The 288,358-nt window shown below is 41.9% G+C and overlaps 3 protein-coding genes across 4 annotated transcripts; all 3 read right to left on the bottom strand.

Annotated features, from left to right (window-relative positions):
* Positions 1 to 91,907: 91,907 nt before the first annotated feature.
* On the bottom strand, positions 91,908 to 240,310 carry LOC102788101 (nuclear receptor ROR-alpha A-like). 2 transcript variants are annotated; one of them, XM_087842141.1, is made up of 12 exons: positions 239,945 to 240,310; positions 140,157 to 140,189; positions 114,482 to 114,567; positions 106,754 to 106,895; positions 104,272 to 104,528; positions 103,988 to 104,186; positions 98,598 to 98,719; positions 98,082 to 98,214; positions 97,786 to 97,893; positions 96,160 to 96,270; positions 95,942 to 96,054; positions 91,908 to 95,109 (listed from the first exon to the last, which is right to left on the bottom strand). In XM_087842141.1, exons 1-12 carry the CDS (start codon positions 240,093 to 240,095, stop codon positions 94,945 to 94,947), a joined length of 1,620 nt encoding a protein of 539 aa, XP_087698267.1. In that variant the 5' UTR covers positions 240,096 to 240,310; the 3' UTR covers positions 91,908 to 94,944. The 2 variants fall into 2 exon arrangements, with proteins under 2 accessions (XP_087698267.1, XP_087698274.1); XM_087842148.1 differs by lacking the exons at positions 140,157 to 140,189; positions 239,945 to 240,310 and adding an exon at positions 132,964 to 133,120.
* On the bottom strand, positions 177,637 to 178,066 carry LOC148106488 (U6 snRNA-associated Sm-like protein LSm5). The gene has a single exon (XM_087845124.1). It carries the CDS (start codon positions 178,038 to 178,040, stop codon positions 177,774 to 177,776), a length of 267 nt encoding a protein of 88 aa, XP_087701250.1. The 5' UTR covers positions 178,041 to 178,066; the 3' UTR covers positions 177,637 to 177,773.
* An 18,740-nt stretch (positions 240,311 to 259,050) lies between the features above and the next one.
* On the bottom strand, positions 259,051 to 260,942 carry LOC102787808 (beta-1,3-galactosyltransferase 1-like). Its single transcript, XM_087845118.1, has 2 exons — positions 260,806 to 260,942; positions 259,051 to 260,734 (listed from the first exon to the last, which is right to left on the bottom strand). Exons 1-2 carry the CDS (start codon positions 260,814 to 260,816, stop codon positions 259,588 to 259,590), a joined length of 1,158 nt encoding a protein of 385 aa, XP_087701244.1. The 5' UTR covers positions 260,817 to 260,942; the 3' UTR covers positions 259,051 to 259,587.
* Positions 260,943 to 288,358: the final 27,416 nt, after the last annotated feature.

Below are 288,358 nucleotides of genomic sequence, written 5' to 3'. Positions count from 1 at the left end.
TCTTCTGTGTACAGTTTCCCCGCACCTGCACCCAAATCTGCCGTCTGGGACGTGAGTGAGTTGGTGTGTGGAACCGTGAGGTGGAGTGCGAGAGAGCCATTCCCTTTACCGGAATTCCCTTTTGGACCCTTGGAACCCCGGATTTCCCCCTCTTGAATCAAGGGCGTAGATTTGGCATGGGCGGAAGGGACATGTCCCCACCAATATCCAGCGATTATTGAATTATCTCCACCAATAATTTGATCTCTTCCAGTAAAGAAAAACTAACCCGATAGAAAGAAAAAAAAAAACACCTGTCGACGTCTCATTCATCTAGCGGTGCAGTAAGAGTTAAATTATGTTCTCTACTGGAGTCCTACGTCATGTGACAAATATGGCCAATGTGATTGGCTGAGCCTTTCAGGGAGCTCTGTTTAGTTTTAGCAGCGGCAAGTCTGCGCTGCGAGGAGGAGAGGAGGACAGCAGCAAAAAGGAAGAACCTGGATATAAGTATTTTTCAAAGAAACCTGTAAGTCACTTAAAGCCAAGTTCACTTATAAAATGTGTCCGTCATAACGTTACAGGCTATGCTAGGCTTTGGCCCACATCAGTCTAAAACTGTATGTAACCATGAATAACGTGTTTTGGAAACTAACTGCACAACAGGCAGCACTATCAGTTATCTCAGTCTCAGAGCAGCATTTCTAATTTTGATTGAAGCTGTCAGAGAAAACGGCAGCCTCGAGTGAGCCAGGATATTAGTTTACAGAGGCTGTTAAAATTATATGTCTAACGTTAAATGTTGGTGACACAATAATTTCATCCTAATGGTGCTGACATATTCATAGGGTTAATTTTTGAAACAAACTATCATGAGGTAGTCATGATTTTGCAAATATTCCAACCAACAATGGTGATACAAGGTCACAGGTGAAATTGGATGATGACTTGGTGGTTCATGACTGTATTTGAAGCACATGTGTGACTGCATGTATTTGGAATGTCTCACTGTTATTTATCAGGTGACAGAGGCAGCTCTGCCATGTTGTAGCTCAGACAGAGGTGAAGAGGCGAGGTCACAGGTGACTGACTGATGATTTGGTGCTATAGATTAACTAGTATTTATTATCATGACAGTTGTTAGGCTGTTGATGTAAATTGTTTCATTAGTGTATATTTGACAAAGAATGTGAATTGACACGGCTCACTTTTTATATGGCACGAATCAACGTGTTATTTTATCAGGTGGCAATATGTCCTAGTGCAGTCAGAGGGGAAGAGCCAGGGCTAAAGGTGAGGCAAAGCAAGCACATAATAATAATAATTGTAATCTGAGGATAAAACACATGTACTGAGGCTAAAAGAAGCTTCAGTGCTCTCAGAAGATTAAAAACACGGCTAAGGTCCACCAGGAGAGACTGGACAGTATAGATGTAAAACCAATATGCCAGCAGTTTATCTCAGTTAGCGAGAGGAGCAGTCATGTGTTTGGCTCCTTCACATAGAGGACATTGAGTTGTTGTGTGGGACACCAGTAGTCCCCGTGTCTGTTGCTGTAACAGTAGTTCATGTTTACAGTAAAACATCCCAGCTCACTGACTTGATTGGAGCAATAATGCCTAAAATGTTGCATAATGTTGCTGAGAGATCTTTTACTTTGTGGTAATCTTAGATGAGTAGTTTTATGGTCAAAAACCACCAGGTCATTCAGTGTTCCCTTAGTGCTAATATATAAGAGATGTTGGTGTAGTATAACTGAAGTACTGTTGTAAAGTCCTTAAAATCATATTCTTTTATTGTCATGACTGTATTTGAAGCTATTTTTATGTTTGTATGATACCTGATTTATATGGAATATGGCTGAAGTAAACTAAAGTCTAAAATACTTAGTCATTTGTTTAATAGTAATTTAACATTATATAATTCAAATGTAAAACTATGAATTGTAAATTTAAATGGTTTAAAAGCATGTAGAATTGCATATGTAGGCAAGTATATTTCTCCTTTATTTATCAGGAAGAAAAGACAAAAAGGGGAAAAAAAGAAACCGGGCAGGGTTCGGTGGTTGAATCATCCGTCCCCACCAATGCCAAAACCAAATCTACGCCCTTGTCTTGAATAGATATGTATCGCACCTGGTGACTGTGTGAATAGAAACAACTGTCTTGGACTGTGAATCCCGGTCTGCGCCTGAGTAAACTCCTTTGCCCGTGACAGTGGGGCGGTGAACCCCCCTTATCATTATTGCTTTTATATTTTTGTTCTTTAGAGATTTCTATCATCATTTTCTCTGATGTCTCTGATTGCAGTAGGTGGCACTCACAGGGATTGAGGATTCGATTAACCTAATGAGTTGATAACCAACTTTGTTCGACCACTTATCCCGATCATGTCATGTGAAGGCTGTGTGCAGGCAGGAGTGGTGAAATGGAGAATGTGCAGACTCCAGGTGGCGAAAAGTGTATTCTGAAAAACAGCTTTACTGCTGACACCCAGTCTAACTAAACTGAAAATACAAAATAAACTTACACAGACAGGCAGCCAAAGCACACAGCATGAGATGAAGGTAGATCGCAAGACAGACCAAAGAAAACACAGAGGGAGCAATCAGGGAATGAGAGACAGGAGGGAAACACAGCTGCAGCAAATCAGGGCTGATGAGACAAAGGAAGCATTAACATGAGACACGGACTTTCAAAGTAAAACAAGAACCACAGACTGAACCTACAGACACAGACTCACAAGCAGGCACTGCAACAGAGGGAACAGACGAGGAACCAGGGCAGACACAGACACTGACTGGACACAGAACAGAGGGAGTATGGAAACCAAAACGTAAGAACTACATAATCACACACCAAGAAGAACTGGAGAAAATAGAAATGCAAAACAGAACCCAAAACCTTCACAATAATACGATGAGAACACAAATAAAGGTACAAAACTGAAAACGATGCTCGTCCCCCTCTTAGCCTCGCTGGAGTTTTTTTTTATGAGTGAAGAACCTTTTTAATCCTGCGAAAAATGACTTCCTATGTTTTTGTTACTTTCACATGAAGAAAATACTTTAAAACCAATATTTACTTGTTGGGTTTAACAATTACTTCTTGTTGCCAAACACAAACAGAGAGGAATTTTATTTGTGCTTATAAGATTACTGCACACACACAGTACATGCCCACTGCTGCCCTTCAGTACATTTGATCAAGAGCTGCTGACTGGCTGAGTGAGCCCACTGTAAATCAATTTATGTTCTCAATGTGAGTTAAACTGTGTGTTAGTGTTGCTGTATGGGGAATAAGCATTGATTTGTGATATTTTTGATATCTGGTACTCCATCTGACGGCATCATTCTATCTCCCACTGGCTGCAGTTTAATCTGAGGGGGGAGGAGAGTCAGGGGAGGAGAGTCAGGGGAGGCGAGCGGCTGCAAACACTCATATCCATGATTACATTGAGTGAAATTGAAAACAGAGGTGAGCTGATACGAGTGATGTGCGAGCGAAATCGTCACTTCTCCCGTTATTTGCGTTTCAGTTTTCATTATGAGACATCGCTGAGCCATCTTCCCATCAAAAAATCACCACAGTGTGGCAAGACGGTCTCAGATCACAGCACGTTGCCTAAACCCCAGCTGCGTCAATATTGCATTTAAAGAGCGAATGAACATATGGTCTGCTGCCAGAGACAAAAGTTTGATTCGACTAGCTGCAAAACTTCTTCATCTTGTTTTGAGCGCTTCATCTATTTATCTCAGCGTGTATCATTAGTTTACAAAGCCAGTAACTGTTGACTTAGAGCTTCCACATCTGTCATGCACGAGTATATTCTGCTTGCATTAGAATGAAGCTTCTGTGTTCTCGGCTAAGATGATTTTCTACATTTACTTTTATATTTGATTATTTTGCTGCTGCTGCTGTTGTTGTGTGGGTCCAAGACTGCAAACACACATCAAATGCACACACAGCTCGGAGCAAACACAAGTCAGAAAACACAGCGGTGTTGTCCTTTGTGTGAGCAGCACTGATGGGCTGGCCTTAGACACAAAGACAGCAATGAAAAGCCAGGTCAGTCTGTCTTTGACAACATTTATTTTTTCCTTTTCTACCTTAAAAAAAGTTGAGTTCATTAACTCAACCACTGGTTTTTATTTTTTACAGAGTACCTGAAACCGGCAGTTTCCCAGGTGATCAAAAGCACAGCTGACCTGTTTCCAGAACATCGGTGACAAAGTGACCAGAATAAAGTCTAGGATCGTAGACTTCGGTTAGTGAAGTCAAGCAGAGCATTTTCCCTTTTACAACTTTTGACTTTTGGGACTTTGTGACCCAAACCAAGAGCTGAGAGAGAAACTGAGAGACATGCACAGGCTTCCCAGGTCAGTCACACTGTAAAGCACAGCTTTCATTATTGTGTTTTCAACTATATAATGTTTAGAAAAACATCATATTATATCCATCAAGAGATGAAACTGGTGGTTATGAAACTGGCAGGCTGGGTTTTTACAGACTGTTGGACATTAAAAACACAGTTTAGAGGCACTTCCAGTCTTCAGACCTGATAGCTATAGTCTCTTATTTGTAATAATGCTAACCAGACTAGTATTTTAGTACAGAACGATAGATAGACGAGATATTCAGTCAGTGTGACTGAAGCTTTGGAAGCTGAAAGGAGGGAGTGTGGGAAATTGCTGGAAAAATGTGATGCAAAGGACCAAAATGACAAAGCAGGTCTGGGCCGAGTAAAACAAAAACATAAAATAATGGAGATGCAGCTCAGAAGGAAGACATCAGTGAGGTGCTTGGGTTACCACTGTTCTGATAGAGGAGACAGGAACCTGTTTATAACTTTAAAGGCCGGACTCTGTACTCTGTAAAGTATTGTAGCCTGCTAGGCTCCCGTGCATGGTGCAGGTAAAGGTAGCTTAGCCACCATTAACACTGTGGCAGCAGATTGTCCCAAGCAGCTGGGAAACCAGAGGGGACTGGCTGATGGTGAGCAGGAAGCCCAAACGGTACACCACCAAGTTCATGTCTTTCTCCACTCAGTGGGGAAAACACTGGTTATTGGTGACGGTTCTGAGAAACACAGCCTACAGACACCTGCAGCTGTAGGTGGCATAAAAGGAACCCAGAAACTGCTGGGTAAGGGTAAACGCTGATACAATAACATTATAATTCACACTGGTGGTAAGGACACTTGTTACATCAACTGGACACCACTAAAATTAATATTGAATCCAGCTCCTCGTTTGTTTCTTCTTCACCTCTTTTCACGTTCTGTGTGTTTATACATCACTCTCATTGGTTATTATTAATATCTGGCTCTTCCACAGTGTGTCTTTTGTCCTGTCCTCCCTGAGGCTGGTTCTGCTTGAGGTTTCTTCATGTTAAAAGGAGGTTTTATCAATTTGAACAGGAAGAACTATATGTCAGAAATGATATTGTCTAATATAATCAATATTAATATTGATAAAAGAGAATTTATGTCCTGGGTGCATTAAGGAGCTTTAAATATTTTCTAAATCTCTATGAAATCAGTTTTTGCTGCTGTCTTACAGCGCACACTTTGATGACCTCACCCTCACTGGAAAAAGCAAGAGTTTTCAAGGTCAGCATAGACAGAGGCATCCCTGCTTGAAAATCCAATTCTGCAATCAATTTGAGATTGGTTAACACGTAAGGAGCAGGTTTCCATCAGCAGCTGTTCCATTTTGTCTCCATAATTAAATTTGCCTCTCTTTTTAACTGCTTCCCTGCCTCCTTGGTGAGCCATTTCTGTCTTGTGCTCACTCTCTCACACACAAATAGCTGCCTTCTGTATCCCCCTCACTCTTTTGAATCCCACTGAGAAGTGCACTCAGGCTTGTAAAGCAAATAGCTTCAGTTCCCATCCACAGTAAATATTTTCCAGCTGCCATCGAGGCAGAGGGAGGAATTTAAATATTTATCACCTGTAATAACTGTCACATCCACCCCCAGCACCTGCTGTTCAGGTCACACAGACATACACAAGCAGATATAGAGGAGGCAGTAAAAGTGAAATGCATATTTATCATGCTACATCTCACCTCGGCCAGTGTTTTAAATAAAATGCTTCATGCGCAGTATATGTAAATCCCAAATGGATGTGATAGCAGCGGGCGAGTGCTGTTATCACATCCATTTGGGATTTACATAGAAATTCATTCAGTGTACTTCTAGGATAATGGGAAATTATTCCTTTAGCTAGCATCTTGTACCTTTGCTAAAGTTAGGAAGTAGGAAGTAGTCCAAGCGGCCTGCTACAGTTTGTAGACTTTAAGTACTTGGTGTACAACAAAAACATCACTGTAATGGTAAATGGCCTGCATTTGTATAGCGCTTTACTCAGTCCCTAAGGACCCCAAAGCGCTTTACACTACATTCAGTCATTCACACACACATTCACACACTGTCAATGGCAAGCTACCACCAGTAGGCAAACATGGGGTTAGTATCTTGCCCAAGGATATTTGGCATGCAGCCAGGAGGCAGCCTGGGTTCGAACCACCGACCTTCTGATTAGTGGCTGACCTGCTCTGCCACCTGAGCTACAGCCACTGTGTACTTGATTATCTATTAAATGTATGTACAGTCCATAAATAGAAGTGCCTCTCCACACTACAACAGCATATTTTGCAGCTTGAATTAAAGAAGTTTAAAAAAACAAAACAATTTTCAGAGGCTAAAAAAAGTAGTTGGACAATTGACTCAAAGGCTAAACAGGCCTGTTCCCTCATTACCCCATGACGAATTAAGCAGGTAATAATGTGCAGTTGATTCCAAGTGTTTAACAGTTCTACTGGACCCTTCACATGGACATTGACAGGTTTAGCCAATCAAACTCTGAACTAGATTAAACAGCGCAATAGCTATTACACAAACATCTGATCCAGATGTTGCGGACACATTAATTTGGTGGACTCCTGTTTCTATTTTTGCATTTGTAAATATTGTTGTCATTTTCAGTGTATATAGTACAAGGACTAGTTCTGCTATTTGTTGTTATAACCTATTGGCCCTCGTGTTTTACCTATTATCAACACCTCCCGTTTAACTGTAACCTTTCCACTTGATCTTAAACATGCTATTGTCCACCCACTTCTTAAAAAAACTAACCTTGACGCAACCGTTATTTCAAATTTTAGACCAATCTCTAAACTTTCTTTTCTGTTGCTTTTATTCAGCTCCAGGCCTTTCTGGAGACTAATGCCACCTTAGAATCATTTCAGTCTGGCTTTAAAGCACTGCATAGCACTGAAACTGTGCTTTTAAAAGTTCTTAATGATCTTTTATTGACTACAGATTCTTCATTTTAGTGCTTTTAGATTTGAGTGCGGCATTTGATACAGTGGATCACGGGATTCTGCTATCAAGATTGGAAAATTGTGTGGGCATTAAGGGTACTGCACTTAAATGGTTCAGATCCAACCTAACTGATAGGAGTTTTTCTGTCAGGTTCAATGGCTCCTCTTCTACATCCACCCTCCTTACATGTAGGGTCCCATAAGGGTCTGTCCTTGGCCCAATGCTTTTTTCCCCTATATGCTCCTGCTAGGTTCTATTGTTAGTAATCATGGAATCTCGTTTCACTGCTACGCTGATGATTTTCAAATCTATTTTCCCTTTAAAAAGAACTCTGCAGACCCTTTTAAAGTTTTACTTGACTGTCTTGATTATATGAAGTCATGGTTTGCTTTAAATGTTTTGCATGTAAACGATCAAAAAACTGAGATTATACCTGACTCTTCCCTTAATGTTGACCTTGGCCCACAAGTTCTGTTTGCTAAAGATTTAGGAGTGTTTCTCGATAGCTCTTTTCTCATTTGAGAACCAAATAAATTCTGTTATTAAAACCAGGTTTTTCCAGCTGAGGGCGATTGTAAAAACCAAGACCATGTTGTCATCTGCCGATTTCGAGTGATTCATGCATTTATATCATCCAGGCTTGACTACTGTAATAGTCTCTATTTTGCTATTGACCAGGCCCTACTCTCTCATTTGCAGCTCGTTCAGAATGCGGCGGCCTGACTCGCAAATCATATCTCCCCAATTCTGGCACGTTTGCACTGGCTACCAGTACATCGTAGAATCAAATTCAGGATTTTGTTGTTTTTTTTTTTAAATCTCTGAATGGATTAGCTCCATCTTATCTCTCTGACCTTTTGACTAAAAATACTCCAAGCAGAGCTCTTAGGTGAGCAGATAAGTTGCTCCTGGACATCCCCAGAACCAGACGGAAAAACCGAGGTGACCGAGCTTTTGTAGCTCTGTAACAGTCTGCCCCTTAACATTAGGTCTTCGCCAACACTTGACAATTTTTAAAACCCGTTTGAAAACGTACTTGTAGTCTCTAGCTTTCAACTATGACTAGTCTTCCATTATATTTTCTATGAATGTTTACTATTTTCATTATGTACAGCACTTTGGTTCAACCCATGTTGTTTTTTAAATGTGCTGATAAATAAATTTGATTTGATTTGATCACCCAGAACATACAGAAATGCCTGAAGTGTGATCACAGCCTGCAAATATGTGAAAGTTATTTTCAGTGAGATCATGGAAAATGTCTAATATTAAATATGCAGAAACCAACCTAAGCATTAATCGATTAATCTGAAAGCAGAAATCACTGTAAAACAAAAGCAGACATTTAACCCAACGTAACACAGATGATTTCATGAATTTTAAGTTAATTTGAGTTTTCTTTTACTTTTAGTCTTTTGATAAAGTCGAGATATTTTTAAAGTTGAGTTCTGTGGCTTTTTTTTATCCATTTAAGTTTAGGTGGTTAGATTGCACTTTCAATTTAACAAGGTTTTAAAGAGCTACAGGGAGTACTCTACCATGCTGTCTTTGTTCTTCATGTGTACCAAGGACAAATGATTCTTCCAAAAATACTACATGTGAATAGAACACAACTCTGGCTCCATAGTTAATTTCTTACATTTATTGAGCTAATTTTCAAATTTCAGCTAACAAAAAAGGTCAAGAGAAAACAGAGTAGAGAAAGAGACTGTTAACCAAAGAAGTGCAAGAGATGGTAAAAACAATGGTAGTTACAAATGCCACTAAAGGAGTATAACAGTATGAGAAGTCACACCCAGCAACTTTACAACAACCTCATGATAACTTTAAGCTCAGGTGGGCAGAGGAACATTCAGTCTCGATAAAACAAAGAGTTTTAAGGAGTCTGTTAATACTAGCATCACTGTAGTATCAAGAAATGTAGAAAGAGCTGAACTTATGCCAATGTGCCATAAGGCTTCATCTACCCAGACAAGAAAGCCGATAAACGAGCAGATTTGGTCCCAAGAGAAAGCAGGAATAGCCACAAAGGCACTCCAAGCAGAGCCAGTGAGCCAACTGGCAAAACCAGTCCATCCCACGGCTGCTATACCTGGAAGCACAACTAGATCTTGGTTCAACTGGCGATCATTCTAGAAGTATGAAGAACGATCACCATTGCCTCCAATGTCTGGACTACCAAGTAGGAGAAGGTCTGGTGGTCATCAGCAATAGTGAGCACATCCTTCCTTGACCTGGCACAAGACCTGAAAGATCACATTGACCGTGATCACAATCCGGTCTTTCCAACAGAGATAATAGCAAATAATTTCACCTCATCTTGTGGTCATTTTTGCAGAAGATATTATCAAAGAAATACAGAAGACAAGGTACCTACATCACAACCCCAGCAAGGTTGTTACATCCTTCTTCAAACACAGAACATCAGGATTGTACCATCAAGTCCTATAAGCTCTAATGATCTTTTTTAAAATGTGCTCGTAGAATACAGAGTCCCTGCCTGTCCCCAGAAGTCAGCAAAACACAGGACTTGAACTAACCTCAGCATACATCAGACACTGTGGAGCCGTTTTCAATCAAAGCTTGGACTTCATTTTTATGTCTTACTTTTTAATTAGTTGCCTATTCTTTAACACTTCAGGCCTAACACTATCTCTTGGCAGATTTGTTTCAGTCTCAGTGATTTTATTGTGCCTTAGAGTTAGAGTACAGTCCAGGTTGCCCTGCTGTAGAAATTCTGGAAACGACTTGCTGCTCTCGCTTGTCTTTGTATCTTTCTACTCGCATTTCTTTCATTGTTGATGTCATTCATCTGACCAGTCTTTCCTTCTCTGCGTTTCCTTCTCATATGTTTGAAATTATTAATGTTTTCATCTCTAGTATTTGTACTTTAAATATGCTTCATGGTACATATGAAATTAGAGACTGACTTGGAAGGGCAATCAAAGCACTTTCTATTGAAAAGTAAATGGAAACAGATTTGTAGTTTTTGCTTATTTATTACAGTATCACCCTATTATTAGAAAACACTGTATGTAATTATCAGTGGGACTCTATTCGATCACAAACTAACAGCAGACTGACTCCTTTTTACTGCTGTTTTATTACCATCTTGGTACAATGAGGTAACTTTGAAGAGAACACCTGATTATGAGCAGCCATTGACCTGGTCCTTGACTTCAAAGCGACCATTTGCAGTGTTCACATTTCACTTTGCATTGTATGTTTTCTTAAATTGGTAGTGTATGTTGCACACTGTAGTGGCACACTAAAAATGAAACTACTACTAAGGACATGCTCACTATTGCTGACCACCAGACCTTCTCCTACTCTCACAAAAGGAGTTATACTTAGTAGTCCAGACATTGGAGGAGTGAGGCAATGGTGGTAGTTCTTCATACTTCTAGAATGATCGCCAGTTGAACCAAGATCTAGTTGTGCTTCCAGGTATGAGCCTTGCTTTCACTATCCAATGCTGTCTAAAGTACAGTACAATATCAAACACAGAACAGAAACAGAAGAGGAAACCAAAAGAGAAAGAGGCTGCTTGTTTTGCCTGCTTGTTCCTAGCTTTGCACGAGTTCTGTAGCTCACCTGTTAATCTCTTACCTTTTAACATCCAGGTAAGTCCTTTGAGGGTTAGGCTATCACTTGTTTTCTTTTTTGTTTGTTATGTTGCTATAAGATAAGGGTTTTTTTTAGAGTCTAGAAGAGATACCTTTTAGATGAATTCTCGTGATTCTGAAACTACAATTTTTCTTATAAAAACCTTTTATATCTGGTTGTTCCATAAAGGCAAAAACCCTGTAAAAGTAGTAGGTGTGAACACTTTCCTGTGTTGATATTCATAAAGGTAAAACTGCATCAGCTTAGCTGAATCTGCAGCCTATGAAAACAGGAGACAGAATCCTGCCTGACTACCTGACAACTAGACCCAGTCATGTAAATAAAAAGAGACTTGAAATCCTTTGCTCTGCTTTACAAAGGCAGCTCTGTTGGTATCAATATTGTAGCAAAGGAGCATCTTAATTCAATATAAATTTAAGTGTCTATTAATATGAGCAAGTGACAGTTTTTATTTTTATGTTTTTGACAACATAATTCCTGCAATTGTAACAAACTAGCAGGTGTTAAGAGTGTGAACCTGGGACAGACGTTCTCTCCTTGGAAAGAGTTTCGGCACTGAGAGGACACAAAATACACCCGGGTTTGGTCTCTGCTTATAACCTTTCTTTTTTCAATATCTTTTACATTTTTGAAGTGAAAGGGAAGCTTTGAGTTGCTCATCCTGCAGTTTTTAGGATGAGCAAGGTTTCTTCTACAATGCTAATATATTACAGTTTTTCTCCATTGGTTTGGCTCATTTCTTGAAACAGAAATTACATTCTCAAAATTACATGGACAAACCTCCAAACCTCTTGGCAAATGTTCACAACAGAATGGCATTTCTCATTCATTTTATCAAATGGCAAATGCCTTAGTACATGTCTCAATTGTCTCAGTGGATCTTTGCAAATGATTAAGTACAAGTAGCCTACAGTTATACAGTTAGCCCACATGTAGCACATTTTCCAAATGAATAGATCTTGTAGATCTAAACTGATTAGTTGATTCTCAGTCTAATGATCATTCTCTCCAAAACATGTCAGCATGATTTCATTGTATAAGTACTCGCATGCACAACCGTCTGTTCAATCGTCAAAATTGGTCAAGAACATAATACCATGAATACCAAATATGAATTTCTTTGAATATTTGATAAACTGATGACAGTCATTGACAGTCAGGTGAAACTAGACTAACGAAGGGGGAGCGTCACACACAGGTGTGTTCCATGATTGTGTGCTGCCAAACACAGATATATAGAGCTTGACCAGAGCCAGTCCGATCTCTGAACATGGATAGACAAGGCCAAGCAAACGGACAAGGGGAAGTTCTTCCTCAAGGAAGAGGAGGACGAAGAAGAAGAAGAAGAGGAGGACTGAGAGGAATAGGGGGAAGAGGAGGCCGAGGAGCACGAAGACACTGTGCTGTCCCGAATGAAATTCGGGCCACAATTATAGACCATGTCATAAACCATGGCCTCACAATGGCAGAGGCAGGTCGTCGAGTGCAGCCTAATGTGCCTCGCTCTACAGTCTCCTCCATCATCCAAACCTTTCGCAGGGAAAGCAGGTATGTACTCTATGTAATCTACGATGGAATTATATGTTGTATAGGACAGGGCACTGTGCGTGAGGCAAAAAATGTATAACTTACTGTAGAGATTTTGTGTGCATCTGCCTACAGTAGTAGGTCTATACTAGCAGGTGGAGAGGACTAGTGGAATGTTTTGATACTAAATATGAAGAGAAGTATATTGAACAAATTACTGTAAACTATGGAATTACATAATTTATACAGTTTAGAGTAGTATTCCAGTCACTGTGCAGCGGGAGAATGAGTACAGCAACCACTGAATAAGTCCTTGTTTTTTGATTTTGTGTTCATGCAATTTACTACTGTAATGTACATTTTCTTCTTACATATGTATGAAACTTTCTTTGCGTGTGAATAAAAAATGGTTATCATTTCCTTGGTAGTGTGAGTGCAATCTGTGATGTCAAACCTTGGAGGCTACTCTTTTCTGTTGTATATTGTTGGTCCTCTGCCATAGTGACAAAACATCTAAACATTTTGTATGGCAGTACTTACACAATGCCAAAGGGACGATGCATTTTGGGGGCACTGACTATTCAGATTAGAAAGAAATGTAGTTTTGACACATGAGTGAACTGTTTTAGGGGAGATATGAGCTTTTGCAGGTGGACCATGTTGTTGTGATCAACCATCCAGGTTTATTTTGACAAAAGCACCAAGAATGATGAGAATGTCCGATCTGTGTCGAGGAATGAGCCAAAGCTATTGAGAAGGATCTTTGCCATTTTGGAGACACTGACTGTTTAAATGAGAAAGGGATTTAGATTGAAGCCTGAGTGAACAGTTTTGGAAGAGATATGAGCTTTTGCAGGTGAGCTATAGTGTTGTGCTAAACTGTAAGAGTGTTTTGCCAAATGATCTTAGAGTTTTGAGAATGTAATTTCTGTTTCAAGAAATGAGCCAAACCAATGGAGAAAAACTGTAATATTTCATCCTACCTTCACCTTTGTGTAGGTGTAAATCATCATTGGCGACAACTCCAATCATTCTCCCAAGTCTTGGCAAGTCAGAAGAGCGAAAATAATTATTCTAGGTGACCTACATTCAAAGCTATTTACATTTTTCCCCAAAAAGTAGGTTATGCCTTTCTCCAAATATGATGTTAGTTTTACAACCTATGATGACTTAGACTTTTAAAAAAACTTAAAAAACGAAAAAGTTTTTGACTTAGACGTTTATAAAACAAGAGGTCATATTGGCAGAACTTCTTGAGTATAAAAGTTTTTAGAAACTTGTGTCAGAGAAAGTGGATGTGTACACGAGCAAAAAGCCCCACAAGGGTACCCTTCATGGGAGCTGCAGGGACAGTTGATTATTAGCAGCGTACTGGATCAGTCTTTCTTTGAAAATGAATAAAGCCCTTAGCACAGCAGGTATATTCGGTAGAGAAAGATCCCGAGGGGCACGGGATACAGGTATTCGAACATCACTAACAGAGAAGGAGGAGCGCTGTGGTTGAAGTTGGATCTTTCCCAAGGGTCTTAGACCTTCAGAGCAACAGTATCCAGCCTTTTAAAGAAAAAAAACACTCTGTCGCCAGCAGATATAAACAGTTTGGATATTCATTTTGCTGGGAAAAAAAAGATAGCGTGCAGAAAGTGGTGCTAAAAAAAATCTGTCACATTTTACATAATAAAGAGTTTTTGCTAGACCCTGATCTTTGCCTGACATTGGGAAGATGAGATTTGCAGACAGTCAGTGCTCTGGTTATGTTTGTGTGTACCGCAAACATAACCAGACACATACACCAGATTCCTGTCACCTTCCATGTATGTCTCACATGGCTGGGGAGAAATCTGGGGAAGGTCACGAGCCGTTTGGTATTCAGGACGAGCGGCCCGCCGGAGCTTCGCTGCCGATGGAAACTGACAGCAAACCATCAGCAGAACCATCAATCACATGAGAGCAGAGAGTTTGGAAACATCAAGGTCCCCTGGGACGCTTTCGCGAGAAAGAAAGGAGGGAGGTTTGCCATTCACACGAACCTCTGTGAGTTCATTGAGTGAGCAGAAATCACATCTAAAACGCCCGTCTGACAGATTCATGTGTTTTATTACGTTTGTCCCTTTGCATCGTTGTCCCAAAACACTGGCGCTGATTCCAGTTTCCTTACAATAAGTTAATATGCATACTGTGTGACAGCACACATCTCTTTCATTCTTATGTGTACATCAAGATATTCATTGGAATTATGTGTGTCAGGTACAGTCAGTGAGTAGCTGGACAAAAATCCAGATCTTCTTTTTATGCAGCATCAGTGCTCGCCCCCACTTAAAAAAAATTGTTCCAGTGTTGCCCATCTAAACTTCCATAGCTTACTCATGTAAACAAAGTACGTATTTCCTGTTAATAACAATTTTTTACTGGATTTTTACTGAATATCAAACGCAGCGCTCTACAGGCAGACTGACAGATTCCCTTGGATTACATAAGCTGGTAACAAAGGGTTTCACTACCATGATTTATTATCCAAAGCTGAACAGCAACGGAAGGGGGGGAAATCCACTTTTTGCTCTTATTGGTCAGTCTCATGGAAGTGGTGGAAAACTACAATTCCAAAACTACAATTCTGTTAGGATGATGTCAGGTATCTGAGATGCAACATTGATTGGCTCAGGGCACTCTGCTCCCTCTACAGCAGGGGTCTCGAACTCCAGGCCTCGAGGGCCGCTGTCCTGCAGGTTTTAGATGTGTCCTTGATCCAACACAGCAGATTTAAATGGCTAAGTTACCTCCTCAGCATGTCTTGAAGTTCTCCAGAGGCCTGTTAATGAACTAATCATTTGATTCAGGTGTGTTGACCCAGGGTGATATCTAAAACCTGCAGGACACTGGCCCTCGAGGCCTGGAGTTCGAGACCCCTGCTCTACAGCCTCATATGCATCATGTCATAGTCTGCGTGGGTCTCTGTAGTTATTCAGCAGCAGCCCTGCTCCTCTGGGTGGAGACTGGTTGCTCCTCCCTGGCCGGCCACCTGGGGGCAATTATTCCAGCAGCATATAAGACCTGCGCGCTCAATTAGCCATCGCCTGAGTGTCTGCTAACCCATGTTAGTCAGTGGTGTTACTATCGCTCAGTCTAGATCTAGAGTGAACATTTACTTGTTTTTCCAGTCTTCATAGTGGGCTCTTGGAGTGGGTTTCTTGCCTCAGTCATCCCTGCTCACCTGGATCTTGGGCTCCACCCGTCCTCTCTTGCTTCCCTCCACCTGTAACCAAGTAAGGTGACTCAGTTTGACTTTGGGAACTCGCTGATTTACTGCTGGACCACTCAGACTATGTTCTCCTCTCAATTCAGTGCCCCGGTTTCTTCGTAGTATCCCCCCGGCTCAGCTTCCACCCCCAACAGTCACAGCTGTACCACTGTATTCTAGAGCTGCCTAGTTTTCTCTTAAATGTCTTAGTTTTGATAGCACACCAACTAATATAGTGCCATAGTTTAAATTTGGATTTTGTGTTTACCTCGTGGGAAAATAAACTTTTGTTCACCTTGCTTACGGTTTGGATCCCACGCTTGTGTCCATCTCATTTTCCTCTGGCCGCTGGGCCACAACACATGGATTCAATCAATTTTATTCATCCATCCATCCGCTTCCGCTTATCCTTTTTCAGGGTCGCGGGGGGCGCTGGAGCCTATCCCAGCTGTCATAGGGCGAGAGGCAGGGTACACCCTTGACAGGTCGCAAGTCTGTCACAGGGCTAACACACAGGGACAGACAACCATTCACACTCACATTCATTCGCACATTTACACCTAGTGACAATTTGGATTATCCAATTAACCTATCCCCACAAGCTGCATGTCTTTGGACGGTGGGAGGAAGCCGGAGTACCCGGAGGGAACCCACGCAAACACGGGGAGAACATGCAAACTCCACACAGAAAGACCCCGGCCTGATGGTGGGATTGAACTCAGGACCTTCTTGCTGTGCGGCAACAGTGCTAACCACCGTGCCACCGTTTATTCATACATCACCAAATCACAACAGTCACCTCAAGGCGCTTTATACTTTATGGTAGACCCTACAATAACACATACAAAGAAAAGCCCAACAATCATATGACCCCCTATGAGCAAGCACTTTGGTGACAGTGGGAAGGAAAAACTCCCTTTTAACAGGAAGAAACCTCCGGCAGAACCAGGCTCAGGGAGGGGTGGGATAAAAGACATGCATTCCTATCAATGTAAGTGATTTTATTTTTCTTTAATAGGCAAAAAAAATATCAGCATGTGCAGACTGCATGGGTTGATGGTGTAAGTCAGAGTTCTTAATCTAGGGTTGTTTGGAAGCCTGATGGCAGAGACAAAAATCCTGCTTTGGGTTAAGATGCGATTATGTAAAATAATAGGATTGCTGCTTTTTTACAGGTCTGTTCCCTTTGTTGTAGGCACGAAACACAGCTCATAGTAAAATATACATTTCAAAGTCATACTGTTTGTAATAAATGAACAGGATGATTGATATTCAGCTTTGCTCATGAGATGGGGCATTTATGGAAGTAGATTCGAATTACATTTTGTTAGGTTGACAAGCACCTGTCGGAGACTCCCAACAGTAAATAGAAAAGTCATTCTTAGAGTGTGTATGTGGCGGAGGTGTGGTCCCGGGCGCGGCTGCAGAGGAGGGGTGGTGCGGTGAGCTCAACGGGGCGGTGCTGGAAACGCAGGTGAAAACAGCTGATGGCGTTTTGGACTGATGATGCTTTCCTTACCCTTTATAGTGAGACGGGAGAGGAGCGGAAGGGGGCCGAGAGATCAGCTGTGTCCGACAGCTGTCAGTTTGTGGTCGGTCATCACGTACAACTGAAATAAAAGCTGGTGTCTGAAAACAAAGTCCTGTGCCTGTGTGTAGTGCATTCCACAGTGCATTACCGACGTGCTGCATGTTTAAAATGATCATCATGTCAAACACTCACAGCATCTGCTTATTGAAGTCGTCCTTATCTCCAGGCAAACTGGCACACAAATCCCCAGAAATGAATCCTAATCTGAGAGATCTGAGGCAGGATTTAGCATTGCTTGTTTAAGTCAGTGCATCCAGGACCACACTGGCTGTTTTAATTATAGAAACCAATTTGACTTAGACACTATCTCTGCTTTATTTCATGCACATCAGAGAATTAAAACTTTCTTAGTAACTTCTGCTAAAATATTTCGAAACTGTTCTTTAATCTGCACCTCGCATGTCAACATTGTGCCCGCAGGTTCATTTTGCCATGTAAGTGGTTTCTTGAGAGGCTGAGCGGCAGGCTACTGTAACTCCTTGGAGAACGCTGCTCAACAGTTGAAGTGATGTCACGTCATCTCCTGTCAGTCTTTGTTCTTTTAGCCTGTAGAACAGCAAAATGTGAAATCGTTGCAGCTGCGAGAGCTATGAAGTCTGATGCCCCGAGCATCTTTGTGTCTGTGTGTGAGACAGAGTTCATGTCTTACGCTGCTGTCAGCTTCTTTTAGAGAAGGCAAGAAATCCTGAGAGTGACAGAAAACACAGTGTGACTGATACAGCTGCAGATTTATTTACTATAATAGCAACACTGAGCCCATCTCCTCTGTCAGACTTTGTTGGTTGAGGACACAAATACTTGATCTGTGCTTGCTGAAGGTTTAAGCTCTTTATGACACTGAATGTGCATCGTGTGTGTTGGCTTTATGTCTTTAACTCTTATTCTTATTCTGCTTATGACTTTACTCAGACATATTTTTATCATTCATTTTTGTTTGGCGCTGAACATTTTAGAAATTAGTATAATGTGTGGTACGAGACACTGATGGACCTCTTTAACCAAACAGTCATCTTGTCTACAGCGTCATGGGGAAGTAGCACTCTAGTCCTGCTCGTGGGTTCATTGACAGCCAGAAAAAAAAATCCTTTTTACAGTCAAACTTTCAGAATATTATCTGTAATTAGGTCACAGCCTTTTAAGTGTCGCTTCTTTGGCTGTCTTTATTGGCAGGCACACTGTGGGTAAAAACATCCCACATCAATACTCCTTAATCTATCTGTCAATAGGACTGCATTCAGACTCATTCTGCGTGACAGGCGAGGAAGAAAATGTTCCCAGGCCTTATCTGGTAAGAGCAGGGTGTTTGTTCAGACAACAGATGAACGTTAAACTGCTCATTATGAGTAACTGAAGCGAGAACCTCACCTTCATTTAAGAAGAACGCAGGTTTACTTTAACTGCTGCTCGACTCAGCGGTATCACTAAACGCACATATCACCAAACAGAGCTCTTTAACAGAGTATTAATCGCTTACATTAGAGTCGTGTAGATCAATAGTAAAAAGAAAAGGAACTGTAGTAGCAATGTTCCAGCACTGGAAACAAATTAAACACAGTGAGAAGTGTGCAGTGCGCTACACAAACTAGTTTTTGGTCTGTGTGGACAGCTCCCCTTCATAACAACCACAGGGGGTGTATGCTTTTTTAAAAGTATCATTTGGATCCTTGTCAGCTTTAAAGTCAGGAGTGTGGCTGCTTTGGCTGATTGGTTTATGAACACATGGAGCTGTAACTGTATGCTAGGCTCTACCACAGTTAATACGAGTCACTGAACTTAACCTCTCCACTGTTAGCTTAGCATCCTGTCATTTAAATATGGCTTAAAACAAACAAACAAGCAAAAACACACGGTGGAAGCCAAACATGATTTCTGAAGATTCAGAACATCAAAAAGTCCAAAGTAATGAGTGACATCACAATGATGTCATCAGTCACTTATAAACAGTCTATGAGTCACATCTAAATGTAGGGAAGGAGCAGGTGGAGCACCACACACACTCTGGGGTTTTTTGCACACCTCTTATAATTTATAATTTATAATTTCTTATGTAAACTGTTATTTGCACATTTTTACTATAAATTTCTAACATAAAATCTGTACATTTTTGTAGTAATCTATAACACTGTAAATCTTACTGTCATTAAACGGTCGGGCATTGCACAGCAATAAGCGTTTCACCACATGTCATACTGTGTATGGTTGTGTGTGTGAAAACTAAAATTTGAATTTGAAGCAACAGTAGGAGGAATTAAAGGGCCCACAGGGCTGATTATTTCACAGGAATTGTACAGATTCAAAAGAAAAAAATTCAGTTTTAATGTTTCCTTTTTGTCACGGCTGCCGAGGCGAGCCATGTGGTGTTGGAGGAAAGGAGGACCCAAAATGCAGGCGGTGACTGATGATACGAGTGGCGTTTATTTACAAGTGGTGGAGTGGCAAAACAGGCAGTGAGGGAAGAGAATTTACAGAACAAACCTAAACTGGGAAAGCTAAATAACAAACCGGAGAACATACGAAACGGGGAGAGAGGCAGAGAGATGCAGACGAGGAACAGGACACCGTGGAACACAGACGAACCGGCAACAGGCAGGAGAACACACAGGGCTTAAATACACACAGCAGTAATCAGGGGATGAGAGACAGGAGGGCAACACACCTGGGAGAAGTCAGAGCTGACGGGACAGGGGAAACGTAACCTGAACACACTCGAGACGGGGACCTTCAGAATAAAACAGGAAACTCAGACACAGAGAACCAGACAAGACACTGAACTAAACATACAGATTCACAAGCAGACAGTGTGACACCACAGACAGACAGAACACAGAAGTGGGACCAGGGCAGGCACAGAACACAAACCTAACAAATGGCAAATCATAACAGAATACCTACTCAGGATAAACAAAAGCATAAAGAAACACAAAACACTGAGTCGGCAGACTGAGGACCATGACACTTTTGTTTGAGTTTTTTTCACATTAATGGTCTGTGTACACACGGACCACACTCTGCTGTGATAAATGTATTATAGACTCGCTGCTGTGCTGGGGATCGCTTTCCTGTTGCATGATCCAGTCTTGACCAAGCTTTAGCAGTCACACAGACTGCTCATGTTTGACCATAAAATACTCTGGTAAACAGTTAATTACCAAATGATCACCCCTCCACCACCGTGCTTGACAGAGGTGTTTGACTTTGGTCCCATCAGTCCAAAGAACGTTGTTCCACAGGTCTTGTGGTTTGTTCAGATGTAAGCCTCTGTAAGCCATGCTGCCATGTTCTTCATAGAGAGAAGAGGCTTTCTTGTGACAACCCCTTCAAACATGCATATTCAGAGTGTTTCTAATTGTGCCTACACGAACGTTTGAACAGTGGGATACATTTGCTGGGAGGACTCCATCATTGTGTGAACGCACATACGATTGCTCCAGAACAGCAAAGCTGCCAAAACATCAGTGGTCTCACATTTGCTGATGACCAATCAGGTGCATCTGATTATCAGCACATGGCTGATAATTGACCCCTTTAATTCTTATTGGGGCAATAAGAATGTGCTTAATTTTTCATACTGGGCTGCATAAAGTCCTCCGAAAACGTTCTTCACATGACTGTACTTTGGCGTTAGGGTAGTTGTTTTTGTTTTGATGTGAAATCTGCAATCTCCTTCAGATTGTGCAACTCCTTTAAACCCAGATTAGGCTGGTTTTTTACCTCGGTCGGAGGTAAAAACCAGCCACATATACATTTTGTACATATCTTTCACTAAGTAAACATGCTGGGTGAAGAAAACATTTGATTTTTGCTCCCCACCCCAACCAGCGTGAAAGCCCTCCTTTGTCATCTTCATTCTCACACCTCCGCTGTGGTGAAATGTCACAGCTGTTACACCCTGTGACTCATCATCACTGTGACAGGCTGACATTTGCTTCCTCCGTTGTTGCCCTCATCTGCAGCTTCTTATCTCTTAATACAGCGGGCTGTCCCTGCTCTGTTATTCAGTCTGCATTATCAGGGCGCAGACAGGATGAACATGCATGGAGACAGGAAACGTGCAGCAGCAGCTTCACACAAGAGGATGGTACAGAGAAGAGAAATGATCAGGAGGCAGAAACAGATGGTAGACAGTGCAGATGGATAACTACCCAGTCTTGTTTAGACTACAGTAATGAAGCACTCCTGGTGAAAATAAGAAGCTCGGTGTATTTTCCTATGGCAGCTTTCACAGTTGGTGTTATATCTGCAGCACTAAAAGTATTAAATAGATAGAGACATCTACATGTACATCAGAGGGCTGATGGGTCATTTTTTCAGCACTCAATGAGTAGAGCCGTAGGGATACAACTGAAAGCAAAGTTAATGGATTCTCCCGAGGTTACAGGGAGGAACTAAACACATTTACAGTGACACTGACTGCACAACTGTTTGGGTTAATGGTGGTCAGCTATGCCCCACAGATGAAGGTCACCTCAGTGAATGTGAAGCAGCACTGGCTTTGTGAAAGACAAAAAACCAAAACATAAATGCAGTGTCTGTGTGACCTCTACAGACTGGATATAGTTGAAAATATTCTGTCATGGTCCCCGTGTCTACCCAGCCGGCCCCGCAAGGCTACATGTGTTTTTTCTCTCTCTCTCCTTCACTGCTCTGCCTGGGCGGAGCTCACTGTGGGCTCCGCCCTTGGCCCACACACCTGTTCGCAATTAGCTATCATTACCTTTCCACTATTTAAGGCCGGGACACAGACCTTCTCATCGCTGAATGATTGTGCGAGACACGTTAGTGATCCTCTCATCTCCCGTGAACAGTGTTGGGGAGTAACGGAATACATGTACCGCCGTTACGTATTTAAAATACAAAATATGAGTAACTGTATTCCGTTACAGTTACCGTTTAAAAAGGTGGTATTTAGAATACAGTTACTTTGTTGAAATAAATGGATTACACGGCGGTACTTCCCTGTTTCATATTGTGGCGGGTCAGGACTGTTTGGGTTTTGTTTGACAGCTACGTTCTGTTGTTCCAGGCGGCAGCGTTGCGGTTGCCATGGTTACAGGGTGACGCTCTCTCTCTGCGTGTTTCCTGGGTGAGAGAGGCCTTTTTGTTGTTGTTGTGCTAAGCTAATAGGCAGAATGCTACAGGTATAGCTCTAAAGAATGTAGCATCATGGGCAGTGTAGTCCGTGCTGCAGGGAGAATGGACTGCCATACCTGTTATGTGTCTGTGAGCGAGGGAGGGAGAAAAAGGAAAAGTACGAGCTGTCATCGAGCAAAAACGGGAGCTGGAAGCATGTAAATATAATAATAACCACTGCAGCCAAGAAGAGTGCCTGACGAGCCCAGTTGTAAGTAAGCTATTAAGACTCGACTGTACACCGTGTTCGTGTTTTCCTCCAAAAACAATAAGTTCCGTTGGAGCAGCCTTTCAACGCCTCTCTCTGTCTCTCGCTAGCAAAGTTGACCCTGACAACAAAGTAAAGCTATTTTTCAGCTACGAGCCGACACAGAACCCACCGTATTAGTCAGAGGTCCCTTTACTACGGTTCGGAGCCGCGGACCTTCAGTAACAGTAATAAATCACAGCAATAGTACATTCATGTAGTTGTAAACAGCATGATAATATATTAAGTAATCCAAAGTATTCAGAATACGTTACTCTCATTGAGTAACGTAACGGAATACGTTACAGAATACATTTTGGGGCATGTATTCTGTAATCTGTAATGGAATACATTTTAAAAGTAACCTTCCCATCACTGCCCGTGAATCTGTGCTTGAGTGTTTGTGACTTGTGAGTAATTTCCCTCTCCTGTTTGACAGTTTTCCTCCCTGAACCTGTGACCTTCCTGCTGCGCAAACGTGTGTGAGTTTGCACGTGGAGATGAGAATGAGTGTGAGAGAGCTTCAATTCCCCCCCTCACTGTATATATTCTGCACTGGTGTTGTAAATAAACTGTGTTTGGAAACGTCAACCTGCTCTGCGCTTGAGTCCCTGCTATCGACCGTGACACATTCTCCTTGTACCCAGCAGAAATTAGCATAGGTTTATTAGAATGGTCAACTTCAGTAAGTTTAAAAACCCACTACAGTAAACATCACAGTTACAGCAAAAACAAACTGTTGTCAGAGTGAGGTGGTGGCTCATGGTCACCTTACTGTTCATGCACATTCATAAACTTCTATAGTATCAGCAAAATAGCTGATTTCAGCTGGCTCAGATAATAACTCAACACAATAATGCTCAATGAATGGTTAATAAGCTGTTGTTCCTGAATAGCATTTATCCAGATGAACCTGATGTCAAATACGTGCTCTAGTATCAGAGTTTAAAATGGGAGCTATGCAGCTTGCTACTGCTGTGGGGCTCACCTTACACCGACACCAGAGAGATTCCCAATAGGGATAATAAATGCTAAGAGAATGCTGATGTGGGTGTTGATCAGAGTGTACTATCCAAGCAATTCGTTCATCCTTATCTAAAGCAATGTGGTGTGTGTGTGTGTGTTTTTTTAAAGGGAAACAGAATCAGTAAACTAAGCACACCAGTTATGCACTCTCTTCTGTTTACACTATATTTGCGGGAAATATACGCCACTGCACCAGATCTGTCGTGCTGGTCTATTAAGATCTATCCGGAGATATGCATTCTGACTACAGTTCGTCTAGGCCAGGGGTGTCCCATTTTTAATTGGCCCCCAAGTAATTTTATAAATAGAATAGAATATGGTAAATGGTAAATGCACTGATTCTTATATAGCGCTTTTCTACTCTCTTGGAGTACTCAAAGCGCTCTATACAACATGCCACATTCACCCAATCACACCCATTCTCACAAGCACTTTATCTATACTTAGTGCTTTCTAACGACATTCATACACATTCATACTCCGATGGATGCATCGGAGAGCAAGTTGGGGTTAGTATCTTGCCCGAGGATACTTGACATGCAGACTGGAGGAGCCAGGGATCGAACCACCGGCCTTCCGATCAGTAGGTGACCTGCTCTACCTCCCGAGCTACAGCCACCCAATATAGCCGCACTTCAACTTTTTCTGCTGCTGTTGATCAAGGCAGTTGCTCCACCAAAAAGGACATCGCAGAAGAAATTTACCCCCAAGTTACTAAACATGGCAAAACCAAAGAAGCCAAAGGTAGAAAGTGAGTGCAGAAAATTTCAGACACAGTGGGAGAGTGAATATTTCTTCAAAGAATTCAAGGGGAAGTGTGTCTGTTTGATCTGCACTGAAACTGTGGCAGTTATGAAAGAGTATAATGTACGACGTCAATATGAAACCAAACATCAGGCCTATGCACCCTACACTGGTGCTGAGCGAGAGCAGAAATTAAAGCAAAGGGTAGCTCTCCTGCAGGGTCAGCAACAGTATTTTTTTTTTGTGCTCAAAAGGTCCAGGAAAAGGCTCCGATAGCCAGCTGTGAGGTCGCCCAACTCATCGCAAGACATGGAATGCCTTTTTCAGATGGAGACCTCATAAAACACGGCCTCGTTAAAGTCACCAAAATAATGTGCCCGGAAAAAGTGCAGGACTTCAACAACGTCAGCATGTCCAGGAATACAGTCGTGCGACGCATTGAAGACTCGTCAGCCAACATTAAACTGCAACTGTCTGATAAAGCTGTGCTTTTGATTTTTACTCCTTCGCATGCGATGAGAGCACCGACGCCACAGACGCCGCACAGCTGCTATTTTTTTGTGGGGAGTGGAGGAGAGCACGAGCGCTTTAAAAATATATTCCACGGTACCCGTGTGTTAATGTGCAGGTACACATGCTTCAAATATCAATAATGCGCATCAATTCTGTCACTACCCTGCTTTTGCGCACCACTTTCTTATATGCGTTTTTCTTGTTAACACACAGAGTACACACCGCTGTGCACAGCGCGCGCACACATAGTCAGCTGATCTCATCTGATGCAGATTTGCTCCTTGATCAAGTGACATTTGTCCGGATCGAGTGGCGATCAGCACCGCGGCTGGAGGGCCCGATTTACATACCCAGCGCAGCTATACTCACCAGAATAATTTACTAAAATTATGGACTCCTGTTATTAAGTCCAATTCAGTCTGTTAATGTTGATAACGGTTTCAAACGAACGTTAATAGGTGTGTTGCTAAGCCTAATAACTTAAATAACAAACTTGAAATGTGCCCGTCCCATTTTCCCCTTTATTGATTTTTCTCTGTGCTGTAAATCTTCTGTCCAAGAAGAAATCTGAGGCTGCTGTTCTGAGAATGAGCTACCAAAGCTTTTTCTGAATAAATCAATAAAGATCCATTTATGGAAAGCTGTGATGAAGGCAGTTTTGTCTTTAATTATATTCAACAATATAACATATTCGACCACTTTTAAGTGGTTTTTCTAACTCTAAGTCTTAACTTTACGACTGAACTCATTTCATTTACTCTGGCGAACCTTTTCACCACATGTCATTAAACTTTGGTGGCCCTGAGACGTCAAATGCACTGCAACTTAAAAAAATACCTGCAAAAAGAAAAATGCAGCAAAAGCACAAAAAACCCAACAAAAAACATTAAAACAAAACAAAGTGTTTTTGGGGAGACAACAATGTGACAACTGTGGAAGTGAGAAGCTACCCGTAAATGGCTAATAGCATATATGTATCAATAGTATTACCAAAATTTTGCACTATAAGGCGCACTTAAAATCCTTTAATTCTCTCAAAAATCGACAGTGCGCCTTATGGTCTGAAAAATACAGTAATTAAAACACATTTCCACATCTTCTCCCTCACAACACTGATGAACCTTCTGCTTCTTTGAAGTGTGTCTGAGTGCAGTCCTCTGCATGCTGTGGTAGTCCCTTTGACATTTCAGGGTTCCCATATTAAACAGCTAAGGTTTGTTTTTGCAGTATTTCTGCTCGTGTTCAAAACTTGATGTATTTTCCTGTCACACAGATCTGTGTTTCAGGACTCATCTGCACCTCAACTGTGTCTCTGAGTCGGACTCAAAACAAGAGTCGGACTCAGAGACATAGTTGAGACACACACTTAATCATAGAAATATAGCAGTTACACAAATATTGGACTCCACATGTCATACTGTATATATTGGACTTGAAAAATGTCCTAATAAAAAACGGTCTCCTCTTTTCCTTTCTAGCTTCTCCATCACTGAGATCATAACAGTGATTTTGTGTGTGTGTGTGTGTGTGTGTGTGTGTGTGTGTGTGTGTGTTATTCATGCAATTTGCAATCCACATGCCCTCTTCAGACAGACGGACAGAAATAACTGACAGGACTACAAAAATAAGACTCTGTTTTTTGAAAAGGAAACTTACATCAGAGAAAATTTCTTGAGTGATGCAACAGTTGGCACAACAGGACTGACATCAATGGATCTGTTATTTGACCTTATGGTAAAACAAGTCATGCACTGAACTGGCAGGAAAACCTGCAAACTGACTCCACAAAGTCAACTGGTGAGGCTCAAAAGTAGGAAGACAAAACAAAACATGGAATAGGAGGAGGGATTCTGGACAAACAACCTGAACCAGACGGACAGAATCAACAACCTCAAAAACCCAGCAGGGAAAAAGAAAGACGACCTCCGTCAGACGCCAGGGAGGGCAAGAAAGGAGCAGAGAAGGGAAATAAAAACACAGATCAATAAAGTCTTGATTTGTTAACTGAAATGAATATAACACAACATCACAAAAACTAACACACCTGTCAGCGGCTCTAGTTTTCGTCTCCCGCTTGAATTACCCAAATGTAAAATGATCGGCTTGCTGCTGTGAAGCATGCAAAGTATAAATAGACTGAAGAGTAATGCATTCTAACAGTAATGGGACAAATAGAGCCTATAAATTTAGGACATAAGCCATCACATTTTCCTATTTAAAAATAAGCTCCATTTGTATTCACTTTACATCACTGCCCAGCTGAAAGCCTCTTTACATCAAGTTAATGTTTTCATTTCCCATATCTCAAAGAAACATCTACTATGCAAAATATGGCACTTATTAGAGGGGAAAACATGCTCTCCGGTTACTCATGTGCAAATAAAATGTAGCAAAAACTTCTTGAATAATTGACTGAAGCAAAACTAAAATAACAGAGGCAGTTATTTCAGCCATTTTCACAAAATGAGAAAAATCATGCTTTTGCAGAGGTTCACAGGAGGACTGTAAGCTGTAAGTGGACAATCATAGAAGGTGATGGTGAAAACAACAAACAGGGTAAAGCCAGTGAACTAATAAAAAATAATAAAACCCAAACAAAAATTACTCAAAAACAGCAGGAAAATGCAATAAAAAAACCTGTCAAAGAGCTAAACTATTATCCTGTTAATAATTTTGCCTCCTCACTATCATTCTGGATACTGTAGCTCCTGTGAAAACTAAGTCCTCAAATCAGTAGTATTTGACTCCCTGGTATTATTCTCAAATGTGCACCTTAAAGATTCAGTAAAAAGGACTAGATGTTACAGTCCCTGATAATGCATTGCTTTAGATCAGGGGTCAGCAACCCTAGGCATGCGTGCCACAGTTGGCACGCGAAGGGTTAACTGATGGCACGGCCACAGCTGGACTGGCCATCAGGCATACCGGGCATTTGCTCCGTGGGCCGATGGTGAATTTTCGTTTTTATGGGCCGATGATTTTATTTATTTATTTATTTTGTAACGGTATAAACAATGAAAGGTGGTGGATTGGCCCGATGCTGGCCGGTGTGTAAAAATAACTCAGTTGTTTGGTGGTGGCATCGCGGAGCTTCCACAGATTCAGTAAAATTAACAAGTGATGGAGGCCAGCAGGTGGATGAGGGAGATCGGAGGCAGGACGAGGAGAGACCCGAGGAGGCCGCCGGTCTGAGTGTCAGGTGAACTGAACTTCAGGTAAGAAGTTATGACCTGCAGTCTATCTGGGTCAGACATAAACCAAGTTTAGGTGGAGTTTATTTTCGTTGTGCTGACTTTTTACAGTCAGTTACAATAACTCGTACTGCGTACTAGCTAGCATGACGGAGTTTCTATACAGCTGGGTGGGTGCTCTGATGTTACTGATGTTGAACTTTATTTTATTCACAAGGTTAGTTAGTAGAGTTGCCAACCGTCCCATAAAAAAACTGAATCGTCCCGCATTCAGAGAAAATATTACGCGTTTCGTGTTGAGGTGAGAAGGAGCACAGTTTGTCCCGGACTTCAGCTACAATGGAAAAAGACACAAAGCTGGAGTTATTCTGTGTCTTTGCTGCACAGCTGCCTCTTCTTCTCTCATTCTCTCCCCTCTCTCTCCTGTTGCTACTTCAATCATGAAACTGATCAATGATCAGCTGATCGTCTCTCTTGTTTGTTTATCGCTCACTTTGTGCCAGAAAGAGGAAACCAGCGGATGTCGCTAAACAACAGCAGCATGTTTAAGCTTGATCAGCTGTTGTTAGAATTTATTTTATATTAATTTCTAGTATCAGCTGATGTTTGCTGGAGCCACAGCTGTAAAGCTGCTGGTCATGATGTCGGTTTGGATGTAGTGAGAGGGAAACATGAAGATGAAACCAGGAGATGTCCTTACTGAATCATCAGAGCTGAACAGGTGATGGAGAAACAGGTTTACCTTTTAGGTGACATGGATGAGTTGAAGGGAAGTTATGAACTGTTTCTGAGAGACTAATAACACCAGGATCCTTTTCTAAGCAGCTGACAGCTGGTAACTGTGCAGGGGCGGGTCTAGCAAAGTTTTGCAAGGGGGGCCAGGAAGGGCATTAACAGGAAAAGGGGGCACAAAGAAATACTTTCTTATTCTCATTTAAAATGTCTGGCTGTTATTAAATAATTATTTGAAGCTTACAACCAAAGTTTTTATCTGACGTAAAATGTATAGAAATCATACATATACCAACAAGACTACATCACTGTCACAACAGTGTTTGTTTTCATTCAAAGGCTTTATGGCTTTAATACCTGGTGGGCCAGTCTTTAGTCAAAATGCCCGGGCCGATTTTTTGTCCCGGTCCAGCCCTGGGCACGACACGCAGTGAGTTAATCTGTGCGTGTTCATGGAGCTGCATGTTCACCTGCTGGACATCACTACCTGACAAGTTTAACTGTCTTCAGAACATTGCAGAGGCCTTGTTGACAGTATTTGGCTCAACATATCTGTGTGAGCAGATTTTCTCTCACATGAGTCCTCAGGTAGCCGTCTGAATGCTGGATACTCGGAGACCTGTGTCTCTGAGTGGGACACCAGAGATCATATTAACATGTGTGTCTCTGTATTAACATTGTTGTTATCATTGTTGTGAGGAGACCATAAATAGCATTTGTATTTTCTGTTGTACAGTTCATTTGCTGTTATGGATAAAAAGTCTTTTTTTGTTTCAAAATAGCTGATAACTATTCGCTGATAGCTGCCAACATCTGCGAACAAATATAATTCTATAAAGTGGTTCTATATAGTGTGTAACTGTTAATATAGAGCGTTATTAAATTTATTGCTAATGCAATCATATGGCACACTGACCTCTGAGGAAATTTTAAATGGCTCTCGCCATCAGAAAGGTTGCCTACCGCTGGTGTATTTGTATGGCCTGCCAGTTTTTAGGTTATGGTCTTTTCTCTGAGTGCAGACAAATGCAGCACTAAAAGCTCGGGTAATCATTCCTTCCTCCTGAGGTGGCTCAAAGTGGAAAGTTGAGAGTTTGAATTACATCTCTGTTCTCTTGATAAGAGCTCTGCGCTGCCGGGCACCATTGACAGTTGCCTCCTAAGCTCCACATCTCCGCCTGAAGTGAAAGCTGAAACAACCAGTAATTACATCCCCTGTGATAGAATGCCACGCCACGCCACCTAAACAATGACTCGATAACATTTTGTCTCTTTTAACCAACAGAAGAGCCTAAAAGTAGAGGAGGGTATCAGAATATTACTGAAGGTTAGAGAAGGTTTTATTTATCCATTAATGACCCAGGTAAGCGTTCAATGGAGCGGAAAAATAAGGCAGATCAATGTCCATCGACCTGAAGCCCATCCCACCACACTTCCCATTACACTGATGCCTCGGGCATCCTAATCTGCTCCCTGAGTAAGAGGGTAACTGGAAATAACATTCAAGAAAGGAGAAGTTGAGAAGGACTATTGATTAATGCCATAAACGATAAAAATATTGATTGTTGCAAGGTTTCAGATGGTAGTTCATTCTGCTCTGCGTTGTTTTATTTATGGTGGGTTGAAAGGTTCTTTTCTCCAAAGAAATTATATTTATAGACACACTGAGAGTACAGAAGAAGGTCGGTAATAGATTTCACTGTTAGGGTCGCCTGCAGAAGGCTACTGAACAATTAGCTTGTGTGGAATGGTAGACAACAGGAGGGATGTTTGGTTGTTCCTGTGCATAATGACTGACATTTTTATATTGAACTATCATTCACAAAAACTATTAGTTGGATTTTAATTTCTGTGCCAAATATATCAGGACATCCTTGATAATCTCATATTTTTCGAACATTATACTTTTGCTTTCCCAAATGTAACATGTAGCTACGGTTGATGGGGTCATAGGCAGAGATGGGCAGTACTGTAATCCAATTACTTTTTTCAAGTAACAAGTAATGTAAGGGACCCTAACCCTTTACTAATGCAAAAAAGTAATTAGAACGTTACCTTCCCGTAAGCACGCTGCGTTACTAAACTGTGATTTTGTTTGTGAGAGTGTCTTGTGACAATGATGTTCGAGCGTGCGACGTCCGTGGCAGCAACAGACGTGTGCAGATCAACAATGGATAATATGGAGTGATGGAGAGAGTACGGAGAGAGTATGCAGCGTTTACAGCGTGGAAGTAATCACATTACTTTGAGTTTGATTCAGTAAAAAGTGACACAAGCATTAGCGTCTGCTGTTCACTCTGCGTGGGAAGAAAACTTCTTTCTACGGCGAAAAATTCAACTTCAGATCTGAGCGAGCAGCGAGCACGCTGCCACGGGAACGTGACATTCACAGAGAAACCCCCGGATCCTCCCACTGACATGACCACTGTGGGCAAACCTCCACCCGCCCCACTCCTGCTAAAGAGTCTTCGATTCTATTTATTTTTACTGTGTTTTACTTGCATCTATTTGAAAGAGTGTAAACACAAAACATGATTTTATTTTATACACTGGAATATGCAGAACATAGGTTTAAATGTTAAACATGTTAATCTTGAATGATGGATTACAGACAAATAGAATTGGGCTGAAAGGTCTGTTGCTTTATTACGTATTCAGGTTGTTTTTAAAAAGTAGATAATTACTTTTGAAAAGAAGTAAACAGTAAAGCAACAGGATTCCTTTTTTAGAGAAGTAATCAGTAATCAGTTAATAATTACTCTTTTTCAAGTGACTTGACCAACATTGGTTATTTTGCTCAACTGTATTGCATGTTTTGACTGAATTTGGTCTGCGCTGGGGGAGCTTGCCCCCAGTAGGCACCCCCACACTCTTGAACCCACCAGGGCAAGGGGGCCCAGGCCCATCCGGACCGGGGCCCACAGCAGCAGCACCGCTGCTTTATTTAAAAATAAAACCTCAAATAAAAGCTGACAGTCAGCAATTAAAGCACGTCTTGTTATTTTCATTTGGGATCCATTGTGGTGGTGTGTGGAGCCAAAAATGTTAGAACTTTGTCGATGTCCCAATATTTATGGACCTGACTGTATATTGTCTTACAACTAACAGAGACTGTACATCGTTGTTAAGATGTTTAATACTTTTGTATGTATGTTTATATTTCTGAATTATTTGCAATAAAACTGCTAAAAGAGAAGCATCGTGTCTGAGCGTCGTCATTGACTTATCCCCTTTTCAGGGTGTAACATAAACGTTGGATTTTACTGTTGCTCCTATCCATCTGTCACAAATCACCCCTGATCCACCTACCCCACCCTGCATCCACTTTTTGCCTCTCTTGTCAAAGTGAAGCTCGGCCCAACTAGGAATCAACTTTTAGAGTCAACCTGGATCCATGTAGAGAAAATATTTGTTGGAAGAATTCTTTACCATTGTTAGATAGTGGGAATTTTCTAGAGTACAAAGCTTGTTCATTCATATTACAGCATTGAGCAAAAGAAGAACTGGCTGTAATTCATAATAAAAAACAAAAACCTGAAACCCTGTGCTTCAATCATATCCTGATTGCTTCATTTTAATTAAACCCTTTGTGCTGGTGTACAAAAGCAAAATTATTAAAATAACCCCGCCATCCAAATATTTTTTTCCCACAAATACATCTCTTATGAAAAATGACAAACATTAATTCCTTCTGCTGCAATGACAGCCGACTCCCTGGGGAGCAGTTCGGCTGAGAGTGGCTTCCTGGGAGTCAGGTGGGTGCAGCGACAGCCAAGCAGCCGTCACGTCTCATTCACTTGTAAATTGGGGGAAATAACAGAACCAAATGTTCTCATTATTTCTCCTCAGCCCAGGAGCCTCAGTACCAGTCAGTGTTTTGGACCATTTTCAACAACCAGAAGCCTCTCGTTTCACAGAGAAGTGTGTCCCTGCATGCTCCCTTCCCAGCTCTCCCGCTGCTGACAGCAGGAGACGAGAAGAAAACAGCGGACGCGTATGACCCCGCAGCTGTTTAGGTTTCTTCAAGAAACAGCACATTGGAGATGTGTGTAACAGCTCACAAACACTAGTTTGAGTGGGGTCGATACATTTCCTCACTGTCACAGCTGTTTTATAGACATGCATAATTTTCATTTAAGCCAGCTGAGGCCTCAACTGTTCTTACTGATGTGGTCCTTAAAATTCCTTTGGAATTCTGCGGTTGGTTTTAGATAAGTTATATTTAACATTTTCATCAAAGTTGGGGTTTTATATAATTCTGACTACAAACATTCATATTTAGGTAGGCCTGCACAATAAATCAAAAATTTATTGTCATCGCGATATCAGCCTGCGCGATGGGCCCATCACAAAAGACGACGTAAACTGCGATAATTGGGTACCTTAGAATATTTACACACGTGCTTTAAAGAACTTACCGATCAAAGAAACCCCTTTACTCATTTGACCAGCTGAATAGAGCCCTTCACGGCATTAACCAATCAAATGGATTAGAGGCCCGCTTCCTACGCAGGTGGGGAGCGAACAACGCTGCAGCAACGAGTCAGATTTGTAAAGGCTGAGAGCGAGACGCATGACGAGAACGCTACTGACTATGAACTCGTGCCTAAAAGAAAAAAATAGTACCTCGCTTATTTGGAGGTACTTTGGATTTGATAAAGACGACGTTCTCCAAACACAGGTACTCTGCAAAACTTGCCGAACACTCGTGGCAACCACCAGAGGAAACACGACTAATCTCCACCACCATCTTCAATACAACCACAGAGAACAGAGTTCCAGAAAGACAGGGCTAGCCAAACAAAGGTTGCTAATGTTAAGACAAAGAGCGCAGCAGTCCAACAGCCGTCTCTGTATCAGAGTTTTTCAAGTGGAACTCCTTATGAGAAAACGTCGAAGCGGTACAAAGAAATAAGAGAGGCCATTACACATTTTTCGACAAAGACATGATATAAATACAGTTAGCAGAGAGGGCTTCACCAGTCTAGATACATGAAGTGGACCGGAGATACCGCATCCCCTCACGAAACTACTTTTCCCATGTCGCCATTCCACAAATGTACGAAACATGCCGCAAGACCGTCATGTTTGAACTGAGCCAAGCTGAAAACTACGCAAGCACTACAGTAAAGTTTCCTCTCCAGTTTTGACTTACATCATAACTACTTGGTGAGAGGTAAAATGATGAACAACTGCATTGAGATCATTTGCAGTATAATTTAAGTTATATTATTTAAAACTAATTCTAGAGACCGGGAAGGATGTCTTTCAGAATTCAAGCCTTTTTCAAGCATTTTTTGTTGTTACACTGCTAATACAGCAGCTTTCATTAAATAAAACTGTTGCAGTAAAACGGAAATTATGTATTCGGGGGGTTTTTTTGGGTTTTTTTGCTATTTATTTTATTGCAAGTCATATCGTTATCGCAGTATTGATCACAGTTATCGCACATCGCAGGTTTTCCTAATATCGTGCAGCCCTATATTTAGGTTCTTCATATATTCACTTACAGCCTTCAAAATAACATGCACATATGCTGTCCCCACTACAAACTGTTGCACTCTTTATATTTCCAGGTATATAGATATCTAAACATTATATTCTTCAGCACTCCATCCTCTGAGAAGCAGATGATTTGTTGCATTTTACAGGATTTTATTGTATTTAATATGTAAAACTGAAAAAAAAGCAGAAACATGTGTAACACACAAATTCCTGCCGAGACCTAACACATTCAAGTTGTGAAGAAATACCACAGCAGAGATGAACCTATGCAATGCTCCAACTGCTGCTGGTGAAAATAATACAAACATCTGAATCTTTTTAAAATTAAATAACTTTGAAGTCTTTAGTCATACAAACCTGCTTGTTCTTAGTATATTTACCCAATGAGATTAAGAATTCAAAAGCACACCAAGAAAACGGAGGAGCTGCATTTCATACTTATTTTACTGAAGTAAATGTAATAAAAGTCACCATGAATTTCGAGAGGCAGAAATCGAAGGTTTTGTCACATTTCTGTGTTCAGAACACAAATAACGCTGGTTAAGCGTGAGCAACAACACTGACTGGTGCAGTCGTGGTGACCTGTTCAAACATACACACAAACACTGGAAACAAAAATCAAACACAAGAGAACCGAAAAAATGACAAAATAGAGGATTTGAAGTGAAACATAACAATCCCATCAGTATTTCCACCGGCTAGTTTAGAACTGCATTTACAAAAATCAAGTACAATTTATTCCCTGAAACCAATTTGCACAGCCGCCGTCTCTACATCGACCAGTACGGTGTGACGAACAAAGAAAAAAAGGAAGAGCTGCGAGAAATCTCCACGGAGACCAACTGAAGCCACATAAATGTGCCCTCAGAGTTCTGGGTCAGAAATCTGACAGCTTTTGCTGCTGTCAAATTTAGACATGAGCTGCTGAGCTGGGAAAACATGCTAAGATAATTTAATGCTTTCATTTTAAAATTTTACACTCCTCGTCCACTCAGGACATCTATTATGCAAAGAGCGAGCACTCAGGAGAGGTAGCAAAAGAGGAGACAGGGGTAGAAGGAAATTTATTACCAGGCATATTAACATTTAACACTTTTGTGTTGGCTGTGAAGGCTGTGACTTGTTAACAATCAGGCATTTCACTGATAATAATAACTACAATTCTTTACATTCTTATAGTTTGATATAAATACAAACGTAACATTTAGTATGTTTCCATGAATAATTACTCCTTAAAGTTTTGATATTTTGGAAACAATTTACATCTTAAATTTCAGTTTGTCAAAAGTGGCTGAGTGTGTTTCATGCTTTTCCTTGTTGGGATGACGGCTTGAGGGCTTCTTGTCTTGCAACAGTCTGTTCCTGAATGCCCCGGCTCTTCTATCCATTTGGCCTGAGAAAATGTTAAGTGGGCCACCGCCTTCATGTGCAAGCAACATTAGTGAGGCAAAAGGAATGAAAAGTGAGACAGCAGCAGAGAAGCAGCATACTGGGATGGGAAACAAACCAGCCCGACAGACGGCCCAACGTCTACCCGCTCTCAGTACATCAGGCACACTCCAAAGGTTGTGTTTGCCTAATTGAATTAGCGCCTTGATGTGCAGCTTCAACAAAGGCTTAATGGGAGTCAGAGCTTTGATTGGAGCTCTTGTGGTTTGACATTCATTTCCTGGCAAACAACATTATCAGGAAAACCAGTGTCCAGGCTAAAATTAGCTCTGACAAAGCCGTAATTGGATTCCTTGTACAGTTAATTGAAATGGGCTAAAGGTGTGCGAGCTAAAGTTTTTTACGCCACAGTGGAAAGTCTGTTGATTTTAATACACTTTTCACAATAAATATTGTAACTCTGTGTTGCTTATTATAACATCAAGAAGGGGTAGGGTTTGAGTTTTGTTCTGTAAGAAGAAGATGGATCAGCAGAGGTGGCAACAATACAGACTTTCTGTACTGAAGTAGAAGTAGAGATAACTGTTAAAAATACTGTGGTACAAGTTGAAGTACTGATTCAAAAAAAAACAGGCTCTGAAATGTAGACAAGTAAGAAAGTAAAAAGTAATCTTTTGAGGATGCTGTTTATCTGCAAACTGTGCTAACTGAATTCTCTGCTTTATTAAAGCAATACAATTCAGTTAGTATTATGCATAAATTACATAGTTTTGCCTCTTTAATCACTTTGTATACAATAACCCCAGGTGACTGATTCACCCACTGGATTGCTTTTCATGTGCTACTGTTTCATGTTTGAAGGTTCACTGTGGTGTGAAATAACTCCCCTTAAATGTCTTAAACCAGACAAGCCTGTTTTAAAATGTAAACAGTGGAAAGTGTTGATATGTTTGCTAAAAGCTGTTGTTCATGTAAAAACCTGAAAATTCAAAGTATTTGTACTTAAGTAACTTTGTTACTTTGGACTTCTGTGGAAGACAAATATCAAAGTTTTAAAGAAAATGTAATGCTGAAAAATAATGTATGAGATGAAAGTCCCAGTGTATGTCTAAAATATGGATATCCGCTCAGACAAACAGCATTGGTTGTGAGAATAGCAGCGCTGTTCGTCTGCTGATATCTTTTGATTGAGAGTGACAGACAATTAAAATAAAGCTGCCTTGAAAAAGTGTCTCTCAAACTTCTTCTGATGTGCCCAACTTCAAAAACCCAAAAGCATTCATGCCACACACACCAGAATTATTTAATTAGCTGTCCATCCATCCATTCGCTTCCGCTTATCCTTTTCAGGGTCGCGGGGGGCGCTGGAGCCTATCCCAGCTGTCATAGGGCGAGAGGCAGGGTACACCCTGGACAGGTCACCAGTCTGTCGCAGGGCCAACACACAGAGACAGACGACCATTCGCACTCACTTTCACTCGCACATTCACACCTAGTGACAATTTGGATTATCCAATTAACCTATCCCCACAAGCTGCATGTCTTTGGACGGTGGGAGGAAGCCGGAGTACCCGGAGGGAAACCACGCAAACACGGGGAGAACATGCAAACTCCACACAGAAAGACCCCGGCCTGATGGTGGAATTGAACACAGGACCTTCTTGCTGTGCGGCAACAGTGCTAACCACCGTGCCACCGTGCTGCCCAGCTTAGCTGTTTCGTTTTATATTTAGCAATGCTAACAAAACATCACTAACATTAAACAATAAAACACGGGAATCAGACTGAATTATAGTCAAATAAAGTAGTACAATAGCATTATTCAACTTAGTTTGATTTATTTTTTAAATCTGGTTGTCCACACCCCACCTGGAGTGACTCTCCCACAGTTTGAGGACCATCTGTTTAAAAGAAGGAGTAAGGGACATATATGTGGTGCTCAGGCTAAGAATCACCTGGTAAAAAGAGAATAGAATCAATGGTGGAAGAAATGAAGGAGGAGTAAAGGAGCAACGGTGCACTGATATACCAAAGAACAGAGCAAAGCAGAGAAAATACGCAGCCAGGGTGGATCAGGCAATGAAAATCGTAGCAGCAGCTGGAAAATGTACTCTAACAACTTGAGTTTCAAATTCAATATATGAATCTGAAAGCAGTTAAAGAGGAAAGAAGAAGCAGCATCTGTAGTCAAAAAAATAGTCAGACTCCTTCTTGTGTTTTTATCTCTGACATTTCTTCAAATGGCTGTCATCAAAGTCCCCTGGGCCTTTAATGAGGCGTTAATGCCGCTCTGTGTTTCCTGCATTTCGATTTGGATGGAGGTAAAAACACCAAACACGGCGAGTCACACGCTGATGAGCCTGCAGTGCACTGTGGCTAATTAGGCAGTCCAGACTAATTAATCATCCCAATTCCTTCTCCCCTTTTAAAGGCAAGAGCAGAGCAGATTAGCAGCTGTGTGCTTCTATTATGTGTTACAGTCAAACCTACTCAAGGTTTTCAGAAGACAAAAAGCAAAAAAAAAAAAAGACATTTTTTAGATGGCAGTGCTGATCACACCAAACACCTAACAGCATCCCTCTGTTCCCAAATGACTGATCACCATCTGAGAGAAGTGACGGACTTTTGATCGACACCACAGACCTTGAAAACGGGATAGGCTTCAGCCCCTTGAACAAACCAACTGATTACTGTGGGCTAAAATGAAAAAGAGTCCAGAAATGTATTAAAGAAATGGAAACACTTGCATTCATTAAAACAGCATCAAATATCATGTCAGAGGAAAAATAGCTACGACATTCTCAAACCTACCAGAGAAACAGAAGTAAGTGCACTCTGCTCCAGCGTTTAAACTTGAACACATTTAGGTTAATAGAATGAATAAAAGGGTCAAAGCACCAGCTCCTGGTTCCCAGAGCTGCACACTCAACCGGGACTCTAAAACCAGGCAGACCAACCTGAGCACTGGCAGGACTTTGTACAAGAAATCCTATGAATCAGTGATATATATAATGATGTGCATGGCACAATACAAGGCTAATAGTATGCTGATAACATTCATCAAGAACTCAGTGGGACTCTAGAAGACAATACCGTAGGCCAACTCCAAGGCAATTACACAAGATACCATGAAGTGTGGAATACCAAGCTGATGTACTGTCCCCACTGGTATTCTGCATAGGCCTTAATCCCCCAAGCCAGCTCATGATAAAGAGTGGACAGTGTTGGGAAGGTTACTTTTAAAATGTATTTGCTTGCGAGAGACAGAGAGAGGCGTTGAAAGGCTGCTCCAACAGAACTTATTGTTTTTGGAGGAAAACACGAACACGGTGTACAGTCGAGTCTTAATAGCTTACTTACAACTGGGCTCGTCAGGCTCTCTTCTTGGCTGCAGTGGTTATTATTATATTTACATGCTTCCAGCTCCCGTTTCTGCTCGATGACAGCTCGTACTTTTCCTTTTTCTCCCTCCCTCGCTCACAGACACATAACGTGTATGGCGGTCCATTCTCCCTGCAGCACGGACTACACTGCCCATGATGCTACATTCTTTAGAGCTATACCTGTAGCATTCTGCCTGTTAGCTTAGCACAACAACAACAAAAAGGCCTCTCTCACCCAGGAAACACGCAGAGAGAGAGCGTCACCCTGTAACCATGGCAACCGTAACGCTGCCACCTGGAACAACAGAACGTAGCTGTCCATCAAAACCCAAACAGTCCTGACCCGCCACAATATGAAACAGGGAAGTACCGCCGTGTAATCCATTTATTTCAACAAAGTAACTGTATTCTAAATACCACCTTTTTAAACGGTAACTGTAACGGAATACAGTTACTCATATTTTGTATTTTAAATACGTAACGCCGGTACATGTATTCCGTTACTCCCCAACACTGAGAGTGGATACAGATATAAATTCAGTAATGGAGTGACCATCAACTCCTGGTCACTCCAAGAGTTGATGGTCATCTGTGTACCTGCTATACTAAGCTGTGTGCCAAGAGTGAGTGAGATGTCTACTCAGTGATCCACCTTACCCGGCTCTACAGCGAGGACATTGGGATTTCTTTTTGACCTGGCTAGTGTGGGTGGATATTTATAAGGTCGGGGACCTGAGGGACTGAAGGGGTAGAGGTGCCAGAAGGCAGAATAGTGGGCATACTGGGCAGTTAGAAGTACCTGGATCTCCCACAGGGCAATGAGAACCATGACGAAGATGCACAAAGGTCAGCTGCAGCCAAATATTTCCAGAAGATAGAATCGATGCAGAGAAGCCAGCTCAGTGGTAGGAATAACATCCAAGCCATCAATACATACGCTCTATCAGTACCCAGCTGGAATAATAAGCTGACCACAGGAGGAGGTAAATGCCGCTGATGTTAAGGCACAAAAGTTATTTTCTCTTAATCATAAACACGCCCTAAGCACCAAATCCATAGAGGCAGGGCTCAACAACAGCTGGCAGAATCCAACCCTAATCTCACCCTATCCAAGTTGCTGCCTCTGCAAAGATGCACCGAAGACTATCCAAGACCTAGTAGCGGGATTTAAGATGCAAGGTGGGACAGTGTACACTGAGAGGCCTAGTGGCTGGAATAGTGTACAGAAACAGCTGCCACATATGCATTAAAAGTCCCCAACTCTGAATGGGAAACACCACCAAATGTGGTCGACAGCATCAGGACTAAGGTCCTACAGGAGCTCCAAACAGACAAGCAGGCATACTGGTGGTTGATAAGCAAATTACAGCTGGGATAGATATGGCAGTCCCATTGGACACCAACAACATGAAGGAGCATGAGAAACCAGAGAAGTGCCACAGGCTGAACGAACAATTGGAGTAGATGTGGAACATCAAAGTGGTCCCAGTGGTAACAGGAGCATTGGGACCAGTAGTCCCCAACCTGGAAGACTGGTTTCACCAGATTCCAGGCAAATCATATATGTTGGTGTGTGTGTGTGTGTGTGTGTGTGTGTGTGTGTGTGTGTGTGTGTGTGTGTGTGTAAACTGACAGCACAGATTAAAGTTCTTAAGAACTTTGGACAGTTACACATGTTTGTATGAATGCCTGTATATTCATGCTGCAAAAAAGTGTGTTTACAGCAAGATAATGTTGACAGTTATAATATATCTAACTTTTTTTATTTATTTATTTACTATCCCTGCAGCGTGCACAGCAAGATAAGAACTTTCATTTGAGATAAATCCGAGCAGCACAAAGCTACTTTAAAGTCCAGGAAGCCGGATAAACACATTACAAGATGGTAACAGTGTTGATAAGCTTGGTGGGTTTCTCTGAGCATAATGCTGTTTCACTGTGATCAGGCAGGAAATATAGAAGATAACAGGCATGAAAGAAAAGTGACAACAGCTCAGATTTCTCAATACAGCTCGCATCACTGTCAGACAGGCCGTCTGTTCTCGGTGATGGGAAACCTTTTTTTACAGACTCACAGAGACAAATGTGCACATAGATGAAGTTACATTTCAGCACACACACAGCTGAGAAACACGTACAACCAGGTCGTGACTGCCGTCTATATCACTTCGGCGCTGAGCAGTACGAGACCCAGCAGGTGCTGAATTGAACCAAAGGACCCACTTAAATATAAGACGAAAAAAACATCAATTTATAGGCATTGACCTCCTAATATCCACATACTGAGTTTAACCACATATTTCATATAGGCACATATCCAGAAACTAGAAGACATTACTTTTCAAATTAAGTCTCATGTATTCTTTTTAGTTGTACAGGTTTTCTGTGTGATTGATTACAAAAAGGCCACTTTTTGTAAAAACTTTCTGCAAATGTTTTTTGGATCACAATCCCAAATGTGATCCAAACCCTGCCCCTAATCTGAGATGGGCTGCTGGTGACTCAGTGGATGCTCAGAGGTTATGTTTTTGTTGCTGATGAGTTTTTCTGTATTTATTTACAGCACAGATATTGGATGTCTTTATTCTGTCTGTCGCAGCAGATGGCCCCGCCCCTCCCTGAGCCTGGTTCTGCTGGAGGTTTCTTCCTGTTCAAAGGGAGTTTTTCCTTCCCACCAAAGTGCTGCTCATAGGGGGTCATGTGATTGTTGGGTTTTTCTCTGTATGTATTTGTTATGGCAAATGCAGATGGACCCAGGAAGCAAAACGCACGGAGGCAGAGTTGCAGTGAAGACAGTTTATTTACAGTGAGGGGGAGGTATTTACAAGGACAAAATATATACAACAGTGTATGAATCTGGACGCGGAGCCAGGACGTGCCGGTGACGAAAACACACAGGTAGTGCACTCGATCTAAAAAGGAGAGGGACGAGAATTAGGAGGGTCTTGCCCGATAACCGAGAAAAGCTTAGAGTAAACTTTACAGAGAGTTGGAGAGCTTACTTGTTACTGCTTGATGCCTAAACCTCCAGAAGGAAAACAAACCAGTCGAGGCAAAATCCTAGGGAGGAAACAAAACTCCTTACAGTCACCAAAAATAATCCAAGGGCTCCAGCAGGCAGGGGCAGAATTTCAGACGATCCAGAAACGCCAATACTCCGACACTAGTCCTCTGTCAGGTAGCTCCTAAAGAACACTTCTGAGGAAAGCATCTGATGAGTAACAGGTGTGCCAGGTTCAGTGACTCACTGCCCCGCCTACCTATACAAAAAGGGAGGCACCAAAAAACACATACAAACAAAAACACCACATAACCAGAACCCAACTCCTAACAGTATTATTGTAGGGTCTACATTACAATATAAAGCTCCTTGAGGCGACTGTTGTTGTTATTTAGTGCTATGTAAATAAAACTGAATTGAATTGAATTGAACAAAGCAATGCTATTAGCTATTAGCATGTACTGTCTGAAATTAGGTAACTATTGAACTTGATTAATGTCAAAATAACAAAAACCTTTAAAGTTTTAAGATTCTCAAGATTTAAAAGCATAGGGAGGATGTTTTCCTAAGCAGATTCAATGCTGTTTATTTACTTTATCACAGATGATGATGTCCTCATCCAGTTAAATCTGCTTTCATACTGCTGTCTGATAAAACGGTCACAAAGTCCCTTTGTTCATTACACATGTCACAAATTTAGGCTGCAACTTGATAGAGACAAATTTGTTTACCCCTGATAAAACATACCTGTTATGATTCTTGATTTTGGTTCTAATATTTATCATTTACTGCTTTTTAAAATCCTCCATCTCCTTGTACTCCCTTCAGTTTCACGTGTGCTTGTACTTCTGTTTGCCAACCGTTTTTGTGTCACACTTGTGTTCAATCGGTTTAACACCCACTTCAGTAAATGTACCACCAACTGTTTACCAGGTCATATATGGTTGCAATCAAACTCTACGACTCAAGTTACTGTATTTGGCATGCTTTTGGATTTTGTCTTTTGCCCACTACCTTGTGTGTATGACACATATGATACATACTACAACTAAAGAAGTTCCCTATGTTTAAGTCTGTTATAACAACTTTTTTCATGCCCACGCGATGTCAAAATCTCACAGCAGTTTGTGAAATACTCACAGACGTATGCCCATGTGATGCTAAAAGGCTATTACAGCTATACAGAATCACACACATAATTTGGCGCCATGGTCTTTTTAGAGAGAAGAGGCTTTCTTCTCACAAACCTTGCAAACAGGCCATGTATGTTCAGCCTTTCTAACTGTGATGTGATGAGTTTTTCTATTTAATATGCTAACCGAGAGCTGTAGAGTCTGAGATGTTGGGATTTTTTTCCTACGAAGAGCAGGCACGCGCCCATTAGCCGATGTTGTTGCAGAAAGGCGCTTCCGCTTTGCGGGCCATATTTTACGCCTCATTGCCCAGCTAAGATTGCCATGACATGGTGTCCACGCACTGGCAAGCGAAAGCAAGGCCGACCAAGGACCACATGGCGTTGAACATTCATGGACGATCTGAGAACTGTCGACATTGCCTGGGACGAAGCTGAAGCAGTCGCTGCTGACTGACATCGATGGAGATCACTAGCTGCCCGATGCGCCGCCCGGCCTAGGAGGAACTAAGTGCTAAGTAAGTAAGTGGGTCAGAGTATTATCTGATCTTGGGTAAACTTCCTAGGACATCCATTCCAGGGAAAATGTGACATCATGTTAAACCACACGAACACTTCACACCTGAAAATGGCCAGAAATTCAGCTTTCACAGAGATGGTCCCACTTGAATCAGCACACAGCTCTTTTAAAGCTAATTGAGTTTGAGTTGTGACTGAACAGTTTGGTTTTTTTCCCCTCAAAGAACGGAAGAGTGGCGTGATCCTTTTACTCTGACTGGCATCTAGTTACCATAAGCACACTGATCCCACCTGCTGATTGCTCGTAGGAACCTTCTGTGGGCTGCCCGTCCACAAACTGACAGCGCCTAAGTGATAGAGCTGTAGCGTGTCAGGGAGTGGAAAGCTTTTAAACTTACAAAAAAGAAAAAAGAATTGCTTTCTCGTCTGGTGCACAACGTGCTGCAATAAATCAAATCAGAGCGGGTCCTCTTTGGTCAGAGCTGAAGTGGAAAAGTTGTGTTTTTTGTTTGGGTTCACTGTTTCTAAAGAACAAGTCCAATTTTAGCTGTATGTTTCAATTGATTTCAATTTCAGGTTGATCTCAGCACTGCCAAATTCTTTGTGTTTTTATTTGTATCAGGATGTTTCAGACGTGACATTTAAAATATCCCCTATGTGCGGCTCTGTGGCTAAGGACACTTTTGTCTCCTTGTGCACAGACAGTTTGAATTACGCTGTGCAGATCATGTCTAACTAGTTTTAACATATAATACATCAATGAGTTCTGCTGCAGCAGCGATAAAATGAGAACATTCAGACCACATTTAAAGAATTAGAACAGAATTAGGAGTTGCCGTTTTGTACAGTAAATCATTTGCACTGGATGTGTTCCATTCAATCTCAGTTCAGTTTTATTCATAACGCATGAGTTTCTAGGCTTCTATGTTGGGCAAGACTTACTAATGCATTGCACCAGCAGAAAACTCATATTTCCAATAAGTGCACAGTGAGAGGATTGAAGGGAAGAAATCAGGTTTCGCAACTGAGCCCTCTTGATTGTACATTTCTGGGTGATGCTTACTCAAGAAGGAAAATATATAGAGAGAACCTGGTTTATGAACATATGTGCAGCACAGTTTACTGATAATTGTGCTGATATTTAACACGGAGTAAAAGCATTGTATTTTTTCTGCTTGAGTTTATTGAGTTATGTTGCGCAGAGGAGGCGTTGGAGCGATGTGAGAGTGCATGCTTGAAGAGTGATATATGTCAGTTTATTTGGGATCACACATACACATACATTAACAAACCTGCTAATTATAAATTTGCTCAAGAGCTCAGAGATGGCTTGGAACCTCCAACCAAAACCAATACCAGCGGCGACAAAACGTCTTACGACTCTTCAGTTTTTGGTGTTGAGTTCTTTTCATTATACTGTGGCAGGAATTTCAAAGCTTGTTCAGTGTGGATCAAAGTGAAACGTGTCAGCCGGTGATCAGCTGATCGCCAGCTGATCACGGGGCCGGGTTTAAAAGGGAGACGCCACCCACCTGTTCGCCGCTCAGACATCGTTCTCCTCATGTCAGAAGCTCCAACTCTTTGCCGACGTCAGTGTCCTTCTGATTCAGCAACCGTGAGTGTTTTTCCTCTCGATTCTTTTTCTGTAACGCCAGTCCGAAGCCACGCTTCGTGCACTGACCGTTACTAGATTAACTGCGTGTCTGTTCCTACCCATCGCTAGCCTTCCCCGCGTTTGGGTCTAACCAGCACGCCACACAGGCACGCCGAATTACCGTGCGTAGTCCGCCCGTTCGTGACAGGATGTCTGAGCCCCGAATAGACCCAGCGGAATTCGAACGGCTGAAAGCCGAAGTGATATATCTTCGCGGTGTGGTAGATCGGATGAGCACGAAGATGGAGTCCCTCACCGAGAATCTCCTCCAGCTGTCCACTTCCGTCACCAAGCTGCAACGCCAGCCAGCGCCGGTGAGCGCGGAGCCCCGGATCGGACTACCAGATAAGTGGAATGGAGTCGATGGCCGGCCTGATGGGTTGCTTGCCACTTTAGACATGCTGTTTGAATGTCAGCCCACTAAATATGCCACCGCCCGTGCAAAAGTGGCAATGCTGACTTCTCTCTTGTCTGGTCAGGCTCAGGAATGGGCCGCGGCCCTCTACAACAACAAATCTGCAGCTTGCAATGATTATGCCCTGTTCGTGGAGGAATTAAAAAAGACATTTGTCCCCCCTAGCAGTGAAGTGGAAGTGGAGTCACAGCTGCTTCATTTACGCCAAGGCAGTCGACCTGTCTGTCACTTTGCTTCCCAATTCCGTACCCTGGCCGCTAAGCTGAAGTGGGGTGACGCCTCTCTACGCTCCATTTTTCTGGAGGGACTGGCTGGTTACATCCGAGACGAGATGACCGGCCGTGAGGGCCCCAAAACTTTGGATGAGGCCGTGGACCTCGCTCTGAAGATCGACCAACGAGTGATGTCGCGGCCTCGCCACACCCCCCCGGGCCTTCAACCCCTTCCAGCCTCAGAGGGCCACGTCTTCGCAGTCTCCTCCCCCCTCTGAAGGAGCTGCTGCTAGCTCACGCAGCGCATCCAGCGAGGAGCCCATGCAGCTGGGTGGACTCCCTAAGGGAGAGAGAGAGAGACGCTGGCGAGAGGGCCTCTGCGCCTACTGTGGATCAGCTCGACACCGCCGTCCCCAGTGCCCGCTACGTCCGGGAAACGACGACGCCAGGTAGGCTGCAGGGGAGCCCCACCTGGCCCTTCACACTCCTCTGGCCCCTCTCGTTTTCTGTTACCAGTAACATTCCACCTGAAACACCGCCAGTTCTCCTCTGAAGCCCTCCTGGACACCGGAGCCGCTGAGAACTTCATCGACCAAACACTAGCCTCCCGACTACGCATTCCGTTAACTCCTGTCGATCGATTTCTCCCGGTGACCTCAGTCGATGGGCGACCCCTCCAACCCTACCCGATCCAGTTCCAGACCCAGCCGGTTCACATGTCTATTGGGGATCATCAGGAGGAGATCCGGTTCCTTGTAGTCTCGGCCACTACCTCTCCTCTCATCCTTGGATACCCCTGGTTCCGTCAACACGACCCCCACATCTCCTGGTCTTCCTGCCAGGTCCTGGATTGGGGTCCCCAGTGTCCGCGCCGCTGCCTTCTCTCTCGGACCAATAAGGACCCGGAGTCAGAAGAGGCCTCACCCCCGGAGCCCACTGATCTGGATAAGGTCCCTCCGGCTTACCATGACCTGTCTGAGGTCTTCAGTAAGAGGCGAGCCTCTACTCTACCGCCTCATCGCTCCTACGACATGACCATTGAGCTCCTCCCGGGAGCGGTCCCTCCTCGTGGTCGCCTGTTCTCTCTGTCTCCCGCAGAGAATAAGGCCATGGAGGAGTACGTCGCTGAGGCTCTCCAACAGGGGTTTATTCGCCCTTCTACTTCTCCTGCTGCTGCTGGATTCTTCTTCGTCAAAAAGAAAGATGGCGGGCTCCGCCCCTGTATAGACTATCGGGGCTTGAATAAAGTCACCGTCAAGAACCGCCATCCCCTTCCTCTGCTATCCACCGCCCTCGATTCCCTCTCCCAGGCCTGCGTCTTCACCAAACTGGACCTACGCAGCGCCTACAATTTGGTGCGCATCAGGGAAGGGGATGAATGGAAGACGGCCTTCATCACCCCTCACGGGCACTGGGAGTACCTGGTGATGCCCTTCGGCCTCTGCAATAGCCCTGCTGTCTTCCAACATCTAATCAACGACGTCTTGCGGGATATGCTAGGCCGGTGGGTGTTTGCTTATCTGGATGACATCTTGATCTACTCCCGCACCGAAGTGGACCATGTTCGCCATGTGAGGGCCGTGCTGAGCAGGCTGCTCGAGTACCAGCTGTTCTGCAAACTGGAGAAGTGTGCTTTTCATCAGCGGTCCACCTCCTTCCTGGGCTTCACCATCTCCTCTGATGGCCTGACCATGGACCCGCAAAAACTCCAAGCCGTGACCCAGTGGCCTCAGCCCTCCAGCCTTAAGCAGCTACAGAGCTTCCTGGGCTTTGCCAATTTCTATCGGCGTTTTATTCGGAATTTCAGCACCGTTGTCGCCCCACTGACATCCCTCACCAAACCAGCTAACCTGCCTAAGCCCTTCTGCCTCCCCCCAGGCGCAGAACGGGCATTCCGCGACCTCATCCACCGGTTCACCACGGCCCCCGTCCTGCTCCACCCTGATCCTGCCAGAGACTTTGTGGTGGAGGTGGACGCCTCCGATGTCGGCGCTGGCGCCGTCCTCTCTCAACATGGTCCGGATGGAAAACTTCACCCATGCTGCTATTTCTCGAGGAAGTTCTCGCCCACGCAGCAACGGTACGGAGTCGGGGACCGAGAACTCCTGGCCATCAAGTGGGCCTTAGAAGAGTGGCGGCATTGGCTCCTGGGGACGAAAGACCCGTTTCTGATCTGGACTGATCACCAGAACCTAATCCATATTCGGTCTGCCAAGCAGCTCAACCCAAGGCAGGCCCGTTGGGCCCTGTTCTTTGAGCCTTACAATTTCCACCTCGCCTACCGCCCTGGTTCCAAGAACGCTAAGGCAGACGCTCTCTCCAGACAGTTCGCCCAGGACGGCCTCACGTCAGACCCTGGACCTATCCTACCTTCTCAGTGCTTCGCTGCCCCCCTTCGGTGGCCCCTGGAGGACTCTATCCGGGATGCCCTGACCGCTGAACCGCCTCCGCCTGACACCCCTGCTGGGAGGCTCTACGTACCTTCCCGGTGCCGTCAGGAGGCCTTGCTCTGGGCTCACTCCTCCCCGCTCTCTGGCCACCCGGGGCCGGACAGGACCCTGCAACTCCTCCGTCGTGCCTTCTGGTGGTCCTCCATGGCCCGGGACGTCCGTGAATTCGTTTCCGCCTGTGACACCTGTGCTCGGGCCAAGTCCTCCACTCAGCCTCCCACTGGCGACCTTCACCCTCTCCCTGTGCCGAGACGTCCCTGGTCCCATGTCGGCCTTGACTTTGTCACCGGCCTCCCATCCGTGGGCGGTCTTGACACCATCCTCACCTTTGTAGACCGGTTTTCGAAGGCAGTGCACCTGGTCGCCCTGGCTGGTCTCCCTTCTGCCAAACGGACGGCCGAGCTCTTCTTGGACCATGTCGTCCGGCTTCACGGGTTCCCCAAGGACATCGTCTCCGACCGGGGGCCCCAGTTCACCGCCAGGTTCTGGAAAGCCTTTTGCCGCCTGATTGGAGCCTCTCCCAGCCTCTCGTCCGGCTATCACCCGCAGACCAATGGGCAGGTTGAACGGACCAACCAACAGCTGGGGCGCTTCTTGAGGTGCTTCGTCTCTGCCCAACCGTCGCTTTGGCCTCGTTACCTGCTGTGGGCTGAGCTGTCACATAACCTCCACGTCTCTTCTGCCACCGGTCTCTCGCCCTTTGAAACCTGTTATGGTTTCCATCCTCCTATCTTCGGCCATCAGGAGGTGGAGGTCGACGTTCCTGCTGCTGAACAGATGGTCCGCCGCTGTCGTCAGGCCTGGATCAAGGCGCGGGCGGCCATTACCCGAGCCAACGCTCTGTACGCCAGGCAGCATCGTCGCCGCCATCGCCCGGGTCATCCTTTTCAGCCTGGGGATCGCGTCTGGCTCTCCACGAGGCACCTGAGGCTCCACACCGAGTCCAAGAAGCTCACTCCCAGGTTCGTTGGTCCATACGAGATCACTGCCCGGCTCAACCCCGTGACTTACCGTCTCCGGCTTCCGCCCGCCATGAAGGTCCATCCGGTGTTCCACGTCTCGCAGCTTAAGCGGCGCGTTACTTCCTCGCTGGCGCCCCCCTCCCCGGCCCCGCCCCCGCCCAGGTTCGTCGATGGGGGTCCTGTCTACGCTGTCCGGCGGATCTTGGATTCCCGTCCCCGGGGTCGGGGGGTCCAGTATCTGGTGGACTGGGCTGGCTACGGTCCTGAGGAGCGCTCCTGGGTGCCGTCCCGCTTCATCTTGGATCCCTCCCTCATCTCCGATTTCCATCGCCGCCGTCCTGGACCGTCGGGTGCCGGTCGTCAGGGGGGGGGTCCTGTCAGCCGGTGATCAGCTGATCGCCAGCTGATCACGGGGCCGGGTTTAAAAGGGAGACGCCACCCACCTGTTCGCCGCTCAGACATCGTTCTCCTCATGTCAGAAGCTCCAACTCTTTGCCGACGTCAGTGTCCTTCTGATTCAGCAACCGTGAGTGTTTTTCCTCTCGATTCTTTTTCTGTAACGCCAGTCCGAAGCCACGCTTCGTGCACTGACCGTTACTAGATTAACTGCGTGTCTGTTCCTACCCATCGCTAGCCTTCCCCGCGTTTGGGTCTAACCAGCACGCCACACAGGCACGCCGAATTACCGTGCGTAGTCCGCCCGTTCGTGACAGAAACGTGTGAAGAACAGAGAGAACGGAGGGATGATGGCGTTGACTTTGGCAGTGGAAGTCTCAATGTTTTTATTTTGATGTTTTGAAATGGTTTGATAGTTTAAAGGTGCTGGGTGTTTCAGTTCTTGTCAGTGCGTTTATCTTAATAAAGTTTTATTACACTCAAAGTGTAATATCATAATAATTATACTTGTTATTAATCTCTGGCTCTCTTCCACAGCATGTCTTCCTCGCCTGGTTCTGCTGGAGGTTTCTTCCTGTTAAAGGAGGGTTTGTCCTTCCCACTGTGGCCATTGTTGTTGATTGTTGGGTTTTTCTCTATATAAATAGTACAGTATACAGAGTAGTTGGTGTTATACTGTAAACATTTATGAAAAGTATTTCCGTATGTCCTTCCTGACCTCCTCCTGTCTGACTGTTTTCCATCAAGGTCAAAGTGATTAATAAAACACTGACACCATCTCTTGAGTTTAAAACATTTTCCTACTTGAAGATTTGCAAATGTTTAAAAAGTATTCATTAATTAATTTACTAATTAACTGCTGTTTGCTATAAGAATGGTTGCCCAAAGCAGCCATTCAAGTAAAAAAGAGGCATGAAAACCATGCCATTTATTTTTCTGTATATATTACAAGACATGTATCCTCTTAAAGAAGTATTGCAGGGAAAAGTCTGATCAGTATTCTGACCTAGTGGGGTGTTTTTCTTGCATTTTGACCCCGCCTTCAAAAAACCTTGAGGCTATACCATTCTCCCCTGACATCAGGAGTATTTGGAAGCTCCCCCTTTATTGACTCTACTCTAAAAATCCATGACAGTGAAAAAAATCCTCAGCTTAAGAGAAATACTGGCAGAGCAGTCTGCATGCATGTACAGTACTTATCTTGGGAGGCTGGTCTGTGCACTCAGTGATCCAGTGAGGAGAGGACCAAAGCTATGTGGGAGCTGGAATCAATGGAGTGGAAAATTAGCCCCTAATTAATAAGTATTTGTATTCAGCTCATCAAGCACTGCAGCAGAAGACACCTGTATGCATGCTAAATACAGCCTGCCACATTTCACACACACACACACACACACACACACACACACACACACAAAACTATAACATATAAAACTAGGCCACATGCATTAGGACTCATTATACAAAGCATTGATAAGTTACAGTAAAGGTAGGGCTGCTCGATTATGGCAAAAATGATAATCACGATTATTTTCACTGAAATTGAGATCTCGATTATTTGACGATATTTATTTAACAATAACAATGTGTTGAATAATGACTTTAAAGATTGTCAAAAAATAATATAAAATAGTGCAAATACTGATAACAGTGCAAATGTTTGCAATATAAGAAATAAATGAAAAATGTAAACATCTATGTTTAGTGAACTTTGCAGTGTTGCTCTGTGGTGCAGCTACGACACTGTAGCAAAGTTTACACACTATGTCTAATTGATCCACGTCTGACTCATGAACCCATAATGTTTCCACACCACGTCTACGTCTCTTTTCAACCAACGGCAGTCACTCTCCTCTCCAAATAACTTCTGCTTAGCTTTCCGAGCTTCCCTCGGGTCCTCTTAATTGTTGTGACACGTGTTCGAAATGCAGAGAGGTGCGCTCGATTTGCCACACGGAGCAGCGCGAGAGTAAAGCACGAGGGAGGGGCTAATAATCGGCTCAGTCATTTTTAATGATCGTTGAAAGCCCAGATCGTAATCGTGATTAAAATTTGATTAATTGAGCAGCCCTAAGTAAAGGGATTGTGTATGTTATGTCTATGCTTCTATACGTTGGTAGCATTATAGCTTTGTATTCTTTGTTATATACTTAAAGCCCTCAAATGTCTTAGAGCATCTGAAACTGTGAGTGTTAACAAAACACTGGTGAATGTTCTAACAATGTTTCTCTCAAGAAAACACTTTGATACAATGTTCAAAAAACCTGTTGAGAATTTGTATCAAATTAAATAATTAAAAAGAAAAAAACATTGTTGGGTTAAAAAAATCATAGAAAATAAATTCTCACGTTGCATCAAGAATGTGAAGAAACATTCACTTAATTTAAAATCTTCATCGACAACTTCTAAAGTAACTTGAATAACAATCAGGACTCAACAAGGTAATCAGCAATCGTACAGAAACACTGAGAACTAATATTTTGAGAGTAATTCAGTAATTTATTCATTCTAAAAAAGCCAAAGAGAATTAACATTATTGCACAATTTAAAGATTATTTACAAACAAAAGCAGGACCTGTCTGCTTTATTGTGCAGTTAAAAGTGAGTAAATACAATCCATAATATTATAGTTTCAGACAGGGGCGATTCAAGGATCAGAGCTTTGGGGGTGCTGAGCACCCAGAGAGCTGCCAATCCAGGCAAGGTAAACTTTACTCATCACGATGAGACTCCTTCCCTGTCTCTGTTAGTCCCTGCATCCCTAAATGTCTCCAGTTGTCCCAAGTTCCCTCTGACTGTCTCCTTGGTGCATTTAAACCCCTGTTCCTCCCTGTCCTTATCGTCTGTTGTCTTCATCTCCATTATCAGTCATCATAATTTTACCCTCTCTGTGCAAGTCTGCAAATTTCTTTATTAAATCATAAGATTCTTAAATTCATCAAGTCTCTCTGTGCCTGGGTCCTCGTCACAAAACATGACATCACTGTTTTGTACATTTTAACACAATTTAATCCCACATTTGTGGAAGAAAAGCAAAACACTTTTTTGACAAGTCTGTAACAAAACCATCAAATCTGATAAATGTTATTTAAATGCTGCTAAAGAAGAATGGATTGGAATTTTTTAAAAAAAACTGATGATGAAAATGATGCTCATAGTGAGTAAAAAGTAAACTGAGTGCATTTTTTGGACAGAGATTTACTTTTAAAGTGTATGTATAATATAATACAGATACATAAAAAAATACACTCCAAAAATAGAAGAGTCCTTGAAATGTACAAAATATTATTAAAAAATTAGAAAATTGAGAGAGCTTGGCCTTTGGTACAATGTATACAATATATGAAAAGATCTGTACTGCAGATACTACTATGGCTCTGCAGATTTCTTCTTTTCTTTTAACCTATGTCGCCTCACCTTGAGGTTGGCAAATCTGTCTATCACATTTTGGTGGTCAAGTCTCTTTCTCAACTGACATCACAGCCAGGTGCTGGAGTCAGCTTTAACCCATGGTCCTTCTCAGCCAGGCATGGAGCTGATGAAAGACACTAAAAAACCTTTCACAGCTACAGCTGCTAACTGGGTTTGTTAGGGCAACCTGAATAACAGTTTTCAGTGTGGGGAAGATCTGATTATCCAGAAGATTGTACAATGTTAACATATCTGGGATGGCACCAGCCTCACTCTTGAGCTTCAAAAAAGTCTTTGGCATCCGTGACTTCCTCTGACTGAAGCTCAACATGGTAATGCAGTGCCAGGGCTGACAACCCAGTTTGTTTTGCAGATTCTGTATAGCAGCTTTAATATAGGGAGAACACAACCTCCAGATTGTATGAGTAAAATTTGTTTGTTTTTTTTTCTTTTCCAGTTTAACAGTTTGTGTTGTGCCTGTCACTGTTTCCTGTCTGTTTTCTTACCTGGTTCTTCCTGATCTTGTACTTTCTCCTCATGTTCTCCTCTTTCCTCTCTCCCTCTTTGCACTGACAATCATACACAAATAGATTGTATTCAATTAGATTACAAAAAAATACTATTAAGATCACTAATAAAAAGGTCTTCTCTCCGTGTACTTTCAACCAAAAGGCAAATAACCAAACCACATGAACATCTAATACAGGATATACATATTGAAACACTGATCCAACATTATCCTTTATTGATGGATCATTTGATCTTACACTTTTACCTGAATGTGGCTCCTTTTTTGAAAAAACTTCCTCATATCCATTATGAACCTGGCTGTCACTCTATGCACAAACACACACACACACACACAACAGGAGTTATAAGGTTAATGGGCATCCAGTCAGTTAGCTAGTTAGTACCTTGGGTTCAATATCGGTACATGCACATATGACAAAATAACCACTTTCTCTCGTTACATTTCAAACAGTTGTAGCAACAGTGGTAACAGCAGCAAGCTATGGACAATGTTAAGTTTTAGATTTTAAATAGGCTATATACATTTCAGTGAGATCAACAGGACAGTCAAATATCGCTGATGTTACTACAGAGGAGGACGGATTGTAGGGTAGCAAACATCGTTGGAAAACAAGTTTTCAACACTGCAGGTTACCTGGGTGTAATGTTTTTCAGCTAAAAGGAAACATAGCCTCACTCCTACCTAACTATATAAAGAGTAACTGAAAGTTAAATGCAGCTAATATGTCCTGTTTTAAGCCAGGCACTTCCACCTCCGCTCTGCTGCGTCTCAGCCACTATCCTCTGGCAGCAACGGCGCTAGAGCCAGAGCAGGGGAGAGCCGAGCTGGAACAAACCATTTTGGGAGGGGAGAGGGGTTATCTATACTTTTGTTGTTAAAATGTTCCATCTCATTTAAGTACTGTATGCTTTTTATATTTTTAGTAGTGTGTCCCACAAACAACAAATATTTTCAAATAAAGTAAGAAATCTTTGGGGGTGCTTTGATTCATTTTGGGGGTGCTGAAGCACCTCCAAAATGGGCTAAAATCGCCCCTGGTTTCAGAAATAGTTACCTTTAAACAGAGGTGTGGTGTTACACCTGCTAGATTACACACACTTTGCAAACCTGTAGCTACAATCCACTGCACAGCGCTCTTTTTGCAGAACTGTAAACACAACTCACTGCTTTACACTCAATTTCCAAATGATCAACGCACTCCTAGCAAAACTATACACATTTATGGCCATTATTTACACTATTTTGCCAACTGTCTGGCACACTGTCACATGTGAAAACTTTTTTAGATAATTAGTTCACTTTGCAATCAGCCTAAGCACTATAATACAGGTAAGCTCTGTGTGTGGAGTACAATGGAGGGAGCTGGAAGAGTGAGAAGTAGAGGAGGCCGAGGAAGAAGACGTGGAGGTGAAGAAGAGGACGACAAGGACAAGGAGGAGCAAGAGGAGGACGAGGAGGGGGGAGAGGAGGACGAGGAGGGGGGAGAGGAAGGGTAAGAAGAGTAAGAAATAGAATTGCTGATGACATCAGAGCTACAATAGTGGACCATGTAATCAACCGTGGAGTGACCCTGAGGGAAGCTGTCCAACAGGTTTCAACCTAACTCGAGCCGCTACACTGTAGCAAGCATCATAAGGACATTTTGAAATGAGAATCGGTTAGTACTGTCACTTTGCACTAAGATTTGTAGCACTGCCATATTCTAATGAGAAACACAACAATACCATAGATGTAAAATTCCAAAAGATATTTTCCTCAGTGCCTTAGACTAGAGGACATTGCATGTGATGTAGACAAAATTTTGTGGCCGGATCCAGAGAGACGACACGATGTAGACTGATTTCTTTTTTTTCCTCAGTGAAATTACTATTTTGTTTAGACTTGGAAATAAACACTTGTGTTTGTTTTGATGTGTGTGAATAAACACCATTACTTGAAGTTTGGATCCGTCTATGTTTATGGACCTATGACAAAAGTATGACCTCAATCTGACATGGCCTACCTTGTGCACAGAGAAAGCAAAATCCAGATGTGTTTTTCATTCATACCATCAGTGTGTAGTTGGCGCATTGTGTGCTTATTAATGTGATGGCTTGTGTTAACTGTTGGATACGAAAATACCATTTTTACAAAGGTGTGGAGAGTTAAGCAAGGGTTATTCGCTTTTATAAGAAAACTACAATGTTTTGCTGATTGGGTGAAGAGTTTTCTTATTTGTGTGTAGAGTTTTGCAAAAATAGCCAATAGTTACAAAAATGTGCTCAAGCCATCAGAAAAAACTGTAATACGTCTATGCTCTCTTGTAGCAGGCCTTCTCTGGAAGGACTGCAGTACAGAGGCTGTAAAAATATATTTACTTGCATACTTGTGTCTGAAACATGAGGAGGCCAGAGGGACAGAGCAAAATGGGGAGAAACTGGAGTGGAGGGGGGTGAGAGTGGGAACTTTCACAGAAACAACTCAGTTAACAGTTAGATTGTTAAGTACAGGTACAGGTAACAACAAAATAATGGCTGAAAAGATGCTTGGCTGTGTGCTGCACCACCCCTCGCCTGCAGCGGAGACAAAGACCACACCCCTTCCACAACATGACTGAGAGAGAAACACAGCAAGAGGGGAAAAAGATGCATAATGACAGATAGTAAGATGAAAGAAGAAGATGGCACTTAAGGTTAAAGGATTAAGGGGTTAAAGGGTGTCTGAGGGGGAGAAAAAACCTGAAACGTTTGTCTGTGAATTACAGGAAATAGATAACGAGATCGCTCCATGACTCTGCAGAATGGTGAAATCTTGACTAGTAAAGCCAAACTGTCTCATGCAGTGATGTAGCATAATAATCTAAAGCTCCTAAAACTTCAGTTACCTCATAAGACAACAACTGTAACGCCTGTTAAATAAAAGGACAATCAGGACAAAGCTGTTTGTCCTGATTGTCTTCGCATTTTCACTGTGACCAAAAAGGTGATCTTGACATCTGTTTGGAGTATGGGAGCCATTCCTCTCCTGCAGCAGACTCTTTGTCCTGTTTCTTTGGAGATTTCTTCTGAGAGACACTTTCAAAGTTTTGGAATATCTGATTGCAGCAGAAGCCAAATACAGCTTTCATCAAATACTGTTATTCTGTCAGATGCTGCTGGTGTCACCGAGAGATGCACAAGGTGTCCTGCAGGATAACAGCCCTTACATAACAGCTGCATGAATACTCGACACTTTTCTCTTTTAAAGGGTGAGAAAGTAACCCACTGGAGGTTTGCAGTGGATTAAGAAGTTTGTCAGCCACAAAGGTGTGTGTTTTATTTTCAGAGGTGGGAAGAAATGAAATACAAATACATTGTTACTGCTTTACCTGAGTATTTCTCTTTCTGGTAACTTTTTACTTTCATTCTCTACATTTTAACACAAATATTTGTTCTTTCTACTTCTTACATTTAGGTTCATTTGAGGTAAGGTATTATTTCACAGCACTGTGCACCACATCGAACTGCTCTGAACCCAAATATAGAGAGCAGTAACACATAAAGTCAGTCCTATTGCCATATCAATCAACAGTGATTGTTGCACACTGAGAGATAAAAGATGCAAAGCCATATAATTTAGGCATGATTTATACCTTTTTCACAGTTGCAGGTAATTTAACATGCAAGATTTGTAACAGCTCAACAAACATCAGTAAACGCACAAACTGCAGCTTGTCACACAGTGTATCTGCTAGCTACAGATCCAGTTGCTGTATTACTCAGAGAGAGAGAAGAGTGTGAGATGACTTCACTCAGAGATGAAGGAAGAAGGAAGAAAAACAAAAGAGCAGCCCTTACCTTCACATTACAGTGAAGGTAAAGGCTGCTTAGTGGTATTTCATATACCGGGAATTTAAAATGAGCTCATTTGGGTGAGTGTGTGATGTGAACTTGTGTTTTTTCATGTTGTAAAACTTTGTGCCAAACAAACTGATGTATACTAAATTAGTTTCATTCAAAGACTTGGTAGTTCAGTGCAGGATGTACACACTGTTAAAAAAACATCTTAAAAAAACATCTTAAAAAAACATCTTAAAAAAACATCGTAAAAAAACGGTAATATTCCGGCAGCTGGGGCGCCAAAATACTACCGTAAAATAACAGAAAATAACTCCCTCATAAAAATACGGTTATTTCCAGTAATGAAAATAGAGTTTGTTGCGCTAATTTTACAAGGGATTCTGCCTTTTCCAAGTGCTTTTAGACATTAAATTAGGAACATTTTAATGTGATCAAACAGTGAAATTACCTATAAACAAGGTCAATGAATGTGGCAATATGAATTATAATATGTAAATGTACAGAAATATACAGTTAACAGTTGATTTAAATAATAATGGATTGCATGCCCTGGGACAGACTGACAGAGGCGAGGCTGCCATATCGCACCATCGGCCCCTCTGGACATCACCAGTAGGCGGTAGGTGAAGAGTCCTGACCACGGACACAATACTGAGAGTGTCTGAGCCGGGAACCTTCAGATCACAAGGCAAACTGCCAACTCTTGAGCCACAATCGCCCTAAATAGCAATGACAATAATACTTATGTGATGCAACACAAGCTTATAGGAATCATGTTATATACTTTTCCATAGTATTACATTTGAATTCAACAGTTCAAACTTTCAAATAACGGACAGATATTTGTGAAATCATGATACATTTGTGAATGTATTTTAACAATCTAAATATGCATATGTACAGACAGATACATTTAATAATCATGAAAATTATGTTTTATTACATTACAGTGATTAAATGATATTCTAGAAGAACAGAGCAAAACTGTAAAATGCAGTAAAATACTTTTATATTAGGATTTTTTCCTACAGTGCTGCCATACCCGCGACCTTGTGGTTGTTAGTTCACATTCATTGGCCGATGCTTAGCGTCATGTTATTATGTGTCCCAACATCCAATAGCATGTCACATTGTTTTCATGGCCTCACCCTCATCCCAGGTGCAGAGGCCTATTTCTGTTCAGGAATGTTGTGAATACTTTCAGATTTATATTAATTGCAATTCCTACCTCTACATTTATTTTTTAAAATATATAATTAGCACAGCGTGCAATGTTTTATATGTTCTTTTTAGTTTTTATTCCTATTAATTATATTTTCACTTGTTACCTCTCAATTATTGAATCAGACCTAGATGACATGACATTTTCAGCACAATCATAATTCAAATACTCCTGTGATTATTGATTATTCTCATTAATTTTCGATCATTTTATATATTTTTCCATAGTATTACATTTGGATTTAACAGATCATTCTCTCACATAACAGACAAATATTTGTGAAATTATGATACATTTCTGGATGTATTTTTACAATCTAAATATGCATGTGTACAAAAAAATATATTTAAAAAACAAGTAAATTGTGTTTTACTATATTTACAGTGATGTTATGTTATTTTACCTTTGACATGTAAAATCACAGTCTACTTATGTAAATTTAATGATATTCTAGAAAGACAGTACAAAACTGTAAAATATACAGTAAGATACTTTGACATTACTATTTTTTGGAACAGTGCAGGCTAGCTGTTACTCTGATTACAGTTGAGTAATTCGGGGTTGTCATGTGGGTCATGAAGTTCCTGCAAGTGTTTAGCGGCTGCTGGAATCTGTGCTGATAACATACAGACGTCTGCCATTGCTGTAAAACAGAAGCTCCACTGGAGTGAACAAAGGTCACGTGACTCTTCCATTCTTCCACTGAGAGGCTCTGAGTTACATCAAGTGATGTAGGGATGAATCCTAAACTCACAACGCTTAATGAACCACCTTTACTCCAACTGTACACTGTCAACTGATCACAGCCTGAACACAAAATCACATCTACTAGAGCTCTCAATAGAAACAATTGTGAGTTGTGAGTCTTTTCCCACGCTGAGCCACTACACCCAGTCGTGGGGCTCCACCACCCTACGACCTCACTTCAACTCATTTTTCTATTTAGGGTTGGATGAAAAGTCAAATAATGTTTGTATTCCTGTTTACTAATGTTATTATATTACCATAGCAAGAGGCACATTTAGCCTTGCACAAAAATAGCTGTTAGATATGTACTTCAAAGAGCTACATTTTACTATTTTACTACAATCAAACTAATAAATCGACCCCATTCCCTCATATTTACTAACTTATTTGCTTAGGTTTAACAAAATAAATCCATTCTAGATTAAACATGTCCACACACACCATTAGCCATGCATGTCAAAGATTATGCTCACCTAGTGTGTCTGGATGTAAATGGACTGATTGTTATAGAGCGCTTTTCAACTCTCCCAGAGTACTCAAAGCGCTCTATACAACATGCCTCATTCACCCCCACTTATACAAGTCTAAACATTCACACACATTCACACTCCGATGAACGCATCGGAGGGCAATTTGGGGTTAATATCTTGCCCAAGACTGGGGAAGCCACGAATCGAACCACCAACCTTCCAATCAGTAGCTGATCTGCTCTACTGCCTGAGCCACAGCCACACCGTGGCAGCAGTCTCTCTGCATCTATGTTTTCTATTAGGACATCAATGATTTTTGCACGTGGTCTGTGAAAAAAATATGTAAGCTGTGATAAAACTGGCAGTATTAGCCCTGGGAATATAGCCCTGGCACAGCAAACTGGATGTTAAATAGTATTTAACCAGCAGTTCCCTAGAACTCATCTATAAGTCTGATTACAGAGGTGTGTAAAGGTGCAGGCCTACATATTTACACCAGCAGGTGTTCTACCTGTGTCATATCTTCTGCATTTTCATTAGCATCACCTGCTGTGCACTACATGTAAGAAAAGTAGGCCCCGCTAGCTGTTCCCCGGCAAATCCCAAGCAGCTGGGGAAAGACGGCTGGGTAACGGTGAGGAGGAAGCGTAGTCCTAAACAGAAGCCCCAGGTACACCACCAACCCGTTCATGTGTCTAACCGTTTTTCCCCACTCTGCGACACACCCGCTGGGGGTCAAACTCTGGTAATTGGTGATTCTGTTCTCAGACATGTGAAGCTAGAGACACCGGCAACCATAGTCAATTGTCTTCCAGGGGCCAGAGCAGGCGACATTGAAGGAAATTTAAAACTGCTGGCTAAGGGTAAACGTAAATTCAGTAAAATCATAATTCACGTCGGCAGTAATGACACCCGGTTACGCCAATCGGAGGTCACTAAAATCAATATTGAATCGGTGTGTAACTTTGCCAAAACAATGTCGGACTCTGTAGTTTTCTCTGGTCCCCTCCCCAATCAGACCAGGAGTGACATGTTTAGCCGCATGTTCTCCTTAAATTGCTGGCTGTCTGAGTGGTGTCCCAGAAACGATGTGGGCTTCATAGATAATTGGCAAACCTTCTGGAGGAAACCTGGTCTTGTTAGGAGAGATGGCATCCATCCCACTTTGGATGGAGCAGCTCTCATTTCTAGAAATATCGACAAATTTATTAAACCCCTCAAAACATGACTATCCAGAGTTGGGACCAGGAAGCAGAGTTGCAGTCTTACACGCCTCTCTGCAGCTTCTCTCCTCCTGCTACCCCCCCAAAAACCCATCTCCATAGAGACTGTGTCTGCTTCCAAAAAGACAAAAAACAAACTAAAAACCAGCAACAAACAACTTAAACATTTACAAAGAAAGAACAATACAGTATCCACATCTGAACCAAAGAGTAAAACAGTGAAATGTGGATTATTAAATATTAGGTCTCTCTCCTCCAAGTCTCTGTTAGTACATGACTTAATAATTGATCAACAAATTGATTTACTCTGCCTTACAGAAACCTGGTTGCAGCAGGATGATTATGTTAGTTTAAATGAATCAACACCCCCGAGTCATTCTAACTACCAGAAATCTCGAAGCACAGGTCGAGGGGGCGGTTTGGCAGCAATTTTTCACACCAGTCTATTAATTAATGAAAGACCAAGACAGACTTTTAATTCATTTGAAAGCCTGATGCTTAACATTGTCCACTCCAGCTGTGAAACTCAGAAACCAGTCTTACTTGTTATCATCTATCGTCCACCTGGGCCTTACACAGAGTTTCTGTCTGATTTCTCAGACTTTATATCTAATTTAGTTCTGAGCTCAGATAAAATAATTATTGTGGGTGATTTTAACATCCATGTTGATGCTAAAAATGACAGCCTCAACATGGCATTTAATCTGTTGTTAGACTCAATTGGTTTCTCTCAAAATGTAAAAGAACCCACCCACCACTTTAATCACACTCTAGATCTTGTTTTAACATATGGCATAGAAACTGAACATTTAACAGTGTTTCCTGAAAACCCTCTCCTGTCTGATCATTTCTTGATAACATTTACATTTACAATAATTGATTACGCAGCAGTGGAGAGTGGACTTTATCAAAGTAGATGTCTTTCTGAAAGCGCTGTAACTAAGTTTAAGAATATAATCCAGCCACTGTTATCATCGTCAATGCCCTGTACCAACACAGAGCAGAGCAGCTATCTGAACGCTACCCCAACAGAGGTCGATTATCTTGTTAATAATTTCACCTCCTCACTACGTACGACTCTGGATACTGTAGCTCCGGTGAAAACTAAGGTCTCTAATCAGAAGTACCTGACCCCGTGGTATAATTCTCAAACACGTACCCTAAAGCAGATGACTCGTAATCTGGAGAGGAAATGGCGTGTCACAAATTTAGAGGATCATCATTTAGCCTGGAGAAATAGTTTGTTGCTTTATAAGAAAGCCCTCCGCAAAGCCAGAACAGCTTACTATTCATCACTGATTGAAGAAAATAAGAACAACCCCAGGTTTCTCTTCAGCACTGTAGCCAGGCTGACAAAAAGTCAGAGCTCTTTTGAGCCAACCATCCCTTTAACGTTAACTAGTGATGACTTCATGAACTTCTTCACAAATAAAATTTTTATCATTAGAGAAAAAATTACCAATAATCATCCCACAGATGTAATATTATCTACAGCTACTCTTAGTTCCATTGATGTTAAGTTAGACTCTTTTTCTCCAATCGATCTTTCTGAGTTAACTTCAATAATTACTTCCTCCAAACCATCAACGTGTCTTTTAGACCCCATTCCTACAAAACTGCTCAAAGAAGTCCTGCCATTGATTAATTCTTCGATCTTATATATGATCAACCTATCTCTAATAATCGGCTATGTACCACAGGCCTTCAAGGTGGCTGCAGTTAAACCTTTACTCAAAAAGCCATCTCTAGACCCAGCAGTCTTAGCTAATTATAGGCCAATCTCCAACCTTCCTTTCATATCAAAAATCCTTGAAAGAGTAGTTGTCAAACAGCTAACAGATCATCTGCAGAGGAATGGTTTATTTGAAGAGTTTCAGTCAGGTTTCAGAGTTCATCACAGCACAGAAACAGCTTTAGTGAAGGTTACAAATGATCTTCTTATGGCCTCTGACAGTGGACTCATCTCTGTGCTTGTCCTTCTTGACCTTAGTGCAGCGTTCGATACTGTTGACCATAATATCCTGTTAGAGCGATTAGAACATGCTGTAGGTATTACAGGTATTGCACTGCAGTGGTTTGTATCATATCTATCTAATAGACTCCAATTTGTGCATGTAAATGGAGAGTCCTCTTCACACACTGAGGTTAATTATGGAGTTCCACAGGGTTCAGTGCTAGGACCAATTCTGTTTACATTATACATGCTTCCCCTAGGCAGCATCATTAGAAGACATAGCATACATTTTCACTGCTATGCAGATGACACCCAGCTCTATCTGTCCATAAAGCCAGATAACACACACCAATTAGTTAAACTGCAGGAATGTCTTAAAGACATAAAGACTTGGATGGCCACTAACTTTCTGCTTCTTAACTCAGATAAAACTGAGGTCATTGTACTCGGCGCTGAAAAGCTTAGAAATATGGTATCTAACCAGATTCTTACTCTGGATGGCATTACCTTGGCCTCCAGTAACACTGTGAGGAACCTTGGAGTCATTTTTGACCAGGATATGTCCTTCAACGCACATATTAAACAAATATGTAAGACTGCGTTCTTCCATTTGCGCAACATCTCTAAAATTAGAAATATCCTGTCTCAGAGTGATGCTGAAAAACTAGTTCATGCATTTATTACTTCCAGGCTGGACTACTGCAATTCATTATTATCAGGATGTCCAAAAAACTCACTGAAAAGCCTTCAGTTAATCCAAAATGCTGCAGCAAGAGTACTGACAGGGACTAGAAAGAGAGAGCATATTTCTCCTGTTTTGGCTTCCCTTCATTGGCTTCCTGTTAAATCCAGAATTGAATTCAAAATCCTGCTCCTCACATACAAGGTCTTAAATAATCAGGCCCCATCTTATCTTAATGACCTTGTAGTACCATATTACCCTATTAGAGCACTTCGCTCCCGCTCTGCAGGCCTACTTGTTGTTCCTAGAGTATTTAAAAGTAGAATGGGAGGGAGAGCCTTCAGTTTTCAGGCCCCTCTTCTGTGGAACCAGCTTCCAGTTTGGATTCGGGAGACAGACACTATCTCTACTTTTAAGATTAGGCTTAAAACTTTCCTTTTTGCTAAAGCATATAGTTAGGGCTGGACCAGGTGAACCTGAATCCTCCCTTAGTTATGCTGCAATAGATGTAGGCTGCCGGGGGATTCCCATGATGCATTGAGTTTTTCCTTTCCAGTCACCTTTCTCACTCACTATGTGTTAATAGACCTCTTTGTATTGAATCATATCTGTTATTAATCTCTGTCTCTCTTCCACAGCATGTCTTTTATCCTGTCTTCCTTCTCTCACCCCAACCGGTCGCAGCAGATGGCCGCCCCTCCCTGAGCCTGGTTCTGCCGGAGGTTTCTTCCTGTTAAAAGGGAGTTTTTCCTTCCCACTGTCGCCAAAGTGCTTGCTCATAGGGGGTCATATGATTGTTGGGCTTTTCTCTGTATCTATGAAGCGCCTTGAGGCGACATTTGTTGTGATTTGGCGCTATATAAATAAAATTGAATTGAATTGAATTGAATTGAAAAAGTGTGAAAACTAACCTCTGAAATAGAAATTATATTTCATTTATGTCAGAGGCTCATGAGAGTAAAATAACTGGAGTCAGTGGTAGAGGTGCACGAGGACCTAAAAGAAAAATTCCAGGAAGTGTGGCTAATAGCTTTGCCCGAAGCACTTTGAGGCATGCCGCTGGACAGAAGGTCTGGTGATTTCATCAGGCGATCAGCCCTGAGTGGGCTGATGTAGTGATAAACTGCTGAAGACATGGAAGGCAGGCAGACAGGAGATGTGGCCTTGCTGAGAGGATAATATGATGGACAGAAATGGATGCTGAGTGTGAGTGTGTATGAAGGCAGAGGGAGACAGGAAAATGGAGAGCGGGGAAAGAAATGTTGAGGGGTGAAAGCCGTTTAAATGCAATCCAGCTGAGGTGAATGGCAGCCAGAGGGTGTCTGTCCTGCATCTCTGTGTTCTTATGCCACTCATCCTCCTCAGCCTCACTCTACATTATTATATGTATTCTTTCTAAAGTCGTGTGATGTTGTTTTGGAAGAAAAGCATTTCAGACACAAACAGGAAGCGTTTGACTCCCAGAGGTAGCAGGTTTTGTAATGTCCTGCACACGTACGTCTGTACAAACATATTTACCAAAATTGTAAGTAAGAAGAACGCTATGTTGCTGGTTATGATTGCTAAATAACTTCCATTACGAGAGACACAGATCAATGATTTGATGTATTTCGCACTGGGCTGAGGGTTAGAAAGGAAGCCTTCATTCTGCAACTGGATGAAGTAAGCCATCCCAGTGTTAACATGCTATGGATAAGACCAAAGACAGACTTTTAATTCATTTGAAAGCCTGATGCTTAGCCTTGTCCACCCCAGCTGTAAAACTCAGAAACCAGTCTTACTTGTTATCATCTATCGTCCACCTGGGCCTGGAGAGGAAATGGCGTGTCACAAATTTAGAGGATCATCATTTAGCTTGGAGAAATAGTTTGTTGCTTTATAAGAAAGCCCTCCGTAAAGCCAGAACATCTTACTATTCGTCATTGATTGAAGAAAATAAGAACAACCCCAGGTTTCTCTTCAGCACTGTAGCCAGGCTGACAAACAGTCAGAGCTCTTTTGAGCCAACCATCCCTTTAACGTTAACTAGTAATGACTTCATAAACTTCTTCACAAATAAAATTTTTATCATTAGAGAAAAAATTACCAATAATCATCCCACAGATGTAATATTATCTACAGCTACTCTTAGTACCATTGATGTTAAGTTAGACTCTTTTTCTCCAATTGATCTTTCTGAGTTAACTTCAATAATTACTTCCTCCAAACCATCAAAGTGTCTTTTAGACCCCATTCCTACAAAACTGCTCAAAGAAGTCCTGCCATTAATTAATTCTTCGATCTTAAATATGATCAACCTATCTCTAATAATCAGCTATGTACCACAGGCCTTCAAGGTGGCTGCAGTTAAACCTTTACTCAAAAAGCATCTCTAGACCCAGCAGTCTTAGCTAATTATAGGCCAATCTCCAACCTTCCTTTCATATTAAACATCCTTGAAAGAGTAAAAGCTAATAGATCATCTGCAGAGGAATGGCTTATTTGAAAAGTTTCAGTCAGGTTTCAGAGCTCATCATAGCACAGAAACAGCTTTAGTGAAGGTTACAAATGATCTTCTTATGGCCTCTGACAGTGGACTCATCTCTGTGCTTGTCCTGCTAGACCTTAGTGCAGCATTCGATACTGTTGACCATAATATCCTATTAGAGCGATTAGAACATGCTGTAGGTATTACAGGTACTGTGCTGCAGTGGTTTGTATCATATCTATCTAATAGACTCCAATTTGTGCATGTAAATGGAGAGTCCTCTTCACACACTGAGGTTAATTATGGAGTTCCACAGGGTTCAGTGCTAGGACCAATTCTGTTTGCATTATACATGCTTCCCTTAGGCAGCATCATTAGAAGACATAGCATACATTTTCACTGCTATGCAGATGACACCCAGCTCTATCTGTCCATGAAGCCAGATAACACACACCAATTAGTTAAACTGCAGGAATGTCTTAAAGACATAAAGACCTGGATGGCTGCTAACTTTCTGCTTTTTAATTCAGATAAAACTGAGGTTATTGTACTTGGCCCTGAAAATCTTAGAAATATGGTATCTAACCAGATTCTTACTCTAGATGGCATTACCTTGGCCTCCAGTAACACTGTGAGGAACCTTGGAGTCATTTTTGACCAGGATATGTCCTTCAACGCACATATTAAACAAATATGTAAGACTGCGTTCTTCCATTTGTGCAACATCTCTAAAGTTAGAAATATCCTGTCTCAGAGTGACGCTGAAAAACTAGTTCATGCATTTATTACTTCCAGGCTGGACTACTGCAATTCATTATTATCAGGAAGTCCTAAAAACTCGCTGAAAAGCCTTCAGCTAATCCAAAATGCTGCAGCAAGAGTCCTGACAGGGACTAGAAAGAGAGAGCAGATTTCTCCTGTTTTGGCTTCCCTTCATTGGCTTCCTGTTAAATCCAGAATTGAATTCAAAATCCTGCTCCTCACATACAAGGTCTTAAATAATCAGGCCCCATCTTATCTTAATGACCTTGTAGTACCATATCACCCTATTAGAGCACTTCGCTTTCACACTGCAGGCCTACTTGTTGTTCCTAGAGTATTTAAAAGTAGAATGGGAGGCAGAGCCTTCAGTTTTCAGGCCCCTCTTCTGTGGAACCAGCTTCCAGTTTGGATTCGGGAGACAGACACTATCTCTACTTTTAAGATTAGGCTTTAAACTTTCCTTTTTGCTAAAGCATATAGTTAGGGCTGGACCAGGTGACCCTAAATCCTCCATTAGTTATGCTGCAATAGACGTAGGCTGCCAGGGATTCCCATGATGCATTGAGTTTTTCCTTTCCAGTCACCTTTCTCACTCACTATGTCTTAATAGACCTCTCTGCATCAAATCATATCTGTTATTAATCTCTGTTTCTCTTCCACAGCATGTCTTTATCCTGTCTTCCTTCTCTCACCCCAACCGGTCGCAGCAGATGGCCCCGCCCCTCCCTGAGCCTGGTTCTGCCGGAGGTTTCTTCCTGTTAAAAGGGAGTTTTTCCTTCCCACTGTCGCCAAAGTGCTTGCTCATAGGGGGTCATATGATTGTTGGGCTTTTCTCTGTATCTATGAAGCGCCTTGAGGCGACTTTTGTTGGGATTTGGCACTATGTAAATAAAATTGAATTGAATTGAATAAGGTAAACTAAACAGTATGTTAGTATGGGTACTGCTACCATGTTTCCCATAAAAACACCTGCTCTGACATCACAGGTAGGGGTGTGGTCTGATGTGATAAACACAGAGAACAGCTCTGTTTTTCTGTCTGATTATTCAGTGAGATTATTCCTGCTCCTGATAAGTAGAGCCCTGACCCCCTCACCGTGAAATCATGTGCGATACCAAACTGATGGTATGAAAATTCCAGATAATTCCCAGAGTCTAAAACATTGCTCCAAGGCTGTTTACAGTCCAGGTCTTTGCTGTTGCTCCAGATTTGTTTGGTAAAGTGCGAGTGCAGTTCTCAGATTTGGACGTCCGTCTCTCTCGGCCCACACTTTGCTGCCAGGCTCTGTCGCCTGCCAAGTTTGATACATCTCATTAACAAACAGCCCTCCCAAGAGACTCCCCCTTTCCTCTCTTCGTTCCGTTAGTCTGTTGGTGACATTCTCCTGAGCGTCCGGGTAATTAGAGCCGGAGGGCTGGATGAAGCAGTAAAGAGGTAAACGCAGAGGAGGCTCGTGTAAGTTGTTTGTGTGAATCAAAGCCTCATTCGGGGGACGGAGGGAGTGTTTGGTCATTCCAGCATGAAGGGACAGGCGCTGCTGAGCCCTGTTGGCTGTGTCTTGTATCCTCATTGTGCTAATACAGTCTCTCACAGGATTTAGTAGAATTTGTCTACAGCCATGACGAAGACAAAGGAGACGAGAGGCAGCTGCTTAGTGTAAACCGTTGCTTTTTGTAGGCTGCAAACACAGAGGGGGCGGGGAACGCTAATGCGGTTAAGAAAGTTGGCTCACTGAGTAATTTGCCAGCCATTTCACATATTTTACATGCAACCGTGAAAAGCTGCGTGCAAAGGATTGTGATTTAGACCTGTTCAATATTCTGTCAGGAAAAGCAATCAAAAAAGCACGAGGCTCAGTTTCAGTAGGATTAAAAGAAAATCAACCCCACAGCAACTGTTGGGCTGATTTCTTTTATCATTACAACCAATTAACATGGTGAGTCATTGGGAACGTGCTCAGAGCTGAGGTGGTAGAGATGGATGGATCGATCCAAATATCGATAGTATCAATACAAACACTAGTATCGGATCAAGACTAGCATGGTTGGATCGATACTTCAAGTTCAGAATGTAGCCCGCTGAGCTGTGCTAATTATTTCTTTGGAAGAAAAATGAACCTGAAACAAGGACTATGAAAAATGTCCGAACTATTTTGTGCTTTAGAGACAGAAAACTTTACCAAGAACCCAGTTTCAAAACACATGAAAAGCTGAAAGTGTTAACTAATTATTGTGGACAGTAACAATCACAGTGATGAAATGCGTTCAGAATTTGCAAATTGAGAATTCATTTCATAGGTCATGGCGCACTACTCTCCTCCAATCAGCTGCCTGAATAACTTCAAATTATAGGTACTGATATTAGCAATAGTGACCCTGTATTTACTAGATACCAGAGTGTGTAGTGTGGCACAGCACTACTGTGAATGAGGGAGAGTGTGAATGTTGAATGTTTATGCAAGTATACGCATGTTAAATGACAAGATCTATGTGTTAAAATCGCATCAATGAACACACAACTTCAGGTTTTTTATTTCTATATGATAATTCTTCATTATTAAACAATAAGAACAAGTAGTCTGATGTCCTGCAATCATTATGAAGCTATAGTTTGAAGTTTTTGTACAAAGTATCGTATCGGCTCAGTATCGTCGATCCCATTCTGAATTTTACTTGGTATCAGATCAGAAAGGAAATCAGTGGTTTGGCACATCACTAGTATCAGATCGATACTACAGCACAGTAGTACTGATACTTTGTTTCTATCCTCCGAGTTCATCATCTAGCTCACTGAATTATGTTAAATAAATGTTTTTTTGGAAATGAAAATGAAAAATGTTTGAACTTATTTATAGCACATAGCACATGTGAACAACAGAAGCTGCTTTAGACACAGGCACATTTACATTCCAGGTCCCCAGAAAACCCAGTTTCAAAATACACGAGACGCTGAAAGCTGTGTTTTATCGTATTAATTATTGTGGAATGTAAAAATGACAGTGATTTAGTGGTCATTAAACTGTCTTCAGAATATGCAAATTAATGATTGATTTCAAAAATCATGACACACTGCTACCCTCTACATAAGCTGGTGTTTCTGAAACAAGACAGATGTGGGATATGGTTCATTTCATGTTTCTGCCACTCTTCAGCTGAGTCACTCATCCTGTGTTTGCAAAGATTTATATGTATTTTATTGATATCTCCCATTAATGGAGCGTCATACCAACTGATTAAGGCATGTTTTGAACCTTCTGAGGTCTGAGTATCATTGGCTGTCTTGTCTCCAAACATGGGGCTAGGGGTGGGGTCTTCATTGATGACAACTTCAAGCTCAGAGGGTAAAGAATTTAGACAATTAATAATGAACACATCACGTACTCTTTCAGTTCATGGCTATAATGTTTTAACTGGGCTGTTAAACGTTATTGGGAATATCGAACTGTTGATGTATCTGTCTATCTGTGTGGCTTCACACAAACATGTGCAGTTATTCTTGCTAACGTCCCTGTTACCAGAACGAAATGCAAAGATTTTATATGCTTATCGAATACGCTATCCTTCGTTAAGTATGCCATACTGACCCTATTTTTCTGCTGTTGTGGCTAGGTCCCAGAAAATGATTTATTTATCAGTTTTTCCATCTGCAGTTTCTCTTGAGCACTGCTCATGTGAAGCTCAGGTTCATGAAAATAATTGCCAGGTTATTGTTGAAAGCCACCCCACATTACACAAACACTGTCTTGAGCAGATAAAGTCTGTTAATTCAACAACATTTCTTGGGCTGATCTGTTTGATTAGCTTGCCTACTTCATATGACTATCAATTAAATTGACAATTAGCCATCATAATGTTCATTCAGTTTATCTACATCGGGGGTCGGCAAGCCTGCCACAGCTGGCACGCGAACTGATGGCATGACACGCTAGAATCAATCTGACAGGGTGCATTAAAAAATAAATATCCACGGCCGGAAATTAGCTCACATAGACACATTAGTTGTGCCGCTTCTTAATGAAGGTATCTTAGCTAACAACCCCAACCATCGGATTCAACTTGTAATTGGCTAAAAATAACTTAGCTTACCGGTGAGAGGGACGTTGCTGGGTGGCAGTTTTTTCAAGCGATGTTGAAATTTCCACATTCCAACACTTCAAATGCTTCAGGAGCTGTCCGCTCAGCGCAGCATCAGCACCCCAGAAATACACGGATACATCTGTAGACTCGAGACAGAATTCACAATGCGTTTTCTGGACTTTCAGGTGTATCTGATCGAACCAGAAAGCTTTAATGAGCAGCTGGATTTGTGTCGCATTAACTGGCTGAGTTAATGCTAGTTAATGCGACATCGAAATGCAGCTGATTGAACTGAAAAGCTAGATTCGACTGGAATCCACAGCTGTGCGTGTTCATGGAGCTGCATGTTCACCTGCTGGACATCACTACCTGACAAGTTTAACTGTCTTCAGAACATTGCAGAGGCCGTATTGACAGTATTTGGCTCAACATATCTGTGTGAGCAGATTTTCTCTCACATGAGTCCTCAGGTAGCCGTGTGAATGCTGGACACTCAGAGACCTGTGTCTCTGAGTGGGAGACCAGAGATCATATTAACATGTGTGTCTCTGTATTAACAAACATGCCATATTGGCTCAGTTTATTTTTCTTATCATTGTTGTGAGGAGGACATAAATAACATTTGCATTTTCTGTTGTACAGTTCATTTGCTGTTATGATGATCTTGTTATGGATAAAAAACATTTTTTTCTTCAAAATAGCTGATCTGCACTTTGCCAACATCTGCGAACAAATAATGCTGTAAAGTTGTTCTCTATAGTGTGTAACTGTTGATATAGATATAGATTATTAAATGTATTGCTAATGCATTGGTTGATATGTCACACTCATCATCTGAAAGGTTGCCGACCCCTGATCTACATCTAGCTAAGGGCTAATATTACCTTATTATTGGTAGCAAAATCATACCTGAGTGAGTCCAAATGCTAGATTGCTAGTTTGCTAATTTAATCGCACCTGCCAAAGTGATTCTTGGTGCTATTATATGAAATAAACCAGCAACTGTACAAAGCTAAGATGCATAGCTTTATGTAATGGTAGAGGCAGTTAGCCAGCTCGATGCACGACATACATCTGGTATTGACAGGTTGACAATTAACATTATTACTACGTCTTTATAGTGTAAATATCAACACTTCACTGAGTTCTTTTGATTCCTCAGAGGCATCCGATGGAAGACGAAACACTGCTCAGTAGACCATTTAACACTTTATTGCTTCTAGAAGGGAGATGCGTCCTGCATGACACGCTGCTGCGGACCTCAAAATGCTGGTGTGCCCCTGATAGTTTTATTACAGAAGCTCTCTCATTCTAGTCTAAACCACAGTGTCTCAGTAACTTTCCACCAGAGATGGTCCCCTCTTATCTACTTTTTCCCAGGCAAGCGTGACCGAGAGTCTGCAGCTTTCTACTCCCCAAGGACACGTAGTCTCATGCCTTTATTTTTCAGGGCTGTGTCCACTTAATACTACTACATGACTTTATAACACTTATTAATAAAAAAGCATAGCATTATTGAAGCACTGCAAATCATTTTATCTCAACAATAGGTAGAGTTGCCATAATCACAGCATTCAGCAAAACTTTAAACTGATCTTTTTCTGTGATGTACAGAAGCTTTTTAATGGTCTGTGTAAAGGTTGGATTAGAGTTTGTAAAAGCTTTTTAGTTGTGTGTGAAATTTTCTTAAAAGTCTGTCAATGAGTAGAAAAATACACATATATGCACTCCAAGGATTATGGTCCTGTTTAGGGATGCACCGATACGATACTGGTATTGGGTATCGGGGACGATACTGTAAAATGTGTGTGTACTCATACTCGTAAAAGTTAACCGATACCATGAACCGATACCAACTTATTTCATTAATCAGAGGGTGGCATGTCATTTCTGTTGTACTTTTTTAGATTGGCCACTAGGGATCATCCCACGCTAAATAGGCACAGGGTTAGGCGAGTGAGACTGGCGGCTCCACATAAAAAAGAGAAACTGGAGGCTGCTGTAGCTAGGCTAAACAAAATGTTAGCAGTGTGGACCGGAACAGCCAACTTTAACTCAGGTTTTGGAAAAATTTGAAAAATGTCAAGAGAAAATCCACGGGCAGTTAAAATAACAGAGGCTCCGACTCATTTTATCACTCTGGATGACCAGCCACTGCCGGCCGTGGAAAACATAGGATTGCACCGTCTTCTCAGCATACTCGAGCCGCGATATGAAATTCCCAGCTGCCCACACATCAGGGAGATAATGGTGCCAAAACTTTCTGAAGAGGTAAAGACAAGCAGTGTGTGCGTGATGTCAGTCCTTGGTTTAACGGCGCAGTGGACTGATGATCCACGGGCAGATGAGGAGTTCGTCAATGCCAAATACAGTATGGACACTCTGCAATAATTTAAAAGTTTATTTTATTCTCAAACTAATTTGTATTTATTTTATTCCAAACAGAAGTGTTTATTTATTATTCTGAAAGCTCGAGACAGTGCCAATAGTTCAGTGGTATTTTGTTAAATTACAATGTGGAGACTCTGCAATAATTTAACAGAAGTGCTTATTTTTCACTTGAAATTTTTTTGTGGTCATTTTTACTAAGATTTTATTTTTTATCGACAGAGAATAAAATAAAACCTGTCTTCCAATTCATTGCATTTGTGTGTGTGTGTGTGTGTGTGTGGTAGAAGTATCGGTTTTTGTACTCTGTATCGGCAAGTACTCAGATCCAAGTATCGTATCGGTTTGTAAAAATTGGTATCGTTGCATCCCTAGTCCTGTTACTTTTACCATGTCCTTTTATGTAAGGACATGGTTTTTACAATGTTTTTAATACACAGTGATGTTCTTTATGCTGTGTGTGGCTAAACAAGTGATAATGAAGTAAATGAGCAGCAGATTAAAAGTGTGAGCTGATGTTGATGTAACCTGTTTAAAACTTCCCGTTTCATTAAAATCCATTTACATCTTCTGATACGTGTTCATTAATGAGGCACTAATTTGCCAAAGGAATTCCAATTATGGATGGCTAACTTTAACCCCACCCCCACCGCCCCACACACCTTTCCTGCTGCTCATCTTGTCACCAGTTGGTAAGATTTCACTGACATGAACTTTTCACTCTCATTTATTGCCTTGCCTCAGTCCACATGAATCAGTATTCATTTGTGTTGAACAGCTGCCAAACAGTTCCCAGCTAACAATCAGCCACCATCAGCGCCAAATCATCATTACTGAAAAAGTGATACAGACAGCGGAACATTTTGAGGAGCGTGGATTCAATCCAATTTTGAAAATCAGCAATGATGCCAAACTACAACTCATCCTTTATGAGAGTATAGTTACTTTATCTTCCTGTCTGTTTTCAAGGCTTGGGATAAACTGTCAGCACATAAAGCAATTACATTAATGGCATCTGCCAATGTGCCAAACTGTCTGCACCAGCATCACAAGGATCAAACACAGGGAAAAAAAGAAGACACGAATAACTTACAGAAGTCTTTTGTCACCAAGTATGTGCACTTGGCCTCTAAATAGAAATAACCTAATGGTTTAATAACTCTATAAGGATAGAAAAGGGGTAGCATATCAAAATTAAATGTATGCCTGTTGCAGAGCAGAGGGTGTCCATGCCTTGGCAAATGTGTTTGCTTCCCAGTCGACACATTTATGGAAATATCATCTTTGGATATATTCTTAACCCACACAGCATGAGAGGTGGATGTAGAATATGGACTTAATTAAGCCCAATCACCAAGCAAGTCCAATCCAATTACATGCAATTCAAAGAAAAAGAGCTAATGTGGGAGTGGCTCAAAACGTGGCATGGCCTCGTCGCTCCCAAACAGATTTAAAGAGGCATGACCAAACCCTGTGAATCTGCAACTCGTGTATTTTAGCTCAGAGTTTGGTACAGTCGGTAAACATGAGCAGTGTTATAAGGAGTGCATTTATCAGGAAGTGTACAAGAGAGGAAGGTCAGCTGTCAGCACTAACTGATTATCTGTCAGCTTGTGTAATATAAAAGCCTGTCTTCTTAAAAATCTATCTACTGATCTCCCGATGATGTTTGAAGTGTCTCTTTAAGGATACAGGCATGATTTTCCCATAGACTGTAAATAAAAGATGGTCCTACAAAGCCTCATGCTGAGATGTTTTACCTTCGCCATCTTGATGTTTTTGGATGTGGAACAGTTTTTAGAGCTTGACAGCAGCTGCTCAAGACAACCAAAGGGTAATGATAAAGACAGAGGTTTTGGACAGAAACATGTAGTCTGTGAATGTTGGTACCTTTCACACACACTGACTCCATCATCAATGTCCATCTCTGTTGTTTTTCCCTCTGCAGCAGGGCAGACTGCTACATAGCATGCTGCCACTCATGTGTCCCGTGGACTCGCCTAAACTTTGACACATCCTGTCATCTTGCTTGTACTGCTGAACTGAAAGACAAAGCTCGTCCTTGTGGAGCACCCACAGTGCCCACTGTTTGGTTCACTTGCACACTTGCATACTGCCACTGGATGTGTGAGCTTTGTTTTCATCAGCTTTGTTTCAGCTACGCCCACAAGCAATGGCAATGATGAAAAATCTATAAGATTTATGGAAATTCACACAAGTTGATATGCATGACGGCCAACTTTGGTCCACTTTGTGGCTCCAAGTGGCCACGAACAGGAATCACCTGGGTCACCAAACCTGTGATTTATGCGACCGCCAGTTCTCCATCAGGACCATAAACTCCTTATGGCTGGTACTGCAGGGATCCCTGCATTAAAGCACCAAGGTATCTTCCGTCCTGGCATTAGGATGAGTTGATCTTTCAGACTCAGTCCTGCAAAGCCTTGGTTAGTTTAGTCTCAGCTGCAGCTGAGTTCCCTACAGGTTCCCTACATTTGCTATGGAGAAAACAAATCCACCGAAAGTTAAAATGAGTTGGACATCTCCCATCATTTTCTCTGTAGAAAGGGAAAAGGTCCAAATCATATCAAGCATCCAAGAATTGCGACTGTCACTGATGATGACTCAGAGATGCAGCCTGGAAAATGCTAACTATCAGACAAAATGATTCAGAGAGAGAAAAAATCTTCATGCTACGCTAACACAGCCAGCTGGCTGGTGGCTATACCCATGTACACTAAACCTAACTACAAGATTCTCAGCTCGCATGATTCATAGTCAGACTTCAAACGCGTGTGTTATTCATTCCAGTTTATTTTAGGCTTTCTGATTGGATGAGGACGACGTCACGTGTTCCTTGTGACCTGTAATTTAAGGTCTGCTCAATGAAAGCAGCTTCTGCTGTGTTCGATATATGTGTTTGTTCACGGAGGACACAGTGGGTACTATTTCGCCTTGACTGCAGTGTTGCAATAAAGATGTCATCCAAAACCCTGAAATCCTCATTTATGCCTTTGTTTATTTTTAGTTGTGTCTTTGCCCTAAAATGTGACAATGTGTGGATGGAAGAACTGAAGTAAGAAGTGAAAACAAAGGGTCTGACAGAGAACAGAAAAATCCTCATACAGGAGCTCACAAAAGGCTACTTCTACCTTCAAAACCTGGATCAAATCTCAAAGCTTGAAATGTGAGCAGCGGGGGAGAAATACAAAATAAGCAGAAGAGAACTGTGCTCCATGACAAGTGACATTCCTGCTGTGTAAAACACTGAAAAACATATCCTATAATTGAGAAAAACATAGACGCAACCTCTGTTGGTTGCAAAGCAATGTGATTCAAACAGTGTGTGATACAAGCATCGGGACCGTGATGAGCTCTGCGGAGAATGTCAGCAAGAAAATTGGTTTAATCTCCCTGTTTAAGGCTGAAAATGCTGCTTTCCATCGACTGCAGGTGAGAATAGCTACACCTGTACAATATTGCCATCTACTGGACAGAAAAAAGATGGCAGGCAGATGCAGAAGCAGCAGTGCTGTATACATTTAGGTCCTTTATTTAAGTAAAAGTAATGATCTGACAACTGGTTTCTCTCACTCCAACCGGTCGCAGCAGATGGCCCCTCCCTGAGCCTGGTTCTGCCAGAGGTTTCTTCCTTCCCACTGTCACCAAAGTGCTGCTCATAGGGGGTCATATGATTGTTGGGTTTTTCTCTGTATGTATTATTGTAGGGTCTACTGTACAATACAAAGCTCCTTGAGGCGACTGTTGTTGTGATTTGGCGCTATATAAATAAAATTGAATTGAATTAATTTGAATTAAATATGTATGGGACTAATCTTGCTTGTAGTTTTGCTATGGTTTGTCATATTTTTAACAGACTATATGTTTGTGTATGTCATAACTATAACTGTGCATGTGTACAATGCAGATAAAAACAATACAAGTAAATAATTACATTGAGCAATAACTATTTATTAAGAACTTCAGTACAAATAAAACAGGACATCTTTCTGCAATGATAATAGAAAAAAGAAACATTGAGGTAACCTTGAGCAATAATAGGAAAAACATTCATTTTGACATATTTTAACAATAACAGAAAATTCTCTCATCTTTAGCATTTTAAACTGGTGAAACATTTGTTCTGTTGTCTTTTAGCAGTAATAAGAAAGAAAAACATTCATATATGGACCAATAGCTGTACGTACCAGTGTGTTTACCTGCGAGGGTTTGTAAAAATAAATGCCACCCTGCAGCGGCTGTAACGCTCTTGTTGTCTGTTAATAACAATCATTCCACGTCACTTCTGCTGATCTGGTCACAGCTAATAAAACATTTTTCCTTCCTTTATGTTTGGCACTGTCATCAGTTCGATGCACAGATGCATAAGTCAGCGCATTCTCCTCACGCTCACCCCATCTCACAAGTGACAGGCATCTCTGAAGAATACTGGAGTACTTTTTAGTGTTTTTTTGAATGCATTGCATTAATAAACTCTATGTTTGCATTACTGATAATAATCCTGCTCACACTTGGTGATGATTTGTATATCAGCTCCAGCAGTGCCAGATTCGTCTGCATACTCTCCAGCATCCTTTCACCTCCTCAGGCTGGGTTTATTCAACATAATTAGTCTGCTAGATTTTACTTGAATAAACAAGTTTTGAACTAAATAAATACAACTTAAATTCTTATGATGGACATATGCAGCGAAAACTTGTTGTACTTCTAAATTATTGGCAAAATCATTTATTAAATTATGAAATTGTGAAATAACTATGGATGCATTTTCAATAACACTGTCGACCAAAATTACCAGAGCCCACTACTGCACTAAGTATGGATGCTGTAGTCTGGTAGTGTTATATAATCAGGCAGCACTCTGTGTTTGTTGTCGACCACTTGGACTTTTTTCACAGTTGCATCCTTCTTCAGATGAAACTTCTTTTTATCACACTCGACGGTATCAGAGACAGCAACCGGATGTGTGTCTGTTCACCTCTCTCTCGCCACAATCTAATTCACTGGTGAGATCACAGAGGAAAGGTCCTAAAGGTGGAATCCACTCACCTGGTTGTGAGGTAAATATAAATATGCTTGCAGGATCTCCTCTGACACCGTCTTTCTCATAATAATCATCGACGTGCTTCTGCTGGTCCTCAGGAGATTTCACATTTTCTGGATAACCAACACACCGACGCCATGGGACCAATCGTCTGTATGTTACGTGTTTGGTGCCATGAGAGACGTTTGGAATGAATCTATACATGTAAATGTGTTTTACGCTCTGATCGTGATCACTTTGGAAAACACTGTCTGATGGGGTTAAGGTTAGGGTTAGGGCTAGAATAGACAGCTGGAGCGAGTGTTACCGCCACGAGCAGCATTCTACTGGATTCAATTATGAATCCGGAGCGTACCGTAAGGATGCTGAAGGGTACCTTTTGCCTTACTATAAGATGCCTCAGGACGTGATAAATCATCGGTATGTTGGGAATGAGAAACTGGATGCCTCCTGCTTATGCTGTAAAAAAGTTTGGATGTAATTGTTAAACAGCATGTCTGTCTTATTGGGAAAGTGCCATACTTCATCCATACAACCTGTTTTGTAGCCTCAGCATCACCATACATACAGCTATGCAGCTGGTTCTGCTCCTCACGTGGAAGGACAGACAGAAGCACAAAGTGTTCCTGTCATTGTTTGGAATATACAAATACTGAGGTAGTCCACCCAGCTTAAACGGACGCTGCCACTCCTGATTTGTGCAACTGTTGCAGTGAACTCCATTTCTTCATCCCCTTTAGAATCATTGTTGCTTTGCATGACTTGATGCAATTTCACCAAGAAATATACATACACATGTACACTACCAGTCAAAGTTTGGACACAGCTTCTCATTTATTGGTTTTTCTTTATTTCCATGACTATTTCCATGGCAGATTATCACTGAAGGCATCCAAACTATGAATGAACACATGTGGAATTATGTAATAAACAAAAAAGTGTCAAATGTTTTATATTTGAGTATATATTATACTTTCTAATATCCCCCCTTTGCTTTGATTCCTGCTTTGCTCACTCTTGCCTCTCTCTCCATGAGCTTCATTAGGTCGTCTCCTGAAATGGTTTTCCAACAGAAGGAGTTCCCAGAGATGCTGAGCACTTGTTGGTCGTTTTGCCTTCACTCTGCACTCCATCTCATCCCAAACCATCTCCATTGGGTTTAAGTCAGGTGACTGTGGAGGCCATCAGCACTCCATCACTCTCCTCGGTCAAACAGCCCTCACACGGCCTGGAGGTGTGTTTGGGGTCACTGTGCTGTTGAAAAATAAATGATGGGATGGCATGTCGCTCCAGGATGCTGTGGTAGCCATGCTGGTTCAGTGTGCCAACCAACTGTTGGGGATTTATTTTTAACCCCCAGCAAAAATAAAAGGAATTAAAAAAAAAAAAAAGCCAAAAATTCTCTTTCCCAGTTTTATTTTATTTTTTTACATTTCACATACAGCAGCTCTGTTTGTATCAAAAGCAGTCATGTTTGACCAGTTGAAATGAGAAACTGACAGCCCCAGGCCTAACACACTGATACAGGTACAGGCTGGGAAATAACATTACTGTACTATGATATTTCATAATCATAATTACATTTGATAATTTAAAGGAAAATTCATTTTTTGTACAACTAAGAACCGTAAACAGGTGCATATTTCTTAGAAGGAATATGTCGTCAGATTGCACATTTTATTTCTGACAGTGAAAGTTTTGTGAAAGTTCACATTATTTAAACTGAACGGAAAATTTAGATCAGTTAAAAAGTTAAACATGGCGACCTGTCTAAATGTCACTGTTGGACAGTTATAATAAACGAACAGTAAAACACAGGTTTCCTTTAATGTGTCCTCCTGTGAGGAAACATACATGTAGCAAAGCTGGTAAAATCGAGACCCTGTTAACCTAGCACCTTACGCATTTCAAAAACACAAAAACAACTAAAGACAGAGCTGTGCATATCAAACCATGTATCATACATTATGATGCATATAAATCAGCAGGTACTCTAAAAAGACTGATGCTCAGCAGCATCTATAGCAGTATTTTCTTGTGGCCTGTACAGAAAAATTGATGAAGTTACTTACAGAACGAGGGGCGGCCATGGAGGGCATGCATTTAGGTGATGGATAATGACAACAAAAAATGTAAAGTGATAACACAGAAGTATTCAATAGGTAAATGAAGAATTTTCATGTCTGTGAGTCTGCTACGGTCAGATTCATCATTAAACAGTGAGCCTGAGTAAGGACATCTGCATGCCGGCCATTTTTTGTGACTGCGTTGACTCATCGGCAGAGAATTCATATTACAACGCATCGACTAGCATGCGGCCCAGGTGGCACACTTCAAAGAAGTATCCACCTCTTAAGTCTAGCATCATTCGCCATTTCAGGGTCCAGACTCTTCCTTGGTTTCCCAACTCAAATACTGAGACTTAAGAATGGCCCAAATTTGTTCATCTTCAATGAAATGTTTACTGTGGCTGCTCTAACAGAGGTTACAATAAAGTTTAACATCCATGAAAAAGAAGATTTACAAATAGAGCTGAAGATGACAGGAAGTTAGCTCGCTAGTCTCCGTCTAAAGATGATAAACCATGTTCAGACTCTGTCACTTTGGACTTAAATGAAGACAGAAAACTAAACAGCAGCAATGCTTCAAGGTTTTTGGAAGTTGGCCTAGCTGGTGGCTACCTACAGAGCTACAGTTAGGATAATTATTAACACAGTTAAGGTAAAGGGGATGAACAACAACATTTTCCCCCTTGATAAATTCAATGTGAGCGTCCTCGATGGGCACAGACAAAGGAAACCTTATGGCAGGGAAAAGACGTGGAAAATGAGCCAGAACACCTGATGCATCTGCAAGGTTAGTCATTAAACTGAAACACATGTTTGTGGTTTGATGTGCATGTAAGTAAGCTGTTATAACTGTAAACTGCTATGATGTGCTAAGTAAAAGAAAGACTACTGTACTGTATGTACTGATTACATCTTTAGACATCATCTGGTTACATTGCTCAATAAACTCAAATCCGTGATGCACCAGACTCAAACAAGCTCTCCTCTGCACTGCTTTCATTCATAAAATACAGTATCCACATCTGAACCAAAGAGTAAAACAGTGAAATGTGGATTATTAAATATTAGGTCTCTCTCCTCCAAGTCTCTGTTAGTACATGACTTAATAATTGATCAACAAATTGATTTACTCTGCCTTACAGAAACCTGGTTGCAGCAGGATGATTATGTTAGTTTAAATGAATCAACACCCCCGAGTCATTCTAACTACCAGAAATCTCGAAGCACAGGTCGAGGGGGCGGTTTGGCGGCAATTTTTCACACCAGTCTATTAATTAATGAAAGACCAAGACAGACTTTTAATTCATTTGAAAGCCTGATGCTTAACATTGTCCACTCCAGCTGTGAAACTCAGAAACCAGTCTTACTTGTTATCATCTATCGTCCACCTGGGACTTACACAGAGTTTCTGTCTGATTTCTCAGACTTTATATCTAATTTAGTTCTGAGCTCAGATAAAATAATTATTGTGGGTGATTTTAACATCCATGTTGATGCTAAAAATGACAGCCTCAACATGGCATTTAATCTGTTGTTAGACTCAATTGGTTTCTCTCAAAATGTAAAAGAACCCACCCACCACTTTAATCACACTCTAGATCTTGTTTTAACATATGGCATAGAAACTGAACATTTAACAGTGTTTCCTGAAAACCCTCTCCTGTCTGATCATTTCTTGATAACATTTACATTTACAATAATTGATTACGCAGCAGTGGAGAGTGGACTTTATCAAAGTAGATGTCTTTCTGAAAGCGCTGTAACTAAGTTTAAGAATATAATCCAGCCACTGTTATCATCGTCAATGCCCTGTACCAACACAGAGCAGAGCAGCTATCTGAACGCTACCCCAACAGAGGTCGATTATCTTGTTAATAATTTCACCTCCTCACTACGTACGACTCTGGATACTGTAGCTCCGGTGAAAACTAAGGTCTCTAATCAAAAGTACCTGACCCCGTGGTATAATTCTCAAACACGTACCCTAAAGCAGATGACTCGTAATCTGGAGAGGAAATGGCGTGTCACAAATTTAGAGGATCATCATTTAGCCTGGAGAAATAGTTTGTTGCTTTATAAGAAAGCCCTCCGCAAAGCCAGAACATCTTACTACTCATCACTGATTGAAGAAAATAAGAACAACCCCAGGTTTCTCTTCAGCACTGTAGCCAGGCTGACAAAAAGTCAGAGCTCTTTTGAGCCAACCATCCCTTTAACGTTAACTAGTGATGACTTCATGAACTTCTTCACAAATAAAAAATTTTTATCATTAGAGAAAAAATTACCAATAATCATCCCACAGATGTAATATTATCTACAGCTACTCTTAGTTCCATTGATGTTAAGTTAGACTCTTTTTCTCCAATCGATCTTTCTGAGTTAACTTCAATAATTACTTCCTCCAAACCATCAACGTGTCTTTTAGACCCCATTCCTACAAAACTGCTCAAAGAAGTCCTGCCATTGATTAATTCTTCGATCTTATATATGATCAACCTATCTCTAATAATCGGCTATGTACCACAGGCCTTCAAGGTGGCTGCAGTTAAACCTTTACTCAAAAAGCCATCTCTAGACCCAGCAGTCTTAGCTAATTATAGGCCAATCTCCAACCTTCCTTTCATATCAAAAATCCTTGAAAGAGTAGTTGTCAAACAGCTAACAGATCATCTGCAGAGGAATGGTTTATTTGAAGAGTTTCAGTCAGGTTTCAGAGTTCATCACAGCACAGAAACAGCTTTAGTGAAGGTTACAAATGATCTTCTTATGGCCTCTGACAGTGGACTCATCTCTGTGCTTGTCCTTCTTGACCTTAGTGCAGCATTCGATACTGTTGACCATAATATCCTGTTAGAGCGATTAGAGCATGCTGTAGGTATTACAGGTATTGCACTGCAGTGGTTTGTATCATATCTATCTAATAGACTCCAATTTGTGCATGTAAATGGAGAGTCCTCTTCACACACTGAGGTTAATTATGGAGTTCCACAGGGTTCAGTGCTAGGACCAATTCTGTTTACATTATACATGCTTCCCCTAGGCAGCATCATTAGAAGACATAGCATACATTTTCACTGCTATGCAGATGACACCCAGCTCTATCTGTCCATGAAGCCAGATAACACACACCAATTAGTTAAACTGCAGGAATGTCTTAAAGACATAAAGACTTGGATGGCCACTAACTTTCTGCTTCTTAACTCAGATAAAACTGAGGTCATTGTACTCGGCGCTGAAAAGCTTAGAAATATGGTATCTAACCAGATTCTTACTCTGGATGGCATTACCTTGGCCTCCAGTAACACTGTGAGGAACCTTGGAGTCATTTTTGACCAGGATATGTCCTTCAACGCACATATTAAACAAATATGTAAGACTGCGTTCTTCCATTTGCGCAACATCTCTAAAATTAGAAATATCCTGTCTCAGAGTGATGCTGAAAAACTAGTTCATGCATTTATTACTTCCAGGCTGGACTACTGCAATTCATTATTATCAGGATGTCCAAAAAACTCACTGAAAAGCCTTCAGTTAATCCAAAATGCTGCAGCAAGAGTACTGACAGGGACTAGAAAGAGAGAGCATATTTCTCCTGTTTTGGCTTCCCTTCATTGGCTTCCTGTTAAATCCAGAATTGAATTCAAAATCCTTCTCCTCACATACAAGGTCTTAAATAATCAGGCCCCATCTTATCTTAATGACCTTGTAGTACCATATTACCCTATTAGAGCACTTCGCTCCCACTCTGCAGGCCTACTTGTTGTTCCTAGAGTATTTAAAAGTAGAATGAGAGGGAGAGCCTTCAGTTTTCAGGCCCCTCTTCTGTGGAACCAGCTTCCAGTTTGGATTCGGGAGACAGACACTATCTCTACTTTTAAGATTAGGCTTAAAACTTTCCTTTTTGCTAAAGCATATAGTTAGGGCTGGACCAGGTGACCCTGAATCCTCCCTTAGTTATGCTGCAATAGATGTAGGCTGCCTGGGGATTCCCATGATGCATTGAGTTTTTCCTTTCCAGTCACCTTTCTCACTCACTATGTGTTAACAGACCTCTCTGTATTGAATCATGTCTGTTATTAACCTCTGTCTCTCTTCCACAGCATGTCTTTTATCCTGTCTTCCTTCTCTCACCCCAACCGGTCGCAGCAGATGGCCGCCCCTCCCTGAGCCTGGTTCTGCCGGAGGTTTCTTCCTGTTAAAAGGGAGTTTTTCCTTCCCACTGTCGCCAAAGTGCTTGCTCATAGGGGGTCATATGATTGTTGGGCTTTTCTCTGTATCTATGAAGCGCCTTGAGGCGACATTTGTTGTGATTTGGCGCTATATAAATAAAATTGAATTGAATTGAATTGAATAAAATGCTCAACGAACCCCAACATCCTGGCTAACAGGTGGATTTTCCTGTTTCAGCTAAGCTAGCCAACAACGAAGACCCAGTGGGAGAGAGTAAAAGTGGGCATCATATGCTTGTTTTTTTAAGATAAAACACACTGTTGTAGTTAGAGGCAGTACAAAAGTGACCCCTTAGATTGCTGAGTTATCTACCATAAAGTAATGTAAGTCTATTAGCTGCAACCAACCATGTTCTGTACTGCCACAAGATGGCACTAAATATGCTCTAAAAACTTAAACACATATTTCTTAAATCCAGCTTCACATATAGCAGGGGTGTCCAACTCCAGTCCTCAAGAGCTGCTGTCCTGCAGCTTTTAGCTCTATCCCTACTCCAGTGCAGCTGAATCAAATGGTTGGATTACCTCTTCAGCATGCATCAAGTTTGGCAAAGGCCTGATAACAAGCCATTCATGTGATTCAGGCGTGTCGGAACAAGGATGCGTCAAAAAGCTGCAGGACAGCACTAAAAGTTAATTTAGAGTAGGGCTCTATGGTGTAAATTAGCCTTAATACATTTCATGTCCACTTTATTATGCTGGTTAGGAAGACACGAGGAAAATTCCTAATCCTAAGCTTCATGTACCCGTTGAAATCTTCTGCACAGAGTGACTCTTTTCTGAAGCGTTCCAATAATAAAACTTAAACACCGATTTCTTAATAATAATTGCTTTCTGGCAAGCTGTGAGCACATGGGCTATAGTAACATTTTTAAATATGAGCATAAAAAGGTGCTGCACATTTTAGCACTAAAAAAACAAACAAAAAAAACAACCCCACAGAAGCTCACAATGACTACGGGTTATTAGTGGCTTTTTTATATTAAATAAAACAAGATACAAAGTAACACAACACGTTAAAAAGGCAAGACCCTTGATGAACGTAGTAGGAGCTTGGACCTGGAAGCAGGGTTAATACGTCATCACTTAACAACCAGATAACAAAAACACTACTTCGCCGTTAGCTCCTGTGTCCACAGTTGAGTCTATCTAGGCCTGCTCCAAACTTATCAATTAAAATTTGCATTGACATGGTTTTTTGTACTCTAACCAATAGACAAAGCATAAAATGGCAAGATTTACATTATTGCTTTACATAATTTATGGCTAAAGTTAGGTATAGAAATACTTACTGTTACTGGGCTAAAGACTGAGACGTGATGAGATGAAGCAAAATGTACAATGGCAATAGGGATGGCAGCCAACATAGGTGGACTGATATGATTAGGACTATGATAGAGTTGAGTCTGCAGGTGGAGAAACCTGCAAGCTTTGTGACCCATTAACCAAAATCAATCGTCTGTAATGTGCTTTTACAATAAAGCTTGACCAGCAGGTAAAGCAGGTACATTCTGAAAATGTAACCAACGAAGGTAACCAACACAAACACATCCTGTTTTAACAGAAAAGCATCCTGAGCTACAAAAATATCAGACTTTGTGTAAAGATTGCAAATTAAATTTGAAGTATCAGCATTAATCTCAGTTTTTAGATGTTTCTATGACACACTTGACAAAGAATCAACCAGGAACGGCCACAGACCGAGCCACCTGGGAGGTGGTGCAGGTAATAAAAACGATGTATGATTCTGCATCTCTACACTGTTTCAGCCTTCTATAAACATATACATTTCTTTAAATTACAGCACAAAACATACAGACGACCCAACCACCCAGCAGATTATCCAGTGATGATCATCATCCAGGTAGTTTTCTTTCAAATAAAGGTCAAATTTTAGTTTTACTAGGTCATTACTAAAAATATAATTAACCCTCTGACATGTAACTAATGATAGATCAGTGATGTGGGCGTAGAGCTCGACTCTGGAGGAAGAGAGTGGAGGATGTTGAACAATCCTGCACATCCATCCTGAACAGTCACATGCACTGTGACTTTGATCACAGAGACTGAAACCTGGATTTTTTCGCTTGCCAGTATCTTGTGTATGTATCACAGAACATTTCTTTTAATATGTAAAAAAGAATATTTATATATAATGAACTTACAACAAAAAGAGAAAGAATTATCATTAGATCAAACGAGACTGTTGAATCATCCCGTTTCCAAAGTAAAATCACTAGTCTTGTTAACTTCTACTCTTTGGTGTAATGCTATCTGTAAAGTCTAATTGTTGAATGTTGTCATTGTGCTTCTTAAATTTGTACAGTCTGAGTTCAATCTATAGGATCAAGACATTCCTTTGTCTCTGACCACTGGCTGGAGAGGCTTTTATTGCAGCTACATTCTACCTGAAAGATCTGTTTCTTGTGATGTTGTTTCCTGCTTTTATGATCCTTTTGGTGAGCAGGAAGTCATGCATACAGAGAGACACAAATTCTTACACACTCACTCAAACACACACATTCTCACATGCATACAGATGTTTACACATACACACACATAGTGCCTTGTCTTAGAACCATTTGGGGGGGGTTATGGTAGGCGTTGCTTTGCTGTGATGTGTATTGTGTGAACTGTCTTCCCAATAAAAGGCAGCAAGCGGAGGCCGCCGCTGGGGTCATTTTGCGGTAGGATTCAGAGAATATTCAGGAATTAGAAAAAAGCATCAAATCCTTAGAAGAAGCCTACGCGTCCCACCAAGATCAGGAAACATTGAACAAAATACGCAAAACAAAACTAGAATTAAATGAGATAATTGATTAAAAAACAGAATTCTTAGTACAAAGACTACGCTTACAAAATTACAAACATGGTAATAAATCCGGTCAATTTCTAGCAAACCAGCTAAAAATAAATAAATAAAAAACAACTATATGTGCTGTTCAAGATTCATCTGGGAACACAGTATGTGATCCGAAACAAATAAACAACATTTTCAGGGATTTCTATAAAACTTTGTATTCACCACAAATAAACCTGTCTAAAAAGGAAATTGATCAGTTTTTGGACAACATAACTCTTCCAAAATTATTAGACACTCAAGCAATGGCACTGGATTCACCACTGAAATCAGGTGAACTCCAGGAAGCCCTGATAAGCATGCCCAATAATAAGGTCCAGACGGCTTTCCTGCAGAATTCTACAAAGAATTCTGGACGATTCTAGCACCAGTTTTTTACAGAACGTTGTTGGGAGTCAAAGAAAAGGGCAGACTTCCATCAAATATGAATTCTGCAAACATTAATCTCCTGCTAAAACCAGGCAAAGACCCTGTATATCCCTCAAGCTATCGTCCAATATCCCTTATTAATGTAGACCTTAAAATAATCTGCCAAGCTCTCTCAAAGAGACTAGAGAAAATAACCCCCCTCTTAATTCATCCTGACCAAACTGGTTTCATAAAAGGTAGGCACTCATCAACAAATACACATAGATTACTTAATTTGATAGACTACTCATACAGAAAAAACTACAATATTTTCTTTAGATGCAGAAAAAGCATTTGACAGAGTTAACTGGAAATTTCTATTTGCAACTTTACACAAATTTGGTTTTGGATCCTCTTTCATTAACTGGTTAAAAATATTATATAACTCCCCAACAGCTTGTGTCAAAACAAATGACCAAACATCCTTCAGCTTCTGTCTCCTGAGGGGCACCAGGGATGCCCACTCTCCCCTTCACTGTTTGCAATTTTTATTGAACCACTAGCAGCAGCAATTAGACAGAATTCAGTAGTTAAGGGCATAAAGTGCAAGAATGTGGAACATAAAATCAGCCTTTATGCGGATGATGTGTTACTTTTTCTCCAAAACTCACAAACCAATATCTCTGGGGTGATTGAATTGATAAACTCTTTTGCAAGAATATCAGATTACTCAATTAACTGGTCAAAATCTACAGTCCTCCCGATTAATTGCTCCTTCCATAATTCTTCTTCTACATCACCGCAATCGGGAAATATAAAATATTTAGGTATTAATGTTTCTCCCAAGCTTGCAGATCTAACTAAATTAAACCACATCCCACTTTTAAAGAAAGTAGAAGGCGATCTGGCTAGGTGGAAATGTCTACCCATATCACTCATGGGAGGGGTTGCAGCTATAAAAATGATGGTCTTACCAAACATAAATTATTTATTCTCAATGATCCCAACTAAACCGCCACAAGATTGGTTCAGATCTCTAGATTCATGTATGTCCAAATTTCTTTGGAAAAATAAACCCCCACGTATAAGCTTAAAAACACTACAAAAGACCAAGGATAAAGGAGGATTAGAACTATCTAACTTTCAGCACTACTTCTTAGCCAACAGGCTTCAGTTCATCTCAGAATGGTTAAAATGTACCCTCTTAGATGAACCTTGGCTAGATGTAGAACAAGCACTTTGCAATAATCTAGAGATTTCAGATCTACCATTTATCAGCTCAAACATCCAACGACATGAATGCTTCAAAAGCGTCAGCATCAGCTCTTCTCTGACAGCATGGTGGAAGTTTCTAAAATTGACGGAGTCTTCATTAATCCCATGCAAACATACACCTATCTGGAACAACCCTGACATATTACAAAACAATAATATGATAAACTTTCCAGATTGGAGGGGTAAAGGAAGCAAATATTTAGAACATATATTAGAAGGAACAGAATTTATTTCATTTGACAGACTAGTTACACAATATGGGATCAACAAGAAAAGATTTTTAGAATATCAACAAATTAAATCCATAGTAAAAAAGAAAATTAAACCGGGTCAAGTTGAACTACAAACACCACCAAGTGTGGTCCAATTTCTTACTCTTAAAACCCCCAAATTACTTTCCAAAATATACAGAATGCTTTCTAAAACGGATGAATCAATATCACTTCCTATTGCAAAATGGGAAGCGGATTTATCAGTTAACTTAGACCAAAACTTCTGGTCTCAAATATGCTTAAAAACATTTCAATTAATTCAATACAAAATACTTCATAGAGTGCACTATACAGGTCATCGGATGTTCAAGATGGGTTATACATCTACCAACAACTGCTCACACTGCCAAACCAATTCACCGGACAATTATATCCACGCTCTTTGGTTCGGTCCACCAGTTCAGAAGTTTTGGCGCGAGATATGTGAGGACTTATCAAACTGTCTGAAATGTAACATTCCAACTTCCCCTTTAGTGTGTTTGTTGGGCAGCTTAGATAATGTCACTACAGAAAAGAATATAACCCATATGGTTTTCACTGCATAGCCAAGAAAACAGTCCTCATGAACTGGAAAAATAAAAGTTTTTGGGAGTTGGCCGTCCAACTGGGGTCTGGAATGTGGGGCCTCCCTGCTGCTGCCGAGCTGGGGCGGTCTGCTTCTCCCCACCCCAGTTAAAAGGGTAACACCACCTGGGTCTGGGTGCAGTTTCCCCCTCCAGGGGCAAGGGTACCTAGACCTGGGGTATAGAGTACGCTTGGGGAGTGTGATTGTGTGTACAGTATCTCCTTGTGTCTGTCTCCACATTGGGTGAGTATTGAGTAATTGCATATGAGAGCATGAGGGTGTGTGTGCCTGTTTGTCTGTGTCTATATGTCAGGTTGGGTATCAGACGCCACCTCTCTGGGGACATCTCAGGCCCTCCAAGGTATGGAGGCCTATCTCCCCCCACCACTTCCCCTACCAGTGGCAGACGCCCTCAGACATCGGTGCGTTGGTGGTTCTTTGTGTCCGGGGGTGGGCGTCCAGGTACACACCGGCTCACTCCTTGGTGGCTGCTTGTCGGGGCCTGGAGCCTGGGGCTCGCTCGGGCCACTTCGGGGGTGGGGTGCCCTCAGCCTCTTGGCCTGGAGCTCGGTCACTCTGGCACAGCTGGCTGCCGGCGGAGCTCACGGGCACGTCACTGCAACCCCCCCTGGCTTCTGCTCCGCAGCTGCTGAGTGACCCCTCATCTGGGACTCTCCTCAGCTCTTTCTGGGACAGTGGTGCGGCTGCCCCTCTGTTGGTCTTCCTTGGTCTCTTGTGTTCTGAGGGCCTCTGGATGTCTGGAGTTTTGCTCACAGGTGTACACACGGGTGCTCACACACACAAACTACACCCTTTTTAGCTCCTACCTCAAAGCACACTGTGCGCTGTCGATCTTATGTGCTGCACAGTAATGTTTAATATTTAGTATTTACAGTTATATTCACATATATCATCGTGATGTTGTTTATTGTGTTGCTCTTTTTTCTTTCTCAACAGGTGATCCAGGTGATTGATAGATGGATTTTTTGTCTGCTTATTTTGTTGGTTTTTGTTTTTTGCCCTTTATCTCCGTCCCTCTTCCCCGCTGTTTTTCTTTCCCCCAGTCAAATCTGTCCCGTATTTAGCAAGTGAAAATAACATAAACAATTTTTAAAAAAAGTGAATCAAATAGACCATTACGGCAAGGCTGGGACGGTCCATTTGGTAAAGTAAATCCGTTGGGCATCTTTCTTCGCCTTTAGACAATAATTAGGATTCAGAGTGCTTTCTGAGACACCGGCTGGGGCCTCCCTTGCTAGCAAGTAAAAGATGTTCGTCTTGTTTTTGTCGTTAATGAGAATAAGTCTCTAAACTAGCGGGGCTTGTGGAAACACAGACCCAACACTATCTGTGACTTTCTCAAGTCTGAAGCCATGCGTTGTGTTTTTTTTTATTAAGATTCAGAGGAGCTCACTTCCACAGTCTGGGACCTGTGACTGGTGTGTTTTTGCTGCCTAAGAGGCACAAAAACAACCAAACAGAAGATGTTTGACAGCAAGTCTCGTGGATTCATTCACTGTGACTTTCTTCTGTTCTGATGCTGCATGTGGGTAAAAATTCCATAAACAGGGGTGGACACACACACACACACGGCAGTGGAGAGACTGCCTTTAGTGCAACACATCCCTTTTTTCACACTGCATAGTTGTTTCTTCCTATGAGGCAGGGTCAGTATTGCTCCTCAAAGCTTGTTTATTGTAGTATTGCTCTTATTATGTTGAATTCTAATCATGTTAACATGATTTTTCTTTTGAAAATACAGGAGGGATAACACATGTTTAATTGTTTCTTTGTTTTTACTTTTGTAATCCTCTGTGTAATTTGTAAAGTGTGTCTGCTAACCTGAGTGGAGGCTTGCTGCATATTCTTGCTTTACAGGAAAGGGAAAAGTTTAAATGTTGCATTCTTTTTCCAGCATCTAACAGAGTAAAAAGCTTTTAAGCACACACAAAGTGAAATATACAGCTCAGTGTCACAGCCACCAGGTGGTGCTAAAGATTTACTGCTGTGAATATCTGCAGGAGGTGCCGGGACACATGCAACAGATGGGCAGCTGAGGAGGAGGAGGCTGGATGAATGCGAGGGAGGATGGGGGGTCACGGTGAAATCATAGAGACTGATTCTATGGCTGTTAAATCTCTGCTGCTGAAGGGAGGAGGACCTGTCGCATGGGTGTTTTAATTACACACAATTTAACCGATACAAATCATTCGTTATATTGGGTAAAATTAATCAGCTGTCTTCATCATGTTTACTCTTTAGTTTGTCTCCTTGGCTACAAGAAAAGACACAACATTAGCATCTAAAACAGAGAACTTTGGGGATTTGATGCCTCAGAAGGGATGAGGCCTCAATATAATCTTGCTGACAGCACTGCACGGTAGTTTATTACTCATCAAATCAGATTTAAAAACAAAAAACAACTCATCTTCAGGTAAATTGAAAGAAATAGTGACTGATGAAGCAGAATCTGTATTTATCCTGTGTTATTTCATCAGCTCCACCCTGGGCCCTGCAGTGAAATTTAGGACAGAGTTAATGACAGTCACAGAGGGCAGATACAACATGATGTGAAAGCTCTACAACTCTTCGACACGGCAGACAGCTTGTGCTAAAAATAACATAAAATAAAAGGTTTGCATACACAGGGGGCCACACATGTACACCAGAACACGGCACCCTGGTACAAAGGAGAAGAGCTCATCGAAAGTGTTGTGAACAACCACCGAGTTGCTTTGATGGCAGTACGAACACCGTGGCACACAAACAGAACCAGATTTTGCACTGTGTGCCTCATAGACACTGGAAACAAACGCAGACTGGTCCCAGACCACTGCAGAAACAGGAACAGCTTTAATTTAACTTTAATTTAACACATGGATTCATTTGAGTTTTCTTCTTTTCTCAGTTATTGATTTGATATTTCCTTAGTGGGCCTAATAGACTGTATATAAAAGATGGATGACCACCCATTGGTTTTGAACCTTTTTTTTTGATGATGGATGTCACAATATTTGCTGAGTATGAGGTATGAGCTGATGGTAGCAAGCTTGGTTAGCAAGCTGCTATGAATGCACAGAAACACATGTGCTATCTTCTAGTTAGTAATAGACGTATAAATGACTATAATTTCACTCACCAAAAACAAAGCACAGAGCTTGTACAGTCTGCAACTCACAGCAGCACATACCAGTTGTCACATAATTTCAATAAAGGCAGACAGCCATCAATTAAGCAGCCATGACAGTAGGATATAGTTAGGGCTGGATCACGTGACCCTGAGTCCTCCCTTAGTTATGCTGTCATAGGCTGCTGGGGGATTCCTATGATGCACTGAGTATTTCTTCAATGCATCATGGGACTTGTGTTAATCGACCTCTCTGCACTGAATCATACCTGATATTAATCTCTGTCTCTCTTCCACAGCATGTCTTTATCCTGTCTTCCTTCTCTCACACCAACCAATCACAGCAGATGGCCCCGCCCCTCCCTGAGCCTGTTTGTGCTGGAGGTTTCTTCCTGTTAAAAGGGAGTTTTTCCTTCCCACTGTCGCCAAAGTGCTTGCTCATAGGGGGTCATTTGATTGTTCGTTTTTTTCTCTGTATCTATTATAGTAGGGTCTACTGTACAATATAAAGCGCCTTGAGGTGACTTGTTTGGCGCTGTATAAATAAAATGGAATTGAATGACTTTAAGCTAAATGGATGAGTTAAAAAACTACAGATTCCAAAATAAATGTTTGTATTGTTTTGTAAGTTTGGCATTCCAACATAGGAATCTCTATGCACCGACTCACTTTCAGAGCTAGCCTCAAGTGGTGATTAAAGGAACTGCAGTTTTTGTCACTTTGGAACTGGCTTCCTGTTTCCACGCTGGAGATCACGGCTGTGGTGCTGTGCTACGTATCTGAGCAATGACTCATACAGTATTTTCAGTTATAAATAGTACTGAAAATGGTGCAACTGATGTCACTGGATAGAACTCAAGAGGACGTTGGGATTATTTGATCATTTTGCTAATATCAGCTGAGACTATGATCAATGTAACGTAACATTTCCACAAAGTATCCAAAGTTGTAGAAGCAGCTGTGTGAATGTGGTGCTTTTCTTATGCACTCACTCTCACAAAGGATAAGAACAATTTTACTTTGCAAATTAAAATTAGGAAATTATTTTTGCTACCTTTTAATCTTTTGATCATCAAGTAAAACTGTCTGTGGACAAGTCAATGGATCCAATATCATTCTCTCCAACAAACGCAGGAAACTCAAAGCTTTAACAATCAGGTAAACGAAACAAAAACCAAGTTTCAGTGCAAGTACTGTTAGAGGTGAGTCTGATCCAGGTTCAGAAGCCTGGATACATGACGTGGGCTAATGAGACCACCTGACTCCTCAGAGCAAACTCACAGACACGAGAGGAAGACGAGGAGGAGGAAAAACAAACTGAGGAGAAGATGAACTCGGGTTTCTTTGTGTCTGTGTCAGGTGTCCAGGAGATGAAGTACAGCAGCTGCACAGTCGCCATCTTCGGCTGTGTGGGACGCCGCCCCGTCCGCAGTGTCTATGGAAACTGGGCACAATCTGTCTGGATACACCGGCTTTGGTGCCAGTGACAGTTCAGTCGCTGCTCTGCAGGGTCAGTTCGAGGTCAGCACCGAACAGCTCCTTATAAAGAGGAGGGAAGTGCGATCGAACGATGTCCGGGTAAACAGCTCTGAACGTGCACAGCTTCTCAGTGTGTCGACTGCACAGCGAACGCAACGCTGACGCCTTGCATCTGAGCTGATGGGAGAAATGAGAAGAAAGAGGCAAGGAAAGGGAGGAGACAAGGAAAGAAGAATAGAAAAGAGGAGACAATAAAGAGAAGTTAGGATAGAAGCGGAGAAGTGAAAAAGGGAAGACGAAGAAAGGAAATGGGAATAAATTAATGTTTAGCTCTTTAGAATAATGTGATCACAAAGAGTCTACCATACACAGTCTCATGAGTATTCTTACACCCTTAACTTCACTGGTGCTCAGTGGAGAAATGAGTTATACAGTTGTACCTCCACACTTGTCCACAACAGGGCAGCAAAGAGCTATTTCTCCATTAGGCATGCCCTGCTGGATTATATTTACCATGTTTTTGCATCTACAACTAACTCATTGGTGCAACAAAAGAATACTGATAACCACAAAAACTTTCAGTTGTGCATCAAACTGTTTCTGAGTTGACAAGTACATCGACAAGCACAATACAGTGCGTTCATTGCAGACATCACTGTGTATGTTTCTGTAATCATGAATCTAACAGTCTGCTCAAGGACTTTAATCAAAGTCATATTTAAATGTTTAGTTATCATTCTTATCTATTCATTTTCAAATTAACTGTTTTACTAAAATGCTGAAAAAAATAGTTAAGCACTTTTTTGGATGTTAAGCTTGAACTTTTCAGAAAAGTCTGTGTGGCTCAAATTTGTGTATAATTTTTAGTTTAGTTCCCGTCTGCATGTTTACGCTCCATTCATGTACTGTGTGTGTGTGCGTGTGTGTGCGTGCGTGTGCGTGTGCGTGTGTGTGTGTGTGTGTGTGTGTGTGTGTGTGTCACTGACAGGTTTGCATGCATCCTGGGTACCTTGTTCAGGACTTCGTCCTCTCTCTGGTTCTTCTGCAGCACATGTTGCAGAGCAAGCTGAGTCTTCTGCTGCAGCTTCTCCACCTGCAGCTTCTCCTGCAGCCACGACCGATCTAAACACACACACACACACACACACACACACACACACACACACAGTTATTTAACTCAACAAGTCGGTGTAGAACATCTGATCAGGTGGTGAAGGAAGGACGTACCTGCAGAAAGCAGAATGAACGCTGAGAAGAGAGCAAGCTCGTCCTCTGATAGATGCAGCGAGCACATGCTCTTAGCGAAGTCGAACACCGCCGTGATGAAATCATCACAGCCTGGGAGAACACGGAAAACACCGGAAACATGCTCAGTGACTTACAGAGGCCAACAGAAACGTCAGATTGCATCAGTAGCGTTGTAGAAAATGTAATTATCACATCAACACATATTTTATTATTTAAGACAATCCAACAGACAAGAACTGCGACATCATTCCTGTGCTTTTGTGATCGATGATCCAAAGAATCAGCCAAACGTTCCCTGTTACTTTTTTTGGGGTGGCTTCTTTTCTGATGCATCTTGAGATGTTTGGAGTAGTTAAAAATGTTAAAAAAACGCATCTTCAGTCAAAGAGAAGCACTAAAGAGAAGGAGGAGGTGATTTTGAGGCACGGTCTTCCTCTGTGGCAGGCTGCAAGTCAAAGCAGCTGCACGAGCGTTCAAACTTTAGTCTGAGAAAGAAAGAAAAGCAGGCATCTGATTGCACTCTGTTCAGAGGGCACACAGGAAAGGATGAAAAATCAGGAAGAAAGCTTGATGGAAATGTGACATTACTTCCTGTATTACTCTGAGCAGGGTTAATTGCTCAGGTCACATGCTACACCAACTTTTCCACACATGAAAACCAGGAACCTGAACCAAACAAGCCCCCTGGTCCACATGTGTCCGACCTTACAAACCCCTTTAATCAGCGGAAAAACAAGGACAGCACCAGCTTTTGCACACCTGAGGCTTTTTTCCAACTCTGTTTCTGCGTTACACGACCCCACCCGACTCTCAGGAATCAATACAGGAACAGATAAAGCTTCCAAGTACTAAGAGAAGTCTGTAGTGATGAAATTCCAAGAAAATATTTCCCCTGAAAGGTAGCACTGAATCTTGGTAGAGATAAAAGTTATTCACAAAGCGTCTGAGCCCTTAAGAGAGTTCCTGAAGTGAAAAACCGTTAGGAGGGGCTAGGGAGACTTTTAGGAGGCTTAAGAGTTTCTTTAGGAGAGGAAAAAATGGCAGAAGAACCAAGTGTAACAGTACTGGAGGAAGAAGAATATCTGCAGTGTTTAAGCCTCAGAGGATGTTCCTTCTCCACCTGCAGACAGTTAGAGATGGAGGGGAGGTTGGAGAGACGGCTGACTTTTTGAACTATTCACTTGGTCTCGCTGTGAGGTGGCAGTGCTAACCACTGCACCTCCATGCCCACATTAGAAACTCTCTGAAAGGATTCTCAGAATGTGTGTGGATACCAGCCCAGACCTGTGAGCTGCACTGGCACTTATAAAATCCTCATATTTAGAAATAGAAGTAGTTTGAGTGACTGTGTCCAGTCAGCTGACTGTGCTATAGGGGCACACCTGTAGAGTTTTGACACATCTCAGTTATAAGTAGATCCGACCACACTTTCTACATTAGCACAGATTATTATCAGCTGTTAGAAAGTAGCACTGCCCACACAAATATCTATACTTTTAATTCATACTTTTAATTTATTTTAACCCTAAAATTTATAAATTTGGGGTTTTAATTTATAATTGGAGCTTATGTATGACACCTCAGTAGAAAATGAACTCTGCTCACCTAAAGCTTTGAAGACTTCAGGACCTGCAAACTTCCCATCGAAGAAGACAGTGTTGTTCTGCGAGTCAAACACTCGGCACATTCGTAGAAAGACGACCTCCAGAGAGCCTGGCAGAGAAAACGAGGAGATGCTGAGGACACAAACGGAGAGGAAAGGCTCCTCCAGCTGAAAACACTCGGCGCATTAAATCGACTTGTTGGGATTTCCTTATCTGGATTATTGAGATGTCGCTGTTGTGCTTTTCACAAGTTTAAAAAAAAACCTAATTGAAAATGAATCCAATCTGTGCTCTCACCAGCTTTCAGCAGTACGATCTGGTCATTCTGGCACAGATCCATGAAGCCGTCGATGCGTTTAGCGAACTCCACCACATATTGAATGGCCTCTGTGATCTTCACAGCACAGAGCTGCCACATCACCTCCTGAGGCTGCGCACACCAGAGCAGCAAGAGTTTAACAAGCTCAACAAAAGAGAATTAAGAATTTGTCAAAGTGGAACATCTAACCGTCTCTAGAAAATATAAACGGGCTTAAAATAAAAAAAATATTACTGGAGCAAAGTATTACTGCTTCCCCTAGATATAGGTCAAAGAATCCAGTTCAGATGTGTTTTGGATGTTTTCTGCGTGGAGTTAAGAACATGCTAAATGATTTTATATCTAAAGGGAGCGCAGCAGGATTCTCCAGGGGGACCTAAATAAAGGTACTGAGGAGAGAAATGGATAAACTACCCCGCTTATCCTGCTGCCACCATCACCTGACGCTAGGCTTTTGGCTTTACGGATTCATGGGTGGACATATTTAAGCACACCTTGCTCTGGTAGCTTTCCACCTCATCTTGAAGGAAGCTCTGCCAGCTCATCTGCTGCAGCTCCTCCCTGAGGTACTGACATGTCTCCAGGTGAGACTTGGAGACGATCTGGGCCAAGTAATCTGAAAGAAAGCAAACGCAGTAGCTGAACGTAAAGCTGCTCACGAGTTTTAGGCCTACTCGGATTCCTGCAAAGTCACGGGAGACTCGAGTGTGAGAGACAACAAGTCTAAAAGAAAAGTCTGGAAACCTGTAAACAAGACACGATCAACCTCTGACAAGGTCGAGTTTTACATTTCTCACTCAGAAAGGACTTTTGGTTTTTAGAGTTTACAAATATACCAACACGATGAGGAAGAACTCGAGCCTCTTTTCCATTAGCACCTCCTCATTTCAACTCGCATGGACTCTAATTTTGGTCCTTTTCCATTATGATTGAAATACCACCTCACTGTGGGTGGGGTTGTTACAGCAAGGCCCGTGACATCATCATAACACAAGGTGATGGTATACCTGCTGCTCAGCTGTTGTCAGACTCTGGGTAAAGGAAGTTTGTATGCAGCCACTTCCCTTGTTGGTGGGTTTGATTCTTGTGAAGGAGTGGCTCTCATGACTACAGTGATGTCACTGGCTGGCCAATCAGCAGTATGCACCCTGTTGAAGGCTCCAAAAAAGTACCCTGTACCAGGTATTACCGCCTAATGGAAAACCCTAAAAGCCGAGTTGAGCAGAGTAGGTAACAGATGCGTGACGGAAACAGAATTCCAGCAAAAAGGAATTTTACGCTTTGACTGGAGGAAATTTTCAGTCAAAAGACCAGGCACCATCTCTGAGTGACTGAATTCAAAATCCTGCTCCTCACATACAAGGTCTTAAATAATCAGGCCCCATCTTATCTTAATGACCTTGTAGTACCATATCACCCTATTAGAGCACTTCGCTCCCGCTCTGCAGGCCTACTTGTTGTTCCTAGAGTATTTAAAAGTAGAATGGGAGGGAGAGCCTTCAGTTTTCAGGCCCCTCTTCTGTGGAACCAGCTTCCAGTTTGGATTCAGGAGACAGACACTATCTCTACTTTCAAGATCAAACTTCAAACTTTCCTTTTTGCTAAAGCATATAGTTAGGGCTGGACCAGGTGACCCTGAATCCTCCCTTAGTTATGCTGCAATAGATGTAGGCTGCCGGGGGATACCCATGATGCATTGAGTTTTTCCTTTCCAGTCACTTTTCTCACTCACTATGTGTTAACAGACCTCTCTGCATTGAATCATATCTGTTATTAATCTCTGTCTCTCTTCCACAGCATGTCTTTATCCTGTCTTCCTTCTCTCACCCCAACCAATCACAGCAGATGGCCCCGCCCCTCCCTGAGCCTGGTTCTGCCGGAGGTTTCTTCCTGTTAAAAGGGAGTTTTTCCTTCCCACTGTCGCCAAAGTGCTTGCTCATAGGGGGTCATATGATTGTTGGGTTTTTCTCTGTATCTATGAAGCGCCTTGAGGCGACTTTTGTTGTGATTTGGCGCTATATAAATAAAATTGAATTGAAATGAATTGAATTGAGTGCAGCTCCCAGTTTTCCTTAATTCCATGGGTGGCAGGAGCATAAACAAATGCGCTGTAGCGAGGCGCACAATAACTTTAAGAAGCTGTCACGTCCAATATTTTACATCAGATTAGTCTCAATATTGGATCCTAGCAAGTGCCATTGCTCTGATATGTTGCCTTGTCAAGCGGCCTCAGACAGTGTGCTTCGAAAAGGAAACCTCGCCCAGCAGCATAACTAGGCTCAGGTTTGGGTTTCATTTTAACCACATCGCACGAAGCATGAGAGTGTGAAAGGGGTGAAAATTCTATAAAAAGGTGAGACTGTCACCAAAAACCAACCCTACTCCCAGACCAGTGGTTCTCTCGGGGCAGGAAGAAACATTTTCACCCCCATCTAAACAAACAATGACAGAAAAGCCAAGCTGCAACTTTATTTACATAATAAACTCATTCACAATGAATCTTTCAGTCATTTCTGTTTTAAATAAACAACTTTTATTTCAAACAACTATTTGTAACTTTTGTCACTAGACCAGCGGTCCCCAACCCCCGGGTCATGGACCGGTACCAGTCCGTGAGTCGTTTGGTACCGGGAAGCGAGAGTTGAGGCTCAGGTGTGAAATTGATGGTTTTCAGGGTTTTTATCGTTAACTGGGGTTCCCTGGGTCTTTCCCATGTTGTAGTTGTGTCTTATTTTGAAATAAATATTTATGCATTACCATAGCGACCAGCGAGCATTAAGGGGCAGAGAGGAGGATGTTACTCTCAGTGTTGTTGGTGCATCTCAGGAGGACGCTGCTAATAAAGATACACAATTACACAGAGAATTTGCATTTATTATTATATTTACAAAACACCACAGTTTTTGTCTCGGTCGTATCATTTTATTTTGTTGTATTTATCTGCGACACCTTAATAGCCAGTCCATGAAAACAGTGTCTGACATTAAACCGATCTGTGGATTTTAGGTTGGGGACCGCTGCACTCGACTGCTTCATTCGTCTGCAGCAGCACATCTTCAAAAAAGCAACCAGAACGTGAACGCCAAACATGGAAAACTAAAGTCCAGTCTTAGTCTTATAAAAAAGAAATCTAGAAACTTGTGAACAGAGATGATTTTTAGTGAGAGTTTAATATTATTCACTGTTAGTGGCTGCAGTCAGCTTGTGTTTGACTGCAGAGCTGTGGCGGGGCGTGGTCTGCAGCGTGGCTGCAGGGGAGGCGGACCCACCTGAGCGGCATCCCCAATCACGCCTCGCCGGCTTAAAACAGAATGAACTGGGTGATGATGATGATGATGATGATGATGATGATGATGATGATGATGATGATGATGATGATGATGATGATGATGATGATGATGATGATGATGATGATGATGATGATGATGATGATGATGATGATGATGATGATGATGATGATGATGCTGCTGCTGCGATCATGGCTCAAGAGTTGGGAGTTCGCCTTGTAATCGGAAGGTTGCCGGTTCGAGCCCTGGCTTGGTCAGTCTCGGTCGTTGTGTCCTTGGGCAAGACACTTCACCCGTTATCTACTGGTGGCGGTCAGAGGGCCCGGTGGCGCCAGTGTCCGGCAGCCTCGCCTCTGTCAGTGCGCCCCAGGGTGGCTGTGGCTACAATGTAGCTGCCATCACCAGTGTGTGAATTGGTGGATGACTGGATATGTAAAGCGCTTTGGAGTCCTTAGGGACTAGTAAGGTGCTATATAAATACAGGCCATTTACCATTTTACCATGATGATGATGATGACGTGTGTATGCTGTAGCCGCGTGTGTAAGTTGTGTAAGTGTAAGTCGCAATAAAGAAGTGCGAACACGTGGTCACTCGTGCCCTAGTCCTGGGTTTCAGCACCACTGCAAACGATGCACGACAGACCCGACCACATGTTCGCACTTTTCACTACACTTCTTTATTGCGGCTGTCAACTTACGCACGCGGATGCGCATATTATTAACGTAACTGCCACGAATTTCTTTGTTCCACCGTAAACATGATTCGATGTTAAACATTAGTTCTGCATGACTTGTCTGCCAGGTAACTTGTGCCCCACCTGTCAGAGCGGCACACACTTTGAGAACCACTGAGATAACATGAAGAGTGAAACTGTTTATGATATCAGCCCAGCCCGTCTTTAACTGTGACCAAAATGAAGGCCGGTCCATGTATAAGTGATGATAATTCCAATCGTAAACCTCCTTCTACATCAAGCCAACACTAATATCCTGAACTCCCAGCTGTATGTTGAACTTTTTACTGTAAAATCGAAAACTGTTGACAAAATGTTTGTGAATGCAGCTCAAACCCAGAATAAACACACGTACAGACTGTCCCGCTGCGCTGTTGCTTATCGTAAGCACAAATAAAACAACACTAGAAACCAAAACAACTCAATACATGCTAAAAAAAAAACAGTCACATAACAAAGACTCACACTGGATGAGGGTGGGGGTATTACAATAAAGAGTGAATCACAAAATCTCCCAGGACCAAAGAAAAAAAATGATTTCCCCCAACGAGCGCCCTGCCACGTCCCAATTGGCCCTAATTAACAGACAGCTAATTACCACACAGAGATTTTAATGAGCTCTGAAGATGAGTTTCCAACCTCCTGCTATTTTAAACCACCTTTCTGTCTCCGTTTGCCCCTCACTTCTCTCTCTCTCTCTCTCTGTCTGACTCCCTTTGTAGCCTCTCGTTCCATCTCTCCCCTTCTTTTCTTTTTGCTTCACCTATTTCAAGATATTTCCTCATCTTTGTGTAGCTGCCGACAACATTCGACCAAATGATGAGTCTTTTTATTACTGTATTTATTTTGTCTTGTTCTCAGCACTGCACAGTCAGAGGTGGAGGACCGTAATGGAAATAAACATGAAACTGAATCTCCAGCTGCTGAGCAGCTTTGCAGGATTAAAACAATGCAAATAACTCCTCTCCACTTCTTTTCAGGTGTGCCCTTCGTCTGATAAAGTGGGTTTTGATATTGGTAAAAATCATACATGTCATGCACCAGTCTACCACACGTAGACCTCCTCATACAGTAACACACTTCCTCTAGATCCACAAAGTGCAACTCCTAACCTTCTCCATCAGCAAAGCAAACATGGTTAAAAGGGGGTGATTTAGCTTCAACAACTCCTCCCACATCTTTGAGGTCCGCTCCACACCGCCACACATACGTCACCTGGTTCAACTGCCTTTCCACTTCCTTCTTCTTCTTTCTTCCACCTACACTTCCTGATTCACTAACTGCCCTCCATCCATCCTCCACTGTCTTCCATCAGCTCCGTTCATCTTCTCAACACTCCCTCTTGACTCTTTGGTACATTTCCATCTCCTTGCTTAATCATCCCAACCTGCTGCACAACCTTTCCAGCTCCATCTCATGAAAAAGACATCGATACAAGTCCTGTGCTCCTTCCTTGGTGTGTTGCCTCCTGTTTTTTTGCTATACGTAACAGACAATTGACGATATTTTTCAGGTACAGAGTTTGTTTGAATTTGTTCTCTAAATGTTTATTTTTACGTAAGTTTCAGTGTTTTTAATTATTTTAATCTGGAGGAACACAAACTGACTGACAGCTGACCTAAAAATAGGAAGAAATTATGGTTTGATTGTATTTATGTAAAGCATGTTTGTTGACGATTACCCCGTCCATCCTTCGATAGGTGGACAACTCGGTGCCTACTGAGCCACATCGATGACTTTAATGGAGAAGCCAGACAAGTTTAAGTAAAGGAAGCAGGTCTGAAAGGAGCTAAAGAGGCAGGTTACAGACAAACTCCAGTAAAATGTGCACAAACATCTCGCTCTCCTGAGTCCTCCACTCACCGAGCTCAGCCATGGGCACCGTGGGTGGCACGTCTCTGTTGCTGAAGGAGCAATATGGAAAAAAGCCGTTACTGGATCCATAGTCGCACAGGGGCTCCGGTTTGATGCCATTAATATCAAGTCCGGATTGATCCGGAGACGGCTGGATATCCAAGTAGAACCCCCCACCACCTCCTTCCCCTCCTCCTGCAGAGTCTCCCTGTTTGTGGAGGAAAAGATTGACGTAGAAAACACAGGAAATATCGTTGAGTTTATCAACTGTCCTGAAAATAGAGACAACAAACCTTAGATGACAAAGATCCGCCTTCAGGCGAGTTCTGTTCCACGTAGTGCCCCCCCTCATCAGGTAGCTCTGTGAGGCCGGTGGAGGACAGGGTGTAGTGAGAGGACAGCGACTCGGACTCGACTGGACTCGGGCTGCCGAGGCTGGGATGGGACAAGAGGTTGTGACCTTGTTGCTGCTGCTGCTGGAGGCGGTGCTTCTGCACCTCCGCGTACAGACTGTCCCGCTGCTTCTTAGACATGCGACCAAACTTTACAGCTGAGGAGAGAAGGAAAGGATTTCAGTTAGCCACCTGACAGAGAATGAAGACCTGGAAACAATGAAACAAAAACGTGCTGATTTCTGTGACAGTTCAGCCAAAGTGAAAGCTAGCCGTTATGGTTTCAGAGGCGGAGCACTCATTCGCTTAACCCTTTAAAACCGGTCAGAGCGGGCACGCTCCGTTTTGCGCAACTACTTTTAAATCCTTGTAGCACTGCAACCACGTGAGCTAGCGCAATAATGTTTTTTGCATATGAAAACGGAGGAGTTGTACTTACATCTTATTCCATCAGCTTGTCCTAGGTCACAGTTTCCTTCCACATATAGCTTTGCGAAAATTGCAAAGAAAGCGCTTGCAGCAACAAAAACATAATATTCCAGAAACACGCTTTGCCAATCCGATCAGCTGTTCCTAACACTTCCTACGTTGGAATAGACGTCAGCGCGAACTATCGCATGTCCGCCATTACCTGACCGAAACCGGAAGTGACGTCATTTTCGCGGAAATGTAGTTTTTTTTCTTTCTGTGTCGTTTCTGGGATGCTTAGGACTCATATTGCACTGCTGGAAATAGTTTATTTTGATGCATATGCTGCTTTTTTGCAAATTTGCATTATAATATTTATTTTCGTTTTTCCTGCAGTATATAAAAATTGGTGTATTTCAAAAATAAAACTATGAAGACACTTAAAATAAATTTCCTGTGGTGGGAAACTATTTTGTGCACAACTTGAAATGCTCCCAAAAATGGCTCCACAGCATGTAAAAATATAATATAAGCTCTGGTGGACTTGGTTCTATGGTAGGTCTTAAAGGGTTAACAAGACTCACCACCAGTGTTCAAGAAGAGCTGACACTGATTAGCCTCCTTATCTGCCTTCATACTAGATCACCAAGCTGACAGAAACGTAGGATTTCATACATTTCACCCATTACAATCCAGCAGAGACCTCGTGAGAGCAAGTCAGTCCCAACAGACGCCCATGTTAACTGTGGATAGCGTCAGCCTTGAGTAATATTCTAGATGGGATTGTTTGAAATTTCTCATTCACCTAAATATTGAAGTTAGGGGCGTGGCATCTTTGATCGAACAGCCGTCTTCAAATCTACACCTTTATGCTGCAGACATGAGTCCAACATTACAGAACATCTCATTGTAGAAAACAGAAAGAAATTACACAGACACTGAAACTATATCATATCCTACACTGGTTCATATGCAGTGCTTTTCTAGTCTAAAACAAAAGTTTTTTCATGTAATAACAACATAAAAAATCTATATGATATCAAATTAGGGATGCACTGATACCAATATTGGTATCAGGCCGGTACGGTATAACGTGTGTGTACTCATACTTGTAAAAGTTAACCGATACCAACTTATTTCATGAGTCAGAGGGTGGCTTGTCATTTCTGTTGTAATTTTTTAGATTGGCCGCTGGGGGGACATGTCGTGCTAAACAAGAGCAGGGTTAGGCGAGTGAGGCTGGCGGGTCCAGATAAAAAAAACAAACTGGAGGCTGCTGTAGCTAGGCTAAACAAAAGGTCAGCCCTGTGGACTTACCTATAATATGTGAAGATGACAGAAGCAAGGCCGGTAAGGTGTCCAGGGGAGGGAATCGTTCAATACAAGCAGTTTAATAAAAGATCTGAGGACACATCATGCACCGAGTTCGCTAAGGCTAATGCAAGACCAGAACAGCCAACTTTAACTCGGGTTTTGGAAAAGCAACGATTTATTGATTTTATTCCAAACAGAAGTGTTTATTTATTATTCTGAAAGCTGGAGACAGAGCCAATTAGTTCACTGATATTTTGTTGAATTACAATGTGGACACTTGTAATTCAATAATTTAACAGAAGTGCTTATTTTTCACTTGAAACTTTATTTTTGTGGTCATTTTTATTATTATTTTAGACAATAAAATAAAACTGTCTTCCAATTCATTGCATTTTTTTTGTGTGTGTGTAGTAGAAGTATTGGTAAGTACTCAGATCCAAGTATCGGTATAGTATAGGTTTGAAAAATTTGGTATCGTTGTATCCCTATATCAAATATATATTTTTCATTTACATTTTATGAATTCACTGGATCAGAGTCAGGGTTAGGGTTGACATACACATACAGCACACGGCTGTTGTACTTCAGGGTGATTCTGGACACAGAGGTGGGTTCGATATGTTCGTAACGTGTAGATCTGCTGTGCATGTGTTTGCCTCACCGTCTCGGGACATGCCCACAGTGAGACATTTCTGCAGACGGCAGTGCTGGCAGCGGTTTCGGCTCGTTCGGTCGATCAGACAGTTTTTCTGGCGAGGACACGAGTAGGTGGCGTTACTCTGCTGACTACGCCTGAAGAAACCCTGAGAGAGCACGAAAGAGTTCTATTAAAATCATTGTTTTCATACCAAAATATCTCTATGATTGATCACTGAAACAACAGTCAAGCCTTCATGTTTGTGCTCATGTTGGAGATCATAGAGGCAAAGGATGAAATGTGCGTCACTGTGAGACCTTCCCCCAGTATAAAAACATCAAATCTGGTTACTCTTTGCTTTACAATCTTTTGGCATCTTCAGTGCACTCATGGAGCTACAATTCAAAATGGATTTCCTGAAGCATGCACAGCCCCACTATCACTTACCGTTAGGGATGGGTACCGGTATCCAGTGCCATCATGGCACCGGTTCTGACATAAACGGTAGTTACCAGACCGAAAAGCAGCGCACATTTCGGTGCTTTTTTTGTCATACACTTTGGATTCTAGCCAATCATTTTACCTTTCCAAGGATAGTAGGCGGGCCCAGGTACATACGTTCTTTTAGAGCAGAGCTACAGTTTAAAAATGCCCAAGGCGAAGCGGTCAAAAGTCTGGCTGTACTTCACAGCAAAAGATGCAAACTCAGCAGCCTGCAACAAGTGCTTTAAGCTGATACTGTGATACTGTCAAAGGAGGAAACACCTCAAATCTGATGAAACACCTGGCGTTTTTTTAAAAGCCGAGAAATGCGCCGTATTTGATAGCTTGCTGCGAGACCTCACACTGTGCACATCTACTGCGGGTGTGGTGCCTGTTATCGGACCCGGAGTTAGCAACATCCCCCAAAAACCCAAAGAATAGAGTCCTGGCCCCTAGCCCTGCCAGTGTAGCAGAAATGATGACGGATGATGATGCAGCAGCAGCCGTTCTTCTCTGGGCGAGTAGCTTAATGTTGTTCGTGTGTAATTTACGTTGAGTAGGCTAACCACGTTATTACATTAATGCATGTAAGGTGAACTAGCAAACACCGTCGTAGTTACATGCGGCTGTCTTCTTGTTTGATGGCAGATACTCCCTTCACCCTGGCCAAAAAGGCTAAAATGACCAAAGAAAAAGTGGAAAACAGTTAAACATGAGAGGTTTTTGGACAAAGTTTGTGTTTTTTCCCCCCCATTGATTAAGCACTGCTTCCAGCCAAGAGTAATGCAATAAATCCCCCATAGCTGCAGAAAAGGCTAACATTGTTATCTTTTTACAAAAAAACAGCTGAACATGAGAGGTTTTTGGACAAAGTTTGTGTTTTTCATTCTTTAAGCACCAGTTCAGCACCGTTTAAGCACCGGCACCGTTTCAAAAGTACCGGTTTGGTACTGGTATCGGATAAAACCTAAACAATACCCATCCCTACTTACCATTTAATTTCTTCATGTGACAGTTTTCATTTCTATTGTAATTCTTACTGGAAATAAAACATACTGAAAAACATACATAAAATCAAGTCTTTCACAAACACGTGTACTGAATGACAAAAATATTCTTCATAACAAAAAGTAATAAGAAAAAATTCAATTTGAGAAAAAGAAACTGTTTTTTTTTTTTTTTTTTTTTTTTTTTACATTTTTCTGCAATGATAAACTAATCCAGACTGCAATGACCAAAGAGACAAATGCTTCAGACTATCATCAGAGTCTGGGGGACTGTCTGGGGTCCCGGGGGTTGTCTTGTGTTGCACTCTGGAGCCCAGAGCACAACGCAAATGTGACTTCCACACAAGGACTGGAGCTACTGTGAGATTTTGTAGAAAAATAAAATAGAACAAAACTAACTAACCTACCAGCATAAAAACTGAACTAAATTACAGGCCTCTAAACTGCCTCCCTAGGACTGCTTTTTAGTATTTACAATATAGTTAGAATATTTGCAATATGTACAAAGTTACTAATCTAACATTCCTAGACTTAAAACACTTGTTCACACAACACTACATTTCACTCTCTGAAACATACACAGAGCACGGTCTGGTTGAAATATGGAAGTATGTGAAGCCAAGGCGGTCTCATCAGTCTCCAATCATATTAAGAGCCACGGCTCCTCTTCATCAAAGCCAGTTACCTTATCAAAACTCAGCTTAAAGTTGCCGCTTCCAGGCTCCAACTAATGGCCACTGGTTGGTTTAGAGTCATCCTAATCCTAACCCTATTTTTTAAATTCATCTTTAATATTAATTTGTTGTTTTTTCAACCCTATGCTTTCTTTTTTTTAAAAAAAGCATAGGATTAGGCTTTGGAGCTGGAACTGGAGCTGAGGTTGGGGTTGACATCATCACTGATGATGACGATATCTTGGCCAAGACATCCAAGTGAGACAATTGTTAGAGAAGTGTGGGGACGGCCCCTTCCTGTTCCAACATGACTGTGTACAAGTACACAAAGCAAGATCCATGAAGACATGAATGAAGAAGAACTTGACTGGCCTGCACAGAGTCCTGACCTCAACTTTTGGGATGAGCGCAGACTGTGAGCCAGGCCTTGTCATGCTACATCAGTGTCTAACCTGATGTAGCATTCCTCCTTTCGATTCCGGAAGAATGTTCAAAAATTCCCATAAACACTCCTAACCATGGTGGAAAGCCTTTCCAGAAGAGTTGAAGCTGTTACAGCTGCAAAGGACGAGGCACATCCCGTTAAACCCTCTGGGTTAAGAAATAAATGTCACTGTGTGAAGGCAGATGAGCAAATGCTTCACAATATAGTGTTCATTGGATGTCCAACAACAGTAACAACAACAAACAAACCGTATCCACCCGTGTACCTCTGTATGAGCCATTTTACAGAGTAATGGCAGACTGGCCTATTAGCATATACAGAGACATTGGTAAACCAAGGAGTGCAAAGGCTATCAGATGACAAACACATGAAAGTTATTTCTGCTAGCTTCAGTTTGCTTGTCAGCAGCTCACTCTCACAAGCAGTCAGTGAATATCTAACAGGCAATGCAGAAATGTGAATGTAATCACAAGGCAAAGAATGGAGACCATGTGCCATGTAGAGCACAAAGGAGCTGTTAACTGTTTATGAACCTGATGGGGAAAAAAGCAGAATTTCATTGTATATGCACGATGACAATAAAGGCCTATTCTATTCTATTCTTTTCTATTCTATTGCATTTTACCTCAAGAAATGTGGGAACCACATAAAACATGTGTGAGAATGCTTTAGAGATGTCAACATTACATTCAGCACCATGTAGTGAAAAGGAAACGTTCACAGCACTTTGAAAGTGTGAAGAAATACATGAAGCAAACTGGGGTTCAGCCCACGATCACCATGTCCCCGGTACGTTTATAGTACCTGTTCACGTTTCCTGATCACACTAGATTACACGCTCCTCCGTGAATCGCAACCTTATCGTGGTGGAGGGGTTTGTGTGTCCCAGGGATCCCAGGGGCTATGTTGTCTGGGGGCTTTTGCCCCCTGGTAGGGTCTCCCATGGCAAATTGGTCCTGGGTGAGGGACCAGACAAAGAGCGATTCAGAAGACCCCTATGAAAAAAACACAGAGGGAACAGTTTACCCTGCCCGGGATAGGGTTACCGGGGCCCCGCCCTGGAGCCAGGCCCGGGGAGGGTGCCCGAGGGCGAGCGTCTGGTGGCCGGGCCTTAGTCCATGGGGCCCGGCCGGGCACAGCCCGAAGAGGAGACATGGGCCCATCCTCCCGCAGGCCCACCACCCGCAGGAGGCGCCATAGGGGTCGGGTGCATTGTGTGCCGGGTGGCGGCCAGGAGCGGAGGCCCTGGCGGACTGACCCCCGGCTGCCAAGACTGGCAATAGGGACATGGAATGTCACCTCTCTGGTGGGGAAGGAGCCTGAGTTAGTGCGTGAGGTTGAGAGGTACCGGCTAGATATAGTCGGGCTCACCTCTACGCACGGCTTGGGCTCTGGAACCAGTCTCCTGGAGAGGGGCTGGACTCTGTCTCAGTCTGGAGTTGCCCCTGGTGAGAGGCGGCGGGCTGGGGTGGGTATTTTAATATCCCCTCGGCTTGCTGCCGGTACGTTGGGGTTTTTCCCGGTGGACGAGAGGGTTTGTTCCCTGCGCCTTAGGGTCGGGGAACGGGTCCTGACTGTCATCTGCGCTTATGCGCCGAGTGGCAGTTCGGAGTACCCAGCCTTCTTAGAGTCCCTGGGGGGGGTGCTGGAAGGTGCTCCACCTGGAGACTCTGTTGTCCTGCTGGGAGACTTCAATGCTCACGTGGGTAACGACAGCGAGACCTGGAGGGGCGTGATTGGGAGGAACGGCCTCCCTGATCTGAACCCGAGCGGTGCTTTGTTATTGGACTTCTGTGCTAATCACAGTTTGGCCATAACGAACACCTTGTTCGAACATAAGAGTGTCCATAAGTGCACGTGGCACCAGGACGCTCTAGGCCGTAGGTCGATGATCGATTTTGTAATCGTATCACCAGACCTGCGACCATATGTTCTGGACACTCGGGTAAAGAGAGGGGCTGAGCTGTCAACTGATCACCACCTGGTGGTGAGTTGGATCAGGTGGCGGGGGAGGACGCTGGACAGACCTGGTGCACCTAAACGTGTAGTGAGGGTGTGCTGGGAACGACTAGCAGAGGCCCCAGTCCGCGAGATCTTCAACGCACACCTCCGGCAGAGCTTCAACAGCATTCCGAGGGAGGCGGGGGACATCGAGTCCGAATGGACCATGTTCAGCGCCTCCATTGCCGAAGCTGCTGCATTGAGCTGCGGCCGCAAGGTGGTTGGTGCCTGCCGTGGTGGTAATCCCCGAACCAAATGGTGGACACCAGAGGTGAAGGGAGCCACCAGGCTGAAGAAGGAGTCCTATCGGGCTTGGTTAGCCTGTGGGACTCCGGAGGCAGCCGACAGGTATCGACAGGCCAAGCGGAATGCGGCTCGGGCAGTGGCTGAAGCAAAAACTCGGGTGTGGGAGGAGTTCGGAGAGGCCATGGAAAAAGACTTTCGGACTGCCTCGAAGAGGTTCTGGCAAACCGTCAGGCGTCTCAGGAGGGGAAAGCGGTGCTCTACCTGCACTGTGTATAGTGCTGGCGGAGCGCTGCTGACGTCGACTGAGAAAATTGTCAGGCGGTGGAAGGAATACTTCGAGGACCTCCTTAATCCCACTGACACGTCTTCCAAGGAGGAAGCAGAGTCTGGGGATGAGGGGAATGACCCGCCAATTTCTGGGGGCGAGGTCACTGAGGCAGTTAAACAACTCCTTGGTGGCAGAGCCCCTGGTGTTGATGAGGTCCGCCCCGAGTTCCTGAAGGCTCTGGACGTTGTAGGGCTGTCCTGGCTGACACGCCTCTGCAATGTTGCGTGGAGATCAGGGGCAGTACCCGTGGATTGGCAGACCGGGGTGGTGGTCCCCATCTTTAAGAAGGGGGACCGGAGGGTGTGTTCCAACTACAGGGGGATCACACTCCTCAGCCTCCCCGGGAAAGTCTATGCCAGGGTGCTGGAAAGGAGAGTTCGTCCGCTAGTCGAACCTCTGATACAGGAGGAACAATGCGGTTTTCGTCCTGGTCGCGGAACACTGGACCAGCTCTTCATCCTCTCGAGGATACTTGAGGGTGCATGGGAGTTTGCCCAACCAGTCTACATGTGTTTTGTGGACTTGGAGAAGGCATTCGACCGTGTCCCTCGGGGTGTCCTGTGGGAGGTGTTGCGGGAGTATGGGGTGTCTGGCCCATTGCTACGGGCCATTCGATCCCTAAACAACCGTTGCAAGAGCTTGGTTCGCATTGCCGGCAATAAGTCGGACTCGTTCCCGGTGGGTGATGGGCTCCGCCAGGGCTGCCCTTTGTCACCGGTTCTGTTCATAATTTTTATGGACAGGATTTCTAGGCGCAGCCAAGTGGCGGAGGGCTTTCGCTTTGGTGGCCTCAGGATCTCATCTCTGATCTTTGCGGATGATGTGGTTCTGTTGGCTTCATCGGGTGAGGGCCTCCAGCTCGCACTGGAGCGGTTCGCAGCCGAGTGTGACGCAGCGGGAATGAGGATCAGCACCTCCAAATCTGAGGCCATGGTTCTCAGCCGGAAAAGGGTGGAGTGCCCACTCCGGGTCGGGGATGAGGTCCTGCCCCAAGTGGAGGAGTTCAAGTATCTCGGGGTCTTGTTCGCGAGTGATGGGAGAAGGGAGCCGGAGATCGACAGACGGATTGGGGCTGCAGCTGCAGTAATGCAGACGCTGCACCGGTCCGTCGTGGTGAAGAGGGAGCTGAGTGTAAAAGCGAAGCTCTCAATTTACCGGTCGATCTACGTCCCTACCCTCACCTATGGCCACGAGCTGTGGGTAGTGACCGAAAGGACGAGATCGCGGATACAAGCGGCGGAAATGAGCTTCCTCCGAAGGGTGGCTGGCATCTCCCTTAGAGATAGGGTGAGAAGTTCGGCCATCCGGGAGGGGCTCAGAGTAGAGCCGCTGCTGCTCCACATCGAAAGGAGCCAGCTGAGGTGGTTTGGGCATCTGGTAAGGATGCCCCCTGGGCGCCTCCTGGGTGAGGTGTTCCAGGCATGTCCCACCGGGAGGAGGCCCCGGGGCAGACCCAGGACACGCTGGAGAGATTATATCTCTCGGCTGGCCTGGGAACGCCTTGGTGTTCCCCCGGATGAGCTGGAGGAGGTGGCTGGGGAGAGGGAGGTCTGGGCCTCTTTGCTTAGGCTGCTGCCCCCGCGACCCGGCCCCGGATAAAGCGGATGAAGATGGATGGATGGACTAGATTATAGATGCAGCACAGATGGCCTATAACCCTTCTTCTCATAGAGCCACTATAGCCTGTATCGATCTGAATGGAAATGCATCAAAATTATAAAATATAAAAATGTCTGTAATTCAAATTATAGTTAAATTAACAAATGGTGCCATTCTGTGTCAAGCTCAAGGGAACAGTAGTAACTTTAAAGGGAAAACATTGATTTCTCTCAGATGACATTATGTAATAACATTATGTCATATTAGCAGCAGATCATTTACATCTAACGTGCGACTTAGTGCAGATGTTGTGGTTTGTTTGGAGGCTGCTTCAGCTGCATGCTGGCTGTGAAATAAGCCTCCAGCTGTCACATCAGCAGCTGCTGTGGCTGAATACACCTGCCTGTTCACAGAACCGCTCTCATCAGGTAGAATATGGTTTAGAGCCCGATGCTCGTGACTGATGTTTCAGACCAAATTCTGTACGAAACATACAAACGTGCCTGAAGAGGTATGGGTAGAAAATCATATTGCAATACGTGTAAATACTTTAAACTCAAATGATCAACTACATCGTCAGTGAAAGCTGGTTTAACACCACAATAAATGCACTGGTGAGCTGTGCCACATAAAAACGCCAGCGATGGATGATTGCAGAGGACTTTTCCTGGTTAAAGAAAAAAAGACAAAATACGGAGGGTTCAAAGTGCAAACTATTCTCAAACATTAATTGTTGCACAGATGTAACCAAAGATCAGTCTGTGATTGAACGACTTGGAAAGGCTTAGCAGGGACATGAAACATGAGCACCGGGGGCCAGAATCCAAACTGACTCATTGGATAACTTTGGACGATGTGAAGGAGGCCGTGCATTTTGGACCCTTTACTGTATTTTAGAGTTGGGTTTAACTGAGGTTATAACACGCTCAAATTGACTTTAGCAGACAACAGGAAGGAGGAGGAGCTTACCTTACAGCCTTCACAGGTGATGACGCCGTAGTGGATCCCTGATGATTTATCTCCACAAATCTTACAGGGGATTATTTCAATCTGAGCTGCAGCGGGAAAATAAACACAGTAGGTCACACACAGGACATCAGAACAGCTGATATATCACAGTTTGTCATGTAGGTTTCATCTATGTGCAAATAAAGGCGTTTTCCACTGGCCCCCACTTAACCGTCCAGCTGTCACTACACCTTGTTACATGCGGTATATGAATTGTTTAATTTCAAAGTTGTCCAGCTGTTACTATGTCGATGCCAGACACAATAACAACAAAATGTACCAGTGTGATTTACTGCCACAGTAACATCATGCAACCCCTGGGCATCAGGTCTAGTGCAGAACCGCATTTCTATGATACTGGAAGAAATTCAGGACAAAAAAATAGTCCCAATTAGCTTCATATGAAAGATTGTAAGACCTTAGCAAACACAAGCCTTAAGCTTCTGTGGTCACAGCTGGAGAAAAGAAAGAGGTGCCACCATTTACAAAAGCTAAAGGAGACTTTGAAAATCTCCATGTAAAATGCTGGAGTCGACTCATCTGTCCATCCAGGTGTAGAACAGTGCGCGCTCTCTGCAGTAATCAGGACAGCGTGCTTGGTAATCACTGTGCTGAGTAATCTGTGTTTGGTGGATGTAACTCTGTGACGTTAAAACAGTCTGTGTCAAACATTATTCAGCAAAATGTCTGCCTCTGTGTGATGATATTTTTATATTAACTCAATATCCTCTGGGACAAATCAAACAAACAGATTTTCTGAACATTTGTAATGTGTAGTCCGAACTATGATAATGTAGTTTAAACATTTCGTCTCACTCTGATGGGCTCAGCTGGATGTATTTGTGCCAAACACCAGCTGCTAACAAGGAAGTTACAGAGTTAGTTACAGAGCGCCCTCTGGAGGAGCTATGAAGGGTTGAAGGGTGTTTCTCTTGTCTGTTCTTTACTTCTTTCACTTACTGGCAATTTACCAATACAAAAATATTGGCAAATATTGTCTAATATCACTCAGGCTCCTGCCAAAATTAGCCCCTAATATTAGGTGAGGAGTTCTTAGGCATTTTACAGGTTACTGTAGAGAGCGGGCACATGCAGCACTGATTAAACTGTAGGAGCTCATCTTTCAGACAGCAGCACAGCTGAAAACTCACTCACTGCATGTATTTATACTCCCAGCACTTTGGAATAGAGTGACAGCTCAGCTCTGAGATGCTATTTTTAGCAGAGCAAAGTTATGTAAGTGAACAGTCACATTAGCACACACACACAAACACACACACGCAATCACAAGCTTTCTTCACGTAGAGACACAACAAACAAGACGCAGAGAAGAACCGCCTTTGTACAATTATTAGACTACAATTATAGAAGATGGAAACCATCAGGTTTGGTTTAAGTATTTTGATCAGCTTCTTCTTCACCCTGAATTTATTTGAAATAATAAAAAATACAGATTTATTTACTTATCATAAACCCCAAAATTAATAAAAGGCATAAAGAATGCCTCACTAGGTGAATGAAACTAGGAGTGCAAGAAACATTATTTTTATTATATTTCAATCAATTAAAAAAAACATGAATTCTTAATTGATATGTACAGTTTTGCATATTTACTGAGGCGACCTCTTCAAACGTCTTGTTTTGCTTGAACAACCCCATAATAGTCAGTTCAGTACAAAGAAACAAACACAAAAATGACCATAAAACAACATCAATATTAAAGCTGTTGCACATTTGTTAGTTCCTTCCAGTCGCACACGCGCACACACGACACCCAGCTTGTATGGCGTGACTTCACTCTGCTCCCTCCCTTTACACCTGTATGGCGCTGCAGTCTCTCGCCCCTCCCTTACAGAATGACTGACCACCTGACCCAGTGAATGAAGGGCTGCACGATCGCTGCTGAACACAGTCGACCACAGCGGGACTCAGATTAGGAAAATCTCCAACAACCCTCCTAAGCAGAAGCCACTCAGAGGACAAGTGGGGTTTGGACAGTTTGGTCATTTCCACAGAAAAAACAAAACAAAACAACAAAACAAAGACTCCATGCAAATACTTAAAATGCAAATGACACATTTTAATTTGTTAGTAGAAGAGTTTAAATGTATTTAAAATGATTTTATAATCTGCACGAGTGTGTATTCATTGATAAATGAGATTTATATCCTTTGTAAACCCAGCATGTATATGTAGGTTTTTCAATTTAAGCAATATAGAACAGAAAGCAGCACAGAAAGAACAGTGGTTATTTTTTAAAACCATTTTTACTTTAATGAAGTCCTACCATTAATTATTGCTTCAGTCTCTATGAGTCGACTACGCACTACAGACCTTTAGCCTGGCAGCGATTACTGAGAGGGACTAGAAAGAGAGAGCACATTTCTCCCACACTGCCTTCCTGTTAAATCCAGAATTCAAAATCCTGCTCCTCACATACAAGGTCTTAAATAATCAGGCCCCATCTTATCTTAATGACCTTGTAGTACCATATCACCCTATTAGAGCACTTCGCTCTCGCTCTGCAGGCCTACTTGTTGTTCCTAGAGTATTTAAAAGTAGAATGGGAGGCAGAGCCTTCAGTTTTCAGGCCCCTCTTCTGTGGAACCAACTTCCAGTTTGGATAAAGACTTTCCTTTTTGGTAAAGCATATCGTTCAGCTTATAGATCAGGTGACCCTGAATCCTCCCTTAATTATGGTACAATAGGCCCAGGCTGCTGGGGGATTCCCATGATGCACTGAGCCTTCCTTTTTCACTGACCATATGTTTCTACACCACTCTGTAATTAATTAAGAATCATTATTAATCCCTGGTTGTCCTCTGCAGCATGTCTTTTTGTCCCTCCCCTCAATACACAACTGGTCGTGGCAGATGGCCCCGCCCCTCCCCGCCCCGCCCCTCCCCTCCCTGAGCCTGGTTCTGCTGCAGGTTTCTTCCTGTTAAAAGGAAGTTTTTCCTTCCCACTGTCACCAAAATCCTTACTCACAGGGAGTTGTCTAATTTTGGGGGTTTCCCTATATTAGAGTAAGGTCTTTACAATATTAAGCGCCTTGAGGTGACTGTTGTTTTTGCTTTGGCGCTACATAAATCAAATTGATAACAGGCCAAATAAACAATGTGGTTAGGTTTGGGTTGATGCAGGTGGAATTGAAGGCTGACAGAGACAACAACTTCATTGCCCATCTAATGGTATTAAAACAGGGGTGAGACTTAATGTGTTCACACACATGTCATATTTCCTTTACTGTACTGCTAAGTCCACAGAGGTTTTGTCTTTCTACATACCTGGAAAGTGCTGGAAAGTTCTCAGTTATGTATTAAGACAACTTTTATGAGCAGCATTCATCCTTCATCATCTTTATACAAATCAAATCCAGCACAAACACAATCAGTGTGGTAAGGTCGCCATAGAAATGGACAATCTCAAAACCCACAGTTCAATGGATGGGCTTACCACCCATTGATCACACCCAATCACCAGCTTCAGCTCAGAGTGCATACAGCTGTCAGCGCTCCCCCGAACAGTACACCAACCACATGATTCTTAGAAGCCCAAAGTTAGTGCTTCTCAAGTCCTTGGAAATACACAGGAAGCCCTCAAACCAGATGTTATATGTGGTAAACTCAGCAGCTCATAAAGTAGTGGTTAGCGTGAGCAGACGCATCAGTGGAGTGTGAACAAGATGTTACTCTGTGACCACACGACACTGCAAGCTGTTTGTGCTTTTTAAGTGTTTAAAGTCCATCGAGACACTTTTGTAAAAAACAAAAACAAACACTTGTCATGTGACTCGCTGGTTTTAATAACTGAACTTAGCTACGTTTAGTCAGAGAGAGCTAACTCTACAGGAGGTATGATGTGCTTTCAAATATACATTTAGAAAACACATAACTCGAAGCACATAACAGGCTGGACCAGTGATCCTGATGAATATTCAGTCTGAATCACAGCTGAGCTAATTAATCATTTCCATCTTCACTTTTTCTAGATTAACACTACTCTGTCCATACAGCTGGGATTAGAGGCAAGTAGGACAAATTAAAAGCTAATTATTATAATGCTATGCAGAAGGGTTATTTTTTTTAACTTGCAGTACTGATTAAATGTTTAAAACATGTGGCAGCATTGCTAATAGCAAAATTAAATAAAGCACTGATAATATTTACAGGGTCAAATTTCACAGATAAAGGTTTTATAACAGATGTAACTCGCAATGCTGGGAAATATCATTGAGGGGAGTGCTACATGGGGATGGAAAAGGGCCAAACAGACCTGAAAGGGTATCACAACAGGTTACAGAAAACTCTCAAAGAAGAAGGAATAGTTGGACCGAATGTGTCACATCTGCATTTTCTGAGCCTCAGCTAAGGTTAAGCCTCGCAGTGTTCTACCTTATGTTCACATAGGAGACACTCATCTACATAAAAGTGTCTCCTATTCACACTGTGACTAGTTACCAGATACATGCTGCACAACTAATTTGGCTAACACTGCTCTTCGTTATTATTTGAGAATGCGACTGTTCGCTTATACTACCTATTTTTGCTTAATATCAACACCATTGATAACACTGATTATCTGCCATGATCATGTTAGCTGGCAAACCATGTTTGGCAAGCTAGCGAAGTCAGCTACACACTGAATGAATCAGAGCCTAATGGTGGCACGATTATATCTGAGTTACAATAAATGAGTACAGGTAATATAAGGGGTCAAAATGTGCCAAAATGTGACAACAGCTTAATGAAAAACCACCTGCATTACAAATGATGAACAAATGATGACTCGGACTGCAATATAACTGTCCACGAACATGTGCTCAAGGCTTTTTATTCAAGTCTACGTGATTTTTTTTCTTTGAGCCGAGTTCTACAAACAACTCAATTCAATTCAATGTTATTTATGCAGCGCCAAATCACAACAAAAGTCACCTCAAGGCGCTTTATATTGTACAGTATATCCTATAATAATACATACAGAGAAAAACCCAACAGTCATATGACTTGCTGTGAGCAAGTACTTTGGCGACAGTGGGAAGGAAAAACTCCCTTTTAACAGGAAGAAACCTCCGGCAGAACCAGGCTCAGGGAGGGGCGGGGCCATCTGCTGCGACCGGTTGGGGTGAGAGAAGGAAGACAGGATAAAGACATGCTGTGGAAGAGAGACAGAGATTAATAACAGATATGATTCAATGCAGAGAGGTCTATTAACACATAGTGACTGAGAAAGGTGACTGGAAAGGAAAAACTCAATGCATCATGGGAATCCCCGGCAGCCTACACCTATTGCAGCATAACTAAGGGAGGATTCAGGGTCACCTGGTCCAGCCCTAACTATATGCTTTAGCAAAAAGGAAAGTTTGAAGCCTAATCTTAAAAGTAGAGATAGTGTCTGTTAGGGGTGGGCGGTATAAACGATATAAATTTGGCCAACTGTAGAGACAATACCGCAATAGCGCATGTTGATGGTGTCATCAAGCTGCGCCTGTTTTGGTCGAAAGCATTGCAGCAGCTGCAAACAACATCATCTGCAAATTATGCCGGGCGACTGTAATAGCAAAGAGACGAAGCACTTTTGGAAGATGGGGAAAGCCAAAAACTGCGCTTCCTCCACTTCCGTACCATTGATTCATTAATGCTGAATTCTCTCGCAGCTGCTCTATTGCCATGTTGTTGCAGTATACTAATGACTAACCTCGTATTGTGGATGGATTATCTCAGTTGTTCTCCTGACTGAAGTTTGGTCTGTTTACAGCATCCTGCCATGCAATTGCATTTGTCCCTAACCACCAGAAACCCTCACATTAACTTTTATCGAGTGGAAAAAGGTTAGCGGCCATCCTTCAGCTTCACTGTGCTAATGTTATGCTAACGTAGCTGTTTTGCTAGCAATCACGTAGCACATCATTATATACCAGCTAGCTCAACTTCAGTAACCCTACAAATGTCACTGCTCTTTAGTTTTCCATCTTCATTTATGTTGGACGTGATAGCAGAGCTGTACTTTTTAATTTTTTCAGAAATCTCTCAGTCAGAACATGCTATATCATGTTTAGGTGGAAACTAGCGAACTAACTTCCTGCTAACTTCTAACTCTGTTACATTTAATAAATTCTGTTTTCATGGATACCTGGATGTTAAACTGAATTGTTACACCTGGTAAAGCAGCAACACTGATCATTTTATTAAAGATGAAAGAATTTAGACAGTTTGTAACTCTCAGTGATGCTGCAGTGTTCGTTTGGGACCTGAAGCAGACGGAGTTTTGGACCCAGATTACTCTGCGAGGCTCCTTGCTACTGCAGCCGTAATGCTCCAGCAATCCATCAAGCGGTGCGGCTTCATAGCTTAGCAAAGTGAGACTAAAACATTTTTGACAGATTTCTGCGCCCGTGTAATATATAAAATTGGTTCGAGGTCAGTGAGCACAACCAGAATTCACAGAAGGTGCATTGTCGATTTTTGAGAAAATTAAAGGAATTTAAGTGTGCCTTATACTGTGTAAAATACGTTATAGAGAAGAAAAGAATATATCACGATATATATTGTTACCGTACATGCTTCAAATTATACCGTGATATGGATTTTAGGCCATATCGCCTAGCACTAGTGTCTGTCTCCCGAATCCAAACTGGAAGCTGGTTCCACAGAAGAGGGGCCTGAAAACTGAAGGCTCTGCCTCCCATTCTACTTTTAAATACTCTAGGAACAACAAGTAGGCCTGCAGTGTGAGAGCGAAGTGCTCTAATAGGGTGATATGGTACTACAAGGTCATTAAGATAAGATGGGGCCTGATTGTTTAAGACCTTGTATGTGAGGAGCAGGATTTTGAATTCTGAATTTAACAGGGAGCCAATGAAGGGAAGCCAAAACAGGAGAAATCCGCTCTCTCTTTCTAGTCCCTGTTAGGACTCTTGCTGCAGCATTTTGGATTAACTGAAGGCTGTTCAGGGAGTTTTAGGACATCCTGATAATAATGAATTACAGTAGTCCAGCCTGCAAGTAATAAATGCATGAACTAGTTTTTCAGCGTCACTCTGAGACAGGATATTTCTAATTTTAGAGATGTTGCGCAAACTGAAGAAAGCAGTGGTCAAAGGAGCTTGCAAAGAAAAGCATCTGGACTTCTTTAAGTTTCACACTTTCACACTTTCACACAGTTTCACACCTTGGCTCAGGCGATTAGAGGATCATCAGGGGGTCCTTTTGTCCCTCTGTGGGGGGATACTTCCACTAGCTTTAAATCTGGGACTCCCCACCATTTGACCTTAGAACTGAAGAAGCTTCTCGGATGAGAGGTGACACGTCTTCAAGTAACTTAAAGAAGTCCAGACACTTTTCTTTGCAAGCTCCTTTGACTATGATGACCTGGATGACTGAGAACCTTCACAGACATGAAGAAAGCAGTCTTAAATATTTGTTTAATATGTGCATTGAAGGATATATCCTGGTCAAAAATGACTCCAAGGTTCCTCACAGTGTTACTGGAGGCCAAGGTAATGCCATCCAGAGTAAGAATCTGGTTAGATACCATATTTCTAAGATTTTCAGGGCCGAGTACAATAACCTCAGTTTGATCTGAATTAAGAAGCAGAAAGTTAGTGGCCATCCAAGTCTTTATGTCTTTAAGACATTCCTGCAGTTTAACTAAGTGGTGTGTGTTATCTGGCTTCATGGATAAATAGAGCTGGGTGTCATCGGCATAGCAGTGAAAATGTATGCTATGCCTTCTAATGATACTGCCTAAGGGAAGCATGTATAATGTAAACAGAATTGGTCCTAGCACTGAACCCTGTGGAACTCCATAGTTAACCTCAGTGTGTGAAGAGGACTCTCCATTTACATGTACAAATTGGAGATATTATGGTCGACAGTATCGAATGCTGCACTGAGGTCTAGCAGGACAAGCACAGAGATGAGTCCACTGTCAGAGGCCATAAGAAGATCATTTGTAACCTTTACTAAAGCTGTTTCTGTGCTGTGATGAACTCTGAAACCTGACTGAAACTCTTCCAATAAACCATTCCTCTGCAGATGATCTGTTAGCTGTTTGACAATTACTCTTTCAAGGATTTTTGATATGAAAGGAAGGTTGGAGATTGGCCTATAATTAGCTAAGACAGCTGGGTCTAGAGAGTCTTTTTAAGTAAAGGTTTAACTACAGCCAGCTTGAAGGCCTGTGGTACATAGCCAATTATTAGAGATAGGTTGATCATATTTAAGATTTAAGCATTAATTAATGGCAGGACTTCTTTGAGCAGTTTCTTTGAACTGTTTGGAGGAAGTAAGTATTGAAGTTAACTCAGAAAGATCGATTGGAGAAAAAGAGTCTAAATGAATATCAATGGTACTGAAAGTAGCTGTAGATAATATTACATCTGTGGGATGATTATGAGTCCTCCAGAAGGTTTGCCAGTTATCTATGAACCCACATCGTTTCTTGGACACCACTCAGTCAGCCAGCAATCACTCCTGGTCTGACTGGGGAGGGGACCAGAGAAAACTACAGGAAGACAATTGACAATGGTTGCCGGTGTCTCTAGCTTCACATGTCTGAGAACAGAATCACCAATTACCAGAGTTTGACCCCCGGTGGGTGTGTCACAGAGTGGGAAAAAAACGGTTAGACACATGAACAGGTTGGTCATGTACCTGGGGCTTCTGTTTAAAACTATGCTTCCTCCTCACCGTCACCCAGCCGCCCTCTTTCCCCAGCTGCTTGGGGTCTGCCAGGGAACATCTAGCGGGGCCTACGCCATCTTCGGCTGCACCAGCTACAGGGGCCTGGCTAGCTAGGGGTGAATGAAGGGTACGAAGCCGAGTCTCCAATTCAGTAATCCTGGCCTCCAGAGCTGCAAATATGCTACATTTGTTACAAGTATCATTACTGCTAAAGGAGGCCGAGGAGTAACTGAACATCTGACACAATGAGCAGGAAAGTGCAGGAGGGACAGGTGAAGAGGCCATGCTGCTAGCGAGTCGGGTATGAGCTAAGCTAAGCTAGCGAAACAGTAAAGACACAGTGAGTGAATACTTTGGCTATAAGTTAGGTAGTGAGTACACAGAAAGTGGGCTTCGGATGAAGCACGTGAAGATTATACTATGAAAAAAGAAGGTATCTAAAAGTTTTTAATTAAATTGCCAAGCAGATAAGCTACTCAAAAACACCACTGTGTTTGAGCAGGAACAGGACATTCAGTAAAACAAACAGCTGAATAGCATTTCTTCATAAATACAGTACTTGGACTTCCAAAATCAAAACAAGACAGAAACATGACTTTTCTGGTTTCTCCTGTTTTGAGGTGGCAACAGATCAGTATAATCGTCTCATGCATTCAAATTCATTTCAAAGAGTACACAAACACTACATGAACTTGCCCAAACACATCTGTGTCAACAGCACTGGTCATATTCATGCTTGCTGACATGAAACCATAGTCAGGCAGATATAGATCTGAATAACACAGTCAGTCCTGACTTCTTCCATTATTAGGAAAACATGGCTACCACTTTAAACATCATAGATCCCAGATTTCATCACCCATCAACACAATCCTAATCCTTGATCATCATCCCATTGGAAGATTGTTTAGAAATGGACAAATGTTGGTCTCTCAATTCATTTGTTGCTATTGTGAGTGTTAGGAGTCAGACCTCGTCCTCCTTCCACCTTTCTGACAACATTTCACCATTTTATTTTGGTGAAATGTTGTCAGAAATCTCTTCTCACTTAGACTGCACTAAGGATGACAGAGACCACGAACACTTTTATCTGAGAGGAGCAGAGAAGATGAAAGGTAGAAAAAGGGTGAAGCAGAAGCTGAGCTCTCTCTGAGGGAGCTTCATACACAGGTCTAACTCTGTACTGCTTAAACCGATTCACAAACAGAGGCTTCGCCACATGCTCTGCAGGTTGACGGGTGTTTTCACAGCAGACGCTTGAGCAGACGCTGACAAACATTAAAGCTTTGTGAAAGTTTATAGCTGCATCTATGACAGCTGATGAGTCATTAAAACAATTTCCTCCGAGGGTTACTGATGTAAAGAGTGAGAAGAAGAAGGTGGGGGTGGCACGTTGTCACAGCTTACTTATCAAAACCAAAGGTCAACTTAAGCTGCAGGGTAAAAATCAATATCATGATAATTATCACTCCTTAATTTATTTAAACCCCAGGTCACATAAAGGCTATTTCATCCTGATCATTTGGGGATTTATTTCCACCAACTGCTATTATTACCATTTGTTACATTTTCTTGCTCTTTTTTTTACATCATTACAATGTCAGACCATCAAAATTTCACAGAACCCAAGATGATGCTTTTTTATTGCTTAGCCCTGGATCTATATACGATCAGTTTTCAGCAATTTAATTTAAAAAATAAAAACAGAAAAAAGCAGAAAATGATCATGTTGGAGGTGCTGAAAGACTGAAATTAGCAGCTTTTCCTCACTAAATGGCCAAAGTGAAGGTGATGTAAGCTCTTCTACAGTTGTGTACTTTAATATTCCCACATTAATCCATGTGTCTAATCTTCTAATGAACTACGATGGCATATGAAGCTCAATGATGGAAGGAAAAACTTTGATACTGAAGTTTCAAAGTTGTGAGAAAAACGTGGCACATTTGTAATGGATAACTCGGAAAATAGTGTTTTGTGGTTAAGGAAACTCATCACTTTGGGCATCAGGTTTGCTATGCACCATGCCAACATTGACCTAATTAAATTATGCTTTTGAATTGGGTTTAGCAACAAAGAAATGTTTGTGATTTTAGCTGAGAATCATCATATTATCATAAGCATGCAGACTTTGCAGAGATGCTGTTGTGACCTGGGTCCAAAAGAAAAGAGCAGACAAGAACAACAGCACAATGAACAGATGCAAGGATATCACTGGTTACATCTTTGAGCTATTTGAATGGGACTCGTGGTACCACAGGACACAATCTGACTGATTATTAAAGCAACTAATCCCCACAGTGTGGAGACTCAAAGAGGTCAACATCTTAGGCAACAGCACTAAAGTTCCATACGCTATTTGGCAGATGGACTCTTAGGATAAACCTTATGTTATAGGGATTCCTGGCTGCATTGATGATTTCCGTTGTTGGATGGAGGCATCAAATACAAATAACGATGCCAAGGTTGTTGCTGACTCTTATATTTAAAGCGTTGTGCTTGGGTTGTTGTACAGAGAAGTTTTTTTTCACATAACATAAAAAATTTTGACCCTTATTTTTTCCTACCTTCAGTGGCCCTAACATGTACCCAGCGCTGTTCTTCATATTATACATTTTGCACGATCTTGTACATATTTTTAAGTTACTTGATGAATAACTTGCTTGCATCGGTGGTTTTTAATATAACATAGTAAAAAGACCACTTGGAACAAGGATAAACTTGCGTACCACTCAACATATGAATTTCCACTACTTAAAGACCAATTATGATGTCATCTTCATTTTCAGTCCAGTCCTTTTATCTCAACAATAAGAGCAATTTTTATTTGCTAAGCTACCGAAGCACAAAAACTCATGTCCACCGATCAGGTGATCACTGAAAGGTGAAGTAAACAACACCGATCGTCTCGTCATGGTGGCACTTCTAGAGAGCAAGTGAACATTTGGTCCTCAAAGTTGATGTGTAGAATCACCAAAAACAGGCAGGCGTAAGGACTTGAGCGCCTTCAACAGGGGCTAAATATTAATGGCTAGGTGAGTCGGTCAGAGCATTTCCGAAGATGCCGCTCTGGTGGGGTGTTCCTGGTCCGCAGTGGTCAGGATCTATCTAAAGTCATCAGAGAAAGGAACAATGGTGAACCAGAGTCATAAGCGGCCAAAGCTCACTGATGTGCATCATAGATTATTGCGTATGGCGCTGCGTAGCAACAAACAAAGCGGGATGCTCACGCTGACCCTGTGGACTACCAAACGAGCCAACAATGGGCATCTGAGCATCAGAACCATGGACTAGTGGAATCCATGGTTTGATGGGTCAGAGCTGTTAATAGCAGCAAAAGGGGGACCAAACACAGTATTAGGCAGGTGTTCATAATGATCTACTTGCTGGGTGTTCAAGAGATGAACCCATGTTGTGCCTACACATAGGAAATAATCATGCAAAATACATTAAAATGCATCTTTAGGCACTTTCAGGTTGTCAAAAAAAACCAACAAAAAAAACAATTTGTTGACACTTCTTTAGTTGAATCTATGAAAAAGAAAATGCTAAAGGCAAAAATACAATAGTACTTATTATTCCAGACCACAGACAAATTCCAGATGTTTGACTTTTCCAACAGCCTGATCAAAGAAAAGTTGGTCACGTGGTTATGTATCCCAGTCCCCGTGTCAGGGCTAGACGAGTGGTGATTAGTGATAATAATTCTAATTGAGGGATAATGAATAATGTTGGCATCTCTTTTTCTCATTGAAAAATTAATCCTGATTTGGACACTGAAGACTTTCAGCTCAGTCCTAGTTATCTGCATCTCTCACATGTGGACTTGGGTGGATGACCCAGGTAAACTAACAGTAATATGAATGTACATGGACATGGACGAAACTTTTAGGGCAACTTCTTTGTATTTGTTATTCATCTGAGGCAAACACACTACGGACAACTGATTACTCACCTTTCCTTCACAAGGTTGGTCACTGCTAAGGAGCCAGCCCCAGACCTTTCCAGACTTTGTCTTTTCCTCACCAGCTGTCTCATAGGCCAGGCTGTTATTGTGACGCTGATCCAAGATGTGGAACATGTCCCTAAAATAGGTTTCAGCACTTTGAGTCTGGGTGGCCACAGCTCAGGAAGCAGCAGGTCATCTACTAATGGGAGGGTTGGTGGTTGTTTGACCCCTTGCTTCTCCAGTCTGCATGCCTAAATATCCTTGGGCAAGATCCAGAGGTTCAAGTTCAAAATAAGATTTTTTTTTCGGATTTGTGTCAGCTTTCCGGTGCAGATCCCTCCCATTGCTCATTATGCTGTTGAGCATATCATAGGACACTTTTCTCAGCTGGCCTCTGGCTGATATTTGAAGTTAAAAATTCTGTCCTCTGTGATTTAGCTTGCAAAACTGAATCACTGTATTAAGTGAGTGACAGATGAAACGCTGCTGCTGCCAGCGTGAGTTTAGTCCTCAGTCCACCACACTGCAAAGGCCATGCTCCCTCCCAGGAGGACCCAAGATCTCGCCTCAACTGCTCTTGCTCAGACGTTGCTAACAGGCTCCGTTCTTTAATCTCCTCGTCCAGCTTCCAAATTTTCAGAGTTGATGTAAAAACAGCAGACATATGGTGCCACACATGGAGCACCAACACGCTCATTCAGGCTGTGAGCAGATGAAGCAGCAGCTTGTTCATCAGCCACAGTTGGTGGTTCGATTAGTCACCTCTCTAGCAGGTCGGCACACTAATCGCCAAACCGTGAGTCTCTGCTTCACCTCCACCTGCGTAACCATCCATATTTCTGTTTCAAAGACCTCACTGCTGATTTGGACTGCACTGGTTCATACAGGGGGCTTAAATGAACCGACAGAAGCCACATTTCTGCACGTGAGAAGCCACAATGACCCAGTGTCTGCCACTGTCATGCAGACACAATGAAGAAAAAAGATATTTAACCTTTTTTTGAAAACAAAGAAAAGGGAACCATGTGAAATAATGCCCAAATAACTAAAAACATAGAAGAATTTTAACAATGGGGGGAAAACATAGAAAATTAATGATTAAAATGAAGAGTTTATTAATAAATAAACAAACATCTCTTTTTTTCATTATCTTTTTGTCTTTTTCCCCACACCTCCTGCCTTTTTTTGTTTCACTCTAACGCTGCACTGCTTTTTTACTTTATTTATCAGTACACAACAAATATCTTACTTTCACTTTGAACCAGGAATCCAGATGAACTTCCAGAGTTTTCCCTCGGGATGCTGCATTTGCTTACTGTACAGATACCACAGTATAATGTGTAATTAGCAAGATAGCAGCACTAAGTGAAGGCTAATGAGCAAGAAAGAATATCACAAGAGCCACTGCTGTTTACTCCAAAAATGCTAAAGCCTGAGCAAAACAAATCCCTAATGGATAAATTATCAGAAACTGAGCTCTAAAGAAAGAAAAAAATAGCGTTTCTCAGACACTGGATCAAAGCAGCGGGAGACGCCACTCAGCCTCAGAAATGTGTCAAGGTTTGTTTGGTGGTTAATAAAAGGGCCTCCTTCTTTGTCTTCTGTTGAAATGCATGCGTGGTTTTACATTCTGCTTTACTGAGGAATTATTTTCATGTTTATTTTTACAAAACGTGTTTTGTTTTTGTGTGGCGTTTTATCATTTACTGTGACCAACTTAGTTGTTTGGGGGGGAAAAGCTGCTACTAAATGCAGAGTGTAAAATCCAGGCCAGACTTGGATCCATCAGAAAGCTGGATGAATCCATTCTGTGTCTTAAGAAAAAAAAACTACTTCCTACAGGAAATATAAAACAGGCAGCTGCCATTTATATATAAGGCCAAACTGTAATGGACAGTAACTTATGGTTACTTATGATTATCGCACTCCTGAAAAACTACAGTCCTATATTCTGCTAGAGGCAGTGATTCATACAGCGCAGAGCAGAGTTCCTGGTCAGTTGTAGCATGCTGATGACAGAGTGTGATATGCCAACAGATATTTCCTGAAAGACTCCATCATGTGCTCATGGATAACTCCTGGATATCTCTGAGGTTTAGATAGCCAGCGCTGTCCTGCAGGTATTTTAATAGTTACTGTACCCTGCACATGTTGGGAGATATTTATAAACACAAATGAATGCGGAGACAGTTTGAGTGTGCAGCACATGCGGCAGAGTCATGCAGTGCATTCACAAAATGTTGCTAACGAGTTTGTGTAAAACGTTGCTGGTTCAGAAACAATCATGTCATCAGCTGCATGTAATTTCATCTGATGTGCACTTGGAGCTACGGCTGCTGAATTAATGGAACTGAACTGAAATTTCCATTCTGGCTTCCAACAGAAAAAGATGACTGAGAACAAAAAGGCCTTTGGCCAACAAGATCTATCAAGAGGAACTAAAAGCCATTAAAAGTCTTCTGTTCTGGATCACGAAGGGTCTGTCACCTTGTTCGCAGCTCTAAATCACTCCCTGCGTGCGTACAGCGCGGGTTTCCTGAGTTGTGTAGCCTGACAGGCCACAATTCGACCTGCTGACACCAGCAGTGTAGGATACACAACACCGGGGAACCACGGTTATTCTCACACAGCCCTTCTCTGCTAGTATTCGGTCTCAGTCTCGGTCATTTTCCATTACAATCGAGTCCCACCTTATGTGTGTCAGACACATGTTGTTTTTTCAATTATTGCCATCATTGTTTTTCAAAAATGGTGGTTTTGATTTTCTTGAAGGAGTTGCTCTCACGACTCACAGTGACATCAGCCAATCGGTGGCATGCAGTCTGTTGCGATCATGGTTTTCCAAGCGCTTGGAACTCCGGCGAGTAGGTTCTTAAAAAAAGAACCGGCACCAGGTACTACCACTTAATGGAAAACCCTAAAGACTGACTCGAGTCGAGCGAAGCCGATCCGAGTGGGCACTTGTGGGAAAGGGCTAAGAGTCACATCGAGCTCCAAATACCAGACAGCACTTTGTTATTTTATATCATAATTTATATTTGAAGTTCAAGGAAATCAACATGCGGATCCATCCACTGGAGCCCTTTTGGGAAATCAGCGAGCCCAAGCATCTTCTTTTTTTCTCTTCTTTTTTTTTTTTTTTTTTTTTTTTTTTTTAAATCGCTGAGATTAGAATTATTGTGCAGAATGTAAAAATGCTTTCTGCCATAATCGACAATATTTCTAAACTGTTTCAAATATTCATACTTTTTTCTGTCTTTTCTGTTTATGTAAACAACTGCGCGCACTTTTTGATCACAATGTCACCAGTGATGTCACCACGCTCCCCCTCCCCCTAAGAAACAGTTAAATAATCTCCTGGCTGTTGTAATCCTCTGACATAACAGGCTGGCTAAATGCCTCCTGCAGTGTTTTCTCACAGATTGGGAATCTGGAACAGACAGCATTAAACCACACACACACACACACACACACACACACACACACACACACACACACACACACACACACACACACACACACACACACACACACACACACACACTTTGCAATTATCAAGAAAATACAAATCAACTTGAACAGCTGTAAAGTTTCTTACTAAAGGAGAAGCACCTGAAGCTAAATGTAAGCATGTGTTTCAAATCGTTCATGAAACAAAGAAAAATGACGGTTTTGAATCTGCTGGGCAGACTAAAGCACTGACAGTTTGAACTCAATTAACCCTTTAAGACCTATCATAGAACCAAGTGCGCCAGAGCTTATATTATATTTTTACATAATTATTCAATTAAACGATCGTGTCTTTATGACTTATTGCAGACACATTAAACATGACAGTCTGGCCTCGTATCAGAAGCGCCGACGCATCACAGTGACATCAACAGCTGGATTTAAAAATTTAGCTTGAAGCTAAACTCTAGATGAACTCTGCAGATAGAGGTTTTTTAAAAGATTATGAAAGACCTGAGTTTGCACTTCCAGTTCAACAACCCTTCAGGGAATTTACCCCACAAATCTCCTTACAAAGGGCAGTGCACTTCTAGGTCTCGCTCTCAGTGGGGAAGAAGTGATCAGCCAGACCGCCAGTGTTTGTATTTGATAGGAAAACCTTTACCACAGTAAAAGTGCTGAGGCCTGTGGCAAGATATTTCACTCTGCATTCAGAAGACCAAAGTAATTTACAAAGTGCACTTCATTTTTGATTCACTGAGACCCGAAACACACAGAGCAAGGGAGCTGAAGGTCCATTTCCCATAAACCTCTATACACCCAAAAGTGCAACCACAGGGCTTGCCCTTCCAGTAACCATTAAACAGAACGCAGGTTTAAGGCACTTCATTTTTATACGGTGTATAATGTCAACATATAAGCATTGTTGCATCTCTACACAAGAAATAAAGCAAGACCTAAAAGGGAAAAAACCCAAACCACAGTTTTGATAAATTATATTAAATTAGATGACTGACTGCTACAAATGCAACAAAAACAACCCTGTAATATGTCAAATGAGACCGGAGCGTGCCACACGTCTGTGATCATGTGATCAACCCCAGGGCAGATCATTGTTTTGAGACCTTATTGCTAACTCACTCACTCTCGCTCTCTCTCACGCATCCACACACACACACACACAGAAACTGAAAAATAATATCTTATAGCAATAATCAATAACACCAACAGCATTTTTCCAGCTTCTGATCAGTACCATGGACAACAACTGCAGTCAGAGGTCGGGCGAATGGACACATTTAACATAAGTTTATGCTACAAGCTCACAATGAATCGACTACTCAGCTACAGATTGAGCCTTGCTATTGTAACCTGAAGACAAGTGTAACGTCTGTGACCATGGAACAAATGAGAGAAGCCCATGAACCACAGGTCCTCACAGGCTGAGTGGACAGGGGATTGTACCAAACAAGCACACTCATTCATAGAGTTACTCATTGAATAACTGTTTCCACTGGACTAATTTTTACATAAGTCAACCACACACAAGTCCACACATACATACATATGACTGCATATTTTCAACATATAAGTCGGAACAGCCTTTCAGTTCTTGACAAAAACACAAAGGAAATACAAGCAGTGGATTTCCCAGCATGCTCATCAGCCGTCCAAATGTTTCAGAATGAATACTGCATACATAAACTTGGGCTTTGGTCATGAGACAGAGCCACAAATGTAGTGGAGCTTTTTAACTCTGTCCCATTTTATCTAACAGAGGAGAACCTGCACATCCAGCAAGTCTAAGTTGGTTGGGGGGGCTTTTATGCGCGACTGCCCAGGAACACACCGTCTTGTAGTCCGCCCCTGCCCACACCTCGATTTTCTTTTCCATTTCGATGTGAAGCAAAGAGCTCCACACAGAAAAGCACATGGAGAAACCTGGAGCAATGCCACAAGCTTTAAAAAAAGAAATAGTTAATCCTCCTCCCCGCAACTTTCAATTACACGGAGCGCATCTCAAGACCGTATCGTCAACTTTCACAGACACCCCGTCTGCTGTCTGCCTCATCCTCCACCTCCCATACTTTAAAGTCCCACTAACTTGACTCACGTTTCCCAAAATAGCATTTCCACGATCAGTGAGGGTGTCGTGTTTCTGCGCTCCAACAGTTATCAGACACAACAACACATGTAGAGCTGCGCTGACAGCTCGGTGAGGATGAGCGCACACAAACCAGGGAAACCGTATAAAACAAAAAGCAGAGTGGAGCTTCTCCGTGGACCAACAATCATGTTGAAGCGCTGAAAGAAAACTCTAAACCCAAAGTAAAATGACACACACACACACCTTTTACACTCACCTTTCATGGCAGTAATGACAAAATACATAGTTATAATCCAGGCTCGTGGAGAAAACAGTAACACAGCTCCCTGTGTGAGACCAGCGGCAGCTCTATCAGCACTGTCATCCTCCGGCTGCTCGGCACAGCATGAGGATACATGTGACTGCAACGTCATCGTTCTGACCCCGCCTCATCACTTACCTGCACCTCTTATTGACACAGCTATCAGCCAATGAGAGGACACTTTTAAAGCACCGTGAGCGTACAATCTCAAAATTATATAAAACCACACAACAAAAAAAACCCAACACAAAAATATGAACCACTGATGAGAAGGAACACAGAATGACACCAAAGAAACACAAAGTACCACAAAGGGACACAAAATCAACAAAATGACCAATCTGCAACATTTATGTCAGTCAACTTTTGGTGTTGTTCTTACATCATCATGATGTTTGTCCAGGATCAACATTGCAACTGACCAATCACATTGTATAAGCAGTTAGCATTAGCCAAGAAGCTAGCTAATGCTATAAAAAACTATTACTAGCAAAAGAACATGAGTAACCTAAATTTGGTTAATAGCAAACCTAAATTGATAATACCTAATAATAATTTTTTTTAAACCCTGAAATGCTGAGCACTTGTTCCAGAAGAGAGTTTTACATAAACAAAGACATTTTTTTTCTCCTTCTTCCACATTCCAAAGATATGGCATCGCAACAAGGTGAGAGGCCAGTTGCAATGTTGATCCTGGACAAACATTATGATGACGCATGAATAACACCAGCACAGGAATATCAGGTAGACTGTAGTCAGGCAGCCTAGTAGTGCTGTACCACCTGTGAGGTGGTGATCCAGCAAAGAAAAAATAAAATCTCAAGAAGAGTTGCTTTTAAATGCCTCCAGTCATACTTTTAGAGCAGTTTTTATTTGACCTTACCAGTTATTCGCTGGTAAAGTAATGGCATTATGGTGCTGATCAATATTATAATTATAATGTTGCAATCTAAAATACTAAACAGTAACGTCAGTGAGGTAATCCAGACTGATTCCAAAGTCAACGATTCCGAAATTTGTTGCAGTACAAACATGCTTGTTAATGCTGTACAGTTGGACATTTAAACAGGAGAGTGTATGGAAACAAACACTCGAGAAACACTCTGAAGAAGGAAGCCATATTCTACACTGACTGTATTTTTAAGTCATTTTTGGTGTTGCATCATTCCCCTCCTCTCCACCTCACACACACAAACCAGCATGAACACAAAATGACTACAAAATGCAGCAGAGTCTCTTACACATAAATTAAATTAAATAAAAATAAGAACATTTTTTGGTTTCTTTTGTTTATAGTTATGTATTTTCCTCCATTTGGCTTCCTGGTGAGGCAGAAGGTTTCATTTAGATGGGAAGTTTATCAGATTTCTTAAAAGCAACAGCTAAAATGAAATGGGGTTCCTCTTTCCTCTTAAACAGCCTCAGCTCTAACTGAGACGCTGGAAAGTTTTCTTTGAGATGTCAACATAACCGTGGTGCATCATTTCTACCGATTTGTCAGCTGCAGATTAATGCTGCCAGTTTCACTTTTTACCACATGCCAAAGATGTTTGACTGGTTCTCTCTGTGACAATAAGTTATTAAACAGGCTTTCTCATTATTGTGCTATCTTTGCATTTTGGTCATTATAGCAGTGAGACGGCACTGCTATCGTTAGGTCAAATTGAAGAAAACAACATTCTTCACTATCACTGTGCCCCATAATTTAAAAAGAAAAAAAACCCTGTCATGTCGCAGGTCAATTAGTTCAGATAGTTTTTGGTAATGAAACCCTGGCATGAGATCTGCAGTGGTGCAGACAGATACATCACAAAGAGACAAATGAGATGCACAATAATGCCTAAAAATAGCAAGATTATGTCAAATAAACACAAAACAACACCCAATCACAGTTTTGCATTTGAAACAAACAGACATAAAAAATGACTTAATTGTCCACAACCACATGAAAAATGACATAATAGAGACAGGAAATAACACAAAGAAAAAACATAAAAATAAAATAAAGAAAGCCCTGAAAGTGATTAGCAGAAAAAATGGTGGAGTTCATGTTCAGTTGGAGTTGGATTTAGAGTTGTATTGCTGCACTGAAAAAAAAAAACACTTTTCCCTTTCAGGAGAGACGCAGAGGAATGTGACAAAGAAAAAAGCACACAGTCGTGTGGTGTCATGCTGCCGCCCTCCATCGCTGTGGTTGACAAAACAAACAGTTCAAAGAAACAAGAGGTAGGAGAGACATGAAAAGGAAGGAAGAGAGCACAATGCAAAGACAGACAGAACGAACAGCAAAAACTAAGCAAAGAGGAAGATAACAGAGGACGACGCAGCAAGAAACCGCTGAGAGACGCAGCTTCAGCAGAAATCTGTCAGCCAGTTACATCCAGGCCTTCAGCAGCACGAGTCTAAAGATATCCACCAAACCCAGGTTTGGAGTGCAGAGAACAAAGGACTAGCACGTCTTATTTGGCAAAAACGGGTTCATAGATTACACACACATTCACAATAAAACTGACATGAATGTTGAGATTTTCTTAATTAAGTTATTGCTAGTGCTGCCTCACATTCACAAGATTTTCAGAAAATTTGATCTCCTGAGATTCAAACATTATGTTCTCAATTTCAAAATCTTAGGAGGTCTCTCAAGTTATCATGTTCACAGGTTTTCAGAAAACTAAAACCTCTGACCATCAAGTCTTCTAAATATCTTGTAAATCCTCGGACGAGTTAGAATCAGTTTTTCCTACGTCGTCTCAATCTCCAGTGATCATGTTCCCAAATATTAGCGTCCAAGCTGCCCGCCCACCCGCCGGGGTGATGGAAAACCCATGTCAAGCACTTTAAAGCCAAAGCAACAGGTTTGGATATAACCCTACAGAGATGTTACAAACATTAACAGAGCACACAGTCTGATGCCAAGCAAAGAGATAAAGGGACAAGGAAAACAGTGTAAAAGATCTGTTTTTCCCGTTGCATAAATATAGAAATGGAGTTTCTGAAATGCATCACCCTTGTCAAAGTTTATTAATTATTATTATTTTATTGTTATTATTAAAGGCTTGTTCAGATAATCAGATGCAGAATTGTCAAAATGAAGAACCTATTACTCCAATTAACTGTTATGAAAGGTCCACCTTCACTTTTAGCTTTGGATAACCACCAACAGTTTTCATCTTTATGGAGAAAAATTCATACTACAGCCAGATAATGAGCCAAAACAAACCTCAAAGATCTGAGAACTACTTGAAGACCAAAGACGACCAAGGAGTCCTGCTAGTCATGGACTTTCATACACAGTTACCCAACTTCAACACCACTGAACATTTAAGGGGGTACTAGAAAAAGAAAAAGCCAAGCCTTTGAAGATATCACAAATAAGCTCTTTTGAACATTTTCAGGCAATGGATGGATTGTGTATCCAAAATTCTGCTCAGCACTTTTTTTCAAAGAAGTTCTTTAAAAGGAAGATTATTAAATTAAGCAACACAAGTTAAAAACCCAGAGTCCATATGAGAAACATACAAAACCAAACGAAGCAGAAGAGGATGAACTCAGATACATACACTGTTAGCATGGGAGGAAAAACAGATGAATGGCCATCAGACAATGGGAGAAACATACCTATTGACACACCCAGGGCACACTGTCCACAAATGAATGAGGGAGCAAAGAGGGAGGGACAGGCAATCACAAAGGAGGGAAAACAGATACCAATGGAGACAAGACAAAGGTGGAAACCATCAAGAGAGGAACCCATGAGCAAAGACATTTACCAAACCAAAACAGGACATGGGAATAATTACTAAGACATAGACTAGACCAAAAATGGACCACCAAAGACTCCAATCTGGTCCGGTGGACAGCTCTGAAAAATATGAAGGACCTACTCCAAGCCAATTCATACTACTACATATGATGATGCGAAGGACCAATAGAGCAGAGAAAAACTGGCATCCCAGTGCCAGAAAAGTTTGCTGTTGCATATTGCAGAGAAGGTATAGTAGAGCAGTAAACTGGCAACCCGGTGCCAGTAATGTTTATTGTTGTTTTTTGCAAATAATAGATAGGATAGGCTGTAGAGAAGCTGGCAACCCGGTGCCAGAAAGGTTTGCTGCTACATTTTGATAATGAAGCATAGAGAAGAGAGGAGGTGGCATCCCAGTGGTTGAAAAACTTGCTTCTGCATTTTGTGAACAAGGGATAGAGAAGACAGCACCTGGCATCCCAGTGCCAAAAGTGTTGCTTCTGCACTTTGTGAAGCAGGCATTGAAAACAGCAAAACTGCCATCCCAGCAATAGAAAGGTTTGTTTCTCCACTTTGGCGAAGCAGGGATAGAAAACAGAAAAACTGGCTTCCTAGTGCCTATCCAAGATAAACAGCAATGGAGGGGCAGCAGAGCATGGAAGTAGTGACTGGTTTCCAGCAGCGCATGAAATTGTGGTAGGGGGCGGCTGCATGGAACTGTGATGGGATGCTTCTTTTTCTGTTACCAGAGCTTGTCTATGCTACCTGGCGCTGGTGGGTGGGTCAAGCTGCAAGGCGCACAGCAGCTGCTGTTGGAAGTTTTATATATGCTTCTGCTCAACTGACTTTTAGATATGTGAGTGTTAAGAAGCTACAAAGTTAGAACAACAATGAAAAAAAATGCCTCTCTCTTTTAGGACACATTGTAACCGAGCTACAGTCCAGTCTGGATCCTCAACAGAAGAATACTTTTACGAGACCTTCCCGGAACATAGGAATGGCATGCCGTCTGAGTCAGCGTTGACGTGTGTCGGCTTTTTGGGTAAAAGTCACTTTATATCTGGATGGAGTGAAGAGAGGAGTTCTGATCCTGCTCCTCACATACAAGGTCTTAAATAATCAGGCCCCATCTTATCTTAATGACCTTGTAGTACCATATTACCCTATTAGAGCACTTCGCTCCCACTCTGCAGGCCTACTTGTTGTTCCTAGAGTATTTAAAAGTAGAATGGGAGGGAGAGCCTTCAGTTTTCAGGCCCCTCTTCTGTGGAACCAGCTTCCAGTTTGGATTCGGGAGACAGACACTATCTCTACTTTTAAGATTAGGCTTAAAACTTTCCTTTTTGCTAAAGCATATAGTTAGGGCTGGACCAGGTGACCCTGAATCCTCCCTTAGTTATGCTGCAATAGATGTAGGCTGCCGGGGGATTCCCATGATGCATTGAGTTTTTCCTTTCCAGTCACCTTTCTCACTCACTATGTGTTAATAGACCTCTCTGTATTGAATCATATCTGTTATTAATCTCTGTCTCTCTTCCACAGCATGTCTTTTATCCTGTCTTCCTTCTCTCACCCCAACCGGTCGCAGCAGATGGCCGCCCCTCCCTGAGCCTGGTTCTGCCGGAGGTTTCTTCCTGTTAAAAGGGAGTTTTTCCTTCCCACTGTCGCCAAAGTGCTTGCTCATAGGGGGTCATATGATTGTTGGGCTTTTCTCTGTATCTATGAAGCGCCTTGAGGCGACATTTGTTGTGATTTGGCGCTATATAAATAAAATTGAATTGAATTGAATTGATTTACGGAAAGATGGATGTAGCAGACCGGATTGCCGAGCGGTGAGAAAAAGTGCTATGAGGTTCCCAAGGATGACCGATAGAGTTTGGTCTCTCTGAAGCACCTGACATGTTGTTCAGAGAGTTTTGGTTTCTTGGATTGCCTGAAAGAGAATCCAATGAAATAAAGATAGAGAACCGGTAGGGGCATGTATAGAGGTTTGGTCCCACTCCTAAAATTCAGATAAATTATCTCCAATATGTTCATAGGGATACATTGTTGAGTTAAACTTCATTTCCACTGACAGAAAGGTTCCAAAGTTGCATGTTGAAATATCCATGAGCGAGATGCTCCATGTATAAATGGATAAATGTGGCTTGTAACGTAGAAGTGCTGTAGGCACTCAGTGGTGAAAAGTACCACAACAGTCCGTTCCATCTAATCATTCAGCTAAGACCAATCTTCAAACTCCTACTGAATATCAGTGCCTGAGGAAACTATTTTGTATAGCACTCTGATCGTTGTAGGATTTCCCTTTTTCAAGCACTTACACAGTTCAAAATAACAACCCGAACCTATGAGTAAGTCTCACAAAGCACCTAGCTTTAGGTCATAGCTTATAGGAACTTTACAAAATGCCTCCAGTTGACCTGCAGTAATATCCCCTCTAACACAGCAGTGTGGTTTAAGTGTCTCTCCTCCTCTCATGTTGTCTCAGCAAATCTGTGCAGTGACAGAGAAGCTCCCTCATAAAATAAAGCTAAAGATATATTTACAGGGCACCTCACCCACCATCCCACTCAGCTTCATAAAACAAATCCCGACTGAGCTGTGGAGCATCAGTGAAAACGATTAAGCTTCCTGAAAACAGCCATGCTGAGTAAATATCAAAGTGCTGTAGGCGAGAGTGTCTCCTGCCAGCAGAGAGAGGAGACTGAGGTGCAGCAGGAGTTTCATTCTTCCTCCAAATTGGCAGAACACGGGGATGATTTATGCTTGGAAAAGCCGCTCAGCCGATGTCGGAGCTCTCCACCTCCCCTCATCAGGCCCAGTCAGTAGATTCACAGCAGCATGTTAGGAGCTGTTTGGGCAGCGCCTGGAGGATCAGCGTTCCTCCCTCCGACAGTCCCACGCACAGACGACTGCAGGAGGATCTCACATTCATTATCCAGCCTTGTCAGCTCTAATGAGAGAGACTCCACTCTAGCAGAAGTCCCCTGTCACACATTTGTCCTCATCTATCCTTCACTCTCACAGTGCTTGCATGTTTTACAGTAAAAACCGCTTATAATGTTGGGGGGAAAACACGTTCAGTGTTCCACAGTGAATGGAAACTTCATTAAAAACTCATCGAGTGAATCGACTTAGACCACCTACCCTCAGAATCTTAGTTCAAGGGACAGCGGCCAGATTGCAAACAAAGGAAATCTATTCATGCAAAAATTTTGATAGTCTTTTGGCCCTCATGCTTTGGATTTAGTTTTACATTTGCTGTCTTGTTCTTACTGATTAGTCTCACCTATTCTTCAACACTCTCCAGTGTGCCTAAAAATGAGGAGCATTCATGTTATTAATACAACGTCTAGATAAAACAGTTTTACCGACCAATACACAGTGATGCAAAAACAGAACTCACATGAGTGTGTCTTCTTCACAGCTGCCGACAAACCTGAAAGACACAACAGAGATAAAGTGTTGCTTTTCCCCTTTTTTCAAATGAACAGATCCAGATTTTCCAATCTCATGTTTTTGTCTCTGTTGGTTTTTGCATTGGAGTCTGTGTTGTGCACAGCATTGTGGTAGCTATTGTTGCTAATGACAGTAGAATGAGAGACTATTAGCTCACTGTCAATGCAAGAGCAAGTGTAAGTATCTCATCTTGTGGATTTTTGCTGGGAATTTTTGTTCTTCCCATAGACGTCACTCCACAGAATGTTAGAGGCAACAGAGTGTGTTTGGGAAAGTTTCATACTTTGCCAATAAAATGAAAAAACAAACCCAAATCAAATGTTTACCTCCTATAGTTTCCCAAAGCTGAAATACACATCCACATTTATGAAGCTGATGTGACAGATCCACCATCCCCTACAGATCACCTCTGCGGGAGTCTGTCTACGGCGGTGGCTTTCCTACAACTAGTTGTACATTTCTGTACAATACTGACTTATTAACCATGACACTATAACCTGAAAGCATATCCTATACCTTTACTATTCTGGCTTTAACTGTTCCTAAGCCTGAACTCATTTACCACCCTGCTGTGTCCTGTCACGTTAACTTTGTATTTACTTTTTAGTTAGAATGAATTTAAGCTGATCCAGGAACTGAATTTTATCTCAGTACGAATAGAGGTTAATTTTTTTTAAATGTGAGTAAACCCAAAGTTTGATGGTGGTCCACAATTTGTCCCCTCCCTAACTGCATTGTCAGCCCTTCAACCATGAGGTAATTGACAGTCTATAAATTTGTTTATAATTACATCTGCTGCTGCCATGGAGGTTTGAGGCTCACAAAGAACAGTGAACACCCATAACAACCAAGAAAGAAATGACCTTTGAGTTTCCACAGGCATCTCAGTGTGTCATCAAACATAAAGTGAGGCTCATTATTTTGGGGTAAATGTGGACACTCAGCAGCAGAATGATGCAAAGCTGCAACAGCTCTTCATACTCTAGCTTCCTCCAGAGGGCTGTGGGAGCGACGGGGTGGTGGTTGGAGACGCTCTGGGGCCACAGTGACTCGACCCTCTGATAGGCTCACTCTGCCCATCTGGACGAGGTCACTGCAGTGTGTGTGTCGTGTGTGTACGTGTGTGTACACTAGTGTGTATGTGTATATCAGTAGTGACAGGAAAGGGTTGAGGTGGATTTACGACAGTTTTAGAATATTCAGCCTAGATTACAAAATGTTTGTGAGATCTTAAATAATTTTATTATAATAATTTACAAAGGTAACCCGCTTTTTTAAGATGTTTTTTCTTTTAACACTTTAAAGTTGAACTGAACTCTCTCTCTCTCTCTCTCTCCCCCCCCCCCCCCCCCCCCCCCCCCATATGTCCATGTACAAAAAAGTGCATGTAGTAGTTCCATCTCAAGTAGGGGGTGTAGTTGATGTTTTTTTTCCATTTCCTTTTTAATATGACACTTACTCACCACACATCACTGTTTTATCAGTGGAACAGTGTGTATTTTATGTACCTGGGTTACACTTGTGTAAGTTTGTTTGGTACAAAACTGAAAATGATTCATCAAATTTTAGACTGAAATTGTTTATTATTAATATTAATATTATTCTGTACTTTGTTATTTTATGCTTCCACTTTCCACAGTGCTGTGCAGTTTCAGGCAGGTGAGAAAAAATGCTGTAAACAAAGAATGCTTTCAAAAATAAAAGTGTTGATCATTTATTTTCATCAGTCAACAAAATGCAGTGAATGAACAAAAGAGAAACCTAAACCAAATCAATATTTGGTGTAACCACCCTTTGCCTTCTTCTAGGTCCACTTGCACACCGTTTTTGAAGGAACTCGCCTGGTAGGTTGTTCCAAACATCTCTGAGAACTAAGCACAGATCTTCTGTGGATGCAGCTTCCTCACATCCTTCTGTCTCTTCATGTAATACCAGACACACTCCATGATGCTGACATCAGGGCACTGTGGGGGCCGTACCATCCCTTCCAGTACTTCTTCTTCTTTACACTGAATATAGTTCTTGATGACATTGGCTGGGTGTTTGGGGTCGTTGTCCAGAATACATTTGGGGCCAATAAACAATCATTTATATTTCTGAAAGAAATATAAATTCTTGTTCTTGTTTACAGCATTTTTCACCTGCCTAAAACTTTTGCACAATACTGTATTTTCTTTATATATATATATCTGCTTGGAAACCCGCCTTTTTTCTGTTGATCAAACTGTAATTATTTAAAATTGTTTCACCTTCACAATGTGTGAGTTTCTCAGGACTGTCTTCGAAAACAAATAGTGTCAGGATAGAGGAAGTCAGGGTGGATGGATGGCTCAGTAAAACACTGGACCTAACACTAAAGGTCATAAGGTCATTGTTCTTTCAAACCAACAGTGTTTTAAGTCCCGATCATTGTGAAACCTTATATCACATATAATCTCCAGCAACTGGTATGACAGATGAAATCATAGTTTTCCTGTGTATGTGTTGATCCATCATAACACAAAGACGTGAAACACTCGGTGTGGCTGGGTTCATCATGGCGGAGGGAAAAAGCATTGTGGTGGTTCTCTGAGCGTTTGTGCTGCAAGTAAATGTTTAAAATCAAACTTCAAAATTATAGGTACAAATGTGTGTGTGCTATGCATATTTTTTCATTCAGCGCAGGAACAGTTCACCTCTAATGTCAAGTCCTCCCATCAGCCATCTGGTCGTCTACCATCACACATGCACACAACACAACAGGACAGTCAATCACTGTCCAGCACAGCCTGTGGAGGTGTGCACACAGCCCTGACTCTCCTTGTTCAGTCCTTGCAGTCACCTAAGGGCGTTTAAAGAAGCCTTTAAAACCATGTAGATGTTTGGTTTTGGTTTTTCAGATTTTATGTTCTGGACAAAGTTCAAACAGCAGGTTTTTATATCAGATACGTCTGTTTCTGCTATTTTTGTTTTTTCGGGGGGAATGCACCCATGGTTTACACAAACCTTTCTTCAGACAGACAATAATACTGTTGTAAAGCTGAAAAACTAATGGTGCTGAGGAAAAACAGTCATTCTGAAGCAGGAGTATCTCAGGGATTTAAGAGCAGTGGACGATGTCATTACTCTGTCCTGTTCACATTTATTTTCATGAACACTGGAAGAAAATGTGCCGCTACCATCTTCAGCACTGAGATATCAGTTTTAAATTGTTGTTTTACCTCCAGCTACTTCCTGAAGGGCAAAAAAGATGCTGTGGTGTTAAAGTGGGAAATAGTGTCTTTGTGATTGAGACTGACAGCAGTTTGTCCTTAATCTACCAGAGAACAGGTTAAAATAAAGAGTGCAACAACCTTGACAGCTTATTAAAAGCGAAAGGAGAAAACTGACTCCTTTTAGAGAGAAGTCACCTTTCCACATCCAGCCGTGGGGAAATTCAGAGTATTCAGATTAGTTCTTTACAAGCGAGATTTACACCAGGACGTCTGTATTGTCATTTAACTTGCCTCCTGTTTGTTTGAGATTGTGGTGAAACTCTGGTGGCTTTGTGTGCATCAGAGCATAGACTGTATATAAAAATGAATGTAGTTACCATAGTGACAACCATTGATAGCTGACATTTTTAAACAGTTTTTCCTGGGCACTCACGGTCCTCCTGCCACATTCCCTCCAAATGCCACTCAGACTCCACCGTCTCTCCGCTTGTCTGAACGTATCCAACCAATCTTAAAATATTTCATTGAGAGAATTAACCATATTCATTCAACTCCATTATCGTGGATGTTTTACAGTAAGTTCCTTTTAACCCCCACCTAGCGTAAGTAGAGTTCAGCTTATTTAGCGTTATTCATTTTTATTTTTTTTTTTACAGAGATTACTAACATTGGAACAACAGAAAAGCTTTTAACAGAAAGGTGCATTTTCAGAAAATTAACGATGTCTAGTTTCCTAGACAAGGCCGTATGTACTCTTTATACTGGATGCCTAAGATTTACATGAATATTTCTGGTGTTCAAAATATTTTTCAGACTCACCTATTCTTAATGTTCACAGGAACCCAATCATTTAACATTTATTTTTGGGGACGGACTCAAACTTTTTTTGTATGCAAAACAACAGCTTTGACAAATTAATCACTGCATTTCACAATGCATTGTAAACACAGTGTGAACCGGTTAAAATGGGCTCAGGGACTGAAAATACAATCATATGGAAATGCTAAAATAATACTGTATTACCTCAGGCACACATCCAGACCCTGCTCCTGGTTCGTCGGCTCTCTGAAAGGATTTCAGAGTCCACAGATGTAGTCCCAACTCTGCCAACGTGAGCCCAAACTGCCCCGCTAACCTCCTGAAATATGATTCAGTTCCTGGATCAAATCATAAAATTCTCCCTGCTGCTTTTTGAGGGCAAATCTTTCACAAGAACACAAAGCTTTCAGTGTGTATATACATTACATGACAAGTTCACATTGTTTTTTCACACTGTGTGTGGAGGCCTGTACTCCAGATGAGCATTAGGAGGGTAAAAGGCTTCGTTTTTGTCTTGTTTCTGGGTCTAATTTTGCTGAAGTGGAACTTCACTACTCTTCAAAAGCTGTTCTTTTGACTTTATGGCACAAAGAGTGTACAATGAGCTACTTTATGTACCCCTCTGTGCACCCAAACATTAATAGCCATGGAGACCATTGGCATTTCAAGCAGACTCACTGCATGTGACTTCTGACTTAAATACTTTATAATTCTGTGCAATTCATGTAAGCCCACCAAAGTGGAAATACACAACTTTTTTAGAGCTCTGCTGGAGCCATCATGACTGTTGCTATGTAGACAACGAAGAAAATAAAATGTGATTTTTAGAAAGAAACTTTTGAAAATGGTTTATTGTTGTCTATATAAACTGCTCAAATATGACTAAACAACACATCTTGTTGTACAAGTGGGCTACAACATAAGCTAAAAAAAAATCCATGGTCTCTTTATCCTGTCTCAGCTAGGATTGGACAGGAGTGTGGACACATTTAGTGGTTGATAGGGTGCCTGGGTTGTCGACCCGCAGTTTTCAGTTTTACATTATTATTGAACTTTGATTTTCATATTATTTATCAATTCTGTTCTTTTGGTTTCTGTCTGTGCTCCATAGTTGCTCGTTCTCCCCCGTCTGCTGTCTCCCCTTGTCAAGTCCACGTCTCTGTGTTATGTTTCCTGTTTTACTTTGAAAGTCTGTGTCTCATGTTAATGCGTCTGGTTTTGCTTCCCTTGTCTCGTCAGCCCTGACTGCTCCCTTTGAGTATTTAAGCCCTGTGTTTTCCTTGGTCTGTGTTGCGATCTCCCTTATCCTATGCTGTGTGTTTGATGTGGCTGCCTGTGTAAGTTTATTTGGTAGTTTCAGTTTTGTAACGTTTGAGTTCACCATTAAAGCTGTTTTGAGTTCTGCACTTTGGGTCCTATCTTGCCTGCACACAACCTTCACATGATGGTGGTCCGTGTACCGCTGCTACCATCCTGAAAGGAATATGTGTACTCATGAGCAGTGTTGGTCAAGTTACTTGAAAAAAGTAATCAGTAACTAATTACGGATTACTTCCCCCCAAAAATAACCCCGTTACTTTACTGATTGCTTATTTTCAAAAGTAATTAATTACTAGTTACTTAGTTACTTTTTTAAAAAATAATTTACAACCTGAATAGGTTTAAAACTTGTTTTATTAGTTTTAATCTTTTAACTTCATGCATCAAGCAAAAAATTTAATTATATGCAACATTCTCTGACTGGAAGAAATTTGTTTAATATTTAAACCTATTTTCTGCACATTCCAGCACATAAAATATATATATATATATATTTTTGTGTTTACACTCACTCTTTCAAATAGATGCAAGTAAAACACAGCAGAAAGTAAATAAAGTCAAAGACTAGCGGTCCTGTTGCTCTATTTTCACCTGTAAAGCAGGAGTGGGGTAGGCGGAGGTTTACCCTGGTGCAGGTGTGCAGCGGTCAGTGGAAGAATCCGCGAGTTTCTCTGTGAGTTTCCCATTACGTGGTAGCGCACTCGGTGCTTGCTCGGAAGTTTAGGGGTTTTTTCGCTGTAAAAAGAAGTTTTCTTCCCACGCACAACGGACACTAATGTTTTTGTCACTTTTTATGGAATCAAACTCAAAGTAAGGTCAGTACTTCCACGCTTTAAACGCTGCACGCTCATACTCTCTCTGCACTCGATATATGATCCATTGTTGATCTACACACAGCTGTTGTCATGAACGTCACACTCGCTTACGTCACTGTCATGAGACACTCTCGCAAAATAAATCAAAATCGAGATCACTGAGGGGTCACAAATCAAATCAAACGGTTTTAGTAACGCAGTAACGCAGCGTTCCTACGGGAAAGTAACTGTAATCTAATTACCGTTTTTGCAATAGTAATCCCTTACTTTACTCGTTACCTGAAAAAAGTAATCAGATTACAGTAACGCGTTACTGCCCATCTCTGCTCATGAGTAGTTCCCAAACTGCTCTTCCTGCAGAACTCACTTTTCAAGAATGGTAACATTTTGTGGCCCTGTCATTTTCTTTTTAATCTTACATAATGACAAGAATGAACTAAATATTATGCAGAACTATCTTTGAGGTGGTTTTAGTGTTCTGCAGAGAACAATCTCATTGTCAGTTTGATCTTAAAGACATTATTTATTCTAGGTTAAGCCCTAGAATAATGTGGTTCTCAAACAACAGCAGCATCAGTATACAGTGATGTACACGAGTTTGCTCCTGATGGCGGCTGATAACACTCACACCTAAAGTTTACATCCTCTCCATCCAATCTGCTTCTTATCAGATTAGTCAGAACCAATGCTGTGGTATTACTGAGCAAACCTGAACGTGCACAAAGTCATGTACGCAGCAAGGGAAAAAAGAAAAGAAGAGAGAAAGGCGAGGAAATGTGAAAACAAATGATTCAGATGATTTCATTGATCATCAAACCCTGACCTGGAACACAACTTGATTTAATGTGGCCACAAAATGCCTCATCGGCAGAAATACACTTACTCCGTTTCCAGCAGTTGTCGTCGTTTATCTACAGTGACCTTTGACTTCCTCCGAAAATTAATCCTGCCTGCACACCAACACAAATACACACCCGGCACACAACTTCATATTTCAAAGACGCACCTACAAGGCTTAATCACAGAATCTGGGTCAAGTTAGAATATTCATTAGCTGTGGCCTTTCAACTCTGGCTGCAGGAAGAGGAGAAGCTCCAACCAAAACATTTTAGGCTTTAAGAGCGACACATTTACACAGAGCAACACAACAACCTGAGAAAAACACAACAGCTGTGTGAACTTGTCAGTGTCTTCTTTTGTTGTTGTGTAATTAATCTCTTGTGTGTCTCTTGGTGGACATTGTGTGTATTTGTTTTAATTTTGTGCTTTATCGGATCATACAGTGAAGACAGACAGGAAAACAGAGGGACGGGGGGGGGGGGGGGAGACATGGACCGCGGTCGGACTGATTTCCACTCGTAGCCTGTTGTTGACATTGTAGCTCTTTTTTGACCACTTTGTATTTACTTTGTATCTCCTGGTGGATTACTTGGGCTTTGTTTTAGCCAGTTGCATTTAACTTTATTGAAGTTGATTTGTCTCTTTGGCAGCATGGTGGTTAGCACTGTTGCCTCTCTGTGTTAGCCTTACCCAAGGTGTACCCTCCCTCTCACCCTGTGGTTGCTGTGATAGGCTCCAGATGACCCTGATGGGGATAAACTGATACCGCTTTTTGACGATTGGTGTATTTCTTTAAGCTGTTGTCTTTCTGATTTTGTCAATTTTTGGATCATTTATTTCTTTTTGAACTATTTTGTGGGTCTTTTCCATTCGTGTCGTTATTGGTACAATAACACTATTACTGTAGGGTCTTTAACTTGCAATATATAGCACCTTGTTGTTGCTGTGAATTGATGACATATGTAATCAAACTGAAATTGAATTAAATTTGTGTTTCAGAAGTTATTTTGTCCTCTCTAACTAACCTTTTTGAAGTCGAATCATTTTTTTCTGTCTTTGTGGATGATTTGTATTTCTCTGTAGCCATTTTCTAGCTTTCTCTGAGGATGATTAATGTTCATTTTCTTTTCCAAGACTCTTCAGTATGAACACTCTGGTGATTTTGGCCTGTTATCCAGCAGAATCTGGATCAGAAGGATTTAGTAAACATTAGGAATAACTAGGATAACGTACTTTCTAAGGCAGGGGTGTCAAACTCAAATACACAGTGGGCCAAAATTCAAAACTGGAACAAGGTTGCGGGCTAACGTTAATATTTATTGGAAAAAAAATCTTCCTCCAGATATAAGAATCAATCTTTTCTTATGGACTCAAACAAGTTTTGCTGAAAAACTGAATATGGAACAAGCAAAGCTTAATACTAAACAATATATATATTAGCTGTGTAATACCAGTAGGCCAGCTCTAATAATAATTTGGTATGGCTTCGCGGGCCAAATGTAATTAGGCTGCGGGCCAAATTTGGCCTGCGGGCCAGAGTTTGACGCCTATGTTCTAAGGCTTTAGGAGTACACTGGGCTCGATGTATTAGAGCTTCTGTCCAGCCCAGCCTGAGCTGTGGAAACAACAGGTTTGCAGCTGTCACAATTACACGAGTCTGGTTTGACAAATACATATAAACATCTGTCTGCAACACTGGTGCATGCTTGTGAAGAACAGCCAGTGATTCCCTCAGTGACTGGCATTCTCCACCTCTTCAGTCTGCTCAGACTGCTCCTCCCTCTTCCTCGTTCAGTCTTTTTGCAGTCTGTCACAGCGGATCACACACTGACACACTGACCCAAAACCTGCAGCTCACTGCTGAAATATTCAAAGCTTTACGGAGGAGAGGAGTCGACTCTGACTGCCTGTTAGCAGAAAGAAGACAGCCAGGGAATCATTATGGACAACATTAAGGTCACAGTCACGCTCCCTGTAAGCACGCGAGTGCAAAAGCCAGCTGGCACAAAACCAATGCAAACCCCACAGCTAACATGATGTTAAACTTATTGTTGTGTTTAACTTACAGAGGAAGGTCTAAGAAATCATGAAGGAGTGAAACAGAATTAAAACCCTCTTTAGTTTTATTATCTGTCCCCCAGTGACCCCCTAAATGTGTCATTTTGCCTGAGTAACCCTCCAAAATATTATTTGATATCATCCAGGACACAAAAATGACTTTAAAAATGTTGTTTTCCAGAAGAAAAGATGGCAAATTTTCTTCTGAAGGTCGACTATAACTAAACAAAGGATTATCTACTTTTGATTGGTGTGCTGCAGAATGATGTAACAACAAGAACAACTTGAAACCTGTAAGTGACAACCACACCTTTCCAGAATTATTGTAGATTTTGTCAAATTTTTACTTTGTGTTTTACCGGCATGCCCGGCAGTCCTTCAGAGGCTGAGGCGGACAGGAATAATATGTGAGCTTTGGAAAAATAAAGCAAACAAAAAGCATTAAAATAAACAGTTAAATGAATCTAATCAAACATAGAGTATGCACTCAGTACTGGCGTGTTTCTGTCGTCTCGCTCTCCTCCATAATTCATCTGTAGAGCTGAGCAGAAAGCGGCGACATAAGGAAACACATGAGGGACGTGGAAGCTTCTTCCAGCTGGATGCCCCGGTGGACAGACGAGGCTTTAAGAAGAAAAGCTGGCGACAGAGTGAGAGGATCCCTCAGGGCTCTGATGGATGAAGCAGGGAAACATTTGCTCACAATGAGCTGAGGCTCAAAACTGCAGGAGAAAAATATTTTTAAAAATGCTCTGACAACAATCTACTCAACCAGAAGCCTCATAAGCAAGAGTAGCTTTACTAACAACACAAACAAGAATACTTTGATTCTATTCCCACCAGTCAATGCTTTCATTTCACTGGATATTTTTTGAGCTGGACTGTGATGAAGTTTGGTCTAAAACCAACATTTGACTGAAAGTCTCTGGCCACAAACAACACGTTCCAGAACATTCCAGCGCATCTCTTACCCTGCAAAGCATCACCGATGATGCTTTATCGGTGACTGTGACCCCTCAGTGATCTCTTAAGTCATATTCACTCATTTTAACTGTTCATATCTGCATTAGCAAGATTTCTATTTATGTTCAAAACCTGCACATTCAAAATGCATCACCTGTGTTTGTAGCCTCATGTGGCTTCAATCAAGCTGACAGATAACCAAAAGGAAAGGCAATAATATTTCTGAATTAGTTAGGAAACTGGCAAGAACACAAACATACTGATATTAATTCTCTCTCTTTATTGTCCTTCTGGCTCCGTCATGAAGCCAGAAGACATCTCTGCTCTTTGCGGATGATGTGGTTCTGTTGGCTTCATCGGGTGATGGCCTCCAGCTCGCACTGGAACGGTTCGCAGCCGAGTGTGAAGCGGTGGGAATGAGAATCGGCACCTCCAAATCTGAGGCCATGGTCTTCAGCCAGAAAATTGCCCACTCCGGGTCGGGACGAGTTCCTGCCCCAAGTGGAGGGGTTTAAGGATCTCGGGGTCTTGTTCACGAGCGACAGGAGAAGGGAGCGGGAGATCGACAGACAGATTGGTGCTGCTGTGATGCAGATGCCGTTGTCATGAAGAAAGAGCTGAGTGTAAAAGCGAAGCTCTCAATTTACTGGTCAATCCCTAACCTCACCTATGGTCATGAGCTGTGGGAGGTGACTGAAAGAATGAGATCACGGATACAAGTGGCGGAAGTGGGCTTCCTCCGAAGGGTGGCTGGCCTCTCCCTTAGAGATAGGGTGAGGAGTTCAGCCATCCAGGAGGGGCTCAGAGTAGACCGCTGCTCCTCCACATTGAGCCTCTGGGCATGAGGTGTTCTGGGCATGTCCCAAGCCCTGGTGTTCCCCAGATAAGCTGGAGGAGGTGGCTGGGGAGTGAGAGGTCTGGGCTTCTCAGCTTGGGCTGCTGCCCCCGCGACCCGGCCCCGGATAAGCGGAAGAAGATGGGTGGATGGATGGATGGATGGATGGATGGATGGGTGGATGGATGGATGGATGGATGGGTGGATGGATGGATGGGTGGGTGGATGGATGGATGGATGGGTGGATGGATGGATGGATGGATGGGTGGATGGATGGATGGGTGGGTGGATGGATGGATGGATGGGTGGATGGATGGGTGGATGGATGGATGGGTGGATGGATGGATGGATGGATGGATGGATGGATGGATAGCTCTGTCATGGTCTTCAACCTGCCTCACCCATATTGCCCCTGACACATACTTTACTGTCATTTATTAGCAGCGAAGTATTAAATTCTTAAATATGTGATCAAAGCAACGAGATTTCTAAACATTTACTCATCGACCACTTCATTGGGTACATCTTGCTAGTACTGGGTTTCTCCTTTCTACCATTAGAACAACCATTATGCTTCCTGGCATTGATTCAACAAGGTGCTGGAGAAAATCTCAGCATGATAACACAATGGCTTCATGCTGTTTAGACCACATTATTAAAACCTGCCATCCGAATATCACATCAGAAATTAAGGCTCATCAGCACAGGGATCATTGTTCTTCCAATCTTTCACGTAAATTGTTCCCGTTCTTTGCTGACAGGTTTGGCACCCAGTGTGGTCTTCTGCTGCTGCAGCCCATCTGCTTCAGTGTTCAGTGTGTTCAGAGACGGTTGTTTGACTTACTGCTGCCTTCCTATCAACTCAAAGCAATCTAACAATGTCTCTGTCCTGTTTTATGGACAGAAATGTTCAGTCAGAGAAGTGCTGCTCATTGGCCATTTTCTTTTTTCAGACCATTCTCTTATTGTTTGGGAAGAATTACCTTGTGAAGTAGCCAATGAGGCTTTATAATAATGTCTTCACCGGCGCCTTGTTAAATTCTTCTTGAATAATCAGGTCCAGTTTTATCGTAATGACCTTACAGTACCATATCATGTCGATAGAGCACTTCCCTCTCAGACTGTGGGCTTACCAGTGCTAATAGCATATTTAAAATTAGAATGGGAGGCAGAGCCTTCAGTTTTCCAGCCTTCCAGTTTGGATTCAGGAGAAAGACACTATCTCTACTTTTAAGTGCAGAGAGTGTTTCTTCTTCACTCACCTCTTTCCACTACTATATGTTTATACACCACTCTGCATTTAATCATTAGTTATTATTAACCTCTGTCTCTCTTCCACAGCATGTCTTTTGTCTCCCTCCCCTAACCTTTAACCAATCGCAGCAGATGGCCCCACCCCTCCTTGACCCTGGCTCTTTCCCCTGGAGGTTTTTTCCTGTTAAAAGGGAGTTTTTCCTTCCCATTGTCACCGAGTGTTTACTCAGAAGCTCATCTGATTTTGGGAGGGGGGGGGGGGGGGGGGGGGGGGGTCTGTACCCTTTTTAGGCTTTTTAAGAATATAAAGTAGTGACTGTCGTGGTGATTTGGTGTTACATAAATAGTTATTTGGGGATTATGAGCAGTTACCAGTGTTTTTGCTGCCTCAGTTGTTTGCCTTGTTTTTTGATGAAATAAAGACAGCTAGATAATAAACAAATATATTTTCATTTCATTATATTTTGTGAAAATTGTACACAAGAAAGCATCAAGTGTATGAGGGAGTTTTGAAAATGCTATTTTCTTCGTCATCAAAGTGGGTTTTGTGGGTGTAAAGTAAAAATAACTTTGTCTACAGGAAAACTCCGCAGGGCACCTTCAAAACACGATCTTAACCAGACTGTGCTTGAGACAATTTAATAACCTAAAGAAAACCTGTAAGCTGTAAGCTGAGATGTCAGGTCACTGTGTCAGCTTACAGTCGACTAGCTGACAGTTTGTCTTCCTCCAAAATATATCTGACACAAATATATCTGACACACAAAAAAGTCAAATTTACCCCTCCAGGCTGCAGCAGGTACAACCTGTGCTGTCAAACACCGCAGTCAGAGCTGCTACGCTGTGTCTGAAATCTGTTTTAAAGCTCTGAAGGATGTAAAACACGGCAGGCTGACACACCAAAGATGAAGGGAATCTGTTTCTGTCTCTCTCAACAGAGATTGCAGCTCCCGCATCATATAATTGTTCAGAGCGAGTGGCTCCTCGTACCAATTATAGCGCATTAGCAGCAGCCACCAAAGTCATTTCACCGCCACTCATCAGGGAGCTCACAACAAAAAGAAAGAAGAAGAAACACCCTTTCTTTCGCTGCCTTCAGTCGCCCGCAGCATCAAATGAAATGAGGGTTTAAGATGGTGGTGATAAAATGTGATTTAAGGATTAGAGATGTGTGTGAACTTTCAGTGACTTGCTTAAAAATGACAAGAGGAAGTAAAGCTTCCGCCAAAATATCTCCTGAAATGAAACAAACAAAGATGATTAAAATAAAACCGCCTCATGTTGAAATAAAGGATAAATCAGTCTGCGAAGGATATTAATGACTCATGCAGCCATATTTTTAACATGAGTTTTCATATTTTACCTGCCAACACTGAGCAGGGAGGCAGTACCCACAACACTATGATAACATGTATGTCTGTGGATTTAAAGTTCATTTTAAATGACGTGAAAGATAAAGAGCCATGTCCTTTGTAATTTTCAAAGTGCATCACGACAGCAGAATCACTGCTGACTGAAAGCAGAAAAGTCCAAATTAAAGCAGCAGAGCACAAATCCAGAAGTTTCTCCCTGTCGTGGGTTAAACACTTCCCAGAATTCAACTTCCTGTTATGCACTGTCTGTCTCTAAGTTCAAAGCGAGGCTGATGGCGTCACTATGACATCATCAACGGCCCAGATTTACTTCACATATTTTAATTAAACGCAAATGTTTCTTAAATTTGCACCACAGACTCTCCACTGTGACGTGTTCTCAGTCATTATCCAAGGTTAAATTGGGACAGTTTGTTGTAAAACCTTTATTTCTGTAAGCAGCAGGTCTGTGTAGCAGTTACTTACAGGAACCACATAAAGCTTAACTTCTCTTTTGTTTTAGTAAAGAAATTTAAAAGGCAGCACATTAACGTTGTCTGACAAGCAGCCAAAAAGTGCGTTCTGGAAAATATCAGGCTCAAGTGCTGAAAACTGCAGCTGCTTGAATGGGAGCCATGACATTACCCGCTGGTTTCTGAAGCCTCAGTCTGAGTGTTGTACACATGCAATGTGCAGACATTCTGTCAATTAACGCTAAATTAAAAAAAATACAAAAGCAAGTCATGTTATCTGTTAGATAATATTAATATAAATGTTCTAAAAGGTACCAATAACACAAACAGGTCCAACACCCACTGGCTGTAATGTCAGTCACAGGAGCCACACGTCTCACTTCACTATTAAGATGATTGTGAGGAACTGAAGTGAGAAGCTTTCCTTAGAAGCACAAACCACTTTCCGCACCAGGCTGTCAACACGGCTTTTAAGTTTGAGGTAATTCATGGCAGTGACTCACTTTTCTGGCCAGAGTCAAGCATCCAAATGCGTTGCCACGGTCGACTGTGTTACCTGAAAATATCTTGTAACCCACCAAAACTTTTTAAAATTACATTTCTAATTAACAAAAGAGACTTCTGGTTCCAAATATTTTCACTGCTGCCGATTCACTTGATGTTAATAATCAACAGTTTTCATTTGGCAGCTGATAATAAGCACCTACTGACCAGTCACCACACAGAGAAATAAAACAGATAAAACACACAACTTCACTAAATGAAAATCATAACTTCATTTTCTATTTGTGTACCACCTTTTTGTCATGGATTGGGGCAGATTCAGCCAGTAGTGTTGGGAAAATTGTAAAAATTGGAATTATGAATGCAAAAAAGTACCACTTAGATCCAAACACACTGCCAAGCAGTAAAAGCATAGCTGGATAATAATACATACAGTGTAACACAATGAGCCATGGATTGGCCTCCTGAGCGCTTGGACTTCAACATTATTCAAGCAGTTTGAGATCAACGTGACAGAGAACAGGACCAAATGCAGCCATCGTCCAGCTTTGGTGCTTTAACCTCCTAAGACGGGAACTCTTCCATGGCATGCATTTTTAATTTCTCTTTGATATTTGGGCATGTTGGGACCTGATCAATGTAAAAACAAAGAATTGCCAGATATATTTTTTTTAACCTGATTTTTGTTTCTGACAAGAATGAGATGCACATATGAGGATATTTGTTTAAAATGTCAATAGAACAGTGACAGTATAGTGTCCTCGTAAGTGGATATCAGGCCCTTGTAGAGCAAAATTTTGTATTTTGGTTTAGACAACCCAAAATGTGATGTCCACATATGTGGACGCCAGGTCCTAGGAGGTTAAATGTCTTTGAAGAAGACCTGAGAGTTCAGACTGTGTTGAAGAATAAAGGTGGTCACACCAAATATTGACTTTCAAGCTATTCGGAAATGTAAAAATTCTGTTTTTGCCTTATATAATGGATTCCCCTGTACGTTTGCACGTTTCAATAAATTGCAGCACATATTTCTCATTTTCCCAGGATTATATAAAGCAATATGAGGTTGCTCAAAACATTAGTAAAGTACAATAGTTATTGTGATCAGTTAACGTGCCCACATACACTCTAAAGTTCCCTGAGCTGAAGATGTACAAAGTCTGTAAATGACAAAAGTATAATGAGTGTACAAACACGCTCACAGGCTTGGCCACATAGCTTGTGGTAGTTGTTTCCTGTTTAACCGCAGTAACGTTCGCTGCCACCTCACACAGCCTCACATGAAAGAGCAGCGGCTTATCACCAGCAGCCAAACACAACTGACACTCTGCTGTTGCAACTGAAGCTGCTCCGACGCAGGTACACAACCCAGGCGAGTGCCACCAATCAACCAAAGCAGCCGTCACACATGATTAGAAAGGTGTCTGTGGTCGATAATAGTCACAGCTCTGCTTTATTCGACATGCTTGTTACCTGACTAAAACATCTTAAACAGTCTCAGTAAAGAATAGTCGGAACAATTCATTCAAAATCAGGAAATTGTTCAGCAGTTTTGCACTAACAGAGGGAAGTTTTGGTGTTCATGTAGTTCGAGGACTTTGTATGTGAGGCTGAGCTAAAAATCACTCAGACATGAGACGCTCTTCTTTCATCTAGCAGCTGTTTAACACGTCTCAAAAATAAAACCTGTTTAATTTCTCATAAAAGTCACAAAGGCAGTCGTCTCAGTTCGTGCAATATTTTTAGCATTGATGTAATCGAGGGCCAGAGACATAAGGGAAAGCTATTGTTTACAATAGATTTATGGCATGGCAACCATTATTAATCATTTTATTTTCCTATGGCATATTTTTTTCTGAACACTGCGTAACACATGCCATCACTAGAAAGAGCCTGGCACTACATATCTGCTAAACTTCCACATTTGGAGTCTTGGAATGTTCGGAATACTCTCATGAAGGCAGCGCTGATGCTGACAAACAGAGACGTGTGTGCGTGCAGCAGACTGGTGTGGGACATCATTTGGAATCAGCAGATTTGTTCTAAGTATTGAGACTAATTCTATGTGAATGGATTAAATAATTAAGGGAATGATGACTGTATTAGAAGCATTTTACAAGATAGTTGTACACACTAGATTATAGCCTGGAACGTCATGGTGGGTGCCGTCTATGTTAAAATATATTCCAGGCTATTCCGAGCTGACATTATAAGCAAAGCATGTTTACGAAGGAGAAAGCGAGGGTCTGTGACACCATGCATGCACAGACCCTCACTTTCTTGGGTAAGACACTGAACCCCAAAGGAGGAGTGTGAGCACCTGCAGTATAGTTAGAAAGTGCTCAGAATACAGTGTTGTATGAGTTTGTGTGTGAATGGGCCATTGCAGCTTGTAAAAAATAAATCCTCCAAGTTTCTTCTTACACTGCAAACTCATTGGCCAACAACATTTTTGCTTAATTTTTCAACTTTATGAGTTTAAGCCTTTATTTTTTCTTTATTGATTTTTGGAAAGACCGTAAAGAGAGAATGAGGGGGAATAACACACAGGAAGTGGTCTGGGGTGGGCTCAGTTCAACGCCACTGCAGCCTTTCAATTCAAATCAATTGTATGTATACAGTTGCCTGAAGGTGCTTCATATTGTAAATTAAAGTACAATAACACAAAGAAAACTAACAAAACCCCCAAAATCAGATGACCCCCATGTGCAAGCACTTTGGTGACAGCGGGAAGGAAAAACTCACTTTTAACAGGAAGGAACCTCCGACAGAACCAGGCTCAGGGAGGCACAGTCAGGTGCCGAGATTGGTTGAGTTAGCTGTTTAAACACAGTGAACTAGAGCGGCAACTTTAGTGGTACTGATTCAAGTACAATGGGTGCCATAATTTACACTTCAAGGTAGCAACCCATAAATTTATGGGAAAAAAATGTCCATCCATCCATCCATTCGCTTCCGCTTATCCTTTTCAGGGTTGCGGGGGGCGCTGGAGCCTATCCCAGCTGTCATAGGGCGAGAGGCAGGGTACACCCTGGACAGGTCGCCAGTCTGTCGCAGGGCCAACACACAGGGACAGACAATCATTCACACTCACATTCACTCACACATTCACACCTAGTGACAATTTGGATTATCCAATTAACCTATCCCCACAAGCTGCATGTCTTTGGACGGTGGGAGGAAGCCGGAGTACCCGGAGGGAACCCACGCAGACACGGGGAGAACATGCAAACTCCACACAGAAAGACCCCGGCCTGATGTTGGAATTGAACTCAGGACCTTCTTGCTGTGCTGCAACAGTGCTAACCACCATGCTGCCCGGGAAAAAAATGTGTTCAATAAAATCATAATGTATGGTAGAAGGGGCCATTTTTCTATTCTACCCGATGCTACAGACCTATTTGGACACCAGGAGCCGCCTCTTGGAACTATTTGCGGTTTGAGCTGCTTGAATAATAAGATTTAATTCACTGATATCAGTTGCTGGATAAATGTTCAAAAATTGTGCGATGTAGGTGACAGTGGCCCTTAGATTTCAAACATATTAAAACCTACACGAACACCAGCAAATAGAAAAATGCTATGAAAAGACACACTGAAGAAAACCAAACAGAAAACTGAATACAACACAACAGTGGAAAAACAAAACACTGTGGAACTGATGTGGGGGAGACATTAGCATGGCAACAGAACCCAAAACATGTGAAGAACCCTTAAAAGAAGTGGAGGATCTTTGAGGCCCACCATTGGAAAAAGTTGAAACATATCAATTGGTTTTTCAATAAAGATTTCCTCTTTTGTCATCCTGACACAAAGGGGGAAATATTGACACATTAGTTGGCTGAACAGTAATGATTAGATGTGTTTTGACACAAAATAATAGTGTGTCAAAACCTTTTGATATGTGTGAGGTATTGATGCACACCTGCTAGAAGACACATTCATTTTTAGCTTGTATCTGTCCAGAACTGATGACACAAAAATACAGCATAACATACCTACAGAGCCTTTTAGTCTCCTCAACACACACACTATAACCACCTCCTCCCATGCTTATTAAATATATTAAATAGATGGTTTCATTCTGAGAGAGAAGCATGCTGCTCAGCCTTCTGTGCCCGTCTCCAAGCTCACATATGCACACACACATACATACGATATCCCACTCATGCCTTCAAGGCCCCCATATGTACCTGATGGATGATCTGATTGAAAGCTGTTCAGACATAAGCAGAGAGCCCTACACATGACAAACATGACAGTATGGAGCCTATGCAGCTCCAATGACTGATTTAGAAGGTCAGATAATATATGGTTGTCGCTTTAAATGCTCTCTTGAATATAAATGGACACATTTTGTATGTTAAATCTATATATTCTAATAATCTATTTGATAATGGGTGTAAGGGTCACCAAAGCTTTGCAGGAGAATATCCTCAGTTCAAATGCTACTGGATCTGCACAAGGAGAATTCATGGTAATTAGACTTAACATATTTAGTTGGTTATTGTGTTTGGAACTCAGTGGGTATAAAGCAGGGGTGGGCAATTCCAGGCCCCGAGGGCCGGTGTCCCTGCAGGTTTTAGATGTGTCCTTGAACCAACACAGCTGATTTAAATGGCTAAATTAGCTCCTCAACATGTCCTGAAGTTCTCCAGAGGCCTGGTAATGAACTAATCATGTGATTCAGGTGTTGACCCAAGTCTAAAACCTGCAGGACACCGGCCCTCGGCGCATGGAATTGCCCACCCCTGGTATAAAGGCAATCTGTACACTATTGTTAGATCAAATTAGACAAAAATCCTTCCACCCTGTGAAACTGAAGTGATATATTGGCATATGGCCCGAGTGTTGCTATGCCATGGTGGCTTAGAAGTTAGTCCTGGTCTAAAGCAGACACTAAAGGCATTAACATACCGGACACGTAAAATTTCTTAACGCAGCTGTTAACACAACCTGCAAAAAAACAGGATACATTTTCAGCATATATTTGTTCAGATGAATGTAGCTAAATCCAGTGGAGTGGTTTGGTTTAAACTAGATTAAAACCAACAATGGACTTAAAAAATTATATATTAAAAATAAAATAATTAAACATACTAACCGAAAATGGATTTAGCTACAGTCTAATCTAATCTGATTGGAGACCAAAAACGGCCAATCAGAATTTTTGCATCCAAGTCTGTGATTGGTTGGTTTTGTGGCACACTTACAACGGTATACAGAGAGTTGAGCGTGCACGGAGCAGAGATGTTGTGAGCGAGCGACACAGTGAGAGCAGGTCTGCAGATGTCTGTGAGCACACAGAGCAAAGATCTGAGCAAGAGGCACTGTTATAGTGTGTGTATGTGGATAATAGCAAACACTGAAATACATTTCATGCACGCAGCAATGAAATTTGTTCTCAAATTAAACTTTTCTTCTTTCAAAATAATTTTCTCCTCAAAATGCAACATTTGTACTTGCAAATTTTTTTACAGAATAGAGGCACAAAAATAACGCCATAAACTTCAACATTTTTTTCACAGTGTGTTTTCTATGGATGAGTTTTTCACAAAATTCTCTGAGTGTAGAGGCATTAATCAATACTCCTCTTTAACTTTAAAGGGGAAACATTATTATCAAAACTGACATTGTGTTCTAGTCAGTAATATTTGAAACTACTGACTGAGCCCATAAACTCAACAGCAAAGTGTTTGCTGAGGTCATAGCCAGAGATTAATAACAAGTATGACTCTCTGCATTGAATCATATCTGTTATTAATCTCTGTCTCTCCTCCACAGCATGTCTTTATCCTGTCTTCCTTCTCTCACTCCAACCAATCACAGCAGATGGCCGCCCCTCCCTGAGCCTGGTTCTGCTGGAAGTTTCTTCCTGTTAAAAGGGAGTTTTTCCTTCCCACTGTCACCAAAGTGCTTGCTCATAGGGGGTCATATGATTGTTGTTTTTTTTTCTGTATGTATTATTGTAGGGTCTACCTTACAATATAAAGTGCCTTGAGGCAACTGTTGTTGTGATTTGGCGCTGCATAAACAAAATAATTGAATTGAAACGATCAAAAGAGCTGAGGGCTGTTTTCCCAAAAATTTCTATGCAAGCTGTGCAAGAGTCGGCCCCTGCCAGAGAAAAACTACAAGCTTTAGGCACTTTGTCGTCACCTTTTATACCCAGAAGCCATTTCAATCTTTTCTGTACAAATTATTCTCACAACCACATTTATAATCAGATTATAGTTTAGAGTTATAATGCTAGCACAACATTCACACTACACTGAAAAAAAGGGATTGGCCAGCTCTTGGATTTATGTAAGCATCTTGCGTGTATTTAACACAATTGCCTCATGCTTTAAAGTTAGGTGTAACTATATAGTGTAGAAACTACATGATATGCAGAGAGGGTAGATTAAATTGTTCATATCATGTTCAAGTGAAGTAAGTCAATAATATAGCAATGTTAAATCCCGCGACACTGCACAGGATTTCAGTCTCGCACTCTTTTTTGGTATACCAAAAACAGTAAATTGGGTGGTTGTTACATTAAAAAAGTCTACCTTGTAATTTGAACACAATAATTTCATGTTTTTATGAACGTAATTAAATCATGTAGGATTTGCATGGAATTCAAAAACTTAATTTGTTCTTGTTGAGATGACATGATACAATCTAGTAAGAGTGGTTAGTTGCTGAACTCATGAAATTCACAAGATCGCACAAGATTTCAAACTGCAGGAAAATCAGTGGAGTTATAAGAGGCAGAGAACTACACACACACACCACGTGCATGCTATTGCTATTTATTGTGGATTAACCTGTCAAGGATAAAAACATAAAAATTCTGCATCAAACACAGGAAATCATAGCTTTCCTGTGTTTCCTAGATTGTTGGCATGGTGGTTAGTGCTGTTGCTTCACAATAAGAAGGTCCTGGGTTCAAATCCACTTTCTGGCTAGTTTGCAGTGGTTTCTCTCAGGGTCTTCTGGTTTCCTCCCACAGTTAAAAGTCATGCAGCTATTAGAGCTAGGTTAATTGATGATTCTAAATTATCCGTGAATGTAAGTGTAAATGGTTGTTTGTTTCTATGTGATAGACTGGTGAGCTGTCCAGGGTGTACCCTGCCTCGTAACCTATCACTTCAGGGTTATTTCCCAGCTCTCCTGCAACCCAGAGGATGGTAGTCATTGTAAATCCATTCAATTTTTATGGTAACCAGGATCTAGACTTTGTTGAACATTATGTAATATGAAGACAACATGTAGTATTTAAGTGACCAAGTAGTATTGGGGTAAAAGTTATTGAATAGTGTTGAAATAAAATGACAAAATTGTGAAGGATTAAAATATTCAAAGAGCTCAACTTACTTCATCTGAACATGTTTCAATCGCGTTTTAGAAACACAAAATGCACAGGTTTATTGAATATGAAAAAGTTGTGTTGATTTAACTCAGTTGTTTAAGTTTCTGCCAAAGCAAAACATTTGTGTGCAACAAATGTCCACTATTGAATCAAGTAAATCCAACATGGCCTTTTTTTCAGTGTACACTGCAACAGCTCAGAAGGATTTAGTAACAGTTTCTAAGTTCTTGTATAAGTCAAATAAAACTGAAATTCCGTGTGGATGCATGTGTGATGATCTATTTGAAGTCAGACGGGAAAGTCGCTCTTTGTAGCAAACTCTGCGTTTCAACAGTGTCATGGTTATCACAGTGTTCAGTGTGTTTCTGCTCCAGCCTGGTCTTGCTGTGTCCGCCCATTCTGGGTGGAGCCCAGAATCCACACCTGCCTGGTCATTACCGGCAATCAGCAGGAGGTGCATTTTAGATCAGCGTCTCCACCATTTCTCCACCAGTCCGTCACGCCAAGTCACCATTATTGTAAATACACAATAAACCAATGAAAAGCAATTCCTGCCTCCGCACTGTGTTTTGCATTTGAGTCCACGTTCTCTCTCTCTGGCCACCCAGCACTAACAGTACGGACTGGCCACTATGGACCCAGCAGACACAATCCCGAACGCACTCACCAAACAGGGCTCTGTAATAGGCCAACAAGAGTGAACGTTACAGTTAATCAATGTAAACTCATTAGTGATAAGCAAGGGGAAATCCTAGCCAGCTGCTTAGTTTTCCCGCAGCCGTTCCTGATGAGCCCATTTTCCGTGACCCAGTTTCTCTCGCACCTGAGGCTTTCTACGGGGAATTGGGTGGGTGCAGGGTATTCCTGTTGCAATGCTTGCTGGTTTTCAAGCATTGCAGAATTCGCCATAGATTTCCGTATGGCCCAAACACACTCTTCCGGGCATTTTCCTTCAAGTTTTACCTGACCAAATGAAAGAACAGTTTGCATTGCGTGATGAGCCACGCAAGAAACCTCCGGCAGAACCAGGCTCAGGGAGGGGCGGGGCCATTTGCTGCGACCGGTTGGGGTGAGAGAAGGAAGACAGGATAAAGACATGCTGTGGAAGAGAGACAGAGATTAATAACAGGTATGATTCAGTGCAGAGAGGTCTATTAATACATAGTGAGTGAGAAAGGTGACTGGAAAGGAAAAACTCAACGCATCATGGGAATCCCCGGCAGCCTACGTCTATTGCAGAATAACTAAGGGAGGATTCAGGGTCACCTGGTCCAGCCCTAACTATATACTTTAGCAAAAAGGAAAGTTTGAAGCCTAATCTTAAAAGTAGAGATAGTGTCTGTCTCCTGAATCCAAACTGGAAGCTGGTTCCACAGAAGAGGGGCCTGAAAACTGAAGGCTCTCCCTCCCATTCTACTTTTAAATACTCTAGGAACAACAAGTAGGCCTGCAGTGCGAGAGCGACGTGCTCTAATAGGGTGATATGGTACTACAAGGTCATTAAGATAAGATGGGGCCTGATTATTTAACACCTTGTGGATTTTGAATTCTGGTTTTAACAGGAAGCCAACGAAGGGAAGCCAATACAGGAGAAATCTGCTCTCTCTTTCTAGTCCCTGTCAGGACTCTTGCTGCAGCATTTTGGATTAACTGAAGACTTTTCAGGGAATTTTTAGGACATCCTGATAATAATGAATTACAGTCGTCCAGCCTGGAAGTAATAAATGCATGAACTAGTTTTTCAGCGTCACTCTGAGACAGGATATTTCTAACTTTAGAGATGTTGCACAAACTGAAGAAAGCGTCCATCCATCCATCCATCCATCCATCCATCCATCCATCCATCCACTTCCGCTTATCCTTTTCAGGGTCGCGGTGGATGCTGGAACCTATCCCAGCTGTCATAGGGCGAGAGGCAGGGTACACCCTGCTGTGCGGTAACAGTGCTAACCACCGTGCCACCATGCTGCCCCACTGAAGAAAGCAGTCTTACATATTTGTTTAATATGTGCGTTGAAGGACATATCCTGGTCAAAAATGACTCCAAGGTTTCTCACAGTGTTACTGGAGGCTAAGGTAATGCCATCCAGAGTAAGAATCTGGTTAGATACCATATTTCTAAGATTTTCAGGGCCAAGTACAATAACCTCAGTTTGATCTGAGTTAAGAAGCAGAAAGTTAGCGGCCATCCAGGTCTTTATGTCTTTAAGACATTCCTGCAGTTTAACTAATTGGTGTGTTATCTGGCTTCATTTTGAATACCGAGTAATGTCTTTTGGCCTCACTAATGCCAGGGCCTAGTAAATAACGTTTTGAGGGACTTCTTGAATATCTTTGCTTTCGTTTATCTTAGTGATATTTTGACTTTTTTGAAGATCACTGGAGGAGCATCGAGTCCATGTGCGAAGGGTGCTGCAGCGACTACTGGAGAACCGCCTGTATATTAAGGCTCAAAAGTGCAAGTTTCACTCCCCATCTGTCACCTTCCTCGGCTATATATTAGCAGGGGGACAGGTGAACACAGACCCAGTAAAGGTCAGAGCGGTCGGACCTACAGACACTTTTTGGCTTTGCGAAATTCGACAGAAGGTTTATTTGGAACTATAGCCAGGTTGCCGCAGCATTGACACACCTCATGTAAACAAAAGTTCAATTTCTCTGGTCCCCAGAAGCTTAAGTGACATTCACCAAACTGAAACAACTCTTAATACTGCTCCACCCAGACATGAAGAGACAGAAGTGGGAGCCATTCTTTCCCACCGGACCTCACCACAGGTTAAGCTACAACCATGTGCCTTAAACCATGCCTTAGCCCTTGAGGGGTGGCGCCATTGCTTAGAGGGCGTGGAGCACCCTTTCATCATCTGGATGGATCATAAAAATCTCACGTACTTAAGAACTGCTATGAGACTCAACCCTTGTCAGGCCTGTTGGTCTCTGTTTTTCAGTAGGTTTAACTTTTCTATTTCCTATCGCCCAGGTTCCCACAACATTAAACCAGACACTTTATCCCACAACATCCAACATCCTCCCAACCACTTGCCACTTGCGAGCTTTCACCTGCGGAATCGAGGAGGTGATTTGCCAAGCCCTTCAGGAAGTACCTGACCCTAATACAGGACGCCCCCCCCCAAACAGGTTCACAAAATCTGCACATTTCTTTGCTTTGGAGAAATTGCCCACTGCCAGTAAAAACAGCTAACCTTGTCCATAATATTTTCAGGCTCCATGGAATTTGACTAAAAATAATCTCTGACTGTGGCCCCTTCACTTCTCAGACCTGGAAGACCTTCTGCACCTCGATTGGTGCCAAGGTTAGTTTAGGTTCTGGTTTCCACGCCCGAAACAATGGTTGAACCGAAAGGTTAAATCAAGAGCTTTAGACCATCCTCCGAAGTGTCACCTCCCATAACCCTGACACCTGGTCCTCACACGTCTCTTGGGTGGAATACACCCAGAATTCACTCACGTCCTCTGCCACTGATTTTTGTCCATTTGAAATAACTCTTGGATGCCAACCACCACTATTCCTGGAAAATGAGTTGGACCTACCAACTCATTTTCCACCTCAAGGGGTGGCTGTAGCTCAGGTGGTAGAGCAGGTCATCTACTGATCGGAAGGTTGGTGGTTCGATTCCTGGCTTCCCCTAGTCTGCATGCCAAATATCCTTGGGCAAGATACTAATCCCAAATTGCTCTCCGATGCATCCATCGGAGTATGAATGTGTGTGAATGTCAGTTAGAAAGCACCTAGGAAAAATGTGCTTGTGCGAATGGGTGTGAATGGGTGAATGCACAAGTTGTATAAAGCGCTTTGAGTGCTCAGAAGAGTAGAAAAGCGCTATATAAGAACCAGTCCATTTACCATTTACCTAGGTGTTCCTTCGGTGCAACACCATATGGAATGCACACAACAAATCTGGGTGCATGCCCGGGAGGCTTTGCCAGCAGCATCATTATGATGACGGACGCCGGACGCCTGCCCCTAGGTATGAACCAGGTTGAAGGGTTTGGCTTGCCATCGAGGATGTGCCCCTTAAAGCACTGTCACGCAAGCTCGCACCCTGTTACATTGGCACTTTTGAGATTGAGACAGTCATGAGCCCACTAGCCGTTAAACTCAAATTACCTACAGCTCTTCGCATTCATCCTACATTCCCCATCTCACAGATCAAGCCAGTTCACTCTAGCCCACCGGTTTCAGTTTCATCTGGAAATCAGGTTGGAAGTTGCTTTATCCTGGACACTCACTCAGATTCCCTCCACTCACGTCCACTTCCCTGCAGATTCAAGTAAGCCACTCACCACGCCCACTTAGTTTTCTGATCCTCTTACCTCAGATCATTAACTGTTCTTTCCTGTGTTGGAGAGTCTGTTCTCAGAGACCCTAATCACTTGCATGGCTGGACCAGAGCTCCCAGATTCACACCACATCACCATTACTGTAAATACACAATAAACTAGTGACAAGTAATTCCTGCCTTCATTTGGGTCCACGTTCTCTCTCTCTCTCTCTAGCCACCTGGCCATAAAACTATTGAAGGATTTCAATTTCATTTGGAAGTGCTTGCTCAAATTGGAATACCCATTATTATCCAGCCTTGCTCAGACAGTGCACTCTGAGCAGATAGAAAAACAGTGAAAATGTCATTTTTGCTGTATTATTCGCCTCCCACTAGCTTTTGCAGTTGTCGTAAATAGTGTTGTTGCAGGATTGTTTACTTCCACCCACACATTCTTCACTTGTGAGATCAAGAGGAGGGAGTGAGGGTTAAATGAATAAATTAGACCTCAGCCGCATTCTTTGCAAATGTGTGGAAAAGTGTGGTTTTATGTGATGGGTGGGGTTAGCTAGTCAACAAATTTGATTGAAAATGCAGAAAGGCACGACGGAACAATAATGCAAGGGCATTGAATGTAACTTGGAAAATGCATTTTTCATTTAGTCGCATTGTTAAAAGAAGGGCTGTTTCAAGAACTCCAGAAAACACGGAGCTTAATATGTAAATAGATCTGCCTTTTAGACAAGTGACATGCTAAAGCTACTGGGTTTTTGACAAGATCTATGTGCATGTGTGTGTGTTTGCGTGTTGGGAGGCCTCGGGGGTAAACAGCTCTGTAACAGTGCAGTGTGTGCTATCTGCACTAGCTGTTCCATTGTGCAGATAGATGAGATGCTCAGGGACTGACGATACTCCAGCTGCATACACGCCTGTGTGAGATACCATCTCTCTTTGTTGTTCTATATGTTCATGCCCTCCATATTTGCAATAAATCCAATGTTTTTTATCAGCGGGGTTTTTTTTTAAAATATATCATTCCACTGTGATTCTCAGAAAGACATTTTGTGTTTACAAGATAACTATGTGGAAGCAAAGGTTTGATTTTGTGATTGTGACTCATTTCAGTGTGTTGAGTATCTGTCTTAGGATGATGAGCACAATCTAATGTATCTGTCAGGTGCATTTTAAGGGATCTCCCATGCTCATTTTCAGAGGTGGAAAGTACGTATAAATACTTAGTTACTGTACATAAATAAACTTTACTTGAGAAGTTTTTAAATGAAAAATGTTACTTTTACTCCCTACATCTTAAAACACATATCTGCACTTTCTACTCCTTACAGTTTTGAAACAGGCTTGTTACTTTTGATTTAACATTCGAGGAGAGTTTTTACTTTACCTCACTGCCGGGCTTCAAACATCAAACTGATTTGAGCCTAAACAGTCAGACACATGAAAGGCAGTCCTGTTCATGTATTAATCACCAGGGAATGAAAAGATGGCATAAAAAGGCATAAAAAGAGATGAAAGAAGCAAAAAAACACATGTGCCACAGTCAGTGTTTCATCAGGAACTCAGTGGGATCAACAACACTAGAGGCCAACTTCAAGCATATACCATGTCACCACCAAGGAGGTGCCCTGTCTTTACTGCTTCTCTGCATAGGCCTGAACCCCCTCAGTGAGGTCATTGACAAGACTGGCTACGGATACCGACTACGGAGCAGGCATCAGCCACCTCCTGTACACGGATGACATGAAGCTGTATGCCAAAAGTGAACGAGACATTCACCAATCCACAACACAAGGCTGCAGAGCCAATCAGATGATTTGATGGTTGTTTAAGGAAGTATCCAAGCACCATGACAGGGGGAGGGGAGCGGGGGTCATTCCCCATACATATGGAACATGTAACGGAGTGTACAGATGGCAGAGAACTACTTGCTGTGTTGGTGGTGTTAGTGAGCTGTCAGCAACTACAGAAACCAACTCAGCTCTTATCAGCAATCTTATCTTGCATTGCAAAGCAACACAAAGTGCATGAGGGAAAAGACTCACACACTGCTTGTTGTTCTGCTTGTCTCCGAAACCTGTGGCGACAAATCAGAAGGTCCAAACATTTGTCTCATAATCTGGAAGTTTAAAAAAAGTTACAAACTACAAAGTAAATCATTTAACAAGTCTTTAAACAAATATCAATTCATTTGAAGAAATTTCAAAGCAGATTTAAATATTTTTACTTGACAGCTTCCTTTGCTCTTTCATGTTTTCTCTGCATTATTGTAGCATCTTTACCTCACAATGTAAAACGCACTGAGGTGACTGTTGTTGTGATTTGGTGCTATAAAAATAATATGTAATGTAATTTCATCAAACATTAATACATGTAACAAATATGTAGATATCATTATGCCAGATATACAGTTTTCCTGATAGCAGTTTTCTCTGTGATATAAGTGCTTTACTAATAATAATAGTAGTAATACCTTTCACTGTGATGTGAATGCACAAACTGTACTTGTAAGTATAAGACATACATAAGGTTCCTGCGCTCAGCCAAAACGTAAGCCTGCAAACTTTGACCTTTTTTTAAAAAATTGATGTAAACCCCATCATCTCATATTTCATGACTTTTCCTAATTTTTTTTTATTAATTTAGCAACTCAGATTCATTTCTACACACATTTTAATATGAACACTACTAACACACGAGCTAGTGAGAGCCGATGGATGAGAATGTCTATGCAGAGCAGCAGGCGTAAACTGTGCAGCACTGATAAGAGTCCAGAGAATCTAAATCGGACGGGTTTCAGACCTGAGGAGCACCGCTGTGCACAGCTGCTGGTAATCAACTTTTTTTGTTCACTGTTCACTGACAATAATTAATACATTTCAATGTGTTTTTTATTTTTTGGTCCCAGCTGTGAGGTTGCTTTTAAAGTGAAGCCTGTTTAATCTGTTTAACAGTCAGCTTCTAGCTTCTGTTTTGGTGTAAGTAAAACCACACCTTATCTACTTTAACATTCTTTGATGTTAGAAGAATTAAATTATTTACATTTGTTGGTTATTACTTTGTTTGATGTGCTCTTTTTTTTATTAGTAATCCTAATATATATAAAATTTTTATGATCTGCACTGAAACAATGTAAATCCTAAACTTCAGCTGTAACACTTCTCACCCACTCCCTGCAGTGGGCTCCGTCCTGTGCAGTACTTTGCCCTTACCTTATGACAGACGGGACTGACATAAATCAAAAGGCCAATTTTCATCTCACAAGGTTAACACCAACTTATTTAAAAGTATAGTGGTGTATGGAGCCATGTAAATTTGACATTCTTATAATGTCATTGACTAAATCAACACCAACTGCAGCAACAACACCTCCCTCAACTTTTATCTGCAATATAAATCTTATCTTGCATTGCAAAGGAGCACAAAGTGCACGAGGTGAAAGAATCACACGCTGACTGCTGTTCAGTATATCTCTCATGGTTACCTGTCTACAGTGTTGGGGAGTAACGGAATACATGTACCGCCGTTACGTATTTAAAATACAAAATATGAGTAACTGTATTCCGTTACAGTTACCGTTTAAAAAGGTGGTATTTAGAATACAGTTACTTTGTTGAAATAAATGGATTACACGGCGGTACTTCCCTGTTTCATATTGTGGCGGGTCAGGACTGTTTTGGTTTTGTTTGACAGCTACGTTCTGTTGTTCCAGGTGGCAGCGTTGTGGTTGCCATGGTTACAGGGTGACGCTCTCTCTCTGCGTGTTTCCTGGGTGAGAGAGGCCTTTTTGTTGTTGTTGTGCTAAGCTAACAGGCAGAATGCTACAGGTATAACTCTAAAGAATGTAGCATCATAGGCAGTGTAGTCCGTGCTGCAGGGAGAATGGACTGCCATACACGTTATGTGTCTGTGAGCGAGGGAGGGAGAAAAAGGAAAAGTACGAGCTGTCATCGAGCAGAAACGGGAGCTGGAAGCATGTAAATATAATAATAACCACTGCAGCCAAGAAGAGAGCCTGACGAGCCCAGTTGTAAGTAAGCTATTAAGACTCGGCTGTACACCGTGTTCGTGTTTTCCTCCAAAAACAATAAGTTCTGTTGGAGCAGCCTTTCAGCGCCTCTCTCTGTCTCTCGCTAGCAAAGTTGACCCAGACAACAACGTAAAGCTAGTTTTCAGCTACGAGCCGACACAGAACCCACCGTATTAGCCAGAGGTCCCTTTACTACGGTTCGGAGCCGCGGACCTTCAGTAACAGTAATAAATCACAGCAATAGTACATTCATGTAGTTGTAAACAGCATGATAATATATTAAGTAATCCAAAGTATTCAGAATACGTTACTCTCATTGAGTAACGTAACGGAATACGTTACAGAATACATTTTGGGGCATGTAATCTGTAATCTGTAATGGAATACATTTTAAAAGTAACCTTCCCAACACTGCCTGTCTAGGTTATGTCTCACCTTATGACCGTTGTAATAGACTGAAAAAAATAGTAGTTACTGTAAGCTGTCTGGCAACATATTATATACTCATCCCCACAGACTGAGCTCCTAGCTTTTGAGTCGTATCTTTACTATTAACATGACCACAGCTATGATTTATGACAGCCTACACACTTTGTAAAGGGCAAATCCCCAAAATAAGGTGATCAGAATCAACTCTTGAACAAACAATCATACTAAGTGCTTTAATGTTTGGCTAACATTTATTTGATGTGTCCTTTGATTGTTTTTAAGTTCGGTTCATGCCCTGTTTGTTCACGCGTGTCGAGGGACACCATGGAGCTTCACCTCTTGTCATGTTATTCATGTTAACCTGTGACATGTCTGTGAAGGTTCTCAGTCATCCAGGTCATCGTAGTCAAAGGAGCTTGCAAAGAAAAGCGTCTGGACTTCTTTAAGTTGCTTGAAGACGTTTCACCTCTCATCCTAGAAGCTTACTCATCCGTTAACCTGTGACCTAAACCCACAAATATGAAACAAGTACATGAGGTTTTGCCCAAAAATAGAAGTTGTGACATAAAACTTGTCAATAATCCAGGTGAATCTCCAGAAAGCAGCTAAAATAAAGTCAAAGCAAAAAAGATGAACATGGAATGCTAAAGTATGCAAAAGGTCTTTCTAATTTATTAAGACAGGAGTAAGAACTGTATCCATTATGTTGAAACACCGAAAGATTTTCTACTCCGTCAAACCAAACTGTGTAGTGATTACCTGATGTTTTCAGGTGTTGTGGCTGTGCTCGTTCCTGAAATCATTGTGTTAACTCACCAGTGAACACATGCTGTGTGTGTGTGTGTTACATCAGAGAGTCATTATGTAACACTGACATCTGCTGGGAATAGAGTGGGTGATGGTAATGGGCTGCAGCTTCATGGTTGCGTCCCTGTGTGTGTGTCTGTGTTTGTGGGTTTAGCTTGTTTGTTTGGTGCTGTTCATAATCATTTACATATATAAATACACATTTGTTTTAGCAGCAAGCTCAGTCCGCAGTGACACACCTGAGCAACATCAAAACAGCTACATCTCTTTTATATAATCGTATCAGCTGTCAAACAACAACCCAGCCAGCATCTGGAGACGCGTGACAGCCCAGCTGACAAATTATTATTTTATGCTCATTATATCATGCTTTTTCTAAAGGGTGCAAAAGGAAAAATATTAGATAAAGATTTTGGGGCATAAAAGATAAATACATAGACAGCGGTGCAGGATATAGAGACGTGTAAGAATGACATCTATCACACTTACAAACTAGGAAAATGAGATTAGATCAGGGTAGATTACATTTGCTACTAAAAACCACCATCCAGCCTTCTTTGGCTTTTCTTCTGTTTTCTGTCAAGATGATTCCACATTACTCAAATCATTCTGAGGCTCGGACTCTGGGGAGGCCAATCCATGACTGAGAGTGTTCCACATGTGTTTTTCTGCTGGGGTACAAATGTGATTAACATCATTGTCATGTTCATTATCTGATTATTTCATGACAAATATTAAAAAAGGGGAATTATAAATAAACATTTCTAAATGAACAATTAAGTCATTAATAAATGCTTCAAAAAGAAAATAGATTTAAAGAAAAAAATCAATTTCTCAATAAAAATCTAAAGCTAATTCTGAATCAGAATTAAAAATCTGATTTTCAAAATATTTTTTAAAAATACAATTTAAAGAGAGAAATACATTTTGTTTTTTGCTAGCTCTAGACCATAGGTGTCAAACTCTGGCCCGCGGGCCAAATTTGGCCCGCAGCCTAATTACATTTGGCCCGCGAAGCCATACCAAATTTCTATTAGAGCTGGCTTACTGGTATTATACAGCTAATATATATATTGTTTAGTATTAAGCTTTGCTTGTTCCATATTCAGTTTTCCAGCAAAACTTGTTTGAGTCCATAAGAAAAGATTGATTCTTATATCTGGAGGAAGATTTTTTTTTCATTAAATATTAACGTTAGCCCGCGACTTTGTTCCAGTTTTGAATTTTGGCCCACTATGTTTTTGAGTTTGACTCCCCTGCTCTAGACTAACTGTTGGATTAGCTACTGGATTAACTTCTTCATTTAGCATGCCTGTGACTCTTTTAGCTAATTAGCCAAAAGAGTGAAAAATTAGTGAGGGACACTCACTCGTGCCGAGATACTTCTACACTGCTGTAATCCCACCTCCACCTTTAACACCTCTGTGTCTCTGTCCTCGTAGATATCCTGATCAACTTGACGTAATTCTCTGCAACGTCTCTCCAAAACTGAAGATTCACTATCAGCCTTTCCCTCCTTGTAACCTCTCACTTCTTCTATTTTGACCTCTTCTGAACGCTTTCTGGTAGTTCGTCATCCCACCACCAAGTGTCCTTGTCCAGAGGAGAAAGTTTCAGTTGTACTTCCCGAGTCATGTGGTAATGGTGTCAAATGATAGCGATAACAGAACTCAATTTTTCTTTGTTTGGTTTCGGGGGCATTCTGACAGGATTTCTTTCCCCAATTAATTGAAAAGATAACTGAAAATAAAGAAGAGAAAGAAAAACATATCAATCGCTGTCATGGTCCTGAGTCTGCCGCCTCAGTGTTTTGTGTTTCTTTATGCTTTTGTTTATTCTGATTATGTATTCCATTATGATTTGCCATTTGTTAGGTTTCTGTTCTGTACCTGCCCTGGTCCCACCTTCCCTGTTCTCTCCCTGTCTCATCAGTGTAATCAGCGTCAGCCGTGTCTCCCAGCTGTTTCCTCTTTGCTCCGTTCACCTCTTGTATTTAGGCTACGTCCACACGTACACGGGTATTTTTGAAAACTGAGATTTTCCGTTTTCGTTTTAAAAAATAATCCCGTCCACACGTAAAGGCAGAAATGAAGGAAAACACTGCTAGGAACACGCCAAAGCAACAGGTGGCGATATATTCCTAACCGTGCAGAAATGTTGGCCAATCAGAAGTCTAGAAGCCTCGGTGGGAAATAGTAAACAAAGCTGGGGCATAGAAGCAGAACCGAGTCGTATGTGTGGAGAGACAGTAACTGTGTGTGTATATGTAAGCATTTAAACTGCAGAGACAATTAACAGTAACAGTATTGTAGAAATTCATTTCACAGAAACAATAACGTGGCGCACAGTGTGACGTCGGAAAAGGCGCACACCTTTGACGCTGCGTTTTCTCCGTTTTTCTTGTCCACACGTAAATGCAAAAACTGAGTTTTCAAAAATATCCACCCTGGCCGGAGTTTTTAAAAATCTCTGTTTTCAGTGACCAAAAACGCCGTTTATGTGTGGACGAAAGGTGCAAACGCATAGAAAAATCTGCGTTTTCAAAAATACCCGGGTACGTGTGGACGTAGCCTTAGTGTCCGTGTCTTCCCCTACTCGTTGTCGCATTGTACCCTCACATTAACTGTGTGTTCCGTCTGCTAGCCTGCCTGCCTGCTTAGTTTGTTTTTGTATTCTTAGTTTAGTTAAGTTTATGTTCTATTACTGCCCAGCAATAAAGCTGAGTGTTTTGAGTTTACGTCTGCCTCCGAGTCTTGCATTTTGGGTCCTCCCTGCCCTGCCTGCCTGCACACAGCCATGACAATCGCACAGTTTTATTTTATTCTAAGTGGTCATCTTCATGTTCCTGGACAAAGAAAGATGTGATTTGCACAACTGATGAATTTAAGGTGACTGTTCACTTCAGTTTTTTCTCATTTTTGACTCAAATCTGCTCTCCACCTAATTATGATTAAAATTTTATGGAGTCGGGCCCTTTTAACAATTATCAAACAACCCATAATTTTAGGGAAAAAACAGAATACTGAGCTGCCTGCTCATATTTCTACAGATGAACATTCGCTGCTTCGATTTCTTCATCTTTCTTGCCTCCAAACTCTTCCAGTTTTAGACACCAAAATCCTTCTGTGTAATAAACAGGGGAAATGAATTTAACATGTATTGAATGGCTTCCATCTTTTCAATTTTCAGGGGGGCCATCAGGCTGAGTTTAAGAGCCCTAAACTGGTAGACGATAAGTTAATCCTTTTATCCAAATCCTTGCTGCAGGGCGACTGAAATAGATGCTGAAATGGGAGCTGAGAGAAATCTGGAGAAAGAGGAAAGTAGAAAGGATGTGATGGGAGAGTAAGGAATGGGAAAAACCAGATGGAATTAATAAAGATGAAGGACATGTTCGTTTTTATTTGAATGAGAGGTGAATGAAAATATTGTTGGAGTAAAAAACATCGTTATAAAGCGAGCAGAGGGGGTTAGAGAGAGATGAGAGTGTCCTGCACTAAAGTTGGAAATTTACAGCTAAAAATCTTTGAATATTAAAGTCCATGTGGGAAAAAAGGTTTCTTCAAACACCAGATGCTTTTAAGAATGTGGTGATTCTGGGCTAAAATCCTCAGTATTTCCTTAGTGCAAGGTATAGTTTGATGTGACATAACATGTGATTACACAAGGTATCTGTGGTGTGAAGTGGTTAATCCAATACTGTAATACTGCATTGAAGCGATCAGTATTCTTCCATATGGACGGCATTTACATGATATAATGAGTTTTTCTTTCAGCAATTCCCCCCACATATATATAAATTCCCTGCTCGCCGCTGTGGGCGGTCTATCTAAGCTCGGGTCCTCTACCAGAGGCCTGGGAGCTTGAGGGTCCTGCAGTATCTTAGCTGTTCCTAGGACTGCGCTCTTCTGGACAGAGATCTCCGATGTTGTTCCTGGGATCTGCTGGAGCCACTCGCCTAGTTTGGGAGTCACCGCACCGAGTGCTCTGATTACCACGGGGACACTGTTACCTTCACCCTCCACATCCTCTCCAGCTCTTCTCTGAGCCTCTGGTATTTCTCCAGCTTCTCGTGTTCCTTCTTTCTGATGTTGCTGTCATTCGGTATAACTACATCTATCACCGTCTTCTTCTGCTTGTCTACAACCACTATATCCGGTGGGTTAGCCACCACCATTTTGTCCATCTGTATCTGGAAGTCCCACAGGATCTTAGCTCGGTCAGAATGTTGAGTTCAGAAATTCAATTCAATTTCAATTTATTTATATAGCGCCAAATCACAACAAATGTCGCCTCAAGGCGCTTCATAGATACAGAGAAAAGCCCAACAATCATATGACCCCCTATGAGCAAGCACTTTGGCGACAGTGGGAAGGAAAAACTCCCTTTTAACAGGAAGAAACCTCCGGCAGAACCAGGCTCAGGGAGGGGCGGCCATCTGCTGCGACCGGTTGGGGTGAGAGAAGGAAGACAGGATAAAAGACATGCTGTGGAAGAGAGACAGAGATTAATAACAGATATGATTCAATACAGAGAGGTCTATTAACACATAGTGAGTGAGAAAGGTGACTGGAAAGGAAAAACTCAATGCATCATGGGAATCCCCCGGCAGCCTACATCTATTGCAGCATAACTAAGGGAGGATTCAGGGTCACCTGGTCCAGCCCTAACTATATGCTTTAGCAAAAAGGAAAGTTTTAAGCCTAATCTTAAAAGTAGAGATAGTGTCTGTCTCCCGAATCCAAACTGGAAGCTGGTTCCACAGAAGAGGGGCCTGAAAACTGAAGGCTCTCCCTCCCATTCTACTTTTAAATACTCTAGGAACAACAAGTAGGCCTGCAGAGTGGGAGCGAAGTGCTCTAATAGGGTGATATGGTACTACAAGGTCATTAAGATAAGATGGGGCCTGATTATTTAAGACCTTGTATGTGAGGAGCAGGATTTTGAATTCAATTCTGGATTTAACAGGAAGCCAATGAAGGGAAGCCAAAACAGGAGAAATATGCTCTCTCTTTCTAGTCCCTGTCAGTACTCTTGCTGCAGCATTTTGGATTAACTGAAGGCTTTTCAGTGAGTTTTTTGGACATCCTGATAATAATGAATTGCAGTAGTCCAGCCTGGAAGTAATAAATGCATGAACTAGTTTTTCAGCATCACTCTGAGACAGGATATTTCTAATTTTAGAGATGTTGCGCAAATGGAAGAACGCAGTCTTACATATTTGTTTAATATGTGCGTTGAAGGACATATCATGGTCAAAAATGACTCCAAGGTTCCTCACAGTGTTACTGGAGGCCAAGGTAATGCCATCCAGAGTAAGAATCTGGTTAGATACCATATTTCTAAGCTTTTCAGCGCCGAGTACAATGACCTCAGTTTTATCTGAGTTAAGAAGCAGAAAGTTAGTGGCCATCCAAGTCTTTATGTCTTTAAGACATTCCTGCAGTTTAACTAATTGGTGTGTGTTATCTGGCTTTATGGACAGATAGAGCTGGGTGTCATCTGCATAGCAGTGAAAATGTATGCCATGTCTTCTAATGATGCTGCCTAGGGGAAGCATGTATAATGTAAACAGAATTGGTCCTAGCACTGAACCCTGTGGAACTCCATAATTAACCTCAGTGTGTGAAGAGGACTCTCCATTTACATGCACAAATTGGAGTCTATTAGATAGATATGATACAAACCACTGCAGTGCAATACCTGTAATACCTACAGCATGTTCTAATCGCTCTAACAGGATATTATGGTCAACAGTATCGAATGCTGCACTAAGGTCAAGAAGGACAAGCACAGAGATGAGTCCACTGTCAGAGGCCATAAGAAGATCATTTGTAACCTTCACTAAAGCTGTTTCTGTGCTGTGATGAACTCTGAAACCTGACTGAAACTCTTCAAATAAACCATTCCTCTGCAGATGATCTGTTAGCTGTTTGACAACTACTCTTTCAAGGATTTTTGATATGAAAGGAAGGTTGGAGATTGGCCTATAATTAGCTAAGACTGCTGGGTCTAGAGATGGCTTTTTGAGTAAAGGTTTAACTGCAGCCACCTTGAAGGCCTGTGGTACATAGCCGATTATTAGAGATAAAAGTATGAGAGATATCTTTCTCATTCAGGATCAGGAGGAAAAACCCAAAGAAAAAACAAGACATCAACAATAATAATTACATAATAAAGTCAGGAACAGCAACACAGGAAGGTTAACCGGCCTCCGGGCATTTACACTTCTGGTCCTTCTCCACCGGGGATGAGCATGGTGATGTTATTGCCATTGAGGAGGATCTGGTCGAGCTTGGTTATCCTCCTCCCCTCTGGTGTTATTTCAAATTCTGTCACATCCTCCAGGACCATGTTGACGAAGTCATCGAAGCCCAGCAAGGTGCCGACAATTTCTTTGTCAGTTTTCATGACGATGTGAATTCGGGAGCCGATACATTTGTCCACAAGCTCGAGCGGGAGCAGCTGCGACGGGTTTGTAGCCGACATGTTCAATTCAAGAAAGAAGTTAATACAAGCTCTGAAGGTGTTTGGTGTATCCTCTGAACAGAAGAGGACAAAGGGAAATAGAAAACATGGAAAGCTGCTTTAGATGACTTTTGATTGTCATGAAATTTTCAGCGCTGACACTGAGTAGTGTTTTTGTGAACTTTGAGCTGTATAGCTTTCAGCTAGAAAGCTGACAATGCTTTGCAACTTACACCTGAAGACATTTTAGTGTCACATTTCTAGGTCCCCAAAATGTAGAGTTCAAGTTCTACTTCAAAATATCGCATCGATCCGTCCCTGTATGCAGCTAATATGGAGCCCATTTCTAGCCGCTGTAGCTACAGATCGACTGCACTGCTTTCAGGAAGATTCAGGGACAGTGAGATGTGTCTGATAAAGTCAACTATGAAATCTGAACGACAGCATTTCCATGTAGTTAATTCACCAATTTATGGAGAATTCAGATGTATTAAAATACAGTGTAAATGACTGTAGACAGAAGTAGGTATTAGCTTGGTATTAGTTTTATCGGTGTAGCTCGTTTAATAATAAACCTTTAGATAACATCTTTCATTATGTAACCTACAGCTGATTCATCCAAAGAACACTTTCCGCTAAATCACTTGCAAATTATATTTTAGTAATTACTTATTGTGTCTTTATTTTCTAGCTTATTATAGCTAATAGCTTATGTAACCCAGTGTTAAAAACGGGATTAAAAGTATGAATATTCATACTCTCACAATGGGAATAAATATTGATAAAAACAAAGTTAATTATAATAAATACTGATAAAAAGCATGTAAACATAAGTTTAATTAATATGTACATATGTATATGTAATATATAAATGGTGTGGGGGTCCCCAACCTTTTTTGCGCCACGGACCGGTTTATGCCCGACAATATTTTCACGGACCGGCCTTTAAGGTGTCGCGGATAAATACAACAAAATAAAACTAGTACCGGTACCGAAAAAAGAAGATTCATTCATAACATACGTGAAAAGACCCAGGAAAACCGAGTTAACGATAAAAACGATAACAAAATAAAGCTGAAAACCGATAAAAACGGCGAGAATAATAAGAGTGATACTGTATTCCAGAGGCCATGAGCCAGCGTGAGCACTGTGAAGCCCCATGTAGCATTTGTTGCTTCACATGGTAAGTCCCAGGCAGCGCATGTGCGCTAGCATAGCATGCTACTTGCCGCTAGCTCCGATGCTAACTTCCGTTAGCCATTTTGCAATTAAAGTGCCTTTCCGAGGCTAAAGCAATTAGAACTGAGTCTGCTGCACTTTATACGAAATGTTCTTTAAAGGTTCATGTCACACTACTGTGGTATTGATGTATAATCAGTGTTGGGAAGGTTACTTTTAAAATGTACTCCATTACAGAATACAGAATACATGCCCCAAAATGTATTCTGTAACGTATTCCGTTACATTACTCAATGAGAGTAACGTATTCTGAATACTTTGGATTACTTAATATATTATCATGCTGTTTACAACTACATGAATGTACTATTGCTGTGATCTATTACTGTTACTGAAGGTCCGTGGCTCCGAACCGTAGTAAAGGGACCTCTGGCTAATACGGTGGGTTCTGTGTCCGGCTCATAGCCGAAAACTAGCTTTACTTTGTTGTCTGGGTCAACTTTGCTAGCAGAGACAGAGGGAGGCGTTGAAAGGCTGCTCCAACGGAACTTATTGTTTCAGAGGAAAACACGAACACGGTATACAGTCAAGTCTTAATAGCTTACTTACAACTGGGCTCGTCAGGCACTCTTCTTGGCTGCAGTGGTTATTATTATATTTACATGCTTACAGCTCCCGTTTTTGCTCGTACTTTTCCTTTTTCTCCCTCCCTCGCTCACAGACACATAACGGGTATGGCAGTCCATTCTCCCTCCATCACGGACTACACTGCCTATGATGCTACATTCTTTAGAGTTATACCTGTAGCATTCTGCCTATTAGCTTAGCACGACAACAACAAAAAGGGCTCTCTCACCCAGGAAACACGCAGAGAGAGAGAGCGTCACCCTGTAAACATGGCAACCATAACGCTGCCACCTGGAACAACAGAACGTAGCTGTCAAACAAAACCCAAACAGTCCTGACCCGCCACAATATGAAACAGGGAAGTACCGCCGTGTAATCCATTTATTTCAACAAAGTAACTGTATTCTAAATACCACCTTTTTAAACGGTAACTGTAACGGAATACAGTTACTCATATTTTGTATTTTAAATACGTAACGGCGGTACATGTATTCCGTTACTCCCCAACACTGTGTATAATGTATGGTTTTGTGCGAAGTTATGTTAGCACATGTTCACTTTTCTCATGGTGCCAATTATAGTTCTGCACGCTAAGTATTAGCAACGTGAAATTGAGTGCCTTCACCTGCACTTTACTTAGCTGAAACTTGATAAGTCTCAAGCCAATGTGTATTTTTAATGCACTGCTGAGCTATTTTGTATTATTTTAAATGTGTTTCCTATGCACTTTTTCCCTTTGAAATTTGAATAATTTGTTGTACAACATAGAATATTTTGAAAGAAATTTAGAAGCACTACAAGCAACTAGTAGTAATAATAAGTTACAGGCATGATAGCTTAAATGTTGAACTACTGTGTTCTGGCCTGGTCCCCAGGTCAGTTTTTTTCCATTTGCTTATTTGGATTGGATTGGTTTTGAGGACCTGAAAAGAATCGAGGATCCCTTTTCCAGTACCGGATGGCGAGCCCAGCTCAAAGAGCCGGATGAACTGGTAGATTGTAACCCGACTGGTTACAAACACACTGAGTGACTTTTGAACATTGAAAGACTGAAATTGACTTTAAAAAAGACACAAAAGACAATATATCCTTGAGTCGACCATTTGTGGGGTTTATTTTATTTTATTTTGTTTTCAAGAAGCGCGCTCTACTTTTGTTAAATGTGCACAACCTGCTAAACTTTAATACTTGCTAATAAATGCAATTGTGTTTTCTACACCTACTGTGTACAAGTCCTCTGTTGTCATACACCCTTGGCTCCTATGAATCTAGAACCTGTCTGATCTGGTCCATATTTCCCTTCTGTCCTCGTACTGTGGTTAAAGGTAACTATACTGCCCGTACTACAGGCAAAGAAGGCAAGAAGTAGCACTAACAGGTCTTACATGCCCATTACTAGTATTGCACCACTAGTGTTACACTTATCTCTTAGCCAAGTCAGCATGTTTCTTCACCTGTCGCTCCTCAGTGTGCCAAACACTTTGGAACAAGCTGCCTGCTGACCTGGGATCAGCTACACCTGTGTCATTTCTCTATTTTATTTGTATGTTTTCACTTCTTTTTAGGCATTGTAAAACCTCCACAGGCTTTTATCTTCTGTGTTAAGCACACTGAGTTTAGGTATAATGAAAAGTGCTACACAAATAAAATTGCCAATAAGCCAGTAAGCTTAGTTTCCATGTAGAAAGTGAGGGCACTGTGGATGTTTGGATGAATGCAGTAAGTTGACTTTAACTTTACTTTAAACCTCTAAGTTTGTAAAAACCTCATAACCTCATATACTTAAAGGTACACTTTGTCCTCTTTCAACACTTAAACCAACTTTTTCACTTTTCAGTAAAGATCCTTGTTTTATAACACACACTGACACTTTAATTGATTTAACCCTCTCAGGCTCAAATTAAACTTTTTGTTGCTAATGCACAACCAAGTCCTGCAGTGGTACTTCTGAGTAAAAAAAACTCATAAAATATGTATGTGGGGTAATCAGGTTGTTAGTTTTTAACTGTTGCAAATCTGCAACGCCTGCCTTGAGAGGGTTAAGTGGTTACATTTGCTGACAACTTCCTTTATATACCTAAAATGACCCTCTCCACACTGACACCTGATTTTTGTAGAACCCACAACATAATCTATGTAATCTACATGGTCACGGGTTATTTCAGGTGCAAACATTTTAGTCTCACAACTTTCATCATGTCAGGTTTCAGCATTGTCCCTCCAGGAATTTGCTGATATTTATGAGTCCTTATACTGATGAGATCATTATTTTCTCTTACTTTGAGACAATGATTGTTATGTTCTTGCTGATAAATCCGTGTGGCGGTTAGCTGCCCAGACGTGCACGGGAGAAATCGACGGTGCTGAACAGGCCAACTACGATAGTTGTGGAGTTCGTCGATTTGATGTGTAGATGCATTTATAGGCAGGTTAGGGTTTCAGAGGGGTCTGCACTCACAACAAAGCTACAGTGTGAATTTCCATCTGAAGAATAAATCCCAGGGTACTCCATTTGATGCTTTACACTCTTTTAAGTTTTCATTTCTTTACATTCAAGGCTATTTTGAATCTTAAATGTTTTTCAGTTTTTTAAAGCATACAATTATAAAAGCCCACAGCACATTTTCCTTCAGCCTGAAAGAAACTTGTGTGTGTGAGTAAAACAGCAAGCAGGTGTAACAGCTGTTCATTCATCCCGATGGTTCAGTCGACTCTCATCTGAACGGCAGCAGTGAAAGCAGCTGTGGAGAGACTGAATAAATCACGGGAGCTAAAAGCAGGACAGCAGAGACAGAAAGAGGGAGGCTTGCAGGTCCCCGAGGAGAGTCGTACAACACCTGAAATATCTTTGTTGCCCTGCAAAGGCCGCAGGCTGTGGCTCTGCTGGCTATGCCGAGAATAATGGATCTAAAGTCCTTGCTGCTGCCCCAGAACAAGATCTCTGCAAAGCAACTTAACTTACTGGACTGTTCATTGTTGTTGCACTTTTAGTTTCTTAACCTCTGTCTTTACTGTGACACGCACTCTTTTGTAACTAGTTTATACATATTTCACGCCTACAGTGCTGTTACATATTACTCAAATGGCTCCAACCACCCAAGATCTACAACTGACAAAACCAGAGGTACCCTATGATATGTTATGAAATGGATCCACTGTGGGCTACACTTGCTACAGCGATTTCCTTAGTGGGAATGTGGTTTGTCCCTTCTTGGACCACTGTTAGAGTACTGGAGTACCATCAAAGCATTAAAGTTTTACATCAATTCCATTCAGTTTTATTTATATAGTGCCAGAACACAACAGCTGCCTCAAGTTGCTTTATATTGTAAAGTAAAAACCCTACAATAATAGAGAGCAATGAGATGACTCCTATGAGGAAACACTTGGCGACAGTGGGAAGGAAAAACTCCCATTTAACAGGAAGTAATCTCTGGCCCAACAAGGCTCATCCATCTGTGTTGACCAGGTGGTGCTGAGTGGAAGGAGACGGGGCAAAAGTGATGATTAATGCTAAATGGTCTTAACACAGAGAGAGAAAAGAAAAAGGAAAGAGGTGATTAAAGAAGAAACACCCAATGCATCATGGGAACCCCCAGCAGCCTACACCTATTGCAGCATAACTAAGGGAGGATTCAGGGTCACCTGGTCCAGCCCTAACTATATGCTTTAGCAAAAAGGAAAGTTTTAAAAGTCTTAAAAGTAGAGATAGTGTCTGTCTCCTGAATCCAAACTGGAAGCTGGTTCCACAGAAGAGGGGCCTGAAAACTGAAGGCACTGCCTCCCATTCTACTTTTAAATACTCTAGGAACAACAAGTAAACCAGTCTAAGTGCGCTATTGGGGTGATACAGTACTATGAGGTCATTGAGATAAGATGGGGCCTGATTATTTAAGATGATCTATGTGAGGAGCAGGATTTAAAATTAGATTCTGGATTTAACAGGGAGCCAATGAAGGGAAGCCAATACAGGAGAAATCTGCTCTCTCTTTCTAGTCCCCGTCAGGACTCCTGCTGCAGCATTTTGGATTCAGTGATGAACTGATCAGTAATCCATCAAATGAATCCTTTTCTCTGAGCCATTTAAGAATATTTGGTTTTAATGTCATTTTCAAAACCAAAAATAAAAACCAAGGGCAGCACAGCAGCACTGAGTTCAACTCCATCACCTGACTTTGTATGCAGAGTTTGCATGTTCTCTTGCGTCTGTGCGGTTTCTCTCCCTCCCACAGTCCAAGCACATGCAATTAGTAGGGGTTAATTGGGGGTCTAAATTGCCCATAAATGTGAATGGTTGTCTCTCTCTGTGTTAGACATGTGTCAGATGGGCAATTTGTGTAGAGTGTACCCCCCTCTTGCCATATAGTAGCTACGATAGACTCCAGAGAAAAGACTAGGGATCATTTTAAAAACAAAAGTGCCCGAAGATTTTGTTAACCTTCTGACAGGACCAAAAAAGATTGTTGCATTTGAGAACCTTTGCTAATGTGTGAATCATGGGCTTGCAGTCAGAACCACATCAAAGTAAAAGAGATCTAAAGTAACATTTTTTCTCCACTACTGCTCATTTTCAGCTAATACTAAATGTTTTGATCATCACTACAAAACTTATTTGAGGATATTTAATTTTTATACTCCATCTTTTAAACTTTAAGCAAGTTCAAAGAAATAACACTTTGGGCAATTGTTCAGGACTGAAGGTGTCCAGGTAGGGTGCATCAATATACAAGAGAGAGACATTCGACACAGGACAAACAGACAGCATAAATATTGAAATGGCACGTTGTTATATTCTGGTCCATTTAGGGAGTGTTTAAGTGGTTTCTATCAAGGTGCCTTCCTTTGATTTTGGACAAATGTCCAAAACTTGTATCCAAAATAATTTTGCTGCTCTATTAACTGATTTATTGTTTCAGCAGAGACTTTGTTGCCGTGTCATGATGCAGTGAAACTGCTACTGTTGCACGGCAGAAACTAATGCAACATCCAACACGTTGATGTTATTTCTCCTTAATTACTCACACGCACACCTCTACACGGTTTCCCTGTGGATTTAACCGCCTCAGTTGGTACAGCCCAGATTGATGCTCTTACCAAACTAAAAGTATTGTTAGCCAGTGACCAATGGTGTGATGGGAATCAGGGAGGCTTGCTGGAAATTGGGACTTTGCAGGGATGTCATTAATATCTCCCTGGGCTCGTGCTCGACTCGAAGCAAAGCAGCCGGGAGGAGCTTCGGGGCTGCAGCGCATCTTTATCTTCCTCGAGTGAGCCGCAGCTCGCCGAGCCAGGTGAGAATCCATCATGGCTATTATTACCTGAGGCTCCACACTACATCTATCACACACACACACTTGAAAACACACAGAGAGCAGTGTGTTCTCTTTCAACAAGCTCTGATCTATGGGGGTTTTACTTCAGATTTTATTTATATTTTTTAATGTGTGTGAACTATTGTGCATTTCTGTATATCATTAAAAGTGTAGTCTGACTTGTGTGTATTTAAAATCCAATCCAGTTGAGAGGTTGTATAAATTTTCTAATCTCATAAGCCAATATTTCATTCACAATAGAACATCGAAAACATGACAAAACTTGTTACTCGTGTTAAGAAAAAAATAAGGTCATGTTGAGTTTGATGGTCGCACACATCTCAGTGTCCCATTCTTGACTGAGAGATGTCAGGGTTCCTGGGCCGTTGACCCAGTGTTTTCAGTTCAGACTTTGCCTCTGTTTATTTTCCATGTGTTTCCTGTTTTATTGTGTTAGCCTTTTCTCTCTGTGCATTATGTCCTGTTCCACTTCCTGTGTCATTAGTTAGATTTAGTTCAGCTGTGTATTTTCTATATAAGTTTCCTCTAGTTCGTTGACTTTTCATTGTCTAATCCACGTGTGTGTTTCCTGCTTCCGTTAAGTCAGCCAGTCATTCAGGTTCACTCAAATTATGTGCTTATAATAAACACCATCCACATCCTCAATCTGCCTGCAAGTCCTGCATTTGGGTAATCTCTTCTGTCTCTCCACACACCGACACTGACAAGAGATGATTCTAGATGCTCAACAGTTCTTGGTTTCTTTGACAGATTTTTTTTTTTTCAATTTTCTTGATGGTCACAAGAGCAAGTAACAGACGAACAGATTTATGGGTGCAAATGGGGCAAAACAGCATGTGAATGCAGACCCCAAATAATGCTGACAAGTGTTGTTAGATGACTCACAAAAGTTGTGCCCTTTTCTAAACACAGATGCAAGCAGTTTATTTTAATATGACATGCCCACAATTTAGTGCAAGGTCACAAACTAAGATTACATTTAGCTAAAAAACCTCATAAACTCATGTTGATTTTGTTGATCTTCGAAAAAGGATACCGTATTTTTCAGATTCTAAGGCACATAAAGCGAAACAAAACAGTCAGATAAGTCTGTCACAACCCGGCTCATAGGAAGTGACAATCAAGAGGGAGGCCACACACAGGCTTTTAAAGGCTGTAAGACATATTTAATGAAATTAGGTAAAGCAACTTAAAGACCATTTAAAGGACATAACAGCCATAACTGAAACTTCCATGATGGGTGCCAGACAGAGAGAGCCAGAGCCCAAAGCCAGCGCCTCTGGTTCAGTCAAGGTGTCTTTATATATACTGGGACTGGTCTCTCATGTGTGCTGCATCAATAATTGGGTCAGCTCCACCTACCTGCAAGAAACAGGTAAAAGAAAAAGCAAAACACAAGGCCAGCCCACTGGCCGTCACAAGTCAAACTTTACTTAACTCATTCTTCTTGCTTCCTCCACTTTCGTACCATTGATTCATTAATGTTGAATTCTCTGGCAGCTGCTCTATTCCCATGTTGTTGCAGTATATTAATGACTAACCTCGTATTGTGGATGGATTATCTCAGTTGTGCTCGTGACTGAAGTTTGGTTACAGCATCCTGCCATGCGATTGCATTTGTCCATCAGGAACCCTCACGTTAACTTTTATCGAGTGAAAAAAAGTTAGCGTTCATCCTCCAGCTTCACTGTGTTTATGTTATGCTAAGTTATGTTGTTGTTGCAGAAAGGCGCTTCCGCTTTGCGGGCCATATTTTATGTCTACCCCCTTATCACCCAGCCAAGATTGCCATTGCATGGCTCCCACGCACTGGCAAGCGAAAGCAAGGCCGACCAAAGATCACATGGCGTCGAACGTTTATGGATGATCTAAGAACTGTCGACATTGCCTGGGATGAAGCTGAAGCAGTCGCTGCTGACCGACATCGATGGAGATCATCAGCTGCCTGATGCGCCGCCCGGCGTAGGAGGAACTAAGTCTAAGTCTATGTTATGCTAACGTAGCTGTGTCGCTAGCGATCACGTAGCACATCATTATATACAAGCTAGCCCAACTTCAGTAACCCTACAAACGTCACTGCTGTTTAGTTTTCTGTCTTCATTTATGTTGGAAGTGATAGCAGAGCTGTACGTTTGAATTTTTTCAGAAATCTCTCAGTCAGAACATGGTATATCATGTTTAGGTGGAAACTAGCGAGCTAACTTCGTGCTACCTTCTAACTCCGTTAAATTTAATAAATCCTGTTTTCATGGATGCCTGGATGTTAAACTTAATTGTTACACCTGGTAAAGCAGCAACGCTCATCATTTTATTAAAGATGAAAGAATTTAGACAGTTTAACTCTCAGTGATGCTGCAGTGTTCGTTTGACTTTGGGACCTGAAGCCGACGGATTTTAGGACCCAGATTACTCCGTGAGGCTCCTGACTACGGTAGCCGTAATGCTCCAACAATTCATCAAGAGGTGCGGCTTCGTAGCTTAACAAAGCCGTACTAAAACATTTTTTGACAGATTTTTGAGTGCGGAAAATACGGTAATTGTATCTCAGTTCAGTATTTCCACAGCCAGTGAATCAAGATATCTGACAGAATTTGAAGTATGAGAGTATTTTGTAGTATCTGATACCCTCTGAGGTTGACATTGGTGATTACCCCACCCCTGTAAAATAATCATAATATATTTTGTTTTGTTTTAAATGTTTTCTCAAGTCTTAGAAATCAGGGAACAGGAAATAATCATTCTGTCATTCTGATGCTGTTTAAAAACTGAAAACTGTATTCTCTAAGAATTGTAACATTAATGTTTCTTAAACACTAGGTGTTGATTGTGATTGTGTGTCATGTTCAGTTGTCTGCTTGCATAAAGGTTCTTACACTTACTTCTTACCTGAAGTGACGTAACAGTAAAAAATAATAGGAGGTTTGTAACATTAAACGTATAAAGCCCTGCGACTGATGACATGGATGTACAGACGGTGGGAGATCCCAAACAGTCTGATTAGCTCGTGCGCTATTCCTCATCCTCAGTTCAGGGTGAAGTTCAGCCTGCGGGAGAGCAACAGCCGGCTAATGAAGGAACGGGCTGTTTGCTCTGCCACTACAGGAGGCCGATGATTGAGACGGACACAAAAGCAGGGGGCTGGTGTTCTTCAAGAACTCTGGTTATTTAAGACGCAGACGAGAACAACAGGAAAATAACTAGAAAAACACTTGAATCAAAGAAGAGATCAGTGACACACAAAGCACAGCTTTGGAGCAGGATGTCTAACTTTAAGAATAAGGCCAGCACTTACACATTCCCATAGTTACTCTGCAGGAGAAAGTGAATAGAAGATTGGTCACTATGAAATCTGAGGAAATGGTGAATGCTACTTCTTCACGTATGACCAGAGTCTAAGCCACACTGTAAGACTGTGTTTGTCATTCTTAGAATAAAAGCCAGCTTCTTGCTTTTAATAACACGTAAACACCAAAATGTTGGCAGACCTCAAAAAGTTAACACAACTGAATCTCTTGCTATCGTTTAGTTGATTAACTTAAAGACAAATGTTGTCAGAATTTGACTTTGATTACTTATCATTATTGAATACTGAATGATTGATACAGAATCATACACACTTGCAAAGTAAACAGAGGGGGAGAAAAGATTTTGCCTTGTTGAAGCCCACTGCCCAATAACAAGTCTGATGCTATTCGATTGCATTGCCACAGCTTTTCCCAGTGTGCAGGGCTAAGAGACACACGTTGTGGCCATAGCACCATATAATTCAACAGTTACACAACAATTACAAGCCCTGACAAATTCTTCTTCATAGAAAGCAAGTCCCTTAGATTTAGGAGTTCTTCAAAGTGCTCTTTCCAACACTCAACAGCACAGCCAGTGAAAGTGACACCATCTGTTCTCTTGCTAAACAGAAGTTTTTGCTTTTTGCAACTGCAGCCACTACCTGCTGATATGTACCTGCTAAATTACCCAAGAATCAATCAGGTCAACACCAGAGTCCCTGGGAGGGATGCTTTCTAAGACCCCTTAAAATCTCACCTACAATTTGAACAAAGCCTAAAACTAATGGCTTATCTTTTGGTTTAGTACAGCCAACAGCTAAAGTGTGTGTCCAGGCTTTGCGCTACAGACTTTCTGGATGAATCCCAGCCCGTAAATGCACTGACACTAAGCTGACTCAAACAGCTTGACTTTGGGGGAAAAATTCAAATAAAGACTTGCATTTCTGCTCACATACTATACGAGTAAGCACAGCGTTAGCGTTAGTATTCTATAGGGGACACTGCACTCACTCCCATTTGTATTCCAAAGGCTTCCCATCACCTGAATGTTACCCCATCTTCTAAATCCACCAGGAGTAAAACCAAACAGTTTTCACTTCATTTTAACAGTCCGTCCCTGGTTTACTGCTTTGTAGCCCAAAATCTGTCCGCACATGCACTCACTCACACGCACTCACACGCACTCACACGCACACTTTGTTCTGACTGGTTTCATTTATCAAAAGCGTTTGCAATGTAAAATCAATGTTTGAAGGACAATGAAGAGTAAAGTGAAAGTGAAACAGAAGATGCACCTAAAGGCTCATCTGATGTAATTATCAGTGATGCATTAAACCAAATCAGATGACATTTACAGAATAACCCTGAAGGCAGCACCATTTATAGGATCCTTCTCCTGGACTGTATAAGAGACACAAGACACTGAGTTATGTGTCACTTACATGGACCGATTAGAAAAGATGGCAGCCACTGTGAAGTCACCTGTTGGTTACTAATGTCTAATCCTGACTTGTACTCAGAAGGTAGACTACAGCATAACCTGATTCATCGTGGATTTTAAACTTTGCGAAAGATTAAAGATTACCAGATCCAGGTCTTACGACATGCTGTATTGCAAGACCTTAAACTAATTGGGAAAGGTAAATAGTCTCCTTTTCATTTTCTTCTATACAGTTGAACTTATCTTTGCAACCAGAGGGTGGTGGTTAACACTACTGCCTCACAGCAAGCGTCACAGTGGGTTCAAACCACGTGTATGGTTGTCTGTCTGTGTTAGCCGTGTGATATATTGGCAACCTGCCGGGGAGTACATAAGACTCTACGACAACTGCGATAGGCTCAAGTCACCCTGAACCCAGTCAATGGAAATACAATAAGCTTTGTAAAGGTTTTGTTTATCACAGATAGCAAATGTTCCTACAGATCCATTTTTTGGCTAATGTGTATTTGTATCAGCAGCTCCTTATTAACGAGCACACACCATCAGAAGAGCAGAATGACATTTTTTACAGATGACGTTTGCCACTAAAGAGCACAAACAAATCCTGAGTTTCTCAGATGATCAACGTGTTACTCAAATCACCGACATGATCATTTGTATTGAATTCCAAACAAGGGAAAACTGACCTATTAGTGATCTCAGACATGTGGGCCCCTCGGTGTGTACTGCATGTGTTGTTTTGATGGTGTTTATTGTATACTTTAGAAACAGCTCTGAGGGTTCCTGTTACATCAAGATTTCATCAGCCTGACATCACAGACCAACAGTACAAAGCTGTTTCTGGAGCCTGAACACAGCATTTGGTTCATCAGCTGCCTCTGCAGCTCTGAACTGTCAGAGAGAAATCAAAGGCCAAAACACTTCTGTTCAAACACCAGTCAGACAAATCAAACACAGCTGATTCCCATTAGAGAAATCATGATCTGTCCATGTTCAAGCCTACAAGACATCAGCACCAAAGGCCAGAAATCCTGAACCTGCTGTGGGAAACAAATCAAGGAGGGGACAAGTGATACCCTGTGATATGTGGTTGCATTTTGTAATTAATTTTTGTATGTTTTGTAGAGTTTTTGTGTGTAATTTCGTTAAATAAAGGCCTTAATTTTCTGATCTTCTGACAGATTGAGAGTAGTGTAAATGCTCAAGTTACGCCACAAGGTGGCACCTCCCATAAGTAATAAAATCACACATGAATTATGATTTTTTGCGATTTTGTTTATATTATTTGAGTTTATATCGGTTTCTATTCCACTTTATTCTGATGTTGGTAAGGTTGGTAAGAGAGGAAAACGCACGACCTGTGGGCCGTCTCACTGTTTCTCTGTTCTTTTCAGAATAAAATATACTCTGTTGGCAGGTTTCACAGAAGACATTTGTTACAAAACTAACATTTTTACAACAAATACCTCATTGAAGTTTTGAAGGGCCCCCTTCAAAACTTCAAAAGAATCCAGGCCCATATTTGCATTTATTTCCTTTTGAAGTGGATGAATTATGTATCTGACAATAACATTAAAGCTTGTGCTCCCAAATCTAACTCAGGGGCGATCGTGGCTCAAGAGTTGGAAGTTCGGCTTGTAATTGGAAGGTTGCCGGTTTGAGCCCCGGCTCGGGCAGTCTCGGTCGTTGTGTCCTTGGGCAAGACACTTCACCCGTTGCCTACTGGTGTTGGCCAGAAGGGCCGATGGCGCAATATGGCAGCCTCGCTTCTGTCAGTCTGCCCCAGGGCAGCTGTGGCTACAACTGTAGCTTGCCTCCACCAGTGTGTGAATGGGTGGATGACTGGGTGTGTAAAGCACTTTGGGGTCCCTAGGGGGGACTAGTAAAAGCGCTATACAAATACAGGCCATTTACCATTTTGTTTTTCATAAATCACTTCATCTGTCATGAACTGGCCATGTGAAGCAGGCAGGAGAGGACCCAAACACAGACTCATGGATGTGAAAATGAACTCAAAAATACAACTTTATTAACTAAACTTATATATGAGGCAGGGAGGCAGAACACACGGCAGGGAATGAGGGAGAATGCAGCGCTGGACAAAGGGAAACAGAAAGTAAGTAAGTAAAATTTATTTATATAGCGCTTTTCACAGATAAAAATCACAAAGTGCTTTACAACACAGGAAATGGGAATATAAAAACAATATAACAGTAAATAAAACAATGTAAAACAATAAAACTATAAAAACAGCATAAGAAGAAATTAATCAAATGCTTTTCTAAATAAAAATGTCTTCAGCTGTTTCTTAAAAGAATCAATGGAGTCCGTGCAGCGAAGAGACACCACAACCGTGGTGCCACAGTCTGAAAAGCCCGATCACCACGAGTTTTAAAACGAGTGCACGGTACCACCAGCAGTCTCTGATCTAATGACCTTAAAGCCCGAGAAGATGTATGTGGTTTCAGCAGGTCAGATAAATATTGAGGAGCCTGACCATGTAGGGCCCTAAAGGTTAGAACTAAAATTTTAAAATGAAACCTTAAATTTACAGGCAACCAGTGAAGGGATGCCAAGACTGGAGTGATATGTGAAAGAAAGCTTAAATACAGGAGGACTGAGGAGGGAACAGAACACATGGGGAACACAGCTGAGACAAATTACACACAATGAGACAGAGGAAGCAAAACTAAACACACTGAGACTGTCAGAATAAAACAGGAACATATGAGACGTAGACTGTAACAATAGAGCATGAAACACATGACGGACTGGGGAAACGTAGGATAAACATGATAGACGTGGAAACATGGAAGAAACACAAGGAAGGGAAACACGACACAAAGACACACACAAACCCACATAAACCCAGACACATCAACCACCTGCAACTCAACCTTGGTGCGTGGCTTATTTGGCTATGCTTTATAAACTTCCTTCTAATTTCCAATCTATAACAAACCCAGTGTGCAGTGTTGTGTGTTCAGTGTGGGAAAAGTGTGATTCCATGGAGAAGAATCTGCTCTGGCTCTGTCACCTCAGTGTGTATGACTGAGAGGAGGTGACAGTGTCTCCTCCTCCATCTGCTCCCAGCAGACTGAGAATGTAAAAAGGTGGCCCTCTGCCCACCTCTCTGTCAGAAGGTGAGAGCCAGGATAACAAATCAAACACCATCACGTCTTTAAGAACAAGGAGGATGTGCAGAGCTGTAACGAGGCATGTCATGAAGCTACGGGAAAGAACTGTTGAAGCTACAGTGCTATGAAAAAGTATTGGCCCAGTATTCAAGTATGTATGCAGCCACTCCTGGTTTTAACCATCATGAAAATAAGATAAGGAGGAATCTTTGTCTGCATTTCTTTGTAGGCATTCATACTCTTCACACTGAACAGGAATATCAGGAACTGTCGGGAATGAGTCACCAAATGAAACAAATAACAACCACTCAGACGCCAAATGACAGCATAAAGCAGAGGTCAGTGTGAAATTAGGATTCAAACTTTGTTATCTACCTGTTATCTTTTTACATCAATTAAATTACGTACATACAAGTGTGTAAGTGAAAGCAGCTTCCTTGTAAATGCACTGGAACATGAGTTTATGAAAGATGTGCCTTTGCTAGAAGAAAGATGGCTGCACACTGCAGAGATTTTAACAACATATGGGCTTCTACATATTTAGTTAATGAAATTAGAACTTCAGTTTGTGGAGAACAGATAGCTGTGTTTGAGTATTACAATTTGAATTATTCACAGCTGAAATTTAGTGGAAGAGAAATTACAGAACAATATTGCATCTGAAGGGCTACTAAATACAAAAATACAGTCCTCTTTAGTGTGAAAAATGAAGGATAAAGCAGGGTACGCTCACAGTAAGACTACATTGTGGATGATATGTCCGTACTGACATTAGGTAAGGAAATGCATTTCCCATCAATATCTCACTTATCACATCATAGTTTCAAGACAGTGATGACGTTTAGCTCGAGTGCACACACTGGGACTAATCCATGCAGTATGCAAAGTGTGATGCCTCAAAGGCATTTATGTCATTTATCTTTAAAATAATTCATTTGTATGTATTTAAGTTAGAAAGAACAGTAAAAGGGTTTAAAAAATGTTAAATAAGAAGATTTTATTTTGAAGGTGAACTTGCTAATAACCTCACTTCCTGGTGAGCTACCTGTATATATTTCATGATGAAGGTGTTAAGAAAGTATGAATAGCAGTAGTTGTTGAAAACTATATTTTATTTTATTTCACCCCAACCGGTCGCAACAGATGGCCGCCCCTCCCTGAGCCTGGTTCTGCCGGAGGTTTCTTCCTGTTAAAAGGGAGTTTTTCCTTCCCACTGTCGCCAAAGTGCTTGCTCATAGGGGGTCATATGATTGTTGGGCTTTTCTCTGTATCTATGAAGCGCCTTGAGGCGACTTTTGTTGTGATTTGGCGCTATATAAATAAAATTGAATTGAATTGAATTGAATTTGTAGTTCATGAAGGTCGATTTGTTAAAAAAGGCATTAGTTTTGATGATCATTACTGTTGCTCAAGCTAATACGAAGATGTAAAGTCATATTTTGAGTTCTTTCATGATGCAATATTCATGTAAACATGGTCATTTTTTCTATTCTGTATTTCTCTTCATCTACAGTTTTCACTGCTTGTCAAATGAAGATTCTGAGAGTAAAAGGTCAACTCTACTCGGACTCCTTGTATTCATATAAAGGTTTAGCTTGGTGTTTAATCAGAGTTGCTACACTCTTTAACAGAACACTACACAAAGTCTATGTGGAAGGTAAAGAGACCAAGGTTTTGTTCACTTGTCTTAGAAAATGAAAGCTTTTTAAAAGTTCTGATCTCTTCAAAGTTGCAGATTCTCACGATGACATCTGTACCACATAAGTGTTTGTTGCTAAACCTCAGAATGCTCTTCTGTTGACGTAGCACACCTTAAAAATGTTAGTCTTTGTGTACCTTTGTGTATCTCTCATTAATACTTTTTCATTTTCTTTATGTGAATGGTAAAGAATTTTGAATGGTAAATGGCCTTTATTTGTATAGCGCTTTTACTAGTCCCGCCTAGGGACCCCAAAGCGCTTTACACGTCCAGTCATCCACCCATTCACTCTCACATTCACACACTGGTGGAGGCAAGCTACAGTTGTAGCCACAGCTGCCCTGGGGCAGACTGACAGAAGCGAGGCTGCCATATCGCGCCATCGGCCCTTCTGGCCAACACCAGTAGGCGGTAGGTGAAGTGTCTTGCCCAAAGACACAACGACCAAGACTGTCCGAGCCAGGGCTCGAACCGGCAACCTTCCGATTACAAGGCGAACTCCCAACTCTTGAGCCACGATCGCCCTAGAATCTGCTGCAAATAAATATAATACTACAAACAAACTGAGGAAAGAGAGGAAATGTTCACACTGAGAATTGCGATGCTCTAAAATTACACATTTCATGTCCATGAATTTTCTTTCTACAGCATGACATTAACACAGTGTCATAAACAGTTGGTGTGAAAAGACACAAATGACAAAGACAAAAAGCCTTTAACATTAATACACAGGCAGGAGATTCTCTGGTAGGAAGAGAAAGACGCTAAGTAATATAGTATGAGAACATAGTAAGAAGAATGAAAGAAAGCCTCTAATGTAGGATGTAAAAACAGTAGTGCAATGGGAAAAGTACTGCGAGGCAGCAAAAAGGAAGATTTGGGTATGAGGAGAAAAAAGAAACAAATCAGAGGGAAAAACAGGCTTTTAAGTTCAGGAAGCAAGAAGTTTTCCTACTTAAGAAGGAATTAAATAGGAAGGATTTGAATTAGGTAGCATGGATGAGCAAAGCATCCTTTCCAGTTAAGTAGGGAGGAGGAAATAAGATTTCCTTTTCAAACAAGACAAGATGAATGAGAGCTTAGAGTTAGACTGAGGAAAGTAAGGAAAAATTAATTTCCTCTCCTTTTCATTTTCCTTTAATTTACATAACGTTAACCCCAGACTTGATCTAAAGCTAACCTGGTCTATGACAGTGTGTAAATCTGCAAATACTGGCTTGATGCATTTAACAGAAATGATCATTTTTCAGTCAATTAAATGATGAATTTAAATTAAATAAATTATAACACAAGGTTGTTTCCTTTGTGGAATAATGACTCCATAGTGTAGTGATTTACACACACAGTCACCTAATAAGTGAAAGCCCCGTGGTTTAAGACTAGGAGACACCATGAGGAAGACGCGTCAGGATGAGCATCCGATGTAAAAAAAACAAAAAAACAAAAAAACTTCTAAATTAAACATGTGGATCCATCCAGTGTGGCAACCAACAGTGAATGTGGGAGCAGCTGAAATTTGTTTAATAGTCAAAAATCTTAATTTGTGTTTCCTTTGTTGAGGAATTTTCCTTCTAACTTCCTCCAAAGCACTCAATCTGAACCGGTCCTTTGATGTACTCATTTCTAATCTTGTCCATTTTGAGGCGCGGTTGGTCTGGCTGAAGTGTGGGAGGTCCCTGATCCACCCAAAGGGTGGAGAAAGGTCCGCTAAACCCATCCTGGTGTCAGAGTTAGAGCCTTCAAGCAAAACAGTACTTGTGCTGGGCTATGACAAAAGACTCTCCAACGAGGCTGAATTAAAACAATTTTCTGAGGAAGAGTGGGCCAATATTCCTTCACAGTGATATTAAAGAGTCACAGCCAGTCGTCGCAAATGCTTGATTGCAGTTCTTGCTGTAAGGCCGGCACAGCAATTAGTTAGACTTCTACTGTAGTAGGGGCGGTTAGGTTTAGATAGCTTCTTCTTTGTTTGATATTAAAATGTGTTTGTAATTTCCAAAAAATATGCAAACAAATAAGAACAAAGGGGGCAAATAGTTTTTCATAGCTTCAACACCTCTTTCCCATAGTTTCAAGGTATGCCTCGTTAACTTTATCCCTCTGTAGTTACTACAGCTCTGCACATCCTTCTTGTTCTTAAAAATCGGCACAAGTACTCTGTTCCTCAGGCATTCCTCTCATTCTCCACACTTCCATACCTCCACAGGTATGTCATCTGGACTACCTGCCTTTTCACTCTTCATCTTCTTCATAGCTGTCCTCACTTCCTTCTTACTCAGCGCTCCCCAACCCCTGGGCCATGGACCAGTACCAGTTCGTGAGTCGTTTGGTCCGGGCCTGTGAGAGTTGAGGCTTGGGTGTGAAATTTATAGTTTTCAGGGTTTTTAATCATTATTTTCTTTTATAATTTTTATCCTTAACTCTGTTTCCCTGGGTCTTTTCCCATGTATTATGAATAAATCTTTTTTTGGTACAAGTACTGGTTTTATTTTGTTGTATTTATCCGTGACACCTTAAAGGCTGGTCCATGAAAATATTGTCGGACATAAACCGGTCTGTTTCACAAAAAAGGTTGGGGACCGCTGTTCTTACTAACTCTCCTCCTTCATCCTTCATCCTTCTCTCTCTCTCTTTCATTTTCTATATTCATGAATTCCTTAAAGTACTGCCTCCGTCTTCTCACTGCCTTCTCTTCTCATCTTCCTCTCCCTTACACAACCCTCCACATTTATCTGAGCCTGACCACTCCCACTCTCACCACTCCCCATGCCCGTGCCCCCAAGTGGCTGGGCTAGACCACGAATAAACTAATACAGACAACAACATTGAAACAATGACTGAGGGAACATGGGAAGCACAGGAAAGAAGAATCTTTAAAACACACACAGACGCATGCACAGACACAGAAATAAAGAACAGAACAACAGATGATGTGAGATTTTGAGATTTCCCTCTAAGCTAATTTCAATGATGTAAATATAGCCTGCTTGTAGTACCTTCCACTGCCTGACGGGGCGTGTTTTGTAGTGAAGTACATAACTAGGGTGGAATGAAATAGTTATTAGTGGTTATCATTATCCTTTAAATGATTAATCACAATCTCTGTGATATTGGGCTGTTAATGAACCAAATGATTCTCCCGGTGCTGTACAGCTGAAGTTGATACCCCACCACCCATCCTACATACGAATCATCAACTGATAGGCCAGAAATATTACAGACCCCAAAAATTCAATTTCCCTGAGTTAATTTACTCCACCAAGCAGGGAGGCAAGCATCCAATCTGAGTTTAATTTCTGCAGGAGTGAGAGGTGACAGAGGAGAGGTGACACTGAGAATATTAATGAGGACAAGCTTTTATTTTGTAAAACATTTTTCAACCGAAAAAAGTTTATTATTTAAATGTCGCTATAAACCACTAAAAACTCACACACTTTTGTGGTGTAATGACACGTTTTTTTGACATCTGACCAAACAACTTGGTCTAATTACGGTTTCTGTGAATAAACGACATACAGAAAACAGCTGTCAGACTGGTGTGAATGATAAGCTGTACAGACCTGATATTGGAATTTAAATGGGGTTGGAAATGCCAGCCTCCTGCTCACACGTGTGGTTGCGAGATAACTTACACGCACTGGCCTTGGTGAGCACTTGTATTACTGACACTGTGGGGATAAATCCGTTAGCACAGTCAGATTTTGGAGGCTCAGCCTCCTTTTTGTAAAATCAAGTCACATAAATGCAAATAAGGGTTCGTGGGAGGAGACCAGAATACACTTGCTAAGTATTAGGTACGTTTCGCAAAAGGTTAGATTAACATTGCATTAGGATTAGGTTTGGTTAAAATCAATTAAACCTAATCCTAAACCATGGAGGGTCTTAAACAGGGGTGGAAGTTAGAGTTATTGGGCTAACTTTAGGTAAGGGTAGAATGAAGTTAATTTGAAGTTAGGGAGACAAAACATCACTTCAGAGAGATTTAACCAAATAAAATGGCTATTGAAATCAGGCCTACTCCATATGGACTCTGGCCATTATCTCCAGAGCAACTGAATCTGCCAGTTTGTGGAATACCATCTTGCTCATCATGAGTCCACAGGAGGGTTGTGGTGCATTCAGGCTCAAGCCTTGACCTTATTCTTTTGTTGTACAGCGCTTCTTCACCAAGCCCTCTTTCCCAAAAACAGTCAGGCATGTGGACCTCTACTTGAACCCTTGTGCTCACCATCAGCAGTGCTCACCAAAAAGGTGCCAGTAAGATCGCGCACGATCCGGAATAGCGTTCTCGTATTGTTCCAATCAGCAGCTTCCTGTGCTTCGTCCGCTTTCCACTTGACCCATTCGCATTCATCCCTTCAACAGCTTTGCTTCACCTGCCGATCGAGGCGTCGGTACCGCTCCTCTGCGGCTTGCTGTTGTTCATTTGATGTCATCTGATCACAGGCAATTTTCGCTCTTCGTCGTTCATCGACTAGCTCGATCTCGGATACAACGTTCCTTGAAGGTCCCTCTTCGCTGACCGATGGCATTCTTGGCGCTGGCCGCCACGACAGTTTGCAGACACTTCCAGTGCGCCTCCAGATCTTAGGCTTCTTCCAAGGCAGCAAAGTGATTTTGGATCTCGACACTATATTGGTCGCAGAGATCGCAATCCTTGAGCTTGGCAACGTCGAAAGGGCGCACGCGCCGAGCATCTTCTCTTGTTCGTTTGAGCCGCAACTGGATCTTTGCCATAACAACATAGTGGTCAGAGCCAACATCCGTGCCACGCCAAGTGACAACGTCAGCGGTAGCTGACCTCCATCGCCTCGATATGCAAACATAGTCGATCTCATTTGCTGTTTGATCATCCGGGCTTCTCCACGTCTTCTTATGAATTTGCTTATGACGAAAGTATGAGTTCCTGATGCAAAGATTGTTCGCCGCACAGAAGCTAATCAATCACAGGCCATTGTCGTTGGTGTTTGCGGCAGATCCATGCAGGCCAATCACCTGCTCAAAGCCATCTCAATCAGGTCCAATCTGTGTGTTGAAGTCGCCCATTAGTATGATGAGGTCACCTCGTCCAGAACCGTTTGAAGCTCGTCGTAGAAGGCGTCCTTGTCCACGTCATCAGCGTCCTCGGTTGGAGCATAAACTTGAATCACTGTGGTTTTCGCATGGGCGGAAATAAATCTAGCCACGATCAGTCGTTCAGAGCCTGGTCGCCAATTGGCCAGTGTGGCCGCCGCTTGTTCCGATAGGGCTAATCTCACACCTTTAACGTGATCGGTGATGTGTCCCGCGTAGAGTATGATCTTCTTGTCACTGTCGCCCACTGCCAGTCCATCTTACCTCGCTCAGGCCCAGGATGTCCAACGTGTATCGTTCAAACTTGTGTAGCACTTGTGCTAACAGTCCACTGTGGAATAATGACCACATAAACTAGTTGAACCAGCATATGAAGTTCACCAGGGAGGATAGGAAAATGACAGATTAGCCTTCTTAGACTGGGAGATTCCTATCAGCAATGGGGGACATTTAACATGTTGATGTGTACCATAAATCAACACATACAGATCTATTAAAAGTTTGATTCTCATCATCCAATGGAGCACAAACTTGGTATCATCAGTACGCTACAACACAGAGCGAACTGCGTAGCAAACACCCAGGCAGTAGGAGAGCACGCTGTGGAGCTGTAGAAGGCCAGCAGCAGTTTCTTGTCCAGGTTATTTTTCCTCAGGACTCGGAGGAAATGCAGCCAAGGTTGGGCCTTCTTTACCAGGGCGTTTGTGTTGTGGTTCCTGGTGAAATCAGCGGAGATGTGGATGCCCAGAAACCTTAAGGTGGAGACAGATTCTGCCAATTCTCTAATCTGAAGTCCAGTATAATAATTTGTTTTAAAGATGTTCAGTTTCAGGTTATTTTCTGAGCACCAGTGGGATGAGTTCTCTACCTCCGCCCTGTATGTTACAGATATGAGCCCAATCACTGTGGTTTTATTGGCATACTTGATGATGCTGTTGGTTGGGTGGGTTGGTGCACAGTCATACGTGTACAGGCCATACCGTAGGGGGCTGAGAACGCAGCCCTACACAGGGATCCAGGATTAGTGGTGAGGATGTCTGGTATTATGGTGTTAAACACTGAGCTGTAGTCCATGAAGAGCATCCTCAAATAACTCTTCCTGTTCTCAGTGCTCTGTGAAGGGTGATGGTGATGGCATCGTCCATGGGGAGGTGAGGAATAATGAATATTGAATAATAATGAAAAACTGTGTAACTCCACCATGCACTTAGGTCTTTTCATGTTTTTTTATGTGTGCCTTAAACAACTCAAAATCTTTACTTTAAAGGTACATTAAGCACTTTTGGAGAACACGGTCGCAGACAGTTACAAATTGATCTTAGTCTGTTAACTCTAAGACGCAGAGAAGTAAAAATATCTAACTTTGTCTTCTGATAAAATCAAAATGCTTTTAATACTCTTTAATATTCCACAAAGTTCTGTCACCTGAGGAGAAAAGTTCCCTGGCGTCTTTTAAAAAAAACACCTGGGCTTGTTTTCACTTTGTGCTGTCAATCATTATGTGAGACTGCATGTCGGGTTTTCTCCCTAAATATCTCATCTGGGAAACAGAAGTAAATCATTATGATAAGCTGCTAAGCTCCTCAAGGTGAACGAGAGAGAAGAAGATGAAAATAATAGTAAAAAAACTCCTCCAGCAATGTGAGACATCACTTTCACTCACTTCGGTTAACTTTGCTCAAAGTTACCAAAGACAAATAAAGCATCAAAAGTTGATCCATCACAACACAGCAAAAAGACACACCGACCTCCTTCAGAAAAATGATTACACAAAGACGGCACTGTGTGTGTGTGTGTGTGTGTGTGTGTGTGTGTGTGGGTGTGTGTGTGTGTGTGTGTGTGTGTGTGTGTGTGTATCAGGTCAGTCTAAGAATACCAGCTCAGTCCGGCTAGTGTAAAAGATGGGAGAAACTTCCTCATCAATCAACAGCTGTTAAAACTTTGCCCCACTTTCATAGTATAAGAAGGCCGCCGTCTGTCCTTCACAGAGATTCTCAAACACAAGCAGGGTCAAGGTGAGCAAAGTCCCCATTGAGGGACCTGATGGAGGAAACAAACTTCTCTCAAATGCTTCAGCACTCATTTAGGCTTTCAAAGTACTAATAAAAAAAGATTTATAATCCTGTTTCTTTCTTAAAGTGTGATACATTTCCCCTCAAAACAAGTTGTTCCAATAGAGCATTTCAAAAATAATGTTTCTCCAAATGCCAGCAGTCATTAAAGACATATTAAAGAAAAACTGCAGGAATTTGGGGATAAAAACAAATAATAACCAAAGAGGAGAAAAGGTAAAACAGAGTGAGCATCAGGGTTTAACCCCTCTTTCAGTCTTAGCCAGTCCGACTGCATGAATCCATAGAAGTGTCAAGTTTTGCAAGATGCTTGACCCAAACCTACCTGCCAAGTGCCTTGAAAACCGAGTGCAAAATAGAACAGAAAAAATGGAAAAACTATCAAAACCATAAATCATTACATTATGTGGACGGTGCTGTCCATACACGTAGTAGTATGATGTATCTACTTTTCCCCCTGTATGTTCTGTGCCTTTCTCCCACTGAACCTTCTCTTCTCCCTCTCTGAGACACAGTGTAACTGTGGTTACAGTCATATCACACTTCGTTATCACAGAATAGTATAAAAGATGGATGTAGCCAGCATGACAGTACGTTTTGTGGATTTTCGAGACTTGTATGGCCTATCAGACAGCTACAGTGGTGGTAGAGTTTGTCATCTACCAACCAGAAGGTCAATAGAAGGAGTTCCAGTACTGGATTCTCACTTGATTCCAAACATCCAAGATACTTAATGATGTGAACTGTGTCACTTTTAAAGCGCTATACAAATACAGGCCATTTTACCATTTACTTTTAGATAATCCACCCACTGTTATCATCTTCAATGCCCTGTACCAACACAGAGCAGAGCAGCTACCTGAACACTACTCCAACAGAGGACAATCATCTTGCTTATAATTTTGCCTCCTCACTACGTACGACTCTGGATACTGTAGCTCCGGTGAAAACTAAGGCCTCAAATCAAAAGATCAAATCAGAAGTACCTGACTCCATGGTATAATTCTCAAACACGTAGCCTAAAGCAGATGACTTGTAAGCTGGAGAGGAAATGGCGTGTCACGAATTTAGAAGATCATCATTTAGCCTGGAGAAATAGTTTGCTGCTGTATAAGAAAGCCCTCCGCAAAGCCAGAACATCTTACTATTCGTCACTGATTGAAGAAAATAAGAACAACCCCAGGTTTCTCTTCAGCACTGTAGCCAGGCTGACAAAAAGTCAGAGCTCTTTTCAGCCAACCATCCCTTTAACGTTAACTAGTAATGAAATCCTGCTCTTCACATACAGTGGGGCAAAAAAGTATTTAGTCAGCCACCGATTGTGCAAGTTCCCCCACTTAAAATGATGACAGAGGTCAGTAATTTGCACCAGAGGTACACTTCAACTGTGAGAGACAGAATGTGAAAAAAAAATCCATGAATTCACATGGTAGGATTTGTAAAGAATTTATTCGTAAATCAGGGTGGAAAATAAGTATTTGGTCAATAACAAAAATACAACTCAATACTTTGTAACATAACCTTTGTTGGCAATAACAGAGGTCAAACGTTTACTATAGGTCTTTACCAGGTTTGCACACACAGTAGCTGGTATTTTGGCCCATTCCTCCATGCAGATCTTCTCAAGAGCAGTGAAGTTTTGGGGCTGTCGCCGAGCAACACGGACTTTCAACTCCCGCCACAGATTTTCTATGGGGTTGAGGTCTGGAGACTGGCTAGGCCACTCCAGGACTTTCAAATGCTTCTTACGGAGCCACTCCTTTGTTGCCCGGGCGGTGTGTTTTGGATCATTGTCATGTTGGAAGACCCAGCCTCGTTTCATCTTCAAAGTTCTCACTGATGGAAGGAGGTTTTGGCTCAAAATCTCACGATACTTGGCCCCATTCATTCTGTCCTTAACACGGATCAGTCGTCCTGTCCCCTTGGCAGAAAAACAGCCCCATAGCATGATGTTTCCACCCCCATGCTTCACAGTAGGTATGGTGTTCTTGGGATGCAACTCAGTATTCTTCTTCCTCCAAACACGACGAGTTGAGTTTATACCAAAAAGTTCTACTTTGGTTTCATCTGACCACATGACATTCTCCCAATCCTCTGCTGTATCATCCATGTGCTCTCTGGCAAACTTCAGACGGGCCTGGACATGCACTGGCTTTAGCAGCGGAACACGTCTGGCACTGCGGGATTTGATTCCCTGCCGTTGTAGTGTGTTACTGATGGTGACCTTTGTTACTTTGGTCCCAGCTCTCTGCAGGTCATTCACCAGGTCCCCCCGTGTGGTTCTGGGATCTTTGCTCACCGTTCTCATGATCATTTTGACCCCACGGGATGAGATCTTGCGTGGAGCCCCAGATCGAGGGAGATTATCAGTGGTCTTGTATGTCTTCCATTTTCTGATGATTGCTCCCACAGTTGATTTTTTCACACCAAGCTGCTTGCCTATTGTAGATTCACTCTTCCCAGTCTGGTGCAGGTCTACAATTCTTTTCCTGGTGTCCTTCGAAAGCTCTTTGGTCTTGGCCATGGCGGAGTTTGGAGTCTGACTGGTTGAGGCTGTGGACAGGTGTCTTTTATACAGATGATGAGGTCAAACAGGTGCCATTCATACAGGTAACGAGTGGGGGACAGAAAAGCTTCTTACAGAAGACGTTACAGGTCTGTGAGAGCCAGGGATTTTCCTTGTTTGAGGTGACCAAATACTTATTTTCCACCCTGATTTACGAATAAATTCTTTACAAATCCTACCATGTGAATTCATGGATTTTTTTTTCACATTCTGTCTCTCACAGTTGAAGTGTACCTCTGGTGCAAATTACTGACCTCTGTCATCATTTTAAGTGGGGGAACTTGCACAATCGGTGGCTGACTAAATACTTTTTTGGCCCACTGTACAAGGTCTTAAATAATCAGGCCCCATCTTATCTTAATGACCTTGTAGTACCATATCACCCTATTAGAGCACTTCGCTCTCGCTCTGCAGGCCTACTTGTTGTTCCTAGAGTATTTAAAAGTAGAATGAGAGGCAGAGCCTTCAGTTTTCAGGCCCCTCTTCTGTGGAACCAGCTTCCAGTTTGGATTCAGGAGACAGACACTATCTCTACTTTTAAGATCAAACTTCAAACTTTCCTTTTTGCTAAAGCATATAGTTAGGGCTGGACCAGGTGACCCTGAATCCTCCCTTAGTTATGCTGCAATAGGTGTAGGCTGCCGGGGGATTCCCATGATGCATTGCATGTTTCTTCTTCACTCACTATGTGTTAACAGACCTCTCTGCACTGAATCATATCTGTTATTAACCTCTGTCTCTCTTCCACAGCATGTCTTTTATCCTGTCTTCCTTCTCTCACCCCAACCGGTCGCAGCAGATGGCCCCGTCCCTCCCTGAGCCTGGTTCTGCCGGAGGTTTCTTCCTGTTAAAAGGGAGTTTTTCCTTCCCACTGTCACCAAAGTGCTTGCTCATAGGGGGTCATATGATTGTTGGGTTTTTCTCTGTATGTATTATTTTAGGGTCTACCTTACAATATAAAGCGCCTTGATGCGACTGTTGATGTGATTTGGTGCTGTGTAAATAAAACTGAATTAAATTTAATGAATAGTGATATAAAGGTACCAGTCAATTTATCATACTGGCTGCTGTCACCTGTACACGTGGTAGGCAACTGAGAATCCACGTAAACTCGGTTTTGGTGATGTGAAATGTGAAAATATTTTAGAAGTGGATAAGAGGATGGAGATGAAAAAGGCCCTCCTGCGCTGCGCTCACCCAGCAGGGAAACAGTGATTGGTTGACTCCAGCGGCAGGTACCTGATCAGCTAAGACACAAAAGCGGTAGATCAAAGTGATCTCTGCAGTTTTGGCCTGAAGCTTAGAGAGCAGAAAGCAGGCCACGCCGTGCCTTAGTGTGAGTAATGTTCACTGCATCAACCTCTCACCAGGTGTGTGAGCACTGGGAAAACAAGGCAAAGTGCTCAGTAACTGCTATAAAGGTTTAATCTGATCTATTGTTATATTTCAACTTTCAGCTAAAAGACTCTCTGCTGCTCTCTGGAGTTTCTGAGTAAACTAGATGTTTGGCATGTTTAAAAAGAAAATTAGAATTATCACTATAATGATTAATGCTTGAGTTATAATGACAGGGAAAAAAGCAGTGACACATTCATAGAAACTTGTCAAACCACCCCTGTAATAAGCAACAAGACTCTTTGTTGGGTTGATAAGCAATCATGACTCAATGGTTATGACGGCAGCTGTCCATGGTGCTGAGAGACACTGAAGACATGACACCTTTTCCAAATGGTTTCCAAATGCTGTACTGAGGAGAGATATGTTCAAATGTGAGGAAAAACACATTTGAATAAGTTGTTCATTCGTTTATACAATGGCAAATTATATATCATGAAACTCTTGTCAAAGGAAAGTCTAATCTGACTAGTGCTAACATTGTATCAAACAAGCTAAAGAAGCATTTAAAAACCAAAAAGTACGGTGGCCCTGAGAGCCAAATGGACTGCAACTTAAAAAAACACCAGCAATAAGAAAAACGCTGCAAAAGGTCACAAAACACAACGGAAAAGGAAAAAAGAAAACAGAAATAGGAAAAAACAGATTTCCAAAAGCACATGGGAAGTGTTTCTGGGGAGACAATAACCCGACGGACCAGTTGCAGGAACCAAAATATGCTAAGAATTGTGCTGGGAGACAAAAAAGTGGAAGATCTATCGGTTTTGTGAGGAAAGACAATATGAGAGGTAAGTGTGTTAGGCTAACTATTATCTCAACATGAGAAATGAATCATGATAAAACACACTTACCCTACCATGTTTTGGGTTCCTGCAATTGGTCCGTCGGGTTATTGTCTCCCCAGAAACACTTCCCTTGTGGTTTTTCTTATTTCCGTTTGCTTTTTACTATTTCCGTTGTGTTTTGTGTGCTTTTGCAGCATTTTTCTTATTGCTGGTGTTTTCATAAGTTGTAGTCAGTTTGGCCTCTCAGGGCCACCGTAAAAAAGCCCTGAAAGAAACTTCAAAAGTCCATGGAATTTTTACCAGTGTGTATAAGGACAATTTCACATTTACAGTTTGTTTATTTTGGCCCCAATCAGTTGATGAGTTTGTAAACTTGTAGTTTTCCCTGTGGTTTGTTTTTTTTTTTTACATCAAGAAAAGTCCAAGTGAACTTCAAACAAATCAAAACACATCACTACAAATCTGCTTAATGGCCAGATGTTTCTGGGGCAGGAGGAACAAAAGTAAATACAGAAAGAAGGTGCAGTATTGTGGACTGTTGAGGAACATGGAGAATTTGCATTCATATCACAGCTAGTTACTACCCCATACAGATCTTTGCACATCTATAGTACCTTGCTACATGCTAGAATTCAAAGCATATGTGGCGACAGGAGGTTTTAATAGTTTAGATTTGCAACACATACCTGCTTATTGGGTTGAATCGAGGTAGGATCACGTTCATATAAACGACACACTCTGGAGTTCATTTGGAACCACACCAAGAACATGTCCTCAAATGGATCTTGGTTCACACCAAGTGTGATTAATGTGTTCACATCTGCACAAATGAACTGCACCAAGAGGGAAAATAACCCAGAGTTCGATTTAAATGGACTAAACCCCGCAGGTGTGAAAACACCCTCAGTGTTGACATAAAGCAATGGTAGTAGTGGAGCTTATTGCAAAGGGAAAGAAACCTCACACAAGAGCAGTGTCAGGTGAACAAAAAACCCCACCAATTACTTTCCCTTGTGTTGCACTTGTGAGGCTACAACTTGCAAGTACTGAGAATTCCAAAATAAGCTTTATGTTTAAAAATACCTCCAATCACAATGTATCCTCCAGTATTCATTCAGTTTTTAGTTAATTTATATTTAAAGTTCAATGAAATCCATTTTTAAAGAAACACATTTTCTGGAAAGTTCATACATGGTGTTTATATCTTCTATCAGATGTTCCCTAAAGAACAAACATGATCATGAAATGTAATATTTGATCCTTACATCCTGCTTTTAAAGTCCAGTTTAGTTACTTTTGGCCTTTTCACTGTAGAATGGTAAAGTGGTACTTATGTGGTGCTTTTCTTCACACTCACATTTTTCTAAGCTCTGCTCCAATCGAGGGCAACTCACACTTCAGTGTCTTGCCCGAAGACAGCCCTTGGATATTGATACATGCAGACTTCCAATTAGTAGACAATCCACTTTACCTCCTGAGCCACAGCTACCCAACTGTTACTAAGAACTATTGCAGAAAAGAATAAAATGAACGCACTCCAGTTTATTTAAAGAGGACTAAATGATCACACAGGGATTCTTACATGGCATTCCTGTGAGCTACAGTGTCAGAGTGCAATGACGGCTCCTGTAAAGATGAGATTGCAGTCATATGTTGTCATCAGTGGCTGCAGATGCTTCACTCTATTCTTCATAGGAGATGTCACGAGCGTGACGAGGCCTCAAAACTCAAGCGCAGCTTGTTTGGAGCAGCAGCAGGGTGAGCTGTGTGCTGACATCAGATCAGGCTGTCAGGAAACACCTGCTTTGATCTCAGCTGAGCGGTTTAGTTTTACATTTTAAAGAGCTGCAGGCTGCCAGAGGTTGGGAGTCTGGAAGAGATGAAACGATGCTGGGGAGCTTTAAGTGGATTTATAGTGTGCCACTGCACCAAATGTACACATTAGATTCTGTTTCTGATTTTCGATTACTGCCCGCTTTTTTATTGAAGGTTAGATCCTTTTTCCAGCCCTGGTTATTGTGTTGGTAGAGTTTATCTATGCCTTATTATCTCTCATTGCTGTGTCAGAGCCTTTATAAATATATACCCACATTCCAGAATCTCACTTATTTCCTTGTGCTGGTCCGGTATCTGTGTCATCCTCACTTTCTTTCTGAAAGGAGAAAGTAGACGCCCATATGGAAAAGAAATAGTAAAAACTTATAAAAGACTTGCATCAGATGTGGCCTACTTCATATAGTGAATCATATACGGCTTATATGAGTTACTCATGAAAGTGGCCACTTTCTCATTACTTTCACATGTTGTTTTAGGAAGTATCCAAAACATACAAGTTTCATTAATATATTTTTTTCAAGGGATCTTATATCTGTTTTCACTCTTGTACGCTTTTCATACAAGTTTCACACAAGACAGATACAAACTTTATAAGATTTATATATATCTTTGTCTGTCTCATATCTCTCTGACACGTCTTTGATCCACTGCCTGAAGATTGGCAGAAGTTAGCAGAGCTCCAGTCTAGTGCAGTAGATGTTTCTGTGTTCCTGACAGTTCATGTCAAAAGCAAGCTCTTTGGCTGTGGAGGCTATCGAGATGGAGGAACTCTAAACATTATCTTAATTCAGGGACACATTAGTGGTCAATACCACAAATTTACTTTATTCCTGACTTAGAAACAGTGCATCTAAAATAGTTTTCAATTTTACATCACTTTTTTGAGTTTTTACATGTTTCCAGAATCTCACACACTGAGATTGCTTTCAGGGTTAAAATGAAAATATAAATTAATTCTGGATGTGCTCTCAGAGTTTATAAACCACATGGTATATTTTTATAGGCAGGTCAGATTTTGCTAATATCAAAGCCCTGCTTCTCTGTTTCTGTATCGTCTGTGAATCTTGCTGTCGGGGGGCAGTGAGGTTCAGCTGCTGCGGTCATTCTAGTATGGCTGTGTCAGGTTAGGTGTCTTTGCTCTGAAGCACGAGTCATGTTTCACAGGTAAAGAAGGCAGCATTCTTTTTTATTGTCGAAAATCTAGTAATTGGTTTTCTTAGTCCTTAGTCCTGAACAGACTAACTGCGGCTGGACACGAGGCGGTGGGACCCCCAGGGAGCGACGTGTACGTCTGTGCATGTACTCGCGTGTGTGTTGCATCTTGCCCTCAGCTCTTTCTCTCTCTGAAGGTATGTGCTGTGATATAAATCAAACAGACAGATGTCTCTGGTGAGATCAGCGATTGGGTCCTCGCTGCTTTAACCCTTTAACTGATTCCCACAGACGAGTTAGCAAGGACACATGCAGGTCAGTCATTTTGTTTCATGAATGCAAAATGTGACCAAAGTGTTTATTGTTTATTTGTTTATTTATAAGGAACCCCATTAGCTTCCACAACAGTGGTTGCTAGTCTTCCTGGGGCCCAAACCATCAAATACCACCAAATAAAATGTTACACAATGAGTTGTCCACATAATTTGGCTCTTACATCCACAATAAGTTTTTACAATTCTGAAAATATAAGCATGTAAATATTAAAAATTATAAAAACCCTCAAACAAAATACACAATTTCCATTACAAGTGACATTACCCTCTTACAATATTTACAAATAAATTAAAAACTGCCTAAATAGGCTTTTAGGTGATTTTTAAAATTATGAATAGAAGCCAATTCTCTAATTGCATAAGGCAACTTATTCCACTGAAAAGATGCTCTAAATATAACAGAGTTTTTCAAAAAGTTACTTTTAACTCGAGGAGTTACTAAATTGTGGTTAGTTGAGAATCGTGTAGCATGATTATGTATTTCATCTGGATACTGCAACTGAGCATAAAAAAAAGTGTCTTCTTGTGACTGCTTAATGTTAATACAGCCAAAGGCAGACGGATGCTTAATCGGCTGTTTACAGGTTATTTACTGTGCAGGTGGAGAAAAACAACATTAATTGTAAATTACTGTAGTGGTAATGACATTTGATCAGATAACTGATAAATTTACAAAACCCTTTACGTATTAAATTAATCATCGTTTACCTTTGAAGGGGCAGTCCACCAATTACAATTAAAATATGAATCTAAAGACCAAAACCACAAAATTCAGAATTTCTCATACTTGTTATGTAAGGTATATACAAACCAAAACCATTTACAGTTTAAACAAGTAAAGGAAGAAACTGAAAAAGATTCCCAGTGATTTAAGCCTGTAGTGTGTAATTTTTACCCACCTGCATCGATTTGGCGCTGGTCGCCATGGTTTTCAGGATTTTTAATCAGCTCATACTATGTGCTACTGCTTTCGTACCTGTTAGGCTTCCAAGCAATCCGAGCAGGTACTAAAATGTGACGTCGTCAGACTGCATGTCGCCGATTGGCTGGTCAGTAGCGTCACTCAGTGAGTCATGAGAGCGTCTCATTCACTCTCATTCACTAAAGTCAAAACCACCATTTTGGAAGATGGAAATGGCTACAAAAAATAACGCCATGTTCCCCGGGTCTGACGCAAAGCCAAGGATTGACCAGCAGGTATATTCTTGCCTCAATGTCCACCTTTATTTCAGCGTCCGTGTCCTATGTTAACTGTGTCCTGGGACGCTTGGATACGCCGCTATGACAAACACCACCAGTGTTGGGGAGTAACATAGTACATGTATTGGTGTTACGTATTTAGAATACAAAATCTGTGTAACTGTATTCTGTTACAGTTACTGTTTAAATCGGTGATATTCAGAATACATTTATATTGTTGAAATAAATAGAATACACTAATACACCAATTATAGTGATTAAATGCAGTCGGCCGCAGGTTTAGCTCAGTTGGCTGAGCATGTAGTCATATGTCACATGGCTGAGAGCGCCCGGCCCGGGTTTGAGTCCGACCCACGGACTTAAAGTCTTTTAATTCTTTTTCAACTCAATTTCCATCTGGGATTAATACAGTTTCTCTGATTCTGATTGCCGGAAACACAAACAAAACATGTAATATTGTAAACGTCCTGTTAGTGTTGGTGGCGTCAGTTACACCATGGACCCAGAGGCAGCAGTGCACGGGCAGGAATGTTTTTCAGACACCACTTAATAAGAAGAATGGGATGGACGAAACTTCAGTATCTTTGATGTACTATTGCTGTGTGATTTTTATTACTATTACTGAAGGCTACTCGCCACCGAGCTAACATTGTTAGCTGGTATTAGCTGAGGTAAGTTCTAGAGATGGCACGATACCACTTTTTTATGTCCAATACCGATATCATAAATTTGGATATCGGCCAATACCGATATGAATCCGATACAGTGTGTGTTTTAATCAATAAAACTGTTTTTTTAATATCTTGCTGCTTTTTGTATAAGTTCATACTCAAGTTAAAAAACAACAAAAACACTAAAGCTATTCTGTTATAACTGTATGCAAAAAATACACTGCACACAAAATATTTCATAGTTCAGCAACACTGATCAATCTAATAAACTTAAACCTGCACCATCCTCCATATTCTGGCATTTTAAAGAGTACTTAGTGGAAATATTTAGCAACCTAACTAATAGGGTTCTAAAAAGAATAAAAAATTTAAAAATAAGGAACCACCCTCCACCTCATGATGCTTAATTTACGTAATCAACTGTAATTTGATGCAGTGTGAATAAAAAGCCCAGAAATAAATTATTTTTCAAGAATAATTAAATAGATTCAACATCTTTCTTCAACAGAACTGCAGACTGCACAGATGGTAACTTCCCAAAGGAAAAAGTACTATAGCTTACTAGGGTATATTAGACTTAACAGTTACTATATACAGTAATGGACTTCTATACATTTTACATCAGATTAAAACTTTGGGTGTATGATTCAGATAATTATTTATTAAAAGCTAGATATTTTAAATGAGAATAAGAAAGAGAAGTATGTCTTTGTGCCCCCTTTTACCTGTTCATGCCCTATCGGTCCCCCTGGCTAAACTTTGCTAGATCCGCCCCTGCACAGTTATGTCAGCTGCGTAGAAAAAGATCCTGCTGTAGAAAGTAATATTAAATAAATTCTAACAACAGCTTATCAAGCTTAAACGTGCTGCTGTTGTTCAGCCGCTGGTTTCCTCTTTCTGGTGCAAAGTGGGCCAAAAACAAAGAAGAGAGACGGACTCGCGACAGAAAAGCCGATCAGCTGATCATTGATCAGTTTCATGACTGAAGTAGCAGCAGGAGAGAGAGAGAGAGAGAGAGAGAGGCAGTCGCTCCATATATCGATTGTTAAGCTTAACGTGGGAATGCTTTACAAACATTCAGAGATAAACTTACACATTTGCTTTACTTCTCTCTGGGATAACTTTCTCAGAGATGAAATGCTGGTTTGGTAGGGAGGCTACAAATACACACAGCTGCTCTATCACGTGACGCATACTGCTGCGACGTGCTACGGTTATGAGCCGAGTTACACCGTGCAGCAAGTTTTGTGAGGTGCATTTTTGATATTTAATGGATTGGATTACATTTTTTATTTCTCTCCGATATCCGATCCAGTAATTTGGGTCAGTATCGGACCGATACATAATATCGGATCGGTCCATCTCTAGTTAGTTCACAGACTGCAGACTGTTAGGCCGTTTTTAAATACTCATGTTCACAAGCTTGTAATCACGTTCTTGCTAGTTCTTGTTCATAAGTTCAGACTAGAACGCAGAAGTCTGGACTCCTGCGTTCTTGGGAAGTAACAATTGTTCCACAATTGGAACAGCAGTGTACTTGATGACATCACAGCTCCATCCCCTCTTAATTTAACTGTGATTAATATTTGCAATGGAAATTACACATGATGTAGTAGATTTATTTAAGGAAAAAAAGATAATTTAAAAGAGTATCTTAAGCACTTTGGCAAAATTTGCTTTTACGTATCATCTGTTTCACAATGTCTCATAAGCTTCATACAGAAACACAAGCTTAATCTGTCTCAATAAAAACAGTACACATGTATGCCTGATAAAAACAAACAAGTGAGATGTTAGAACACTTTCATTTTTATTTTAGTAAACACTCAAACTTACAATAGACAGCAGCTTTGGAAGAGAACTGAACAAATATTTAATACATAATCTGATCATTTTTAGGATCTCGCCGTATTAACATGCTGTTTTTAGACTTGATAGATTAAAAACCTGCTAGCTGCAAATAATCATATGCAGTTCCACATGATTATTAACAGACAGAAAGAAAACATATTACTGATGCAGAAATAGTTTTCTATACGAGATCGCTGCAAAACGTGCAGCCTTACCTAATGTCCACCTACTGTTACTCATTTTATATTTATATATTTATATTAAGATTTAAACATCTAGTTGGTGTTGGTATGGTGAGTAACATTCAGTAAAAGTAATAAATCAGGTATGGAGGAGATCCAGGCCCCAGACACACCACAGGGGCAACCGTGCCACCCTCCTGGGAAGAGCTGAGTAGAGCCCCAAACGAGAGGTCACCCAGCAGCCACGGAGCAGAGGCCAGAGGGGGTTGCAGTGACGTGCCCGCGAGCTCTGCCGGCAGCCAGCTGTGCCAGAGAGGACCGGGCCTGAGGGCACCCCACCCCCCAGAAGGGGCCCAGCCGGGCCACAGGCGCCAGGCCCCGCCAATCGGCCACCAGGAGTGAGTCGGTACATACACGAGCGCCCAGCCCCGGACACCAAGAACCACCAACACACCAACGTCTGAGGGCATCAGCCACCGGCAGGGAGTGTGGTGAGGGGAGATAGGCCTCCGTACTTTGGAGGGCCTGAGATGTTCCCAGAGAGGTGGAGTCTAAGACCCGAGCTGACATATAGACACAGACGAACAGGCGCACGCAGACACAAACGTGCATTCCCATATACACAAACAAATACTCAGCACTCACATGTGGAGACAGACACAAATAGACACTGTACACACATTCACACTCTCCAAACATACAACACAAGTTGTAACAGCCGCCGTTTTCTTTGTGAGTATTTATTACACGGCGTGCTGCGGGGAAAAGCCTGTTCTAACGTTTGAGTCTAAGGTTTATTTTTTAGCACCTGGCGGCTCTTTTTTACTTCTCATCCGTAAACACTCTGCATCCTCTTTCAAGTGATTTAGTTTATTTTGAAAAGTCTCAACAGGATCTTGAGCTTTATTGTGAAAGGTTTATGTGGAAAATAAACAAGCGGACACGCGATGCTGTTACTGTCGTTGTTGCTAATGACAACGCATAAAAACAGGCGCTTGTTGTCCGTAGTGTGGTTATATTAAATATAAGAGAAAGAGAGAACTTTAAGAAATTTATATAGCCACTACAGTGACCATCAAAACTATGAGAAAATATTGCTGTAACAGTTTATTTTAGGACACCACGAAACAAACGATATCGTAAAATGAAACGATAGACGTTTTTATATCGTCATCCGATATATATCGTTATATTGAACAGCCCTACATCAAAAGTATTCAGAATACGTTACAAAATACATTTTGGGGCAAGTATTCTGTAATCTGTAGTGGAATACATTTTAAAAGTAACCTTCCCAACACTTACTAAGGAGGTACTACATTGTAATGGAAAACCAGTCGCTCCGAGTTGAGTCATGGAAAAAAAACGCTTGTTTTTGGCTTCAGCTGTTAATGAGAAAATTTACATAATTTATCAGGAAATACAAACTCAAAAAAGATGTTTTTAATGAGTGTTTAATGAGGAGGAACGATGGTTTTGACTAAAATACAACTGAAATGTAGAAATGTTTATTTGTTCAAAGAAGTAATTATTAAGGAAAAGTGCTTCCTTTAAATTGACGGGCGTACCAGTCGAGTAAATTTTAATTGACCAGTCTCCATTAAATGTAATATTTTACATAGTGCTTATGTAACAAAATTTCATGGAAATTTTCCTTGTGTGTTTTTTTTTTGTTTTGTTTTTTTTTTGGTGGGTTTAGCCCCACGTTCTCCTCCCAGAGTCGGTGTAAATTAAAATTAATTGGAATCTAGGCTGCAAGAAAATTTTTTTTAAAGAGCCCAGTTTGTGGAATTTTGGACATGTGTATTTGGGTTACAACAACATTGTGTTTCATGGCAACACAGTAAAATTCACTGTTTAATAAGAGGTTCTACAAATTAACATCAACCAGTTGATGAAGCGGCTGCAGCTTAAAGTGTTACCTAATGTAAGGATTAGAAATACTTGCAGACGCCGGGATTGACAGGCACTCCTCAGCAGCCACAGACACTGGGGATCATAAGTTTGTCACCTTGAACATATGGCTGGAACAGACTGCAGATGAGACAGTGTGAGTAATTGAAGCGCTTTCTTTTGAACTCAGTGAGAAAAACAAACATCTTTGCATCATATGCTGCTCCCTGGTGGTTTCTAACAGAGATACACAGCAAAAAACATTTTTCTTTTTTCTCTTTGCTGCAGAGTCTTCAGGGATCTACCAACAAACAAACACACACACACACACACACACACACACACACAAACACGCACACACACACAAACACGCACACACACACACCTAAGATCATCTGACAGTGGGTCAGAAAACATAGCTATGAAACTGTGCAGAGGTTCAGATGTACATTACAAAAAGGTCTTCCATAGTTGAAACTAGTGGAGCTTCCAGTTAGACTTGTTCATGGTACTAATGAGTTCAAGAGTCTTATTCAAACAACACTCTGCAGCCTAGAATAAAATATTTGAATTACAGATGTGCAGAACTCCAATGATGGTCACCTAAGACACAAATAGGAAATCAGAAAGCAGGAATCATTTATGTGGCGAAGTGATTTATTAACTCAGTAGTGCCGTTATTACGCAGTTTCAGTCAGAGGAGCCTCAGCTGCCTCTGTCAGCACCGTTAGCACGCCATCTTCTCTACGTCGCTGTGAGACATTCAGCACCAATCTGAGCATACAATACGACTGTCTTCAACACTAATCCTGCTCCAGAATTATTCCCAGTCTTTACTTCCAGGCGTTGCCAAACGTCACGCCAAATCTCCACCCAACAACTGAGATAAACACTTCTGACTGATGAAGACAATGACTCTTTCCACACTCAGTCCAAGAACAAAGAGGAGGCTTTGTATGCAAATCATCCCCCCCTCCCCACCCTACAGTGCTGGAAATAAAAATGTACTGACATCAAAGGCAGCGTCTGACATGCCTCGCAGAAAACGGCTGATCGGTTAAACAATGGTTCACTGTGATCCTACGGGGAAACTTCACCTAACATTAGCACATACATGCTCACACATCATAAACATCAGAGTAATATTAATACTGCATTTATGTGGTATTTGTGGGGAAAATGTGCAGGATAGCTGTCAAAGCTGTAAAAAATACAAATGTCCAACTCAATCATTTCAGACATCAAAGGGTCTTTAATGTGCCGGCACAAAGTCAGAGTAATGAGTCACCCATAGTAGAATATTGCAGGTCCACAGCGAAAGTTAGGTGCTCTGCCCAAGTGGCAACCTCATGGGATGGAAATAAAGCAAAGTGGTAAAAAGTGCAATTCCTCTAATGGCCACCTGAGGCAGGCAAGTCAGTCAGTCCCAGGTTAAAAGGCTTTACAGCAGCAAAGATCATGTTCGCAGCCTGAAACAAAACTGGTTTGGGCCACTGTGGATAGTTTTCCCTGATCACAGCAGATAAAGCGTCATGGTGTGTGGCTGCTTTGTTAGCACATGAAGCTGATCGCTGATAGTAGCTGAAGGACTGATAGCTTTCTTCTTGGCTTTACCTCTACTAAGGCACTAACCACTTGAGATGCGATAGATGAGATAGCCTTTATTTGTCAGTTGCAGGTCTTTTGCCCACAACCGATATCACGAACGATATAAACACAGACAAGCAACATGGGAAAGAGTTCCAGTGTGTACATCTGATCTGGGACCGCTGCAATCTTTCGACTGCGCCTCCAGCTGACCCGATGTCCACATCAGAGGGGAGGTAAGCGTTGGAGGTGGCGTTGGATCTGGGATAGGGAGGGTGATGCGTCGGAGGTGTTGGGGAGTAACGGAATACATGTACCGCCGTTACGTATTTAAAATACAAAATATGAGTAACTGTATTCCGTTACAGTTACCGTTTAAAAAGGTGGTATTTAGAATACAGTTACTTTGTTGAAATAAATGGATTACACGGCGGTACTTCCCTGTTTCATATTGTCGCGGGTCAGGACTGTTTGGGTTTTGTTTGACAGCTACGTTCTGTTGTTCCAGGTGGCAGCGTTACGGTTGCCATGGTTACAGGGTGACGCTCTCTCTCTGCGTGTTTCCTGGGTGAGAGAGGCCTTTTTGTTGTTGTTGTGCTAAGCTAATAGGCAGAATGCTACAGGTATAGCTCTAAAGAATGTAGCATCATAGGCAGTGTAGTCCGTGCTGCAGGGAGAATGGACTGCCATACACGTTATGTGTCTGTGAGCGAGGGAGGGAGAAAAAGGAAAAGTACCAGCTGTCATCGAGCAGAAACGGGAGCTGGAAGCATGTAAATATAATAATAACCACTGCAGCCAAGAAGAGAGCCTGACGAGCCCAGTTGTAAGTAAGCTATTAAGACTCGACTGTACACCGTGTTCGTGTTTTCCTCCAAAAACAATAAGTTCCGTTGGAGCAGCCTTTCAACGCCTCTCTCTGTCTCTCACTAGCAAAGTTGACCCAGACAACAAAGTAAAGCTAGTTTTCAGCTACGAGCCGACACAGAACCCACCATATTAGCCAGAGGTCCCTTTACTACGGTTCGGAGCCGCGGACCTTCAGTAACAGTAATAAATCACAGCAATAGTACATTCATGTAGTTGTAAACAGCATGATAATATATTAAGTAATCCAAAGTATTCAGAATACGTTACTCTCATTGAGTAACGTAACGGAATACGTTACAGAATACATTTTGGGGCATGTAATCTGTAATCTGTAATGGAATACATTTTAAAAGTAACCTTCCCAACACTGTGCGTCGGTGAGTGCTTATCAGTATCAGTATATGTATGTGTGTGCGTGTCCATAGTTCAGCTGAGACTGTGTCCTTCGCCCTGCCAGGCTAAGTAAACAGTCTTCCAGCCAACCCAGGTGGCCTTGCATGGAATGGGAAGGAACAGACTAAACACAGTCGTTATCAGGGTGTTTTGTTCAGCTCCGGCCTTGCAGCTGGCGCCAAAGGGGTATCCCCATAAGTGATGGTATTTTTCACTTTAGTGCGAACAGCTCATATGAATTTCAAAGCAGTTCTACAGTCCTTAAGTTCTACACTCATTACCTTTTTGTTGCACTAGACAGCCACTCATTTTACCAGAGTAAAATACGACCAGGAAAAATCAGTGCTTTTCTCTGTCTGCACGATCCGACTAGGAAGGCAACTATAATAGTTCAATTTCAAAGGCAATAAAGCCGATCCAAGAAGGTGCCCAAGTGTTGGTGAGTAAAATTCTAGTATTTTATGAATCTTTTCTTAGAATAATCCAGACTTATGTGTGTGTGCTGCAGTTTAAGGTTTAGATTACAAAGTCTACAACCAACGGGTGACATCACAGTAGCTACATTCATCTTTTATACATCTGTGTTCCTGTTGTTATTATGGAAAAAAATGTTAGCCAAGGTGTAGCCGGGAATTACATTTCTGGGTGTGTGAAATGCAAATTAAGAGGACAATGTTGTAATTTCCTACTCCATACACAAATATGCCAGAACAGCATTTTCTTCCATACTGGGATTTGATGATGACAGATCTGCAGCTGAAGGTTTTGTCATTTATGAAATCATGAATAATTAGAGCATGAATATGACAAATATCAAAACGTATCAAGTTAGCATGTCGGCAGTCTGTGTGCAGCTACACGCAGCCCGTCTACCTGCAGACAGGCTCTGCTGTTAGGCAGGGGCAGTGTCAAGAATGTGTGGTGCAAGCAGTGAGTGGGCCACTGCTGCTTCTGCTGTTGTTGATCTATCATTCAGCTGTGGAGAAGAGCAAAGGTATAATATACAAGAGCTGGGGTGAAACTGAGTGTTAAAAACTATTCAGTGTCCACTGCAGCCGCTGTGTGTGTTCTTCATACTGTAGGTTAAAAACCCCACAACCAGATTGACCAGCAGTGGATGAAAACGCCTCCATGAGCAAATATTTCCACAAACACTTAATCATAAGTCTGCTGCTATGAACAAAGTGTGTGACATAAGCCATTTACAAAAGTGATTTGCTTCTTGTCAGAGTATATCGTGATGGTGATGCTGCACACCCAGCCTGCTCCGGGGCAAGTTAGGTACCAAATAACTGCCCGGTGCCCAGCTTTCAGAATAACAGAGTCACAAATCATCACTTCCTTTAGTGTCCATGATAAGCATCAATGAAAGTTATAGATTCTGAGTAAAGGTAACTTCATTTTCCCCTGCCAGTAACAAAGCAACTTTAAAATGCTTTTGCAGATCTTTATATGTTCACATAATTCCATAACAGCCAATATAAAAGGTTTATATACACAAATGTTCAATAAGGATTTATCAGCTGCCAAGTAAAAGTGCCTGGGCCCTTTAAATTTAGTCAGGCAGTGAATCCTGACCCAAGCAATGACAACATGGAACTTTCTGTGTTCTAAAAAAAGATCAAACTGCTACAGGCTCCAAATGAGTTTAAGTCTGCAATCAGCAAGACAAAAATGAAATCATCCCAATTTTGACATTTTAATTAATTCAATTCATTAACCAGTAAAACTTACTTTAATGAAAACATAGAGGCAGCTGGGATTAGCCGGCGGTGTGACGTGTTTCTGCTCTGTCAGCTGTCAGTCGCCCATCACTCAGACAGATCAGGCTCATTATTTTATCATTAAAGGCTGACAGTATCTGAGGCAGTGAGCGATGGTCATGAAGCTTCTCCTCAGCAGGTTAATTATCTCTGACATCCTCTCAGTAACTACATTGAATTAAGGTAATGAAAACTAAAACCTTTAAATCCACTCCCCCAGACCTCATCGCAACATCGCTACAGAGCGACATTTTAATTCAAAACTGTCCTGCTTGACAGTGAGGTCTTCTTCTATTTTTCTTTAATGCTGGCTGGGAAAGTATGATCCCCACATTATCACCACCAGCTTCAGCACTGGTGATGTCAAGGGTTATGTATATTAGGACAATAGATAATATTGTCTATTAATAAATGTATCCATTTTTCAGGGATTTAAAGACTACTTGAAAATGTAAAATTCAGGACCTGAACTGAAAAACAAGACATCCACATTTACTAAGTAATAACTCCATGATGGCGAGGCCAAAGGAAGCAAAGAGGATTTTTTGTCTTTCTAAGAAGAATACTAAGAATAACTATTGTTAGAGGCTGCTGATATGAACGTCCTTACAACCTGAAGTAATAACCAGCACAGGCTGTATTTTTTACATTTGTCTTTACCAGAGATGGGCAGTAACGCGTTACTGTAATTACTGTAATCCGATTACTTTTTTCAAGTAACGAGTAAAGTAAGGGATTACTATTGCAAAAACGGTAATTAGATTACCGTTACTTTTCCATAGGAACGCTGCGTTACTGCGTTACTAAAACCGTGATTTATTTTTTCTCATGACAGTGACGTCAGCGAGTGCGATGTTTGTGACAACAGCTGTGTGCAGATCAACAGTGGATCATATATCGAGTGCGGGAGAGAGTATGAGCGTGCAGCGTTTAAAGCGTGGAAGTACTGACCTTACTTTGAGTTTGATTCCATAAAAAGTGACAAAAACATTAGCATCCATTAGCATTGTGCGTGGGAAGAAAACTTCTTTTTACAGCGGAAAAAAAACCCCTAAACTTCCAAGCAAGCACCGAGTGCACTACCACGTAATGGGAAATTCACAGAGAAACTCGCGGATTCTTCCACTGAGCGCTGCGGCACACCTGCACCAGGGTAAACCTCCGCCTACCCCACTCCTGCTTTACAGGTGAAAATAGAGCAAAAGGACCGCTAGTCTTTGACTTTATTTATTTTCTGCTGTGTTTTACTTGCATCTATTTGAAAGAGTGAGTGTAAACACACACACACAAAAAAAAAAAAAAATGTGCTGGAATGTGCAGAAAATAGGTTTAAATGTTAAACAAATTTCTTCCAGTCAGAGAATGTTGCATATAATTACATTTTTGCTTGATGCATAAAGTTAAAAGATTAAAACTAATAAAACAAGTTTTAAAAAGAGACTTTTCCATTTGATTAAATTTTGTATGATGGATTATGCAGAAAAAGTAGAATTGGGCTGAAAGATCTATCGCTTTATCACCTATTCAGGTTGTAAATCGTGTTTTTAAAAAGTAACTAAGTAACTAAGTAATTAATTACTTTTGAAAATAAGTAATCAGTAAAGTAACAGAATTACTTTTTGGGGGAAGTAATCAGTAATTAGTTACTGATTACTTTTAACTTGACCAACACTGGTCTTTACTAATAAGGAGAGAAACAGCTTTCAGATTGCAGATGTGTATTTTGCGAGCTTGGGTCTCCAAATCATTTTGCATATTCATGCATTTATTTTCACCCACATATGAAGCTTCGGACATCCCCTGCAGAAGCATTACTATTGAATAAGAGCTGCAGCTCTCACACTTAGACCTCAGAACCTCTCCTTTCAGATGCTGTGTCTCACTGACCGGTCAAACAGTTACATACATGTTTTCTCTTTCATAAATGTCCATAACGATCTCACAGTGGAAGCATTTGTCTCCAAACTGAAAGGAAGTGCAATTTACATAGACAGCTGCCACAAGTCCCATAACTTCATTAACAATTGAACAAAGTATTTCCTGATGTGATATTGTGATCCTAACTCTTGGGTGGCAGAAAGCAGTGAGAGAGTTAAAATCCAAACAGTGAGAATTCGAATAACAATACGGAATAATTTCAGTTCTAATTACAGAGAAATATTATCAGACTTTAACTAAAGCAAAAACATTGTACTGGTCGCATGTTTATGAAACCAAAAAAGAGTAATAAATTTATATAGAGCACTTCAAAAGTAAACCAACAACACAGAGAGAGAAGTGTACGGACAGAGAAACTCGACCCGCCTGATGTTAATTTAAATGCCTTCAGGACCATTTTAGAGATTTGTACCACAGGCTTTTAACTAAATTAAAGTCTTGATAATGGTTTAATTCATGGCTGGCTCATTAGTTGAGAACTAATACCATGGTTTTATTTTCCAGCTATATTAAAAATACCTTAAAAAATACCTAATATATAGTACATATACTGAAAGTTACAAAACTTTCAGATAATTTAAATATAGATGTAAAGGTGAAAAAGCCAGAGCCAGAGATTTCACTTCATCATCTATTACAACGATGTGAAATTAGTGACAGTGAAACACAAAAGCCTAAAATAAGCGCTAACTCGATAAACGAGCTACAGAAGAGTTTGGTGGAGCTTGTGGTGCTGATGTGACTGATGCAGGGCGCCTCTGGGCGTGGTGAAGAAGGAGTTTACATATTACAAATACAGTTTCACATGAATAAATTGGTGTGCTTGGAGTGTAAGCACTGCGTTAAATACTTTTAACTCAAGAAGTACATTTACATCAAGTGCAGTTTTGAGTTATTATTACTTTACTTGAGTCTTTTCAATTTTTTCCAACTTTCCGAACTTCACTTTTTTCCAGAATGAAATGTACTTTTGTTTGACTCGGATATTTATTTGACAGCTATTCTCTGTAATATGTGCAATAATTCCCTTTTTGATTAACAACTCCAACACTGATCACAAGAAAAAGGGCAAATACATCCAACATGAGCAAACGTTTGACCATACAGCACACAATTAATCTGCAGGAATGTAGTGTCATTGTTTGCTGCTTAACAACTTTGTTGACTTTCGGTCGATAAAGAATCTAATTGATAAGTGATATGATGATGGAATTGGAATCACTCAATTCGTAACAAATTACATTCCCGCGTAAAATAAATAATACAATTTTTTTAAAAATCCATTTAAACAAGTTAGACTGTCTTAGAAAAGGTGGTCTGATATATTTCTCTTCTTTAGTTCTTGTATCCATGAGATCCAGTTTATCTTCCTGACGTTCTTTTTCTTTGACAAATATTTCTGACAGTGTAAGGACACATGTTCTGTGATTTCAGCTTCTCCACAACAGTCACATCTCCCTAAATAATGTCCCACAAACATACTGATATGGGCCATGCCTACTGTGTGACTGTGTGGGCAGGATGTTCATCATGGAGACCCGAAAGGTCAAAACTGCTTCACCCCACATTGGTGCCCCATTACGGTTTTCTGTGGACAGCTCATAGCGGGCCTTCAGAAAACCACCAATGGGGCAAGCAAAGGGAGAAATTTGAGTACAATCAAGTCCCCTGAGTATTTATCCCCTTTATAATTAATTAAGAGTGCTTGCGATCCTGTGAGTAGGGATGGGTTGGTTTGAATAGGGATGAAATGGCTCGAAGTGCTGAAGAAAATGTTTAAGAGAACAAACATTCTGCCAATTTACAGCTTTGTCTGTGAAGGTTCTCAGTCATCCAGGTCATCGTAGTCTAAGGAGCTTGGAAAGAAAAGCGTCTTGACTTCTGTAAGTTGCTTGAAGACGTTTCACCTCTCATCCGAGAAGCTTCTTCAGTTCTAAGAGTCAAATGGTGGAGAGTCCCAGATTTAAACCCCGTGGGAGTTTCCCCCCAAAGAGGGACAAAAGGACCCCCTGATAATCCTTTACCTAATCACATGAGCCAAGGTGTGAAAACGGGTGTGGGTCACAATCAGCCAGGGTTTCGGGTGAGCTCATTGTGAAACCTGGCCCCACCCTATCATGTGATTTCCTGAGGTCAGGTGGCCCAGGGTGTGATTGGGCGTTAGGTAGAGGATCATCAAGTGAATCTAAACTCTGTGACATGAATCACGCTTAACTCATGGCTCATTTAAAAGATTGACTGATCCAAAAATAAATAAAAAGAAAACGTACAGTAACACTACTGTGGTCGCATTACTTCAGCGTCATCACCACAAAGCTGCTGTGCTTGGTGAATTTTCCCAGCAGCAGTAGCGGTTTTTGATACGGGCGAAACGGGCGGTTGCATCGTGGTGGGGGGCGGCATCACGGGCATCGGCAAAAAAACCCACAAAAAATTGCTCGTACTCATGCTGCCCCGATGTCAGCCAGCGCATATTGGGAATGGCATAGGCACTGATCGGTTTTCTATCGCCCATTTGCTGGGAGTAAGGGCGCCCTCCGTTTGCGAGGTGCGCCTGCTGCTTGCGGCACAGGGAGGAGAGGGAGGGGCGGCGGGGGTTCTCTGGCTGGCTGGAGCAGCATCTAATAACCAACTCGCAAAATAAAACAAAATAAAAACAAAACAACAAACATGAAAACACCAGACATTATGATACAGACTTATAATTTCCACCGATGTTTTTTTGAAATTCTATATGCGAAAAGTGAGCGCGAGAGCCCTCGGTGCGCCTGCTCGCTGCTGAAGTCAAAGTAAACTTTATTGTCATCTCCGCTACATACAGTCCAGTATATAGAGAGACGAGACGACGAGGCTCCAGTTACAGCAGTGCAAGTAAACAAACAATAAATATAAGAAGAGTAAGAAAATAAATATACACTTTAGGACTCGGGGTAAAGGGATCAATAACAATTTAAAATTTATAATTTACAGTTTGATGATTTAAAGTTTCACACACAACCTGTCGAAAGGGGAGGGGCCGGCTGCTTCCAAATAGAGCACATTTCATTCATAATGATGTAAATCCAAGCCCATTATGTATTCTTGGTTTGAATCCTGGGTTGTGTGAAATCCCAGAAATAAACCCTAAACACAGTAAATCTGTGAACTAAGGTGTAGGTCTATTAGGTTATGTTGTGGTGATCCTCGGGTTGGGGGATGGGTGTTCATACTGGAGTGCAAAATTAAAACCAATGAAAGATGGACAAGAAAAGTTCAAAGGAAGTGTTTGCCCAGGGCGCCAAATGGGCTAGGACCACCACTGCCCAGCAGCATCTGTAGTCTCAGTACATCCTCACATCAATCCTGGGTCTTATGACCCAGCGGTTTCAGTTTTTGTGTTTTGTTATTTTGTATTATGGTTTGAGTACACCTTGTTAGTTTAACGGTTTAGTCTCTAGGTTGTTATGTTTAGCTACTTGTTTTCAGATTTCCTGGTGTAATTGCTCCCATGTCTCCCTCTGTGTATTTGTCTTCATATAGTTCTGAGCTCCTGTGCCTGGTTTCCCCTCGTGTTCTATCCCATGTTTCCCCAGCCCATGATGTCTGTGCTCTCCCCGTGCTCTCTCTCTCCCCGCCTGTCTGTGTCTCTGTGTTCTTCCTGTGTTACGTTTAAGGTCCACATCTTGGGTTAGCATTTTCAGTTACATATCCTCCCTGTGTTGTTATGCATAATTGTCCACAGCTGTGCTCCCCGTGTCTTCCCTCCTCACTCATAGAGATCAAAAATGTGACGTCAAAACCGCAGAGGATTGTAGGTACGAGTGGCAAGCGGTACTAGCGCACGCAGGCACAAGAAAACAGTCACACAGCGATAAAAAGAAACACAAAGAATGGCAAGAAGCTGTTGTATTATTAACTGCAATAGCCGGTCACATGACAGCCATGGGAAGCCGACGGGTAAAGAGATCGGTTTTTATCGGATTCCGTCGTGGAAGTGAAATTGCTCAAGCCGTGTTTCCGAAGTAACAAAGAGCCGACGGATGGCCTGGATTGCAGCCATTCGAAGACCAAATATAACGTCCCAGAACACTCCAGCTCACCCCTCCAGTGGTAAGCAGCGTACACGTCGCCGGCGCCCCTCTTCATGACCGGTTTCCAGTACCTCCGAGCCGCCAAACGTGGTGAGTGAGAAAGACTCTTTTTTTTTCACTTGCTAAGCCTGGAAACGTTGATGCCGTTACATTTGGGACTGTTGGTTCCAGTTCAGAAAGTTTGGGGACTGTTTTTTACACCAGTGCTAGCTCAGTGGAGTCTAACGACCCATTTTGTTTTGCTCCTTCCCAACTAGTTGTAGCTACTGGGACTGTTAATGTTTCCATGGCAGCTCAGCTCGAGACTCCCCTTCCTGGGGCTAATTTTATGTTACAGAACTGCGTTTGTCCTACTCCCTCTCAGCCTGGAGAATTCAAGAATCAGCCTTTCATGTGTGATAATTCTGGTTTAGTGAATATAAAAGACTGTTCGTCTCCTGCCTCTACTGAGCATGCAACCTCAGGTCCTGCCGTGAAAAGGAACAGAGAATCCAGTGCCCCTTCTGTTGGTAAAAAAACTGTTTCCTCTGAGGCTGTTCACTTTGAGGTGAACTCGGCATCTGTTTACCCAGTGTTTTTAAAGTCTAGGTCGGCTAACTCAGGTTCTGTAATCTTTGAAAGTGTAAACTGTGAGACAGTTTCCCTGGAGGCCACTTCTACTGGCCCAATGGTCTTAAAAGACTGTCTGGGTCCTGTTCCTTCTGAGCCGGGAGTAATACTGTCTGAGACTGTTTATGTTAAGCCTGTGGACCAAAAGGGCTGTTTTTCATCTGCTCATTCTGAGCAGAGAATTTGTCACACGGGGACTGGTCTTTCTGAGGCAGCTCCTCTGTCTCTTTGTGCTCCAGTTCTTGGGACGGCTATGGCTCAGCATCCCCCTGCACCTGTCTCTGTTTCTCAGGTGGGGAGTCCCAGTTGGCCCCCGCTCCGGTTTCCAGGCCGGCTGAGGCCCTGCTGGCCCCTGCATCCGTACCTGCCCACCCGGTGTGGGCAGCAGCTTCCCAGTCGCTGCCGAAACCTGTGCCAACCCCTGAGGTGAGGCCCACCAGGACCCAGCCAATCTCTGTACATGTACCTACTCCTCAGGTGGGAGCGGCTGGTGTCCAGCAGGTGCCTGCACCCTTCATCGTCATTGCAGACTCAGAGGAACCAACACCACCACCTGTCCTACATCCACACCAACCATCACTACAGTGAGCAGCTCAGTCACCACTAGCTAAGTCTTCGGTGTCCCCGCTACCCATAGCTCAGTCCTCAGCTCGGCTCCCTGTAGCTCAGCCATTAACTCTGTCATCAGCAGCTCCGTTTGCACCTGAACCATCAGCTCAGTCGCCCTCAGTTCTGTCCCCTGTAGCAGTTCAGTCTCCTGGTCAGCTACACATTCGGCCAGGGGTCCCAATACCCTCTGGCCCTGCATCAGTTCCTGCTGAAAGCTCGGGTGAGCCCATCCAGCACTCCGTGGCTCCCACGCCGCCGTCTGCCTCATCTGCTGGGGGTTCTGGAGAGGCCGTCCAGCACTTCCTCGTGTCCGCTGGAGGGTCAGAGGGGCCCGTTCAGCAACCTGTCTCCGCTGGAGGGTCCAAGGGATCTTATCCAGTCTGCAGCGCGTCCACCTGCGGCTTCCACGCCGTTGCCTGCAGCGCCTCTGCCTCTGGCTTCCACATCTGGTCCTGCCTCACCTGGTCCTGCCTCTGCCTCGCCTGGTCCTGCCTCTGCCGCATCTACACCACTGTCCGATCCAGTTCGGCCTGAACCACCTCGCCTTTGCTGGCCACTTTCCAGTAGATATGGACGGATCCGATATTACGTATCGGTATAGATCCGATACTGACCTAAATTACTGGATCGGATATCGGAGAGAAATAAAAAATGTAATCGATCCATTCAATATCACAAAAGCACCTCACAAAACTTGCGACATGGTGTAACTCGGCTCATAACCGTAGCACGTCAGAGGAGTATGTATCTTGTGATAGAGTGGCTGTGGTATGCGAGACCTGTCGGCGGTCTGGTCGAGCATTTGGATCTTTGCTACGCGTTGCCAAACCGGCATTTCATCCGAGAAAGTTATTCCAGAGAGAAGTAAAGCAAGTGTGTAAGTTCATCTCTGAATGCTTGTAAAGCATTTCCCAGCGAATGCTGGGAGCGACTGCCTCTTCTCTCTCCCTCTCTCTCCTGCTGCTACTTCAATCATGAAACTGATCAGCTTTTCTGTCGCGAGTCCGTCTCTCTTCTTTGTTTTTGGCCCACTTTTCACCAGAAAGAGGAAACCAGCGGCTGAACAACAGCAGCACGTTTAAGTTTGATAATCTGTTGTTAGAATTTATTTAATATTACTTTCTACACCTGGATCTTTTTCTACGTAGCTGACGGCTGGTAACTGTGCAGGGGCGGATCTAGCAAAGTTTAGCCAGGGGGGCCGATAGGGCATGAACAGGGAAAAGGGGGCACAAAGACATACTTTTCTTTCTTATTCTCATTTAAAATGTGTAGCTTTTAATAAATAATTATCTAAATCTTACACCCAAAGTTTTAATCTTATGTAAAATGTATAGAAGTCCATTACTGTATATAGTAACTGTTAAGTCTAATATACCCTAGTAAGCTGTAGTACTTTTTCCTTTGGGAAGATACCATCTGTGCAGTCTGCAGTTCTGTTGAAGAAAGATGTTGAATCTATTTAATTATTGTAGAAAAATTATTGATTTCTGTGCTTTTTTTTTTTTTTTACACGTGCATTAAATTACAGTTGATTACGTCGATTAAGCATCATGAGGTGGGGGGTGGTTCCCTTTTTTTTTTTTTTTTTGCTGGGAGTTGGCAACCCTATTAGTTAGGTTGCTAAATATTTCCACTAAGTACTCTTTAAAATACCAGAATAGGGAGGATGGAGTAGGTTTAAGTTTATTAGATTGATCAGTGTTGCTGAACTATGAAATATTTTGGGTGCAGTGTATTTTTTGCATACAGGTATAACAGAATAGCTTTAGTTTAGTTTAGTTTTTTAAACTTGAGTATCAACTTATACAAAATGCAGCAAGATATTTAAAAAGAACATTTTATTGATTAAAAAACACTATATCGGATTTATATCGGTATCAGCAGATATCCAAATTTATGATATTGGTATTGGACATAAAAAAGTGGTATCGTGCCATCTATACTTTCCAGGCCTTTAGCTGGACGTCATCGGCATCGAGGATGGCCCCCTGAACGAGGTCATCGCCGGGCTGCCTTCCGCGTGGCCGGCCGCCACCGCTGCTCTTTGGCCTCTGGAGTTGCTTCACCTGCCCCGCCGCCGCTGCTTTTCGCATGGTCGGCCCCCTGAACTGCCCTGTTCTGGACTTGTGTGGCAGCGACCTCCGGGTCGACCCCCTGAACTGAACTGCTTTGGACCCCAGTGCTGCCGTCCTCCAGGTCGGCCTCCTGAACTATGTATGGATCACCCCCTGAGCTCCTGTGATCTGATAGACTTTCTGTTTTGGACCTTTTCTCGAGCCCCTATGTGTGTATTATGGATGTTATGTTTTGAACTCTTGGTGCTCCTGTTTTGTTCTTGTATTTTCATTTCTTCATTTGAACACAATAACACACTTTAGTTTCCAATAACTTTGTTGACTGGTTTGGATACATTTGTTCTATTTGTAAGCGCGCTCATTTAGTTTACTTTTGTATTCATACCACTTCATTACTTTGATTTTTGACTAACCTTTGTTTCTTTTACTTCTTACCTGCCATCATCCCTGGGAGTTGCCAGACAAAAGGTGGTGGACAGGGTTTGAAACCACTAAATGCAAAGAGGGATAATTGGACCGCACCACCACTTCCTGCTGAAGGGGAGAATGTGTGTTTTCTTTCATTTAAAAACAAAGTAGTTGTACTTAATTAAATATTTGAATTTAGGGTCTGATCAGCCATGATATAAACCCCTGTGTGTCATTTCATGTCGAGGTCAGTCATGTTTGATTGGGTAGTCCTTTGCCTGGTTAAGTTTGCGGTCCTTTGCCTGAGTTGAGTTTTGTTTCTTTGACCTCTTTTATGAGCTCAACATTTATTACTTTTGTAAATATAATTTTTGGGGGTTAAATAAATGAAAACCCTATTTTTCTAATAATTCCTGTGACTCCTCCTGCTTTTTCAACTCGGTCCATCACAGTCCCACAGGAAAAGAAGATAAAATGACAAAGACATGATGACATCAAAGCTCTTTGGACACAAATGCTGAAAATATGAGGACAAAACAACTGCAGAAGTACAAAACTACGAACAGATGTGGTCTTATTTGTGTGCCTCCAGCTTTGTGAGGAAGGCTAAGAATTTTAAACCTGCAGTTTCAGAACGTCTGTGACAATAATAATAATAATGTGTACTTTATTGATCCCCGTGGGGAGATTCCTCTCTGCATTTAACCCATTCACTCAGTGAAGCAGCTATTGGGCGCCCGGGGAGCAGTGTGTAGGGATGGTACCTTGCTCAGGGGTACCTCAGGGTAGCTGTTCAGGGGAATCGAACCCTCAACCTTCTGATCAAGTAGTTAAATATGTCATTCTGCCTGTTACCTGTTACCTGAAGAGGCTTTTGTCAGTTCAGACCAGGCACCCACACTTGGTCTGCATTACCCACCCGTGACGAGGATCCACTTGGATCCATGTGACATACATTTTATCTGTAGGTGAACGCAGCATTCTCTTTGGCCATGAGTAAAATATGAATGGGTGACACACTTTTGTTCATTTCTGAGACAGCATACAAGTAAAAAGGTAAAAAGTGTATGACACTACAACATTATTAACAACAAGTAAAGGGTCTGGTACTGGTTTAGCACTTTTCTACTCTAACTGAGCACTCAAGCTGCATGCACCCAATTACACGAGCTTTTTCCCCTCCCAAAGTGAGTTTTCAAACATTAACACACACACGAATGCATCAGGGGCAATTTGGGGTTCAACATCTTGCCCAAGCATACTTTAACATGTAGGACGGAAAAGCCAGCGAACAAATCGCCGATCTTCTGATTGGTGCGCGACTCGCTCTACCTTCTGACATCCCAATAAAAGAGCCATGAAAACAGCATAAACACAGCACAATGAATGTGAAGGATAAGGATCAGCTTTATTTGTCAGTTGCAGTTGCCAGCAGCTGAAACGACAGACCTAGTCGACCATACAGACAATACATACAATATACAAACTTACATTGGGGAGACAGGACAGGCTAGGCAGCAGAAAAGGGGATAGACAGTGAGATATGTAACATATAGGGGCAAAATGAATTAATCAGAAATAAGGGAAACAGAAAAGCTGTTGAAATCAAAACAAAGTGAAATCAATGTGACAGAAGACACAGAATGAGAGCTCTGCTCCTCTTCTCCCAAATGAGTGTCAGAAAGTTAGCGTTCAGCTTTAAGGCTCTTCACAGCTCGGTTTTTAAAGCCTTCACTCTCCCACACTGAAGGCTCTGGCTCTGTGCCCCTTCTGCCAGAGACCTGTTACGTAACACGCCCGCTGCTTTCAAGTACCGTCAGAAATAGCAGTACTGCCACCAGAGTGTACGACTGAGCAGTGTGTGCTTTCTATTTCAACTACGTTTTTCGTTTGAATTGATTTAAATGAGAAAAATGTGCTTCAGCTGAGTTACTTTTCTGGATTCGCAGCACCTTGTTTATACCAATATGTAACATTTTATGACCTTTTCAAATCGTAAATTAACTTTTTTCAAACATGAGTTGAACACTTTACACTTTTGGACACTCACTTGGCATTGAAGATTATAATTCATTTTTTTATTCCAACCATATTTCGGGCACATTTTTTTTTAATGTTGTACAGTTTATGTACAAAGGGAGAAAATGTAGTTAATTTTAATCCTCATAAATCTTCTTAAATTTGCTTGTTTCTTCTAAAAGTTTATTTGGTTCCAAAATTGATATTTTCCAGACATTGTTTTCTAAATATTTTGACAGTTTGTTGTTAATTGCCTCGCACTGTATCGGATTACACTCACTTTTTCAGCTGGAGAAACAAATCCTCTTTGGAGTCACAAAGGACATCTGACATAAAAATGTCCCGGCCAGCGTCTAATATTATCGTTTATATTTTTATTATATTTTTTCTTTTTTTAAATGACATGTTATTGCTTTAATGTTTTTTCAATAGTAATGCCAAATGTATGATCTTGTGAATGATTTGCAGGGCTCAGTGCACTTTACAAACACTAAACAAATACAGATAAACTGCACACCAAAAAGAAATAGGTTCACATTTTAGGAGCACTTGCTTGTGTGTTTTATTTTGTAGGAGAAATCCTGATTTAATTTCAGACGTTCAAAAAACAAAAAGGAAACAACAGACAATGACTTTGAGATGAGGGACTGAAAGTGTAAAACTGTTTAAACTTACTTTACTGCCCAAGTCTTTATGTTCTGCTTCCAAGCAGCCAGACCTTTGTGTATTTTTTGAATTAGTCTCGAGGAGTAGTTCTCCAGGCTTTCAACGTTCTTATTCTTGACCGTGGCTGCATTTTCACTAATTTCCAGTTCAGATTTTTAAACCACTTAACACTGAATGTGACTCATGACTCAAGCATTAAAAGGGCATCTAACTCAAGGGCAAACTACTAAAAATATCAGACAACTTAACAACAAAAACATTTTAAATAGTATCTTTAGAGACTTTGTTACAGTGGTGTATTGTAAAACATTACAATAATTGACATCAAATTATCAGTATCAGGTCTAAAATCTGATCTACAGCTATCAACAATACCTGAAAGTCATGTTCTTAAGGAATAGGAAGAAATTCAGCAAAGACCTGACACAGGACCGTCTGTCTGCTGTTCACATGAAAAAGGGTCTCAGTGGAGGAGCTGCTGTTCGTAAAGAAGGAAAACAGGAAGACTAAGCTGATGTATTTCATGTTCCACAAGAACCTGACTGAAAATCAGTGGCAACGAGGTTTATGGAGTAAAGAATCCACATTTGAATTTTGGTTCAAAATGTCTCAAGTATGCACAGAGGAGGTCAGGAGAGCACATCACAGCAGGAGGTCTGTTACAGGCTGAAGCTGCGTTTCAGGCAGTAGTTTGGGAAATCCTGAAAACTGATGGAAAGCACCTGATTGGCAAAAGCTGTATTTTCAGCATGATGGTGATCCCATACTGCCCATATAAAAGCATACTTGGATAGAAAGACACAAAAAGAAACACTATCATGGGCTGGCCTCCCCAGAGCCCAGACTGAACGTTGTTGAAGCAATGTTGGGTCATCTGGACAGGAAACAGAACAAAAGGCAGAAACATCCAAAGAAGGAAACCTGCTGAACTGTTCCTGGGGACTACTTAAAGATATTACAGGAACGTTTGCTTCAAAGAGTTCAGACTGTTCGAAGAACAAAGGTGGTCAGACCAAATATTGATTTTCAAGATCATCAGAATTTCCATGTTTGCAATACATACAAATACTGACACATTTTTGCAAATTTTCTTACAGTTAAATACAGTGAAATGAGGGGTGTTACAGCTTATTCCTGCAGCACTATAATCCACAACATGTTCTCCATAGAGCTCTATAGATACATGCTCTACAACTAGATTTTGAGTTTTTGTATGATTGCCATTTATTAAAACATCCATCCAGTTATTTCAGGATTGCCAGGAATCTAATCTAATAGGTATCACAGAGCAAGAGGCAGGCTTCACCCACGACCGACCGTTAATGCCTACATTCACACTTATGCTCAATTTTGGAATCCCCAGTTAACTTAATCCCATGTATGTTTTTCGACTGTGGAAGGAAGCCGGCGTACCCGGAGAGAACCCACACAGAGACTGGGAGAACATGCAAGCTCCACACAGAAAGCCCCCAGCCTGGATTCAAACCCAGGACCTTCTTGCTAACCACTGTACCCCCATGCCGAAGGCTCAGAATAAAAGAAAACTACTTATTAAGAAATGTAAAAATGATTACAGAGCCTGTAAAATTGGTAACGTATGATAAATATTGTGAATATTCAAGGGAGTGAAAGCCAGAGATAAAGTCTACATCAGCATCAACACAGGAAATGAAAATGATAAAAACCCTGCAACTCTTCACACTTTGCCGTGGAAGCTCAAACTTGGTGTCAGTCAGTGTAACAACACTCTGCCCAAATGAACCGTCACACCTCAAATGTGTTTGTGTAAACATGCTGCAAGGCAGTTGTGTCTGTTTACCAGCACCTCTGGGGTCAAAGGTCAGGTTCAAGTAAAATTTCAAGTGACTTTTAATAAACCCAGTCTTGTTGTTTTAGATCAAAAATTCTATTCCATTGTATTATAACTTGCACATTAAAGAAACTCATATCCATGTCTTCTTGGTTTCCAAAGCAGCTTCAGTTATTTTCTTTGCATGCTGATGAAACGAGTGGATATTCTGCTTTGCTGCAGAGCGCTGGTGGGGAATGACTGTCAAAGCGCCTCACGAGCCACGACAACACAGCAAAAACCACAATCAGGCAATTGTGATGTAAATTATTTAACACAGTCATTCATTCATTTCACATAACGAACTTAAAAATCACAGCTGCTTTAATCATCCATCTCTAACACACCATTTCGTGACTGATGTGTTATTATGTAAGCGTCAGTTACAGGAGTGAGCTGCACTGACTACCACAATTAATGTGCTGCTGCATGCCACAGACCATGCAGGAAGTTTGTGCAGCCGTTCTGGGGAGTGAAATTCATGTTTTTATAACTGTTACTCAGCACTGTTTAGCAGTTACAGTTTCCAAATCAAGCTGTCTAGTTGATAAATGAACAATTCACTGGACATTTCTGATTGGTCAGCACCGTCACAGGCCTTTCTGTGTGGAGTTTACATGTTCTCTCTGTGGGTATGTGGGTTCTCTACAGGTACACCAGCTTCTTTCAAAGTCCAAACAGATGCATATTAGGTTCCTGGTCAGTCTGTGGATGTAACTGTGTTAGCCCTGGGTCGTATTGGTGACATGTCCATGGTGTACTCTGCCTCTGAATACAAGAGGCAAAAGACCCTTATTGGCGACTGTCAAACCTTTGAGTCGCCGAGCAGCTGAATAGGGGAATAATGTTGACGCGCCCGCTGTTTGAAACGTAAGTCAAAGTTCCAGATTAAAACTCCTTTATTTGTTATCAAATCCTTAAAATCCGTAGAAAAAACAGTGATCAAAAAACATTCTAAGCTTGAGCGGTCAGCAAAAGTCGACTTCCCCCATCATCCACTCATTCACAAAAATTCCCTCGGGACGTGAACAGGTGATATAGCAATCACTATTACTATTACCGACACCACGTGGCCCAAAGCTACGCCTATCCACAACAGGGTTGTTGTGGATAGGCTAAGACTAAGACATGACTAAGAACATTTACAGAGGGAGTTAACATAGCAGCTGTAAAAAAAGCTTCTGTAAGAAAGCTTACAGTTTGCTAAATCACACAAAGAATCTTTGTCATAATGAAGTTAAACTTTTGAGTTTTATGTTTTGAATATGGTGTAGATCTATGGTGTACCAGTCAAGCCTAACAGACCTCTCTGCATTGAATCATATCTGTTATTAATCTCTGTCTCTCTTCCACAGCATGTCTTTTATCCTGTCTTCCTTCTCTCACACCAACCAATCACAGCAGATGGCCCCGCCCCTCCCTGAGCCTGGTTCTGCCGGAGGTTTCTTCCTGTTAAAAGGGAGTTTTTCTTCCCACTGTCACCAAACTGCTTGCTCATAGGGGGTCATATGATTGTTGGGTTTTTCTCTGTATCTATTATTGTAGGGTCTACTGTACAATGTAAAGCGTCTTGAGGCGACTGCTGTTGTGATTTGGTGCTGTATAAATAATAATTTAATATATTTCCTCAATGAATTCAAATGATATTTTTTTCAAGAGCACAAAACCACCTGACAAAGAAACCTCTCAAACCGTGACAGCAATTGTCTGATTGATTTATCTCAACCTAAAGATGCCTTTTAAAAAGTCTACATACCTTTACATTACAAAGTAAACACATAACACACAGTGTAAAATGATCTCATCATCAGGGACCCGTGGTGCATGAAGCTTTTATCACTAGTCACTTCTAATGGCCTATTCAGTATCTATTAAGTGAGCGCAGAGGAGTCAAGGTGTCAGTCTATTGTAAGTACTGTTGAAAGGCGCTGAGACTGTACGTCCAGAATGTGCTCGCTGATTCTGGTTGTGGTCCCACATGGTTGCTATTGAATTATTCCAGGCTTTCACTGACATTCAGTCAAGCCTAAGCAAGAGAGGCTTAGGTAAATCTGTATTTAAAAGAAGAAAAATCAAACATCTTGAACTGAGCGCTAGTTTCGCTTACCAGGCTGAGTAGGGTTATGCTGCAAAGCCACCACAGGCATGCACTTCCTGCATGTTGACCTCTTTACTTTCTCTTCGTCCTTTCCTGTCTGCTTCACTGTCGTATCCAGCAGTAATGGCTGAAAGGCCTCGAGGGCCGGTGTCCTGAAGGCTTTAGGCCATGTCCACACGAATACGTTTGAAAGCGCATCTTTCTCTCTCTGTTTCGGCCTTCCGTCCACACTGAGACGGCGTCTTTGGTCAAGCAAAACCGAGCTTTTTGAAAACGCCCTCCAAAGTGGATACATTTGAAAACACTGTTTTCGTGTCGCAGTGTGGACGGCGAAAACGGAGGCTTTTGAAAACGATGACGCATTTTAGTCATGTAGTGCAGTCATGTGACCAATTCAACTAAGATGGCGGACGGCATCGTACAGCAGTTGTTTTGTTATATATATATAAAGTGAGTCTATATTCCCACTCGTTTTTGCAACTTTGTGCTCTAGTGTTACTCGCAGCAACTCCACCTCGACATTTTGCCGCGAAGTTTCACAGAGCTGGAGAGTAAATAAAGGGCAGGTTGAATCATCTTATGTTTCACACATGCGCAGTACGGGAACATACGCGTTTTCAGTGTGGATGAAAAACAATAGTGTGGATGTGGAGCATAGACGAAACGCCGTTTTCATCAGATGATTAGTTCATTCCCAGGCCTCCGGAGAACTTCAAGACACGATTAGGAGGTCATTTAGCCATTTGAATCAGCTGTGTTGGATCAAGGACACATCTAAAACCTGCAGGACACCGGCCCTTGAGGCCTGGAGTTGGACACCCCTGCCTTAAAACATCTTAAACCATCAGAATTTTTAAGATGTTTTAAAAAAGGAGAAGAATTATTCATGTGATATGACTTGTTTATATTTGTTGTTCAGCAGGTCCTGCTTATGTTCTCCAGTTACTGTAGGATAAATCATTCATTGCTCTCTTTCTCCTCACACTGGCAGAGGTGTGTCTGAAGGCTGAAGCAGTGAGAGCTGCACCAAGACCTACTGTTTACCACACACTGACTGATGCACACAGAGCTGTGGGTGGATAAAGCTGCGCTAGCGTACCAGCAAGACTCTGTGCAAAACCTTTATGTAAAAAATATGCAGCACTGCTCAGGAGAAAATGTCTACATTGTGTCCTGAACATGATTATTCATTTCACAAAACAAATGTGAAATGTTATCACACCAGTTTTTAGCCATTAATATGTGCTCGGATTGGACAGCAGGCTGGGACGAGTCCCAGAAAAAGATTTCAGGATTGACATTCAGTGACAAATTGTACTTTGAGCACTGAGAGGACCCGTCGCTATTCTTTCATGGAGGACCAGCTTCATCACCTTATCAAGACTCTAATTCTGCATCTCAATGGGAACCTTTCCTTTCTTATTCACACACCCCACAGTCATCTCAGTTTTTACAAGTCGAACTTGAACACAGCATCTGACCCATTGACTCGGCTTTATTTATTTGGCTTTATTTACCTTTCATTGTTTACTCTGCCCCTCGGGGCTCTGCTTTGACTGCATGTCTCAGAAACAGTCACACTATCTGCCCGTCTCCATTTCAACACAGCTCAAACACTCACTGTGATTTTTCTCCTTCTCCTCAAACAGCTGTTACGTAACCGACTCTGCTCCGAGAAACTCAATGAAGTTCGATCTGACCGCCTCTCTCTCTCCAGGCTGCATACCAATAATGAGCAGCAGGAAAATCTGCCGTCAGGTCCGTGAGCTGCTCACAGGGGACGTATGGCTTCATTCACTGGTATTAATTACTGCATGCAAGTGAGAGCGTGACACTCTGTTTAGGTGGCCATCAAGTAATAAAAACATGTAAAATATAATTCTGCTGCAAAACATATCCACCAATATATTTGTGGTTGTTTTTGTAGTAGTTTTAGCTGTTGTGAGACTGTAGCTGTTACTTTGAACCTCTTTCGTGGTTATTTTGAGACTCTGTGGTCGTTTTAAGTCCTTCTTTGATTGTTTTGAGTCTGTGGTTCTTTTAACTGTCGCTGATTTAAATCGCTGTGGTTGTGTTGAATGTTTGGCTGTTTTCTGATTCTTTGGAGTTGTTTGGAGTCTCTTTGTGCCCGTCTTCAGACCCTGGTGTTGTACTGAGTCTCCTTGAGGTTGATTCTGTGTTTTGGGTGTTTAAAGTCTCTGTAGTCGAGGTGGACTTGTCATGAGACTTTGTGTGATCATTTTAAGTCACTTTATTTGGTTATTTCACGTCTCTTTGTGTCCCTTTGACTCTACTTCTTACTCATTTAGATCTCTTACGATCTTTTTTTAAATGTTGTAACAGCCTCCAGTTCAGTCTTTTGTTAAATGTACAACAACAACTCGCATATTGGTTGTTTCTCAACAAAAATGGTCATTTTCTAAATAACAAGGAATTGACATTTGCACCTCATAATTTCAAATCTGGATGACACAGCTGCAGCAGCAGGGTTTAACAATGTTGTACTAACGTATTTATCAAAAGAGTTTCGATTGATGATAAATGAACCAATTCTGATATGGTGCTTTTCCACTCTGACGACACACAGCTATGCTTTCTGTCAAACACTCACACACTGATGGACACAACGTGGGGTTAACCCAAGATATCTGATGGACACACAGGGATGGAACCACCAGGTGAAGCACCACCTGCTCTGCCACCTGAGCCACAGCCACCCCACAAAAGAGCCACAAATCACCGTGTTCCTGTTATGAACCAACAATTTCTACTTTTGTTCATTAGCTTCATGTTATTTCTTACTGATCTGTAAAAAGAAAAACATTTTTGGAGCGGGCAGATTGTTGACATGAAAGGTGTACACAAGCTGCTAACACAGTAAGAACACGTTTGCCTTAAAAACTGAAATCTTACAAAGACGATTTCCTTCCACTGGAACAAAAAAATAGCAAAACGTCCAAACAGGAAGGGTATGACATGCATTCACTTTCACGTTTTAAGTCGATTATTTTATTATTTATTAATTAAAGTTAAATAAAATGCCTTCAGCTCAACGTGACATTTTCCGTCCACATCAAAGTGATGTTCTCACACAGAGGCGTTAATGTGCACGTGTCAGTGGATGTCTGCGCTCCAACACATCAAACTGCTCCACAAACCGTTTGAAGTTGTTGCTGCAGCTCAAACACACTCACAGCTGTGACAGATGTAGCCGAGATCAATAATAATCATCATCATTTAAGAATTAGCAGTCCTACCTTTGCCGCAGCTGGAGCCGGAGGAGCCGGAGCCGGAGGAGCTGTGTGTCCTGGGCGGTGTGAAGTGCGGAGTCTCCAGGCTCGCTGATGTAGCGGGCTCGGAGCCGCTCCTGCTCGCCTCGCTGGCTGAATCCTGCGGGGACGACTCCATCCATCAACCGAAAACAAAAACTCCCTGAAACGAACCGGATCTCCCCCTGTGGTCGGTGCCTGCTACTGAAATATCAAAACCCCACGAACGGCCGGTGGGGTGGTGAGTTTGAACAGCGGCAGAAGCGCGACTGCTGAGCGGCCGTCAGGTCGCTGCTATGAGCGCCGTTTGGAGGAGAAGAAGCCGGGCTGAGAGAGAGGGAGGGCGGCGCTGTAGAGAGCTCGGCTGCCCTCCCTGGAGGCTGACACACGGGCAGGCTGCAGTCTCGAAGCGAGCGCTGTCAAAGTAGCGAGCAGGTCGGAGTGTTTCTGTTGCAAAGACAGCTGGGCTCCTGCACACTGTGTGAACCATGTAAAAGTTTCTGACTGTCAGTTTCTGACACATTATCAGTAAAACAGCACCCAAAGTAAAGGTTCTTGCTGTGAACACATATGAAAATTCGTGTAAAGGCCCTCATTGCTATAAAGCAATGCTGTCAAGCGTACAACTCAGGGGCCAGAACCCCTCAAACAGTTCAATCCAACCAAAATTGCTGCAAAACTGTAAAAGAGAAGAAGGACTTACTTTCATGTCTTACTATCTTCCCACTGTCACTCAAGAATCTGCAGTTTTCCACTTGATTTAACTCAAAAACTTTTCATATGAAATGTATATATCTACACCACCGCAGGGATGCGCAGAACATATCACTGCAGTTTGTTACCTATCACTTGCATTAAAATGGACCAATGAGGGACCTTTTTTGGGTCATACATACTTGATTAAAGCAAAACCTATCCTTCAAAACTTTACCACCAAACAAGAGAGCTTCACTCTTTGGCCATGCCAAAAGAATTCTATCCATAAAAGTTGAAAAATGGAATCTGTGATAAACAGCAGCCCTGTCTCTAAACTCTAATGCTCGTCGACACAAGTCTGACTGTCAGCAAATCAAACCGGGCTGCAGCTGTGACAGAAAGGCTGTAAAATGTGCTCGATACCCCACACTCAGGAAGAAACACCACAGCATGCAATCATTTGCCTTCTTCAAGACCACCAAACTCTCACCATCTAGTATCCATGAGAGGTTAAAGACCTGCTCCAGTTTTCCACAACAGGGACAAAATCATATTGTTCCCTTTGAAGTGGAGATCCAACAAACAGGCAGACTGGTACGGTGGCATAGACCTTCTAAAGGAGGTTAAGGAGTATGATACTCCTGAAGCTGGAGCACACCTCCTCATATCCCATCTTCAAAAGAGCGATCACCAGCTGACTCTGTCCGTCCATCTCATATATATTTTATTTGCTGTCTCTCTTTGTGGAGTTACTAAGTACTGTACATGTAGACGGGATGGACAAAAACATGGCCACTACACAGCGTCTCCCTGACAAGTGAACAAAACGAACTTTTGAAAAGTAGATTTGTTGCACAGTATATCATAGACTGGATGTTTACTGCACGCCGTCTGATCATTGAACACAGACGGCTTTCATCTGGCTGTGGACCCTCCTGCAGCCTCGCTCCGCTCTGTGAACCCTTCCAGCTGTCTTACTGCTTCCCTCTTTGCCTTTTCATCATCGTCAGCTTCTCCTATCACTGATTTCCTTTCTGCCAAAAGCTTCACAATGCCTGGAAGATTTTAAAGGGAGGATATTACTACAGATTTCATCACTCTAATTAGTTCAGATGAATTTTTTTTAAAAAGCTGAATATTATGATTATTTAGAGGACGAAAGCGGCTGACAGTCTTTTTTAGCCCAGAGTGAAAAGCCTCAGGAACATTCATACATTTTACTCCTCTTCATAGAGAAACAATTCAGCAGTTCTTGTGAACCTCCTGGATTATTGCACTGATGCTCTGAATTTTAAGCATTAATCTGGTACAATCGCCTATAAATTATGTACTTGACACATGAGGTAATTGTGATATCTTTGATGCCAATTTTTTCCTGTGACAATGACTATAGATCGTTTTATGCAGAAGCTTTAAAATGATCACATGACCACATGTCACAATTTAAACCAGACCTTTGCGTTTGATCCCGTCTGTGATAATTTGCTGGAGAAAATTCCAAAAAGCACATTTTGAGTAAACTTTAAAGTGTATTATTGCCATATAGCCACAGGTCATATTGTAACATTTCCCAAACTGTTGAATAAGATTATTTTGGAATTATTGTACCAATTCTTGTACTGATGATAATTAAGACCATATAATAGACACTGTACATTTAAACCATTTGCTCAGCCTTACCCTGTCGGCATTGAAATCACTGGACGTAATAAAGAACTGAGTGATTCTAGTGTTGCATGAATTAGACTGTTCCAGACCAGAACGTGATCCCTGCTCGTTTCGACCCACCACAGATGGACGCTGAGAGACTTTAACATGGGAAATATTCATAGTGTGAAAGTTTGGGAAGGGATATGTGGTATTTTTCATCTCAGTTTTTTTTAGATTCGATTGATCTTGTGGTTCAGCATTGACTCAGAACAATCAACTCCTTACTGAAGTCATGTAGAGAGGCCAGCCTGTTCTCCCGTTAGAAACAAGATACATAGTTTGTACCAAAGCTGATTCATGATTGGTTTTAAGGTTCAGCATTAACTTCAGTAAAAAAAAGAGTCAAACAGGCTGATACAGAGAGGAGGATTGACTTGATGAATGGATCTTTAAATGTGGACATCACTATTTTTCATTTCAAACTGTTGTTTCCTTTAATCATACGTGCTTCATTTTAACTAGTGCTGCAACATTATGAAATACTAAATAACTGGAAAACATTGTGATTGCAAATAGAAGTCAAAAGTGTGCAAGTGTGAAAGATTAGATGTGTATCAGTAATTGCGACTTTCTTAGTGTAAAAGTTGACGTGATCATCTGCAGCATCTACAAAATAAAAGCCTGTTGTTGTTGTTGTAAAGGTCAGTGTGTCAAACAGTCTTCATAAACACAAAGAGGCTTTCACACAACACAGCTGTCTGTACTCTGAACTCTGCCGAAGATTGTTTATAATGTGAAAAAGATCCACCACAGTGCGCTGTAATCCACACGGATTCACTAAATCACAGGTGTCCAACTCCAGGCCTCGAGGGCCGGTGTCCTGCAGGTTTTAGATGTGTCCTTGATCCAACACAGCTGATTTAAATGGCTAAATGACCTCCTCAACGTGTCTGGTAATGAACTAATCATTTCATTCAGGTGTGTTGACCCAGGGTGAGATCTAAAACCTGCAGCACCCGGCCCTCGAGGCCTGGAGTTCGACACCCCTGCACTAAATAGTTCATTGAAAACAAATTCCAGCAAATAAAGAGAAACTGTTGACAGCATTAGTCGTGCTTTGGTCCTGGTACCTGTGACTGTACCTCAAGGCCTGTTTAACACCCGGCATGTCTGCTGTCTAGAGCAACGTTTGGCTCAAATTAACCAAAAAAGAAACTCTTTTTGGGAAATAGTACAAAACGTAAACGTAAGTGTCAGAGCCCCATCAGTCCTACAGAGCTTTTCAAATCACACAGTAAAATCTACAGCTGTTTTTAAAAAAGCGTTTTTATTCAGATTTAGTTACATTTGTCTTGTGTGTAATAGAGTGTAAGAAATTGGGTTAAAAACAAAACAATTAAAGTTACTGTAGAATAAAATTAAAAAGACACTTTTTTTAACTTTATTTGAACACTGAAATAAATAAATGTGTATCAGTGTATGTGTTCTTAACAGAGCTTAAAAACTGAGCTGTCAACCAGTTTGTTTTATAGAATATACTATATTGGCATCTGTTTTGGCGGTTCCTAATGTTCAAACTGAAGTTTGGACAAACTGTGATTTTTTTACATATTCCACTAAAACCATCATCTGATTGCATCGTATCCAGTCCAGTGTTTTTCTTTGAATACAGATTATTTATTTGTATTCAAAGAAAAACAACAATACTTTACAAACTGAGCATCATCAGTATGGCTTAGGTTGTTTGTAGTTTTGTTTGCATTGACAAAAACGATATGCATTTCCCTGCAAACTGCCCCCTGGTGGAGAAAGCCCACCTCAGCAAAACCCCTTAATGAAGAGCAGCCTGAGGCTGAAGACAAGTTGTTGTGTGACCGGTTCAAAGGGTGTAAATCATCAGCTTTACTTTTAAGCTCAGTTCTCTCTTCACAGATTATAGGCCGACAAGTGATTTACAGTTTTTTAAATACCAACAATCTTTTTTTTTTTTTTTGGCAAATACTGGAAATCACTTTTTGCAATTGCGCTGCAATTTTCATAAATCTGATGGTAATTTGCTTGGGATCTAATCTTTTTGCACAAGTTTCCATACAAATATTAGTAAACAATGCCCAATGTCAGGAGCCTGATCCATGGGATTCATGGGAGCAGTTAAGGAAATGCTGTTTACTCTCTCCAGGGCCTAAACCCTCAGCTGACTCTGTACCCCTGGGGGCTAAGAAGCCAGCTGAGGAGAGTCAACACCCTGCGCAGCTCCAGCCTGCTCTGTGCCTGCCAGAGGTCCCCACACCTGTGCCTGCCTCCGCTGGAGGGTCCGAGGGGCCCATTCAGCAGCCTTCTGTTTTCACTGGGGGGTCAGAGGAACCGCTCCAGACTCCTCCTTCCGCTCGGGGGCCGAGGAGCCTGTCCAGCCATCACCATCGCCTGCAGCGCCTCCACCTGCGGTTTCCACACTGTCGCCTGCAGCATCATCCTCGTCCGGTCCTGCGGCTGCCACGCCGCCGTCCGGTCCAGTCAAAGTAGTAAAAACTACGCTCACATTAACCAGTGTTGTCTTAAATGTTTTGCTGAATACTGAACAATGTTCCTTTGCGAGGGTCTTCATTGAAACCCGACTGCAACTAACTTCCTGAAATGCCGTCCACATTGCAACAAAGTGAGTGAGAGGAGTTTGCAGAAAATGCAAATTTATGCAGTGTGTCTTATTAAAATGCATCTGGCTAAAATGAAAGAAAATATTCAGTGAGTGCTAATGCACGGCATTATAATTTTAAAACTTGCCTTTGTAGTTTGTTTCATCAGGGCCGGGTGTGATGAAATGATTGTGACACCATATTAGCGATTCATGTGGAGATAAGAGGAAGATACTGTGTGCACATGATTCACTTTCGTTACAGGAATGCCAGAGTTTTTTTTTTCTTTAAAAAAAAATCTGACTGTCAGATTAACAGCTGCTCTGTTACAATTCAATAATAAAACAATGACAGGCCCTGCATGAAGAGCTGTGCATTAAAACCCCTGTTTAAGATTCATCTCTTTTTTTTGCACTTTGTGAAACACATGCATTCTTCAATCTAAGTAGATTTTCCTCAATATACCTTCAATATGCCATCTGCTGTGATTGGTTGGTGTGTGGGGAGGAAGACTGGACAAAGACTTGCTGTGGAAGAGAGACAGAGATTAATAATTAAATGCAGAGAGGTGTATAATTATTTCAGAATCTGCATACTTTATTAATCCCTAAGGAAATTATGTGGGTTACAGTTGCTCCAGTATAAATAACAGAAACAGACCAACAATACAATATGTTACAGGTTTAAGACATTTAAGAAATAGCACTAATATATACAGGTCACTCAATAAATATCAAGGATTGACAGACGTGATTATAAATAAATATCAAGAATGTTGACAGGAATATGACAGAGTAGAAAAGAGTGTGTGCAAAAAGGGTGTAGCTATTGCAGTGTTTACAGTGTGTTAGATGGAGGAGTTGTACAGGGAGATGGCCACAGGTTTCACAGTTTCTCACTGCTCCTGTGGCTAGCCAGCACGTCATGGAGTGGGTTGGAGGTATTATCCAACATCGTCTTTATCTTGAACAACATTCACCTCTTCGGCACCACCTTAAGGGATTTGTATTTGTATTATTATTTAATTTTACATTAATTTATTGTACAGGGTGGGCCATTTATATGGATACACCATAATAACATGGGGATGGTTGGTGATATTAAAGTCCTGTTTGTGGCACATTAGTTTATGTGAGGGGGCAAACTCCTCAAGATGGGTGGTGACCATGGTGGCCATTTAGAAGTCGGCCATCTTGAATACAACTTTTGTTTTTTCAATAGGAAGAGGGCCATGTGACACATCAAACTTATTGGTAATGTCACAAAAAAAACAATGGTGTGCAACGTAACTTTATTCTTTCATGAGTTATTTACAAGTTTCTGACCACTTGTAAAATGTGTTCAATGTGCTGCCCATTGTGTTGGATTGTCAATGCAACCCTCTTCTCCCACTCTTCACACACTGATAGCAACACCGCAGGAGAAATGCCAGCACAGGCATCCAGTATCTGTAGTTTCAGGTGCTGCACATCTCGTATCTTCACACCATAGACAATTGCCTTCAGATGACCCCAAAGATAAAAGTCTAAGGGGGTCAGATCGGAAGACCTTGGGGGCCATTCAACTGGCCCACGATGACCAATCCACTTTCCAGGAAACTGTTCATCTAGGAATGTTTGGACCTGGCACCCATAATGTGGTGGTGCACCATCTTGCTGGAAAAACTCAGGGAACGTGCCGGCTTCAGTGCATAAAGAGGGAAACACATCATCATGTAGCAGTTTCAATTATCCAGTGGCCTTGAGGTTTCCATTGATGAAGAATGGACCCACTATTGTTGAAATCTGCTGCAATGACCCGGTTACTGCGTTCACCAGATATCAACACAATTTCGATCCGCTCCTCACGTGTTAACCTCTTCGACATGTCAATGGCTGTGAACAAAGAGAAACTTGTAAATAACTCATGAAAGAATAAAGTTACGTTGAAACCAAGCACACCATTGTTTTTCTTGTGACATTACCAATAAGTTTGATGTGTCACATGGCCCTCTTCCTATTGAAAAAACAAAAGTTGTATCCAAGATGGCCGACTTCTAAATGGCCACCATGGTCACCACCCATCTTGAGGAGTTTGCCCCCTCACATATACTAATGTGCCACAAACAGGACTTTAATATCACCAACCATTCCCATGTTATTACGGTGTATCCATATAAATGGCCCACCCTGTATTAATAAATCTATTTTTTCATATTTATACTTGCTGCATGCATGGGGGAAATGTTAGCTGCAAGCTTTATGTGTGCATGTTGTTTACAGCAGTGCAGCGACCCCCTTGAGCTTTAGCCTTTGGGTCGATTGCATTGTCTGCATTGTCCCTTCTTCTCAACTGTGCTGCTCGTTGCTGTTAATTATTTTGTGATTGACAAGTGCAGTTTCACAGATAATCCCAGATAATTCTTCATTTTCAAACATGGTTTCATTGAGATTTACAAAATCCCCAAAAGTTGATTCTGTTCATCTGCACGTAGCAAAACAGAATCAACTTTTTGGGATTTCCTTCTCTGGATGATTGACATTTACAAAATAGATTTAATGTTGTATTCAGTATAACCTAAAATTAGTAACTAAGGCCACAAACTCGATAGAAAGTGTTTAAAGAGGTCAAGTCATAGTTTGACAGGAAGTCCTTTTCCCAGCCACAGCTAACACCATCTGGTGACCTTCGATTCAAAAAGCAGGCTCAAGGCATTTCAGTCTGGCTTTGTATTTCTAACCTGAAAGCTAAATCCTCGTTTTTACTGTCTGCTTGGAAGCTACATATCTTTAATATACAGTCTATGGTCACAATGTGATGAGAAGGAGGAGAAAAGGGCAGAAATCTAAACGAGACACTTAATGATTCTGAGAAAAACAGGTGAAGATGGAGAAGAACGAGGCAAAAATGTGCTCAGAAGAAAAGTGTGATGAACAGGGAAAACTAGGCAGTGGTACCAGGAGCAGATTTAAAAGAAAGTGCAAATGGCAAATTTGCAAAGATGATCATTTTTATCTGGACAAACTTTTTTTCTATGGATTTAGGAAAATATCATATGCAGCTGAGTCTCGTGGCTGCGTCTCTGAAGACTGTAGTGTCTGCTGTCACATGTAGGGATTAAAAGGTTAAGAAACAAAAAGGTCTGCTTCCCAGGTGGTTCAAGCCATTCACACACACAGTATCCATGGAAAACATGTTTGCTGGTTAGGTTTAGCGCTGCGCTGCCCCTGCCCATCTGGGATGTCCCACAGATAAAATGCAATCATCTTTTTGATTAAGTCGGTGTTCAGTTTATATAGTGAACATATGTAAGACGTGTGACGTGCTTTATAAACTCCCAGACTCACTGAAGTTCAGCGACTCCAGAAGCCGATCACGCAAGATGAAGCAGCAGTTCCTAATAAAAGGGGAAATATTCATTGGAACGGTTTCACAGCACAGGACATCGTCTCCAGGCTTAATAATTCATACTTACAGAGGAGCATTGAATTATTGAACTGAGCTGCTAGTCCAGTGATGACTCACACACTGTTATTCTGAGAAGAGTTTCAGTTTTGCCTTTTCTTTCTGCGTTTTATCAGCCCGGCTGTTATGTACCAGACGAGACGGACGTGTGTTTGTTGCATCTTCCTAGCTGAGCTTTATTCTGATGTTAATTCAATTCAATGTTAATTTTATGATCAGTTGATTTAATTATTGGGTTTAGCTGTACAAAGCTTCCATTTAGATATCTGGATGTCACGGTGGTGGGTCGAGTGAGGAGAACCCAGGAGGAGACACAGGCGAGGAGACGGAACTGAACTCTAAACGAAAGGCGAGCCTTTATTAGGGCTCATACGAGGAGGCAAAAAGCAAGCAGCAAGGACAGTGGTGAAACTACACCAGAACCTAAACAGGGAAAAATGAAAACTAAGAAAATTGTGATTCAACTATGAAAACTAGGAAGACTATAACTATGACTATGACTATGAACACTCTGAACACTGTGACAAGACATGGGGGAGGTAACACAGACGACCTGACAATGACTAAACGGAAACACATAGACTAAATACACAAGAGGTAATAAGGGGAAGTGGAAAAACAGCTGCTACCATGAACATCATGACGCCACAGTGGAAGTGAAACTAAAACAATGAACATGCACCACAAGACCCCTTCAAAGTGAAACGGGAACCATAATAAGACACAGAAATGACATGAGCTATACAACATGAAACTCACAGACATGAGACATGACAGATTAGACACACTAACCAATGAGGGAGACTTAAACACGGGGGAGACCCAAGGGGAATCTGTTAAACCATGAACTGTAACTGCACCCTAGCCATGACAGAATTTAGGTCAGCTGAATATGAAACTAGAACACAAATGAACAACAAAATACGTAGAAACTCAAAACACTGGGTCACACAAGCCAGTACCGTGACACTGCCGACAAACAAAATCTGGATCTGTGCAGCTGCTAGTATTTCCTCTGCAGACTGACACTGTGCCAACCAAACTCATCTGCTCAGCCCTGCTGTACTCATTGTTGGTATGTGAGCCTGCAGAGGTGCGTGCTGCGTCCTTAAAAACACACAGTTACAAGGTGTCCGTAAAACAGTAACAAATGGAGGAGTCGTTTCAAGTTAATAACCGGACTTATTTCAGCTTTTCCTTTTTTTATTGTCATTACTACACAGCAAAGGAGGAAAGCAGAAAGCTCTGACACTCGGTGCTGTGTAGATTATATACAGGAACTCTGGCAGTGTTGTAATTTCCGGTTCCACCAAATGGGGGCACTGTTGTCTCATTGCAACAGTTCAGTGAAGTATTACCTGGACTCTGAGAACAAAAGAAAAAATGACACCGTGTTAATGGTTGAGTGTGTCGGCAGTTGTGAAAAAGTAAAATGATAAGAGCTTAAAAAGTCTTTGTATGTATGTTTGTAATTATATAGCTAAACAAGGCAGTGAGAAGTAGCAGCCTCCCCATCCCCGGCTGCCTCCCTCCCTTTGGGGAGTATGATTGTGTGTACATGTCCATGTATGTCTATCTCTACGTTGGGTGAGTGCTGAGTATTTGTATATGTGTGCATGAAGGTGGGAATGCATGTTTGTGTCTGTGTGTGCCTGTTTGTCTGTGTCTATATGTCAGGTCGGGTCTTAGACTCCACCTCTCTGGGAACTCCCAGGCCCTCCAAAGGCCTATCTCCCCTCACCACACTCCCTGCCGGTAACTGATGCCCTCAGGGGTCGGTGCGTTGGTGGTTCTTGGTGTCGGGGCTGGGCGCTCAGGTATGTACCAGCTCACTCCCGGTGACTACTTGGTGGCCCTGGTGCCTGTTGCTCGGTCAGGCCTCTTCCGGGGCCTCTGTGCCTGCAGCTCGGTTCACTCTGGCACAGCTGGCTGCCGGCAGAGCCGGCGGGCACGCCACTGCAGCCCCCTCTGGCTTCTGCTCCGTGGCTACTGGGTCATCTGGGGCTCTCCTCAGCTCTTCCCAGGAGGGTGGCACGGATGCCCCTCCCGTGGTCCTCCTTGGGCTCTCGCACTCTGGGGCCTCTGGATGTCTGGAGCCTGGATCTCCTCCATGCCTGCTTCATGCCCTGGGGGGCGGGGCTATGGCTCTCTACACCCTCTAACAGACCATTACATGGGGAAACCTTTTGAATACAAGCGCGCTGATCCACACAGGTGTGCACAAGGGTGTTCACTGTTCGTAGACTTAAATCACACCTTTCTTGGCTGCTACTTCCAAGCACATTGTGCGCTGTCGGTCCTGCTTGCTACACAACAACATTCAATATTTAGTATTTACTGCTGTTTACACTTAGCTAGATTAACGTGATGGTGTTGTGTTTAATATGTTGCTCTGTTTTGTTTTTTTTGCTTGTTTTCTCTTCTTTTTCTCTCAACAGGTGATCCCGGAGATATTTTTTTTCTCTTCTTTCTCTTTTTAAGTGCCCTTTCTCACTGTCCCTCTTCCCTTCTGTTTTTCTTTTCCTTCATCTTTCTTTCTCCCTTTCCTTTCCCTCAGTCATGTCTGTCCCGTCTGTAACAACTGAAAATAAAATAAAATAAATAATAACAACAAAGGTCGATCTAATGGACCAATACGGCAATGCCATGATGATCAATTTGGTCTTCAGACAACAATTCTGACGGCTAAAGAACTAAATGGGACAGGCAAAAAAAAAAGAGAAGTAGCAGCCATCACACCACCACCTGCCAAAAGCAAAAAAGAGATGAAAGTGTTGTGTTTTAGAAAGTTGTGCTAAAGCATCACGATCAAGCCATCATGCTCAAAAGGGACTCTCACATCTGTCCCTGATAGTGATGTGTTGGTCGCAAACGAAACGGCTCGTAGAACCGGATCTTTGAAGTGAACGACGTGAGCCGTGGGTTTTTTTCTCTCTCTCTCGCACTTTTTTTTTCCGGTTCACTCCGCATGCAAGCCTTGTGCTTTGCACTGGGATGTGGGGGAGGGAGGAGAGAGAGAAAGAGAGCCAGGGACAACAACGTCACATTAGAAAGGTATAGTAATCATCCACAACTATTTTCAGTTGCAGATGATAAAGGATTCAGAAAGTTTATTCATGCAGGTCCATATGGCAGAGAATATGCATCTTCTTTTTGTTTTCATATTTTAATTTATATTTAATTGTGTTGTGGTTTGCAGTGTTTTGTGTTGTTTCACTTTAAATTTGTTTAAAAGGAAAAAGCTGAAAATTTAAATAGTTAAAAGTTGAAATGTGAATAGTTGGTTTTTGTATTATATGATTTATTTATTGTATTTTATGTGGAGTGAATAAATAAAAGTATATTTACGGTGGACCCTAGAGAGAAAGCACATACAAACTCCAAAACACGTACAAAACACAACAGAAGTGCTCCAGGATGCTAGGGCGCAGTGTTGAGCTTTTGTTACCTAGTGGCTACACAAGACAGGAAGTACCAACGACCGGATTTGGTGTGTGGTAGTAACAGGTAAATGAACATTTTTTTAAATTAATTGAATATATATTAGTGCTTGTGTATAAATACACAAACAATAGACACATGTTTTCAATTGTGTACTTTAAGTGATCTAGTAACTCTGTTTTGGAAGTTCAGTTAACGCTAGAAATGTGTTTTGGAGTTTGTACGTGTTTTGTCTCTAGGGACCACCACATATATTTATATATAAACATATATAAATAAAACCACTTTTTTTTACATTAGTACATTTTTAATGTCTTTGTACAATACATTAATTCCTTTTTGTGCATAATTTTATATTGTTGTTAATAATAAATTAATTAAAGCAACAAAACAACCTGAAAAGCCGGTTCAGAGCCGAAAGAACCGGTTCTCTAAAAGGAACCGACACTACAGAGGAAAATAAAGCGTTGCTTATCATGAGCTGCAGTTTAAAAATGTAGGTAGGCAGGAATTTATACAGTCCTGTACTTGGTACATATCTGTGTAAATTTGGTTTTGGGCCAGAGTAAAATGTTATCCACATTTTAATAGGTTATGTTTACAAAAGTTTATTGTATGTCTTGATTGTTTGTGACCGGGCACACTGGTTAATGGTTTCATAATAAAATTGCTCACCTGTGTGTGCCTGAAATGAGCTGTTAGCTTTAGATATGGTTGCATCTGTTTTGAAACATCGTGTGTAAGCCCTTATGTAAGCCCGGGGCGACCATGGCTCAGGGGGTTGGGAAGCGTATCTGTAACCGGAAGGTCGCCAGTTCGATCCCCGGGCTCTCTGTCCTGGTCGTTGTGTCCTTGGGCAAGACACTTTACCCTACCCGCCTACTGGTGTTGGCCAGAGGGGCCGATGGCGCAATATGGCAGCCTCGCCTCTGTCAGTCTGCCCCAGGGCAGCGGTGGCTACAACCGTAGCTTGCCTCCACCAGTGTGTGAATGTGAGAGTGAATGAATAGTGGCATTGTAAAGCGCTTTGGGTGCCTTGAAAAGCGCTATATAAATCCAATCCATTATATTGTTCTTGGCTGTAGGGAGCGTGCAGCGGGGTTGTGGTGGTTGCAAAACTGCTTTGTGGGGTTATATTACAATGTGAGAAGATGAAGTGTTCTTGTAAACCAAATGAAAGCTTTGTTTTAGTTTCCAGGTAATTAGCGCCATAATTAAATTGCATGAATTAATCAGTTGGTAGACTGAAAATAGATTCCAAAAACTTATGGAGGCTCCTTTATGCCACTTTCATCGCTTGTTTAGTCCACCTGGAGTTAGAGTTGTGTTTTTCTCACAGACAATATAAAATACTTGTTTTATTTGGCAGGTAGCCGTTACAGCTCAAAGCTTAACAAGAGTAACAGTAAGTAGCATTCAGCTGTGTAGACCAGTGGTCCTTAATTGGTGTCCCCTGAGTATCGTGGTACCACAACTGCTGTATATGACATCAGAGGTGTAATATTGAACTACATGAGGTATACAAAAGACACATGAATGAATAAACAGAGTTGTGTCTACACAATACAGAAAACATATCAAAGAATTCATTTTAAATTTGTTTTTTGTGCACTTTGTTACTGGCAACCTATTGTAATTTCTTTTGTTGTATCTATGAAAAATGTCAAACATAACAAAAGTTTTATTATATTTTTACACCAACAAGGTGATTCTCCGTAACCTAAAAACTCAGTTATCTGGATGCTTCCTCTGGATGGCATTACCTTGGCCTCCAGTAACACTGTGAGGAACCTTGGAGTCATTTTTGACCAGGACATGTCCTTCAACGCACATATTAAACAAATATGTAAGCCTGCGTTCTTCCATTTGCGCAACATCTCTAAAGTTAGAAATATCCTGTCTCAGAGTGACGCTGAAAAACTAGTTCATGCATTTATTACTTCCAGGCTGGACGACTGTAATTCATTATTATCAGGATGTCCTAAAAACTCCCTGAAAAGCCTTCAGTTAATCCAAAATGCTGCAGCAAGAGTACTGACAGGGACTAGAAAGAGAGAGCAGATTTCTCCTGTTTTGGCTTCCCTTCATTGGCTTCCTGTTAAATCCAGAATTCAAAATCCTGCTCCTCACATACAAGGTGTTAAATAATCAGGCCCCATCTTATCTTAATGACCTTGTAGTACCATATCACCCTATTAGAGCACTTCGCTCTCACACTGCAGGCCTACTTGTTGTTCCTAGAGTATTTAAAAGTAGAATGGGAGGCAGAGCCTTCAGCTTCCATAGTGATTCTAATTTTATGGAGGACTTTTTTTATAAAGCAGAAAATTAATATAGGTTAACTGACCGGTCTCTAGTCAAAATGCCCGGGCCGATTTTTTGTCCCAGTCCAGCCCTCGTTACAGCACTTTCAGAAAGACATCTACTGTGATGAAATCTACTCCCCACCGCTGTGTATTTATTATCCAATATTGTCATCTTCCCCTCAGCTTTGAGGATTCTGACACCTAGAATGACTCGGGGGTGTTGATTCATGTCAACTAACATAATCATCCTGCTGTAACCAGGTTTCTGTAAGGCAGAGTAAATCAGTGTGCTGATCAATTATTGATTCATGTACTAACAGGGACTCGGAAGAGAAAGACCTCATGTCCAATGATCTACACTTCACTGTTTGACTCTTTGTTGCTGTTGTGAATTCTATCTTGTTCTTTTTGTGGTCGGTTTTCCCAACCAAGCAGTCAGCTGAGACTGAAGAAGTCACTTGGATCAGAAACGTTTCTCCCACAGAAAACGCTACGTCCAGATGAACAGAGTCTACTTTCTGGGATTTCCTCACCTGCATGATGAGCATGCATCAAGATATAAAAACAAGTAGTCCAAGACTGCAACTCTGCCAAGGCAGCTCACTCTCTATTTACTTTCAGGGCAATAGTTTTGTATTTTGTATACAAACATTATATAGGAGCAGTTAATTGATAGGATGTAAATAACTTATACTACAGTATCCATCCTCCCATCCTTTTTCAGGGTGGTGGGGGGGATAGCCCAGCCGTTTTAGGGTGAGAGGCGGGGTCCACCCTGGCCAGGTTGCCAGTCTGCCAGAGGGCTTATACTACAGTATGTTTCTAACAAATAGGAATCCCATTTTTTTCTCTTGACAGTATTGTCCTGCTTCTGGCTCTTTGACCCTGTGCTTCGTGGACCTTATGAATTTTGAAAGTTTGTTTATGTTCGTCTCATTGTAAAGCTACCGTGTCTGAGTCTCAGTGTTCGTGCTACTGCCTGTTTTATTTTGACAGTCCCTTGTCTCGTTTGCATTGTGTTTCTTTTTGCTCTTCCTTGTGTCATTATGTCTAATTTGTTCCTGCTGTGTTTCCAAATGTTTCCTATTCCCTAATAACCGTCTCAGGCTGTGTCCCAATTCAGGGTCTACACGCTTGAAGTACGCATATGTAAGAGTGATTACGTCACCGCCACGCGACGACGGCTGTCCCAATTCGAAGTGTACTTCAAATGCATACTCCAAATGTGCCGTCAATTTCCCCAAATATCAAGCGTGGTCCGGTGCACGCTTCGTGGTCCCATATATCCCACAATTCATAGCGCGGCGGTGGGTGTGGATAATTTTGCCGCAAAATACGACAGAAGGGAGCGGCCGAAGAGTGAACTGTCAAAAGTAAGTACTGAATATGACGTCACTTATTCATGTGCGAATGTTTAATATCGAAGAACATTAAAACATTGCTGACATGTGGCCAACAGCAAAGTTATGTGACATTAGTGATGTTTGTACTTTCAGCGTTAACGTGGTTTTACAGCCTCTCTCTCTCTCTCTCTCTCTCTCTATATATATATATATATATATATATATCATAATAATCTGACAATACTATGATATTGGCCATATTATAATTACATTACCACAGTGAGATGACTTTAGTCTCATGAACAACATTAGCTAATTGTTATTTACTAACTAATCTTGAAATGCCTGTTCAGTACAGAAATGAAGCCCAACAATCATGTTTTACAGTCCTGTGGTCTCAGCCTCAGATACTCAACTAATCAAAGTGATGTCATGTCAAAAATGAATAACCAACAAAACATTTTTTCTTCTTCATTTCTGTCACACAAAGCTGTATGAGACGTTTCTCGCGGTTAGTATCATGGTTGCTAGGCAACCTGAACAGCGCGACGAAGGCTAGACATCCCATTTCACAAGCCTCTCACTTCCACACTTCTCGTACTTATAGTACGCACCGTACGTAGTACGCTTAGTGTGCGTACTTCAAGCGTGCAGACCCTGATTTGGGACACAGCCTATGTCCATCTTTGTCTTTGCTTTCCCTGAGTTTCCTAGCATATGTGCCTTCTACTGGTTTCCAGTTCAGTTTTCACTTCCTATTGTTCCTGCTTTAGGTTTCAGTCTTGTGTGTTCCAAGGCTTTTTTTTTGTTATCTACAATTAGGTCCTCACTCCATGGATCACTGAGTGTGTATGTCACAGACTAACTCTGACTCTCTTGACCTTGAATGTGAGAGCACAGGTTTAATGTTAACTTTAGTAACGTACTCTGGCCCATATTTAGTTTGTTGGAGTCTAGTCACCAGAAGTCTGTGTCTGGCAGGAGCCTCACCCAGATCAAGTAAGATATTTCCAGTAGTGACAATTTGTCTTGCTGTGTGCCACATTTGAGAAAAGACACCTTCAGATATTCTTATGCCTGGATTCTCCAAACACTTTCTCAGTTTCATGTATGAAGATGTTTACTGCAGGTGAGCACACCTGTAGTACTATGTGGTATACCATCAACAAGTTACAGCATTTGTTTTACAGCAACGTGTCTTTACAGTAACTGGTCATATCAGTCAATGTTATCTAGTTAATCACAGATTGGAGCGACACGAGTTAGTTTGACACGCGAGGCCAAACACTGAGATTTCGTTCAGGCAAAACATATTTAATGTGTGTTTTAATGAAGGAACTTATCAAAGGGTTTAAGCTTAGATAACCAGTGGCTATCTGTGTTTATATATGGGTTTTAAAATCTTGTTGTACTGGAAAAGAAAAGGGATATTCAAAGCCATGAATCCAAAGGTTGTTGCAGCATTTTAGTAAAAACATTACAAACATTACAGAATACATTCAAGGCTGTAAGATCTAGTATTCAGCAACTATAGGAACTTTATTGACACAAATATGCACATGCATTAAAAAATACATAAATGTATATACCAGACACATTTCTTTAACAACAGATGTATCAGTTATTTATTGCAAGCACAGCTAATCCTGAGGTTCAACAGGGTTGTCACAGTAGTCAGTCCACAGTGTGTCTTCCTTAAACAACAAAGATTTTCATTTTTACATCCATCACATTTGACCAATGTAAGCTTTACAAAATGACTTTTTCTGTCCCTTCATGAACAGCTTTACTTCACAGTTCACTTAGTGATGATAAGTAACTGCATGACATAAAGTTGCTGTAGATATTCAGTGGACTCTAAGGTGCTGTTAAGCGGTAATGTTAGAACAACATGTTTTCATAGAAGTTATAAATGTAGACAAATAGTGTTGCAACACATTTACATAGTGCACCAGTTAAAGTTATATTACTCTGCTGGAAGATGGACTTTGAGCAACTTTATAAAAGTATGAAAGTGCCTTCAACAACTGAAGTTCTAAACAGACATTGAACATTGCCAACATAACATTTAGTGTAACCACTACTACATGACAGTTACCACGTCTGTCATTATGTCTTTGTAGGTGACAGTCAGAGACAAAACATAAGCAAAAGAAGCTTTTCCAACATGTATATAATCATGTAATGGCTGAATGCTTCACATTCGATTCAAGATTTATTTACAAAGGACCAAATCACAACAACAGTCTCTTTAAGGTGCTTTACTTTGTAAGAAAACCCTATCAATAAAATGGCCTAAAATTACCAAGCGCCTGGCAGTGAGAAGCAAAAACTGCCTTTTAACAGGAAGAAACCTCTGGCAGAACAGGCTCTGACAAAGGGTAAAGGGAGACCAAGACAGTACAAATACGGCAGATAAAATAAGAATTGAATGCACATGAAACAAGAGACCGTTAATGCAAACAGGCAGGAAAGACACACAATGACAGATGGACTTCACACGGGAGACAAAAGACAAAGACGAGGAGAGCGTTGGCAAAAAAGGGAACTAACATCATCAACAAAGGAACCAAGGACCAAAACCTGGCTTCTCTAGCTGCTTATTTTAGGATTGTATTTAAACATAGATCCTTGGTATTTACTGTTTTTATAATGTTTAAGATTTATATCTTAGATAGTTTTAGTAAATATAAGGATATATAAGGATTTACAAAATGCATGTAATATTGACAAATTTCAGTGTTGTTTGAGATTAATAAGATTTCATAAATTGCAAACATGTTAAATACCGGTTTAGGAGATATAATAGTGGAAATTAGTATTCAAATTGCATAATTATGTTGGTTTAACATTAGGTAGCTAAATACAGTGGTGTCAAATAAACATGAGACGTGCATGTTTTTCATGCTAATACAACTGGGGGTTTTTTCAGTGCAGTTCTACATGCAACATGAGGAAATTCATGTCTGAACTCATTTTCTCCACAGCAGAATGCCCAGAAAATGTCAACAGTTAATGCTTATTATAGTTTTCTTGTGATTTGTTGTGATCATGTGTTTTCATCTTCTTAGCTACAAATCATATCATGTATATATACACATATACATACATATATATATATATATATATATATACATATATATACACATATATATATATATATATATATATATATATATATATATACATATATATACACATATATATATATATATATATATATATATATATATATATATATATACATATATATACACATATATATATATATATATATATATATATATATATATATACATATATATACATATATATATACATATATATATATACATATATATACATATATATACATATATATATATATATATACATATATATATATATATATATATATATATGTATATATATATACACATATATATACATATATATACACACATATATATACACATACATATATATATACATATATATATATATATACACATATACATATATATATATATGTGTGTGTGTGTGTGTGTGTGTGTGTGTGTGTGTGTGTGTGTGTGTGTGTGTGTGTATACACACACACACAGTCATCTTAAAGACTTCCTATTAATATTTAATAGTATTTTTCAATAACTTTAGTACTGTGATATTTTAAAATAAATCAGCAATATTGTGTTTATAACACATATACGATAATAATATAGATAATTGCAATTATTCACTTTACAAACTTTACACAGTGCAGGTTAGTTATTTATAATGTAACTTATTTACCAAATAAGAGACAAAAGTCACATTAACTATTAGACTGTAGAGTCTTTTTTTCCTACATTGATCCTGTTAACATCGACATTGTTATCATGGAAATATCAGCGTCTGCTTTTTTTTTCTTTTTTTCTCTTTTGCTAGCTTCATGTTTTCAGTATTTTATCTATAGAAAACTTGTGCTGAGATGTCAGCTACACGGATAGTACAAATAATAAACTGTATTTAATGCATAAAACAGTGTGTAGTTATGGAGTGGCATGACATCGGTTAGGTTTTAATGACATTTAAGATGGGGGAAGTTAAAAAAGGAAGTATAAAAATTTCCAACATACAGCCTTTGTTTATGTTCTCTTAGATCAGCAGGGGCCTGGTTTTTTAAAATCTTTCCAAATGTCCACACGGTTAGAGGATGGATGAGTTGTGGTGGCTACTATACGGGAGAAGTGACATCGGTTATATGCCAAAGGAAAAACATGGAAGTAATCACCGCTTGGGGGGAAAGTGGGAGAGATGCCCAGGTGGTACATTAACATCCCTAAATACACATCCTCAATGTAAAGTGCTTTAACATGTCTGGATGCCTCAGTGAGCTTTTTAGGGAGGTCTAAAGACATAATGTAGCCCAGGCCCAGAGCATAGACAGGGTAAAAAGCTGGTGCATAAAGGTCAGGTGGTACGTACCACTTAGAGCTTGGATCTCTCAGTACTGTACCCCATCGCGTCACAAGTCCAGTCATGTAGTTGGTTTTTTGAGCATTCAAGAGCATATTGACAAGATTGTGCACATTCAGAAACATGTCTGAGTCAATCTTCATGGCATAAGAAGCACCGGAGCAGTGTGCAGTCAGCCACTCCAGCATTACCATGGTCTTAATGGTGAGATTCTTGTAGCAGTCCACAAAGTTGCTCTGGATCAGGTCGTGATGCTTGTTGCTCTCCTGAAGCATCTGCCGTTGGACCTGCTCTGCTCCCGGCCCCGTCTGTAGCCCCAGTAAAAAGAAGAGCGTCACCACTTTGCCCTGCACAACCCTGTCGTTCCCCCAGGTGCTGCGGATGATGTCACGGTCTCGCCTATTGTTTGGTGCTACGGGAACCATCAGAACCACAAAAGGTTTTTCCCGCTCACACTTTTGTGGCTCATTTATGATGAAGGGGTACTCATAAGGGTATTCGACTAAATATGGTCCAGGAGAAACATAAGGAGCGACCGCTGCAGTTTCTGTCTTCACTTCTGGTGCCGATGTCATATTATTAGTTCGAGGATGTGTTGATGAGCTGTCATTAACCACAGAGTGGAGAGAGATTATTTTTTGCCTCTGCCGTTCTAAAATAATCCACAAGTCTGATGTCCGATTTTCCATCCACTTTTTGGGGTTCCAGTCTGGGGTCATTTCCCTTATGCTGTAAATAAAGAACACACCCCCAATTACCAGAATAATGGCGAAATAGTGAGTCCTGGATATCCTAAACCAACTTCTCCTCTGATCATCCGCCATTTCCTGCCTAAGAGGAGAGAAAAGCCATTGAGATTATGCACATGATAACAGAAAATAGCACTTAAGTAGCGTACAGACCTTTGTTTCATCTTGTCATTCAGCTGTCTTTTTCTTCTCCAGATAACGAGAGAAAAAAAGACGATGTAATTCCACTGACAAGTTCTCGCTGGCGCTTTAGGAATTTCGCTGTAAAGAATAGACAAGGAATGAACTTATGACTTACTTTTCCCTGTAAGGGAGCCACACCTTTGTTTTCTCCGCCCCCTGTTTACTTTACCAATGAAAGGTTTCAACATTTCCAGAGGCTCTGGGAACGCCTTTTCAACTGAAATTTGCCCACCAAACCAGTTTTACACACCTCAGTTTGTTGTTAGAGAAAATAGACATTTGCTGTACCTACAGTTTACAGAAGATTTCTACACAACTCATATACTTGCACTCTGTTGCTTTAACAGACACACAGTGTCTGATAAGAGGACAGCTGTAACCATGCATTTATCAAATGTGTGCGTTGATAAAAAAATTTAAAAAAAACACACTGAGCATACAGAATGACACCATGGAGAGTCACCGTGTGGTCAGCTGTGCTTAAATAGGTTTGTTGTTGTCGTCACAGTAAACCGCACCCACTCTTACACACAGTCAACCTTCAAAAGGCTCGTCCCACAGCTCTGTTGCATACTGATAAAATCTCAGCAAGTCGATGATACCCAGGCAGGTTCAGGCAGGTTCATCTCCAATGCACTGTTGCACACAGGGCTGGATCAGAATCTGGATCGTTTTATACCCAACCATCAGTCAGTCAGTTTTCTGTACACTTGACCTTGCTGCAGGCAACAACTGTATTGTTCTCTTTAAAATGTTAATGTCAGTGTGTTGTAATGTGTCTGTTTTCTGAATGTGAACCATATGAGGCATTCAGTCTAAAGGTCAGATTTACAGCAGAAGAAAAGGTGGGATAAAGAAGCTGGAGAAATGTTGCAGAAGATGGCTTCAGATAATAAGAGCACTCACTGATGACTCCCTGTTAAAATGTAACAGTTTATTACACTCAATAGTCATACATCCTTTAAGTAAGTAATGTGAGTGAAGTTGCGCCCCCACCTTCTTCAAATCAAACAAAATTGATGTCAAACGTTTGTGCTGCTTTTGTTTTAAAGATATTAATGAAAGATTAAAGGTCAAAAGGTCAACCAGCCGCCGCCCCACATTAACAAACTTTTTGTCAGTCAACTGTGCTATGTTTGTGCTGGTTTATGATAAACTAGCTATTATTTTGGAGTTATTGTATGAAACTTGAGAGGCTCGACAGGTCCATGTATCCAGTTTGCCCACATTATTCTGATAGTTTTGTATTTTGCAAATAATGTTTCTCCGACAGAATGCATAGTTTAGTTTAACTATTATAAGTTAACCTAGTTTTTTACTTTTAACCCTTTAAAGCCCAGCGTGTTTTTTTGTGTGAGTTTTTGAGACTTCTACATCATCAGTGTGACTTTTTTTGCCCTCAACAAATGATTTAAATTACATCACACATTTTTAATGACTAAATTGCAAAAATATGGCTTATGTAGCAAATGTGATACAAATAAATATCTATCTCTATCTATATCTCTATCTATATATATATAGATTAAAATTTGATATATTCTCATAGATTTTGTCTAAAGCTTCAACAAACACTCTATTATCAAAAAATGAAAGATTTCTGGCAGTTATTTCATGTTTCAAAGGGTTAAAGAGTGTGATTATGATAAAAAAATATCCAAATTCTGGTTTATGTTTCACAACCTTTTCACGGTAAAGAAAGGGGCTGGTTGACCTTGGAAGACCTCTAGAAACCTTTATTAACACCTTAAAAACAAAGCAGCACAAATGACATTTTTGCTGCACAAACGTTTGACATCAATTTTGTTTGATTTGAAGAAGGTGGGGAGGCAACTTCACTCGGGTGAGTCATAAATAGGAAACTAATGTGGAAGTGCAGCGGAGGAAGTAAAATGGTGTATGTGTGAAAGTGGGCATAAAAACACTGTAACAAACCCACAGCAGACCTGGGTGCACGTTCATGCTTTGCAGCATCTCTTTATTAATGGTTGGTTGTTCACACACTGTTAGCTGCAGCTTTCTCTCGCTGCCAGCCACACACACTGACAACAACAACAACCCCCCGCCCCCCCCCCCCATCACTGCAGGACCCATGTTTAAGTCGGTGGGGCATGATTGTGGATGCTAGGGCTGTTCGATATAACGATATATATTGGATGGCGATATAAAAACGTCTATCGTTTCATTTTACGCTATCGTTTGTTTCGTGGTGTCGCAAAATAAACTGTTTACGGCAATATTTTTTCATCCTTTTGATGGTCACTGTAGTGGCTATATTAATTTATTAAAGTTCTATTTCTCTTATATTTAATATAACCACACTACGGACAGACAAGCGCTTGTTTTTATGCGTTGTCGTTAGCAACAACAACGGTAAAACCATTGCATGTCCACATGATAATTTTCCAGATAAACCTTTCACAATAAAGCTCAAGATCCTGTTTAGACTTTTCAAAATAAATGGAATCACGTGAAAAAGTATGCCGTCAGGTGCTAAAAAAATAAACCTTAGACTCAAACGTTAGAACAGGCTTTTCCCCGCAGCACGCCGTGTAATAAATACAGCAGCCGATACAACCTGTCTAAAAATGTGTAATTTCATGCATCGGTTAAAACACTCAACTCCAGGTACACGACGCCCAGCTTCACTTCAGCAACCCGAGATTCACAAAATGTACAGAAAATGTTACATTTTTGTGATTTATATCGTTATCGGATGATAGATGTTTTATATCGGGATATGAGATTTTGGTCATATCGCACAGCCCTAGTGGATGCCGTGCAGGTGCTTCCACCTTCCCTGCATGGAACTGCAAGCCACGCCCCGCCACAAAGACTTTCAAAGCTGAGCAGTACCTGAAAATAAACTTTTGTCCTTTTTTTATAACACCGAGGCTGAAATACAGAAGCAAGAGTATGCAACACAGCTGCATAAAGAGAAGTACAGCAAGTCTAATGTAATCAAACCACTTCATAGTGGGTAAAAGGCAGCCATTCCCCAACTCTCTGTGAATGGTACTCATGGCCTTTGATCAGTGGGTTTTGGTCAGTGGTTGTTGATCAATGGTCATGAAAATTTGCATAATTAAGATTAATGAACTGACCACCCAGCCCATTGTTCATTCAGTGGGCTGGCTTCAGTCATTATGCAAATGTACTGTTTATAAGATTGAAACCTGCATTCAGCTGAGACTGAAGAAGTCACCTGGATGAGTGATGAAACATTTCTCCCACAAAACGCTACATCCAGATGAACAGAATCAACTTTTGGAGATTTACTTTCCTGGATGATTGAGAATGCATCAAGACATATATTTTCTCATATAGCGGTGATCTCTATTGTCCACTGAGCTGTGAACCAGGGGGCGGTAAGGCATCTTAACATTGGTTGCTAACCAGGAAGAAGAAGAAGAAACTGTGAGCCAGGAGGGAGGGGGTGAGTGAGTGATTCGTTCACGCTATGATTCAGCACAGGAAGGGAGGGGGTGAGTAACTCAAATGTGCGTTTAGCATGTTAGCAGATCGATGCTACTGTGAACTGAGGATATAAATTATAAGCTAGATATATTTCTACTAATGAAATTAGTTTGCTAACAGCAACAGGGATGAGTCAGGGAGTCAGTTGGGCTTGTGAATCATGATCCACGAGTCAGTAAAGTGATTCGTGAGTATTGAAGGATTTGTTCATGATTCACACATTACTGTGAGCGAGGGGGGAGAAGCTGCTGCCTGCGAGTTTGGGATGATCTGATATCCTCGTGTCGCTGTTGTTCCCACATCATCATAATAAATGTTGTTCCAGGTTCAACATTGCAAGTGACCAATCACATTGTTGTGACTCATACTTTTGCAAGCCAAGCAGTTCATTAATTTATGAAATTACAATGTTGCAAGGACAATATGTGTAATGCTTACCGTTTGTTACAGAACAGAGGCGGTTTCTCACAAGTTAAGTAGATTATTTTTTAAAGCATTTTTTTCCGAAGTCACAAAAGTATGAGTCACAACAATGTGATTGGTTACTTGCAATGTTGCACCTGGAACAACATTTATTATGATGATGTGGGAACAACATGACACGAGGATATCAGATTGTGCAGGAGAAATGCAGACAAGCAGACAGAGGAGAGCTTAAGTTTGACCAGGTACCAAAGCAAATCATTTGTACTGTTCAAATAATGTAAATATGACGGTGTATCACGAAAGATATCAAACTGATCTCTTGACCAGAGGCAGAGCCAGACATTTTATACAAATTATCTATGGAAAAGGAATACTTGAATAATATTGACCCTGAAAATGTCATTGATAGGTTCACAAAACTCAAGCCTCGAAGATACAGTCTCATGTTACCACAATAAAGAGGTGTTGTCAGTGTAGTGCAGGTCTATGATGATTTTTAGTGCTACTATCATCTAGTTCTGATTCTGGTTCTGTCTTGGTTAAATCCTAAGTAGCCCTGATTTTGAACTGTTGTCCTGTTTTAATTCCAGATCAGTTCTGGGTCTGGTTGAATTGGGCTTTAGTCCGCGTGTCTTGATACAGTCCTGATTTTGTTCTGTCTTTCTGCTTAATTAAAAATCTAGTTTAAGGTGTCCTGCATATGTGATTTTTTTTTCTTATATGAAGTCAATTCTTTTTTGAACAACACTCAAAACAGAGCATAATAAATCTTCAACTTCACAGCATGTTTTTAGTCATTTCTATTTTGCCCACTTCACACCAGAAAGCGGAAACCAGCGGCTGAACAACAGCAGCACGTTTAAGCGTGTTAAGCTGTTTGTCACGGCGAGTGAGCCGTGTGGAGAAATAAAGGAGGATCCAAACGCAGGCACTTGTAAAGGTGTGAGGGTGATTTATTAATCACAAAATAAAAATGGACAAATGGTGAACGGAGCAAAGACTAAACTATACTGGGAATAAACTGACTACAGAACACGAACCTGAACATGAATGAGAGCGAGCAGATGACGGTTGACAGCAGGGAAACACACAGATGAAGCAGGGTGGATACACAGACGGACCAGCAACTACAGAGACAGAAGACACGACTTGAATACACACAGAGAAACACAGGGAGATTACACACAGGTGGTGGACACAGCTGGGAGTAATTAATGAGACGAGAGAGGCAAACTGAACACACTCACATGAGACGCAGACCTTCACAATAAAACAGGAAACAAGAGATCACTACACAAAGACGCAGACTCGACACTGAGAGACAGACAGAAAATGACACATGGAACTAAACCCACACAAAACATGAGAACACAAATCCTAAACCACGAGTAAGCAGAAACATGGAACTCTAATAATACACAACTCAAACAATAGGCAACAATTCCTTAAACCTGAATAAACAGAACATAGAATTCAAATAGTAACTGATAGGTTTGTAGCTTAAACCTATTCGCTGGAACGTTGAAGACAATATAATTACACAGCAAAGCAAGACACGAAGTAGGCAAAGTTCTTCATGTTACTCATGCATGAGGGAGACCTGCCTGGAGCCAAGTGTCGTTCCACCACTTGACCTCCGTCAGACTCTCAGCCAGGTTCCCCATAGCACTCCTTTTATTGTGGTTACATGAATATGCATAGGGTCATTAACATATAACATCTTACATAGGTATACATGTGAACAAAGGATACTGTGTGTGTGTGGTGTCAGAGTATGACCCCATAAATGACTTCCCTAAACCTACTGGTCTGGAAAGTCCAGCAGTTTATCTAAACGAAGGGCACTTAGACTAAAACAGATATAGCTACGTTAATCCTACCGTAAAACAAGGTACGACCTCTTCCCATGCTCCCAGGATGTAGGTGTGGATTCCAGAACACTCTGGAATGCGCACCAAGCCTTTGCAGACTATTAAGGATCACACATCCTATCACTACACAATCGATTATACACCTCTACCAATCTAAAACTAATTATAAAACTCTAAGCATATGTCATGTCTGTGTGTAGGCAGGCAGGAAGAGAGGACCCAAAACGCAGGACTCACGGAGGCGGAAGTAACTCAAAGCACACAGCTTTAATGCTGGTATGAAACTGAACAGGAAAAACAAACTAAACTGAGTGAACAGAATAACTAGACCGGTTGGCAGGCTGGCAAATGGAACACACAGAGGACGCGAGGGTGAACAGACGTTAACGACGCGACACTGACACAAAGACACACTGGGCTTAAATACACTGAGGGAGCCCGGGGGCCTCTGGCAGGCACAGAACAGGACCAGCAGGCCCGGGGGCTTCTGGCAGGCACAGAACAGGACCAGCAGGCCCGGGGGCCTCTGGCAGGCACAGAACAGGACCAGCAGGCCCGGGGGCCTCTGGCAGGCACAGAACAGGACCAGCAGGCCCGGGGGCCTCTGGCAGGCACAGAACAGGACCAGCAGGCCCGGGGGCCTCTGGCAGGCACAGAACAGGTTGCGCTGGCTTCTTTATGTCCAGGGGTCCAGAGTTAACTGAATGCTGATATTTAACCTCTGGGGAGGCCCCGGAGAGAGTAAAAGTCTCAAATTGAGCTAGGTCTTGAGGAGCAATGAAAGTCTGTGTGGGGCCATTCACCTCCTTACAATGAGTGGGTGGAGATGGTGGCTGAGGAGCAGGCCGTGCTAATGGCTGAGGTGCTGGCAATACCAGAGAGTGCACTAAGGTCGACTGAGATGCAGGAGACGGAACTGACTGAAGAACAGGACGAGACGGAACTGACTGGAGAGCTAATGATTCTTCTACCAACTGAGCTACCGACTGGGCCATGGACTGTAACAAAGTTTGTAATAAGTCTGGCTGTGGTAGTGACTGAGCTATGGGTAGTGAGGCTGAATGTGGTGGAGGCAGCGACTGGGCTTTAGGCCGGGCGGCTAACTGGGCGGAAGGTGGCTGAGTAGCTAACTGGGTTGCTGACTGAGCTGAGGGCTGGGGAACATACAGTTCTTTTAACAGAACCCTCAGGACCCTTCATTTCAGTTTGTAGCTCACAACCATCTGAGTCTAAAACAGTCTTTGGATCTTTGGAGTTATTGAGCACAGAGACACCCATCTTCCTAGTTTCGTGGATAGGCTCAAAAGGAACAGGAGTGACACAGTTTGAATGGCTCAATGAGCCAGAATAATTGTCCTTAAAATAAGCAGTTCTTTCATTTCTGGTGCCGCTTACACGACAAGCCGGCCCGGAATTAACAGTTTTTATGTCTGCAGGAGCCAAAAGAGTAGCTCCACCACTCACCCTAGCCGACTGTACAGGACGAAATCCAGGCTCTCGCTGGGGCTGTGAATGCTGGCGGGGTGTCTGCCGCTTCCCTGTTGAAGAGGGAGCAGGGCCGGCTGAAGTTGATGTGAAAAACCCTGGCTGTTGCGGTGATGTGGGCAAACTCTGCTGCGGTTGCTCCTGCTGCGGTGTGGAAATGTTGGGTACACTGGGGGGGAACAATGATAATCCCCAGCATTTTATAAAACGCCTGTGCTGGCGTGAGCTGGTTGCTCGCAGGCTCATAGTATTCCTCCCGGTGCCGCCTCGGTTGCTTTCCTCGGGTCCGGGTTGCAGGCATCAACAGTGGAGAGGAAACAGAAAAGTGAGTAGACGGGTTAGTGGCAAACGAAGACGACCGGCTACACGGAGGACCCCCAAGAACCAGCCGGGTCCCATCAAAAGCCGAGCGGCGCCTCCTCACTGAGTCCGCTGGATCCTTTTTGTGGTTGCGTCGTTCTGTCATGTCTGTGTGTAGGCAGGCAGGAAGAGAGGACCCAAAACGCAGGACTCACGGAGGCGGAAGTAACTCAAAGCACACAGCTTTAATGCTGGTATGAAACTGAACAGGAAAAACAAACTAAACTGAGTGAACAGAATAACTAGACCGGTTGGCAGGCTGGCAAATGGAACACACAGAGGACGTGAGGGTGAACAGACGTTAACGACGCAACACTGACACAAAGACACACTGGGCTTAAATACACTGAGGGAGTCATCAAGGAATTAGAGACAGAAGGGGGACACAGCTGGGAGAAATAAGACCTAACGAGACAGGGAGAGCAAAGCTGGAACACTGACATCAGACAGGAACAAGAACCTTAACAGGAAACAAAACACACTTCACTAAGACACGGACTAGACAGAGAGAGACAGACTTGACACTGACCAAAGCCTACTAAATAATAATCATAATCAAAACAGTATCACTGATTAATCAAATCATAAATCATAATCTAGAAAAACACCAAAGCATGAAAAACAGAAAGCTGGGTCAACATGACCCAGAACCGTGACAGCATATATAAGTAGATATTTCTAAGCATAAATGACAATCAACATTACAAAACCTAACATTCCCCCCTTTTTGACCTTTATGCTAGAAAAGTTCCCAGTTATGATCACCTCATATACCTCTTATACACAGCATATGTCAATCACCCTAAATTACTGTAAAGGTACACAGTTTAACAAATGTATTAGCAGTTATCCCATTCCTCATTGATCTCATCCAATGGCAAACTGCATCCTACGAGCAAACAAATGAATTGTTAATTTAATAGTTAAAATAAGAAAGTAACATTTTCAACAACATCCCAGCTCTGCGGTGATCACCCATCATCTGTGCAGAGTGGTTTTAGTTCGGCAGGCCGTCATGAATGCCTCTTCCAGTTGTTTCCATCACTGTCCATAGGACCGGAGTCCAAATGTATGTAGAATAGACATTCAAACATACCAGTTGGGTTTGTCGTTTGTCAACATGGGTCTCAGTTATCTCCAAAGCTGCAGACCTCTTCAGCACTCTAGTTTTATGGCCTCTACCAACCCCCATCACCTCACTTCAGGCCTTCGTCCTGCGAGGGGGATACTTATGACTCCTCCATTGTCCATGCTCTGCAGAAAAACCCCTCTGTGGAAAGGGTGCTGGGTCCAGTTATCTTACTGCTGTTATGATCCCAGCAGTCTTCAGAGTGTTATCGTATGCACAGTACAGTGACACAACCTTAGGTGATGTTCATAGGAAACTGCTGTCATCACCATCATAGCTTCTGGTTCCTGTGCTTTCACAGAATCATGATGTCATCCTCGGACTCCCCCTGCGCTGTCGATGGAGCTTGGCACGCTCCCCTCATCATTCAGGTGCCCGTCTGTTGTCCACAATCTCCTCTGTTGGCCTCTGGAAATCCCCGTTGGCACAGCTCTCATTCCAACGCAGCTTCGTGGTCCTTGCTGTGGCTCCAAAGTCTGATCTCATGATGGGCCCCAAACAGCTCGACCTTTGACCTCAACCACTTCCTGTGCTGTCAGCTATGCCTGGAATGGTTCTTGTTTCTCACTGGGCCTCTGAAGATTTCTCAGGAGATGACTGCTGCACCTGTATTTCCTTGCTAGGAGGAAAAGCTTCTATTTGGAGAGCATCAACAATCATCAAACCACATTCTTTAGTTCAGTGAACTTCACTTATAGGCCATCAAAGCCTCATCTGAACATGGATGCACCACTTGCATAGGTTAAAATACCCACAAATGAACTGTTAATCACACAAATCACTGCAACAATCATAAAAAACATTGTTTAATGTTAATCCTGGACCCCTCCTCTTGACGCATGGACACTCCCATGAGTCAACTCATCAAACCTAGATTCCTGTCTTAAAGAAAAAGGTTAACTGGATCACGTCCCAGGCAACATCAGGGCGTCTCCTCCGCTGGAGCAGCACCACCCCAGACCTATAATCCTGCAATAAAAGATGTTAGTGTGTTTTGCATATTAAGTTTGCTCAACACCTGGCTCCGCCAGGAGCCTGCATACACACCATCATGGCCTGGAAAACAAGATCTGGAAGTGAAATCAAACTTCACACTTGTAAACAATTATATCATAAGAGTGATAAAGCATTCAACATCAGCAAGACAAGTGTCATGTGCAGGTTTTCTCAAATCAGTAAACTACAATTATTTCCATAGTTCACCTCAGACATGGATCATCCCATGTACTCAGTCAACATTAATGTAATCGGTGACTTCTCTTAAGCAAAGTCACTCAACTCATCAATCACTATGAGCTCAATAGTGGTCAGCTAATGAGCCCCATATTAAATTATTCCATAAACACTGCATCTCTTATTTGTTTTTCTCATGTCACTTGTCCGCTTCTGCTGAATTCTCTACATGTACTCTTAGAAAAACAAACATTAGCAATACACATTGACCATCCCGGTGGTCAGACGCAGGTCGACAGGTTCCAGAGGTGCCATAAAAAGACCATAAAGTTAACCATCCATAGCTGTGGAAAGAAGTGACACTAGTTTTCAACACAGGAAATTTCTCACATGTTATTCACATTGTCAAAGTAACCTTCACATTTTCCCAAAACCACAGTGTAACAGCATCACCACTCATAACCTATAAACACAGTTTTCTTCACACATAAACCCAGAAATCCTGTAGTAGGAAAAAACATCAACCAGCTGTCCTGGTATAAATCACATGATCAATTCACATGAAGAACTGTAATGCTGTAGAAAAGAAAATGCAAATGTTAGCGCTGCGCAGATGTATACACTCTTTCTCACAGTTTCCTCTGTGAGCAACACAAGGTAGTGAATAACACCCCTGGTAGATGCACAGACACAGAAAGTGGCATTTAAAAGGTTAAATCGTCACGCAACCTCAAATGTTGCTGTCATCTTTCTGCTCCTTCAAAAGGAAACACACATAGATTCATCCACCCCTTTGTCCTGTCTAGGTGGAGGTTAACCTTGAGTCGTGGTCAAGTCTTGTCAGCTTTTACCAGTCAGTTTTTTTTCTCTTTCACTCATTCATTCATACATTCATTCTTTCTTTCTTTGCTGATAGTGGAACCTATCGTCGCATTTAGATTTCCACTCTCAGCAAAATGACGTCATTCCAAAAAGAAAAAGAAGAACTTTAGATCGGATTACCTCGCTGAATCCTTTTTGGACAGGAACTTACTTTCTAATTGTCCCCAGATAAGTGACTTTCTCCTGAGCCCATTTTAATGTGGAGAAACTCACTTGTAACAATTTTCTCGACGATGTGTCGTACAGCGCTTTCTGTTCTAATCGTGCAGATCTGCTCAAACAAAGATTATCGAACAAAACTTTCAGTGCACAGTGAAAGTAACAAAATAAAAAGGCCTTGTTAAGTCATGACACAAGCTCCTCATCTCAGGAGGGTAAATCATACCATCAGCATGGTTTATCATACCATCATACTAATTGGCAGGCTCAACTTCACAACAAAAGAATCATCAGCTAGATTCACTCCAAACCAACCATCAGCTGCACAACACACAACATAAGCCTAACGTCTTATTAGCTAGGAGTTTAATCCCCAGGTCTGTGCTCTTCACTCATTTAGGCCACAGATTTTATTCAGTTTTCGTGTTTCCCTTCATCATAAAACATGTGACATGTTGCCATGCACTTCACAAAAGAAGTTTGTTCTGACGTATTCAGAGTTGTGTATCTAGGTACAGGATTCACTCGCACATCAAAACAGGAAACTCAGTGTTTTAGAGTCTCCACTCAACACACAACAAACTCCAACACATCCCATTCACTCGTGCTAGAATTCAGTCACCTTTCCTTAATCTAAGAACGATCAACTAATTTGCATATCAGCTATTAACCCACTAAGATGACAGGACAACAGAAATGCATGTTCAAAATGTTATCACAAAAATAGAATTTCCCTCATACAGTAAATTACTTGTGCTGCATCAATCAAGCAGAAAGCATCTCCCAAATCACTATATTAACAACTAAATTTATTGTCTGATCACTGGTTGGTCAAACCAGAATCTTTTTTCCCACAAAAATTAAACTGTTGTCCTGCAACCTAGAGAGTTAGTTGTTAGCATTGGATAAATTCAGCATTTGATAACAAGTGTCTGTTAAATTTACACTATTTTAACACTGATAAGAGATAACAAGCTGACTTTCATTGCATGTGTGTTTGTGTTATTAGGCAGGTTTAATCAATGTCTGTGGAGTTTGGAGTCTGGAGTTTAATGTATATTCAGCCCTACCTGTGTCTGTCCTCGGTGCTTTGTTCATGTCCCCGTGTTGTTATGTAAAACAGTCTGTGTGTTTCCTGTTTTACTTTGTAGGGTTGTGTCTCGTTATGTCCATTGGTTCCAGCTGTGTCCCCGCCTGTCTGCCATTACCCGATTACCGTGTGTGTATATATAGTGGGTGTCGGTCTGTGTTCGTTGTCGGCTCGTCTGTGTTTCATGGTGTCCTGTTCCTCGTCTGCGTCTCTCTGCCTCTCACCCCGTTCGTATGATCTCCGGTTTGTTGTTTAGCTCACCCAGTTTAGGTTTATGTTCTGTCCTGCCCTCAGTTGTGTTATTTGTGCACTGTAAATAAAACCCTCACTCATATCATCATATCGGCTGTCTGCATTTTGGATCCTCCTTTTCCTCCACACCACACGGCTCACCCCGCCAGCCGTGACAGTACGAGCCAACCACAAGATGGATCCAGCAGCTTTGTCTGGGGAGAGCGACCTCGCACGCATCCAACGCCTGATGGACTGGGTAACCCACACCACCAACGCAAGTGCGAAAGTGGTGGGGTTAAAAGCCATCGAGGCGATCCTGGAAGGAAATTCCTACCTCTGCCAGTTCGAGGGACTTTCGGACTTAATTCGCAACCTGCGTAAAGCCCGGGAGGTGGTGCAAGCTCGGGAATCCACAGACTTTGTCCAGCAGCAGCGGACTACGGCCGCCCCGGAACAGCCACGTCAGCTTCTCCCGCCGGAGGTTTTGCCCGGCCCGCCGGAGGTTTTGCCCGGCCCGCCGGAGGTTTTGCCCGGCCCGCCGGAGGTTTTGCCCGGCCCGCCGGAGTCGTCCGCAGGGAGGAGGCGACGATCGCGCCGTCGGCGCGTCACCCCACAGCTGGATATTAGGACTATAGCACTGCAGGCTGTGGTGAGTGAGAAGGACCCTTTTTCTGTTTTGGACTGTGGGACGGTTTATTCAGGGGCTGTGTTTTGTGCAGCAGATGACAAGGAGAACTGCTGGTTGCCTGTTCATTCTCCTGCTCAGCTGTCCCAAGCTCGTTTAGCTGCACAGCCGCAAGCTCGTTTAGCTGCACAGCCGCAAGCTCGTTTAGCTGCACAGCCGCAAGCTCGTTTAGCTGCACAGCCGCAAGCTCGTTTAGCTGCACAGCAGCATTCAGCTCGGCCCCCGGTATCCCCACTAGCCCAGTCATCTATGCCATCTTCACCGACTCCCTCTGTACGGGAGGCTGCGTCTGTGCCCCCCGTTTTGGACTCTTTTTCTATTACGTATTTTTTGCAGAGAGACACACCAAACAATCCTGCAAACGTTCCTCAAGAGCTGGCCAGTTCTGAGACTGAGACGCACTCCAGGGCCTCCCCAGAGGCTGGGTTTCAGCCCCCAGCAGACTCTGGACCCCTGGAGGTAAAGAAGCCAGCTGAGGACTGCACCCGGCTGTCGCTGCCTGAGCTGAGTCAATGATCGGTGCAGCCGCAGTCGGCTTTGTGTTTGCCAGAGGCCACCGTGCCTGCTGGTTCTGATCTGTTCCTGCCAGAGGCCCGTGCGCCTGCTGGTTCTGATCCGTTCCTGCCAGAGGCCCGTGTGCCTGCTGGTTCTGTTCTGCGCCCGCCAGAGGTCTCCGCGCCTGCTGGTTCTGTTCTGCGCCCGCCAGAGGTCTCTGCGCCTGCTGGTTCTGTTCTGCGCCCGCCAGAGGTCTCCGCGCCTGCTGGTTCTGTTCTGCGCCTGCCAGGGGCCCCTGTGCCCGCTGGTCCCGAGACTCTTCTCGCTGGAGGGCCCGAGGAGCCCGTCCAGCCTCCTGTCCCGTCCGCTGGAGGGCCCGAGGAGCCCGTCCAGCCGCCTGTCTAGACCGCTGGAGGGCCCGAGGAGCCCGTCCAGCCGCCTGTCTCGTCCGCTGGAGGGCCCGAGGAGCCCGTCCAGCCGCCAGCTGCAGCCTTATCATCCTCGCCGCCGGCAGCAGCAGCGGCTTCATCCTCGCCAGCTGCAGCCTCCGTGTCTTCATCCTCGCCAGCTGCAGCCTCCGTGTCTTCATCCCCGCCAGCTGCAGCCTCCGTGTCTTCATCCTCGCCAGCTGCAGCCTCCGTGTCTTCATCCTCGCCAGCTGCAGCCTCCGTGTCTTCATCCTCGCCGCCAGCTGCAGCCTCCGTGTCTTCACCCTCGCCAGCTGCAGCCTCAGCTTCACCCTCGCTAGCTGCAGCCTCAGCTTCACCCACGCCGTCGCCTGGTCCAGCTCCGGCTTCACCTACGCCGTCGCCTGGTCCAGCTCCGGCTTCATCGTCGCCTGGTCCAGCTCCGGCTTCATCATCGCCTGGTCCAGCCTCTGCATCAGCTTTGCCTGGTCCAGCCTCTGCATCCGCCTCGTCTGGTCCAGCCTCTGCATCCGCCTCGTCTGGTCCAGCCTCTGCATCCGCCTCGTCTGGTCCAGCCTCTGCATCCGCTTCGCCTGGTCCAGCCTCTGCATCCGCCTCGTCTGGTCCAGCCTCTGCATCCGCCTCGTCTGGTCCAGCCTCTGCATCCGCCTCGTCTGGTCCAGCCTCTGCATCCGCCTCGTCTGGTCCAGCCTCTGCATCCGCCTCGTCTGGTCCAGCCTCAGCTTCCGCCTCGTCTGGTCCAGCCTCAGCTTCCGCCTCGTCTGGTGCTGCAGGGGCCACGCCACCTTCAGGTCCCAAACTGCCGCCTCGACATCGGCGGTCATCTGCCAGGCCGCTTGTTGGGCGTCATCATCGATATGGACGACCTCCCACAGGCCGCCGCTACCTTCCGCGCGGCCGGCCTCCGGACTTGTGTCGTCGCCGCCGTTGCCGTCCGCACGGTCGGCCGCCTGACCTGTTTCCCCGTTGCCGTCCGCACGGTCGGCCGCCTGACCTGTTTCCCCGTCGTCGCCGCTGCCGTGTGCATGGCCGGCCTCCTGAACTATGTTTTGGGACCCTGTTTGGGAACTCCAGTCTGTGTTGTGTTTTGGACAATCTGTTTGGCCCACTGGAGCTTGTTTTTTGTTTGGTTGTGGTCCCTCCGTCCTGGGCCCCCCGCCGCCCGCCCTGGGTTGGTCGTCTGTTTTTGTTTTGGGCTGTCTGGAGCCAGCCCTTGGAGGGGGGGTACTGTCATGGTCCTGGGTCATTTTGACCCAGCGTTTTGTGTTTTCTGGAGTTTAATGTATATTCAGCCCTACCTGTGTCTGTCCTCGGTGCTTTGTTCATGTCCCCGTGTTGTTATGTAAAACAGTCTGTGTGTTTCCTGTTTTACTTTGTAGGGTTGTGTCTCGTTATGTCCATTGGTTCCAGCTGTGTCCCCGCCTGTCTGCCATTACCCGATTACCGTGTGTGTATATATAGTGGGTGTCGGTCTGTGTTCGTTGTCGGCTCGTCTGTGTTTCATGGTGTCCTGTTCCTCGTCTGCGTCTCTCTGCCTCTCACCCCGTTCGTATGATCTCCGGTTTGTTGTTTAGCTCACCCAGTTTAGGTTAATGTTCTGTCCTGCCCTCAGTTGTGTTATTTGTGCACTGTAAATAAAACCCTCACTCATATCATCATATCGGCTGTCTGCATTTTGGATCCTCCTTTTCCTCCACACCACACGGCTCACCCCGCCAGCCGTGACAGTATGTTTCTTTTTGCAGTGTTTCAGACTCCTCCTCAATTTTCCCACTTAAGCAGTCAGTTTTCTTTTCCCCAGGTTTGCTAACCCAAATTTTGATTTCCCATATTAAAAACAAAATTCCTATGTGTTCTCACCACTCCTCTCACTCTATTGTCCTCTCCCACTTCAACAGTCCAACAGCAGGCAGTTCTCCTTCAGCTTTGTCCTGTGTTCCACTGTCTCTTCTTGCCATTTTACTCCAAAGGTGGCAAATGTCAAACTCCAACAGTCTCCTCGGTTCTCTTCAAATGTTCTTGTCACATGCACAGTGAAGTTGCAGCTTGTTGGAAACACAGTGCCATTCATCCAATCAGGCAGGATGATGGGTTTGCTCTTCTTCTCTGATGCTGTTTGTCCACACTGCTGCTGCTTGCTGGGACTCTTTGCTCAGGACTTTGCTGCTGTCTCTTTATCTGCCATGTTATTGCTCTTTGGAGCTGCATTCCTTGTCTTCAGGGAGGAGTGAGAGCTCGCTTGTGAGGTTGAGGGACACATGGAGCTGTAAATAAGTTAGCCAGAAACTTGGCCTGAACGTTTCCAGTGATGTTAAACTATAACTTTCTTCCGACCGCTGCATGTGGAAAATTGATTCAGATCTGCTTTTCATCTGAAAGTGACAAACTAAGACATTTTCATTATTATCATCACTGCTTAATCAACACACATGTCTCTCTCTCTCTCTCTCTGTTTTTGTGAACAGTCCTTTCTTAAAAGCAGAAAATGAGATTGTAGTAGTTCTTGGCTGATAAACACAAAACCTTTTTCCTATGATTATTTTTCATCTACAATGTAAATTTTGTCTCTTTTGTACTCTTTTTTTTTTTTTCAATAGCTGGTGACCTGCAGAATCACCGCTCTCACAATCAGAGGCAATTACTTTTACACAGCGCACAAAAACACTGTGACGTCAGACACATTCACACTCACTTTTTTCATCTGCGTAAATAAATCACATGGCTGATGATATGTGCCATGGTGATCCATAAATATGATCACAAGTTTATTTAATTGTTTTTTAACCCAACAAAACAAATAAACAAAAACATGATGCTGATGCTATGAACACTCTACACACATGAGTCGAGATGCAGAAAAACTGCTGCGCATCTATTCAATTCAATTTCAATTCAATTTTATTTATATAGCGCCAAATCACAACAAATGTCGCCTCAAGGCGCTTCATAGATACAGAGAAAAGCCCAACAATCATATGACCCCCTATGAGCAAGCACTTTGGCGACAGTGGGAAGGAAAAACTCCCTTTTAACAGGAAGAAACCTCCGGCAGAACCAGGCTCAGGGAGGGGCGGCCATCTGCTGCGACCGGTTGGGGTGAGAGAAGGAAGACAGGATAAAGACATGCTGTGGAAGAGAGACAGAGATTAATAACAGATACGATTCAATACAGAGAGGTCTGTTAATACATAGTGAGTGAGAAAGGTGACTGGAAAGGAAAAACTCAATGCATCATGGGAATCCCCCGGCAGCCTACATCTATTGCAGCATAACTAAGGGAGGATTCAGGGTCACCTGGTCCAGCCCTAACTATATGCTTTAGCAAAAAGGAAAGTTTTAAGCCTAATCTTAAAAGTAGAGATAGTGTCTGTCTCCCGAATCCAAACTGGAAGCTGGTTCCACAGAAGAGGGGCCTGAAAACTGAAGGCTCTCCCTCCCATTCTACTTTTAAATACTCTAGGAACAACAAGTAGGCCTGCAGAGCGAGAGCGAAGTGCTCTAATAGGGTGATATGGTACTACAAGGTCATTAAGATAAGATGGGGCCTGATTATTTAAGACCTTGTATGTGAGGAGCAGGATTTTGAATTCAATTCTGGATTTAACAGGAAGCCAATGAAGGGAAGCCAAAACAGGAGAAATATGCTCTCTCTTTCTAGTCCCTGTCAGTACTCTTGCTGCAGCATTTTGGATTAACTGAAGGCTTTTCAGTGAGTTTTTTGGACATCCTGATAATAATGAATTGCAGTAGTCCAGCCTGGAAGTAATAAATGCATGAACTAGTTTTTCAGCGTCACTCTGAGACAGGATATTTCTAATTTTAGAGATGTTGCGCAAATGGAAGAACGCAGTCTTACATATTTGTTTAATATGTGCGTTGAAGGACATATCCTGGTCAAAAATGACTCCAAGGTTCCTCACAGTGTTACTGGAGGCCAAGGTAATGCCATCCAGAGTAAGAATCTGGTTAGATACCAAATTTCTAAGCTTTTCAGCGCCGAGTACAATGACCTCAGTTTTATCTGAGTTGAGAAGCAGAAAGTTAGTGGCCATCCAAGTCTTTATGTCTTTAAGACATTCCTGCAGTTTAACTAATTGGTGTGTGTTATCTGGCTTCATGGACAGATAGAGCTGGGTGTCATCTGCATAGCAGTGAAAATGTATGCTATGTCTTCTAATGATGCTGCCTAGGGGAAGCATGTATAATGTAAACAGAATTGGTCCTAGCACTGAACCCTGTGGAACTCCATAATTAACCTCAGTGTGTGAAGAGGACTCTCCATTTACATGCACAAATTGGAGTCTATTAGATAGATATGATACAAACCACTGCAGTGCAATACCTGTAATACCTACAGCATGTTCTAATCGCTCTAATAGAATATTATGGTCAACAGTATCGAATGCTGCACTAAGGTCAAGAAGGACAAGCACAGAGATGAGTCCACTGTCAGAGGCCATAAGAAGATCATTTGTAACCTTCACTAAAGCTGTTTCTGTGCTGTGATGAACTCTGAAACCTGACTGAAACTCTTCAAATAAACCATTCCTCTGCAGATGATCTGTTAGCTGTTTGACAACTACTCTTTCAAGGATTTTTGATATGAAAGGAAGGTTGGAGATTGGCCTATAATTAGCTAAGACTGCTGGGTCTAGAGATGGCTTTTTGAGTAAAGGTTTAACTGCAGCCACCTTGAAGGCCTGTGGTACATAGCCGATTATTAGAGATAGGTTGATCATATATAAGATCGAAGAATTAATCAATGGCAGAACTTCTTTGAGCAGTTTTGTAGGAATGGGGTCTAAAAGACACGTTGATGGTTTGGAGGAAGTAATTATTGACGTTAACTCAGAAAGATCGATTGGAAAAAAAGAGTCTAACTTAACATCAATGGAACTACAAGTAGCTGTAGATAATATTACATCTGTGGGATGATTATTGGTAATTTTTTCTCTAATGATAAAAATTTTATTTGTGAAGAAGTTCATGAAGTCATCACTAGTTAACGTTAAAGGGATGGTTGGCTCAAAAGAGCTCTGGCTTTTTGTCAGCCTGGCTACAGTGCTGAAGAGAAACCTGGGGTTGTTCTTATTTTCTTCAATCAGTGACGAATAGTAAGCTGTTCTGGCTTTGCGGAGGGCTTTCTTATAAAGCAACAAACTATTTCTCCAGGCTAAATGATGATCCTCTAAATTTGTGACACGCCATTTCCTCTCCAGATTACGAGTCGTCTGCTTGAGGGTACGTGTTTGAGAATTATACCACGGGGTCATGTACTTCTGATTAGAGACCTTAGTTTTCACTGGAGCTACAGTATCCAGAGTCATACGTAGTGAGGAGGTGAAATTATTAACAAGATAATCGACCTCTGTTGGGGTAGCGTTCAGATAGCTGCTCTGCTCTGTGTTGGTACAGGGCATTGACGATGATAACAGTGGCTGGATTATATTCTTAAACTTAGTTACAGCGCTTTCAGAAAGACATCTACTTTGATAAAGTCCACTCTCCACTGCTGCGTAATCAATTATTGTAAATGTAAATGTTATCAAGAAATGATCAGACAGGAGAGGGTTTTCAGGAAACACTGTTAAATGTTCAGTTTCTATGCCATATGTTAAAACCAGATCTAGAGTGTGATTAAAGTGGTGGGTGGGTTCTTTTACATTTTGAGAGAAACCAATTGAGTCTAACAACAGATTAAATGCCATGTTGAGGCTGTCATTTTTAGCATCTACATGGATGTTAAAATCACCCACAATAATTATTTTATCTGAGCTCAGAACTAAATCAGATATAAAGTCTGAGAAATCAGACAGAAACTCTGTGTAAGGCCCAGGTGGACGATAGATGATAACAAGTAAGACTGGTTTCTGAGTTTCACAGCTGGGGTGGATAATGTTAAGCATCAGGCTTTCAAATGAATTAAAAGTCTGTCTTGGTCTTTCATTAATTAATAGACTGGTGTGAAAAATTGCTGCCACACCGCCCCCTCGACCTGTGCTTCGAGATTTCTGGTAGTTAGAATGACTCGGGGGTGTTGATTCATTTAAGCTAACATAATCATCCTGCTGCAACCAGGTTTCTGTAAGGCAGAGTAAATCAATTTGTTGATCATTTATTAAGTCATGTACTAACAGAGACTTGGAAGAGAGAGACCTAATATTTAATAATCCACATTTCACTGTTTTACTCTTTGGTTCAGATGTGGATACTGTATTGTTCTTTCTTTGTAAATGTTTAAGTTGTTTGTTGCTGGTTTTTAGTTTGTTTTTTGTCTTTTTGGAAGCAGACACAGTTTCTATGGAGATGGGTTTTTGGGGGGGTAGCAGGAGGAGAGAAGCTGCAGAGAGGCGTGTAAGACTGCAACTCTGCTTCCTGGTCCCAACTCTGGATAGTCATGTTTTGAGGGGTTTAATAAATTTGTCCATATTTCTAGAAATGAGAGCTGCTCCATCCAAAGTGGGATGGATGCCATCTCTCCTAACAAGACCAGGTTTCCTCCAGAAGGTTTGCCAATTATCTATGAAGCCCACATCGTTTCTGGGACACCACTCAGACAGCCAGCAATTTAAGGAGAACATGCGGCTAAACATGTCACTCCTGGTCTGATTGGGGAGGGGACCAGAGAAAACTACAGAGTCCGACATTGTTTTGGCAAAGTTGCACACCGATTCAATATTGATTTTAGTGACCTCCGATTGGCGTAACCGGGTGTCATTACTGCCGACGTGAATTATGATTTTATTGAATTTACGTTTACCCTTAGCCAGCAGTTTTAAATTTCCTTCAATGTCGCCTGCTCTGGCCCCTGGAAGACAATTGACTATGGTTGCCGGTGTCTCTAGCTTCACATGTCTGAGAACAGAATCACCAATTACCAGAGTTTGACCCCCAGCGGGTGTGTCACCGAGTGGGGAAAAACGGTTAGACACATGAACGGGTTGGTGGTGTACCTGGGGCTTCTGTTTAGGACTACGCTTCCTCCTCACCGTTACCCAGCCTTTCCCCAGCTGCTTGGGGTCTGCCGGGGAACAGCTAGCGGGGCCTACGCTATCTTCGGCTGCACCAGCTACAGGGGCCTGGCTAGCTAAGGGTGAGTGCAAGGTGCGAAGCCGAGTCTCCAGATCAGTAATCCTGGCCTCCAGAGCTGCAAATATGCTACATTTGTTACAGATATCATTACCGCTAAAGGAGGCCGAGGAGTAACTAAACATCTGACACAATGAGCAAGAAAGTGCAGAAGGGACAGGTGAAGTAGCCATGGTGCTAACGGGTCGGCTACGAGCTAAGCTAGCGAAACAGTACAGAGACAGTGAGTGACAGTGAGTGAATACTTTGGCTATAAATTAGGTAGTGAGTACACAGAAAGTGTGCTTCGGATGAAGCACGTGAAGATTATACTGTGAAAAAAAAGAATGTATTTAGAAGTTGTTAATTAAACTGCTAAGCAAATAAGCTACTCAGAAACACCACTGTGTTTGAGCAGGAACCGGAAGTGATACTATACCACAGAGCGAGCGAACACCAAGTGACAGCGCCACCGACAGGACCTCACTCATCTGAAAGAAGAAGCTGAACTCATGGAAATGCTGCACACTCCAGTTATCATAGTTATCATAGTTCTGTTTCCCTCTCTTTGAGTTCTCAGCCAGCTCTCAATCTGATAATGTGTATCTTGCTCATCAGCTCAGAAGAGACCGCAACGCAACCTCACACAGTGGTTGCGTGCTTTGCCCCACAGTGGCAAAGACTTGCACTTTCATATTCAATTTAGCTTCTCCATCATGTACCTTTAGATGTTTCATACAGGGTTCAGCATATTAGTTTTCACAGGTGTGCACGTAATTAGTTTAAATATTTGCCTATTTTACTTCATCTCATATATCATTGTACTGAATTTGAGCAACCCTAAGCTTAATGCAGATTCTTTTAACACTTATCCACCTCAATTAAATCTATGGTCTGGAGCACAGGCTGTTGTCGATCAGGGCAAGCTAAAGAATAAACATTTTGTGTCAGCAAGGGGTGGGGGAAAGCCATTCACCAGAGCATATCTTAAGTGCTGCTGATGTGGGCTGGCCTTCTCCACACGCTCTTCAAGGCTGGTGTGTTTTCTGAAAACTTCTAACATTTGAATCTCTTCCATTTATAAGCCTGCGATTAACCGCACGGCTCAGGTCCGCGTGAAACCCGCGCGACCGTGCTCGCGTGAACCCGCGCAGCTAAGGAGCCGTCGCTCTCTTTTATTTAAATACTTTGCACTGCCAGGAGCAAAGTCCAGCATAAACATCTGTCACCCTCTGACGCACTCTTGGTTGCTTAGGAACCCATGATAACAACAACGGCCGGTGTCACAGACCACGTGTTCTACTCCACACTCACTCACACAAACACCACGAACACAACAACAACAACAAATATCCTCACTCACAACCAACAAAAATTAGGCCTATTGTCTCAACGCAGTCTCACACAGTGGCTGCGTGCTTTGCCGCACACAGTGGCAAAGACTTACAATGCAACCTCACACAGTGGCTGCGTGCTTTGCCGCACACAGTGGCAAAGACTTACAACGCAACCTCACACAGTGGTTGCGTGCTTTGCCGCACACAGTGGCAAAGACTTAAACTTACTTGGTGTTGCTTAGCGTGTAATATCAGCCTCGAATCCCGCCGATCATCATTCATCAAGGAGAGAAAACAGACAGCTAATCCACCGGCCATGATGATGAATTCTCACGTCTCGGGACTTTACTACAGGAACTTCCTGGCTGACGTCAGTCTTTCAGCGTGTCTCTTCTCCCCTCGGTGAATGTCGACTCCAGGGCTCCGGCTCTCGAAGGACCAATTAATGATTGGTTTGTAGCTTAAACCTATTCGCTGGAACGTTGAAGACAATATAATTACACAGCAAAGCAAGACACGAAGTAGGCAAAGTTCTTCATGTTACTCATGCATGAGGGAGACCTGCCTGGAGCCAAGTGTCGTTCCACCACTTGACCTCCGTCAGACTCTCAGCCAGGTTCCCCATAGCACTCCTTTTATTGTGGTTACATGAATATGCATAGGGTCATTAACATATAACATCTTACATAGGTATACATGTGAACAAAGGATACTGTGTGTGTGTGTGTGTGTGTGTGTGTGTGTGTGTGTGTGTGTGTGTGTGTGTGTGTGTGGTGTGTGTGGGGTCAGAGTATGACCCCATAAATGACTTCCCTAAACCTACTGGTCTGGAAAGTCCAGCAGTTTATCTAAACAAAGGGCACTTAGTCTAACAGAACACTCTGGAATGCGCACCAAGCCTTTGCAGACTATTAAGGATCACACATCCTATCACTACACAATCGATTATACACCTCTACCAATCTAAAACTAATTATAAAACTCTAAGCATATATAAGTAGATATTTCTAAGCATAAATGACAATCAACATTACAAAACCTAGCAGTAACTAACAAATCACAAATAATCAAGAAACACCAGACAACCCCAAAGCACTCCAAGATGCAAAATGAACCAAAACATAAGGAACTCAAAATGCTGGGTCGAACCGACCCAGAACCGTGACACTGTTGTTAGAATTTATTTAACATCCTAAGACCCAAACTCTTCCACGGCATGCATTTTTAATTTCTGTTTGATATTTGGGCATATTGGGGTCCAATGAATGTAAAAACAGATTTTTAGATTTTTTTTTTTTTTTACCTAATTTTTGTTTCTAAGAAAAATGAGCGCCACATGTGAGGATATTTGTTTAAAATTTTGACAGAACAGTAGCAGCATAATGTCCTCGTAAGTGGATATCAGGCCCTTGTAGAGCAAAATTCAATATTTTGGTCTAAATAACCCAAAATGTGATTTCCACATATGTGGACGCCAGGTCCTAGGAGGTTAATATTACTTTGTACACCAGGATCCTTTTCTATGTAGCTGACGGCTGGTAACTGTGCAGGGGCGGATCTAGCAAAGTTTAGGCAGGGGGGCATGAACAGGAAAAGGGGGGCACAAAGACATACGTTTCTTTCTTATTCTCATTTAAAATGTCTAGCTTTTATTAAATAATTATCTGAATCTTACACCCAAAGTTTTAATCTTATGTAAAATATATACTGTATATATCCATTACTATCCATTACTGTATATAGTAACTGTTAAGTCTAATATACCCTAGTAAGCTATAGTACTTTTTCCATCTGTGCAGTCTGTAATTTTGTTGAAGAAAGATGTTGAATCTATTTAATTATTCTTGAAAAATATTTTATTTTTGTGCATTTTTTTTCCACACTGCATCAAATTAAAGTTGATTATGTCGATTAAGCATCATGAGGTGGAGGGTGGGGGGTGGTTCCCTATTTTTTTTTGCTGGGAGTTTGCAACCCTATTAGTTAGGTTGCTTAATATATCTGCTAAGTACTCTTTAAAAAACCAGAATAGGAAGGATGGAGTAGGTTTAAGTTTATTAGATTGATCAGTATTGCTGAACTATGAAATATTTTGGGTGCAGTGTATTTTTTTTTTTTTTTTTTTTTTTTTTTTTTTTACATACAGGTATAACAGAATAGCTTTAGTGTTGTTGTTTATTTATGTTGTTTAACTTGAGTATGAACTTATACAAAATGCAGCAATATATTAAAAAAACAGTTTTATTGATTAAAAAACACTATATCGGATTCATATCGGTATCGGCACATATCCAAATTTATGATATCGGTATCGGTATCGGACATTAAAAAAGTGGTATCGTGCCATCTCTAGTGGTGCCTGTGTAAACTGTAACTGTATTCAATAAAAAGGCTGCAAGGAAGGCTGTTTATTTGAAGTAGGCTAGGAAACAGGTGAGGAGCACTCAGCTCCAAGAGCCTGGTTACGACCAGCCTCCCTTGCTAGCAAGTAAAATCGATCGATTGCAGTTCGTCTTGCTTCGTTAACGGGAATAAGTCTCTAAACCAGCGGGGCCTGTTGAAGCACAGTGGGGTTTAGTGGGGGTTTTTAAACTTGAGTATGAACTTACACAAAATGCAGCAATATATTTAAAAAACTGTTTTATTGATTAAAAAATACGCTATATCGGATTCATATCGGTATCGACAGATATCCAAATTTATGATATCGGTATCTGTATCGGACATAAAAAAAAATGTCCATCTCTAGTACATACACACACACACACACAAGAATACGGACATAGTTTCAGCTGTGCAAGTTGGATATAATAATCAGAGAAAACCCTGCAGACAGAAGTAAGATACCTATTTAAAAGGTTTTTACTTTTCTTTCTTTGTAAATGGTATTTTAAATCAACAAGATTTAAACCTTAAAGTCAGTTATGATTGTTAATTATGTGGCTACAACTAGCTTTATTTAGCGTTTCCTCTCCAGCTAACACAGTTAGTGTTCTTGTTATTTGCATGAAGTCTACCTGCTGTAAACACAGAGATACAAACCCCGTTCACTGTGTCACCTTAAGCAAAACAGAAAACAAATTTCAAATTTGTTGACTTTGTTCAGTTTCATTTGGAATATATACATTTTCTGAGGCAGAGCAGTGTTTATCAGTGAAAGGCACACATTGGAGAACAGGTTGCAAAGTGCTTGTAAGCAATGCAAGGAAAAGTCTCAAAGTCCGTGTGAGAGTGGACTGAGTGATGGGGTGGTGATGGATGCAGCAGCTCTCCCTATTTGTGCTATTTTTGTCTATTTGTGTGTTTATCGTGTGTTGTACGTTCGTCTACCTACACTACTGTACGTTACAGTTGTCTGGACATATTGGATTTCGGTTCCCAAATGAACATGACCATCTCCTGAGACTTTCATCGCACACACAACATTCCGGACAAGATAGCGAGACCAACGGGATCTCCATGGATTGTTGTCGGGTCGAACAGGCGACGCAGATGGTGAAGAGAGAGGAAACAAAAGAGAGGCTGCAGGGCTGAACTACTGGCCAGGCTGAGGAAGCAGCTAGAGGAGGGCTATATGACCAAAAATATTTATTACGATATACATTTGAAAATTTGCGATAACGATATAACTGACGATATAATTGACACTAGACAAAATACTTTACAACTCCACAACTTTATTAGTGCAAAAAAAACCCATCAATGTATTTTCACTTAAACAAGCAGCTGTTTGTTATGTGCATTAAAGTTATATAAAAATTTAACAGTGCAAATGTAAATTCCTTGCTGACAGTTTAACCAAAAGGCATTTCCAGTGGAAACTGGCCGACATATCCTCAGCATAACCATGTATAATATCCACAAAACTTAAAAAGAGGTTATACACACACAATACGGTAATATTATGTTGAAGCACAGTACGTATCACTCTGCGAGGCTCCTGCCTACGATAGCCATAATGCTCCGACAATCCGGTGCGGCTTCGTAGCTTAGCAAAGTTGTACTAAAACGTCTGACAGATTTTCGAGCGCCGTGTACGACATAAAATCGTTTCGAGGTCAGTAAACACAACCAGAATTCATACATAAGGCACACGGGATTATAAGGGACACTGTCGATTTTCAGAAAAGTCAAAAGATTGATTTTAAGTGTGCTGTATTTTCCAAACAACACGGTAATAACGACAGCCCGCTAGCATGCGCTACCAAAATTAGTGCTTTCTTGTGTATCTGACGGACGAAAGCTAAACCAGTTCCACACCACTGAAGTTGCAGTTTTACAAACAAGTTCTGGTTCATCAGTTTCATTCAACGATCCACTTTAGCTCTTCTCATTCTGCGTCGCCGCCATGTGCATATGTAAACATAGGCACTGTGCATGCGCGTTTTACCCATATTCTATTGCGATATTTCATTTTCCTATCGTTGCCCAACATTACACCGGTATTACCGTGAACGGTATGATATAGCCCAGCCCTAGAAGCAGCCACTCAAACCCCCGCTGCCGAGCCTCTACTTACAAACACCAGGTCCATGGTACACAAGACGGATGATTTAGATATACAGCTCGTTATGTTTGGGACTGCTGCGTCCTTATCATCACAGAAACATGGCTACGTACACAAATCCCAGATGCCACCGTGCAGCTTGCAGGCCGCATACTACACAGTTGGACAAGAATGGTGACTTCAGGAAGAATAGAGGAGGGAGGGCTATGCATCTACGAGAAGGTTGGTATAACAACACTCTCCTGACCTGGAGTTCATGATGGTGAGGTGCAGACCCTTTTTCTTGCCCAGACAGCTAAGTGCTGCAATAATCACGGCAGTCTATTGCTGTGTCCCAATTCGGGGTATGCACGCTTGAAGTACGCACACTACGCGTACTACGTACTGTGCGTACTATAAGTACGAGAAGTGCGGAAGTGAGAGGCTTGTGAAATGGGACGGTATATGCTTCGTCGCGCTGTTCAGGTTGCCTAGCAACCATGATACTAACCGCGAGACACGCTACATACAGCTTTGTTTGACAGAAATGAAGGAGAAAATTGTTTTGTTGGTCAATCATTTTTGTCATGACATCACTTTGATTAGTTGAGTATCTGAGGCTGAGACCACAGGACTGTAAAACATGATTCAAGGGCTTCATTTCTGTACTGAACAGTCATTTAAGATTAGCTAGTAAATAATAATTAGTTAATGTTGTTCATGAGACTAAAGTCATCT

This window comes from Neolamprologus brichardi, chromosome 1, assembly GCF_056152115.1.
Source record: "Neolamprologus brichardi isolate AB-2024 chromosome 1, ASM5615211v1, whole genome shotgun sequence".
Taxonomy (NCBI): domain Eukaryota; kingdom Metazoa; phylum Chordata; class Actinopteri; order Cichliformes; family Cichlidae; genus Neolamprologus; species Neolamprologus brichardi.
This window is presented reverse-complemented; position numbering and strand designations above follow the sequence as displayed.

Bases quoted from the DNA above. Each gene is read 5' to 3' on its own strand.
- LOC102788101 (XM_087842141.1), bottom strand. From the start codon at position 240,095: ATGGAGTCGTCCCCGCAGGATTCAGCCAGCGAGGCGAGCAGGAGCGGC. The intron at 140,190-239,944 runs GTAGGACTGCTA...TGTGTCTTTCAG, and splicing joins CGGCTCCAGCTGCGGCAAAG to GTTTGTCGGCAGCTGTGAAG. The intron at 104,187-104,271 runs GTTTGTTGTCTC...CTCCACAAACAG, and splicing joins GCGGATCTTTGTCATCTAAG to GGAGACTCTGCAGGAGGAGG.
- LOC148106488 (XM_087845124.1), bottom strand. From the start codon at position 178,040: ATGTCGGCTACAAACCCGTCGCAGCTGCTCCCGCTCGAGCTTGTGGAC.